The sequence below is a fragment of the Homalodisca vitripennis genome, chromosome 4 (genome assembly GCF_021130785.1).
Source record: "Homalodisca vitripennis isolate AUS2020 chromosome 4, UT_GWSS_2.1, whole genome shotgun sequence".
Taxonomy (NCBI): Eukaryota; Metazoa; Arthropoda; class Insecta; order Hemiptera; family Cicadellidae; genus Homalodisca; species Homalodisca vitripennis.
In genome coordinates, this window is record NC_060210.1 from 163,489,510 (window position 1) to 163,751,260 (window position 261,751).

General features: G+C 33.6%; 3 protein-coding genes across 3 annotated transcripts; 1 reads left to right on the top strand and 2 right to left on the bottom strand.

Annotated features, from left to right (window-relative positions):
• Positions 1 to 1,546: 1,546 nt before the first annotated feature.
• LOC124360504 lies at positions 1,547 to 168,275 on the bottom strand. The gene is made up of 32 exons (XM_046814195.1): positions 168,146 to 168,275; positions 130,447 to 130,582; positions 129,572 to 129,858; positions 127,447 to 129,209; positions 127,213 to 127,326; positions 126,077 to 126,127; positions 124,790 to 124,848; positions 123,756 to 123,925; positions 98,631 to 98,685; positions 95,359 to 95,446; positions 93,609 to 93,692; positions 91,993 to 92,037; positions 85,970 to 86,159; positions 85,149 to 85,274; positions 84,583 to 84,790; positions 64,754 to 64,933; positions 61,634 to 61,726; positions 60,907 to 61,074; positions 60,216 to 60,317; positions 59,799 to 59,912; positions 58,365 to 58,575; positions 57,617 to 57,812; positions 55,779 to 55,893; positions 29,613 to 29,954; positions 27,983 to 28,327; positions 23,790 to 23,994; positions 18,595 to 18,736; positions 16,531 to 16,699; positions 14,822 to 15,055; positions 8,925 to 9,055; positions 7,075 to 7,228; positions 1,547 to 5,577 (listed from the first exon to the last, which is right to left on the bottom strand). Exons 2-32 carry the CDS (start codon positions 130,576 to 130,578, stop codon positions 5,476 to 5,478), a joined length of 6,375 nt encoding a protein of 2,124 aa, XP_046670151.1. The 5' UTR covers positions 130,579 to 130,582; positions 168,146 to 168,275; the 3' UTR covers positions 1,547 to 5,475.
• Positions 168,276 to 180,257: 11,982 nt separating this feature from the next.
• Positions 180,258 to 180,593, bottom strand: LOC124361261 (cuticle protein 7-like). The gene has a single exon (XM_046815307.1). The coding sequence runs from the start codon at positions 180,591 to 180,593 to the stop codon at positions 180,258 to 180,260; it is 336 nt and encodes a 111-aa protein (XP_046671263.1).
• Positions 180,594 to 181,243: 650 nt separating this feature from the next.
• LOC124361262 (histidine-rich glycoprotein-like) lies at positions 181,244 to 223,130 on the top strand. Its single transcript, XM_046815309.1, has 3 exons — positions 181,244 to 181,264; positions 184,020 to 184,379; positions 222,750 to 223,130. The coding sequence occupies exons 1-3, from the start codon at positions 181,244 to 181,246 to the stop codon at positions 223,128 to 223,130; spliced, it is 762 nt and encodes a 253-aa protein (XP_046671265.1).
• Positions 223,131 to 261,751: the final 38,621 nt, after the last annotated feature.

The following is a 261,751-nucleotide window of genomic DNA, read 5'->3' on the forward strand; positions in this document are numbered from 1 at the left end:
TTGATTGTGGTTTTTTACATAAAAAACTTTTCCATTTAGTTGGTGGTTATTAGTTATTAATGACCAGTAAGTTGGTTGTTTTTTATGTTTCATCTATGGGTAAAAATTAAACATTTTTTACATAAGTTTGACAGGTTCAATGTATCTATGAATAATAGTTATATTAATTTTATTTAACATTTCTTTAACAGAATAAATACATTACACATCAATTACTTAATTTACTGGCTGATCAGAAACATAACTTTGAAGTGGCTGGAAAAGTTTTATTTATGTCTGTCTGTCCACACAATATCTCTAAAACTTAATTATAACCTGAATTTTGCAAGAAGCTTCATTTCTACATAAGCAAATTTGAGTTCAATAATGATACATGTCACTCCATGAGACTTGGCTGAATATTAGTGAATATTTTTATGTTGGTTTTATGGGTAACTATGATGGCAATGACAAATCACAGAACAAGTCAATTTGTAACCAAACACTCATAAGATAACACATTTTAGCATGTGACATAGTAACAAAATGTAACCTAACTATTTACAAGATGTCTTGGGGAAAGATTTCATCTGTAGAATTAGAAGTATAATTTGTATAAACTTCATTTTTTATATAGACAAGAATAAGTTATATGATGGTGCAAATCCATACATAGGTTTTGACTTAGTACCATTGAAGCCTATCACTTTGTATGTTGCCACAATTTCTATTTTGTTTCACAACTAGTTTATGTATGAATTTAGCATTGTAGGTCCACCCACATTTTTTCAATATTACCTTTTGTTATTCTTGAAAAGAATGTATTCAATTACACAGACAGGCTGGATTCTGAAAAGTAGAATGTGACAGTCTGTCCTTTAAGAATTTTGAACGAGAATGTTGTAGAATTGGTGTAAGATATTTACAATTCTGATGACATCAGTAGAATGACGTCTGGGAAATCAGATCATGTCGCCATTAGAAATAAAGATGGAAAGGTCCAGGTACAAAAGAGATTATTTTCAGCTAATTTAAAATAAATATATCTGTATGTTGGACATTTCAAAAATGAAATGAACTATATACTTGAAATATTGCATACAATTTTAGCAAAGCATGTGGCACAAGGTGTTGCGTACTTCTACCTTGGCAATACATATTATGGTATTGATATCTCTTCTGTATACTTTTCATGATCAATTAACTGTTACCTGAAAAACTGTTGTGATGCTCCAGTATCATCATGGGCACAACACCTAACACCAGAATACCGTACTATATCAATAACTGTATGAAGTCTAAATAAATACATGGTACTCTGGTAATCTGCCATTAACACACAATGATCTAACTCAGAAAATATGTATTTTAATTTTCTAAATCCATGTTTCTTATTTATGATTTATCTTACAGTTAAACGTAAGTTATGAAATTCATTAAATTTAGTATATTAGATATTAATTGTTTATACTGTAGTAGGTTTTCTGGATCACTGATATAAATAATTCCTAAACAGTTTAACCAACATGTCAGACATAGTAGGAGTAAAATAATAAATATTATAATGTATCTATTCAACTAAATTTATTTCAATTTATTTACATACCAACACAATAGTCAATAACAGGATTAAGGCTTTGTACATAAAATACAATTAGTATCAACAATAGAGAGAGGACATTAACAATAATTGCCTTCTCCAAAGTCATCTTTAACCAGGTACAATTTTACAAGTGTTAGGAAAGCTTATTAAAATAGGCCTTGAGTGAGTTATAGATTTATAGTAGTAAATTATAGGCAGAATGCTCATTTTGCTTTTCATTTTTATTCTGTGCAACAGAAGAAGTTTGTATAATAACTGTAGAGAATACATGCAAATGCTTGTATGCAACATATTTACTAATATTTGCAGTAAATTGCTTCCCTGTATTTTCAAATAAGACCAAGTAATGGTACTTTACAAATTCAGTCAACAACATTATTAATCTATGTCAAATAAATTAAAATTATTAAAAATATAATGCATTAGGGCCTACCATTTATATAAAAGTTGTATTGATGAAATTAGTTCTATTATAATAAAAAATAAACACTTAGATAAATATTACTATTATAATTAGATAAATTATTATTATTATTATATGTTTGGGCAGGGACATAGCCAGAATTTCTCTAAAGAAAAGTCAGTTTTCATCTTAAACAACAAAAAATAACCTTAATTAGATATGTCTTTAATTTATGAATTAAGTTTTATGTTTTATTATTCTATATCCATACCTTTTTTATACCAATATCCATGTGCCTAACAATTTAAAAATATAAACTAAAGGAAGTGTGATTTTTATTCTTTCCAAACCAATCTAGATTCCAATCTGTACTATCAATCCAACATAGTTATTGATCAACACAAGAAGGAAACAGGTATCAAAGTTGTGGTGATAGTGAAGTGTGAATAATTGTTTCACACTAGCTATTTTTGTTTTGTTTCCACTGTGACTATGGGTAATATTGATGATGATGAAGAAATATGAATCTTTAATTATATATTTGCCTCAAAATAAAGTTTCACTATTTCATCATCTGAAAGATTCCAAGGCATATTTTACACTCCTATCAAATCACTACTACTAATAACTAGCAAACTGTTCCAAACAAGCACAAAAACAAACACTCATACATACATACAAAACGGTTATTACAGCTGTCTCTTAGCTCTTTAACTCTCTGATTATCTTAGCTCTTACTATCTGATTATATTGACCTAGGCTCTGTATTGGGATTATATATTCCTTTTGTCCTAGAGCCTCTGATATATTGAGGCTCTGGTTTACATTGGTCTCCTGTGCTTAGTCTTTCCTGTGCCCTCCTGCTTTCTCAGATCCTAGTCTCAACAGTAACATGCCTTCAGTCAAAGAAACTTAGATAAATCTCTAAGCCATTTGTCTCAAGTGGTATTATTATTACTTTGCCACAAAAGTGTTGAACTGATTCATTCCAGGAAACGTAATTTCTCTAAGACCATCTACAAAGAATTTGCACCTTTCTTTAATTAGGGTGAATCTGCATAAATGCTATTGCATTTGCAAGTACATACTTCGGTACAATGAACAAGTCCATTAACTTTGCTTGTGTTTAGTGTTTTAATTCATTTCTTTGATTGTACAGTATAACGTTTTTTTAATATTTTGTTGCTACACATATTTTCTGTTTAAAATGCTGTAAAAAATATCCGTACCCTGCTGTAGAACTATATATTTAGGACTCACTGCATCTGATAAGCTCATAATCTTTGGAAAGTCATAAAGCGTTTTAATTTCCAACATTTTTAGTTAAAGCATTGAAAATGTTGATTTAAAAAATTATGTTGACTTCCGATTTTCGGTCAGTGGTACTGTACATGGTTTAATGTTAGAAAATTGGACATTGCCAATAAAAGGGTTAAGAAAGTTAAAATTACTTTTGAATTTATGTTTATATTATGAAATATAAGATTTTTCTTTCTTTTTGATTATTATACTGTGATGGTTGGTATTTTTAGCCATATTATGAATGAATAATTAAGTAGAAAAGTTAATTAGTAATTTTGTGTTTAAAAATGTGCGAGCATTGAATACTAAGTTTATAGTTAAAGAATCTGAATATGAAATTATATCTGCTGGTTGAAGATGTTATACCAGAACCTTTAACTACCCCAAATGTATAACTTTGTGTACCACAATTATGTTACATTTCAATGACAATTTTTGCAAATTTATCTAGAACATTATGCAAATGTAAGACAATAGGAATCAAGACAAGTCCAGTACCTCCAAGTTTGATTATTCATACTTGAAATAAAAATGACATTCAAGGGTGTACTTCTCTCAAAATGTTTAATTCTGAGAACAGCAGAAATGATACTCGAAGGATTATTCCAGAAATGGATTATTCAGGATTTATACATCTGCTCTGCTATATTTTTAAGTGGATGTACTCTTTCTCTTTACCGTTCAAGAGCATATGACGGGAATTTACACAAATTACTTTCTCCTAACGAGTGGTGAGTATGTATACACACATTGTATTTGCGAAGTGACGGATAATCCTGTCATGTAGTGTGTAATTCTGTTATGTGATATTGAGTAAAGTCTTACTTGTTTGGTTGTTTGTGTGCTTTTGTGATTCACTCAATTTTTCCCTTCAAGTTCAGTATATTTAGTCCTCCCGCAATCTCCTCTGTAGCCTTCTTATCCACCGCCTTGCCCCAGCCTCACACCACCTGTTCCACCCATTCAGTTCCATTATTTTGTCAGTTGGCAGCTCATTCTGAATGCTTGTGTGTCCACATACATATCTGTTTATTTTCAGACTCATTTTTGAAAGTAAGTGTTTAGAATGGTTCCTAAACCAGCCGATCCTGACTTTTCCAATAATGTTTATAGTTTGGCTGAACAAATCATTGTCTGAACGGGATATAGGTTGTGGGAATATGCCTAAGAGTAACAAACATATGACAGGTATAAACTTCTGAAATAATTTCATCCAGAGCAATCAAGGTTGCAAATTGTAGGTTATTCTGTTGCATACTATATCATAAAATTATGAAAAAACGTTTTAACCCCTACCACTTTCAATTATGCATGCATAGTAATCATAATTCAGTTCTTGAAGGCTTAATATAAAACATTTTTGTGGGACATCATTCTGACCTTGTTCGGACTAGACCTGGAAGAAGATTAAACCCACGTTGACTTTGTTAGGAGGGACAGAAATGGCCTCATCTTATATGAAGCTAACAAAGATAATCAAATAACATATGACTTACAGGCCTCTTCCTTTTTATCAGTGTTTTATCTTTCTTCCCCACAAGACATACACAAATTCATTGAACACCCACCTAATCACTATAAAAATAACAAACTTTAGTTGTTTACTTGTACAAAGAAAGTTTTAACACTGGAGTGTATTTCATACACTAATGTAAAATCTAGTACAAATATTTAATAAATGTTGTGTTTGATATAAAATATTACTTATTACTTGTTCAATAAAGGACAATATTGTGCACAATTCACTCTCTAATTTAAATATCAATCACGGTCCGTGCCATTGATGGTTGGTGTAAAATGTGGTATTTCCATGTTGTGCTTTTGAAACTGATGGCACATGTTTGGTTTTATATTTAAAATGTCTTAGTCCATCAAAAACCACCAAATGCTACTTTCCTTTTTTGGATATTAAGAGAAAAATATATTTGTTGGCTTGCAATGCAATTTACTCCTTCCACCAATAGTTACCATAATAATGCTATAGTATAGCATGAGAATAATATGGTTGAGTTAGCACTAAAGGTATTTTACCTACAAACCTGGTTTTACTTTATCTGATCATTTTACATCTTCAGGAAAAGTAAAGTAAAACTGTAATCATATATTAAAAATATCAGATTGACTTAGTTTCAAATGATTTAATTCTAACTAATTGAAACACATTGTGGTTGAATAAATTCTATTTTTGCTATGAGGCTGGGATTGAAGATGACTTTGGTGAGACACTGTCTGTATGTGTTGTTCTTCTTCTTCTTAACTGTTTCCAAAACCGCCTCTCTAGAGTTTTGTCCTGTGAAAAATTGTATAAGTTATTTACATGGCAATTAGCTGATAATATATTTATTTCAAACACATTGTTAATGTGTATTTTTACTCTTTTTTCAATAGCTTATAATGCCACTAAAGCTTTGTGTACTATAAAAATCACCTCAACACTACATAATAACGAATAGGCATTATCACAAACATAAATGCATGTAGAAACCACTAAGGCAACCTAGCCTGTCCATACTTGTCCTACTTGATACAAATGTGATTGCAAACTTATTCAGTGTCATCAATATAATTATAAACATATATGCCATATTGAATATAGTGATTTAAAATATAGTAATCAGTATTTGTTATCATGTGTACATTGGATCTAAATATTTACATATATATATATTTAAGTCTATTTAGATTTTCAAAAACTCAATCCTCAATCAGATGCATCCGTGATCTTGTCCCATGTGTGTGTTTTTATTGTTTATAATCAATGATTTTTAGATGATTAAATAATTACATTACATAAAGTTATTACTTATATACTGTGTAGGTTTTAATAGTAGTTCTTTATTTTAAGTTTGTTGTTGACAATTGAAGATTTAGTAGAGAATAATAGTATTTCAGAAATTTGTCATCATTATATGTAACAAAAATCATATGTTTTATAACATATAACAATGGCAAATTTCAGAAATTCTATTATTCTTTTAATAGTGGTGCTGAGTGACTTTATTTAGTTGTCTGGAATTATAACTAAATAGGCGTTATGCATCATGTTTCACAGGAAAAGGAGGTGAGAAAACCTCTTTTTTGGACTTAGGTCTAAAAGAATCTTCGTGGTGCTTATGGAGTATCAAGATATTCAGTATGGATAAGGTTGGATTTAAGTGCCATCTCTGTCAAAGGTCTACACTGCATCCACCACGAGGAGAGATAGCGCACACTATACCTGTCATGTCACCTTGAAAGACAGTTCTGGCCAAACTGAGCAGGGTATGGTACTTCCTAACGTTTAGGCCTGTGAAAACATATAGCACCAAGGGTAGTCTCACCTTTTCTGATAGTCACCCTCCATAGTAAACTTGATTACAGAGATAAACCAACATCTTGAATCTTGAGTCTTGATGATTGGGAGAGAGAGAAAAATCTTAATAATGCTACTGGAAAATGTCAGTATATCATCTAGAATCTCAACTATACAGTCATTAGGCCAATTGATTACTTACATGCTCTTTAAGTCTTAATAGTGGCAACAGAATTTTGAAATTTTTCCATCATTATAGATTATAAAACTTTTCCACAATGTTTCGTGAATTAAAATGCATCTTTTTCCTCCGGTGTCAAAAATAAAAAATGTATTACTACATTGATTACTTGCATGCTTTTAAAGAGATACTAGTGATATTACTCATGTTGGAATAGGTGTTTCTGGTACGATCCCTACTAAATATGCAGAATCTGGATTGATTACCTACTTGTAAAATGTCTACTAAAAAGGCACTGTGGATTGATAGCTTACATGCTGTTTAGGTGGCACTAGTGGTAATAGTGGTGCAGGAATAGATGTAGGTATATCATCTGTAGAATCCCTACTAAATAGTCGCATGAGACGCCCACCAGATGATGTACTAGGTGTGTTGTCTTCACTTTTTGTGCTACGTAGAAACTGTAGTCTGTAACATAAATAATGTGCTTATTCAAAATCATCCTTAAGATTAAATGCAGCCATGCAGGACAGTGTTGATCAAAAGTGTCTTACTAAAAATGTTTGGAAACTTCTAAACTTTTACTATACGAGGGGGTACCCAAAAGTAACCGGAATTGTGTTGCTGGCAGCCGGCAGCGTATAGTAACCCATTGCGAGCTCAGTGACCCCAGTTCCGTTGTCCTAGTGCATTCTGTTCGTTCGTAGTGACTGTTTTCGCTAACCCTGTTTTGTTCTTGTTTCGTTTTTTGTCATGGCAAGTTTAAGTGAACAACGTGCAGCTGTGAAATTTTGTTTTTTACTTGGTAAAAATGCTGCAGAAACTATTTTAATGTTGAATACAGCTTACAAAGATGATGCTATGGGGAAAACTCAGGTCTACGAGTGGTTCGCTCGATTTAAAAATGGCGACATGTCGATTGAAGACAAACCTCGTTCTGGACGTCCATCAACCTCTCGAACGGACGAAAATGTTGAGAAAATTCGTGAACTTTTGCTCACCGACCGTCGACAGACAATTGAGGAACTATCAGAGAGTAGTGGGTTAACTTGGAGATCGGTTCAGCGAATTTTAACAGGAGATTTAGGACTGAAAAGGGTTGCTGCAAAATTTGTTCCTCGACTTCTGACTGACCATCAAAAGGCACATCGAGTTGAAACTTGCCGCCTTCTGAAAGAACATCTCGAAAATGATCCCGATTTTCTGGAAAAGGTAATTACTGGTGATGAGTCATGGTGCTATGGTTATGACCCAGAAACGAAGCAACAGTCAAGCCAATGGAAGTCGCCATCTTCACCTCGTCCAAAAAAATGTCGGCAAGTCAAATCAAACATCAAAACCATGTTGATTTGCTTTTTTGATGCTAAAGGCATTGTTCATTCTGAGTTTGTTCCTCCAGGTCAGACTCTCAACCAAACATTTTATTTGGAGATTTTAAGAAGATTGCGCAACAGTGTTCACCAGAAAAGACCCGATTTGTGGCAGACTGGAGACTGGTTCTTCCACCACGACAACGCACCGGCACACACAGCCATCGTAGTTAGGCAGTTTTTAGCCAAAAACGGCATGGTTCCGCTGCCCCACGCACCTTACTCGCCTGACCTCGCTCCATGCGACTTTTTTTTATTTCCACACATGAAAAGAGGCTTGAAAGGTCAACGATTTGACAGCGTTGAAGAGGTTAAGAAAAAAACGAAGCTCAAGCTTGCAGCCATTTCTAAAGATGACTACAAAAAATGTTTTGATCAATGGAAATACCGTTGGGACAAGTGTATTAGTTGTAATGGAGATTATTTTGAAGGAGATAAGGTCGTATTGTAAAAAATTTGATAATATATAATTTTTATTAAATAATTCCGGTTTTTTTTGGGTACCCCCTCGTACTATTTTCTGAAATGTTAGCAGCCATAATAATTATAGACACACTTCAGTTATTTGATTCATGTAATTATATAATAGATAGTGCTGTAGCACTTTACTGTTAAAAACCTACAACCAGATACCCATTGATAGTATGATTAGTGATTGATGGTTGGAATTTGTTAAATTCTTTTAGTTTCTTCATGTATGTCAATGGACTCGAATTTACATAACCAACTTGATTGGACAATTTTTGTAAATAAATAAATTATAATAGCAAATGAATAGATGGGAAACAACTTACATTTTACTACTTTTATTACTCCTAGACTCAGCTGAGTGACTACGACGTAATCTGAGACGAGTGAAGAAACCATGGTTGGATGGGCTGGCAGTAGAGCGTGCACGAGTCACACAACTGTCAGACCGGTTGCCCTACCCACAACATAATCATTAATAGTCAATCTGAAATCCATTAATAGACAATGAGACATGCTACGATCTCACATGGGCATAGTCACTAAGGACACAGGAGGAGTGGAAATTTTTAAGTCAAAAGTTTCTACAGGTGAGAAGTTTTCAAAGAAGATACAGCCCTCTCGTGGAGGGAGAGAGATCTAAAGTCTGAGTAGTTCACAAGGCTCAATCCTTCTGGATGTCAAGAGTTCCCATAGTATAGTAGGTTACTGGAAACTGACATCTCTAAGAGGACTTTAAAAAAAATGAGAGTTCTCAAAGACAGAGAAACTTCAGAGGCCAAAATCCTCTTGAGGCGATAAGCTACCATTAGCTAGAAATTTCCAAGATTCTTTAACATTTAGATGGTATAGCCTCAGACATTATGAACTCCCATGAGCAGAGAGCTTTCAAAGACCATAAGCGTCGCTAGCGGCTCCGGCTCCCAAAAAATAAAACGTACTATTAAGAAAGTACTCATAGCTATAGCCTAAAATGGACTAAAATATTCATGATACCACACAATGGTGTATATTTCCCAGGCATACTGATTACATAATTTTACAGATATTCTTCATATCACAAATTTACTAATAAAACATGTATAAAGTAGTATTAACATGAAATATAGCCGCTGGTAATACATCAGTAATAATTTCTTCAAATTTAACCTTTACATTTGAAACAAAACAATAGTAAAATATGAGCTTAACAAAAAAGATTATCATGCAATTATATTACTTTCAGTCATTATTTTGTAATCATGGTATGGTTTTAAATATAGCAAAACAAACTATATTACTGATTCTTTCTGATTTAAGTGAGCAATAATCCTAGTGATTCATTATGATAGTGTTGATGAATGAACTGTAACAAAAACTAAAATGGGTGCATAACAGTTTGACATTATTTAGCCTTCTTTGACAAATTTCATCTAAATTTGTATACTTCTATTACTATTAGATATTTAAGAAAATAACAACAAATATAGCAAAGTGGTCAGTCAAAATGGACTAAAACTAAACATATAAAAGTGCTCTGTTGTTCATGTGGTACCAAAACCTGTAATACAGACCTTCAGTGAGAGCAGAAGTGTCATTCTCAATAGTGAGAGTTTGGAGGATGCAGCTTGATATAACTCTTAATGTTGTGTTTAACTCTCGGCTCGATTTTTCTACCATGTAAATCATTCCATTCAGCTGTTGGAAATGGCTGATTTCACTGTTAATTTTCCTTAATAAAATTGAATTCCTGTTCAAGATTTTTTTACTAACGATTTTAAAACTTCTTCACAAGCTTTTAGTTCATCTTCAGATGTTGTTATATGTTCTGAGTTTTTTCTCCAGGTTAAAATTGTGGGATGTCAGTTTAACATTTTTCTTTTTTAAATCTTCTATTTCTTGATTGAGTAACGCATTAGTTGTTAGCATAAAATTTCCTACTTCAACAGACAGGGAAAGGGATGTCTCTGAATCTGCTTCATTTCGTTCATTTGTTCATAACCTCTTGTAATGATTTTTCCATCCTCAGATCTCTGAATATTTATTGAGTGAACACTCATATGTACTGAGAAACATTGAAAATATAAGGCATTTTTATTTATATAAATGTATAACTGGAGTATTTGGCTATAAATGTTTATTCATTTAAAAATTGTAATTCAAGAACTGTATTAAAAGGTTTAATACAAATTGCTTGTTGTACTTGTTCATTTCTAGTACTCCCAAGCTATGGGCAGGTAGAGTCTATATTCAGGTGGTGTCATGTAGTCAAAACAAATCAAAATACCTTTATTCATAAAACTAGGTACAAAGATACAATATTAATGGTAGTATCATAAGTTTTAAAATTAAAAATAATCAAAATTTTACACCTATAAAAGGACAGATCTCTGTACAAGAAATATTACCATCAGTATTCCCCCTTGTATAGGACAGTGAGAGAATAAAATGAGCCCAAGATTGAGCTGGATATTAAGGTTGTTTTTAAGTTTATCTCTTGGTTGAGGGTATTTTGTCATGATAGTTTTCATTACAGGTGGCAACAGTGAGCAAATTTTGATTGAAGAATTACGATGTAAAAATATTATAAATTTTTGTTTCATTTTTTCTTACATTTATTAAATAAATTTAATTTTAAACTTTGGCTTTGGGTTTGGTACATATTCAATAACCAAATTCTTATCACAACTTTGATGATATCAGTTTTCTTCTTTTTTCTAGCACTTTAAGAGAAGAAATAATAAAAGTTCTGCTCTTTATTTTGTGCGGGATGACCACAAGGTCCTTAAGTTCTAGTTTAAAATAGAACAATTCAACAGTCTATACAGTGCCGGTTTTAGCACTACTAGCGTCCTGGGCGAGATTTCTTTGGCGCCCCCTAACTGCAATTCAATTACATACGAAAAAAGGCCTGCAGCGCCCCTTTTCGTCCGGCGCCCCTGGGCCCAACCGCGCCCTACCCTAACACCGCTCCTGAGTCTATATACATTTAATTAAACGTACTTTGAATTAAAATTTTTTTTGCTAAAAGAAACAGCCCTGTATATACAGGGCCCATACGCAGTTTTGGTGGGCCCCGAACAGATATTTGCCCAGGCTCCATCTTGTCCCACCATTAAGCCCCAATCACACCGCTTAACCTACCCACCCACCGTTATTCTGTTTTACAACATCTTATTATTTTGTTAATGATAGTAAGACTCAATAGTAAGTTACAGTTATTAGAATGAGTTATCTCATCCCGTAGATTGAGTTTGTATATATATATATATATATATATATATACATTAAATTGTATATAATGGCAATAGCCTTATTTAATTTCAATAAACACTGAATCGCAAAATATATATATATATTATATAATATATATATATTATATATATATAAAAATAACATATATATATACAGGGTGTATATTATGTCTGGAAACACCCAAATATATCCTTTAATAATTTAAATATAATTTGAAACCTCTTTACAATCGTGATAGAGATTGGGCATCTACTTTTTGGAACAATGTTTTGTTATGTCACACCAACGGGGGACGTCCTGCCGAGGGTATCGTGGAATATTCTTAATGGAAGCCTATACCTTGTGATACAATAATTTTAAAGGTAATAGCTTACTGAATTGAATGCCACAAACCGCATGTCAAAGGAAATTATTCTATCAGAAAATAGAGCATTTTTTAGTATTGAAAATTTACTGATGTTCAACAATGTAATTTTAACATGGTTCTTGCCACAAAATGTGTTACACTAATTTTTTAGCATTTTTTAAATGTTCAATTAAAATAAAATAAACAATTTATTTCTAAGCTGGTTTTCATTAGTACAAATTTACCAGTTTTTATTACAATGAATAAAACTTATGAGTCACTTTCTCTGATTACTTATGAATCTGTACTTGGTGTTTTTCCAGTCAGCAGGAAGGTTTAAAGAGACAAAGGTCACTAGCCTATGAGAAACATTATTGTGTTATTAATCATCTGGTCTACAGGTTTTCAGTTTGTTGAGCATGGAGCTTTCACTAGACAGGTCTAAGCTTGGGAATTACAAATGGACAAAGGTCATATCATTCCTGTCGAGTTAATCAGTGTCTCTGAAGCATTGCTGTCAACAAGTTATCTAATTACAGTAGTTTCAGTTTTTTATTTGGCATTTTAATGGAATTGTCTGAAAGAGAACGAATTACTCTGTTGATGATGCGATGGATATGGCGATCGTCAAAGATCTTATCGGGAAAGTTTTTAATTTGTTTAATGACACTTTCCCAGAAAGGAATCCCATAAGTGTTTCAACAATATCAAAAACTATTGAGCGTTTTGAAATGACAGGGAGTGTACGTAATCGGCCAAAGTCGGGTAGGATACAATCTGCAACAGATGAAGAACATGCACTAGATGTTTTGCAAACATTTTATTGAAGACCCCACATACATCGCTCAGAAAAGCTGCACAGCAACATGATATGCACCCTATGTCTGTGAGTAAGATTTTGAAAATTAATAAATACAAACCATTTAAAGTTCATTTAGTCCAACAGTTAAGTGAGGATGATTACGACAGAAGAGTTGAGTTTTGTGAACTTGTGATGCGCAAATGTGATGACAATAGAGATTTTCTGACCAACATACTATTTTCTGATGAGGCAACTTTTTTTCCTAAATGGCAATGTTAACAGGCACAATTGCCGTTACTGGGGCTAGTGAAAACCCCACATTGGATTACTGAGTCCCATTCACAGCAACCACAAAAACTGAACGTATGGTGTGGAATTTTAGGTAACAAAATTGTTGGACCCTTTTTCATCAATGGAAATTTAAATGCGAACTTTACTACAATATGCTCCAAAATGAAATAATCCCAGCTATTCAAATTGCATCAGGAGAATACTTTGATAATGTATGGTTTCAGCAGGATGGTGCTCCACCCCATTATGCACATTATGACATTTTTGGATGGAGAGTATTTGGATTTAAGGTTTCCTCATAAATGGATTGGCCGAAGAGGAGAAATCGAATGGCCTCCCAAGATCTCCGGATTTGTCACCAATCGATTATTTCCTATGGGGTCATTTAAAAATCCAATGTTTATAGAAGAAAGCCTCATAATTTGGAAGACCTAAGAAACAGGATTATAGAGGAGATTGCTTTGATAACTGAAGAAATGTTAGGCAACTCTGTCGAATCATTTTACACAAGATTGGCTCATTGTAAAACCGTAGAAGGAACACAGTTCGAAACAATTGCTTTGACACCAAATGCAGGTAAAAACGTTTGTTGTAAGACTTTTCTAACAGCATACATTATTTTTTATTTGTAATAAGAAATCAATAACATAAGTATTTTCCATAATTGTACTGTAATAAAAACTGGCAAATTTGTGCTAATAGAACCAGCTTAAAATGAAATTTTTGTTTTATTTTAATTGAACATTTAAAAAAATGCTAAAAAATTAGTGTAACACATTTTGTGGCAAGAACCATGTTAAAATTACATTGTTGAACATCAGTAAATTTTCAATACTAAAAATGCTCTATTTTTCTGATAGAATAATTCCCTTGAGATGCGGTTTGTGGCATTCAATTCAGTAAGCTATTACCTTTAAAAATTATGTATCACAAGGTATAGGCTTCCATTAAGAATATTCACGATACCCTCGGCAGGACGTCCCCCGTTGGTGTGACATAACAAAACATTGTTCCAAAAAGTAGATGCCCAATCTCTATCACGATTGTAAGAGGTTTCAAATTTATATTTAAATTATTAAAGGATATATTTGGGTGTTTCCAGACATAATATACACCCTGTATATATCAATAAAATATTTATTGTATTAACTGATTAATGAACGTTTTATTGCAAATAATAGTTTAATTTATTACACCATCAATATCATACGTATGCAGAGTGCTCAAAAAAGGGGTGTGACAAACTATTGGGTACTAGAAATAAACACGTAAAGTATATATATAAACAAGTAGTCCTATATATACTTTACGTGTTTATATCTAGTACCCAATAGTTTGTCACACCCTTTTTTGAGCACTCTGCATACATATGATATTGATGGTGTAATAAATAAACTATTATTTGCAATAAAACGTTCATTAATCAGTTAATACAATCAATATTTTATTGATATATATATATATATATATATATATATACCTATTACTTCCACCTCTCCCCACCAATAATATAATATATATAGTTGAATTTCCTGATTGTGACTATCTACCTGGTCAGTACTGTAGCTTTTGGTGCATTCACTAACATCAGGCGAAGTAGAACTTTCAGTTGTGTCTTCCTCATCTTCCGGGAGAGGCTCCAAGCGCCTCCTCTGTGGAAACCCTGTTCTGGTGGTTGGTGGCAATGGAGTGATGAGGGTAACACTGCCCAACAACTCGTCCATCATCAGCTGTTCCCTGGCATCGTCTGCTGCTGTGCCAATGTTCGGGCAATCAGGGCATTGCTGTAACATCATCTCTGTAGTGATAATAATGTTTATTTCCATGTACAACAATGCATGGCCATAAGTAATTAAATAAACAACAAATGTGTGGATAATAACAATGAAAACAAGTACAAATAATATTGTAACAATAAGCTAATTTTAATATTGAAATGAAAAGTAAAAAAAGTTCAAATCAATTTGAAAATATTGATTGTTCAAAATTTAAAATAGCTTTTCTCTGTTTGAAGTTTATTTTTGAAGATGGAAAGGTTGTGAAGGAAACAGGATTTTTCCGGACATTTGCCATCGTTCAGTGAAACAAAAAAAATCATGATTTCAAGAAAAATTCTGTTTCCTTCAAAATAGCTTTGTAAGTCATGAATGATTGGAAAAAATATACGTATTTCTAACTGTTCAAGAAAATTTATTTTGTGAGAATAGGATCTTGTGCTTTTTAAATAGGACTCGAACTACTTTTCTGTTTTTGGTACAAGTTTTCAACTTTAAAATATCCTTCCAAACAAAAATTTGTTAAATCGTATTAAACTTCATATTTTGCAAATATACTTTATTGTTTATGAAATACAGTATATATAACAGCAGTTACTAGGTATAAGAATATGGTTTGAAATATGTTAGTTTTAGAATAGAGTAGATGCTTATTTACTATATAGTTATCATTATTGATAAGGAAATATAGTTGAGATAAGTCTTACTTTCTCCCTCAAACCAATGCCAGTAGAATGTATTGTGATAGTCCAAAACATCAAATATGGTTTTCAGCAAAAATAACCTTTTTCGAATTTCTAAACAATTGGAAAAACGTCTGTCCATATATGCATAAATGTACGCAAATATTGGCAACTACCAAACAAACACAATGACTGCCCAAATTTGAAATGAGGGTATCGTTTATTAGTTTATTAATACTAACATACTTGTTTGGACATTATACCTTTTAGGATAAATCAACATTTTTAAGAACTACTTGAACTATTTTGAATAAAAGTGCACTACATATACAATCAGATGCTCGAAAAAATGGTCAAAACTTATCTCTCTTGTAGCTCTTTTTTAAAAGATGTAAAATATTTAGGTTTCAATTTTGGTAGAGTTCAATTGCAGTTTAAATGAAGCTCCCAGGAATGGTTTGATATTCATACAATTTATAGATATAAGTATAGTTTATGATTTCCATAGAGAACGATTTAGTTTTTAGGATATTTTAAACTGAAATAAAATAGTTTATTTTATTATTTATTAAACTGTTTGACTTAGGAAATTAAGTTTATTTAAAGAATTACAATTTGTATTAAAAAACCTCATATAAACAAATTTTTTCTAATGAAAAAAGATTTAAAGTTAAATAAAACAGAAACCAGAAGTATTCACTTGTAGTTCCAATCTCTACTTCTAGTACTTATTGATACACTGTAACTATCTGTAATATAAAAGGAGAGAAAGTTTTGTACCATAATTTGGAATCACAATACCTCGAGTGTTGGAGATGTGAGTTCCGAGTCACCGCTGGTGGGAGTGCCCCAGATGTCCTCGCCTGAAGTACCTCCTGATGTCTCACACTCATCTTCTCCCGCCAGTGACGTAGAAGTGGCTGCTAGCTCACCAGAGAACACTTCCTGTTCTGGCAAACTTCTAAGATATCTGAAATACAGATTAGGTTTTAGTACTATTTCTTTGTATTACTTTATTGACAACAATATACATAAATAATTTTATTATGAGGTTAGAAATATTATTTTAATTGTATGCTGATTTAAACGTATTGTGCTCAAGAGTTGTAAAGATATTTATTTGAATCAAAACAATTATTTTTACAGGAACTTTGTATCAGTATTACAAGTCATTTTTAATGCTTTAATCTGTTAAAATTAAACTAATTGTAGAGTCATGAATTTTATTAACGTGAGAAAGACTTTATGCATTAATAGCAAGAAGTTTTATTCTTTCTACTGTTTGAAATGAAATAATAGTTAATAATTATTAAACAATATATTATTGGTGAAATTATATAAATATGATGTGATATGACTAGAGACTGCCAGTACACCTTATATAATTATGCTTCACACAAATTTATACATTATTTAAATAAATAAAAAAATCAACTACTAATTTACTGATGGCGAGAGAAAAGAAGAGACCTGGATTCTGGCCTATCTGAAATTTGCAGGCGTTACTACTAGTATGTTGCCACGCCCTGTTTCGTAATTCCATTATTGTTTCACTGTTCCATTGCTAGGATAAACAATTCGCAGGGTTGGCTGTGGGGCGAAGCGCCTGAAATTACCCGGCGGCAACACACTAGTACACAGCTGTGCGCCGGCACGGGCCAGGTCTCTTCTTTTCTCTCGCCAACAGTATTGGTTATTGCCTTTTAAATCATTTGAATTTTTATACAATGTACTAGTTTGTATTTGATTTTATTGCTTGTGTAGAGTACTATGGACGATAAATCTATTTTTCGTTTTAGAAATCAAAAATTTAAGCTATTATAAGTTTTTTTGCTAATTTTAGTTCTAATGAGTTGGTGATCATTTTTATAATGTTTTAAAGATAAATCTGAGATTTTTTCAAATTTTGATGTGTTTGAAATAAATATATTACTGAAATATGTGAAAGACCAGCAATCATCAGTATAAATAATATATTAGAAATAAATAATTTGTATATTAAAACATTATAATACTTTGTTAAACTGCTTCAGGTACTAAACTACTATGGTTGAACTTTGCTCTGTTCAAAAGTAATTTAAAACTGATAGTAGAACTGAAGGGAACACACTTAGTTTTTTTTAATCAATAGAGGAATATTTTCTAAGAAAGAAATAGATCGTAACTACGCTAATTTTGGTGGAGGCCAAAATGAGAGGGTATCTAAAGGGTTAAAAATGTGAAACTATAATTTTTTCTCAGATTACGTTTTTTAAACTTGATACACTTGAAACAAAGTATTGAACAGAAACATAATAGTTATATTATCATCAGACAACTAGATAAATAAACTTAAAATCCCCACTTTAATGGTCTGGACATGATCAGTTGGCACTGATTTAAAATTTATTGTCATGAGATTTTTGCTATGTGTGTCCAGTTAAGAAATATATAATCTGAGAAAAATGTATTATTTCATATTTTGAACTCCTATGATACCCCCACATTTTAACCACCACAAACATTGGTGACAGATTTCTTCCTCAAGAAAAGTTCCTCTACTGAGTTTAAGAAAAACGAGGTTTGTTTGCTTATACAACACAAATTAGTTTTTGGCTCTTAGGATATAAACCAAAGAATAATACTGCAAGATTAGCGGATTTTAAGACTTGGTCAGTTTTAAAGAAGCAATTGCATTGGTCCTACTCAAGCTTCATAGAAAGTGTAAAAAATTATATAGATTCGGTTTGCCTCTCCAGGTTCTACCATCCAGGGCTACATTGTTCACAGTTATCACAATGTCTTATCTATGTTCAATGCTATAGCACTTTAAAATAGATTATATCTTATGAACCATATGATTGATTGATTCTATGGAAAACATACCTATCAAAGAAGGAAGTAGCACGTGAATCTTCTCCAAGCCTTTCAAACAGTGCCATTTTTTCGGCAACAAAATGTCCTGCTCTAATGGTCCACCCCCGCAATGACTGGCTGACAGACTCCAGCTGGCCCCCCACCACTCCATCTGTACACACTGGCAGCTCTACTCACACTACTTCTACACATACACTACACTACACTAAACTACATTACGTACAACAGGGTTTATACCAGTATAATGTTATATCAAATTTGTTTAATGGGTTTGTTTTACTTTATACACATTACTCTGCCCTCTTTTAACTGAGTTTTATTATATCTAATTCAAAAACATCTACTTTGTTACTTATGGCTGGTATTATTGTTGAGTTATTTTATTGTAATTTATTAGGCGGCTTTTTTTGTTATAGCTATTACACTCACCTTGTTCAGTCTAATCAGTAAAATTTACAGACTGTATCAGTGTCACAACAGAGTTCCAAGCTAGAAGTATAGATGTACAGGTTTGTTAAAAACGGGTAAAAAATAGTGTATTTTTAAACCTTCAAAATGTAAAATGATTTTCTTATGTTATTATACGTGATAATAATTCATTGATAATTAATTCTTTAGAAATACTAAAATGCTTGCATTTTGTTTATAATTGTATGGTTTATTTCTGAATCATAAAATTGGTATAATAATGAATTACCTAATAAAATGTCTGATTCTTAAATATGAAAAGTGATAAGAATAGGATTTGAACACATGGTATTTGAAAGCACACAAATATTTAGAGATTAAATGAAACCTCAGACGCAACAGTTAAAGTGATATAGTCAGCTGAGAAATATAGTCAACCAGAAAGTAAGAAATGTTTGCAAACTACTCTCATCTACTAAATACATTTTGAACCTTTTCACTGCCACTACACAGAATACTACATATTATAGTAGAACTGTCTGTTAGCAGGAAACAGGGTTAACATTACAACTAGACATTATTGTCATATACGTCTTTTACTGCCATGCCTAGTGATAGTAGACTACTGAATGAGTCTGGAGTGAAAGCGAATCATCATTGGCAGACCAAGGCTTTACATAAAAAGTAGGATTAGTTATAGTTTAGTTATGGATCAAAATTTACTTTTATGCCTTTTTTCTAGATGTACCAAAAAACTTTTTTTCTAATGATTTTCTTAGATTTATTATATTTGTATATATAGCAAATCTGTATGGTCATTACTTGTGTTTAACAGTGGAACAAATTTTACTACTCAAGAAATTGAAGAATGTTTTTATTGGGATGAATCTTAAATGTCCGTAAACAAGATACTGCAAAAGAACATCATCACACAACAAAGGCTAAATTACAGAATACTCTTAAATTATTACACAAAGTATGATACTGAGGTTTAAGATAATTTAGTTAGGTCATAAAACTACTCAAGCTTTTTTTATAATAAATCAAGGAGTAGCTGAGCTACAATAAATGGTATAGACTTCTAAGTGGTGGAAATAGTTCTCTACAATACTGTACTTGGAAAAAGATTAAAAACATTGTTTACAATAATTTTGCAACATTGATTTTTTTTACAAAAATAAACTTTTGTATTATATGACAATGAAATTAGTACGAAAATACTAATTTCAACTTGTATGTATGCTGGTGGATCTTTAACAGTTTTCTATAGTTATAGGGTTTGCTTTATTCTTTTAATCATCCAGACCCTCCAAACTCCACTGTAATCATAGTTCATTATGATGATAATTATTATATTCGCATTATTATAGAAATGGTAATAAAACCATTATTAATCTAAAATAAACTACAGTTACACGATTTTATTTCATACATATATTTTATTTTACTTTTCCGAAAAAATGTAATATCCGGTTTAACATTAATTCTTTTGAGAGAACTGCGAAATACAAAACTGATGTTTTTACTTAACAAGTTTTTATATTTCAGATCCAGAAAGTATTTATGATGAAAACAGTTTGAAATCTGGAATGAAATATGATGACAAATACAGGTGAGGATAATACTAGACTGATTATTAATTATTAATCTACACGAACACATATGCAAATAAAACATACTGATATTACTGGCTGTATTCTTATGGGTAATGGAGAAGTTAAAAAAAACCTGTACAGTTAAGGATTGTTTATTGTTTAGATGAAAATTACAATTCCTCAAAGAAAATTATTATATTATGAGGTACCTACATATTTTTGGTTATTAATGAAGATTAACTTGGGTAAATATATAAATAGTATCATGATCATGCTGCTGTTCTCATTTAATACCTTATGTGAAATCTTCTGTCACCTTGTTTTGGTGGTATAACAGTCCAGATTATCTTCTGAATTTTCAAAATTTTTTCAAAATAAAAATCTGTGGCAATAGCTCAATAGCTTTCCCAAGTTATAATTTGAGTATAATTCTGAACACTCAATTATTAATTCATTAAAAGAAATAGTGAGGTATGAAAGGTTAGATACAGCTGGTAAACTGATGCTGATATAGGTCATGGGAAAAAAACCACATCACCGAACTTATTTCCGTTTTGTTGCACTAGAGCTCAGCACATCATGATAATAATGTAGGCTCCAGCCTACAGAATAAAAATTGTTCAACATCTTTTTTGGGAAGTAAGGTAGTTCCACAAGGTCCATGCTGGTTGATCATAGGTGAAAAAACACATCTCCATACCCATGTCCGTTTTATTGCATCTGAGCAAGCTCATCAAAATAACAGCATACAGAACACAATTTGTCTAAAATCTTTACTTCAGGTGAAATAGATTCCAAAAATAATTATCTGGGGAAATACATCTCTTAACTCCTTTTAGTATTATCAGATAATGGTTTGATATCACATGACGTCCAAAAAAAAAGATTATTTGGCATCTTTACATAGGCAGTGACAAGTCCTACAGTATTCCTAAGCCATGATTTCACCCAATCTTGTCTTACTGTACCAGTCCAAAAGATTTTGGATATTTTTAGCCATCCATGAGTGGAGGACAAATTTTCTCAAGAGCCTGGTCTTTGGGAGAATATTTCAGGATTAATATAGCCAGGACTACTTTCTGGCAGTATACAAATGAAGCGTCTTCAAGCATGGGAGGCACCCCTGCCAAAGTGCAACAGGATGTTAGAAGAACTCCCCATCTCCATCTACCTGCATCTAATCCAGAAGTTGGTTATCTTCAAAAAGTGCACCACCTTTACCTGGAAGGTGACTTGATGCCTACTATAACTGATATCACTCTAATAAACGATGGTATTAATTAATTCACTTATACTCATTGACTTTAAATTCTTGAAGTTTTTTTAGCTGGAGATCATTGAACCAGTGATAGGTCTTTGTCTGTTGGTCAAACCAATCTATACTGTCTTTAAAAATGTTTTAATGCCTTTATTTGTCAAAAGTGTTCAAACTTTATTTATGATTCACATTTAATAAAAATTAATATCTCTTCTTGCACCAATTGAAAAACTCTAGGATTCATGTGTGGCTTCATCTTGAAGTATCAAACGAAAGATGCATTATTAATTGTGGAGGTTAATTTTTACAAAACTGATCATATATGACTAATGTTTAAAATGTTATATATACACGTACCATTTATAGTTATTAGCATTACAAAGATGTATTTTCAAAATGTATTTTCTTTGGTTTGGTTAAAAAAAATTCTTTGTAAACAAATTCCCTTGTACAATTTCCTTATTCAATGTATACTTAGATATACTTTTGTATTTCCGTAATGTGGTATTGTATAGTTTTTGAAAATTGTATGACTACTATTTTGAAATCTTATAATATATTAAAACATTTAAGAACAAATATTGTTCTATGCATGTCCTTATTGTATGCTTAGGATTCTAAAATATCGATTTATACTCTACAAAGCGTAACCACTGAGATATTTACAACTAGTAATTACTCCTTTTCAAAATGTTTAATGCCCTTGAAACCTTAAGAGATATAAAAAATAGTTGAGGTAAAAACTTTGCATAAATGTAAACACCCACCCTTGAAACTTTTGATGTGTTGGTTAACAAACTCATCTAAGCTATTTGTAATAACTATCTCCATACCAAGTTTAATCTGATTTTGTAAAAAATTGCAGCTGTTATCATGTATATATACATACACACATACATTTTTTAATTGTGGTATTGGGTTTTAGGTGCCAAGATCGGTGAAAACGCAAAAATCTCTAAGAAATTCCTTCAGCGAGTAACTGCGATAGAAAGATTTCTTTTAAATCTATTAATTAAAATAGATATCTTTGCAGTTTAGTTACTGAAGTAGAAGAGGTATGTAATCTCAAAATGTGAATGACATTAATTTTTAATACTATTTCCACAAATACTATACTTTTATTACACAAAAGAATGTTTTTTCTATAATAAATATACAATATATACATGATGAATTTTAAAAAAAGTGTGAGACTGATTTTTAAGTATGGATATGTACAAAAAGGTCTTAAAGCATAAATTTCTTGAACTAAGTATTATTTTCCTCTTTATTCTTACACTTACATTGCCGGTGTTTTAACTAACACATACATTTTCGAGTTCACACTGCGTTGAAACATAGCTTACATGATTAAATTCTTGGAATATTTTGCCCTTATTATGGAGAGACATCTTCAGTCAACAGATATTAAACTGTACATAAACCGACCAGGTAGAAAATGTGTAAAATTAAAGTCTGAAAGTGATTGAAGATCTTAGTTCAAAACACAAGAAAACACATATACACAGACTGATTTTTTTGCGTAATAATTATTGCATGTTCCTCTGAGAACATCCTTGAAGTGACGAAAGAAAACCTACAGGAGTATTTTAAATGCACATATTCCTTATTAAAAGTAGTAAATCCCTTGTAATTGAGAAAATTCATACAAATCAGATACTTATACAAGTAAATCTACATTATACAATGCTGACTTATATACTTGTATAGGAATAACCCTCCTTGAGTTCAAATATATTTCTCCAGATCTAAGTTACAAAATTTTAGACAGAAACTTTTAAATATCTATAGTGAATGAATTTATAATTCAAAATGGTACAATGATCTAAATTTAACCATACTGACTGTAAAATAAAACATTCAAACTATTCAAGAATTCACCATTTATTGGAATAATGTACACAAAGTAATAAACAACATTTATTATATATGAAATATATGACCTGCAGGAAGATCATCTTGCTCTTTGCCCGTGTCATCCCCGTCAGAGTCATCAGGGTCCAGTCGCTCCAGGCTGCTGAGCGTGCCGTAGCGGCGAAGTCCACACGGGGACAAAGACCTGTACGGTGGCTCCTCCACCTCTTCTGCCTCACCATCACTCTCATCCTCCACCTCCTCTCTACTTCCTCCTCCTTTCTTCTCTTCCTGCTACAGGACAGATCTCTAACTTGACGGCTGTTATCATTCACCGCAATAACACATGCTATTACACTTTAGTTGTTAAAGTCAACTTATGTGAATTATTTTAAAACTAAATTGTAGAAAACCTTTTGTTAAAAAAAATATATCACTACAATATACTTAATAATAATGTTCATATCAATAAACAATATTTATATTTGATTTATTTTCATACTTCTCTAAGATATGTGAAGGAAACAGGATTTTTCTGGACACTTGCCATTGTTCAGTGATACAAAAAATCAGTAACACTATGTTTCGAGATCTGCAATCTGATCTCCATATTACCTACCACATAATTAGGATTGTTATTTACCTGATTATTAATCCTGTTTCCTTCTCAATCCTTCCATCGTCAAAAACACACTTCAAACAAAGAATTTATTCTCAGTACAGACCCAAAACCAGTAAACAAATCTCTATGAGAAATGAGATAAGTTAATTATTGTAATTCAATATTGTTCTAAAGCAAAGTTAGCGATCTTTACAAACATTGGTTGTATTTGGATATGTATTCTATGTATACAAATCTATACATAGAACAGCATATTCATGGAACATACAATGTATATACGTTTAAAAAAATATGTTTGCATTTAATCAATTGCAATGTATAATTTTTAATCTGCTTTTCTTACACTTCCATTTGAGCATAAAACCCCTCGATGTATGTTTTAGTGAAAGTTTTAATAGAAATAAGAGTTGAAATTTAAATTCTCAAGCCCAGAATTGAAATTTGAGACAATTGATTATTCTTAGAAATAATGGAGCCGAGGACATTTTGACAGCTGCCAACTTTCTAATGTTATATTTAGTATATGAGGTGTGTTCAAAAAGTATAACGAATTTTGTGTATTTTCAAAAATGATTTATTTATTCGTGAATATTTATTTTGCCCCCTTCAAAGTAATCCCCCTGGGGTATACACTTGTGCATGTGTTTTTTCCAATCTTCGAAGCACTTCAAAAAATCATTTTTTGTATCTTGTTCAGCTCCTCCTTCGATGCCGTCTCTTTCTCGTCAATCGTGGCGTAGCGTCGTCCTTTCATGGGCCTCTTCAGTTTCGGGAACAAGAAAAAGTCACAAGGGGCCAGATCTGGGGAATATGGTGGCTGCGGTATCATTAGTGTGTTGTTTTTGGCCAAGAAGTTGTGTACAAGCAGCGATGTGTGAGCAGGGGCGTTATCGTGGTGCAAAAGCCAATTTTTGTTTTTCCACAAATTCGGGCAATTCTGGCGGATTGCTTCGCGCAAATTGCACATAACTTGCAGGTAATATTCCTTATTCACCGTTCTACCTTGTGGCAAGAACTCATGATGCACCATGCTCCTGCAATCGAAGAAAACTGTAAGCAAAACTTTCACATTCGATCGAACTTGGTGTGCTTTTTTCGGCCTTGGTTCGTGCAGCAGCTTCCATTGAGATGATTGAGCTTTGGTTTCCACGTCATTAACTATAAACCCATGATTCGTCACCAGTTATGACCCTCTGGAGCAAATTCGGGTGTCGTGGACAGATTCCAACATCTCATTAGCAATGTTCATGCGATGCTGTTTTTTGATCGAAATTGAGCAATTTTGGTATGAATTTTGCGGCGACCCATCTCATGCCCAAATTATCGATTAAAATCAAATGGCATGAGCCAATCGATATGCCTAGGTCCTGGGCAATTTCTCTAACGGTGATTCGACGATTGGCCAATACCATTTCTTCACTTCATCAATTTTTTCGTCTGTTGTTGAAGTGCTCGGGCGTCCGGCACGTTCTTCGTCGTTCACATCTTCTTGGCCTTCTGAAAACATTTTGTACCACCGATAAACGTTGCTTTTGTACAAAGTAGCTTCTCCATATGCCACAGTCTACATTCAAAATGCATCCGCGTACTTAATTTCGTTTTTCACACAAAATTTGATACAGGTTCTTTGTTCCATTTTTTTGAATAGGTAAAAATCGAAGACGAACCATAACACGTGCAAGCAAAGCAGCTGTCAACAATTAACTGAACATTCAAAATGGCTGAAATTGTCAACATAAGCGAGAGACATATGTACCAACATAATGCCACACAAAAAATCTAAATTCGAATATACGTAACCCGCGAAAATTCAAAATTCGCGATACTTTTTTGAACACACCTCGTTTACTTGGAACTAATGATAAAATAACATTCATCCTGAAACTCAGAACACTACACATAGAACTTGAATTGGAACTTTTGTTCAAGAGGTTAATAAAAATAACAAATATCAGTAGCATAACCAAGATTTTCTTAAGAACTCCTGTATTCATAAGAAAATGTTCATGTACATTTGTATGTTGTTCACTAACTGATGTTTATATAAATGCGCAATAGCACAGTCATAATAAAAACAAATGATAGCAAATTAAATTAGTTTTAAATAAACTTGTCAAGTGATTGATTAATACATTTTGATTTAGTGTTTTAATTTTTTTAAACTATACTTTGAAGTTCCCATAAAAGAAAACACGGAGTCTAGTTCCCATAACCTATCAGACAGTTTCACAACTTTTCACGTATGCAAGAAGCAAGGCTTCATTAAAATAAATTCACAATTTAATGTACAATATTAGATAAATTAGTGTTTGGTTAATTTTTAAATTAAATGATGAAACCATTAGTTATGTTTATAAGACTTAATCTTAACCTATCATTTTAGACATATTTTGGTTCTTGATCTAATTTTTACAACTAGCATATAAATGAAATATTGATGTATGCAGAAACATATTTTCCATTTTAAAGCCAGCAAAATTAGTCAATTTACTTTAAGATAATTATTTATGAGAATTGTGACAGTTGACTATATGTTGTAAAACTACCTAGTTATTGTAAAATCTTACATGCATACTTTTTATTATTTTGTCATGGAAATATTCCTTTCAATGAATCAAAAATCCTTCTTTTTTAACTGTAAATTTAAGTGAGTTTCTGTCCATTTAAATTGCTAAAAATCTGATACTAATTTAATGACTTGATAAATAGATAGATAATTGTAATTTGGTTGGATCTATGTTATTTTATTCAAAAGATTAAACTGTGAGTATTGTAGTATCAGATGGTAAATGTGACTCTTGATAGAATCTTGACGTCTTATTTTGTAACCCTTCATCCCAAAAATTGGATATTTGAATTAAAGATAACAAACAAAATACTCAACTGTACACTTGGTTTCTACTTCTAAATCAGTAGTGTTTTTATTTTATTAAAGTCAATCAATAAGTTATCCGCATGATTTTCAACATTTGCCAGTTCGGTGAACTAAATGTATAATTTTTTGTAATACATTTAGAAAGCACAAAAAATCAATTTTGAGTCCCTGCTGGACTATTTATTACGTATTTACTATGTGAAATCATTTCAAATGCTACTTTATGTGAAGTTTTCACAAAATACCAGAAATCATGAGAAATTAATTCTGTGAATAAAAAATTTATTTTTTAAAGCCTTCACTGAGTATAGAGCTGCAGTGTAAGAGTAATGTTAAAACCCAGCATGCACTGAGTTGGCTGCAACCAACATGTTAAAAACCATCTTGTGTAAAAACTTTTACTCGGTTGATCATACAGAAAATTTATGTGGTAACTGACAAAGCTAGAAGAGCAGAAAAAAGTGATGGACTATTGAAAATTATTGTTTAATTAGAACCCCTCAGGAAGTATGTGGATCTGTAATGACTGCTTCTGAACATAAACAGTATCACTATGCCATTTCTACACTTACTTCTATTACAATAAAACTTTAATAGAAAATTTGTAGGGATTGAAATACCTTGCTTTAAGTATTCATTGAGTTTCAATAGTTATTTTATACAATATACTTTTATAATATATTTTCCTTTTGCGGGTTTAATAAAAAAAATCTGTAAAAAATTTTTTGACAATTCTGAACAAATTATAATAATTATACAGTGAATTTAGAGATTGGTTTACTTACTTTTGGTGTCAAAGTTGTGGTGTCCTTAGCAGAACTAAGTTCGGCATCCTCCCAGAAGTTATTATTGTCGGGGGGTGAGGTTGGAGGGCTGGGTGGAAGAACTGATATATGTGGCACAGGGTTAAAGGGATCTGTGGGACTCAACATTGACGACAAGAAGGTCAAAGGTCCCCAACTTGAGTCATCAAGGGAAGAAAACTCATTCACAGGTGGATTGGCATTAACATCTGTCTGGTCAGTTGCCTCCAAATTAATGTTATTGCTACTGACAAGGCACGTTTTATGGCACTGACGGCAGACTGCTAATGGCCGTTCCGAGTTTCCAGAAGTTGACTTCACAGTGTTCTGTAACAAACAAGTCTTTTATGTTTAAAGAACATAATCTTGCCTTGACCTATCATCTTTAAGCATAGTTTGATTCTTGATATAATTACATGTGCACTTTATAGTTCATTTTGAATAGGCTGTCAGCTGAATACCAATTATTTACAGTTATTTAAATTACATGCAACAGAAAATAACAATTTTATTCTCTATAACAATGTGTATAGTATGTGTAAAAACTATCTTGTGAACAAATCTTTCAGTTAATGGAAAAACTTAAATTGTATTACATCAAACTATTTGTATCCAGACTATTCATAAAGTTAATTGTAACTCCAATTGGCCACCCAGCAGTGATCACTTCTGGCTGGTTTATACCTTTCCAGTTGAACCCACCACTGGGCACAGCAAAAACCGATGTGTCAATTCAATCTTGGCAACCTTATGGATGTCCAGTAGCGGCACATCACTAACCGCAAATGTTGAGATTCTGGGGTTCATGGACAATTCGATAGGTCTAGTCTACTGTGGAAGATGACTGTTGGAGTTGGTGGGGTTTGTTCCTGTACCTCAGAGTTTCTTGTTAACCTCAACAAGGATGTGGCACCCCCTGCCTACTTTGACTGGAGAGGCTGGTTCAGAGCTGGCCTCCCCTTCTTCCGGGATGACTTTGAGATGTAGTGCCCTAATTCTTCCTCATGGATCTCGATAGGAGGCAGCCCCTACTCCCTAACCTTACCCATCCTGAATATCCTATCACTCCGGAAGCAGCGCAAAGGTTCTTACAGGACTAAGTGCAATTTATAAGCTTCTTGTCCTAAGAAAAAAAAAAAAAGAAAAAAAAAAAACTCCAGTTGGCTATAACAGATTTATATTTAAATCTAAATAACTTGACTTTACATTAAATTTAATACATAACCACTCTCTATTTTCACACATAATATATATCCTATGTAGAAACACTTTATACATTGTACATTAGATTGAGTAATCCTGAATTAAATCACGAATCCCAAATTCTTCTTTCTAACACATCAGTATATAAGACATATGATAAGTAAGCATCCTACTTCATATAAAACCATTCTCAGTTTGTGTTGGAAAAATCTTATTTCCAGGATTGAATTTTTTTACATATTAAAATTAAAAAAAACAATGACATAGTAAAAATATTTAAGCCATACTTAACATTTAATATTGTGGATGTCTTTCATATATTTTGTTTAAAATTTCAAGATTGAATCACAAAAAATATTTGTTCCACCAGAACATAAGATATATACATATAAAATTAAATATATATCACCTGACTGTCGGATGTACTGTGTTCTGTGCAGCGGGAAGTACTGCGTTCATGATCTGACACTTCAAGTTCCTCACAGCGGCTGATGTTGCGAGGACAGAAACGGTTGCTGAAGCCAGTACTGCTGCCTAGCTGATCTCGGCGGCGACGCAGTGTGGCAGGAGACCATACTTCAGGTTCAGGCTCTGTTTCCGGTGTGAGTGGACCAGTAGGGCCGGCCCCCAGCTGACCCTTCATCCACTGGGCCAGATGTAGTGCACTGCCTTTGTTAGAGCCAGACTTGCCCAGCTGCCGACATCGATGCTCGATCAGCTCGTCAAGCCCCGAATGAGACTGAGGCTCCACCTGGTCATTATGATTTTTCACAGTATTCACTTTTTAATGTTTCCTAAACATTTGACTGTTTTCAATTTACTAGTATTAATAAAATAAAATTTTATTAACTTTAGTAACCTTAGAAATCTGCTAAAACTCATAGTAGATTGCTAAGAAGCTGTACAGTATAAAGACAAAACATTTAAGTGTTTTGTGTCTCCAACATATAATCCTAAAGCCTCCTGTCAATTTTTCTCCTGGGGCAGTTTTCCAGTAGTTTTCTTTAAATAGGTTATAATATATTTAGACACTATTGGCATAATTAAAGATGTTGAAATACTTTTTACAAGATTAAATTTTTATTAATACTTGAAAGTTTGAGAGTTAAATTTCTCAAACTGTTTTAATTTATAACACTATATTACATATTATCTCACATTAATCTTTTTGTGTAAAAGTTGTATTTAACTATTTTAATAAAATTCTCAAATTGAAAGGTTAAACATTGAACATGACAATGTTTAGACCATATATACGTGATCTGTTCAAAAATATTGCAACTTAAGTTTTTTTCCAACAGCTATTTATTTATTCCTCAATATAAATTTTGTCTTCTTCAAAGTAATCCCCATTAGATATTATACATTTCTGCCATTGTTTCTTCCAATCCTTGAAGCATTTCATAAAGTTGTTTTTTGTAATCTTGTTCAGCTCCTCCTTCAAAGCCGTTTTTATCTCATCAATCATACCATAGCATTGTTCCTTAATGTGTCCATTCAGTTTCAGGAACAAGAAAGAGTCACAGTGGGCCAGATCTGGGAATACAGTGGCTGCGGCATCATTAAGGTGTTTGTATTGGCCAAAAGATCGTGCACTAGTAGCAATGTGTGAGCAGGGGCATTATCGTGGTGCAAAAGCCAATATTTGTTTTTTTACAAATCCGGGTGTTTTTGGCGGATTGTTTTGTGCAAATTACACATAATTTGCAGATAATATTCCTTATTGACAGTTTTACCTTGTGGTGAGAACTCATGATGCACTACGCCCCTGCAATTGAAAAAAAACTGTAAGCAAAACTTTCACTTTCAACCGAACTTGGCACGCTTTTTTCAGTCTTTGCTCATGCGGCAGTTTCCATTGGAATGATTGGGCTTTGGTTTCTAAGTCATAACCATTAACCCATGATTCGTCACCAGTTATGACCCTCTGGAGCAAATTTGGGTTATCGCGGATAGAGTCCAACAGCTCATTAACAATGGTAATGCGCTGCTGTTTTTTGGTAGAAATTTACCAATTTTGGTACGAACTTTGCAGTGGCCAGTCTCAGGCCCAAATCATTGGTAAAAATCAAATGACACGACCCAATCGCTATGTTCAGGTTCTCAGCAATTTTACTAATGGTGATTTGACGATTGGCCATATACTATTTTCTTCACTTCAATTTTTTCATCTGGTCTTGACGTGCTCAGGCATCCAGCATGCTGTTCATCATTCACATCTTTCTCGGGCCTCTGAGAACATATTGTACCACCGATAAATGTTGCTTTGGTCCAAGGCAGCTTCTCCATAAGCCACAGCAAACATTCGGAATGCGTCCGTACACTTAATTATGTTTTTAACACAAAATTTTAGATAGATTTTTTATCCATTTTTTCGAATAGGCATGAATTTAAGATGAGCCATGACATGTGCAAGCAAATCAGCTGCCAACAATTAAGTGAACATTCAAAATGGCCAAACTTGTTGGCATACATCGGAGACATGTTTGTACACACATAGTATAAATATAAAGCCACTAAAAAAAATTAAAAAACTAATATATGAAACCCGCAGAAATTGTAAACTTGCGATATTTCTTGAACAGGCCTCGTATTATATGTATTTTTTTAAAACTGAAATTGGCATTTAAATATATTAATTTATGGTAATGGGATGAAAGCAGGAATAGTGTTAATAATTTCACAAGGCTTAGAAGGATTGACATTCCAGATGTATTTGCTTAATGGGAATGACAAGCTGAATATTGTTTAGATAGTCAACATAAAGTTAAAAATTATAATTATATTTTATTTCTTTATACTTTACTATATTGTTTTAAATCTGACTGTATATATTTTTTTAAATTATGAAATCTAATAAAAACTACATGATGAAATAATTTAAAAACATATTATTATTGGGACGATTTTTTAACTTTCTGCATTGTAGATTAAATTATTTTTAAAATACCATTTTGGGCTCTGGAAATGTTTGAAAAAATGTTCTACTGAATGTTAATAATAATTAAATTAAATTAACTATATTTCACAGTATTTACAAATCTTTAATATTAGTTTTGTTTAGAGGTTAAATTCAGATAACTACTGCTTTTGTGTGCATTATAAAATTTAAAGAAATCGTTTTAATTGGACATAATTAAGTAAACAAGTTGTAATAATCATGTAAACAATTTATGTTTTTTACCCCATATGTGTTCTATATCGATGTAAAATAGGTAACTTGTGAGCTGCTGTATTGTTTCTAGCACAGATACATTTAATTTCAGATAAATTTCTTCATTCTCAAGACTTGGGTTATTAAGGTTAATGAATGGTTATTTGGTATTCTACCAAAACAAGTTTATAAAAATACTATACAACCATATAATGTAGGTTTACAATGCAGCCCTATATTACTTTACAAATTTGCAAATGGATTTAGACTATTTTCCCTTAGAAATAATTAGTAGAATAAAATGTGTTTGGCATAAAAGAATTATAATAAAAATGTTACACAACAAATATAATGTATTGTGTTTTGTTTTATTTTAGTTGGAATTTGGTAAATGTTTAAGTTATGCCCCTGTTCAGATGATAATAGATCATAAAATATAATATTTGCGTAAAATAATACAATTAGTATATTGTACACTACAGTAGTGTAAGTTAAATAGTACAAGTTTTTATAATTCTTTTATAAATTTCTATACACTACATCAATTATCACTTAAAAAAACTACTAATTATCTATATGTCTATGTGAACTAACAATAATAAAACTCTATTACACTACAATAAAGCTATATTTACACGAAACACAATCTAAACCCAGACCTCACTAAGGCCTAGAACTAAAACTAGATCCAGTCAACAGAATTCACTAGTGATGTGCTATGTCCTACCAATGGTAGTTTCTTGGTCTGTTGTCAGATCTCATAGTGAACACAGTGTTCCAGTGAGACTTCTGTGTTCTGTCTATTGGTTTACTTTTCTTCAAAACACAATAATGGTGTTAAAATTTTTATAATGAGATGCATAATATTTAAACAAAATAACACTCTACAATCATGATATAATAGTTTTTCATTAAAATTAAAAGAATTTGTTAACAATGAAGAAATTGTATTAAATGTGTGCAATGTTTATATTTTTTAAATCTAATTTTCAGTTACTGTAAATAGAAAAATATTAACATGGGTTTCAAAGTTACAGTTATTCAATTTATACAATATTCAAAGAGACATGTTAAACATTTAAAAATAACTCCTACAATTTAATTTGAAAACTATAGGCCTAAGTACTACAGCATAAATAGGAAAGTGGAATGAAAACGTAAAGAGTTACCTACGTTATTATTATTATTTCACTTAATTTATTACTAATCCAAATTAAGTATCTGGAAAATAATATTTAACTTTCCCAAAAACATGTTTTTACTTAATAAATCAACAGTTTTTAGAAGGAGACCTTAAAATATTTAAACATTTACAAAGAGCTTCTCTAAAAGTTTTATTGAATTTACTGCTTATTAAATTATTAACAAGATAGCACAAAATGCATCAATGAAATTCTTATTCAAAAGTTATAAAAGAATAAAAACACAAGTTAAACCAAAAGCCCAAGGAAATTTTTGTTTAATTCCACATGTACGCCTAACTTTAGAATACTTTCAATGACTTTTTCACTTTTAAATATTTATCAAGACAGTAAAACGCTATTTTCTCATTTATTCTAAATAGCAATGTTTATCTTTAAAGAAAAGCACAGTTTTCCCTAAACTGATTTCTCATGATTGCTGTTATATGTTCAAAATGTCTGTTTAATTAGATATATAAGAAAACATTACAAAAGTTTGAGTACTTTAAAAAATACTATAGATTTGAAATTTTTATTTAATAGCGCAACAACTTATGGTGCGCATAACAAGAAAAGTCTGCAATTTTCAGGGGGGGGGGTGTTGTGTGTGTTTAGATAAGATGAAAAACAACATATTATTTTGGACTTGCTTTTGGGGGGGAGAGATATTAAAAATATGATAATTTTGAGAAATGGTGAGAGGGGCCTGACCGAAGTAGAAGATTGTTTGGTTGAATTTAGGAGAAGTATTTTCTCATTTCTAAAATGACATATTACTAAAGGAATTGTGTAAGAGTTATTTCGATTCAGAAATAACTATACTATACTCTATTCAGAAATATGATTCTTATATTGTAAACATAAATGATATCAAAAACTATATCAATATCTGATATTTCTGCCACTGCCACTGTTAAAATTGAGTTGCAAGGATAAATTTACCTTAAGTAAAAATAAACCTTCTACACTTACTTTTTTCAATAATTCCAAACATACATGACAGGACTTCTGTAAAATTACGAAGAGAAACTAACATCACAAACAACCACTTAATGCTTTGATAAGGGTTACTTGAAAAACTAAGTTTTTTGGAAATATGACAATGTTTATAATTATTCAATATTGTCAAATGAAGTACGTTTTAATACGTTTTACGTTTTTAAATAAGTAAATCCAGTATAAGGTTTTTGCCCAAAATTACTTTTACATTTTATAGAGGTTAAATTGTTGAGGTAACGATGCTCACAAGAAGAGGAAATTACATTGAATAGTTTTTGTTTAAGCCAACTATGACAGAATGGGGTGTCAAATTAAAAGGGAAAATACAACTTTAAAAATTATGTAACATTACCCTGACTTACAAAATGTTCTAAATCAAAAATATTTTTTTTCAAGTTCTTCTGAGTTATTAAATTAAAGTAATTATTTCTAATAGCTTCAATTTTTAAATATGCTATAATACAAAAACCTCACAGCCGAAAAAGCCTAATTGTGTCCATAAATAAATATTTAATCATACTATTTTCATAAACCTGAAAAAAGTTTATATTTAAGGTAACCAAAGTCATTTTTGTGTGTAATAATAAAATGTATCTGATGTTAAAAAGTAAGTAGTCGGTCAGAGTAGATGTATATTAAAGTGTGGCAAACTTAAGCTTCTATTAGAACTTTTGGCTCTTCTCATAACTGCTTTGTTTCTCATATCTGGTTGGCATCATACTCATATGTGACTGGAACCATATTTCCTCGTGAGGATATATGTTGACTATATCTGATCGGCAACTGTATGGAGTGTCTGAAATACGCTAAAATTTGTATTCATACTGATGAACTACTAGCAAACTTACATGTTGTTACCAATTATATACACAGAGAGTCCAGTTGTATTTTCAGCACAAATTACAGAGAACCATTTTGTCAGTTTAATCTGACATACAATCTAGCAATATAACATCAGATTCAAAACAGTTTGTAAAAGAAGGCTTTTACGTAGCATAGAGGAAAAATTATGTAAAGAAACTACTTTAAAAATGTTGAAATTTCAGGAATGTGTGGTCAGATGTGTATTTAGAGTGATCAGTTGATCAGATATTCTACATCATGACAGGTTAAATTTTAAGGTGGGAGCCTCCACAAGTACACCATCTTCAAAAAGTAACTGTTCTGCAGTTGTTTGCTGCAAATGCAAAGCAGCCCAATATGGTGATAAGTAAAAATCATTAATCAGATATCTTTAATTCAAATAGGTAGCATCTTTATTTGAAAATATATTTTAACTTAAGTTATTTTAATTAAAACAAGATAACATCATTGTCAAACAATAGATGCTATCTAACTAGTGGCGTTTCAAAGGTTCATCAACCTATCTAGCTTACATGGTCATAGGAGATCTTCTTGGTACCATACCATATCATATACTGTAAATAGCTGATTGTAGAACTATGAGTAAATGCAGATTGAAACTCTATCGTTAGTGAAGGTTTTTCTCTTTAGGTTCATAAATAACAAAGTTATGAATTTTTTAAAAGTTTAAATGGCCACCATATTAAAATGAAATGGTGTACCCAACTGGTCAAAAAACATAATTAAGATATTTTAAAAGATCAATTTTTGTACTAAGTTTGAACTTTTCTTAGCATTCCTACCAGAACTGGAGACAGAAAAGTTTTTATGGAATTTATATGTAACAATATCTCAAAAAATATTCAAGGTACAAAAATTTGTTTATTACAACATTTTTATTAAATCTTATAACCATTCCAAACAATGTTATTTTTTTCTCTTGGTTCCCAAATAACAGAGTTGTGAATTTTTTTAAATTTATATGCCTGTCCTATTAAAACAAAATGGCATACTAAGCTAGCCAACCAACTTAGCCGAGACATTTATGCTATAAGCTGCACTACATAGCATATAACATTTTGAACAGAAGATAGTTTTGGGCTCTGAGGGTCATTTTTGGTAAAGCTATGAAGCAATATTTGGTACGTATGTATTACCATAAGAGAAATCGTAATAGGCTGATTTTATATACAGGTCTGTGGAAGCCATAAAACCTCTCATACAAATTTCGGAACCACATAACATTAATATCAGATATTATCATAAAATCTGTCAAAGTCCTATACTAATCTAATTCTACAATTAAATTAATAACAATACAAATAACTATTTGTAGAGCATGCGTCTTATGTTGTTATTTTGCAAACACATATCTTAACATAAAAAACAATCCCTTTAAAATGTAACTAACATATATCAATATACATAAATGAAAACTGTGTAAAATAACTTGTAGACCACTGCAGAAACTATATTTGCTATACAGACTTGAATTTTAAGGTAGTACCATAAAATGAGAAGCTTTGTTGAAATTCATTACTATTCATAATAATTAAATTATAAAAAATCCCTATATACGAAACTAAAATGTATTCCAGATACAGGTAGCAAACTAAATAAAATTTCAGTTACAGAATAGTGCTGTACTTCCATGGGTGCCAGCAGACAGATAACTCATCTACTATGTACATGAAGCTTCTTTAACTTATCAGTTGTCAGTTAATGAGACCAGATAACAAAACTTTGAATCATGGAGGTAAACTAGGCAATATCACAAAATATGATAGGTTTGTAATTGGTTTTTTACTTAAAGATAGAAAACGATTGCTCTTTTGATATAGAGGGATCAAAGTCTGCTGATAAATTATTTAAAAGGGAATGGAAGCTTATTATTTGGATTCAAATGATTCAGAAGAAATAACTAAAAATAATCAAACAAACTAACTTAGTTCAAACAATTAAGGATGAGGATTTAAAAAAGTAACTAATGAACTTATCTACAAAGAACATGAAATAAACATTATAGATTATAAAATTGTACATTAATAAAGTTTTAAATAAAAACTTACTATACTTCTTTTTAAATTTGACAACTTGATGAAATCTTTAAAAAATTAGCTTACATGGTAAAAATAAAAGAGATAATATAAAAGTAGAATTTCTCTTAAAACTCTTCATTATAATGGTTTGCGTTCTAAGTAAATGAAAGAATGTATTTAATATCACAAACATGCTCTATTACAGTAAACCAAGATAGAATTGTCTAGACACAGAGCTATGAAGTAATACTACCTATTGTGTTTTGATCTAATGCTAAGATATTTTTGTTACACTTTCTAAACAGTAAAGGACAGGGTTTTAATTAATACTTATTGTTCTAAAGTTTCTATTTCATATTTTCTAAACACTATTATGATATATATTCCATGCATACAAGAAAGAAGATGTCTTTTATTTGTTTCATGTTAACACAGAATACATTAAATAACCATGCAAACATTATATAATACAGGCGACAGGCGTGCACAATATGTCGCCAAATGTTCAGTTTCATACCTTTAATGTTCTGGTTGAGACTTGACGAGCTTTCCTTAAATTCTTCAAAGTTCTTTCTAGATTAATATTTTCTGGTTTTATTGCACTATTTTAACTCATACACCTTAAATACTACTTTATTCATACATTTGATGTTAGAAGCAAAAAAATGCACTGTTTTATAGTGTTGTATTAACACACTCTTAGTAATGTAGCGCATAAACCTATTTACAAGCTATATAAGTGCTCATGTTATTGTACATATTGTACTTTTCCTTGCGTAAACTTTACGTGAAAGTTATCCAGTTTCATTATCATATAAATATACTCTATTACACCCACTCCCATTTACTATTAAATTCATAACCTTAGTTTGATTGGAAACATTTTTTTATTATAGTACACACTACTGTACAACAATATCATACAAAACATTTGGACTAATATCTTTAAGAATTTATACCTTGGAACAAGTAAATTCTGATTTAAGTAGTGATCAGTTCCTGAACATGCTCATATGGCATCCCCTAGTACTTGCAGAGCTCAGCTTCAAGCCATCAACAATATATTGCACCAATAACACATGGTTTCTAGTTCAATGAATCAAAGTTTAACATGTTGACTGTGGAATGATTTCCACGTTCCTGCCTACTCCATGAGGGTGCTTAACAGCTATCTCAGGGATAAGCAGCTGACCTATACGACTGCCGATAGGCCGAGTGCAGCGGTCATCACTGCAAGGACCTTTGACAATGCACAATTGCTGCTTGACCAAGTCATGCTGCCAGTACTGGCCTGAACTGCTGAGCACAGCCTTACTCTGGCAACGGAGAAGAGCTAAATTGTACTTCTCATTAGACGGAGGATTGAGACCGTTGTCCAGGTGTGGGTGGACTGGGAGGTCATTGAGATGAAGAGGGCTGTGACGTATCTCAGCATGACGCTTGATACCAACCTCACATTCTGGGACCAAATGTCTGGCGTGGCAAACAAATCAGTGATTGTTACCGTCTCTTTGACCCAACTGATAAAAAATATAGGCATACCTGTGGCGAGTAAATGGCAGTTGCTCAAGTCGGTTATACACTCTATCCGTATGTGAGATATGGGCAGACACTCTACTCAAGAGTGCTACAGAGAGGGCATTCTCTACGTCAAAAGATGGCGGCAGTACAGAGAAAAAGGACACTCCAAATCGCGGGTGCTTACTGAACTGTCTCTGAACCAGCCGTCCTTGTAGCCATTCCAATAGACCTGCTCACTTTCAAAAGGAAGCGGGTGTACAAGTGGAATGGTTTGGTAACTTTGCACCGAAGCTTGGATACACACCATGAGGGACAAGTAGGAATGATGATTGCTGGAGACCCAGCGAGGCTGATTAGAGACCTGAGAGAATAGGCGAGACTCGGGATTGCCATAGACAAACTCTCATAGAAACCATTGTTCAGAAAATGGTCTCTGACAGATATACTTGGAATATTGTCCTGCCTACGTAAAGAGAGTGCTGAAAACCAAGAAATTATATGAAAGGTAATACAGCCCTGGAATAGCCCAACCAATGGCCTGATACTGTACAAGCACTATGTTAGTTTAAGTAGGCACCCTCTTGAAGTAATGCTGAAAGCAGTCCCGAGAGGCCGGTGGGTGTGAGTTCCACTCACCAGCAATTTTCCATTATAAGAAAAAACATGTTGACTGTGTACAGTGCCACTACCATTAAATTATAGCACCACCTAGGTTATACCTGCAGTAGATGTTTAGAATGTAAATACTGTCTTGTGAACTTTCACATTGTTACATAGCTTATTTTAAATACTTTTTCCTTTCAATTTTTACATAAATTATAATTTTGAAATATACCTTATCATGTTTGTATATATTTGACATGACTCATATTTAATTACCATGTTTAGTTTGTATGAAGATATAATATATCATATTTAATTTAATATCTTCTAGTGTTAAAAACACAGATTCAGCTCATTAAAAAAGAGGAGGGTACAGAAGTTTGACTGCTAATGGCCACATGGTCTTGAGATTTGGAACTGAACATTCTGGTTAAACAATCAACTATCCCAGGATTAAGGACGGTCAGAAAAATAAAAGTAACAAATATTCAAGCAAAAATATTTAAAAATAAAAAAGAGGCCAAATTATGATTTTACAGTTGTTCTGAAATGTATAGCCTACTTTAATTCCACTAACAAAAAACTAAGTTGGACAAAATGGTGAACCATCCTGTGGTTATAGTACTGATCAAAATTCCACAATCATAAAATTGCTGTGGGATCAAAATTTCCAATCTAAATTTTAAATAAATTAACATGCGTAAACGTGAAAGTTCAGAAGATTAAGGAGAAGCAGAAATCAACACAGATGCAGTGCACAACACATGCTGCACAGTGCACATACCAGATAATGTAAGAGGAGGTTGAAAAAATCAATATAGGCACCCATGAAAAAACACATGGTGGTGATTGTTAAGAGTCAACTATACTATCAGCCGTCCTGATTTTAACCCTGTTAACATGATTCTTATTTTAAATCTCAAATCCTTTTATTGTTTTCACACAACTATTGATTTATTTATAAATATAACTAAAACGCATACAATTTCATATTATAAAAAATATATTAAAATTCTTTGTGCTTTATTGTTGAAATATTCAACAACTATATACACTTTACAATTAAAATAAAAACGATTTGGGTGCATCTTATCTTTAAAATGAGACACCATAATTCTACAACTACAAATATTTGTGTGATAGTGTTTGAAGTTTAACATTGTTCTTGTGGGGAAAACTAAAGTTAAAATACTACAGCCAGATTCTTAGGAGTGTGGGAAAGGCCAAATGTCCCTGTCCTTACATTATTATTCTTGATCTCAAAGTCCAGCAGATTTTCTGATGTGCATCATGTAATGGTTAGTGTGCTTGAATGATGCAGTGATATGGTTTATGCTTCTATTTAATGTTTTGGACTTTCAGGTATATGCTTATATTTTCATACAGGAAAACAAGCATAAATAGCACAAGCTCTTAGTTTTCTGCTGACAAGATTTAGCGTCCCTAAACGTCTGCAATTCATTACCAGTTATGATTTGTTTGTAATTTTTTATGCTAGCTTAACATTATATTGTACCTGAAGAGGAGTATAGATCCTATTCCTCGAAACTTAATGTTCTATTCTTGTAGCAGATAATTATAGCAAATGTCTGAAATGCAGGTATCCTTTATGAGATGGTCAATTCAGTTATGTTGCAGGATATTTGTTATCATACTGGTTGAAACAATATAAACTTAAGGTACTATTATATTATTAGTTATTACAAGGAGCAGCAAGTGGTGCACATATAAGTATGAGTATTACCAAAAAAGGAGTGAGAATTGTTATATGTAAGCTAGCTAACTTGTCAATAGTATGAAGTAACTTGACAAATGCTGTTAGAAGTATACTAAAACAACAAACAACGGTTTGAACTCTCTTTATTCTTTGTTATTTGCAAAAATATCACATAACACTCAAATAACAATTTATAAAAATGTCTTCAGAAATAGAACTATAACTGTGCTTGTACAGACTGAAGGCATAAAATAGCTTCACCCATAGATGTAAGCAATAAATAAGTTCATTTTTATTTTGTTTAATACATTTTCATGCATTCTTTACGCATGCATCCAAAGTTATAATCTGAAATATGTTGAGATCATCTATTTGATACTAGAATAGTATAAATTAATGAAAGAATTAATTTAATTTTTAATAATAATATTATTAGAGTAACCTAGAGTAGATTGGTGTAAAAGCATTCAATAAATAATAAAACCAACACATTCTTGGAAAACTAATAATATTTTTTGTTTCAATTTGTGGTCACTGTCATACTGCTACAGTAATTATAAACGTCAAAACGTTATATATTTTTATAAACGTTAAAATATATATATATATATATATATATATATATATATATATATATATATATATATATATATATTTTATGAATTATATTTATTTTTCAAGATATTATCCTTGTACATAACAGAAAATGTATTTCAAACTGACTCCTTCATTTTGTCTATATAAAGGTAATCTTAAGTCTCCCCCTCTGCTTATTTGTGATTATTTTCAGACAGAAAAATGAAACTTGGGTATATATCTAGGTCAAAAGTATCTTTTCTTGACATATGTTTTATGGGCTTTGCTTCTTGAAGAAGATAAATTTTTTGAAAGAAAATATCAAAATAAGGATTTACGTAAACTTGTATTTATATATTTCGTTTTCTAAGTATTTATAGGCGGAGTTGAAATTGGAAAAATTAAAAAAATGAATTCCTAGAAGTCAACAATTAGGAATATTAAAATGGTGCTGATCTAAGATTTGGAGCAAGTCTCAACATAAAAATACAAAATAATCTCTTAAAACACTCAAAGATATGAAAAACTGAGATTGCATTTTGACAATAAAATTGTAAAATGTATAATTGAAAAAGTAACCACGAAAAATACCCATCTAATCCTAAAATTGCTCCTCAGATTTTTAAAAACACAAATTAAAATTTTAATAAATATTAAAATCATAGGTTTTATGACACATTTTTGAAATTATACTTTATTTTTGGATTTAGAGGACCAAGTTAAAGATTAGGTGGGAATATGTTTTATGAAAGTTTTCAAAAACTGAACATTCTTCTGGTTTTTAAAGATTTTATCCAGAAGGGGTTTGTAAAGTTATTAATTTTAACTTTTATTAAATATTTAGAAAAAAATTAAGGCTTTTTTATCATCATTCCAAACATTTAGTACAGAAGGGGTTTAAAACTCAAGCTCCTAAAAATGTGTATAATATAAAAAGAAAGCACAACTATACTAGAAACATCCCACAAAGTTTCACTTTGTATGCAACTGTTTAAAACATTAGCAGGTGGGAGACCTTATACTCACCCTGTATAACTTAACCCATTGGCACCTTATCATGAAACGGTTCTTTAATGACTAGGATGATCAGGATTTTCATGTTAGACAACTATCTGATGATGAGTATTGTTGGTTTTTACTGTTCTATGTTATTGAATTGTAACATTTTTGTAATATCATTAATGTATGAACTAAAACAAGATTCCACTATCAATTTAGAAATAATAGCATACCAGTATATTTAATATCCTCATTAAGGTTACAATGCAATATATTTTGCTCCATTACATAGTTATGTTTCTGGCTGTATTCAAATATTTGGTTGATATTTCATTGTGTGGTAGGGGGATTTGCAAATATTTTGAAATGTAAATAAAATATGAATAGAAAAGTATTATTCAATTAGAGATGAAAATCATTAATAAAGGTTTTCTAGTAAAATGAGTATTTAGATTCAAAACTAATACAACAAACAACCAAACAGTATGTTTGCACAAATAAGGAAAAAACCCTTTCTTTTCTAGTTATTAATGTGTTTATCAATTATGGACAATGAAAATGGACACTAAAAATACTACTATAATAGGATTTCGGACATTTTCCATTGTTATATGTTACAAAATGTATAACACTGTGTTTTGAGGATTGAAATCTGCCCTCTTCATCAAGTATGAGGACAGTTAATAGTACATATATATATATATATATATATATATATATATATAGTATATATATATGTACTTAAAAGCTACAACGTGTGACAATGGACTATAATACCATTATTGTATTGTGTCCTTTCTCGTTGTCTACACATGATAAACACATAAATGAAAATTGACTACTATTGTAAAATGGGTAATACAGATAAATATATAGTTTTTAATTGAATTTGTCTATTGAGGTCACGTACAGAAATATTAAGTTACCAATGGGTTAGTAATAGCTTCACAATATGCAAATAAACACCCAAGCTTTCACTATCAAATACTTATATAACAAAAGCCTGCATTCAAATATGTATTTTTTTAACACATCAGAGGAGATGTTTAAAATAATGTAAAACATGAGTTTGTTCATATTAAAACTCTCTTTACATGTTCTATATTAATTACCATTAGTTTATACTGATTAAAAAAAACTAACAATAATGATCGTATTATTAGTTTCTATTAATTTAATTAGTTATCATAATTCATTAAATTAAGCAAGACAGAGATAAAGTATTTATATAAATTATTCCTGAAATAAAATTATGCTGTATAGTCCCAGTATATGTGGCCAATTCATGTGGAAAATAATATGTTGAAAAATGTTGAAGGTTTAAATAAACAATTAGTTTTTATCACAGAAAACAATAATGGTAGGTATAATCAAATATTAATATATAAAACTTCCAATAATTATACTGTTTGTTTATCCTGCTCAAAACAATATTGTTCAGTGGGACAACTTAGGTTCTTAATTCCCACTTATAATTTGTTTGCAAAAGTGGTTTTATACTCAAATAAACCAGAAGCTGCTTATCTTCCTTGAAATAAGCACAAGTAGCATGTATTATTTAATTTTGAAGTGGGAGCAGATTCTTTACCATGAAAATGTTTTTGAATTTGTGCTGAATATATGAAAATAAACAGCACAGATAAACAGTTGATTAAGTTTTAATTAAATTTAGAACCAACATGATAAAAATGTTAATTATTTTATTTCATGTCATAGCATCTATTTCTTTCATAACTGTATAACTAAGAATTATGAAATGTGAGAGAAATTGTACTATATTGATTTATTGCATATGGAACTATAGTTATCAGTTAGCAATATTTTGCACCTAATATAAAATGTTGTAATGTAAAATTATCATTAGTAAATAAATTGTATGTACACATGAGCAGGTAAACAAACGTAGACAGAAACTCAATATAATCCTGTCATTTTTCTTTGAAGAATCTCATACAGGTCAACTGCAATGACCTAGTGCATTTTTATAAAGAACACATAAACTATATACTACACATTAAATGAAAATATGTTGTATATGTATCTGAATTTATTTTGTAGGTTACTTTTGTATGATCATCTAGAATTTTCTGATAAAAATTCAACATATTTACATCTCCAAATACTGTTGGGTATTATGAGATTGGTGATATTATTGTTCTAGTGTGCTGGAAATAAACCAAGTATAACTGGGACTGCACACTGACTATAACAACACCTACTTACTGTATATTATATACAATATATACTACATAACATTTGTGCACACTTCAAGTAACAATATCGTGACTCACACAAGTCTTAAATGAACCACTGTTGTTTCTAATTTTAAGAGTTATTCTAAAACTATTTTTGACCTGGGTTCAGATACAGAATTAACAGCTATAAATATGTTGTATTTAACTTGTTTTGCCGTGGTAATATTACAGCAATGTTACAGAAGATATCAGTTACTCCTTACAATCACATGTATTTTCTCCCATTTGGCACCAAATATTTTTCATAATCATGTGCATATTTTGATCATGTAGATATATTTCCTACTGTTTCTAATTGGAAATCCAATGGGTCAGTCATATCTTACACTGAATCAATTATACAATTATATTAATAAATAAAACTATTGGTTGACAAAAAAAATCTGGTTTTGGAAAAGGTTTGCTTCCTTTTTACTGCCAATTTCCAATTGTTACAATCCAATTTACAGCAGGATAAACTAATTGATCTACTGGAAACCATTTTCATCTTCTGTTGTTACATTTTGAAAACATTCAATGTTTATTACCATTTCCGTTACTATAACACAATCATGTGTATGTAATTTCTACTTTAATAAAAACATACTGTTAATTTATATCAATAAATAATCACTATAAAAATTGTTGTTATTAAGTTATACACCACAAATAGAATGAAATATATACAACAAATGTCAACAAACTGTGTATAGCACAAACATATTAATAACTACGGAAGTCTTCGTTGTGTAGAAATTGTTAATAGTTTATTTAGTTTGAATTATTTTTTAGATTTTTAAAATCAGTTTGTATTTGTGCAAAGCAGAGCATTGCAGATTAATGTTAAAAAGTTACAATTAGATAAGCTTGTAAATAAGATCCAAAATCATTCTTTTGCTGATCGGTAATTTATTTTACAAAACTTACCGTACATACAGGTATCAACTTGATCCAAACACTTAGTTTAAGTTAAGAAAATGGTGTGCTCTCTAACATAATTTGCTACAGGATTTTAAAATAATATAAAATACAAAACAAGATGCCTCATGAGTGTTCCTATTTTTGTATTGGTATGTATACTGTATATTTATATGTGCGTGTGTTTGTGTGTGCATGAGCATACAAATGTGCATGGTCTTATGCATGCACCTGTGTGTTTGTGCTTGGAACCTTTTTACATTTTTGTGTACTCTTAAGATTTTAATGCACATAAAACTAAAACATAACATTTGCTGATATAACCAACTATTTACAACTTCTAGTACAGTATTAATATAAGATGTTGAGTTACCAGCAATCATATTCACTGGCTGTATAGTCATCAGATATATCTGAATGTGAATATTTCTTATGTGTTAATTTTAAAGAAAGTGTATGCCATTGGCAATAGATGGTTATTGCTGAAGTTGAGTAAAGAATATCACTCCGAAATTTTTTAGAAAGGCTTTACTAAGGTTTCATTGCCAATATTTTTCTGCTACTAATAGTGAATTAGTTCAGATAAAGTTAGTTCACACTACATCCATCAAATCTTTGTATATGTGCGATGTGTTGTCCATGTTCTAGTTCCTGGACGTAATATAAGTTCCAATTTTAATTAACCCTCTATAGTCTAAGTAACGATCTGATTTTCAAACTACCTTCACCTTGAAATACATGAAAACATTTGGTTGCATGATGAATGTGCTGACAAATGTTATTGATACAGTATTTAGGACACCCAGAATAATTAGTTAAAACTAATTTCAACTAAGATAAAAAAATACAGTACTAATAAAATAAATATCAACTGTACAAAGTATATTTACTATATATTATGCTATATAAATTTAAAAGTTATATATCATTTAAAGGCAGTTAATTGTCATGTACTTATGTTTATATTTTGGCACATAATTCAAAACAACTTGTAATAAGGCAAATTTAAATACTGTTGTTTTATGTTTATAATAGTTATTTTACAACTTGTTATCTATAAAACAGGTTCATTAACAAAGGGTCTTATATCCACCCCATCTTTAACGCTTAGAATATTTACAAACTAACTTAGCAGCATTAATGCATTACAAAAATAAATAAATAATTTTTATGGTAATTCTTTCCAGGCACAAACGTAAAAGAATATCAAAATGTATATAGAATAGCATTTCACAGTATAACAAAAACTACAGAACAAATCAAAATATTTAACTGTATATTTTAAAATTCATTTCTTGTTTAAATACTTTATACAATATACTTGGTACTTTATGTCTACATAATTATTTGTTTGTGATTGAATTAGACATCATATAATATATTATATTCAACTATTGTAACGTCACTGTTTAATTATAAAAACATGACACTGAGATGAACGAGAACGAGATGGAACGTATTGTGTCGCCTACTGTGCTACTGTGTGGGGCAGTCTACAGGCTCGGTCTACGGTTGCCGGCAGAGCACTCACGGTCGGGGTCAGTGAACCTGCACGAAATGCTAAGTATTAGCAACCAATCAAGTGATGTGTGCTATTAGTATTAATTACTGCCTAATTTTCCTCAAATAATCTTTAGTCATAATAGCCAAACTTCTTATAAGTATTCATGTATTTCTTCTAAATACTTGTTATCAATATGTGATACGTGTTAAAACAAATATGTTGTAAATTTAGCAGGTAATTTGATTGTAAGACAAACATAGTTATGGTTAAAGCAAGTTCACTGACACCACAATACTGATTAGATACGGTAAGTGAAAATCGTGTTAAATTTTTTGAGAGATGAATAATAATTTTAGCTCATTTTTATTTTTTATGTTTACATGCATTATTAGGTTACAGTAGTTTTAAATATTTGGTATCAAAACTACTTGATCTTGCTAACGTGAGATGAGACAGTTTTATTCTCTATTAAACCAAATTTTCTGACAATAAATGTGAATTGTTTTGTAAAATAATAGTAAAATTAGTTTGAATTTTACATTTGCAGCAAAAAGAGAATTTATTATTCTCCTAGTAAATAACAATAAATTGCTAATGGACCACTGCACAAAACTGACTTTTATTTCATAGTTCCATGCTCCAAAATATAATTAATTGCAAAGAAGAATATTAAACTTTCTATGATGAAAGTAATATATAAACATTTTACACAATGTACACATTATTCCACTTATTGCTGTGGACAGCTGTAATTTAGCACTTTGTTAGAATATAAAAAATTGAAAACACTAATCACTAACAATATAACTATCTAGAATTTTGTGCATTCTTTCAGAACAAACAGAATAATTTACTACCTTTAAAAAGCAGATTACTTGCATAGACATAAAGTTTATCTAAATAATGCGTTTGTTGCAAAACCTAAAAGAGAATGTCACCACAAAAATGGCACTGAATCTTAAAAAAAATAAAATTACAGCTATTTATTTACTACAATACAAACATTGTATTATGAAGTTTTAATTGTATTATACTATAATGCAATTTCAATAATTCAGAACATTTTAATGCTTTCTAACAAATTAGGATGGATATATAAATTACTTTTTACAACAATAATTAATTTGGTTATATTGCAAAACTATTAATTCAATTTAGATTCAAATTTAATTTGTTCCAAACAAATTATATATGATACGGTTTTGACATACATACCATAAGAAATTAAATATAGAAAAATTTACTCCACATGATAACATATTTAATGTCATAAAAAAACTACTGCATAATAAAGCATGTGCAACAGTAACTCATAAATACAAGATATTTTGCAATACAGTTATCAATATAAGGAATATATTCCACCTCTTTCCCAGATTTTAAATGCTTCTTTCCTTACTCCACAGCTATCTTATGCCCTTAGATCTGGCCTAACTTATATACATTATTTTGTGTTATGACCAATGTAGAGCTTTAATGTGTAAGAAGAATACAACAACTAATTTTTGGGATAAATGGACAAATGTATTTAATATTTTACATACTTGTATCAGAAACGTTGCAATACTCTTGTTTTTTTCACTGGACTACCTTGTCTTGCTCGTTTTTGAAACTTGAAGGAATATTAACTCTCTGTAATTAAATAAATTAGAGTACTCATTTATGTTGAAACGAAAATCAGTATATTTCTTTGCATCTAGAAAATGTTATCTAAGTTATAGAACTAGATTTTATTGTTATACATATATAGACTTGAATATAATAATATAACACAATTTGGAAATAGGAAATTCTTCAGATGCTATCCACTACAAACTGTATGTTAATATTGATAGACTAATACTACAAGTTTACCACTCTCTTCCAGTTTGATCAAGTTTATTCACATAAGCATTCTGGTTGTGCAGTATTGATTACAAATGTAAGCCACCCAAGTACTGCATGTATTTATGACAAAAATAAATGGGACATGAGTGACAGATATAAGCCAGGCAATAACAATGTTTCTGTAGTTCATATAGTACGAAAAATGAGTATCCAGTACACTCCAGATTGGTTGGAAATTGTGCAACTTTTACACTCCAGATTGGTTGGAAGTTGTAAACTATAGATTAATCGAAAGAGGTGCACCATTTACACTCAAGATTAATTGGAAGTTGTGAGCCTTGTACATTCCAGATTGATTGAAAGATGTGCACCTTGTACAATCCAGATTGGTTGAAAGATGTGCACATTGTACACTCCAGATTGGTTGGAAGTTGTGCACCTTGTACACTCCAGATTGATTGAAAGACGTGCAATCAGTACACTCCAGATTGTTTGGAAGATTTGCATCCAGTACACTCCAGATTGGTCGGAAATTGTGCATTTTATACACCTTATACCAGCATAACATATCACTCTAACGTGTCAAATATTGACTCATCATCTCATTCATGTATTTTCTACTCAATACAATGCTGAATTTACTGTTGTAAATTTATTGACTCATTGTATTGACCTCACAATACTATCTATCTATTTTTTTAAATCATGGCAATTTTTGTTTTAACGTAGAACAGGATTATTGTGAGAGACAAATACATACCAATTGGAGTAAGGACAGTTTGATGTAGTGATACAGTGTATGAAAGTATTATACTTATTATATATAGTATGAAACACAAATAATAAAAAGTAAAAATAATTACTTCAGCAATTATGAATCACTGTAAATTTTTACTACAGTACCTGAAGTTAATCTATTATTGTGCTCATGAAGTTATAAAAATACATTTTTCAACCATTATAATTTTAATTTCATTTTTCAGAGAACTGAGTTTTTAAAATCACAGTTTGGGAATGGTACCTTTAGTTGGCAGCACTTAACTTCATTCTTTTTTCATTAGAGATTTTGTCCAGTATTTTTTTTTTTTTTTAAGCGTTTCCCACAAAACATCAAAATTAATTGAAGGAATCAGTCTAAATAAGGATGAAACTAACTTTGGTAGCAGCTATCTCACAAGATTATTAAGAATAAACTAAATTCATACAGGAATATACAAAACTATATGGAACAATTAGAGCTAATCCACTCTAACTTGACAACCCATCACCCCTGCCGAGTAGTCTTGTGCGCTGACGACACAGTAAGAACTGTAAAGAACGAGGAAAGAGGGCAAACTGAAATTACAACATAATTAATTGTTATATATAGCTTGGATAAAATCATTGCAACATAATTACCTGGTTCTTAATGTGAAATAAATCTGGACAAGTATTATAAACAGCGCAAACAAAAGAGACAAGGAACTGTCTGAACTATAACATCACACTGGATGAAAGATTATATTGAAAACCGCACAAGTACTAACTCTATACAAAACTAAACACTGGAACATAATTCTATTACTTGTAGAAAAATTAGTTTGCCAGCAGACACTGTCATGGAAGCCTAATTTATCCTTTTTGAAACCCATTTAAGACACAGTGTATGGTGCACCGGTGCATGTAACAATTGTTCTGCAACAGCAGGAGGAGGTGGTTAGATAATCCATCTAAGACACAGTGTATGGTGCACCGGTGCATGTAACAATTGTTCTGCAACAGCAGGAGGAGGTGGTTAGATAATCCATCTAAGACATGGTGTATGGTGCACCGGTGCATGTAACAATATTGTTCTGCAACAGCAGGAGGAGGTGGTTAGATAATCCATCTAAGACATGGTGTATGGTGCACCGGTGTAACAAATTGTTCTACAACAGCACTAGGAGATACATATTAGGACTTTGCTACCATGATATCTGCAAACCAGCACTCAAATAGTTAGGAATATTTACAGAAGTTAATGAAACCATACTGAATTCTAAGAACATTGCTGACCATAGTATATTTTCACTTTACTAATTTATAGTTAAACTCTGTAGTCATATTTTTGTAAATATGTTTTGAGTGAATACTTCCCTGCGTTGCATCAGTTGCTTCATGAGATCAAAAGTTACAATAAATTTGGACTTGATCCAAACTAATAATATAAAACAGGAAATATCCCAGTTGTTAAAGTATCAATGTATATTGTTGATGTCGAAACTGTAGATGGTAAGAGAAGAGTAAACATGATTTACTTTATCTCATATAATCTTTCAGAATACAAACTTAGTTTTGGCTGTCTAAGATAATTGCATAATTACTTATATAATTTAAAATATAAAATAAAAACTATATTTTATGACTTTTAAAAACATTTACTAGTAATTAATTTTTTAATTAATTTACATAATTTTTTTTAATTTATTTAATAATGGAGTCTTTTATAAATTCATTGATAAAATGCATGGAGGAATTTTAATACTTTTGTGGCAATAAAGCATTTACTCTGGATGCGTTGATTGAGCCATTTGGTGTCGATCAGTTAACTTCTAAAGGTAAATTCGTAAACTACCGATAGATGCATATTTACAAAGTTGGAAAATTTTTATCGATTTTCAGTTGCTAAGAAATACAATAAATAAGCATAATTAATTTCAAGGCCACTAAACATAAAGTTTACTTGTAAAGATCTGTGACTGGTAAATGTTTTTCAATTTACCAGTCATATATTTAACATGTCAAAGTATAGATCAATAATCTGGTGTGACAAATTTTCTTTTACTTTAAACTTCTGTAAATTTATTGTCTGATTCTAAGCATAACGCTTTATATTTAAACTAATAGTACAATTAATTGTCAATGAATTTTAATGAGTGAGCCTATAAATTGTATAAAAATAATGATACATACTTGATGGACGCTTCCAAGGTAAATATTATATATTTATTGGTTATTGGTCAACACAAAATAATTAGTTTATAGGTTAAGGCAACGGCCTAAACTTCAATGTTTCAGTAACAAAATAAGTTATTGGAAATTCTGGTGTATCAAATGAATCATTCATTCATTAAGTCCGTTCAGGTTTTATGTACAAATTATATTAGCTGGAGCTTAATAATTATAGTTACATTAAGTGGTGATAAAGTTACTATGGCCTTATCTTCCAGAAAATATAAGTAAAATGTATTTTTCAGTGGAAACTAAGCATTTACATTCATTTAATCCACTAAACTCATGCTTAAAAGATCTAAACACTTAATAAAGTACCTATCTCATAATAAAAATTAACTCCATTTATCACTGCCCTGTATTATCAAGTACTTAAACTGTTATGTGACATGCGACAGCGGTAACATTAGGAGTACTAATTCTACAACAGGGTGTACTGTTTTAGCCATACACAGTTTGTTGCATTTTTAACTTATCATGCAATCTTATACAACATATTAAGTACAAACTTAAATGGATTTTGCACATTGCTTTTGTATTTTTATACGAGTGTAACTAGCCGTCAAGGTAATCCAGTAACAAAAGAAATGTAATACCAAGTTGATTCCCAGTAGAATGGCTAATTCAAAATTACAAACATCAAGTTTAAATTATTTTTAACACCATTTTATTGATAAATAAGATTGAACGTGTACATGTTTGGTTTACCATTGACAGATTTGCAGCAAAACACATAACTCAAACTAAGTTCCTACGGCAATTATGTGATAGCATTCCTGTAAATGATTATATTTACCAATAAAATTAACTCATGCCAGTGAACAAATAGGGGAATCAAGTCATTTTAATGTATTTCCACATTACAGTTTGATATACACACCTTATACTTATTCACGCTGGGTATACTTTCATATGTGTCTACTTTTTCTATACATTATCTTATAATATATTTGCAATTTTTATGGACCTGAAAAGGAAGCATAGTTAAAACATATTTATTAATCTTAGTTATTTAATCTTATTAAAGTTAGTTTACGAGACTGCTGATTCTAATATTATGGTCTATTATTTAAAAAAAGTACATATTTAACTTATTGTTTAATACTTTAAAGTATATTCGTTGTAACGTTTATCCAATTTGAGTCATAAAGGCATTAAAATCATAAAAAAAGAATTTAACTCTCTATTTCTGTAAGAGTTTATATGCTTTCAATATGTATGTATATATACTTATTATATATCTTAATGTACAAAATAAAGTAAATATTAAATATGGCTGTGTTTGCACCTTTTGAGATGGAAACGTTCTAATTTTGAACCTGAACTAAAATAGAAGCTTCAGCATTTGCCACTTTGTTATTTTCGGTGATTTGTTAGTTAAGAAAATTCCTCTAGAATTTGGCTACTTTAATGTATCTAAGAAATATACTTTCAGCCACGGTCTTTAAGTACACATAGCTTGTCTGGAAGAAAATAAAATAAATTGTAGTTAGTGTACTTCTTTGATTATGTATGTGTAATAATGAGTTCCTTATTAAAGTAATATTGTTTTTACACATTTCAAAAGTATGAATAGTACTTTAATTTAATACGGATTTCTGTTCTAGAAATGTTTGACAAACTAGCTGCATGGATTAATGTAATGGCTACATCTTTCCTAGAAGTATGTCTATATATTAATGTAGAAATGTTCACATGTAACTATATAACAATTTAAATATAAAAATAACCTTGTGACTTATTTATTGTTGTCATTTGTTGAAATACATAGAATACGACAAACAATTTATGTTTTCAATTGTAAAAGTGGTTCGTTCTGATTTCTTTTACATGATCAGTACAATTATTGTTATAAAATAATAATACTGTTTGAGCTACTGCATAAACTATATACATCAATAAATCATGCAAATAACATTGCTGATAGCCTTTACCAAATCAATATATTGTAAAATAGAGAATTCACATGAGATTACTATGAGTTAATTAAAAGTTAAATGAAAAAATATATGTTATAACTCATTACAATGGTTTATTTACAAATACATAAACTGTTTGTCTTATTAACTCACATCTTACATTGCTGAAATGTTTATAACTATTAAATGAAATTTATGGTTCTATAATTACTATTGTAAAAGAATTTACTCAAAACAAAAATTCCCTCCTCTTTTCTAGTTTGTTCAAATACACATCATATCCTTTAAAAAAATCACTTAAATGATTTTATGATTATTTTATAGGATAAGTATAATTAACTTAGGTACTCAATATTATTTATGAAATACTTTGAAAATTCGTTCTTCCATTAAATTGAATTTAGTTATGCTGGCAAGTTTTAACAGTTGTTGAGGAATTTAATCAGTATACTATAAATTCAATTTAAAGAATGTAAATTCTTTAAATGACGTTTTAGTTTTGTTCAGTGGAAAAGGAGACAAAGATTCTGTTGGCCGTGTTTGTTTAATGTTTTCCAAATAACATGAATATGAAATCAATCTCAAAATATTCCGACTACAAGACTGTGATTTACATAAATCTGCAATTCTTGGTAACAATTGTTACAGTACATTTAATTATATCTTAGTTTAAAACATTATCCATAATCATTGTTGAGGTTGAATTTTTACTAATCTAAACACTAAATTAAAGTTTTAAAATTTGTACAATCAGTTTTATAGGTACCAAAATCTAATTAATGTAAAAATACTTGTGTAATGCTACTTTTTACTATTTTAGATACATAAATAACCTATTAGATTAAATATTTGAATTTTACTAATCAAAGTTCATGGAATATTTGTGTATGAACTTATAGCCCTTGCTCTAAAGTTAAGGCTAGAACAGTATTTTATAACCTTTGATTATTATTATAATAGTGCTTGTTTTATAACTAAACCAGAAATATTGTTAAGGTAAATCATTAAACAAGATGTGTACTACATTTATTATAATACTGCACATTGTTATTAGTATTTGATAAAAATACTCCATTACATATCATTAAATATTATGCACAGTTAAATTTTAGTAGTTTTTATTTACATGTAATCAAATGTACATAACTGTACAAGGTGTCCACCAGAGACAAATACATCCCCATCCTAAACTTGCAGCCCTTACACATCACCTAGTCAATATCTCCTGATTGATTATCATTTTGTTCAGTGTAAATTCATCAGTTTAATCGTAAATAAAGGCAGTTTAATAACAACTAATGCTAATGATTTTCTTTAAAGATTTTAAAACCAATACAATAAAATAAATTCAAATCAATCCCTTCTCTTCTAAAGCTTCAACTATTATAGTATTTAAAAATTAAATTTTTCTGGGTATTATCAAATCTATGTTAATTATATCAGGAGTGTGCATTGCTAAGGTCGTTTAATTAAAAACGTGTAGGGCTACAGCATCTGTTAGGATGGGGACTCAAGTCTCAGGATGGTTCGAGGGTTGGGGTTGGAGGGGGTGGTGGAGGGGAGAGTAATACCTGGCGTCTGAGACACAGAGAGTCCAGGGTCGCCACAGAGTCAGCAGTCAGAGGATCAGGAGAGTCAAGGGGACTGCTGGCCGGCGTCCCTCCTCGCCCGGTGTTCAGGTAGATTCTAAACAAATATTCCTCTTACTCTTACTGTGTACTACATAAAGATATAGCAATGAAAAATTCAATTTAATCTTCTATTGTGAAATAATCTTAACTCATTTGTGAGTATATGTATACGCTACTAAACAGTATTGACATTCCAGATCTTCATCTAATTCATTAAAAAAAAAGTAGCATTCTGCAGTGTTGTGTGTTTTAATAAACAAAGTTTTGTACAATTTATTTGTGATCCAATTCAATTGTGTAATTTTCAAAAGACAGTAAAGCTGCATTTAGAATTAAAGAGTTGTAAAATGTTATGTTCCGCTAGGGTTCATATAGTAACATCCCATTATGCTTATGTACTCTTATTAACACATTATGTAGAGAGATTACAAATAATGGGAGTGACAGATCATTTAGTTTTATAATCTGTCATTAATTGTGGTTCTTTTTTATGAGATTGGAAGCAGTAGAATAACAGAAGGTATATTGTACAGGATTTTGGCACTTTCTTAGATTTCAAATTCATCTTCTATGTACATGTTCAAAAGCTTGGGAAAACTTCAGTCTTATAATGTAAATTGTCAGATTTTTAACAAGAAATATCCTTGTTCATATAATGCTGATTCATGGCTCTAATCCATCCTGAGTTGGGATTAGGGGTGGAGGTTACACAGATAAAGCAATCAAGGTTGTGCCGGGAAAAGAGCCTGGACCAGGATTTTGTAAATAAATGGTCTGAAAGTTTCTTAAACTGGTTCAAGTATATGTAGAAAAGGAACTATGACTTCCTATTCTCTCAGATGATTGAGCTGTGGTAGACATGTTTTTCTATGAAAATATTCATGGTTAAAACCTATCATGAGAAAATACAGGTAAAAAGTTCTGGGCTATACCTTTTGTATGAGAGATCCTATTTTGTTATACATGATCTGATAATTCAATTTATTTATTTATCTGGGTTGTAAATTTTTGTAATAACTTAGTATTGTTTTAAAACAACTTTGGCAATTTCTTACAAAGTGTGAAAACTACATGTAATTTCTGACTATTTACTGTAAGTACTTTGAAATAAATTTGTTTTTGAGGCCTCATTTGTTGCATGTCTAGTACAGCTCAGTGCTGTTTTAGACATTTTTTTAGTTTTACTGGGCTGAACTCAATGGTCAGTGTGAAGAGGTGCAGTGAAATTCGATTTTAGCTTTGATTCTCCTATCAATGTTTGGCAAGTCTTACCTTTCATGAAGAGTCATAGGATCCTTGTTATACCCATTCAGTATGTGTTAACAATATATACAATAACACACATCACCGACTGTACAGTGACATTGTTATGGATACTGACTTCACTAACAACAATGTATCTCATCAGCTGTATAGTGGTGTTACAAATAAACTGGCTTTCATGACAAAAATGTGGATTTGCTGGCAACACTGTATTTCATAAGATACAGTTGCTTTGGTGGAAACTGTTTGAAATTAATACCCAACGATTATTACTCTAATATTTAACATTAAATTGTTTTACTTGTTGACATACTCGCTGTTGAAGAATACTTGCTGATAAGAAGTGACCTAGACCAAAATCTGAAATGTTATTTTTTATGACTTATGAATTCATAAACATTTTTAGTTCATTTTAAATTTATTTACTGACCATGGTTAACCTGGAACATGAATGACCCACTCCTAGATTATCAGAAATTAACTGGCATTTATCTTCAAGTACATTTTAAACTTACATTTGCCTCTGTATCAGGTTCTGCCAAACTGCTTTCAACTCAGGAGTGGGAGCTCTGAGGGCCACAGTTCTTCTTCTTGGCCCCTTCCGAGGTGTCCTGGACAGAGGTAAGTCTGGCAAGTGTCCACAGGTGACCCCAGTGGCTGGACTGTCTGTACCTCCTGGTGTAGAACTGACCATCAACCTGAACTCAGTAGCTACAACAGGTACGTGAGTAAGTTAGTGATTCAACATTTTGAACCAAAACCTGCAGCTGAGTAAAGGAAAATTTGTTTCAATTTACAAAATCATAAACGTACGGTATTCTTAAAAACAAAATATCTATAGTTAAATATAATTAAACAAAATAAGATTATAATTTTAAATTTCATTACATTATAGCACATTACAAATGTTACCATAGTCATACTCAAATAATATGACTGGAAACCACTGGAGCATCCACCATACAATACCAACTGGGCTCATTCTGATCAACACCCGTTCTTTTTCATTTAGGTGCTTTAAAGTGGCAATGTTTTGAAAACAATGTTACAAATTTATTAGCATCAGCATATGTACTCATCAAACATGTTTTGTATTTGTCTTATACACACAAAAATTGTATATGTACTTTCGTAAAAATATTATGCTAGTCAAACCTATAGTGTTGTAGTTATTTCTCGTTTTGATTACTCGTAAATCTCACCAATCTTTTTGAACCTAAAATCAAACCTTTATAAAATATTTATTTCTAATGATAACTGTACCTTTTTTCCGTATAGAAAAAAGTGCCTGGCTAACAGTGAGCAGTGAGAGAGGCTCTTCTGTTACAAACAGTACTCTGTCCCTGCTGACCTTGGCGAAGAGCAGAAGGTCAGTGAACAACAATGCCCAGAAAGAGCGCACTGATCGACCTTCAACTCTGCTCAGGTCTCCACCGAATATCCACTGTCTCCCAGGTGAACTCAACACAAAAGGCTGAAAATAATAACCAATGTAATACCTGATTTCACCTATACATACAAATGGTATTCAATAGGCTATAGACTTTTATTCAATTCCTTTTGTTCTCTGCAGAAATGAAGTTGTAATGTTTTCAGTTATGTTATCTTTGGTGTGAAACCGCTTATTTGGAGAGTATTCTTTAACTAAAAGAACAACCGATTCAAACATCTAGAAATGTTGATTTTTCTATAAGGTCAGAAAATAATGAATGACTAAGAAAGCTTAAACCAAATGTAGGAAGGTTAAAATGAGAATCATAATCAGACCTCTGTTCCAAAAATGGAATAATTTATTCCATTCCTAAGTGATAAATAACCACAAATTTTCCATCCATGAAATTAATTATTCTGTCTATCCTACAAAAAATTCTTAAACATTTATATACCACAATCATTGGTTATTTTAACAGTTATTAATTAAACATGTTTAAACATGTTTTATCGGTTAGTCTCCATTCTTAATGCTGTATCGCACGGATAGAACTAAGATAAATCCAGTGTAGGTATTGTGCAACTGTCTCGTATCAAATTACCAAGACTTTATTTTTTGTTTCATTTGCGTGTACATCTCAGGATAGGCTATCCCAGATATTCTAGCTAAATGTAATACTTTTCATTCAAAATAGTCCCTCTGGCTCATTTGGAAGAAGTAGATAGATTTCATGAAAACTAAAACATTATCAATTCATTATCATAGGATTTACATGTATTCAATTCAATATCTCAAAAACAACTTTAGATACAAAAAAATTGTTTATAACAAAAAGTAAGTTTTATAAGCATTACAGAATACTTTTGCTTTTTTCTCTAGGTTTAAATGACATACCAACCTGACCAACGAACCTAGTCAAGATGTCTATAAGATCAATTTTTGTACCAAGGTTCAACGTGTTTCAGCAAACCTATCACCACTTTTCGGTAATAGAAAATTCTCATAGGATTTTCAAATAAACAATATCTAGATTATTGAAGTTGGAACAGCCACCATATTAAAATGAAATGTTGTACCAAGGCGGCAGACGAATTTAGCTTAAATATTTACAAGATAAAATTTTGTATAACATTATTTTGAACAAGAGTGGTTTTGGATTCTGGGAGTCATGTTCGGTGAAATTATGGAGAAATGTTCGATAAGTGCTACCATGAGGGTGATTGTAAAAGGCTGATTTTGTATAAAAATTAATTTATTTTGCTCACCTTGCATCTTGTAAACACCAATCTGCTCTCCAGGTCTTGTAATGAAAGTAATGGACGGCCCTCTACCTCAGGTTCCATCAGACCAGACTCTACTGTTATATCTCTGTATGCTGTCTATTCAGCACAGAAAAACATTACATATTAATAATTGTAGTCTTCTCTAAATATTTACTAACATATCTGAAGTATCATTCTATTTTAAATCATGTTTATATCAAAATAGAAGCAATACTTTTTATACTCAACAAATGAATTTTTAAAACTACAATTTACCTGCTAAAATTTTATTAATGTAGATGAACTTGTCTTAGTTTCATGTTAAACTGTTTAATTATAAACTACAATGCTGCCTGTTTTTCAACTTTATTAACTCTCAATTCCTTTGCAGATTTTTAGATTAAAAATAAAATAGTGTACCTGAAACTCTTGCACAACTCGTGAGATGGCAGGATAGTCATCGTCTTTTGGAGGTGTATTGTTTTGTATTGTCTGTAGGAGCTTCAAAAGATCTCGGAAGTGCTGAACAAAATAAAATTAGACATCACTATTAGTAACAGGTTACAAAAGAATGCTTGGATTTTTCACTGGGAATATAGTATATAAACTCCATTTGTCTTCTCTTCACTATTTTGTGGAAAGTTGATACTGTCAAGTGTTCACATTCATTCCTTGTCCTGTACCAAGGACACCTTTCTATTTATGAAATTTCATTATTACTGAAGTTAGTGTGACATTTTATTTACATAGCTCGTAGAAAAATTCAGAAATAAATATGTTTTGTGTATATTTCAGTTAATCCTTTACACAACAAATTTCTAAAGAGGTATTTATTTCTTAGTACATATCCAAAACCTTCAGAGAAAGAAAATACAACATTTCATTATACGGTACTTTAAAGTAGGTATATTGATTAAGGGTAGTTTACTTTAAACTATATGTTAAATTTATAATCTTTAGAAAATAAAAATTATGTATATAAAAATAAGACTAAAATTTACAAATAAAGACATATTGTTTTACAAAAAATACTAATTGGTATTAAAAACTTTTAGTTAGACTTCAATATAACATTACTGGTTTAATCTTTAAGCTGAGTTGTTTTACTTACTTCAAGGGGTTTATGTACAAACGTTGTGAGATCAGGTCTTCTGCGAGGTACTGGAGGCTCCGTTATTATTCTCATAAATGCTGAATTTCGAGTTTTTTCTACCAATAAACAGTCAGCTTTTTTAAGCCCTGAGCAGTAACGACGATATCCACTAATAATGGCAGACATCTGGGAAAAGTAAGTTAACAACATTAATGAGTTGTAACATATTAAAATATTGTGTGATAAAATTACACTGAAAGAAAATATATCAATATGCAGTTAATTTAAATATTTTTCCAAAATATACAATGGGTAAAATATGCAGTAGGAACAATGACTTTTTTCAAACATCTTTGTAGTATTCTCTAACGCCGTAGAAATTAGGAAGACAAACAGTTTTCTACATCCTAGATTTTTCCTTATTTGTATGGTACATTATCTACATAAATGAATAATATAGTAATTGTGTGGAAAGTAAGGTTCAGAAGAAAATAACAACATGGGTAAGAAAGATCCTGTCTAATACTTGCATGTTTGATGCAAAATATGAACAGATTTATTCAAACTAATTGCATCGGAATTGTGTATCAATGCTGTCAGATAAATGTGAATCAGGCCTTAGATTTCCCAATCATCCAAGAATAAGAGTATATTAATACATTTGATGTAAATAAATGAGCATAATTTATTTTGTAAGAATATTAAACATCATCAATAAAAAATAAATTAAGAACAAAATTGTTACCTTTCTTAGAAATATTCTCCCTACTGATGATCCAAAACGGTCTCCCTCCTCTTGAATCATCATCTCTAAAACATCTTCTGTGAGTCTAAGTAACTAAAACAAATTTATGACAAATTTTTCTTAGACATGATATTAAAGAATTAAGTTAATGTTTGTTCAAAAATATTACGAGATTTTTTGCTTATATGAACCATGTATCATATTTTTGAAAACATAATGCCCATCACAATTATTTATAATACAAGTAAATTCAAATTATTACTGTATTGGAAATAAAAAATATTCAAGTAGTGTTTATAACCCTCTATTGGCCATATAATAACTTCTATACTGGCAAGCCCAATTTGAGTAAATTACAAGGGGATTTCTAAATTGCTATAAGATGTACATGCTTTATGCACATACACTTATGTTGTAAATATAGTTTTGCTAAAATATCAGGAATTGATTATTGAACTATAAAAAATATTAGCACTTATACAAAAAAAACTAACTTGCAAAAAAGTAATATTGAGTTTCCTAGTTGTGTATCAACATATTTTTGTAAAAACTCCAAAATGACCAAAAGATACATAATTTATCATTTAGTAAGAAAATATGAACTTATAAAATATAAAACACCTATAAAGTATAACAATTTTCAACTTAAAAAAATAAAACAGTTTGGTAAAAACTTTTTGTTATATTCATGTTGACAATTTAATGAAAACTAAATCATTTTGGTCAAATAGAGTAGAATTTAAGCTTTCTATTTAATATATAACACAAAATCAAACTTCTCTTTTGAGTTTGATAAATAATAATTTTACAATATTAATAGATATTAATAGTTTTTTACACTTCTCACAATTTTGCGGTTGGTTCAAACTATGGAACTACAATAACTACTTTATAAGTTGCTAAAGTCAAGATTTATCAGAAATTGCAATACCTATTTGCTATAGTTTAGTTCATTGGGATCACGTAGGTATCACGTTTGTTGGGGTTAAAGCCCGTTTAATGTTTAAATGTGTCATAGAAGTAAAGATGACACAGCGAATCAAAATGAGTTGCTTGCCATTACAGAGTGAATCTAGAAGTACTCAAAATGGGTTAATGGCGAGTAGGAGGGTTAAATCAAAACAATCAAATTAGTTTTAACAACAATTTTACATCAAAAATATAAGTTGCTAATATCACAACTTAACCAGAATTTGAATATGGGTTCTTTAGAACAATAAAGAATAATAGAATAATAAAGAAAGTTGTAAATATATAAAAGTCATTGCAAAGCTCATCAAGAACTGAATGCTTCCAGCATCTTACAAGTCATGCTAATTTCAAATTTATTAATATCTTGCTGATACTACCACTAGTAATAATTCTGTCTACTTTGATTTGTAAATATTTCATTCCAAATGCTCAATTGTTTCAGATTACAAAGATTGCAATACATTATAAACGTACATCAATTGCCTTACAACATAAAAGGTGTTACTAATCTTACAATCTTATAGCACTGAGAAAACTGAACCTGTGACTATCATGAACACAGTTTTCAACCAATTTAAATAAACGTGATTATGGCAATGTGGATAAATTATGTTAACAATTGTAACACAAGAACAAGAACTGTTATGAACATAATAATTAAATAACCATGTGAATGTATTTTGAGAGTTAATATTTTGATATTAATACTGCAGTATAAACCCTCAGCCAATCATGGTACCATGACTAGCACTACTTTGGTATGGTATCCATAATTGAAGAAGATATGAATCATGAGTGTGTTCACCTGGTCTGTCTCTAGGATAATAATATTATTCCTGGTCTCTAGAAAAGGAACTGCTTTTTCTAAAAGTTTATGGAGGGTTGCCCAAAGACTAAGAAATTGAAGGAAATACAATTTACAAGACATTGTAGCATAATTACCATTTAACGATAATAAAACAAACCCCAAAGTGCTTGTATTTATATATTATTTATATATATATATATTTTATGTAATATTATGAATTTTGATAAATCATGCCATTTTTAAGTGTACAAAATGAGTAAAATTAATTATTTCTCACAATATCAAAATACAAGTATTCTAATAATACTTACTTGTAAAATATTTTTGTTTAAATATTCATTTATCATACTTTGAATATTTTGAAGTGATATTGTTTACTTGCAAAGATGAAATCTAACGATGTATGATTTTTGTGCCAAAGTAGAACTTGCTTAGCAATTGAACATAGATATTTCAAATGCCTTTAAGCGTGGGAGGCCTACATTGCAACTGTAATAAGTTAGATATGCCAATGCTTTGGTAAAATACATACATTTGTTATCTAATATTAAAAATTTTGTGTAAATGTCAAATGATTATAGAAAATTATGTTTTTTATAGTTTTTTATCATCTTGAAACTGTTTGCGATATGACAAAAATAATTAATACAAAACAGCTTGCATTTTATTTATTTTTAATCTGTTTTAAAGTTTGTTTTTGATGATGGAAGAATTGAATGTGACACACATAAGTCACAACCGTGTAGTGTGTCAATTTAATGCACACTAAATAAAATACAATAAAAACAAAACTATTAGAAGTGTACTAAAGAATGCAGGTCACAAAAGGTCTGCACTGAACTGACCAGAGGCCTACAGTAAAGTCGTTTATTAAATTTTAAAAACTGTCTGAAACTTTAATAAAATGTTAGACAAAGGTTACTGTGTAGTACACAAGAAAAGTAAAAATAACGCTAATCAATAAATTCCAAGTAAAATGTGTGACTAAAAAAATAATTAATGTTTCATTAAAGAAATAAAAAATAGGCAATAAAAACAATATATAAGTGTAACCAAATTTAATTTTTGTTAATACCACATGATTTTTGATAAAGAACACAATTAATTGTAGAGAATATTATGGCCAGCAGGCACCAGAATTTGGAAATCTTCTTCAAAGCAAACAGTAAAACGCAAACTACAGTTGCTGTAATGGAGTCTATACAAAGCCCAAAGTTTAGAATATAGGTGCCCATGTAAACTAGCATAGTGCGGTAGCAGAGAGAAAAAATACTTGCTTGTTAAGACATGTCTTAAATGGCAAACATTTATGAAACAATAAAATATCTTTAAAAAGTTACCTCTTGAGCATTTTGGAAAAGCACACTATGATCTTGTGGAGAAATAACATCTCTTCTTTCAGAGAGTGGCAGCAGGAACCTTGCAATACCAAACTGAAGGCACAGAACATACTGCTGCTCATTGTGTAGCAGTTGATAGACAGCTTGGCGACGACCCTCCACCACATTTTCAGGACTACCCTGTAAAGAGGTATTACTTGCAATACCAATCTGAAGGCACAGACCATAATGCTACTCATTGTGTAGCAGTTGATAGACAGCTTGGCGACAACCCTCCACCACATTTTCAGGACTACCCTGTAAAGAGGTATTACTTGTAATACCAATCTGAAGGCACAGACCATAATGCTACTCATTGTGTAGCAGTTGATAGACAGCTTGGCGACGACCCTCCACCACATTTTCAGGACTACCCTGTAAAGAGGTATTACTTGCAATACCAATCTGAAGGCACAGACCATACTGCTACTCATTGTGTAGCAGTTGATAGACAGCTTGGCGACAACCCTCCACCACATTTTCAGGACTACCCTGTAAAGAGGTATTACTTGCAATACCAATCTGAAGGCACAGACCATAATGCTACTCATTGTGTAGCAGTTGATAGACAGCTTGGCGACGACCCTCCACCACATTTTCAGGACTACCCTGTAAAGAGGTATTACTTGCAATACCAATCTGAAGGCACAGACCATAATGCTACTCATTGTGTAGCAGTTGATAGACAGCTTGGCGACGATCCTCTACCACATTTTCAGTACTACCCTGTACAAAGTTATTACTTATATCACCAACCCGAATTTACTTAAAATACTGCTGCTCATTGTGTAGCAGTTGATAGACAGCTTGGTGACGACCATCCAAAACATTTTTATATTGTCAGGACTACCCTGTACAGAGTTACTACTTACAACACCAAACCAAATTCACTGAACATTATTGCTGCATATTGTGTAGCAGTTGGTAGACGGCTTGGTGATGACCCTCCATCACATTTTTATATTGTCAAGACTACCCTGTACAGAGTTACTACTTACAACACCAAACCAAATTCACTGAACATTATTGCTGCATATTGTGTAGCAGTTGATAGACAGCTTGGCGACGACCCTCCACCACATTTTCAGGACTACCCTGTAAAGAGGTATTACTTGCAATACCAATCTGAAGGCACAGACCATAATGCTACTCATTGTGTAGCAGTTGATAGACAGCTAGGCGACGACCCTCCACCACATTTTCAGGACTGTCCTGTACAGAGTTATTACTTATATCACCAAACCGAATTTACTGGACATACTGCTGCTCATTGTGTAGCGGTTGATAGACAGCTTGGTGACGACCCTCCAACACATTTTTATATTTTTAGGACTACCCTGTACAGAGTTACTACTTACAACACCAAACCAAATTCACTGAACATTATTGCTGCATATTGTGTAGCAGTTGATAGACAGCTTGGCGACGACCCTCCACCACATTTTCAGGACTACCCTGTAAAGAGCTATTACTTGCAATACCAATCTGAAGGCACAGACCATAATGCTACTCATTGTGTAGCAGTTGATAGACAGCTAGGCGACGACCCTCCACCACATTTTCAGGACTGTCCTGTACAGAGTTATTACTTATATCACCAAACCGAATTTACTGGACATATTGCTGCTCATTGTGTAATAGTTGATAGACGGCTTGTTGACGACCCTCCATATTGTCAGGACATGTCTGTACAAAGTTACTACTAGTATTAATAAACTAAAAAACACAACGATATTGATAATTGTTAGTAAATGGTCTAGGGGTGACTCCTCTGTAGGAGTTATCCAAAGCAATGAATTTAATAAAATATTCAATTCAATTCGTTTATTGCCGTTAAATAACATATGTTACAATAGGCTTTGTCACATTAGTCAATTAAATGGTAGCACAATGATACAAATAAAATAGCAGACATTTGACTTCAGTGAAAATTTGATGTATAATAACTAAAGGCAATGAAATACTGAGTGCTGCTTGTTGTGCAGCTATTGTTAGATGGCCTTGTCAGAACTCTGATCAGTTATAATAACTTGCAATAACAGCAAGATACAGTATATACTTTATTCTGTACATAAATATAAATTACATCTTTCACAATACATTGAAAGCACATAGTGTGATTTTATTAGAGATATGAGTTACACATGCGGCTGTATATATATTAGATTACGCAGTATAGATCTAAACAGGGAATCCTTCTATTATTTTTTTTACAAGTAACACAGTTTTTACAGGATGAGCTCTGCATAGCAGGATGAGCTCTGCATAAGCCTGGAGGTTAGATGATAAAATGTTAGTCATTTAAAATGGTCATTAATTCATCTTCTTGTAGATCCACAGGCGTTATCTGCCTCTGATTCGAGGTTTTATAAGATGGGCATATCTGGTAATTTGGAAATATGACTATTATGAAACCAATTTATATTAAGATTAGAATAGTGAATGATTTTGTTCCATGCATAATCTTTTGATGTGGGTTAAGAAATTGCTTTTTCTCAATTAGGACATTGGTAGTGCTCTTAATCACTAAAAGGCTAATATAAAACAAGGATTAGGTCTTATTGGAAGGTTTTAAATGTCCTTTATTGCAAGAGACTATTTGTCTCAGTACTACTTTGTTCTAACCCATCTGAATATTTGTGCTGTTCATAATGATTAACCTTTACTTAACTAAGAATAGTAATATTTCAATCATCCTAATAATCCTATCTACCTTAAGTTTGTGCAAATTATTTAGAATTCTGAACGTCAATGAATGGTTAACTGCAGTTTTGCTGAGGTTACATCCTGATTGGCACATCCTGATTGGCACATTACGACCATACATAACATTGTCTTAACAGTCATATAAGATAGAAGTCATTTTCTTAACTAATATTATAAATGTGCCATGAGTTTGTTTGTTTGCTAAGCTTTCAGGTATAAACTATTAAACTGATTGTATTGGAATTTTACATAGACATTCTTATGGCCCCTGGTTAACATATAGGCTTATTCTTATTTTGAAAATCCATCGGGCCATGCTCCACTGGTCATTAAACTTAATAAAATGTTATATTGGTCTAAGTTGCATTAAAGTAAACAAAATTAACATTATTCATTGAAATAGCATCTTAAATATATTCATCTATTCTGTGTAAACATTGTTTCATAATAGCACAAACCATATGGTTAATTGATTAAACCAATATTTTCAATGTGTTTACAGTTATTTTGTGAATGCATATAATAAAGCTTAATAGTAACAATACTTATTATTTCAAACATTTCTGCACAAACCATATGGTTAATTGATTAAACCAATATTTTCAATGTGTTTACAGTTATTTTGTGAATGCATATAATAAAGCTTAATAGTAACAATACTTATTATTTCAAACATTTCTGCAACCCCTGTTGAACACAGAATAATAAAATATATAGATGAGAAAATTGAAATTGTTAGTAAAAATGTACATTTTGCTACATTTTAGTATGTATTAGTATGTAGTGCTTGGTCTGTACTGTAATGCAAATAGAAAAGACAATGTTACTATTTAAATTTTACTACAAATTTAAAAACTGTTATAACAACCATCTTAGTTGTCTTTTGAGAAGTATACTTCTTGGAGCTGTGTATCTATATGTATGATATATATTCTTGATCATAAAACAAGGCAAAATTAACTATGGATCAAAAATACTAAGACCGGATTATATTACAATGGCCATAAATATACACTTTTTGAGAGATTTTCTTTATTGTAGCAACAAGGCAAACTCAACATTGGCGTCAGAGATATAATTTACTCGAATCAGAAGTGCTCATACACTTGCAAAGCCTCAGAAATTGTGTGTAAATTGTGTGGTAATTGCTAGTATTTATATGTATCTCTTGTATTGTTACTATTAAACTCTATACGGATCTTAAACTTAATGCCTGTCCTTGTCAGATATTTTAGGGCACTAACTATTTACAACTAAATTTTGTTATTTATGAAGAGTTTCAGTGATTACAAGCATGTGTCAATAAATTCTCCAGGTTTTTGTTTACATGTCACAAATAAATGGTCATAGTAGATTTCATTCTTAGATTTTATATATATTGTAGAAAGCAGCTTAACAACTTCTTCATAGGATCTATTTTGTTACTTATGTAATTTATGAGAATTTTCACTTTTCCTTCATCATTAAAATATTTATTAGAAGATAACAAGGTCTGAAGTATCCTAATCCAGACATTAAATTCAAATAATGCTTTCTGTATAGTTCTGAGTCATATATTAAATATTTAAAGATTGTAATTTTCAAGATGTTACTACTTAAGAAAGTACTTCAGTCAAGATTCATTCATTACTGGATTGTTATTTCCACAGATACGACAAAGGTTCTGTGAAAACAAATCTCTCAAATTGGAATTAGCTCTGAACTACTCAGACATTTACCTAAAAGAACATCAAAATAAGTTTTTCTTCACGTTATTCCACAACATGACAAGAACCCTCTCAAGAGTTAAACCTTTATCACTTCAGGTGTAGTGAAATACTACTTCTCTGGGGAAAGAAAATATCGTCAGAGTGTATGTACTACCAGGAATGCCAGCTGTCATAACTGCAGAATATAGCTTTTCTATATTGATTGTCACTGTAACAACGGAGGTATAAACATTTCTGCAAGTCAGTGAACAACTCCAACTCTGACGTCCTCAGATCTCCTACCTGAACTCTCTTCACTCTCAACTCCAAAACATCTCTTTTGAAACAAAACATCACTCGCTTTTGGTTTGAATGATTGGAATCTTTTTGGGGCAATGTGATGAAAAATATAAACTCAAAGTTACTGGTAATGTTGAGTTTAGCTCCAATTTACCTTCCTCATAGTAGGCTACAGTGTCTGGAATCTGATGCTGTCACAGACTTGACTCCTGGAATCTAAAGTCGTGTTCGTCCAAAGAGATTACAAAAAGTTTGGTGATAAGAAGCTTTTAATTAATTATTAAAATACTGTTTAAAAATGTAATACTAAATTTCATGAAAACCATAGTAGAAACGACCAAAAGTATAAGAAACATAGAAAACATAATTAATCATTTCCTACAATTTTTTGACATAATTTTGAAACACCCTGTAACTATATCTATTTGTAAGCTAGGATTAAAAAATGAAATTATGTTGTTGTTTACATCACAGGCTTCAACAATCTGGAGTACATATTGGTGAATTTTTACATTTATCAGGAGGCGAGGTACATGCATTGAGACTATCATACTCAAATAACATAGAATGTAACAAATATTCAATATGCTATGTCTTAGAATCTTGTTAGAATACTATTAGGACCAGAACCTTGCTTGTACTTCTCTAACATCAGTTTGCCATTCACCAATTATATTATTGTTATTAAGCTCTTGATTATTTAAATTAGAAGAATTAGTAAATATTTAACTAAAATTCCTGTTCATCAACAATAATTTGATATTAAAACAATTAAGCATAAACAAAAAGAGATTGCTACCTCATCGCGTAAATACTCGTAGCATTCTGGTGAGAGACCATAGGCGTACTCACCACTATTTCTTGGGACATGTTGCCTTTACACTACTCTTGACCCCACCCAGACAAACTGATAAGCATGACACTGACTGGAAAAAATGTGTATGTAGTCTACTCTGATAGTGGCAGTTCAACGGTGGGTCGAAAAGCGGGTTTCAAGCTTTGTTCGAGCAAAAACGACCATTGCAATTTAGACCCATTGCACGATCCATATAGAAGCCAGTGATTATCTCATTCAGGAACTGCACAATATACTTAACACTAAATGGGTGCAATAAAATACATTAAAATTACTCCTATTAAGTAATATATATTTGAAAAAATTTACAAAAACATGGGATTTGACTGCTCATGTTTTATTTTACAGTAGTTCTTGTTGGTTGTCTCTTAGTAACCTCCTTTCTAGAGTGTTTGAGCTAAGACACGAAATATATGTTTTCCAGAAGGATAAAAAACCATGTCCTTGCCGATAAACTTATTGATAAAAACTTTCTGTCAAAAATAGCTTTTCTTACTGAATTGTTTAAAAAGTTGAACATACTAAGAAAGTAGTTGTTAGAAAAAAACTAAATATCCTTCACCTGTCAGACACAGTGGAAAGGTTTTGAAAAGAAACTCTAAAATTGAATACACTAGATTTTCAGCCTTGAAACAGTTTATTGAAGAAAGATCATTCCAAACTGAGTGTATTTCAATGAATACGATGAATATCTTCCTTTCAACGATGTCAACTCTATGATGTGTGTATCAAATCCGTTTAACAAAGAAATGTATCTAAACATTAAAGGAGTGAACAACTGGTTGAATTCCAAACAGATACTTCGTTAAAGACTGTATTAAAAACAAATTATTTACTAGACTAACGTAGAAAAGTGAATCCCCAAATTGTCAGGAAAGCATTGCTTCTGTTGATACCCTTTGCAACTTTGTACCTTTTTGAGGCGGGCTTCTCAGCTGTGGCAGTCACCAAATCAAAATTTAAAAACTGAAAAATAAGTGTGTTTCAGTTTTGAACATGAGTCCAGATTTTGATGTACTAATTAAAGAGAAAAAACCTTATCCTGTATACAGAATTTTAGAAAATCTGTCCAATTTGGCTTGTGTGAAACATTAAATGAATAATACGACTGTGATGAATTTGAGTAGATATAATCTGATTAGCTGAACTGTAATTTTTTAAGCAGTACAGTAGAACGTCAATAATCCGGATTAATTGGGAGTGGACCTCATCCGGATGATCAAAATTACGTTAAATATTGCCCGTATACACTATTTAAGTACATAATCATTAAAAAATTTTATTTTTTCTCTTATACAGTAATGAGTTTAGAGGTGAAATTAATCAAAAACATCTTTTATGTTCAAAAACTGTATTGTAATTTGTTAGTAGCAACATGTGTACAGTAAAAGCAACAAACAATATTTTCTAATAGGTTTTTTAATTCCAGTATTGATTCGTTTTAAAAGAATCAGCTGAATGCATTTTGTTTCTCTAGCCATGACATCAGTGTCTCTGCCAATCCAGATTGTTGACGGTCCGGAATTTTGACATCCGAATTATCGACGTTCTACTGTATTTGAGTTATTATAACAATATTCAAAATGTTAAATATTTGTACTTTAATTACTTCCCTCTATTTATTTACTTGTACTACTGGAAATCTAACAATAATATAATAATAGTGTTCTTCTTTAAAAATCAGTTATAGTGAATAGTATATAGTTTTACATAATTTATTAAAAACATGGTTTTTATTTGATATTTTTATGATGGCATAGTTTACAATAAGCATACAGGCAAATATTTTATCAATGTGAATTAAAAAGTCACAATCCTTTTTTGTTATTCTTCATAGACTCTATTGAGATGAATAGAGGGATGAGAGCACCACAGAAATGAGTACAGACCTAAAGGAAGCCTTGAGCCTAGAAAGTTTGGAAACACTTGTTTATGTGCTTCATGCTTGGGCATGATGAATATCAGGTTAGAAGAAATCTCTTCAAGAGCTATTGTACAAACAATCAAATTTAAATAACATTACAAGTAAACAGTACAGTAATATATCAAAACATTTTCACATAGAAAAATGAAAATCTTAAACTTATAGCGAGACCTTTTGGTTCACTTGCCACAAGATTTAAGTAAATTTCCGTTGCAGTTCATAAAACTGGTACACTGAAACTTATTTTATTGAACCACTTGATTCCTTAAAAGCCAAAAGAATGTACATTAAAATAATTCTGAAACACACTAAGCTTCCAGTTTCTGAGAGCTCCCGAGCTGTCAGCCTATCAGCTCTCTGTTTTTGAGTGCTCCCAGACTCCAGGAGGTGTCAACTTCTAGGAGCTTCTGATCTATGGCAGCTACCAGCCCCTGGAAGTATTTAAACTAGTTCTTGGCTCCTGAGAGTTGTCAGCCTCTAGGACCTTCATCAGCCCAGCTTTTGGTAGATCCTGTTTCTGAGCTATATATCCAGCCTCTGGATGTTCCTTGCATCTGGTGAGATTGAGCCAGGTCTAGGTATCGGGTTCTTTTTAGCTCCTGGCTTCTAACAATCTTCATTCTCTACAACCCCCCAGCCTCTGCCTGCCAGAGGCCAGGAACTACCAAAAGTGGAGAGCTGCCAGACTGGGGCTTCCGAAGGTTAGAACTTGTTAAGGACTGGGAGGTTCTAGAAGCTGAAAGCTCCTAGGGACCGAGAGGTGCTAGAAGTCAGAGTCTGCTAATGGTCGGGAACTGGTGGACACCAGGAACTACCTTAGGCCTAGAGGTTCTAGTGGCTGAGAGGTCCTAGATGCTGAGAGCTAGCTGCCAGAGACCTGGAACTACCAAATGTGAGGAGCTGCCAGAGATGGGGGTTTCCAAAGGCCGGATCTTGCCAGGGGCTGAGAGGTTCTAGTGACAGAGAGGTCCTGGAGACCGAGAAGTGCCAGAAACCTGAACCTGCTGGAGAATGGTGTCTACTATAGGCTGAAGGACCTAAAGACTGATGAGAGCTCCGAGAGGCCGAGAGTTACAGGGCCCGGTGCCTGTTAGAGGCAGAACCTGCCAGAAGTGAGAATTTCCTAGAGGCTCAGACTCTGAGAAGTCCTGACAAGTCGTGGAGATGACAAAGACCAAAAGCTCTCTGATGACGGGATTTTAGATGTTTCAGAGTTAGTTTAATGTACATTCTTGTGGCTTATATGGAGCCAGGACATTCTAGTAGTGGGAGCTTTCTATCTAGTAGTGCCAAGAGAATGGTTGGCACACAGATCTCTTGTGTGAACTAGTGAGCAATGTCTTGGATAATCATTTGGTAAATGAGGTGGTTAACTAGATGTAGTTTTCCTAATGTCAAGATTATGCCATGAGCATTTTCCCACCACTCATCATAAATCAATTATGAACATAATTTGGAGATACATAAAGGTTTAGTTTATTTTGACATCAACATCAATCATATGACAAAATTTGTGCCATCCATCATTGAGAATTCTATGCATATATATATATATATATAAGTTGGGGCCCGAATCATTGTTTTGGCCGGGGAAACATGAACATGATACATGGATATTCTTTATGAACAAGGGATGTAAAATCATTAGGAGATTCACTTGTTAGCACATCACTCTTTAACCCTGTTCTAGTGTCCACTCTGTTAATGATTCGGACTCGGTAGAGTAGTTACTTGTTCTTTTAAGATCTTATAAATTATGAGAGAGTTCTCACCTCTAGGACACTTCTCTCATATGTAAAATGGTTATATAGTGTTACTTCTATGCAGTATAATGTAGTTCTATTACCACCCTTTCTGCCTTGCTGTTCTTTCTAGTTCTTTTGTTAAGTAGGACTATTTTGTATTATTAAAAAGCCTGAGTCTATTAAACCAGCTAACCATTTACTCATCAAAATAACATCAGTGATAGGAACAGTCAGACTTGTGTAAAATCTTGTCTCAGTGCCTTTGTTAAGCGAATGCAATCTTAGTGCTTAACTATTTCTGATCTGAGAATGTGTCAGTATTAAATACTATATTGTCAGAGGTACAGACAAATCTGCGTCACCAAATGCATTTGACAGCATAAATCTCTGTGGCAGTTTTGTGATTAGCAAAATAATGTCAATCTCATATTTAATTCTTTTATTCAGTTTTTTATTTGTTCAATCAGTGCCTAGAACATTTGTTAGCCTATTGTTGATTTGATATAAAATTGTTGATTTTTTAATTATTTTTTATATTTAATTTAATTATACTGCATATATTTATTCATCACCTACCTATACTATTTTTACGTGATCTTTAAGACTCAGGGTGTATTGGTTAACCATCTTGAATGAATTGTTGTAATTTCTTGATTAATTCAAATAAAATGTAGTAAAAGTTGAGATCGTTGTTTACTTAATGCTTGGTTTGGAACTGGCTTTAGCTTCTCAGTTATATCCACCAGCTTTTTTCAATCCTTAATGTGTAAGGAGGACTGACTTCCTCTCTTTGAATTTTAACATTCCTCGTTTAATGCTTGTCATGTTACAAACCTTTTATATAAGTCATTATTTGGTGCTTTGCATTCCAAATTGGATGAGAAATGAACCTCCTGGGTGTACAGTGCTTACTCACAATGCTAGAGAGTAATTCTTTTTTGTACATGCAGGAGAGGTGTTTGTTCAGAGCAGTTCAAAACCTTGAGAGACTCAGGGAAAGTCCAAATATTATTGACTTCAAATCTGCTTCACTTTTATATCATGTATTGTTGATAGATCATATGTATATGCATGCTATTAATGTGAGTTTATACGATTATTGATTTTTTATTCTTAAAATATTTATATCTCTAATATTGATTACTTTAGATTTACAAACTTTGAGGTTACCAATGCAACATTTTGATGTAACCAAAAGTAAAATGTAGAGGTTGAGAGGATGGGCCGCAAGAGCTTCTATTTGTGCAGACCAATTAATTATTCAGAAGAGGCTTGGAGAGTGCTGGAGCGTATACTTGAGAAGGTTTTCTGAGCTGAGGGCGTGTAACTGCTGTTTAAGAAGTGCTCTTTCAAGAGAGGTGCTTATGGAATCTGGTTCTGTGTCTGAGTGTTAGTAGGACTGAAGGGAAGGATATGATTGGAATTTACTGAACCCTCATCAGGCCCGTTTTACACCCTGCCAGCGCCCTAGGCACAACGAAGAATAGCGCCCCTTTTTATACCCCTGCCAGCTGATTACGTCCCCCCCCTACCAACCCCACCATAACGTCCATACCCCGTAAATTAAGATTTAGTCTGAAACGCCAGTTTTGGTTCGGGAGGGAATTTAGACTTAATGTCCCATAACTCTCTTTTACAAATTATCCTGATTCTTTTCGAGAGCCTTCCCATTATCTACCACCTATGGACCCGCCGTGTCCCGGACTGGCAACCGGTAACCGTGAGGTATCTACTGGCTTCCGGTGGGAATGCGTGTAACATACCTTATGGCATTACGCACCACCCACCTTTACATTTGAAGTATTTACATTATTTACAATATAATATTTTCTTTGGATTATTTTTGGTTTGTTGGCTTACCACTAGACTGACTAGAGATTCATACAATAGCTTTTTTTCTGGTTTTCCATGTTGCAAGTCATCAATAATGTGTTTGTAGTCTAATCTTAAATTGATGTCGTTTTGGGTGCGCAACAACAATAAGCCATTAAGCTTTTCATGAACCAACGACGATCTAATTTCTGACTTCACTCTTTTCAAAGCTGAAAAGCTATGTTCAGCTGTGCAGTTCGTCACAAGTAAGGTTGGAAATATCCTGAGAGCGACCTCCAAATTGGGGAAAGTGTTCTCTAATCTATTCAATTTTATGTAGGGGTACATTTCTTTGATCTTAGAAAGGTTCTCCAAAACCATATATTGTTTGAAATGGTTACATTCCAAAGTCTTGCCCACCAATATCTTTCTTCTATACTTCTCCTAACAGTTTAGCTTCACAAGCCACCTCTTTTGGAATTTTTGTCTTCTACATTTTGTAAGATCTTAAATCTTGTGCTGAAATTTTTATAGGCCTCCCTTCTTATGTTGAGCTGCGAAGCTATGTTGTCAACATTGACAATAAACGCCCCAGTGCGAAATCTTTCTTGAGGAGATGTTTCTTCCATGCTTCTATTCTTATTTTCATCGGGCAATAACTTTCTTTTTCTTACTTTGTCGTATACAGTTTCTTCTTTTTCTGCAAGTTCAGTGCTTTGGACTTGAAATCATCAAATAAATCTCTCTTTTCATTCAAAAATTGAGGATAGTGTTTCAAGTTCCTTTGTAGCACCAAAAATCTACTTGATTTTGAAGTCTTATTTGTTTTATCAACTCTCTCGAGAATTTTGTCCCAGATCATGGTGGTTTGGAAATTGCCAACTGTTTTTAGAGACCCAAAGGTTTGAGTATCGTCTTTATTTAGCTCTTCAAGAGCATCTTTTAATTCATGTCGACTTATTGTTTAAGCTCGAAGGGCGTCTGCCCTAGCAGACCATCTTGTGTCACTCAGGGGTTTTACCATCAGCTTTCTCTGATCTTTCTTTGATTTTCCTTCGTTACTCTTTTCAATATGACTTTTTAGGATGTTCCACCTGTAAGTGGATGCCGAGAAAAAGCATATAGTCCTTGTACAAATGTAAAAAATATTGTGGCTTTTGGACGCACCTTCTCGGCAGTAAAACACCCAGCAAGATTTAGTGAGTGAGCACCAGCACATGGTACATACTCAGCAAGATCATTTTTGCTGTTAATCCTTGCCTGAAGACCTGAGTATTTGATGCATTGTCGTAACTTTGTCCACGACAGTTATCGATATCTAGCTCAAGTTTCTCAAGTAAACCGAGGGTTGCTTCTTCCAAACTGCCAGATTTATGGCATACACTTGGCAAGAGTTGTATCAGGCGTTCGTTTGCTTAAGCATTGGGCAATGAAACATACTGAAGTACTACAGCCAATTGGTCAGTGTGCGGCACGTCAGGTGTGGAGTCTATGATTAAAGAGAAATTGCTTGATTTCATTTAAGATTTGTTTCAGTACTTTTTTGCTCATAATCTCAATAAATTCACTGCAAATGTCAGACGAAAGGTATGATACACTACCTTTGCCTTTGTTACCATGTGTTGCTATGTGTTGGGCTAGAAATGGATCAAATTCACTCATCAGCTCAAGACAGCCTAGAAAAAGTCCGTTTGATGTAGATCCAAACGCTTGGTTATCACCTCTAAATGGGAGACCTCTACTCGACAAAACTTTTACAACAGACACAACTCTTGTCAATATTTCCCGCCAACATTTCACTTCTTCCTGGTATTGGCTTTAAATTTGTTTGGTGACATTAGATGTGGTCTTTTTCCTCTAAATAAATTTCAAAACATTAGCCCTGTGGTCGTCAGATTTTGCATGTTTCTCGGCTAATGCAAAAGAATTTTTCCAAACAGTAAACCCTTTGCTAAAAGATGTGGATTTGTCCTCTGGTTGAAACATAAGGCAGAATTTACAAAATAGCCACCCTGTTGATTGCGAGTAAAAAATCCAGTCTCTTTTGATCTTATCTCTGTTCGGAAGCGTGACAAAAAATAAGTTGACCGAAAGCTTTAGTTTTACCTTACTTTTTCCATCGCTGTGATGTTCAGACTTTGAAAAATCAGCTTGCAGAAGATTTCGATCAAATTCAGAACTTATGATTTTATTTAATTAATTTCTGATATTCCATGATGCCGGGTCTTCAAGCTAAAAATCGCATTGGTCAACTGGGTCTTTGGGCTTCACAATTTCTACTGTCGTGCTCATACACAATTGCAATAGTTGTATCTAATTCGGCCGACATTGGAGAATGAATAGGGGGGTTTCTCTTTAAGCTCAAAATCATATTGGTCTTCAACTGAGTCCGTAGGCTTGATTTTCGGACGTTCTTCTTCCAGGTTTTATTCTGAGTTAGGTGTGCTGTGTGCGATTGCAGTTGTTGAATCTAGTGCGGGCGACGTTGATGGACGAATGAGAATTCCTAGGGGGTCATTGTTGACTGGATTACACGAAGTGTAATTTAGACTTTCGGAAGTGGCGCAATAAATGGTGCATTCAGATACAACCACGGCAATTTTTTCCATTCTTTGCGCCCCCCAAAAAATGCCAATTGCCTAGCGCCCTAGGCACGTGCCTACCGTGCCTATTCAGTAAAACGGGCCTGACCCTCATTTGGTATACTAAATCAGGTCTGCCAGTGTCAGCAGTATTCTGGCCCAAAAGGATTATAAGGAATTTATAAAAGGCATCTCCATACAGAATGGTGGTATCTCTGTAAAGTTCTGGAAGGGATTTGGGGACATCCAGGGAGAAACTTATTATGTTAGGGAGCAAACTAGATTTTCTTACTGAAGAACAGCCTGCGGCCACTCTAAGGGTGAGGAATTGGAATTTTTACTACGATCAAGCAGACCTACCTTGGGTTATGTGATGGGAGGGTTGATCATGGGTACAGATTCTTTAGATCAACTCACAGCAAACTGTCAGCTGTGTTCTAAAGGCTTTCTTAGCAGAGGTATTTTACCAATAAGGGTAGTTTATTGGTAATATCTATGCCAGTGGTGGTAGCTGATGCATTTGGGACATACAATCAGGTTAAATACTGACTGGGTTAAGGCTTTGCTCATGATAAGGGCAAAAGTTAGTGCAAGAACAACTAGGGGTTATCTCCAAGGTAGTATTTTCTCTCTCCTCATAAATGGAATTTGGTTGTTAATGATCTAGTAAGTGCATTAACAATAGTAATATTTTAATAAGGACTACACACATTTGTCATTAATGTAGCTGATAAGTTTAGAACCCCAGTCATTGATCTAATGGGGCTCTGGACTTGGTTGCAAATTGGTGTAATAAGATTGGCATTAACATAAATCTGGCGAAGACTGCTACTTCTAGAAGTGACAATCCAGAGAGAGATCTTGCACATGATCTCTGATCAAATCTGTTAAATAATTACCTTCAGGACCACCCTTCTTAGTAATGATTCCTTCTAAGGTTTGGTCAGAGGGAATTTAACTAGCGGTGCTTGAAGAGTTTACTAATCACAGCTAAATCCAACATTGTGTTGAAGCATAAAAAAATAAACTGATACAACAAATACCAAACTGAAGAACGATGAAGATTCCAAACAGTAATGCACCCAGATTACAAGATTCAGTGAATGTGAACTATAAGGCATATAACGTGCTCTTGATTTGTTTGTGATTCTTCTTAGCACTCCTGAGTATGCCTTTCATGTCACTGCTGTTATCATGGCTTTACTCTTCCCAATCATCAACAAAGTTAAGCTTTTTTAATTTTTTCAGAATTGTTTTGACTAAACTAGAACCAGGTGCCTCAGTTAATGAGGCAGTGTTATGAAACCTATAAAGTACTCTCCGATTCACACACTCAGGTTCTTTTGTATCTGTGATTGCTGCAGATCTTAAGATGACTACCATTTCTTCCACAAGACGGTTTGGAATACAGTCAAGATTTCTGAGTAATATCTTTAATTGTATTAGTTACACAAGATATAACTCATTTATTGCTATAAAAATGAAGAACGGAAAAAGTGAGTGTGCGAACTGCCAACTGTGGAGCTCAATTAGCTTAGCTAGTAAATATTTCAACGGTAATTATCAAAGTTATGTGGTATAGCCCTAGCATCAGACCTCTGTTAGTACACCTCATCCTTATGAATGATGTTTCTCCTGTATAACTAACACAATTAAAGGTATACTAAGCAGCATTAACTAATGAAATTAATTTATTCTACATGGTATCTACTAAATAATTTCATCATTTCATTCCAGACATTTTTAATTAAGTAAAGTATCTTGGCGATGTTGTCTTAACTTTTCTAAGATGTTTGTGCATTACAAGGTCAAATAACGCCAAGTATTTTATAAATTTAAAAAAATCTATTACCGGTTATAAAAAAGGAGTTATTAACGTTTTCTATGGAGTGGTTCAAGGTGACATCCAGCCACATGCTATCCACTCCACCTTCACCAAACACCATTACCACCCAGGGTTGGTGCGTTTATTAGGCAAACTAGGCAGCTGTCTACGGCGGCAGCTTCGAGCAGTAGAAGAAAAATGACAATAATGTGTATAAATTACTGTACTTAAAAAAGTGTACATTAACAAAATAATAAGATGCTGTCAATGGGATAATGGTGGGGGGGAAGGATGAAGCATTGTGACGGGAGTGCAGTGGCGGGACATGACCTGGCTGATATCTTTTCCGGGGCCCACTAAAGCTGAGTACGGCCCTGGCCACATCACTGCTATATTTTTAGTATCTCACTGCTAATGAATTGTTAAAATTACATTTATCTGTTAATACTAACTCTTTATTATTTATATTCAGTATAGGTAGTCCCATACAAAAATCTATTGTACCAATAGCAAAGCGACGCCTCAGATGGGTGGCTGGCAACTAACATGTTCTTAATAGCTTGGACTTAGCCAAAAGCTGATTAATTATGTACATTTAAGTAAACTCTCGTCATCTTTCACAAAAATTAAACTGAAAAATTGAAATAATGAAAAAATGCTATATAATTTTTTAGAAATAAAATTATTTCTACTTAATTGCAAAAGAGTAGGATTTTTGTTTTTTTTTTATCAAATTTATGTTTTTGGGCTAAAATACATCAACATTAATTATCCTATTGCATCAGTAATTGAGGTTTTGTTACATAAACATGTTATGGAAAATGTTATGTTTTTGTTTGTATTGTTTCTGTGTGGAGGGGAGAGGTTAGCCATCGAGTTGATCGTGGGGGGGGGGGAGCGCCAAAAGGTTATTATTTTACCTAGGGTGCCAAAATAGCTTGAGCTGGCCCTCTTACTACCTTATCGCAAGTACCTTACTCTTCTGCTCTAGTCCGATTCAACTCAAAAACACAGTGCTTGTACTTGTCACTTTTTATTAGATAAATTAAGTTTGTTATGATCAGAAGTCGGCTTCAAAATATTATAAACGATAATTGTTTCTCACTTTACAACCCAGTGAAAATACAAGGTTTTTCATAATCCTTCTTTTCATTTACCATTCTCTAAAAGTTGCTGCCCTAATGGCGCACTATCTCTTGGCTAATGAAACTAAATGTGATAGTGTAATGTCTACATTGAACTTAAAAAGTGAGGTGGAAAATCACAACATAGCCTTGGACTAGAGGAAAATAATATAAGGGTTTTTTTGCTATTGATAATGATAGTGATGGAACTAGAAACTACTCATCTTAACAAATTAATATAGATAAAATAATGAACAATACCAATGAACAATAGGTATGTAACAATGATGGTACTGTTTTGGCAAGCCTGGCAAGTCATCTCTAAGACTAATGTGTTCATCACTGAGCTAGAATTTAAATTGTCTGATGCATATTCAGAAAGTTGTAACTACTATTAAAAATCTAAAGACATATAAAATGAATTTTCTGGTAATCTTTCTTTTTATTAGTAATCACTTTAATTTAAAATGTGAATTCCAAAAATGTTAAATTAGTATGTTGAATTCGTTTTTTTTATTGTCCAATATTGCACTATTTTACTAACAGAATTTTAATGTTAATAAGTAAAGATAATGAACTTTTGAGGAGACTTTAATGTTTCTGGGGAAGTTTATTCCATGCACCCTTTCTCTAAATGGATTGCTCCCTTTCACTCACTATCAAGCCACCTCAGTCATTGTTGATTTAAATTAGTTAAATTAGTGACTATATGTATTAAATTGGATGTTACTCTTACTATGCTGCTACTAAAAGGGAAAATAAATAAATGAAAACTAAATCAGAAAAATAAAATTTATCTCTTTAGTATATTACAAACTGAATTGAACATAAGTAGAACATAAAATCAACTCAAGAGCTGTAGGTACAAAATTTACATTTACATAATGGTAATTTAATAATATCAACATATATTACAAACAAAATAAATAATATACATCACAACTAAAACACAAAGATAAGAGCACCTATAACAGTCTAATAAACATAAGACATACAACAATAAATTTACTGTACTGGCCATTATTTAATTGCATTCACATCCTTAAACAAGTAGGAACAAGCAGCATTTAACAACAATCATCTAATTTTGATTATAAAACTTAAAATATTATGCGTTACGATAACAAAAACAAATGAGTATACTACAAAAATTAATATATTAAAATACAACCTAAAATAAACACAAGAAGCCTACAAACACTTTTGGTAACATTCAAAATTTACGAATTGTACTGAATTACTGAATTTAATTCAAACAGTCAAAAAATATATGAAAAGGTTTATTTAAAAAAAATATTCAATCAGAAAATGTGTTGTTAAATGGAATGCCATAACATTTATTACTGTAAAATATAAATCTTCTGTCTACACAGTAATATCTAATAACTAGAACTACTATTTTGTTTTATTGCTTTTAAAATACTGACCAACATTTCTGGATCATTTGTTAACTAAAAGCAAAGTAAATGGTTTGAAAATATTAACTATTTGTTATTAGGCTGTAAAAACATATTGCAAAATAGAACTATATACATTTAAGAGCAGACTGAAATTTTATATATACAAAATACAGAGTATAAATTAATATAACCTCTCTCCAGTTGTCAATCAGCCATATTCTTACAAAAGTGTTTTGTAATTGGTGATTGATTGTTTTACTTCTTTGACTTAATGGGACATGAGGAATCTTTGCTTTTTGAATTAAAATATGGTTTGTTACTTGAACAGTCTGGCGTCTCCATCATACTAAAGTCATTTGTAATTAAAAACAAATTTTTGAACTTTGAAAAATTGTTTTATTTTAGGAAAACAATTAAAGAGATTGGGTTTAACAGGATATTTGATATATTTATGTATACATAATCATATAATTAGGTGTAAAAGTTTTCATGTACTATATAAATTTCATGTGGTAGTTTGTTAGACCAAATTAATTTAGTTATATTTTTTTCTGCTTTTAGATGTTGCAAACTCTAATCTACATAAGAATTCACAATATTTAAAAATTAATTGTTTTAAAGTTTCCTCCACTATAGAATAGCAAAATAATATTTAAATTGTGATAATAATAATAATAATACTGTAAAATGTGATAAAATAACTGTTTTGCCACTGGGGATGTTTTTTCTAAATAATATAATAATAATTTATATGAGATTCAAGTGTAAAATAATACCAACTTAAGAACTTAGATTAGTATAATGAATTAGAATAGATAAATAATTGATATGGTATTGATCAAATATGAAGGGAGTAATATTATTCTATTAAGCATGTAAAACAGAACTAAGTGGATTGATTACTGCTATGAGATATAAAATGCGGGAGTTTAAATCATGTAAGAGAGCATCAACTGTCCATAAGAAGTCTACTACGTTAACTCACATTATCTGCGAAATTGATTTAACCCTTTCAGTACCAATCACAAGATCATGCATAAAGTGCTGTTGTCAGTGTGATCGCATGATTTAAAAATACGTGTGAAATGCAAAAAATAAATAAAGCTAAATAAACTTAATACGTATTAAGTTTTCTATTTTAAGGTTATTTTATGTTAATAAGCATTACAAATGTACTTTCTGCTAAACCGTTTATATACTGCATAAACACAACTGATTAATCAGGAGCAGTGATGACAGTCAGAAATGAATATGACCGGACGATAATTTTTTTTATTAAAAAACTATTTTTATTGGTATCTAAGTGAAACCAGTAGATACGTAAAAAACAAAATGTTCTTTTAGTGTGGATTTGTTTTAGTACTTATTTGAGTGGTAACCCTGGAAATTTTTCAACAAACAAACCAAAGCAAGATCTTTATTTTGTTTTTTTAGTTTTCTTTATTTTCTGATACAATTGAATTTTCTGAGTCCAGAAGTGTTGTAAATTATTCTTTTCAAGTGACAAATATAATCATCCAATTTCACCTTTTAATGCAAAATAATACATTTAAAGCAGTATATAAATAAATCCACACATACGTTTGAAACAGTTTAAAATTTATACATTTAAGGATTATCATAAGGAAGTAAAGGATCATGTCTTATCAAGAAGGTTGTGAAAAATAGAACTATAATCCTTGTTTGGAAACAATTGAATCTTTGATTAATTGTAATTGTTGTGTACTTTACCATCTCTGATTGGAGATGTATAGTTATCAACATTTGATTTTTCAATAAAAAATTGAAGTATAAAAGTGATTTTTTAAACAATGATGCCTGAACCAACCTCACTAGTAAAAGTAACTTGAGGCAGGTGTAACCTTCTCTTGGTGAGTTCGATAGAGGCGGTGGCGGTGGTGGCTCCAGAACAGGCAGTGGAGGAGCGAGCGGTGGTATGTGGCAAGCCGATTGCACTAAGCAGTGAGCTCCGCCCGATTGTGCCATTTGCTGATACCTTTCTGTACACCTCCAAGATCAGATGATTACCACAGGATCTAAGAATTTAAAAGTTAAATTAACACAAGTTTAATCCAATCTGTATTGTAGTAATTAATTACAATACCTTCTATTTCTAATAAATTTATTTCAATTACAACATCAGCTACAAATAACGCACCCAATTATACATTCAGTCTGTGATGGTGAACAAATACAGCTTTTAATAATTAATTAATTAATCTGTTGTTACTGCCATAAAATGCATAAACATATTTAGAGATTTAAAAGATATAATAAGAAACCATTAAATTTAGATGTAGGAAACACAATTATTGCAGTTATACATTCAGGAACATCAAGAGTTTATGGATTAAATATTACAATATAATTGATTTATTTTTGAATTCTACTTACTTGATCAATTTAAGAATGTCCTCTTCAGGCAAAGTAACCACGTTTGTTTTGTCCACAAAAATAACGTAGTCACCAGGCCTCAAGCCAGCTTGATCAGCAGGTAGTCCGGACTCCACTCTTTCAATCCTGTCAACAACATGTTCAATGTTATTCTTCTCTTTTCAGGTAAGATTATCTCATTAGTTTATCCTAAATGATAACATAATTGACAGACTTAAAGCTTGCCCATCAAGTACATATACTGGACTCCATTCTTTTAATCCTGTCAATAAAATGTTAAATTTAATCTCTCCTTTTTCAGGTAAGGTTTCCAGATTGGTTTTATTAACAAAAATAATGCAGTCTTCTAGTTTTTCGATTTCATCTATTGAAGTCTGTAATCAGATTTTGATTTAATTCTTTCTCTTATCGGGTTTGGTCTAATAAGTATTATAAAGTTATGAGGCTTCAAATCAACTTGATCAGCAGATAATTCAAACTCTACTCTTTCAATTCTGTTTACGACAATAATCTTAGCAATTAACCCTTCAGTGTGATTTTTTTTATTATTATTATACCAAACCAATTGTTTTTAAGTAATAAAATAACAGTGGCTGACTCAAGATGTCAGGGGCAGTACGCTGAATAAGTCTAACTGTAAGTCCTGTGTTGAAGTATTATAACATATATCCAAAATAAAGTATTATTAATTCACTTGTGGATAAAAATAGAAATTTTGAATAGTCTTTCCCTTTTTCAGATGATAAAATGTTGTCCTATTTTGTCTGATAATGTTTTTGAACTTAAAATTTGGATGCATGATTCAATATAAAAATATTTACCTTGGAGGATGTGTCCACGCTATAGAAAATCCAAAACTAGTTCCTGATTGTCTAGTGAGACGTTTAGTGGTGGTGAAAGGAGTGCGACCACCTTTGCTTACTCCTCCACTTGGTGCATTTCCTTTCACTGGATTGTTTTCTACTGGAGGATCCAATTCTAGGTGCCTGAGAAATATACTATCTTCATTACCTGAAACAAATGAAAATGAAATAAGAAAAACCCTTTTTAACTTGAAGCACATCTAGTTTTGATCAGTTATATGTGCAGGCGTGAAAGAGCAGTTATACATAATCAGAAGTCTTATCAATTCCCAAAGTATTAGTTGGTAAAGTACTAGATTATGTGTTGAATTGGAAAAAATATAAACTTTTAATACTTCTGATTGAGTTAGTTATTAATAGCTTGACATAAACTGTGCAAATAGCATTCATTATCAAAAGTGGTGGATGCAATGTTTTTAAAGGTTTGCCCTGGGCTTATAATATTGCCTGACTAACTATAGTTATTGACGATAAATAACACTTCCTGACTAACTATAGTTCACAGTGTTAACCCTTTGAGTGCCCAGTGGGAATGTGTGGAGTCTCCAGACAGTGGCGGATTATGACCTTAGCGGCCCCTAGGCACATGTTAACTTGCGGCCCCCCCCCTACCTAAAAAACAGAACTACACAAAATAAAAAAGGTTGGAACTTACAATTAAAACTAAGTTAGTGGCTTTGTACACTTTATAATATTCAAATCATATTAGTGACATTATTCATTGATTACATGAATTAGTTTTATGTTTTATATTTCCTTACAAATCAACGTTTCTAGCTTTCAATGCAGAAAACTCGTCTACAATATCATCAAAATTCAATTCATTCATTCAACAGTTCAGCATTTGCAGAAAACCCAACTAGGCTGGACAGCCTGGTGTGTCAGTGATTGAGTTGCGTAGGTAATTCTTCACAATGCTGAATGACCGTTCTCCCGATGCATTTGAAGAAATCATGCATAATAAGATTTTTAATGCAGTATCAATGTTTGGGAAGAGTGTTGTCAGTTGTTTCTCCCTGATAAATTTTAAATAGTAGGCAGGTAAATGATGTTCTTTTGCGTTTTCTTTTATACCTTCAGCTTCTTCCACAAACGCTTTAAAATGGATCAGTTCTTCCCCGAGTTCAGATGTGAGATCCCGAGGAATATTTATCCACCAAACCATACACTTTTTGACGAATTTCTTCATCATTTAGTTTGTCCATGTTATACAAAACACCAAAAACCTCATTTTGATCAAAATAAATTTTTGACCTGTTGTCTCATTCCTGGGTTATATTGTCAATAACAAAAAAAAGTACCGGTTACAGTTTCATACTGATTTAGCCGATCTCCGCGTTGTTACGAGCCATACGCCACCGAACGCATTTTCTTTCGGCAAATAACTGAGATGCTCCGTAGTCCCGATACTGCGATCTGATTGAATCTCATGGCATCAGAGGCGTGCCGCTCCAATGGATTACCTCATTTTTTAGGCCACAGAATACAAATCGTGTATTTACACAATATAAAATGTATTTACAATCATGTTTTGTCTTCCATCAAAGCTACTGGTATCATTATCAGTGCCATTTAATTCGTCTTCGTCTGACATTCTATTTCTATTCCTTCTCCTTTTCGTGTCTTCCTCGTAGTTAGCTACCTATAGTTAGCTTTATTTTCGTTGCGGATAGCATCACGGTTAACCCGCTCGCGTTAAATCGGGAGTCTAGTCTAGTGTACATTGAAAAACTCGTTTTATATGAATAAAAAAATTTTATGTACTGGAGGAAAATCTTTTTTTTTATTTTTGGGGTTTGCGGCCCCTTTAGACCTGCGGCCCCTAGGCAGTTGCCTATCGTGCCTAATGGGAAATCCGCCACTGTCTCCAGATATCTTCATTAGATAAAACAAGAGCTGTGAGATAAGTATCTGAAATGTCACACATTTGTTGTATTTACAAAAATGTCCTAGGAAAGACAATCATCTGACTGTTTATCTGTATGTTATTACATGAATTTTTATCAATTTAAAATTGGATATGGTCATATTTCGCACACTCCTCTAAATTTCTTGTCATGACGAGAAAAATAATGTAAAAAATCCCTCTTTTATAAACATGTAGATTGTCTTGAACAAAAAAACTTAAATTGTTTGGTGTATATCCTACTATCCCCTTCATTCAGCATCAAGGATCAATGATGGAAAATTTGAAAATTAGTTCCTTATATTTTTTTCATAAAAATGGGTTTAATTAATGCAATTTTATGAGATATTTACAACCAAGAAGGAAGGCTTCAAATGTATGTATGTATCCAAAATAGATAATAATTTTTAAATATTATTTTCAGACTGTGTTGAGACTAAATGTCTATAAAACAAATTAATTGGTGTCATTACACAAGTCCATTCTATCTTATTTGCCCTGCAGGCTGAATAAATCGTCTGATTTAGAGTTTTTACTTGTGTTTAGACAAGAATTCCTATTTCGAGATTTTGAATTACAGTTTCCTTTAAATGTTCAGGTAATTCATTCAACTGAGCTCTAATGACAGGCCGTACTCAGCTTTGGCAGGCACTAGAAAAGATATTCGGCCGGGCTCAGTAATGTCCATCAACGTCAAATATACATATGGCGAGCTGGGCCCCGGCGGTAAGATTGTCCGAAAAAACTGGTCTGATCTAAGTACGGGCCTGCTCTAATGTATTAAGAATAAACGTAGTAGTGACAATATTTGCTCATAAAAACTTAAAAAACATACTGTATTAACTGATGAGAGAATTTGTACTAATATGTGAAACTCTCTTATCTCAACTCAATTTAATTTTTTATTCAAAATTTGGAATTTATAATACTAAATGAATCGGTATTTTGTTAAAAAAGGGCATCAGTCATGAAAAGTAAACTTTCGGAAAAACTTGATAAAACCGATTTAAATATTATATAGCAAATGTAAAATTCCTAAATAAATATGCATTGCATTTCTGCCTTATTTGTAACATCCAATATAAAGATTTCAAATTTTTATCAAAATTTCAAATTTTTATGAATTTTTAAAAATGTGTGACTTATGCCCTTTTAACAAATTTTCAATATGTCACATGAAAAAAATAGTGTTAACACTCATAATTTATAAAAAAAACATTTATTTTTAAAGATACAATGAGTACAGAATTATTGGTATAGGCCTAAGCTTAAATTATGTTACTTAAACAATTTTTTTAAACTCCTTATCATAGAAAAGAAACTAAATTTTGTGCCCTATTGTAGGTTTTTGTTGATACTTATCACTCATCTTCTTCTTGCATATTAATATTTTCCATTACAGGCCATTCTAAAATATCATTATAAAATTGTCTGTTCTCATGAGGTACATACTGAATGACTTTTCTTAAATCTTGGAGTTTTGATTTTTGTAATAGGCACTTTACCCTCTGGGTAAGCAAATTTCGCTGGGACCAGTAATCCCTGTGTTTGTTTAAAAGACATGAAAAAGTGTGTGGCAATGGAGACCATTAATGGTGGTATGCCTTTATGTTAGCCTTTTAAAGTAGATTCAAATACAAAAATGAAACAGCTTACTGATGCCAAATTTGACTTTTTCTTTCCTTGGGTTTCTTTTTTGTTTCCTCTGAAACTGGAGTATTTTTGTAATACTTTATTCACCAAGATTTGAAGTTAGAAATCTCTGAAGCTCTCACCTCCTTCACAAGAAACTTTCCAGGTTTGGCACTTTTTATTATTACCTCAATGATTTTCATACATACTGAATATTCTGTCATGCTTATTAAGCATCCTTTTGATTAAGCCGAACTCTCTGTCACAAGGAAGGAAACTGTGACCTCTGACAGGATAAAAGTGCTGAATTTTTAAGAACCTCTTACTGTCAGTTAAAAATAAGAAAAACCTAGTCAATGTCTGGTTCTTATTTTGACCAGGGCAAATTGTCCGAAAAAATACGGAGCTCTGTCACACTTTCCGGAACATGTTTAAGGTAGTCATCCAAAAAGGAGCAAACTTCGTTAGGCCCCTTGTGACCTTCTCCTTCATGATAGAGGTAGATGTTGCTGTTTCTACTTTTTTAAGTCTGTTATACAAAACACATTCACTGTAAGTTGGCGCAAATAAAAACAGTTCCTGCACAGGCACCTTTGGGAGGGAAATGTTTTGCATGTAATCAAATGCAATTGAAAGAATATTGTTTTTTTCCTTAGCATCTTCTGAGGCCTCATCCTTTAGCGCAGAATAAAAACTTTTGGCTTCGTCGCTTATGTACAAGAAGCTCGGCCACAGCACTCCGTTTTGCAGCTTCATTCAAGTGCGGAGATTTAATTTTTAGCTTAAAGCTCTTCACATGTTGCAACATGTGTCGACTTGAGGCCGACCAAATCTGAGATTTAAAAATTATCTTTAAAAAACGTGTAGTAAAAACTATAAACTCACCTTCTTTTCAGGGTACTTCTCACAAAACAAGTTATACATTATTTTTAAATTTAATTCCGCATTTCAGGTTTAAAATTTGGTTCCTCCCAAATAGTGGGATTCCTTCACAGGAAATGAATAATATGTTCTCTAACCAAGCTTTTTATTTCATCGGACACGGAAAAAAGACAACTGCCTTTCCTCTTTTATCTTCGGGAGTTTTGCAGGCCTTCTTGAGTTTTCTGATTCGCCGGACTCTTTTAGTAGTACACCAAAAGCATTCAAACATACTATATGTCTTTGAAGTTCCAATCAAAAGGTGATATTTGAAACTAGCACTGTTTATTCTTGGATTTTCATTTCTTGGTCTACGTATTGCCACTTCCTCCACATCAATAAGTCATATAGTAACATGTCTTGTTAATTTTTCGTACCGAGGTCGTGAAAACCTAGCAAAAACTCTCAGTCACGTTGTCCTCTGGAAACTCTCCCCAAGCAATTTCTCTTGCATCTGTAACAAAAAGAGAGTTTATAGGCTAATGTAAACCAATTATTTCAGTAATAGCCCTACTTAGAGCTCAGACTTGTAACTTGATGTAGCTCTGAGGATTTTATTATATATATGTTATTTAAAAAGACACACACCAATTATATTGGTAAACAAAGTTTATAAGTTTATGTTGATAACCTCATTTAAATTATTACTTACCCACAAGTAAATGAAGGCTTTCTTAGCTGGAGTTTCATTGCCTTTATGGTTCACATATTTCTCCCTTTTGATAATGGCTTTCCTTATTTGATTCCTTTTGTACTCACTAGGATCTGTAAACTTCCTTTTACGAGAAACATCATGATTAACACTTTCCATATTTTCTATCATATTTTTCTACTCGTTTACTCTGTTGAATTTAACCAAAGAATCTGAAAACTATAACCTTAAAACCTGCTCACAATATTCAAGCTGCTAGACAGCTGTTTCCATGTTAACAGCTGTAGCTAAACAAAGTACAGCCAACATTTTTAGTTAAAAGGGCATGAGTCATAGACTGATGCCTTTTTAACAAATTACACAATATTCAACCTTGTGCAGTGGGCTTATTACTTGACTGACTGATGCCCTATTAACCACAGAATGTAGATCTAGAAATAAAGAATCCAAATCCACAAAAAAGTGGAATTGTTGAAAAAAAGTGACTGATGCCCTTTTAACAAATACCGATTCAAATTGGTTTGTAGGAATAAAAGTCCACTTCAAATTCTAATTGCTACAACAATTAACTCATATAGCACAATTTATTCTACAGTTAATTTTTTTATAATTAATCACAGATAAAATAAATTATTATAGTTTTTAAGTAGGATTAGCCAAATTTAAATAAAGATTTTTCTCTCCATAAAATCTTGCCAACTCCTCAAAGTAGTATGGATACAATGGACTCTTGTATCACTGAAAGCCTCAAGTGTAGTATTACTGATTCTCAATGTAAAGCAATAGTTTCAATGTACATTATCATTAAAAATTTTTAAACGACCACTTAATGCTATTTTAAAATAACAGTGTAAATAAAATAAAACTCACTTGTTTTCTCTCCATCTTTCTTGGTGTGTAATCTCCTATCTGGCACTGAAAAATTAAATAAATGTTCAGTTTATTAGGGGCTTTAGTAGGCTTATAATCAACACATATAAAAGCCCAGACAATATAGACACAATCATTTACGCTTTTAACTGTTAAAAATAAATTATTGTCCCTGTATACTATGTATAAATTAATATCATATTTACTGCAAATAACATTGATTAAAAGTAAAGAAATTCGTTAAAACCAATTTATTTATTTAAATCATCATTATGGCTCATAGTAAATAATAGTTTGTAAGTTTCTTAAATATTATTTAAGATTTAAGGCTGACAGATTTAATACAAAAAAAATGAACAGACAAGGGCAGAAAAATATGTTTGATAAAATGAGTTTGAAGTGTGATTGATTATGAGAAACAATAAAATTAAGTTTCTAAATCATTTCTAAGAAGCTTATAGATAAAATTAACTAAGAAGTTTGTATTGTGTAATCATTTTGAAAACCAACTTATACTCTTGATTCAAGTTGATTTCTGATAGTAGAAGATTTGAAAGTATATGTTATTGTTATCTTCAATTTCTGCAAAAATAAGTACTACTTTTACAAATCTATGATACTTGTGAAAACACAAATAACGGGGAGAAGGGTTTGACCAGATGAAGTAATCTATTATGGTTTTTGAGATCAAATTGAATTCACATATTATAGTATCTGTTTTTGTAACTTGACAATTACAATTATCCATAGCAAATGTTAATTTTTAAAATTTAATGTATTAAACCATCTCTAAGTACTACTTCTTGGCTTGGAAATTAATGGCGTAATTTAACATGGCACAGTCTCCAAGGAATATTATTGACAAAGTTTTACGATGTAATTAAGAGTAAATAAATATTATAAAGTAAATTATAATCCGTCTGAGGTTTAATTTCATATCAGAAAAAGTTTTCTTCACACAGCTAATAAACTTCAATACAGTTTACATTTATTGCTCTTCATACATCAAAGCAGTAATTAGCCTTGAGTCCCTGCACACAACCACTGGAATGGCTTTTGTGATTGCGCTCGCTCTTATTCCATACTTCATTTTGAAGTAAATTCAGTCTCTTATCATTTTAATATACACTAAGTTTCAATGTACCACATAGGAGAAGGTTACAGGATGTTAATTAAATTTGGATTTCTAGAAAGTTTTTGGACCTGTTTTCCTATTTACTGTCTTAGATAATTACATGTTCAGAAATACTTGTATATACAGTTTATATCTTTTTAAATAAAAGGAATCATTGTTTATTTATAACTTTAAAACTGATTAAGAATCCAAATTAAATTTATTTACATAAGAAAACATTATTAAGTTTTAAATCCTAAGTTAATTAATACCATTTTTAAAGAACGCCCAGTATATTAAATCACTTTGGGTTTAAACTAGTTAAATGATAAATCAGTTTAATTTAATTTGTAAGAAAACACATAGATGGAGCTTGAAACCTTATTTAATTCATAAAAATGTCTGAACTTTGTGTCCATCAGAAATGACTTAAGTAAATTTGTTGGCTGAAGTACTAGTGTTATAATTATCACATTATATAGACCAATGACTACAATCACACCTGGATCTGGAGTTGGTGCTATGTCTGACTCTTCAATGCTGACACACTCTTCTACACTCGACTCTGACTGGTTTGCCATAGCATCTGCAAATAAGTAATATATTATGATTAGAGTATGAATGGTAATTAGTAATGCTGCAAAACCAATTTAAAAGTCATCTATCAAAATAAAATATTCTTTTTGTTCCCCTCATTTACATCAATGATTATTAATTTTTTGAAGAATATTCCTGAATAATAATCATTATTCATGATTGTCATTATTGGCAACATGAGTAACAAACAAGTAGACAAACCCTTGAGTGCCAATGTCACCGATTGGAACAAGAATCCTGCTTGTCTTTTTAATCTAGGCATATTAAATTATACACATCAGTTCAGATTAGTTGAGGTCTTATTACTCACAGTTTATTATACATCTCTTAGATATGATTCCAAATAAATTTCTATTCCAAGAGCTTTAACTACATATTTAGAACTACACAGTGCGGCAACATAATATTTTTGGTTATGTCCCGTTCAGACTAGATCATGGCAGGTGGGAGTGGTCTCATTTGATGGGCATTGCTCTGAAGTTTTGTTTCATATTCTGTTAAGTTACCATGCATTGGAACACTTAGAAGCATGTGTTTGCCACTGAGGACTGCTTTACGAATGGATGTTCTGTGATCGCAACGATTACAATCCAGCACACCTGCTGAAATTGCTTTAAGTAGCCCCATTTGGGCTGTTCAGAAATCTGTTGTTACAAGGGTCATTGTGTTTCTCCATAGACTAATGGATATAGTCTCCGCTCTCTATCTGAGAGGTCATAGGTTCAAATCTGGGAGAGGTTCCAACATGAGTAGACACTATATACAGTGTACTTTGAAGCCGGGCATAGCTGAATGCTAAGGCTTAGAGAAAGAAGGATAATAAATCCAGACCAACTGAAATTCCTTTGCCTATAAGATCACCTGAGAACATTGAGGCTGTCAGAGCTTCATTCTTATCTCCACAGCATTCTTTGTGGAAACATGTGTCTGCCCTTGAAGTTTCCGATCTATCAGTGTGACAAATTCTTTATAATAACCTTCATTAACATCCTTGCAAACGTGTTACTATGCAGGACACTTCGAATGTATCTTTTATTCTAGGAGGCAAGACAAAATTCTATCTTCAGCAGCAATAAATCCTGTTTTTTTTTTTTTAAGTATAAGTGCCAATAAACAGCACAATTGCGCTGACATCAATACCCGACAATTGCATCATATGTCTTTGCACTCATCTAGTCATAGTGTGGTGTGCAATTTTCTCAGCTGTGATTGTTGGTACCTGATTTGTAGTCAAAAACAAGGTCACAGTGAATTCAGACCAGTATGTAAATATAAATGAGGAATTTTGTACCACAATGTGATGAATTGGATTTAGTAACAGACCACACAAGTGCATCTATTAATGACTGTCTTGAGAGGAAATTTCCAACAGCACCTCTCTATGGGAGATGATTTGGAGTGGCAAAGTCCAAGTTATATAAGTTTAGTTATATTAATTCATAAAAACATGTTTCATAACATGGGTTTTATTACGTTTTGAAAGTTATGTTGCCTCACTGTTTATAACAAAGGTCACTAACATGAATTCTGTACTGGAACAAAAAAAACATATTTGTATTAAACTTTGCTACCCATAATATTGACTATTATGTTCCATTTGATTAAAAACAGTTTGTTTGTAAAAATTGGTTTTGAAAATTTTAAAATGGCTGTACCTGTCTGGTCAGCACAAGTAGAGGTGACAGGCACGTGTTGAGTCCTGCCACATGCCTGTGACAGAAGACGGAATGATCCACTTATCTCCTGCAACATAACAACTACGTTACACCGCTGTCGCTGTCATCCTCCACGTGTATTTTCATCTAAGTACACTATACAAGGTCAAATAAGAATGCTGTTTCAAACTCAATGTCAGTTCAAATGATTAACTTGATTCTACAAAGCAAATAACTAATACATTTTTATATGATTAAAAGAATTTCAGGAGAGTAACATGATAGTATTATGATGTTTATCTGTTATGTATAAGATAAATTCACAAGATTGGCTTGTTTTATTTATCATTTATCAATGAACTTTTCCAATCGTGAATATTTTATAAATGTTTGCTTAAATAAGTACATTCAGCTTAGGAAAATGGAACATACATAATTACTGTAGTAAAATGAAAATGCAGCGTTACTTACATAAATATAGAAATACTGATCTAAACATAGTAATTTACAAAAACTTTAAATCCTTACAACTTGTTTGGACTAAAATATTTACTAAGTACTAGAATGAGTTTAATGTTGTAACTGTTAAATTTGAGTAAGGATTATTTCAAAAGTAAAATAATTTTCAATTTTAGGAGAGAAAAATCAATCTGTATCTGATTTATTAATATTATCAATTTATATATGTGAATCAATTTTATAAAATCTATTTTTACATTGTAATGTTCATCTAAAAAAACCTGTTTTTGTGATTTAAAAAAAGTGTAGCTATTAGAACCTAAATATCTTTCACTAGGGTTGTTTTTTTATCTGAACTAATCATACACTGACATAACCTCCTTTGAATTTTATAATTGACTTACACAACACATTGCATATTTAAAAGACAAATAAAATTTATAATCTTTGAAACTGATTCTCTTATTCTGTTGTTTGCAACATAAGATAGTTCTTTCCAAAACTTTGTTTAAGGAAATTTAAACCTAAACACATCACTTAGTTAGTACATAGAAATGCTGAATAGAATTTTTAACACAAGATCTTGTCACGTTATATCTGTAAGCAAATATAGGTGTTTACTTTCATTATTTAAAAAAAATTAACTTAATGTAGAAAGGTATTGTATTTTTACATAGTAAGATAAAATTAAATGAAAAATGTCTTTACTGTACGTTAAAATAAAAATAAAAATAATTATAATGTACTGTATGTACATTTATAAAATAGTACAATTGGCAAGGTTAGTGTCTCTTACTACTACACAATGACCATAACGTAACGAGATCACATTATATATCTAATTAAATAGGTTTAAAAACTCTTTATAATTTTTCACCAAATATATCAATATGATACTCTGTGAATAATCAAAGTGTAAGGTTCATTAGTTAGTAGAGTTTTGTATTATATGGTACACTCATAATTTTGAATCTGTAGTTAGATCTTCTGTGATAGATGCATCATGATCAATTATTCCTTGGTCTCAAATAAATTATATAACAAATAAGTGAATCTAAATACTATGGAGAGCTAGTTGACAAATTACTTCAGTGAAGATGGCTCCCCACATCAAAAGCTAATATTTCAAGATTTGAATTTTGCTAGCAGTTTTTTATGTGCAGTGAACCAGAAAACCTAGATGATAATTATGACACTAGCCACATACGCTCAAGAATCGATATACAGATACAGTACTAATACCAATTACACAATTCGAGATAGAATGTACCAGAACCGTGTTTCAGTATCCTGTGAAAATATAAGCAATTTTGCATGGGAAACTGCACTCTGCATTTCAGAAATGCATAAAAATAGTGTTTTGATACGTCGTTACATATTTTAAAAATTTTCCAGACTCTCAAGAACCATTTTCTACAAGTTCTAGAAATTAAGCACTTGTAACAAACACTAAAAAGTGTGATATTCTGAAGATGAATTATTATAGTTTTGTAATTAATTGAGCAATGTTTGTATGAGATTTTCAAAACTATTTTTTCCTTTTTTATTTTAGTATGTCATTAGTGAACCAGCACATTGGCATGTTAGAACTCTACATAAACACTAATCCTGCTATCACAGCCATACTGCTGGGTGTGGCCGATCAATTGACAGCTATTTCCTATCAAATGAAAGCAACTCCTTAATAGTTTGATATTAACTGGGGATTCTCTTAAGCACACATATACATACAGAAAAGTACTACAGAGTGAAGAGCCAAAATATGTAACAAAACAGAATCTTATATAAATAAAACATACACAGCAGATTGTAATGTACATATTCTAAAAAAAATCTTTAGAGTAAATATTTAAACCTAAATATTTCAATCTCCAAGTTTTTAGCATGCTTCATACACAAACTAAGAAAATACTTTATAAAAACCAATCCTAAAGTAATTTATTATTTACTGGACTGATTGGCAATACAGTTTAGAAGATTTAAAAACTCAGTTGCCAAAGTTATTCTGTCACACTTCCTAACAGTAAAACAATGAAACCAGTTTGCCAGTAACCTTGCTTCAGAGGAGCTTGGGAGTACATGGGCACATAAGGTCTGTTACAAAAGGTTCAAGTGAATTGATGAGGGAATACACTGGCTTTCCTGGCACTTTTCGGATTTGCTGACAAAGTGTAATATTACAATTCATTAATCAAATTTATTGAGTTTTTATTCTTTGTATTTTTTATTAATTAGTTGCCGTATATAAGAATAATTCTTCAGAATAGGCATTTAATTCTAGATGAACAATGCGAGAAAACTTGGCTATTGTTATAGATATTATTGTTGTTTTTTCGTAAACATTTCTTTTTAGGCATTATAAAAATAAATAAAGAATTATATTTACAAAAGGCTTACTTATACTTCAATACTGAACATGATTGAGCCACATGTATTTGAAAAATATCAATCACATCATAGAATAATGTTAAAATGGAAATAATTAACTTTGGTATTATTAATGAAACAATATTTGAATAGAAGTCTAAGCCACTAATTACAGTATGCATTATCAACACAGCAACATACAATAATAACATTATAATTTATATGTAGCCTAATTTATAATCTGAAATAATTATGTGTTGCAAACCTAACCACATGCACACATACTACTACAAGAAAAATTAAGTTATGAAGCTACAGTAAAGGGTAATCTAATAGAGCAGTATTATTTTTTTCGTATAAAGTTACCATGAAATAACATATGAAAACATACATGTCATTCAACGCTGTGTCACACTGCAAACAAAACATCTACGATGTGAACTCACCTTTTTGGAAACATGTTTGACTGCGAAGGACATGCATCCCAGGAACTCGCTTCTCCTGCAACAGACACGGGAGGGTGAGCACATAGCCGGCACACAGAACAAGATTACAGTTACTGGATACTGGACAGTGACATGACAAGTGATGTCAGCATCGCGGTGATGTGGTGAGGCTTCCTCATCACGTGGCTGGCTTCCATCGACCCAGACCCGGTCACACAATCCCAGTTTATACTGGCATATTTACGCATTTGTTGTTCCATTAAATACTATTTATTTGTACTGTCAAAACGTGTCAACATTATTTGTTTAAAGTTTATTATTGACAGGGGATGAAGTGAAAGGATAATAATAGAGTTGCGGACATTTTCCATTGGTAGTGTTACAAAAGTAGAACACTGTTTCGAGGCTTGGAGTCCGTCTACTGGATCTATAGGGTCCGATCTAATTTTGTAACACCAACGATGGTAAACCAGTTATCCTCGTCAAACATTCTTTCTCGAGTGATTTTAGTTTGATTGCAAATAAATATAAGCCAGTATTTACAAACTTCAACAATCGTCCCATTTCGGCACCAAGGTAACGTCTGAGGATGTGTTGCGTGCGCATGCGTAGCACTGATAAGGCGTTGCTAACAAGCCAAACATTGCCATGATTACCTCTAGATCGCTCACACTGAGCTATAGGAACAAGATTCATAACTAAAAGGTTAGGTTTGTTAATTATTCTGTTATTATTTATAATTATATTGAACATGGTTGAATGTTATTTACATTTGTTATTACAGAATAACTAAATTTAGTGGCAAATCACCTTTGAGTAATTAATCCAAAAATATATCCAAACCATGCCACAGAAGCGTCCCTTAGTCTCACCTTTCTCAACATTTAACGTGTTAATATTTCAAACAGCTGAACAACTAACGATAAACTGATTAATCGCTACACACAATGTCTCTGTACTCAATAAGTGCATTACAATATACGGTACCTAATTAATTAATCGCGTCATAATCACTGTCACCTCAGCAAGATTACAGAACTGTGAGGATTTAATAAAATAGTTTGAATTATGGATTGGCTTAACATCAACGAAGAGAGAGTAGATGATAAATATAAGGATGACGTCGACTATGAGATGCCATAAACGATACCCACTGATATCGATAGCGATACCGGTACCGATAGCACCAACTCTGCCATCAGTTCCCCCCCCCCTCTCCACAACACACGTTAGGATTATTTTACGCGGATTATACATCAGCTTGTACATCTTGCAATAAACTTTTAAAAAACAATACAAATTTGCAACAACCGAGTAAAATTCAATACCATTAATGCGCAATCATATTTGTGTCATCATCTGAATTGCACCAAATGTAAAACAAACTAAGAGGGGAAGCGAATAGAAAGAGAATTTCAATTATTACGTAAATAAAGGTCTCACTCGCTCTGAATGGGATCAAAGACTCATTGGGGTCATTACCTTAAATTCTGATTTTTAAATTAGTTCAATTGTTTACGAACAATAATTAAATGATTTTGACTGAAATGTTGTAATAATTGTTTATTACTTATCATGGTTAATTATTTAAGTCATACACTGATTCCAATTCCTCTCGTTCGTAACATTCAAATGTTCAACACCATAAGTTTGTCACACGTTTAGTGTCAAACTGATCATATTTTAACTGTGAAGCTTCAGGTAATTTCTGAAAAATTCATAAATTTTGTAATTCACAAGTTTTAAAGACAAAAGCAAAAATCTAGAAAATGTGGAACTCCAGGTTTTTTACGATTTTCTCTGCTACACCGTACATCCGTATTCAATGTCCACAAAACATAGAAACCTGTAAGAATTCTTATTCACCACTTTCCATCCTATAGTAATTTTTATTGTCGTACAGTTTTACAAGAGGTCTCATTATAGTGTGATTAGTACACATACAAGATTCTTTTCGTTTTCTGATATTTTTTACGTTACGATTCTGATACATGACACTCTTTATTCAAACAATTTATGAAAATTTCCTTGGCTTTTAGGATGTTTGTCCTAACTGAAATTTATGCATAGTTATAAAAGCTCCAGGCGATAGCGAAATACCGAGTGTAATAAGTAAACTGTAGACAATCATTCGCTAAAGTGAACTGAAAAGTCAGTGAGAATAGTTCGCACTACAGAGGACCTACGGTACTTGGAACATCAACAGCTACAGACTATGTTATGACAACAGATTACTGAGTGTTTAAGGTAAACAATTGTTCCTCTGTTACCCGAGTCTAAATCATGAGCGCTTTTCAGATTGCTATTTGTTACTTGTATTACTCAACAAAAATCCTCATTTTTAAAACTTCATGAGCAGAGATCTAATATTGTTACTAGTGTGATAATATAAATTATATTCCGTACATTTTCACGAAGGTGCCAATAAATTTTATATCAGACATTACAGATACGAGTATACTGTAATGATCAGAGATATTACAGGCAGACTTTACATAAGAAAATAAACAGGTTCGATTAACTGAACTGGACAATAATATACACAAAGCAGGATATTACGTATGCTTAACTACAACTTAACTCATATTTTGGGACAAGCTATCTGAGGAAGTGAACAGGGCATCGTTTGAGTGCAAAGAAACGCTGCCAAATGCTTATAATAAAAGCTGTAGGGGCAATTCTGGTGGTCTAGGGAAGCAGATTTATTTGATAGACAGAGCATGGTGCGGGGTGCGGGAAGCTGTTATAGAAGGGAGAGACGGGGTAGAGCGGCGCCAGCTGGGGAGAGGTATCTTCGTCAAATATGTCCGACAACAAACCGCACTTTACAATATTATTCTGCTCAACATCGTGTTTACATATACAGGTGAAATGACAAACAATTCTCCTACAACTCCACCATGGATTTATCAGATTTCCGGAATTTCTGGATACATATTTGTGCTGATTGAGGGGGAAACATTCCCAGTATCTGAGGAAGAATTCCATATTCCGTAATTCAGTGATAAAGCCGAGGTTGTTTTATTGAAATGTAAAGCTTTAAAATGCCGTTCAGTCCTTCGGGCTGATTTGGTTTAGGAGAATATTAAACTCGCATTCTCTCTTGATGATTTAAGACTTTGACTTCTTGATAGTAAAGTAGAGTTCGAATTCATGTTTGGATGTTGTTATAGAACATTCTCTCTATTTTCTGTTGAAAACGTTTATCTTTAGTGCAATTCTGAGAAATAACTCGATTTCCTAGTTCGTACTTTCTCATTGTTGTCTCAACGATTTGGAAGACAGTTCAATATCTGGAACATAGTGCCTCTTAATTTAAATGTTGAGTTTGGTCAGGTTAAATGCTGATGCATTAAAAGTATTTACCGAACAACAATTTACCTAATTGTTGTCTGGAAATTGTTTTTCTTCCAAAGTTGTTCCGATTTTGTAGGTGAAACCCATGTCTGCTAAATGTGAGAAAACTACAGTTTCTGTGCTGTCGGAAAGTGCTTGGAAGTATTTGTTTGTGAGTTGATTATTCACTTTAAACAATGGTGAGCTACAAGCTACCATCCCAGCATTTGTATTCAGCTTCGACCTCAGAAAATAGATTAACTCCCTTCATTCATTAGTTCAGGATATTTCTGCAATACATGTTTCAAGTTAATTAGTTGTTACTTTTACTTTTTAGAAGCCGGTAATATATTTAGATTTATATAAATATCGGATTAGGTTACTAGTACGTTTAAATAACAAGAAGAAATTTTTAAATGCGACAATTTGTAGATCTCACATATTTGAGCTACTATATAACTCTAACTAGTATATTATTTAGATGATCCATTTCATTCCAATAAATCTAAAATCATAATGTTTGCTTTTTATTTCAAAATTGGCTGTAGCGTATAAAGAAAAATAATAAAAAATTTTAAGTAATACTGTAATTAACATGGTAATCAACATATTTGATTTTATTTGATCTTTGTATTAAGAAGAAAAAATAATAATAAATAACGATATTTAAATATTTATTCTGAGCAAACTCTGCTCGCCCAATATTAACGACACCAATCTTTCGCCTCCGCTGAGCTGTATACGCCGAGATTTATTTGTTTGACAGATCGATAGGTCTCGATCAGGCGACAAATCGAATAAACCTTCTTTCGATCCTTTGATGCGATTGATCGACAGATCAGCCACAACACGTCCACAATCCATCTGATGGTTTCAGATCTGTCAGCTGGCTGGACGATCGATTAGTACAAGAAAAAGATAATTCCTAATCAAAATATAGTTTTCGACAAAAATTTATATTACTCGAGTGTTTTTCAAGACATCGGTAAAAAGCTGCTCGCCGATTAAAATAAGTATTTAAATGGAGCTAAAATTATTTTAATGTTGCATGACACTATCTGTCTTGTCCTTGATGAAAAGAAGTGTCTATGAAAATGAAATCCAAAACGCCTTTAGGCTAATTTTAAGATTATAATCTTATTGTCAAGCTGTCTGCTAATAATATCAAAATAGTCATGTATGATTAAAATTACAAAGAAAACTGTCTGCACTAAGAAAACCCAAAATGGAGGAATTTACATTAAATAAAATGTAAAAATTCAAACAAATGGAATAGACTACGTATAGATTTTAACTGAATTTTCTGCAATCTCAGGATTTTGTATGGTTTTGAGAAAAATATTTATTCCCGTTTAGTTGGTAGCTATGTCAAAAATGTTCATATAAAATTTAAATTACTTTTTTACTATGCAATACTCTATAGATAACATATTAAATACGATAAGTGGAATAATATTTTTAATCGCTGCTTTCCTTAAGGTCTCGCGCATTCTTATTCAGTTGACTAGCAACTAGCTACTTGAGTTTACATAGGGCGCGGCACGCGGCATGTCACATCGCACCGGCAGTGTACATGTCAGGTCGTGCCGTGCAGCTAAAGGCTATCAGCTGTTCTGCATAAACTGTCCGACTGTTGCAGTTTACTCAAGCCGCCACATGCGAACCGATCACGCATACAACACACTAAACCAGACAGTCCCTTGTTTACTTTGATCAATGTCGTATCCTTACAAGAACTGTACGTATACAAACTTAATAATTACTGAATGTGTATCACAAGAAAATGCCACATCAGTGACTAATATAGTTCTAGTTCTAAAGAGACGATTTGAATGGAGTTTTAGACATCACATTAGAGCCAGTGAGAAGCAAGTTTCCCGCACACTTAGGGCTAAACTGGTACTTAATATAATTAAACAGTCGAGCAACTACATCCACTCTCCGCTCAGGCTAGCCACCGCAATCTCAACTAATTGGATTCATAGCGTACTCAGACAATTTTCCGCTGGGTTTACGTGATTATTACACTACCTACTGTTGGCCAAATCCTTACGCACCGATAGTTGTCCTTGGCATTAGAAACCGTTCATTTACTGAGCTCTGAGTCACTTACAGCAGAGTCCTTGTTTTGTAACAGTTGTTCACTTACTTCGTCGATCAAGACCTGTTGAACCTTGACTTTAACTTTAACTCATTTGATTACGATCAATATCAAATTGTCATATTGAAACTCAATAGGCATTAAAATATAGCAGTTACAACGTACGAACGCAATTCTATAATCGAACATATTTCTAAAAACCTTATTCACACACTTATTCCGAACGTGCACCAAAATACGATTAAAAATAAACAAATTATTTAACATTTTTAAAGCAGTGTGAAACTTGCTTCCTCTTCCAACTGTGGTGGAGCTTACTCAAGATTTGGTGAGCTAGGAGTTTGTAAGTATTTGAGTAACGCAAAACAGAATTAATGCTACATCTTAGATGTGATCCAAAACATATAACTGTGTGCTTTTAAATGTTTTCTGTTAAAAGATTTGCAGAAACAAACAAAAGTGAAATGAACATAAAATGGCACACCCCAGTGCGTGCACGACAAATGCGAGACAACAGCGCATGCAGACACCGATCGCGTGCTCCTTGTTCATGGAATAAAAGGTGTAAAAAGAATTGTAAACGTAATTCTACTTACGAATTTGTGTTATTGCAGTGTTATTTTGGGCAAAGGGTTTTTACTACAAATGTGGCAAAGTTAAGAATTACAATAAGTATATATTGTGTGATGTGTATTTCGCAAAGAACACATATGTTTTAGTATTTATGGCGTATTTTCAAAATTTTGTATTATTTACAGAAAATACAGTTTCAATTGTAAGCAATTCAGGATATGATTGTTAAGAAAACCCCTCAGGATGTGAGCACAAGTTATCTGATTGTGATTTACCCGTGATCAGGATCAGCGTGTCACTTGGGTGTAGCATCACTGGGCAGCGAATATCTGTAATGATGACAGTACCAACACTCCATCTGGATAAAAGTGCATGTTTTGTGATTGTGACTTACCGGAAATAGACGTGTCAGGCAAGTGTAGGATAACCCGGGCCCGAGACTCGGTGATGATGACAATACAGCGGCTGGATGAGAGTGCACGTTGTATGATTGTGGGCTTACCAGAGATCAGCGTTTCATGCGAGTGTAGGATCACTCAGTTGCAAATCTCTGTGATGATTAACAGTGACATTGCAGCGGCTGGATGAAAGAGGACCTTTTTGTGACTGCGGCTTACCCGAGATCAGCGTTTCAGACGAGTGTAGGATCACTCGGGTCCGAATCTCTGTGATGATAACAGTGACAATACAGCGGCTGGATGGGAGTGCATGTTATGTGACTGTGGCTTACCCGAGATCGACGTTTCAGACAAGTGTAGGATCACTCGGGTCCGAATCTCTGTGATGATAACAGTGACAATACAGCGGCTGGATGGGAGTGCATGTTATGTGACTGTGGCTTACCCGAGATCGACGTGTCAGGCAAGTGTAGGATCACTCGGGTCCGAATCTCTGTGATGATAACAGTTACAATACAGCGGCTGGATGGGAGTGCATGTTGTGTGACTGTGGCTTACCCGAGGTCGACGTGTCAGGCAAGTGTAGGATCGCTCGGGTCCGAATCTGTGATGATGACAATGACAATACAGCGGCTGGATGGGAGTGCACGTTGTGTGACTGTGGCCTACCCGAGGTCGGCGTGTCAGGCAAGTGTAGGATCACTCGGGTCCGAATCTCTCTGATGATGACAATGACAATACAGCGGCTGGATGAGAGTGCACGTTGTGTGACTGTGGCTTACCCGAGGTCGGCGTGTCAGGCAAGTGTAGATCACTCGTTTCCGAATCTCTGTGATGATGACAATGACAATACAGCGGCTGGATGAGAGTGCATGTTATGTGACTGTGGCTTACCCGAGATCGACGTGTCAGGCAAGTGTAGGATCACTCGGGTCCGAATCTCTGTGATGATAACAGTTACAATACAGCGGCTGGATGGGAGTGCATGTTATGTGACTGTGGCTTACCCGAGATCGACGTGTCAGGCAAGTGTAGGATCACTCGGGTCCGAATCTCTGTGATGATAACAGTTACAATACAGCGGCTGGATGGGAGTGCATGTTGTGTGACTGTGGCTTACCCGAGGTCGGCGTGTCAGGCAAGTGTAGGATCGCTCGGGTCCGAATCTGTGATGATGACAATGACAATACAGCGGCTGGATGGGAGTGCACGTTGTGTGACTGTGGCCTACCCGAGGTCGGCGTGTCAGGCAAGTGTAGGATCACTCGGGTCCGAATCTCTCTGATGATGACAATGACAATACAGCGGCTGGATGAGAGTGCACGTTGTGTGACTGTGGCTTACCCGAGGTCGGCGTGTCAGGCAAGTGTAGATCACTCGTTTCCGAATCTCTGTGATGATGACAATGACAATACAGCGGCTGGATGAGAGTGCATGTTATGTGACTGTGGCTTACCCGAGATCGGCGTGTCAGGCAAGTGTAGGATCACTCGGGTCCAAATCTCTGTGATGATGACAGTGACAGCACTGCGGCTCCTCGAACACTGATTGGCGCGATGAGCTTAGCCCTGCCGCGGCTTGTGATACCAAGGACATTGCACTTCACTCGCGTTACTCGGTACAGTCTCAAAACCATAAGTTTAGTTCATATCAGTCATTTCAAACTCACTTTCGGATTGTGATTTCTTTCCTGGTGTAGTTCTAAAGTAATGAAGAAAAAGAATGTTAGCGTAAATATTGTATTTGATTACTTAATTAATTTTATATATATTAAAGTGTTAGCCTCAAGGTGTTACAAAGTTTAAGGTATAATATTTTATCAGTACTTATTACCACTGCATTGTACATCTAAGTCTTATTTGCGATGTTTCCTATTAGCAGCTGCATCACAGACTCGGCATCCTCTTACTTTGCCACCTTGCTACTCGCTAGCCTGCTACTCTCGTAACCTACTACTGGTTACGAGAATAATCAACTTTCTTTCCTTACTTAAAACTCTCCAAAATTGATTGTTTGCACAAACTCCCCACAGAACCACTCCGTAGGTAAGATGTGGGAGCGTTAGGAAATACGCCGCATCAATACCTAAGTTGGGCAGAAATTGGCTATACATCTCAATCAATACATAAATGACTGAGGCTAATTTGGTGCAAACTGAATCAATGTGAACATTCCAAGTCAGAACATTGTACTTGTAACAAGCGACCACCATCTCTTGGCACTGGACACCAACCAGTCATGAATCTTGGCACTGGACACCAACCAGTCATGAATCTTGGCACTGGACACCAACCAGTCATGAATCTTGGCACTGGACACCAACCAGTCATGAATCTTGGCACTGGACACCAACCAGTCATGAATCTTGGCACTGGACACCAACCAGTCATGAATCTTGGCACTGGACACCAACCAGTCATGAATCTTGGCACTGGACACCAACCAGTCATGAATCTTGGCACTGGACACCAACCGGTCATGAATCTAAATGTGAACTAATGAGAGTTTAACAAAATTGCTTCGGGCAATAATGCAACGATAAATGTTCAGGATTCGTATGCACGAGTCACAACGTTAAAGCGTTACAATGGAGGCTCGTTGTTATAATTTATATACGCGATCTGAGTATAACATTTTTTAATGCTCTGTTTGAAATTCTTTATTGATTGCGTTTATTTTTATCTATAGCAATAATGTTACAAGAATCTGTATAGATAATATAAAAGTTATTTGGTTGGTTTTAAAACTAAATAAATAGTTTAATTATTTGTGAAAATTAAAATATCTTCTCCAGACAAAACATCGTATAACACTAGATTAAACGCGTAGAGCATTTACAGGCCAAGAAACAACAGAGGAATTGCCTGTCCAGGTTGACACGAAACTCCGAGGTAAGTGGATAAAGCACTAAACGTCAACTGAGTTAGAGCTGCAAAAACAGAAAACGGGTCTCATGAAACAGTCAAGGGCGTCTGACACGGCGACAAAATACACAGCTTCACGATTGTTACTATTGATTTCGGCGAGTTCAAAGCTTTGATGTCGTTTATTTTTGTTTGTTAACCTGTTTCAATATGTTTAACCTCGTGTTGAAATGGTTTTCAGGTAAAAAGAGTTTAAATACGATAAGAGTGTTTGAATTATACCATTTTGTTACACAATACGACTGAAAACGTTTCTGCTCCTGTTGTTATTTTATTCGTCACTGCCTGCAACTTTGAACAAGAAAACGTTCACCTTTGATTTTACGCGTAATCACTCCAGTCACTTGTTTGGAAATTAATTTAAACGAACAAGAAAGACAGAGCAAAGTTCTCTGTGATTAAACAGTGGAACAGTCTGTAATCAGGGCAGAGTGGCGACAGAGGTTTCGTCACCGGCCACCCAATCCTTACATTAGCAGTACTCTCTCTAATGGTGCCCGAGAATCTGATACCGACGGCAGGCTTTATTAGTGAAAACCTTTATCCCGTCACTAAACCTTGACAATGAGAGGGGCAAACATGGGAAATATTACGGTGCGGTTAATGTCATGAATGATTAAACAGCAATGGAGCCTGTAAGTAACATTTTAAAATTTATGATTTCTCTTATAAAACTTGCCCCAGCTCTGACATTCATTTTGTTCCTCTTTTAATACATATCGCTTTTATAAATATGCTAATAATGATTATTATGATAAACGAATATTACACAGAAAGACGTATTAAGGAATCCGCGCTCAGAGAAAGATAGTAATTCTGGAAGTGATGTATCAGGGGATAATGAATAAAGGCATTTTATTGATTGATTGAGAAGACCACAATTTACGTTAAATAATCGTGCGCTATTATAAATTTGAATCGAGCAAATATACAATAACTTATCATGCACGATGGTAACTACAAGGAGGCTTCTACGATGAATGATTATGCGAGATAAGAGCTTAGAGACGGCCAGATTGGAAAATAATATATTGTCATGCACGATGGGAGCTTTCCTCGCGCCGAGGTTCTAAGATACACTGTCGTGCACGATCTGAACCTCGAGATTCTGCGATGATCTTGCACGATGGGAAGATTGTTTTTGGCCTTATAACTTCATTTTTTCCACCTCGATTACAGGATCATACTTGGCCACCCTCACAGCGTAAACCACTTAAATTATAGAGGAGCATCAACGGCGGGGTGAGTCAAATTATTTTATATCCCCATTATATATATTTTATATATATCCCCATTTTATATATTTTATATTTTATTTTATGTCATGTTTATATAAAAATCTAACATATTTCCACGTAACATAACTAGACTTATTGGCCCTTATGTGGTGCCACCCCCCACTAAATTATATGTCCGGAAAAACACTGCCCTTTACTCATTCGACCTCAATTGCTATAAAATTCCCCAAAAATTCCACTCTCACAAATTGACAAAAAATAAAACGAAAATATATTCATCCCCCAATTTGTACGATCACTGACACATGAGTTCAACATATTTGTCTTAATTCGCAGTATGCTATCAAAATAATTAGGAATCAAATTTACATTTTTCAAGAAACGAGTTACAGACATACCTCGCATGCACAATGTTGCATTCCCTGCGTGGCAAGGCTTGTGCTAAACTAGAAAATAAAGTAAGTGGGATATGTTTTACTCAAGTGCAAACGAAAAGAAATAATAGAAAACACGAAGACAGATTAGTGGAAAAAAAATTAAATTTTTATTTAGATTTGTTAATAATGTTTCCCGAATCTCCAGAAAATGTTTTCAAAGGGAAGAATTTGTAGTATTTACCAACAATACGAATGGCGGCCCAAAAAATGCTCATGTTATAAAATGTATCAACAGAATAAAGTGCACATATTAAGTAAAAACAAAGCTAAAATAAAAAGATAAGTAAACATAAGAGTGCACGAATAACTGACACGTGTTAGTGTTGAAATTTCCCTGATCTCAAAGTCTTAAATTGATTGGTATTCAAAAAAAACTTACATAGTACACTAGTACGGTTTTTAAAAGATTTTTGTATATGTATTAAACCAATAAATACCCTCGCAATATATCCTGTTACCAATGTATTTAAATTGAAGGATTTATTAAACCATTCGGTCACTTGATGTCCTCAAATTGTACAGTCCTGCACTTACACCGCTGACACTGTGCTAATGACACACTTTACACCTCACACCCCTCCTTATCTCTCTGTCTCTCTAACACGTCTCATTTACTCTCTCCCTCTGTCTGACTAGTGTGCAGCATTTCACACTGACCGTAGCTGGCTGGTCTATTAGATTTTACGCGCGAACAAGTAACTCAAATTTTGTACAATTTTTAGTTGCAAACGCCACACCGCGTTAGACCGTTTACGAGAACTGTATTCTACTTAATTTCTAACATATGTTAGATATTTTGCACAATTTATCGGTGTGATCTCTAGATTTCTTCGTTTTATGCACAGCCTTCTTTACTGATGCTGCATGTAGAAGAAAGCAATCTCTAGCTTTCAAAACGATGTCATTCAGTTTGAGTAAGACATTCAATACCAAATGTCCTAGCTCAACAGTTGAATTGTCTCTTCAGAGAAGGAAAATAAAGACTTGACGTATACTTCTTATGTTCAAATAATAACATTTCATAACTGTTATTCCTCATAAATTGTATAAAAGCATATAACTCGGTGATTGCCACTTTCGCAACAAACTGAACCAAGTGTGATGATCAGGGAGTTTGTAATTATTCAGAAGATTATCTAGGATTACCTCGGGGGCTCTTGTCAACAGCGAACCCCCCCCCCCCCCCCCCCCCACGGCCTTGCACCTCATCTAACTGAACAATCCTATTTCCATTTAGAGAAGTTTCATGAATCGCTATGTATATTGTTATAGGAGTACTGTACATACAGGTCCAGGTCACTTGTACATTTCAATTCTCTCAATCATACTCTGAAAAACTATTTACAGTACAAAAATGCAGCAATGAGAAACAAACATCCTGTCTTAGATGTGACTGGAAATATATTGTGAAACCATGAGCATTCCAAGTCATTAAAATCGTTTAAATGTATTTACAACTAAGTTTCCGAAATATATATATATATATATATATATATATATATATATATATATATATATATATAGTTTATATATATATTATAATTTTAATAAAAGCATTTCTAGGCCACATAAATTGAAGACTTTGAATTTTAAAAGGGTACATATTGAATTGTTCCTATCAAGGCAAAATGATTAGAGACTTGATACAACCCGTGGTGTTATGATATTGGAGGTCCCGAAGATACAACAAGTTGGTATTGAGATACAAAAAGGAAACATGCAATTATGTTATTAATACGTTAATATTTAACAAATTATTTATCTTTATGACAATTGTGGTGTCTAGTTAAATGTGTGCTTATAAAATTCAAAACAATGTGCTTAGATTATAGAATTAGAGACCTTAACAAGGAAACAAATAAATAGGGGATCCTTAAGAAACGCATCATAAATTCCGAAGACAGGTGTAATATGATAAAGTTTATTTGCCATCTAAATATGTGTTACAACAAAAGAAACACCACGTTTTGAGTACTGATAAGCGAATTGTAACACGACCGTATAACGGTACATCTATGTTGTGTGATTTTTTTATCTGTACTTCTGTTGAGTTGATGTTGGATTTCAGGCACAAGTTGACAGTCGCAAAAATGTACGTTGCCAAGTTTAACTTTCCTATGTTCATCATCATGGTATAGTTATTTACTTTTTGTAGCCTATGCTTAACGTTATGTTTTGGGATTTGAAATCTGGAGAAGAGATCAAATACCAGCGCTCGAAATGTAGTGTATCTGTCGATATAACACATGATGATGGCTAACTTGCTGAATCCTGTTCTCTTTTACGTTTGTTTATCACAAGAATGAGAAGTGAGTCTCTGACGTAATATACAATTTTAATCAAAGAAAGCAGGAAAGCTTTGACGTACATGTCAGTGGTAAGTTAAGTTATTGACGGGGTCATAGTCCAGATCCTATATAGTAATGGAGTGTGTGGGTCGATGAATGGCAGGGACGTGGTTGCTAGGCAGCGGCGTCACATGCCACACACTTGAGTGGAACTTGAGTACATTGCATGTCCCCCTCACTCAGCAGCTGATGTAGGTGCAGTGGGGGCGCGGGAAACACCACAACGTCACCATCGGTACCGCTGTACTTCACTCAGACCAACCGTGATTAGAGAACTATTCAGCAGGTGCCATACAGCCTACACTGGAATATGTGTGTTCATAATGTATTGAAAATGTTATTTTTAAACGTGTATCTTAATAACGAACGTATCTAGTACGTCCACTACAGACACAAACGTCTATTACGTATGCCTCTTTTACCAATTCTATGAATGCTAGGATTGGACCCTCTGTCTCTGTCTCTCTCTCTCTCTACTGACTTCACATATCTTATACTGGTTCTATGAATGCTAGGATTGGACCCTCTGTCTCTATCTTTCTCTCCTGACCAAATATCTTATACTGGCTCTGAGAATGCTAGGATTGGACCCACTGTCTCTATCTCTCTGTACTGACCACATATATTATACTGGCTCTGAGAATGCTAGGATTGGACCCACTGTCTCTATCTCTCTCTACTGCTCACATATATTATACTGGCTCAAAGAATTCTAGGATTGGTCCCTCTGTCTCTATCTCTCTCTACTGACTTCACATATCTTATAGTGGCTCTGAGAATGCTAGGATTGGACCATCTGTCTCTATCTTTCTCTCCTGACCAAATATCTTATACTGGCTCTGAGAATGCTAGGAATGAATCCTCTGTCTCTATCTCTCTGTACTGACCACATATCTTATACTGGCTCTGAGAATGCTAGGATTGGACCCACTGTCTCTATCTCTCTCTACTGCTCACATATATTATACTGGCTCAAAGAATTCTAGGAAATTGGTCCCTCTGTCTCTATCTCTCTCTACTGACTTCACATATCTTATAGAGGCTCTGAGAATGCTAGGATTGGACCATCTGTCTCTATCTTTCTCTCCTGACCAAATATCTTATACTGGCTCTGAGAATGCTAGGAATGAATCCTCTGTCTCTATCTCTCTGTACTGACCACATATCTTATACTGGCTCTGAGAATGCTAGGATTGGACCCTCTGTCTCTATCTCTCTCTACTGCCCACATATATTATACTGGCTCAAAGAATTCTAGGATTGGTCCCTCTGTCTCTATCTCTCTCTACTGACTTCACATATCTTATAGTGGCTCTGAGAATGCTAGGATTGGATCCTTTGTCTCTATCTCTTTCTACTGACTTTATTTATCTGGAATTCGAGACATCTATCCAGGCATTAATGACAACAGAATCTTTATGAACCTTTAAGTTATTTACGTATATATTGTGGAAACATCTACATAATACAGTTAATTATTGGTAATAATGTCACATTCTATGTATTGCTACCGCAACTTTTACTAAATGTTCAGTTCTTGGTTTGCTTTAGAAAACTAAAAAACCAAGAACGTGAGTATATATTTTAGAGTAAAACGTGAGGATTAATACAATAGTATTTTGAATGAGATGTTAATCAATTATATTTTGAAATAATACGAAATAAAAAGAAAAATGTATCTCTCACCCATAATATACATAAAGTATAAGAAGATATTCTTCACACCGTCCCCTCAACCTTATGACGAACCGCAGTTGTTTTTATTCTACTCATAAACAAAATAAAGTAGCTCTTTTAATATTTGTCTCTATATAATATTCTTAGTTACATACCTCATAGTAGTTACTTGTTTTTAAATGCGTCGTAAAATGTTTAAACAGTAAAATATAACAATTGTGTTATGAGTAGTGGTAGTATGTGGTAAAAACTGAATAGAGACAGTAAGTTGATCTAGAAGGAAATAAAATGTGGCGAAGCATAAAAAAGATTTAATCATCTAGAAATGTGACAACATGCTTGTCATAGCATCCTTCTATACAAGACATTGGCATTCAAATACAAACATGGTGTAACATTTCCTCATAAATCTAAATTTACAGTAAAGTATTTAATTTGTAGTAAATGTAGAGTAAAAACATTCATCACAGAAATTGTAAATATTTATTAATTACAATCCATGCTAAATATCCATGCCCGTATTTAGTAATTGTGCGCCCCTGTGCCATCAGTCGTTCAACCCCCCCCCCCCCCCCCAATTCGAACCTATCCTTTCCCATTATTCACCTGCTGGTGACGCACTGTAACACATAAACTAATTTACAGTTCACACATAAGGGAGAAGCAAGCATTAATGATACATATTTTTACTTCAAGGATTTCTATAAATTATAATGAGATTTATTTCATATTTCACTGTTATTTATTTCTGTTAAAAATCATTTGTTCGTTTTTAAAAGTTTCCCTTTGAATTTAAAAAAAAGACCTTTAGTTTTGTTTAAGAAGTGGTTTTCTTCTAGTTTATCCATGGGCAAAATCGTTAATTACTTAATCAAAACAGACTGTTTTTTATGTCTGTCACAACGCAAAGTATTAACAAGCAATGTTTTTAAGCGGCTATTGGAGATCCAAAGTGCTTCATGAGAATTGATCATAAATATTAAAACAACTATTACGGCTTCTTCTTGTAATCCTGGGCACAAGCAGTGTTTACAGTACGAAGTATTTTGCGCACGATCTTTGCAACACCGCCGTCGGCAGTCTGGTGGTTGCGCGTTACAACGAGCAAGCGCCGGCCGCAGCAAATAAACAAAATCTGCTCAATGAAACCTGTGTTAAAAATTAAAGTTTTGAATAGTAGTTTACATAGTTACACGTCCAAGATAAATACTTTAAGAGCTCGATAACGTGAAAATGTAGAATTTTTAACCGTTCGGTAAGAATAAAAGATTATAATTTTATAAAAACTTTTATTCGGATAGTAAACTCTGTTACGACATGCACAAAAATAATTCTTACTATAAAAATTACAACTATCTTATATAAAAAGTGTGGTATTAATCGACTCGTATATTTCCAGGTAACGAATTTTCAGGAGTTACAGTTTGTGTGAAAGGCGCCAGATAGGCCTACAGGTATATTTTTCTTTGTTATAGAAATAAAATGTATAAGTTATAGTATTAAATTGTTTGCTTTAAAAGTCTAAACGCAGAAACAACAAGCTAAAAGTCCCATTGTTATACTAGTTAGTTCGTGGTTAATGTTGAAACTCGGGTAGATTCCCTTATGTATACTTTTTTAAGCGAGAGTAGAACGGTAGGCGGTGCAGTGGCGGCGGATTCCCTCTAGAATACTATCAGCTGTTCATATACTCGTACACTACACTACGTACGTTACGGTGCGCCACCCTCGTTCCTTAACCTTACGATGGCATGAGTTATGAGCAATATAACATAACATATTATAATTATTTTAATACTTTGTAAACACTTTATGATGGATATGAAAAATACAATTTTAAATTTTACTGCCTAAAAATTTTCTGAAAATAAATGATTTATGTTTGAAAAATGCGTGTATAATTAATTAATTTATAGTTAAAATAAAAGACTGGAGTGATAAAAAAATTATGTACATTACATCATAAGAAAAACATTAATATCTTACAATAAATAAAATCACAGAATAGCCTATATATGATAAAATTAGACAGGTTCGCGATGAAGACCGTTCTGTGACTTGCAATAAACTCCGTATGACATTGAATATTCTATAAATCTCGTCTCCATCACACTAAACAAAAGATTTTATTCACACGAATGATTTACATGACAAACGTGAATTAGAGTTTTCATGTTATTTGGTTCTTATTTTAATTTATTGGTGTCTAAGCCTGGCAACTTCGTAAGATTATTTTGTTCCTAAAAGTGATTTTACTTGGTCTTATTTGGCAAAATTAATAAATGAATATACCGCAATATTTAATCATTGTGTCTAATATCACTAAACTTAAACATATCTACAACAAATATGAAAACGTGAGTTTTTTGGAACAAGAAAAATCAGCAATACTTATAAAGACTACGGTAATGGAAATTGAAAGGAAATTATCTAACATTTACTTACTTTTTAAACCATTTTGACTAAAAATCATGTTTGTTAAATTTCATTTCATAACGTTTTTTGTGAAAAAATGCCATTCATAAAAGCAATTCTCGAAATAGTTTTAAAAGCTATGTCTAAAAGTACTGTATAATAGATAATCAATTACTTAATGTAAAAAGAAACACTCCAATAATAATTGAATTTTTTCTGAGAAGCAACAGAAAGTAACATCATCAGACCCACATACATAAAATTCAATGATTATTGGAGTGTTAGTTTTTAAATTAAGTAATATATTCCAATAAAAAGAAGCTGATAGAATGTTGATAAAAAATGTTAAAATTTATACAATATTAAACAAAAAAAACTACTTATACTTAGAAAAAACATCGTGAAGATCATGAGTTCCACTGGTTCAAATTACAGTACCTCGGAAATCATCATAACGAAAATGTAAATTGCTGAGAAAATAATTCGTATTATTTATATTATTTAAGACTTTTATAATACAAAGAATGTATGTATTAACATGTAAAAAATAACATTGTCCTTTGCAGGTATGAATACATAACAAAAATTAATCAGAAACTACTTTGTGAAATTTGAGTATTAAACAATACAACACTATTTAACATACTTACGATAGTACCAAAGAATTAATATAAATAGGGTTTTTATATCAGAAAATTGCAAATAAGTGACGTTATTCTTTAAGAGTAAGGGGCTGTTATAAACATTATTGTTTATGGAACAAAATCAATTTTTTAATGTGTGTCAGACTTATTGATTTAGTCTTATATGCCTGCTTTTATTTAGAGCAACGGGGTTTTTGTGGCTTTTCATTTACCGTTTTTTATCCCTCTTGTCATTTTAAAAGATCACAAACGCCATATTTATTTTTTGAGGAAAAAGACTGATGTTTATAAGACTAAAGCAAAATGTTATAATTTTGGCACGCAAAAGCAAGGTTTAATGCATTAAAATTACCAAACTATTTACAAAATTAAAACTAATTAACTAATTTTCTTTTTAGATTTATTCAAATTTAAAACTTTTAAACCCCAAAACCAAAAAATGGAATATGGAATAAATTAATTTAAAAAATAACCAATACATTGCTTGATCCTGGATGCCAGGAGAGTTGTATATTGCAGGGTTGTATATTGAGTATGGCTATATCCTATCCAGTTTGAATAATTTGTAAACTCCACACTCAGTACATTTATATATCCAACGCACAGTCTGTTTAATAGTCATTATAAAAGGTCATATCTCAGGTTCTCTGCTGATAGTAAAATTAGATTTAGACCATATTTAAATCAGGTTCACATAACAATTACTCGATATATAAGAATATGCATTTTAATGTGTACAAATTTCATAACTGAAGAGAATTAAAAGATTGTTTATAGATAAACGTATTTTATTAATTTATTAATTTTATACTTCATTGATAACCTGTTATTTTTAAACATCGTACTTCAAAAACCAATTTCACTTCCTTTTGTTTATATTTCATTTCAAACGTCTTGTTCTCTCAAATAAAATACAACACATTCTGTAAAATCATGTCCAAATTAATTTTTCTTTCAACGTGGGTACAAAAATGCCCAAAATTACTACTTTAGTACATATAAATGTTTTAGGGTTATGCAACAACTTTTTTCCTGTTTTACAAGAAGGTATCTTAAAAGGACTTGAGCATAAACTTAAAAAATAAACTGACCCAATTAAAATTTGATCTTTCAGAATGGAGTCCTTTATAATAAAGGAGTGGGTTTCTGCAGTGTTTCTAGTGTATGTAGGAGAAGTATTTGCTGAACATGCTACAATATTAATATATTATCGTTTTTCACACTGCAGGAGGAGGCAGCCATGAACCGGGGATTAGCCCTCGGCCACCCGGTTCGTCCTATACTGCTACGGAACTAGACTGCGAGAATCGTTAGAAATCGTCCTAGACTGGGAGAATCGTTAGAAATCGTCCTAGATTGGGAGAATCGTTAGAAATCGTCCAGATGGAGTGGGAAACGTGTGAATAAATTAAACAGAAAATTGTCAAAAGTATTTTCTTCGGAAGTTTTGGAAAAAACTAAAAGCTTTTTCCGAGGTGGCTATACAATATCAATGTATAGACAGACAGAACTACAGTCTATTCTAACTAAATAGTGCTAGAGGTAATTTTTTACTTTTCTTCCTCTATTATCAACGGTAGCAGAATAGTTCATTTTTCTGATTCACTAGTGAGAAAATGTTTGCAACAATCCTTCTTGTCAAGTTGCTAATTTAGAAGGGACAATACTATTTTTAAAAAGCCTATAAGTTTATAATTTTTATTCCTATGTATATTAGTATCATTAGTTTATATTAGTTGTAGTTAAGGACACTTTTATATTTAAATAATGTATTTAGCGTATTTTTCTATTTAAATAGCGTATTTTAGTGTGATCTGAGCAATGCAATACAATTTTGAGAAACATAAAGTGCTTTTTATCGTTGAACTAATGCACTTCGTACAGACTGACTCTGGAAATCAAACTCGGATATAGTATTAATGGCATAATTACTATTTTTATTCGCTTGCAGAGTCACTATCATTTTTATATTGCAGCCATTCTTTCTGTGATATAATATGGGTATTTAGTGTTGTGTTTTTAATTGATTTATTTTAATTATAACATTTGTATTGTTATTTGTGTATGTAGCAGGAAATTTATTTCGTGTAACGTGTATTATCTTGGGGAAAATCGCAGATTGTGGTTTTAATTCAAAAAGAGCTTATTTAAATATTAATGTGGATTATGAAAGAATCGATAACTAAGAAAAAACCAATTAATGTACACTTATACATCCTTGATCGCAGTAAAATTGAGTGACATAATAGAGTGAAACAATTTGAGGAAAAGCTCAACAATCGTCTAAAACGGAATAAATTATCTCATGAATAATGCAGTCAAAAGCAGCAAGACAGCTAGAACAAGCCATGAACTGAGTTATGCAAACTTGTGGAAACCAAGCCTTTCTGTAAGCGATATAATGCCAGAAATGGAAGCAGCAAAAAGCCTGGAATGAGCAAAATCGCAGGTTTAATAGAAGTACTCACGAAAACACAGAACGAATATCGGGCGGCACATGGGACGAGACCGCGGCGCGACGAGGTCCGGGGCCGACTGGCTGGGCGCGGGCGCGAGTATCTCACATCGATCGCGGCCCAGCCTCCCGGACCGTGAGCTCTGACTCAGGGAGTGTGTCAATCACATGCATACATACACATGGGCTAAATATCGATATTAAATAAGACACGCAAACACCCAGCGCAATATAACTAAGAAAGTGTCTTCATTACGAAGAAGCGATCGTGCATTGCAGTTTCAAAGGGATGTATAGAGTAATCCCATTAGAAATCTCATACAAGCACTTATAAAGTAGGCCTTAGTTTCTCGATTGGTTTAATGTCGCTTCAACGATGCGTCTTCTTTTCAGTTTTCCTCCATTTAATAAAACTACAATCAACATTGGTGACAACACTAAATTCGCCTCTTGGTTAGCCAATGGAATATAACAAATTGTCCAGTTTGTCTACAGTCCATTTTCTCCTTACCACTCAATTTCCTTTGACTGAGATGAAACAATGCACGATAAAGAATGCGATGAACACTAAAATCATTTTTATTGAGATAACGCGAGAAAATGGCTGAGATAAGCTGATAACTGCTGCAGTCGTTACAGTAGCTACTACAAAGAGTAAAGTGTTATTAACCCTTAACAAGTACAGTTACGAACCATTCCGGGTGCTGACGGTGAAGTTACGGACCTTTACAGCTGACATTTTGTAACTACGATACAACGATCACGCTTCGCATCCTACATAAATATTCCCTGCAAGTGTGTAACGTGTTTATTATTTTAGTATGTTTGTTTATTAATGTTGGTTGATGGACTAACAATAAGTCAATGTCATGTAATAGTTCTTTGTAATGATTCTAGGGACAATATACGTGCTTTACTTTCAAACTTTATCCCAATAAGTATACTTATATAGTCCTCATTAGTTTTCGACAAACGAAGAGCATTTATTCTCAAAAGATCTCTCTATCTGACTACGCGTTCAACACAATGCCTCATCGCCTTGTTTTCTGATCTGTTGGACAATCGCGGTTGAAGCATCAGGCTGCAATTGTAACATTGATCCAAGTAATTGTTATTTTTGTCTCTGTCATACGCTATAAAGTAGACTATTAAAAGGATTCATCCTGCAAACACGCCTAAATATAAATATGTTTTACACCCACCTAAACTTTTAAACGGTTGAGCAATTTCAAAGAAAAACTTTTTCAATTTTCGAGTCGTGTGTAATGACATCAACTGATGGTGTTTTCCATGGACCTAAAATTACACCAAAACGTACAAATTAATAAGCACAACACGTCTCTTACGTTTAGTTACGTCCATCTTGAATGACACCGTTTAGCAATTCGGCTGAAGCGATTCAGCCTGCACATATCGCCGCGACCTCGCTCGTGTGACCGGAGACTAATGGTTCAAGGGGCACCAACAACGTGGTGGTGAAGGGTACACAAGTGCTTAATAACATGATGGTGTAGACTGTAGAGAGAGCAGGCATCAAAGAAGAAACGGAATACAGTAGGAGGCATGTAGCTGTGCGCGCGACCAAAACCGATCAAAGTTGTACAGCCATGCGTAAAAGATCTGTCTCTGAGAGCGGAAGCGGAGGCAGTGCCTTAGTCTATTTTTGCAGAAACACACGCGGTTCTCCAATGCACCATTCCTCGCCGACACCTCACTGTCCAAAGTTGCGGGCACAGCTACACGTCTCGAGCTGTAAGGAGCAGCAGCAACGCTACGGCGAGGGGAGAACCGATAACAGCAAAATACCAGTGTTTTTATGGTGAAGGAAAAACGGGACACCAAAAAAGTTATGGGAAAGGGGACATCGGAATTTACAATGTGACGCTGAATGGGGCACTGACAGCGAGGCAGAGGACGGAAATGGAAAATTAGACTACACAGGAGAAGCTGAAGCTCTAGTTGAAGGAGAAAAAAGACAAACCGTCCCTTTTACAATAAAAAATAAGGTAAAATGACAAAATAAACTTTACCCGGTCCATTACAGTGATCCCAAACTGAAAGCGTTTACTTTACATATTCTTTAGATGATCTATCATCAACTTTGGCAGCCACTGTAACCATGCCTCATCTAAAAGGAATTCGTATCGTAGATAAAAAAGCTTTAATATATTATAGTATATATTATGGTGCATTATATATTCTTAGTAGATCGCTGTGGATTAATTTACTCGGGATAACCTCTAGAACACACGTTTTAAGGAAGAAATACAGGTTTTGACTTTGATTCAAATTCAATTTTAATAAAAATAAGTAACTAGCCGTATATACGACTTCCAAAAATTATTGATGGAGAAACATACGATATTAAAGACCAAGAAGCGGGCCAGTAGCAAACATAGGGAGTGAGTAACAATCGATGACACAACACAGAAGGAAATCAGGCTTCATGCAAACATAATGGGCGAGTGAGTGTCTGTCGTCAGAACGGCGACAGCTGATCAATGAAGGCAGTCTGAGTCCGGTCATGGCGGGCAACATGCTTGAACAGGACAGGACAGAACTTGAAGGAACAGGCAATACATTTCACAATTCATCACAGGGTATATTGTCACAACTCGCCGCGTTGTTCTTATGTATGTCACCTTTAACATTAATGCACGTTCATACTCTTTTATTAATATCTTAAAATCTGCTTGATTTCAGATACTATCAATGTAGGGCCATGCACGGTCGATTATGTGGTGATGGTCATCAATTACGTGGTTATGGTGCTTTGTGGTTATGGTGCTTTATCGTTATTGGCAAGTGACAATTCTAATTTTACACCCAACTAATTTTTCATACTGTCAAGTTTACTGTTCTTTCTAAGGCTTTAGATTAATAGACTAAAAATAGAGGTCTTAATTTTCAGTCCATTTTTGTCTTGTTAGGTACCGTTGATATAATTATTGTTTCCAAGTAGGTTAGATTAGATTTTTAAATGTTACATTCATATTTGACCTGTGAAAATACACTATTTGGTATTGTTAGTGCTGTCGTTACCCCTCCATTTTGACCTCCATCATAAAAGGCTGTTACACAAACGCTAGCTAACAACGTGTTAGCTAACACAATCAATTACTGTTTTAAGGAAAATTGCTCTTACATTAGTAGAAAAATTGAATACAAAAGTGATATCTTTAAAGCTGGACACGTACCTGCATATCCATACAGAGCTCCTTCTTTCAAAACACATGAAATTTTATTTCTTGGTATTTATTCATTACTGTACAAAATATAGCATCATGCCTAAACGATACGCCCAATGAGTTAATTTTGTTAATATGACATTTTTAAGAAATATTTCTCACTTTCTGATCAGTTGTACATGACTTTTAGTCCTTCGTTATGTAATTAACTTTAAAAATAGAATTTAATTCTCTGTACAATTCAGCGACATTTTCACAACCCTAAAGTAATAGAAATAGAATACATGAAAAATTAATTCATAGTTCTACAGCAGTAGACGATGATTTATCTCATACAATTTTTAATTTCATGTAAACAATGTATCCCAACAAACAATATGCTTCCTGTTCTTTACTTAAAGATAGCAGCTTTGCTAATTGAGCTCGCCCTATTCAGACCACATGAAAGAACTAGCTTTATGAAAGACACCACAGTACAAGTGTCCTATTTATAATAAAGTGGATAGAAAAGTGTAGTTGTATGGAAACATTGCTACATTGTATATCGTCATCAGTGGCCAGCCAGCTTCGGAACAAGATATAAATTAAATTTATCAAACGATTAACAACTATTAAAAATTGTTATTATAGCAAGTATTAGTGTACACATTGTAAATATGCAAGCATAATTTGTAATACAATTCACAAAACTATCATTTGATCTAAAACGCTGCAGAGAATGTCAATTTATTTGCAATCTAATATTCATCCACAAGAAGATATATTTGAAATAATTAGGTAAATTAGATTAAGGATAAGCGTGAGCGGCTGACTTGACACCTCTGCTGGACACTGTCTATTTTCGGGCAAAAAATATAATTCTAGGTTAAATAAGTTAAGATAAGCTATGATGCAAGGAAGGCGAAAAGTGGCGCTGTGAGTAGAGTAGAAGGCATGGAGGGGATAACGGATGTTATAGGCTACTGTCGCCATGTCCGCCATCAATAAACAGGGGAAACTCGTTATGATGGAATCCGACTTATCTGATGCGATTTACACTCAGAAGATTCGGTGCACCAACAATATGTAAAACACGTTGCATTATCTATTACACTACAGAGGTTTCTAAGACTCCTCTGGTCACGTCAGTTAGCATCTTCTTTCGTCAAAGAGTAGTTTTCACGCTAAATTAGATTTACGTAGTACATGTTCTACTATTACAGTGTGGGCACAAGGCAGACACACATAAACACTTCTTGACCAACATCTGCAACGCTCAGCCAAACAAAGAAGTTTAAACGTCTGGTGTGCTTAATTTCATCTGCAATTACTGAACAATAAAGAAATGGACATAATTACTAGGATTGTGTACGGAATAAAGTGAGCATGCCGCTAATGTGTACTCCACCTACCTCTTGTTACGGTCCCGATGCCAGGCGGAGATGAGCACTCTACGGTCCCAGTCGTCTGCTCCCAGCTGTAACACGAACTTGTGGTCGAATCTCGGGTTGTTGGAATACTTGCGGACACACGTCCGGTGGAAGTTACGCTCCGACCCAGTCCCGGGTGCCACGAGGCTCACCTGCCACAAGTCATTATCCTAATTTTAACTCAACTGGATCTCCTTCTTTTGCAGGCAAATCTACAACTAAATTTTATTTCAAGTGTTAAAAATATACGCGACAATAAGCTCGGTAAAATGTGTGTTGAGCAGAATTGCTCGTAAGATTTTCCCGTAATATCATATAAGTTTAGAAAATGTGTATCTATTTCTTAGTATGTAAAGACGATACAAGGGTTTTAGCGGTGTCGAGCGAGAATTACTGGTGAATCGTCACTCATTCCAAATATGTTCTTCTTTGTTTTGGTAACGTGAACTCTTTGAGGTCAAGAGCCGTTACAGTGGAATTTGTATAAACTGTAGAACCTGAGCGCGGGAGTGTCCTGGCGCGAGATCGGAAAGTGGGGTGGGTATTGACCCGACCCTCCCCCTCAAAAAATAATAAATAACGGCCGGGTTAAGCAAGGCTCGTGGAATGGAAGAGGTTATGAAGTGTTCCCAGCAGCTAGACAAAGCAGCTTATCAAGGAGTAGAGCGGAGACGAGCGGAGGGAGCATCGATCCGTGACGTCACTCGCTGACCGACATTTCTCAACCTGTAGTATACACACCGCGGTGCGGCGCGGCGGCGGCGGACCTCCTTGAGATAGCAATCTAAAATAACAGTCCGCCAATTTGTTAGTTACGTAAAACACGAGTTACAAGCAGGCGAACTATGTTATATTAGAAGAAACCAATTCCTGGAGGAACAATGACAGAAAAAAGAAACTGCTTTTTAAAACACACTATTCTTTCTCACTTGTAATAATTGTTTTAAATTCCTAACGCATATTCAGTTAGAATATGTATATTAAATTATAATAGGTTATGCATGTATTCAACATACCTTCACGTATGCATTACAGGGCTCTGCCCCAGGCCTGCCCAGGTTGCGACCTCGATACACTGTAAAAGTCAAGTGCATAAGCAAATTATTAAAAAGTATATTCTAATTATTATATGCATGTGTGAACATGTCATTGAACAATCAATATAAATTTATGATACAAATAGTTTTATACATACAGACATATTCTACAAATAATTGAAGTATATAATTTCGAATAATTTACATCGCCGTGTATTTTTACCTACGTGACAACTGATCTTTTATCTGCAAGCTATATTTAAAAAGCAAAATTATCAACATAAATAATGTAGGAATAACTGCCAAAAATATAAAGGTTGCTAAAGATAAGCCAGGAATTCACGTCAGTTATGAAGAACGACAATAAAACATGTAATGTAATGTAAAAACCTGATAGCACTTTAATGGCTCAATTCATAAAAATAGCATTTAACACTAAGATGTAAGGGTAAAAACTACTGCTGGCATCAGTCACATTTAATCTCTCACAGGGCAATCCCTGAAAATCAGTGAAAAATCTGTATGATAGCCATAGAAGAATTTCCATAGTATAATATCTATGATAACTATTCATATTAAATGTTTAAGACCTTGAGGTTTTTGGGTTATTTACTAATGACATTTGGACCTTCAAAAAAAGGGATATGTTTACGCAACACTGTTCATCTGATTCCGCAATGGCCACCCTTAGTGTTTGCAGAGTATAGTTGATGGTATCAAATCTTAGTATAGTTTCATACACTGTATCTTGATATACGACCCCTGCGCCTCATTCACGAGTTGTTCATTGAAATAATTATTAGACCGTTTCCATATAGTATATTTATACTCATAATGTAGACTCGGTATATGCAATAAAACTAAAAGACTTAATTAGATTAATACTTTTAACACGATTTCACTATGAAACCAGTTATTTTTTGTTAGCATTATGTAATAAAAAAAACAACAAAGCAAAATTAAAATGTTACTTTGTAGAGTACAAATGTATTATGATTTCACTATATTAGGTCAGTTACTTTCATATAATTCAGTCAGCTTAAAGCACTAGTTTCACATCACTAATTTGTAATACTACAATGCATAAAACCAGATACGCTTAGCGATTCCTTACACTACATATCTTTATCTTAAGGTTTCTTTACGTAATCTAGTATGAAATCGTATTATTAAAACACTTGGGTAGGTTCTGGGTCAGGTTGGATTGCAGTAGTTTTCATTGTGTTATTTAAATTATAACAACAAAACGTTGTTTCTCGTACATACCATGTATAATCAGAAGATTGTTGGCACAGCTTAACGAAACTTCCAGTTCTCCTAAACAATTAAGTCATCATTAGGTATATAACTATATTGAAATGTTATTTATTGTTACAACTACGATTAATTTGTAATTTAATCATGTTTAAAAGCTGTTAGTTTATTATGAAAGCAATACAAATTATTATACTTGACATTTATCATTTTACCTTTGTTAAACATGCCACAAAATTTGTGACAAAATTGGAGACTGGACAAAAACAAAGAGTAATGGGAATCATAACTCCCTTAACCTTGACCATATGTACTCAATGAATCTAGATTTACTCATATCCTTGGAGTTGCTATGATAATTCAGTTAAAGTATAAATTAAATTTAGCAGTCGACTGTAAAGGATCGAGCGCTGCAGAATGAAAGCCATGAGAGCGCGCAGGTGTTTAGCTATCAGTTACCATCCACCTGCAGTCGTTTTATCGTTATCAACGAGTCTGCATCGTAGGCTAATCGATATGTGCCATAAACAACAATGCAGTCACGTGCCACAATAAAATACATGCACTTTTGAAGAATTACGATCATAACTGAAACATGCAATTAGTGATTAGCTATTAGTTTAGCCTACTTCCAACTTCGGTCGCGTTATCGTTGTCGTCAGTGACCCCTACTCCGCGTACTAATCAATACACAACAATGTAGTCGCTAGTATCGATGAAATAATATATAGATGAAGAATTATTAACTTTGTTTATGATTAGATCATGTAAATAAGTAGAAGTGATACAGGTGATTAGCTCAGCCGAGCTCAGCTCCGACACTGTCAAAATTCATCGGCCTCGGTTGGCCTTGGTGTTAACAATTCTCTTCCTAGTCCTACATGGCCCTGATCTTAAAAAACACGTATTAATCCCATCACATGCGACATTATGGCGATGATGTAGCAATAGCTGACTGGGTAGGGCCTGGCCGGTCGCTGTAAGCGGATTCATGTGGCAGTGCACGGAGACTAACCGAAAACCGGATGACTAAATAATATACAACCAATTAAAGGACGCAACCAGTCGTATTCTAGTAATTTTGTAATCTATCACAAATTGAACATTTCGATACTTAATAAAGAAGATGAACTGTGAAATGTACTCACCCCTGCCCATAATACGTTTCCACGATCTGGTGCGTTTGCTCGGGGACGCGAACGATAAGCACCGGCGAGAACGGGACTGTCTCAGAGGACTGCTTGACGTTACAGTGCTGGAGGCTGCAACAGACAAAATGCACTGTAATAGATGAAACTACTTCCATCATTATATTAATCACAAAAAATCTGTCAACTTAAGGATTAAAAACCTAATGAGTAAAAATTAACGACAATACTCACCCAAGCTGGAAAAGTCATCATCGTTGTCTTCTTCGTCGTTGTTCTTTGACAGCGTCGGAGATTTCATTCTTGAGGATTCGGCGAAAGAGACATCATCGAACGCGTCCTCTGCTAACTTGGGAGTCTTGAGGTAACGTTGGCCGTGTGAGTCCCACGTCTCCTCAGAACACTCTGAAGCATTCGTTCCACTCTCGCACTTCCTTTTATTCCCTGCATTAGATATGGGACATTCTAAAGGTCTAACTCCCGGTATTTCTTCATCATCTGGACTCGGCGGGCTGGGAATGCCTTTCGGAAGTGTTAAGCCTAAAAAACTGGGTGAATTATTTTCTCCACTATCAGAATATTCTATGTCGTACAGTGAACCGAATGTCACTTTTTTCGAGCTGTCCAAACCTAAATGGGAAACCGATCTTGATCTTTTTGGCGTATCTTGTAAACTATTTTCTACATTGCCATCTAAGGGACTGGGAAGACCTTTAGGCAAGGTCAGATAAGAAATTGGATGTCTTCTGGGAAGTCTCTTGGACATAGCTAAGCTGTCATTATTTACTCTAGGAATCCGTCTTCTTATAACCTTTTGCCTTTTCAACGTAGAAGGTTCATCTAAGTCTATTGAAGTGCAACATGAAGATGTTTTCGTCCGCCTCTCATCAGAATCGGATGTAGGGGGAGTATTCAGTAGAAACGTTTGCTCGTTAAAGATGACGCCTCGTCTTTTCAAAGCAGTAGTCAATTCATTTCTAGTGTTCGTGTTCGTTTCTGTACATTCGGTATCCATTTTAATTTCATTTATGACTAAATTATTTACATCGTCGTGGGATCTTGACACAGAGCCTATTTCTGTAGCACCTTTCCGTTTTTGTCGTTCGTGATTAGTATTTAAAATATGGATTACACTAGAGTCCATCACAATGTTATTAACAAACTGCTTTACTTTTCTATTACATTCTATTTTATCATAATTTACATCAAACTGTTGCGTAGTTTTTGTATTATTAACTATACAGTTTCTCTCGAGTTTATCTGATACAAATGAATTCAAAGTTTTACTTTCCATGAAACCTTTGCCACCACACGTGTCTGAATATACATCGTTATCTGATTGAAAGATAACTGATCCATCTTTTGAATTAGAGGTTTTGTTCAGACATCTGTTCTTTTCGGCCGTATTTAATCTTAGCCAGGCGAGCCTTCTTGCCAACGGCGATACATCACAGGTCTTTAGTCTCTCTCTCGGAATCCCACAATCCTGTACTTGTTCCTGACTAGTTACAGAATCTTGCTTAGGACTCATCTTTATTTCATCAGACTCATTTAAACCTGTTGCAACGTGTTTGGCAAAAACGGAGATAAAATCCTTGGTACGGGTAGGTGTTTCTGAAGCATCCTTTTTGCGAGTTGTCGGTATCTCTTTGTTTACGAGATCAACAGGGCTCGGACTAGGTGACTGGTTCAGAGCGTAATATAACGGATTATCTAGACTGATACCTTGAGAGAGCAATGGAAAGGTCTCAGTCATTCGTTGTCTGAGAGCTACAAGACTTTGGGTAGCTTTTAGTGGACACGGAGAGTAATCTATTTGTGCAAAATCAGTGGAAGAGTTTTCACTTAAGACTGAAAATGTCTGGTTGAAATCCAAATCAATATCCTGATGCCGCAGATCCGTACATGGTTGTTTCTTACGGGCTGGAGAGCAGAATTCATGTTTCGAGTAAGGTTCTTCATTGAAGACTTCTGTACAATTCCTGTTCAGAAGATACCTGTAAAGAGATATTATGTCGTTACTTTTCAGAAATCGTGATACAAACTCAGGACTAAAAAACTGGCATTACTATAAGGATATTAATTAATATGTATAATTAAGTATGATATCCGATAACAATAATAAGAATACAGAACATCAAAAGAAGTAATGAATATAGCATTAATTTGTGCAACTCCACAGAATATATTGAATAAAGTGTTTAAAGACGTAATTTTTTCTTGAATATTAGAAGACTTCGGAACACTTATTGTAATAGTATAGACTACTAAAATTACGTTGTATTTATCTGTTTTTTGGATTCAACTATTAGGATAAAAGACGTGTAAGTGTAAAATAAAGATTGGAATGATGTCTTACGCTGGCGTTTGTCGAAGGCGGATCGCGCTCCGGCTGCGCTTCAGGCAAGGAGGGTTGTCGGATTTATCCCTGAAGACCTCCGTACGGTGAGGCGAGCACGAGGAACATGGACTCTTCTTGCGGCAAGATCTCGGCTGACTGCCGCTCAATCTGTCCTGGACTTTGCCCTGGTTTTCCGGTGTCCTTGGTAGACTTTGGTAGTTGCTGACATCCCTGAGTGCTGCAGGAAGAGTGTCCAGACACATGTAGATGCTGTCGCGCTTCCTTGGGGAAGGACGGTGCTCATTCTATAACAGGTATTCTCATTTCATTTAAATAATTTAATATACTTGATTAGTTAGAATTCAACTTAGGTTTAAAACACTCAGGTGCCGTTGATTGTATATTTACTAGGTTGGATCAGCGCCCATCGGGCTCCAACTAATCCTTCCGCTGCGCCAACTCTCAAGTACGTTTGTCACTAACACTTCACTGATTACATCTTTCAGGATTGCCATCATAAAAGTGCAAATAGCATGTATACTTACTTGTTAGACCCATGTTTTAAGAAAAATAACTCATAAAAGTATGGAATGAATCTCAGTTTTAAGACATCTTATGTTAATATTTTTTGCTCAAATGAAGAGATCGGAAAAATGTAATACATTTTAAATTGTAGTACACGAATTAAACTAAACTAACAAGTACCGTAATACAAAATTTTGATATATCATTCAGATTAACGCTAACACCGCCTCTTTTACTTTTTTTTTTTTTTTTTTTTTTTTTTTTTTTTTTTTTTTTTTTTTTTTTTTTTTTTTTTTTTTTTTTTTGTCACACAGAGAACAAGATCGATGAAAAGGTTATGCAACTTGTTTTATCCTCTAAATGTTTACCTCCTGGTTCTCCTTGTCTGCAGATCGGCGTGGTCGATGCTTTGACAGTTTGGCAGCGGCACGGCGAATGCTGTAGCAGGGTCCCACGCCTGACCCTCCGCCTGCCGTTTTGTGCACCGTCCACTTTAGCATTAGTCTGGAAAATAACAATAATACATGAAAAGTGCTTCACACAGACATTAAATGGTCTTATGTCAGTGCTCATTAGCTCACCAATGGATTATACAGATATCATCAACCTTTTCCACCCGAAGGAATGTAAGGTATACACACGTGTGTGTGTGTGTGTGTGTGTGTGTGTGTGTGTGTGTGTGTGTGTGTGTGTGTGTGTGTGTGTGTGTGTGTGTGTGTGTGTGTGTGTGTGTGTGTGTTCAGCGTTCATCACTCGGAGGCTGTTACTCATCAGATGTAAAATTGTTACAGAAATATTGGTGGCTGCATCTATATTATATGTCAACTGCCATGATCGCCACACATTACCTCGCTGGCGGTGATATAGTGACATTGTTTAAATGTTAATGAAGGACGATGAAATCACAATATAATGTATCAAATGACTATTACATTTAACAGCTGATTGTATGAGTAAATCAGCTTGTACTGAACAGCATTCATTCGAATAATGTGAATGAAGTGAGGAATGATGCTTAATAAAATCTGTACTACTCAGCTATAACTTGTAGCTAAATATATTTGGTGTTAAATTATACATACAGGGTATAAAAAAGTCCCGCTCGGACTTGATAATTCCCGAACGAATACAGGTAAAGCAATTGAACTTGGTACATCATTACTTTACCTATAAATTTGCTTTTTTAACTAACTACCATTTTTTGTCATGTCAGGGGTTGGTTCGCAAGGAGTCAGAAGGAAATTTTAAATGAGAGCATTTTATGAAAAGTGCGGGACTTTTTTTACGTCCCGTATAAAATTGACCCACCAAAATACGTTCTATTTTTAAACATATTGCATAAAATCTCACGTTATTTATTGAGTTATTACAATAATTACATTTTATTAAACTCTTTTAATAAATTGACAAGCTGTTAATAGCTTTTATAATACAACATAAATGAACACCGCGTAGTAGTGTGAGTGTACCAGTGTGAGGCTTTGCAAGCAAATGCTAAATCGGAATTGGATTGGAATCACCAAGTGATATTCGGCCAAGGAAACGATAGAGCAACAAGTTGATTTTTGATGCGCAAATGGCATACATTTCCTCCTGCCGAGTCGGGTTTGGCGCTCTAACTTCAGGGTCTCCACAGCCATTAAAATGTACAATTTAATGATTCGGCGTTACTATCGAATGTGGAGACACCTTCCAAAAACAATTATCTTCGTAATACTTGGTACGCCTTAAAACATAGGAAGGGGGGACTTTAATAAGCGGCCTACACTGGTTATTCGGTTGTTTTATGGAACAATTCGAAGTATTATCCAACTTCGATATGTAAAAATCGTACAATAAGAGTTAAAATAAATTCATGTAGCAAGAAGAATCTCGTACACTACAATTTTAAAAACATAAATTTAACATTGACATTACAAAACAACAAAATCAACTATGGTCTAGACTTAGATAAAAAAGATACATTACAATATTTATAACTTGCCCAGCTTGATATCAATAAGTAACCACTTTTGTGAAATGGAGGAAAGAATTCTCCCTATGGATGACCAGGAGCAAAACCCACATGTTGAAGCACTTAAGCAAATCTCGTCACTTGTGAGAAATATCTTATACATATATTCCTTATACTCATCGCCATTTTCAAAGTCTTAAAATCGGTACTTCTTGCTTCGTATTGTTTATATTAAAATTACTATAACTAATAAGTTGAAATTATATGCTAAGTGAAATAAATTTTAATATAGAATTATTACTTCGGATAAAAAATATCGAACCATTCGATAATAACAACCGAATAACGAGTTAGGCCGCTTATTAAAGACTACCCCATAGGAATGGCTATTATGCCTTTTTATAATGCTGGGAAACACATGCAAACCTGCGGGTAGCAGTTTCACATAAATGTGATGCCTTTTTAAGTGTTAAAATATGAATTTGTAGTGGGATGTTTTAGAAGCACCATCCTAAATTTCTCAAAATATTCATTATTCTGTGTCTTTGACCATTCTTAGACGGAATCGATAAAAACATAAAACAAATATTTCGAGAATGTAATTCTCATAAATCTGAAAACTAGGGCAAAATCCAAGTAACGACAGCCAGCTATAAGTATTGCACGTCTGCACGTAAACTACATTATAATTCGGGCGATCTGCAGCCGACGTGTCACATGGAATCGCTACAGTCGCAGAAATATCATTAACATATCTCTTTCTGTGTCAATCATAGCACACATATCGGGGGCACATTCACTTGACGTGACCGTGATAGAATGGAGTCAGTGAGCGTATCATTAGATTACTAGAGACAAAGTGAGTACGGACAGTAGCGAGGCGTGGGGCGGAGCCCTACAGCTGTAGGCTACCACCTGGCCGGCACCCGTCACCCACGCTCCACCGGGCAGTGGAATAGTGGAATATTTCGCTCGTAAATACGATACTTTCCAATGTTGACGTAAGCCGGATAAGTCAGTTTAGAGTCTACGGTACTTCATGTAATACTCGTACTTTTAATATTATACAGCCTAATTTCATTGAATATTTATAAATCGAACTTGAAACCAGACCTCTCAACTGGGCGAGTATGTTACTACACCAGACCATAGAACTGTTACTTTTTACGGTTCATTTGTACGAATTTGACTATTTCTAACACTAATATGCATACATAACCAAACTAACATGTGCTGGAAGACAAAATACTTATCATAATTTATTACCGTAATTTATGTTATACAATGCTGATATAATATTTATTTTTTAACAGCATATAATGTATGTTTGCATGTGTATATATATATATATATATATATATATATACAAATATATGTAGTAAAATTTGCGTAATTTAAATTGTTGTGGGACTTCCTTAATTAATTGTCAAATTTAAAATACTGTGTCTGCCTTAGCGGGAATATAAGAGTTAAGACGAGCCCGTGTACACAATCTCATTCACACATAACCAGTTGTGTGGTTATCACATGAGAGAGTAGTACATATTGTATGTTAGTGTTGTATGTTATATGTATAGAATATTACTATAATACACATAGTGTTTGTGTTATGTTTATAACTGACTGAACATTAAGATGCAATTAAAATAGTAAAACCGGTTAGAGCAGAGCAGAGCAGAGTGCAGGTTGTATGTTAGTGTTGTATGTTATATGTATAGAATATTACTATAATACACATAGTGTTTGTGTTATGTTTATAACTGACTGAACATTAAGATGCAATTAAAATAGTAAAACCGGTTAGAGCAGAGCAGAGCAGAGTGCAGGTTGTATGTTAGTGTTGTATGTTATATGTATAGAATATTACTATAATACACATAGTGTTTGTGTTATGTTTATAACTGACTGAACATTAAGATGCAATTAAAATAGTAAAACCGGTTAGAGCAGAGCAGAGCAGAGTGCAGGTTGTATGTTAGTGTTGTATGTTATATGTATAGAATATTACTATAATACACATAGTGTTTGTGTTATGTTTATAACTGACTGAACATTAAGATGCAATTAAAATAGTAAAACCGGTTAGAGCAGAGCAGAGCAGAGTGCAGGTTGTATGTTAGTGTTGTATGTTATATGTATAGAATATTACTATAATACACATAGTGTTTGTGTTATGTTTATAACTGACTGAACATTAAGATGCAATTAAAATAGTAAAACCGGTTAGAGCAGAGCAGAGTGCAGGTTGTATGTTAGTGTTGTATGTTATATGTATAGAATATTACTATAATACACATAGTGTTTGTGTTATGTTTATAACTGACTGAACATTAAGATGCAATTAAAATAGTAAAACCGGTTAGAGCAGAGCAGAGTGCAGGTTGTATGTTAGTGTTGTATGTTATATGTATAGAATATTACTATAATACACATAGTGTTTGTGTTATGTTTATAACTGACTGAACATTAAGATGCAATTAAAATAGTAAAACCGGTTAGAGCAGAGCAGAGCAGAGTGCAGGTTGTATGTTAGTGTTGTATGTTATATGTATAGAATATTACTATAATACACATAGTGTTTGTGTTATGTTTATAACTGACTGAACATTAAGATGCAATTAAAATAGTAAAACCGGTTAGAGCAGAGCAGAGCAGAGTGCAGGTTGTATGTTAGTGTTGTATGTTATATGTATAGAATATTACTATAATACACATAGTGTTTGTGTTATGTTTATAACTGACTGAACATTAAGATGCAATTAAAATAGTAAAACCGGTTAGAGCAGAGCAGAGCAGAGTGCAGGTTGTATGTTAGTGTTGTATGTTATATGTATAGAATATTACTATAATACACATAGTGTTTGTGTTATGTTTATAACTGACTGAACATTAAGATGCAATTAAAATAGTAAAACCGGTTAGAGCAGAGCAGAGCAGAGTGCAGGTTGTATGTTAGTGTTGTATGTTATATGTATAGAATATTACTATAATACACATAGTGTTTGTGTTATGTTTATAACTGACTGAACATTAAGATGCAATTAAAATAGTAAAACCGGTTAGAGCAGAGCAGAGCAGAGTGCAGGTTGAGCAAGTGACGCGGTTTCGCACGGCTAGGTGAGCACACCGCGCCGTTAGCTAATTACATATGGACCCTAGAACACTATGGTAATTGTGATACCGGCTCGGCCACCTGACCTCTCAACCCTTTGTGGCCAGCCACCGCGCAGGCACCGGCCACTAGACTCGGGCTAGACAGGCAAAAACACCGTGAGAATACCTTCTTCACAGCCACTCTTCTAAAACGATACGCATTTACGTCAATTAGACAAATTCTGGACGCAAAGATTGTATCGAGTAGAGCATCGTTAATCAAGGTGAGAATAGCTGTTCGATTGGTCTGTAATGAAGACGTGTAAGGGCGTGGGTGACGGGGTGGCTGTGACTCCGCTAAAGGTCACCTCATCTGTAACTAAGTTCTGGAACCGGCTTGTAATTAATCTTTCTCTCTTTCTTTCTCAGCTAAAGCGCAAATAACGAAGTATCCGCAGTGGCTTATTCTTACATCTAAATAATCAAATACTGGAGTAGTATTTTCAGCAACGTCTAACCATCGGTTTTAACCAGAATTTAATGAAATACCTACTGTTGAACGACTTAAAACTAATTGATTTTTAATTAAAAGCTAGGTTAGATAATCAGAAATATATCAGTAGACCATTAATTATTAATTATAAAGCATCTGGTAGTATTCATCCGCCAATCTGAAAAACTAAGTTGGTTACATTAAACGGCCAAAATTAAAGAAAGACGAGTGTCAAACTGGACAAAATTAAACAAATGTAGATTCTTACTGTACGGTACATGGACGTTGATACCAGATCTTAAATTTTAGTAAGCATACATTTTTATTTGGCAGGTTATGATATTTAAAACCAATTTTGTGTAGCATTTATGCACATATTGTCCCTCTGAAAATACATTTTTCGGGTCATAAGATTGAAACTATTCTTTTATCGTTATAAAGAACGAAAATTTGGAAAAACATCTCAATAGAAGTCTGTGAGTGAAGTAAGCACTGCCCCCATTACATTAAGTGAAGGGTGCTTATAAACTTTATTTGGGTAACCAAAGGGTCGAGACAGAAGACTTGTGGTGGAGAACAGGCGGTTGCTAGCACATCTGCTGTCGCTTACATCAGATAACAGTCACTGGCCAAACTTCCGGCGAGGGCTCTACACTCTACTGTATCTGGGGACATTCAACTCTACAATGGTTGTATAGGTTACATTCTCTATGGAAAATGGCAAATTAAAGGATTAGAAATTGCAGTATTTTAAGGCAATATGAAATATATTTCTTCTGTTGTATAGAGCTTTTTGTACTCGCGGATATATCAGTGGACACTATGTTAACTCATCAGATACACTAAGTGCTAAGTACGAATGGCACAAATTGGCTGAGCGTTAGCAAACTTGAGAAGTTGGTCGATCCGCACGAACTGACCTGAAATATAGCATGAGACTTCTTTCTAAACAAGCAACATCTGATTAGTTAGTTGTGTATTTCACTCCAAAGATTTGGCTGAGCGTTAGTGCATTTTAATATTGGCAGGTAACCATGACGGCAATGAGAAAATCGCAGACTAAATACATTTGTAAACAAACCGAGTACAAAGATATTACGTGTTAACATTTGACAGTGCACGACCATCCATGGGATTTCGATGAACATCGTTCAAGCATATCCCTCAGCGGGATGGCCGAATTTCACTTTACTGCAGAAGAGCTCAAAAATTTTCTTTTGCTCATGATTGTCTGTCTGTCTACAACATGGATTCCCAACCAAATTTTTCCAAAGACCCCTTCATTCAGTCTCTGTAGTGCCAAGGACCCCCACTAACATCTAAACTTTGAGTTACTTTAATAATGACTTACTTTTTATTTTTTAATCGTTTCTAGAAATGAAGGTTAACATTTTGAGAAAAATATGAAGCTCGAATATTTCGTTTTACTTTCTTCATATAAGCGGAACTGTAGTGTATTTTTCTTATAACATCCTGTGGACCCCTCTGGCATTGCTTGAGGATCCCCAGGGGTCCGCGGACAACCTGTTGGGAACCACTGGTCTACAGGATATCTTAAGAATGAAATGCAACATCAAGGAACCTTGTTACTCGACACGTATTAATAAATATTCTCACCTTTTTATAGCTAAAAATAATACTTACACTGTTTTAACATGATTTCAATCACTTTTTTGGCAACGTACCGATTCATGTATCTCCTCTCCCATGTTATCTAATGCATGTACTCTACACATGTTATTGTAATGACTACTGATCGACATACCGATACTACGAACATCCCGGAGCTGACTCCTTGAAGACGAGTGACGATACCAATCTGTCGCCGGAAACTACAATTAGCTCACCTGCTCTGTTCCAATCGGCAATAGACAATAGGTAATTAACTGTGGGGGAGGGGGAGGGGGCCACGACAGCGACAGGTGCAGGTGAGGGCTTGGCCTGCAGTCAAACTGTTCTCTCGGCGCACAAAGAGGAAGCAATTTGACAACACTTGATATACGGCCGAATAACGAGCCCATTACAACTCACACTTCTGATTAATGTGTTTAGCACCGTTAATAGCTCTCCAATTTTCGTGCGGAAGGCACATATAGTGTTAAGTTTATCCCTTCCGACCCTTTACTGTTGAGATCGGAATAGAACCGGAGTAGGAAATTCGTATGTCCCCGCTTGGTGGGTGAAAGAGAATGTCAAAACGAGATCGTTGAGTTTCGAATAAAATTTTCTTAGGAACTTAGTGATTAACATTTTATTGTTCATCATTGCAGTAGAAGCATTCTAGAAGAGTCTATCAAACAAAATTGTAAAATGTGAAAAACAAGATTGTTGCTTTAGCATTACATCACCGACTGACTATCTTGTTAAGTAATCACAGAAACGCTTCTAGAAGATTCTCTAGATATTCGTGTTACTTCAGATATTCGCGTTTCTTACCAGACTAGGAAATCTATCTGAGTGCTCTTGAATTTTCAATAGGAACCATTAATATCTCAGAAATCATTTAACCAAATAAATAACAACAGAGTTTAAATAGACGTTCTAATTATACAACAGTAGTCACTAAGAAACTGTTACGCTTCATGATTTCCACCTTACCTATTTGGCCTTAAAATGTTCACTTTATATTATTCAACAGATGTTCAGTAGCAAACTGTTTCGCTTCTGATTTCTACCTTCCCTACTTTACCTTAAACAGTTCATTTTATATTATTCAACAGATGTTCAGTAACAAACTGTTTCGCTTTCTGATTTCCATCTTCCCTAATTGACCTTAAAATGTTCATTCCATATACCTTCATTTCCTAGGTGTTCAATAAGAAACTGTTTTGCTTTGTGATTTTCACGTCCCCTTTGCTGTTTACTTTATTACCTCGTAGGTGCTTACTAACTGTTCAGGTACCGGACTACTGGCCACTGACTAACAGACTTTTATAAATTAGTAACTAGACTTGTCGAAAACGGTAAGTCCATAAGTATCCATAAATGTTCTTTGGAATAGAGATATATTTCACCGGACAATACTTCCCTCAGGAATTATAGAGATTCTGCTTAAAAAGGCGTATCAACTGATGATAACAACAGCTAGTGCTAAATATTTTTTATTAAATCGTTGATTATAATTTAAAACCAAAACTAAAAACAAACCAGGATAAAATAAAAAAATATATTAATACCGTTTATTTATGTAATTAATCAAATTGGCTGCAGGAAAGTTCTAATTAAGAGTACATAATGTGTTAAACATCAGAGAATTGTAGTAATGTAAAGCCATTCTATATAAATGATAAATCTTTCTAAAGTAAAGCCACTTTACAGAACAGAGACAGGCAGTTGTTATTGCGTTGTAACATTTCCGTCGACGAATCAGATATGGAGAGAGCGAAATCAATAGATGCTCACATCCTAGCATTATGTTGCAACAAAGACAGATCCACAGCGGCATTACATTCTGTCGCTTCCAGTTAATTACTTTGCGGAGGTTCGAATTGCCACAGAACAATGACAGCTTGACAGCTACAAATCGTGTTTCTTCTTCAACTTCACACCTTCAGATTTCAACTGAGATTTGATATATTGTCTTTTATAGATATCGTCTTTTCAAAAATATTTTTAGCCCGTAAAGTTTTTATTTGTATTTGTTGCAAACTTACTAGTTCTACTAAATTAATTTAATAAGTTTTGTTACGTATAATCTTTCAATTTTATAATTTAAAAATAAGCCTCTTCTTATACCTAGCTATCTGTTCTTAAAATTACTATTTTCTAGTAAATAAGAGACTAATGTTCGTATGCCCTTATTCAAGAGTACAGACAACCGAATAAAACCACAGGCAATTATGTAATCTAACGTTATAAAGAATTTCCATTCAACTATTAATTATGGCATCCTTATCTGGTTTCGAGAAATTTCGTGTCGAATAGTTAATCTTAAGGTAATGTTAGTAATGTCTAAGTAATTCCCAATTGTAGCAATAGAAAAGACACAAGTTGTCTTCAGCGGTTTCAGCATGGATTGCACTTTAAACATGGAACAAACAAACAACTGTCTGCAGATTAGACATTATAAGTTCTCTAAAATTTTATACCAGGAAATTCTATTTCTCTACTAATGTTTCTTTTAGTTATGATGCATTGTAAATCTTGTCACCTAGTGTAGGCTCCCCACTTAAACGATGGACTTAAACCGAACGGTAGTCTATAAATCATATGCACCAGTAAAACACAATTTCTCACATTAGTCCGGGAAAGTTATTGCATTGTTGTTGATTATGTCATTCAAAACACAAAGAACCGAATGGTGGGTATAGTGTTATATTGCAGAGTGAAGATTTTTATATTGTTAAATATGTTCACCATTATTTTTTTAAATCAAATTTTGATGTAATTAACGATGTGCTACAACAAATTCAGTATTACTTCGTACAACAAGTGGAAGTTAAAACAACTTTAAAGAGTTTTCTTTGTTTTCAGTAAACATCACAAGCTACATACGGTAGGTTAAAGCTCGGTGTCAAACAAAAAGATATAATTTAATTTCTCACTCATATAACGTTATAAAATTTGTTAAACATTGACAGCACTTGTATTCTGCAGCGGACGATTCAATCAAACACACAATGTAACATCAATAACACAAACAATGAACTCTATTATAATATACAACGTAATTCATGTAAAAGTGCTCCATTATTCTTTCCTGATGATTTGCTCCACTCATTATTAAATCATGCTCAGATTCCCACATGAGAGTGGAACGACTGAATACACCGGCCACAAACGTAACCATGGGAGTGGGAGGCGATGCTCACAGACACAATATCACACTAAATTTCCATCAGCGACGAGCAAGAGTAATTCCCTCCCCTCCCCTGCCCAACAACTGCTACTACACTCTACACCGCCAGTAACCATGACTCATTTTACATGTGCTCTGAATACTTGATTTGTTTTCAGTGCCTTTTACTCCAATAAATACCCAAAACCTCTACTTTCTCATTCTACTGCACAGCCTAATTATTTTAAAATTAAATTTTCAATTTATTTTCATTCTCACGAGAATAGAGGGTAGGAGCAGCCTACCAAGTGACGTGTGACATGCCTTCGCTGAAGTTGAGTGTAAATGTCATTCTATAAATCACATCATTTTCTATATACCCTGCGGACACACAGACAATCGGACATGAAAGAAATTTGTTAGCCCCTTGAGGATAGGCTTTAATGACACCCAACCAAATTGCATGGAGGGATATGCACCATCATTGAACTTAATCTTGTCTTGTCATGAAAAATGTTCAGTCTATCTGCGAAATTCCAAAGAGTTTGAAGGGAAATTGTATCACCCCTCTCAATGGTAGCAAAATAAACATTTCAAGTCTATATAACTTAATTCCCCCTGCAGATAAATGTAGACTTAGTTATCGGCTAGCCAAATTCCATGGAGACAAGCACCATCATTGTACTCAATGTTGTCTATATAGAAATAAAGCTTCATATTAAATTTCAAGTCAGGCCGACAGTGAAATAGACAGACTTACAAAAGAAAAATGCTGCCTGCCCCCTGATTGAAAAGCTTCACTAACGTCCACGTTATAAATGTATTTTAAAGGCACATTCATGTGGCAAAACCTGATTTCGTGACCCTATAATTCACTTATGTTGAGGTTAGCTTTTGAGGTTGCTTTGAGGTTAACAGGCATTAGACTGTTAGCACGCTTAATGTCTTGCTTGCTAATGTTAGCACATTAAGCTCTTGGATGACGTGTTAAGGAGTTCTTCTTCTAATTTATTCTAAAGATGTTAAGGAGATGTGGAAAAATAAAGTTTGGTATTACTCCAGTATAGTTTATACCCGTAAATTCCGCCCAAAACCTTAGTATGTGTATTGCTATTAAACATTTCTTCTGTGAATTATTGATCATAGTTGTTGACATTCAGGCTAATCTAGTACCAATGCTATATCTCATTCATAAATTATTAAACTCGTCGCACTAATCTTTTATTCATATTCTCGTCACAATACACGGCTAGGAATATCGGAGTTAATTAAATGCAACGCCGAACACATACACCAATCAAGACCAAAAATGTTGCCGATAAAATATACTCAATCAAGTATTAATTGATATTTAATAAATTATATTTAATGCTCGATTATGTTCTATAAAAGCGCCTACAAAGTGTTCTTTTCTTTTTATTTAATTTAAAATTTTCTTAGACATTTGAACTAGAGCAAAAGCCAGTGCAGTAGCAGAAAACAATGGGGAAGGCCATACCAGAAACGCTTCTTGTACACTCGACTCTGAATCACGATGCTCTTATCAGAGGCGTATCCAGCATTCGAGCTGGGAGTGGCGCCAAAATTATCTCATATATCATGGATGGTGGGGGGATAAATCGATCTCGTCATTAAAAAAAGTTATTTATAGTTACAAAATGTTTAGTGAACTCAATACTTGATGTAATTGTTAAATAGATTTCATTAGACACAAATATTTCCTAGTCACCCAGAAACAAATACTAAAAACACCTAGGAAGAAGAATTATACGGTCTCCTCGCATTTTTCATAATAACGTGTACCTATAAAGTTATCTATTGTTCTACTGGTAAACTTCTGTGGAAACATTCCGGAGAGAATTTCCAGGTGTATTAATTATTTTTAAACTTATAATATTCACTGGGGAGATAATATAAAAAAGCAATTTACTTATTCAGATTGAAATAATTTTCAACAGGTTTACAATAATAGGAAAATAAGTTCTAATCAAATAATAGATGCAAGTTTAAATGACAGATATCCTAACATAGTTTTTAAATAACATTACTCAAGAGCGCCCACCGTTGACCGGTATTCGTTACATCTCGGTTTTAGGGTAGGATGGTTGATTAATAATGCAGATTTATCGATGCAAAATAAATATTTGTATTTATATGATAAAATATGTTACAATTTTAAAAGTGTAATGTAATTTTAAAGTTGTTGGTAAAGCCGATTAAGGTATACATTTCTCAGGCGGTATGGGGAAGGCCGATCTCCTACCCCCCCCCCCCCCCCTGTATGCGCTGCTACCCTTGACTATGTCTATTTTCTCATTATTATAAATATTTGTACAAGGAAGAATATGTTTTACCGATACAAACACAAGTTGTTAGTTTTATTATATATATATATATATAATATATATATATATATATATATATATATATATAATATATATATTATATACTTATTACTATATTCAGAAGCCTTAGTTGAGTTAATCCAAATGCATTTGGTATTTCGGGTTGTACCGGTTGCATCTATGCATTCTCTGTCCATAGTGGTCTACACATCGGTCAAGCAGCGGTCAAGATCAGACCTAATAAACATAATAATTGTCCTTGTCCGGATGCGGTTGGCCGAGTTACCAGTAAGAAAGCAAAGACCTTCTTAAGAATTCACACCCCGAACTGGTGGGGGCGCGTGCCGGATGTTACGCCCCGCCAGACACAGCTGCCGATCCCGTCACTTCCGCCTCCCCCTACCACCAAAGCACTTTTGTCAACTCAATCGCAATTCCTAATAATATTTATTATTTGATCGCAGACGTGTAAGCGTGCCTACTTCCTCGGGGCCACCTGTCCGGCAGCGGCGGTGGCGCAACCGTCCTCTAATGAACCGGGACGTGAGCAGCCGCGCCGTCTTATTACCATTGGGGTTATCTTCGCAAAATTCTCATAACATGTGGTTAGTCAGTTTATGGGACATTTTTCAGTCATCACCTTATCAGTGGTTGGCAGTTATCTTAGTGATGCAGGGTAAAATTTTACATATACGTTATATCCTCCTAAAGAACAGAGAACTTTTTCTAAAAGACTCGGCTTAAGTGGATCGATGTTGTTCAAAAACCAAAGAAATGAGGACAATGAGACAATCCAGCATGAGAGGTCGAGGACACGGTGGCACGACCCCTCGCCCTGACAGTTACCGATGTATCTATCTATCCCCACAATGGCACTAGGGCCTCAAAAGATGCGCCCAGGATCGCATCCAGATGAGGGGCCAATACAGTCTCCCCTGATCTTAACGGATTCGATTTTCTATAGTTCAGTACCTTCATTGTTTCCTTCCATGCATCGCTTGTGTGAAAACCGTAATATATTTAACGCTTATAACACTGTTGGTGTTATTTAAAGACAACTTGTTACTAAACATTTTAAGCTCAAGCGCGAAGGTTTTATGCACAACTGTATCTCTAGTCTTGTAGTCTTGCCTTTTACTGATTTATACCCTTCAATTTCAACGAAAAGGAAATGACGGTAGCGACGTGCATCTGCATGGTAACCCCGTGACGTAAATATTCCATTCCTTTCTGAACTACTCATTACTAAAGACCTTCCAACACACGTGAATTGTTTGAAGTTGAATAATACACGTGGTGAAATGTCCCTTAACCTAATCGAGTCTAATGTTGTGTATTCGTTTGATGCACAGCACGTCTTGATAAATAATACAATATAATATTCAAAGGAAATGGAAAGCTCATCAAGCAATCGATTATTTATTTACCGGTGTTAGAACAATTACTGCAATGTTAAATTGGCTAAGAGAATCAAATCTGCGATGAAGAACGGCCATTTCACGTCGAAAATGAGTTTTTAGCGCTCTGCAGTCGCAGTCGTCTGACATTAAACTTGGCTCTGCGCCAGGAGATCCAGTTGTATCATTATAGTCGATAATACCACAGTTTACTGCAGGCTTTTAAGTCTACGATTATGTTTCTATTATTTATATTATATAGAACTAACGTTTTATCTAGATATTATAATCTTGATGTAAAACAATCAAAATAATTTATTTTGAGGGTTTACTTTCATCGTGAATAAAACCTTCTTGACAATTACAGAATTACTAAAACTGTAGAAAGCAGTGGTATTTACAACGGACATTGTGTGCCTATAAGGCGTGTACTACATTTTAGGTAGGATCAACAGTGTGGGTGCATCAAGTAGGAAAGTTGCTGTTTTCCTCGAGCGGCAAACTTCTCTCTCAAGGTGACAAATTGACCATTTCTACCGTGATACACAAATAACTGTTCTTTCAACTTGCAAAAAACTTTATTCTTAGTCATCTTGCTGCTATCTCCCATTTGTTGAAAGCATATTTCATTGTGGAGTGTCTAGTGGCAGTATGTGTAAATAAATGTTATATTCTAATAACCTAGTATCAATCAAGAAACCCAAACCATATATAATGTATAATTTACCTGTATGACCAAAAACAAAGAAATCTACCATTAGATTAACTCAAAAAAGTATGTATGCATCCCGGGATTGTTTAAATAAAATATTAAAAAATATCGATGAAGCAATAATAATTTATTATTTTCAACAACACATGGAACTGTATCTTGTAGTACTTCGCAGAAACCTAATGACTGAGAGCCTTTTAGATAGGGCGGTGATAGCCACGGTGACATTGCTACAGCAATGATATTGACCCAGATCACTCACCTGACTCAGCGAAACAAAAATAATTGCTCCACAAGAGCCCTTTGTTCTGCGCTAGAAGCCCTCACGCACCTTAACCTACACCTGCCACCCACGCGGATAACAGATCTGTCCTCCCGGTGCCCTTCCGTTCTCACCACTGAGACCACAGCCCAGGGTCAATGCTGCTTGAAATAATTAGCCAAACCTGTAATTGTACGGTACTTCGCCTCCGCTCATTAATCAGCAATAATCATGTCCGGTTAGTGTTATAATAATTATTTTTTAATAAGTTAATTAAGAGAAGTCTTCGTCACTAAGAGAAAGTGGTACTCGGAGCGTATCGTGGTATTGCCGAATTTTTAATTCACTACGAACAGCGTTTTTATCACACGAAAAACAAAGTTGAAACTTATATGTTCACGTATGAAATATTGTTTGTAGTTTAAGTTATATATTGTCAAGTTTACGTATCAAACACAGCTTTTATTTACTTGTACATAAATAATAACAAAGTTTGAAGTTAACGGACTGAGAGGCACTTAGCTGCTTTCGATTATTATCAAAGGGAACGAAAAAGGCCCAACTTAAGATTAAAAAGCCGTTGTTATTTGTGCAGTATGACAAAAACAATCTTTATTACAAACATGCAACTAAGTAGGGGAAGTAAACGTTCGTAACGGGTGAATGAGACAATGTTCATTGCTAAATTGTCAACACAACGGTCAGTTTTAAAATGTAACAAATGCACAACAATCTGAACATACCACTTAATGTATATATATATATATATATATATATATATATATATATATATATATATATATATATATATATATATATATATTCATAGCATGTACCATGAAGATATAGCGTAGTTAATTTTAGAGTTTCCGGTAATGCTTTCAAAATTAATTCGAAGAAAAAACTGAAGCAAGTAAGAAACATGTAACAATAATGACATTTTGTGTAAGTTATTTATCGAATCATGTTACCGTCAATTTAACAGTAATAAATGAAATGTATGTCTTCCGTATATTGAATTTGTCCAATGGTATAATAAAAATGCTTCATTGTTACATACTCATTGAAGCATCCACTTGTTGGGTGAAGAGCGAAAGAATTTGCTATAGGCTGCTGTGAACAAAATGAATACTGTAGATAGCATTAGGAGCTTAGTATTTCATAAAAACGTTACTCTATTTAAATTGCATATTTGTGGACGAAAATATTCGTTTAAATTTTGATCTCAAATAACAAAACCATTATATACAATAAAGCTAATGTCAAAATAATGTACAGAAGAATGGTTATATCGAGCAGAAAAGTTACAGGTGGGGGGAAGGGAAATTGTCTGTGGAGTACCACAATGTTCAACAACAAATAGCTGTGGGCTGTGACCGTCATGAAACTGCACAAAAACACGCATTGTGTTTTCACTTACGGTTATTATTTTTAAAGATAACTTCATTCCATGCTCTACACGTATGCCTGTGTCGGATTTTTGTAAAATATTTTCCACTTTCATCCAACTTCGTTTCATTGTGTTAAGATTTATGTAAGTAATTTTTGTTAAAATAGTATTAAGTATGGTTAAATATGTGTTATTTACGATTTAAATATGTTCTTCCCGAAATTTTAACTAAAATTAAAACGTATTTCGTACATTTTTAAACAACAAACCTAACAATACTGACATTTTAAGAGTACAGTATGTTTATGTTGCAACTAAATTTTCTAAGTAAACAATGTTGTAACTAGGTACATACAAATTGTAAATATATTGCAGAATTCTTTAGTTAACGTAAAACACATTCTACATTAAAAGACAGATTTTCCAAACGAATTTGTTTCGAAAAACCCAGCAACCGGGTTATAAGTGGCTTTAGGATCTAGATGTGTCTAGACGTCAAGTGGTGCCAGTGATCGGAATGTTCGAGAAACTAGTTGGAGGGGTAGCTGGATGGGTTTAGTAGCCATTATATTCTAAAATATAGGCCGGGGACTTCTAGCAAGTAGGTTGTTTCAAATTAGAGTACACTCAGAAACCAGAGACTTCTAGAGGGCTATGACCTGAAACTTCAGATTATAAGAATTAAATCGTCTCATATGCGATGTAAACTCTGTACTGAGGCTAGAGAGAGTTAGAATCGAGGTAGTTATGTAACTGAAGGTATCAAAACTTAAGGTTTTCTTAATTAATGGGGAAATTTACCTCATACTCTCTTGCACTTTGTTCCAAAACGTCTTGTTTTTGTGGTGTAAAATGGTAATAAGCGATCCTTTGTTAACAAAAAGATTTACAATTGTTTAAATCGATGCCGTACGAGATTTAACATTAAATGTCACCAGTTTGATTCTGACTGATACCTAGATAAACGATCATGTGTCATTACTCCTCATCATTAATTACAAGTAGACAATAAAATCATTTCACTTTAATATTCATACCAATAATATTACTGTTCTCTATTAGTAAGACAGAAAATTAGATTTATAATTTATGCGAACAAATTGTAATAAGCTTTTCATAAGCTACAAAACCTTTAGTCGTATACTTTGCTGAAGTTACAGTGATTAATAAAAGTATCAATCGTAGGCAGCAAAATGTACGTAATACATAGTGAACATTATTCACTGCTCTACCATTTATACCACATTTTATTTATACAATTAAGTGACCATTATCAGTATAAAAATAATATTTAATTAAAATGATCAAACGTGATTGCCACGACTGTTATAAACTTGGCTACTGTTTTAAATAAATCAGTAAAAAAGTGGAAAGTTAAAATATTAAGCGTTACACTATTAACGCGTTAAATTATCAGTGAATATCGGAGAAAGTTAATAAGAATTGTATAAGATCTACCTAACATAACAATAAAGATTTCCCTACACTATACAGCCTAAGGGACTGGTTAATTGTGTGTTAAAATATTGAGTAGGTGTGGCCGAGATAGTTACCGCGACCTAAGACTTGTAATCTAAGCTGCTTTATGCGGCGCTAAACATTCCTACGCAGCTAATCTCAATCAAGGCGTATAAACATACTTAGGCTATAATCATAGTTTAGTGAATCACTCAACATATTGTAGGTAAGTTAGCTAGTATATAAAACCATCTACAATATAGTATAAAATGTTGATACATTAAACTGTAATGTAATATTTGTGAGTTCATCAGTAAGCTGGTCTTTATTAAAATTTTTACTGTTGTATGGCACACGCTGCTGGTGTGGCAGCTAACATCCGGTTAAAATCGCGCGAAACATTGCTTACACAATTACACGTCTTGAGATACTCCAACATCGCTGTGGAGAGCCACATTCGGTCAACGCATGTTAGACCGAAAAATATCTCGATAAATTACGTGTGTAAAGTAAAGTAAAGGTGTCTTGTTTTACCAGTCGAAGTTAGGACTAATAAGCCGTCTTATCACTTAACCTGGGGACCAACTGCTTAAAGGTGACTTCCGAACCACCGTCAATGGCCGAGCAGGCGGGCTGCTTGCAAGGACAAGATCGCTTAGCGGTTACCCATCCGAGCAGCAGCCTTGCTCGACGTTGCTTGATTTGGTTTATCTTGTGTTAATCGTTGTGTCATTGCGCCACTGGCCATTGGGCATTTGAGAGTAAGAGGTGTTCCAGGGTGACTCTGACATTAGTTTTGGAATTATATTTTATAGGTACACAAATATTTATTTGTGTATTGAGAGTGTAAAAAACTTTTTCGTCCACCTGCAATTTTGATTATATAAAAGATATATTTAAGCTTATTTCTTGAATCCATTCTATAAAACTTATCTCTATTGCAACCTCAATAGTCCAAAAATGTTGAGTTACAACAGTAAATACAGCAAGCTGTGTTGTTTTATTTCATTTGTTTAGCAGTTTTTTTAGACAGAGTAAACAGATACTCTGCATAACAGGCGGGTTAACTGTTTTGTGGTACAACAGTAGAGTCGACCTATCTGTGAGGCTGACAGGCGTTTTTGCCCCCATAAGTGCCGATTGCGATCTTTACAGAAGAAATGACTTAGTGCCTCGAGGAACTACTGTACCATTATTCTGAATTGATTGGCTGTCGCAGCGAAAGAAATCAGGAACAACTATAAATCCAGAGGCGGTGACAGTCGGTAGCTATTGTGGAGAAGCAGCTGCTGCCGCTGCCGTCTCGCGCCAGATCGTACTCGCGATACCGGCCTTGTTTCATCTCAATCTGGCTTCTTCCTTTCTCGTTTAGTTTAGTTTTACTTCCTGCTTCAACTGAACACTCTTTCATCGGTCTAAGACTGTATTCACGTCGCCATTGTGACACAACATGAATGAGTAGACGGAGAGTAGGCCTACTCGTGTGCCTCAGGTGGTTGTACACGTGATCCCTTACAAGGATCGGTATTAATACACACAGGAAAGGAATGAAACACTACGGGAACTGTAGATTTGTATTTATTTCCATTACAAACTTTTTTTAATACGAGAACCAACGATTCTTTTGGGTTGTATGGATCGAGCGATGAAGCAAATTATCTGGATGGATGAATCGGAATGTCTTAAATTATGGCGGGAAAGATACAGGATTTGTAGAATTATTATGAAGCAAATTGTATACCATTTTACAAGTAAACCACACACAAGGTCCCAGTGCCTCAAACTAAACCATTTGAATACATTATCATTTTAAATGTTTACCCGGTATATTCGAATGACACATCAAAATTAAATAAATATACTACGTAAATCCAAGTTCATTATTGGGAACTCTCCAAGGGAGAGGAACACAAAAATGACTGAAAATCCAAAATCCAAGATCTGAGGACTGGCCCGAGGAACAAACTTTAGCGAGCCGAGGTTTGCCTGGGGAGCAGGCACCGGTAGGTTAATAGCTAGAAGTATAAATAAAGTCAATAGAGTGTAGTAATTACAAAGAAAAATAAATATAATATGTAACTTTTAATCCATTAGATAACATAATACTAATTTAGCTGTAGGGATCTAAGACAGTAGTAATTTATAGTACTTAAATTGTAGTTCCATGTTGGAAAAGTTGCATCGTGATTGTTAAAACTAATAAGTCTAGATAAATATCAGAGTGTGCCACGATCAGTAATATGCCACCTGCTGTCAGAGCACGCCTTCAACTGTCACGGATGCAATATAGATACTCGTCTCTGAGCAACTCAAGCATATTCTCTAGCCATATGTGAAAATGCCTTAGGAATAAGTATTTTTTTATAATATAAATAGTTAAGTTAAATAGTATCTGTTTATATAGTTATATGTATTAATATTAACTTTGTATTAAAGTTCCTATTTATGTAGGAATAAAATTAAAAAATAAATAAACATATAGTGTATGAATATGTTACTAACTAAACCACACATTATAAAATGTCTTTTATACATTTTTATCTGTTTCTAGTTTTTGTTGTTAGTTTTTGAGATTATTTTATAGGATTTGAGGGTAGTATTGGCGTAGTACTGAAATATGTCAGTATAATACTAAACATTATTTATAATACATTAAATATAGATTATGGTATTATATATAAATATAAATTTAATTATAATTTAAAATAATTTAAATATAAATTTAATAAATATTAAATATAATATATTATAGTAAAGTTCTTTCAAAACGAAGATTTAGTAATTTGTATTCTCAGAACAGAACGTACGATTTAAAATGTTATCTAAACACGTTATGTAAAAGGCTTTTATATACTGCTTTTATTTTAAAATCTACCTTGGAATTTTATTTTATATCATGTCAAACATGTGCTTATTTAATTATATAGAAGTTACAATAACTTACGTGTCCTACGAAGAAAGTCAGTAACGTAGTAAATGTACAGACACCTTGTGTACGTTGTGACCCCAGTGAGGCACAGTCGAAGGTCACACGAAGCCACACCGAGGACACAATAGTCTGGAGTCGATAAATCTCCCGTTTCTCTTAAACGGGTTGAATAATTTGAATAAGAATGTAGTTTCCTATCTGGGGCGGCCGGTCAGCCGCGGCGGGACGGGGTCGCGCCGTGCCGCAACTTCGTTTCGCGGATGGGTCTTGTGAGAAAGAATCGGTCCCTTCCCCGACAGCTGGTAGACTTATTGGCTCTTTTGTCCCGGGAGCCACCCTAGGGAATCCTTAGCCATGTAAATATACACACCTGGAGCTCGACAGACCTAGTTTAAATTGGCTCGGACCGAACTCTGCCCTCCTTCAGGAAAATGAAAATAATCGTGAGACGCACAGTCTCACTATAGTTTCACGATATTTTCCACAGATCTAACATCAGAGTGTCTTTGGAGAGATCTATGATATCTATTCTATAAAACCTACTTATCAAATGTTAGATACAAGCATAGATCACATTTATTGAAGGAGGAGGTCTTCTTATTGGAAAAATTATTTTCTTTAAAAGAAAACTCACAATTTTCCAATAATTTTAATTTTCTGACACTTATTAAAATTATTTATTATAATTTATAATTATTTAAAATTACTGGACATTTGTGAGTTTTCATTAGTAGAAAATAGTTCAAATTTCTTTCTTATACACAACTACATTTTTATTCCTTAATTATTGTAACTAAGAGTAATATTTTTGATGTTTCCTACATGTTTTATGGCGAGGGTTCAATAAATTCCTGTTTTTCATTATATCCAACCGAAACAAGTTTTCGAATTAATTATAAAATTAAAACAGTCGAGGTCAAAAAACAGGCTGAGTACTTAATCTAAACTTCTACCTTCTTAGTAATACCATATCTTAAAAACACGGCTGATTTAGGTATCTATTGGAGAAATCCAGAATAAATAGAAATTCACGCGCTTGGGTGTATTTTTTAATCGATGGTATACTGAAATTCAATAGCAACAACTGTAAACACTTATTTTAAAATTGTAAAAACCATTCAAGATAAAAATGTGTATTTACAAAATGTTTTGGAAATGGTATAAGAATTCCATATAATATGTTATATAACATTTTAACGGGGGTGGTTTTGAGTTTTGTGTGTCATGTTTGGTGAAGTTATATTGAAATTTCCCCTAAGTGCTACAATAAGGACAATTTTAATGGGCTGATTCTATATACAAAATTGATCTAATATGACATATACACGTCAATAAGTTAAAAAATAAAATACGCGTTGCTTGGACTAATAAAAAAACTTGAAGAATGGAATGTTAGACATATAACTAAGAACATGTTATATATACATATATATATATATATATATACATATATATATATATATATATATTTGAACCGGAACATTCTTGTTATATTTCAGGTTTGTCTCTGACACAAGTCGCAAAATAAAGTTAGCAAACCGCGGAGTAAGAGCAATCAAGCAGCAGACGATCGCAATTAAATTGAAAGGGACTGTTAAATTGCACCAAAGGGGAGGAGGGGTGGAAATGTACCTGTAGTAACGTTCACCGAGGCTTTCCCACCCCTTGTCTTTTGTCATCACCCGACCCTCCAGCCCGTCGGGGATGGGGTTTACCAAAAACACGGTAGGGTAATAACCTGTATACGAGTATGCAGTCTGTGGAGTGGCTAGACGTTCGGACGGATGGAGCGTGCGCGGATGAGACCACCGCTACCTGTCGCCGGTAATCCACCCCCGGCCTGGATCCATCAGTCATATCCACCACAGTAATTGATGGTCCAGACCCGCCCTCCATAATCCTCCACAATACACGTTCTCAATACAGCAATGCATATTCATTATACAAAATATATGCATTTTCCCAACACTCATCAACATCACACTAGGAAAATTTATATTTCAATAATTTTTACTCGGTTCTTCTCCTCTCATCGTGGGAGAAAGGGAAAATTTCCTGATTAGCCGAATCAAAAAATATACTTTAGTCTCTATAAATTTTACTTAAATACACTAGATAAAGAATTAGCAGAACTATTGCTATAAACAAATGTGAATTTTAAGGCGCTCTGATAAACGGAATTGTTTCTGACAATTATAATAAGTTAAATCTTTCAACTTATTTATTTATTGCAATTTAAAATCTACTTTATATCTCTTATGTTATTATTATGTTTGTATTTTTACAAAACAATTAAATACGCTGAGGCGTTTATGAGTAATGTAGAGGACGGAAAAAATGTGTTAAAACTAGTTTAGTTTGTGTTTATGTCACATCCTATTATGTCACATGATTTCGGATTATTGGTGTCACTGTGTCTTGAATATTACAAAGTAATATTTTGTTCTTTATAAAATGTTTTATAATTGAGTACATTACCTTTGATGACGACAATACAATACAATTCCCACGGTGCAAAGCACGTGGATAAGGACATTAAATGAAGCATATCACGAGGGAATTAAAATACGTTAAAAGGATTTGCATTTACATATAATCGTATTAATTCTTTACTTCAAATTATATAGCAAGTTACTGTAAATAGAGTAGAAACAGTTACGATTGTGTATGTATATGGACACACACAATGTGAAGAGTTAACAAATACTTGTTTTAACTAGTTAAAAGATTATGTGTGAAAAATGGAACTAAACGACCTCAATGCATCGTTTAGACGTATATGTAGTTTAATATTTCTACTAATGGGAATACAAAAACTAAATACATACATAACATAACATTTCTTTACTAAATTCCAACATGGCGTTCTTAAAATCGTGCTGGGTCCGTCTGTCTGTCTGTCCGTCTGTGCGATAACTCTTGACGTTCTTGAGACTTGAAACTTGGTCCTTAGGTTCATCATGGTTCAAGATAGAGACTATTGATTTTCCCACTTATTTTTTACTCAAAAATTAATTAACAGGGCAGTCGGCCCTCTGTCTGTCGGTTTGTGCAATACATATATTTTGTCATTATCCGTCGGGTCCTTCAACTGTCCGTTGTATCGGTTTGTTTATCTGTAAGAAAATCAGCGCTCTATAATACAACTATTTGGAATCCAACAATGTGTAATGATCGGCGACACAATGTGTAATGATCGGCGACACAATGTGTAATGATCGGCGACACAATGTGTAATGATCGGCGACACAACAATGCCTCTCGTTACAGATCAAGTGTCGAGCAGTTCGGGACAGTTTATGGGACAGCTGATGTTGTCGTACGGCGCGGCGGGTGACTAGCGATGATTGCCCGCATTGTGGAATAACTGCGGGCCAGGACGATCCGTGTTTACGTGCTCCCGCCCCCTCGCGACCACTCCCGCCAACCTCCCGCGAGCTACCGCTACAATCGATGTCTATCACTCAGACAACTGCCACCATCCCTCATCTGTATGGTTTGACAATTTTAAAAACATCTGACAGCCATCTGTCTTGCATTGTTGATTGGGCATTTCTGTTGGTGGACAGATTTTGTTGGAGCGAGGTTTATATAAAGTATTTGACCTTCAGGTAGATCAAGAGTGTGCACGTAAGCTGTTATTTGTGTCTGAAGTAATACTGATTTAATCAGCATGTTTCAACTGGCCATTTCGTCTAAAACAAACATCATAAAAACGTTTTTGTGTTGTATAACAATAAATGTTTTATATTTCATTTATTTGAAAAGTGGTGAAGTAGTTTTGAAGTCAATGTAAAGTCAATTGCCAATTTTTAGCAATACCATTTTGTAGACTTTTCTTAATCAAATTGACGTATTATTAAATATGAATTGTATATTAAATTTTCATAGATTCATAATATTACTGCCAGGTTCCTTCTCGGTATTAATTTGTTTCAAAATATGGCAATCATGCAAAAACCAAAAGAAATTTACCAATTATTTGACGTTACACTGAGTTATGATGAAAATTCTGTCGATCTTTTAAGGTAAATGTATTGCAAATAGTTAATAACGTTGCCCGCTTAAAATATCGTGGTGCTTACAACGTAAAAACCTGAATATTATTGAAAAAAAAAACCATTAAGTGATCTTATAATATCATTATTAAAAAAAAAAACTATCAATCAATGCTATTTAGTTACCGCTGTATATATTAGTATAATAATCAGTTACGTTTCTTATTATGTATGGTATATTTTTTTGTCTACACTCGTATTTTCTGTAGTTTTTTAAGGAGAACCTTCTTGGGAACATGGACTATGAATAATCCACTCCATAATAATTAGTAAAAATATTATTATATACGGTTTCCAAGGGAGTATTTTACACATCAAATTATCGTAGGTACTTATGATCATAACAGATCACGTTATCAGATACGATATCAACATACTGGATCTCTCAGGTTATCACTGACTCAACATATGTTTTAAATTTTTACTAATAAAATTGGTACAAAATGCTATTACAATAAAATAGTATTACAAAAATAGAAAATAGCTCACGAAAAGTTTAAGAAAATTCTGAAATTTGTGAGCTGATACTGAAAGTTGTGGTCTACAATAGTTGTGTACAAGGCCATCTACGTAAGGACATGGGCACGTAGAACTACGGTTTTAATTTAATTAAATCTGTCCGAGCTCCTAAAAATTTGTTTGAGTGACGATGTAGTGCTCATTTATGATATCCAAGTATCGATTCACATCCTAATACCTTAACAAGTTCCACCATGTAGAAATTACACTAATTGTGAGTTAGTAGGCTTAGAATTAATGTATCAGGGTTGGATTTGAACTGTTGGTTTTATAACGGGTAGAACTTGAATTATATATAAATTAAATAAATAAAAATTAAATACACATTGAACCATTTTATGTGAAATCTTTTAATTAGGTAACTGCCATAAGTACCTGCATAGTACGGTAACCATAATAGCCCCTATGCAAATTATATATATATATATATGTGTGTGTGTGTGTGTGTGTGTGTGTGTGTGTGTGTGTGTGTGTGTGTGTGTGTGTGTGTGTGTGTGTGTGTGTGTGTGTGTGTTTATGCTATACATACAGTAGTATTAGGAATACGGTCATGCCCATCATTGCAAAATTTATACCTCAAAAACTAATCTACATCAAAGATCAATCCTTAAAAAACACACTTTTTAATAATTCTTACTTTATCACAGCTTTCTAAGTTTTAAAGGCAGTATTTAACTGACCGTCATCGTAAATTATAACGAAAAAAAACTTTTATAGTTCTCTGTCCATTTACAACGATCTTTTGTCTCTATAAGTTTTTCATGTCTACGTTTTCACATATCGATTGTACAGAAGGTTAAGAAATATACAATAATAAAGCATTAATTGGAGAGAATACAAACATATGAACCAAAATTACCTCAAGATATTTTGAAGATGATGCCATATTACATTTTTTGTGTTACATTTCATATTTTACCATATTACATTTCAAAATACTACAGCATAAAATGTGTCAACCATTAGAGATTAGTGAAAATAATAACTTGCACAGATTATACTTCATAACTGGTCTTTCAATCAATAAATCATGAATGAACACGAAAGTTACACATAATACATTTTAGAGACTGTGCTGGAAACCATATTTACAAATACTTTACAGTGTTGATATACAACGATTTTAAATTCATACAACTGAATTCCCCACACGATTCAATACAACAAAAACTATTGTGGCAAAAAGCCAATTGTCTACTCAAAACTATAGGTGTGTACAGCCATATATCTAGGTTACAGTTGTTTCCACTGATTTATTACGAATAGACGATCAGAATAAAAGGTAGTAGTGACGATGAGTACACTGCATTTTATTGTGCTTGAAAGAGTTTTCGCACTTGCTCTGGTAACCCCTAACCACTTTCCACACAATGTTATGTATACCCACTAATGTAATATATCTCAGCTATCAATAAGAGCAATAACGTAGCAATTATAAAAATTTGGATTGTAGTTTCCAAGATATGTTCAAATGTTTTATGTTGGTTAGTTTCCTTACCAGAGGTGTTGTAATACGTGTAGTGTCCCAATATTGATAATAACCTCAAGGTGAATTGAAAACCAAACATTAGACATGTTAGAGTGTTGTTAGAAGTGAGTATAAAACTTCGTTAGATTTCAAAGTTTCCGCCCCTCTAAGGGCAAGACAACCCCGGCCCCGGTTCCGCTGTTCCGAACCAGTTCCCTCGCCCTCCACCCCTCCACCCCAAGACCTATTCACAGGCTCACTCTCGCTCGTATTATTTAATTTCACTCTGGTTTCATTCCTCGAGAAAAAGTACAGAATCGAAGATTAGTCAAACTGGTCCGCGCAAACAATAGACGGTATCACGTTTCGTATCGCATCCAGCAGGAAGCTTTGGGAATATGGTAATCTCATAGTGGCGGTATTCTTGCAGCACAATCACCCTTTGTGCCCGGTCTTGTTTCTGGCCGGGAAACAAATTGTGTCCATTGTAACAGTTGACTACTGTGCCACCTGACCCTCAGCCGTCGCGTTATGATAATATTGCAGCCAGCGATATAACGATAACCGTTCACCTGACCCGCCTCGGCCCGCATCCCCCATGAGCCGGGCAGTTGGGCTACTGAACGGACTACTCGACTATATTTTAGTTTATAATTCAAATATGTTACATATTTTATTGTTTTACACCTAAGAAATTAAAGTTTAAAACACAGTCTACAACACAAATCTTTGTTGTAACAACTCAGGCGTATTGTTCTTATTTATATCAACATGTGATGGTATCTCTACCTGTCTGTTATTCAATTACTCACTCCATTTATGTCTGTAAACAATTATCTGAAGTCTATAAATATATAACTATTTATTTAAACATCTATATTAATTTCAAATTGGTTGTGTAATCTTGTACGACAACAATGAGTATTAAACTGTATCTATATATTTTAAATTTCGGGATGTAAAATTAAAGGTTTACTGCATTTTAAACCTCGGTTTATTATATCGTATTTTTTAATAATATACAAATAAAGTCAGCATATCCTTCACGTTACGCAGACTATAAAATTATGTTTCTATCTAACATTAATTTCAGACTTTTTGTACTAATTTACTGTATACGATAAGGGACAAATACAAAAGTCTGGTTCAAGCAAGCTAAAGTTAATATTGTTTTCTTTACTACAAACGGAAATACTGTATAGATACGGAATATTCAACTCCCTTTTGAGTTAAATATTCTATGTAATATACACATTTTGTAAAAATATAAATTAATTCCTAAATAAGCAAACGAATGAATGTTAATTTTACTTGATATTTTTAACATTGTACTGTATAACAGTACACATATAGCTTGTTAAATGCTAGTCTGTTTGAAATTTCTTCTGCATAAAGATCTTCCCAGCTTATATAAATCGAAACAAGGACTCAATGAGGAAGTTAGAGTAGGTAAACATCTGTAGTTTTGTGATATTTTAGATGCATTGGGACTTTATTTGAAACAGTTTTTAAAACGATTTATAAAAGTTTAGGGACTGGTTTCGATCGCACGGCACAAAAAATGCACAAAAAGACAGAAGAAAGAGGGGTTAACCTTAAACTCGTTCTGCAGGGGCGGAGTGGCAGGGAAGGGAGAGATGTAGAGGCGGGTCTAGTCAAGAAGCCGGCAAGGGCAAGAAGACATGGCGCGGCGCGGCCACGACACAAGACTTGGGCACGTGGGCCAGGGTCTGACCTGCAGCTGCAGGATCAAGCAATGCGTTCAGTCTCTCTTTTGTCCGCAGGATTAATATTATGATCCTTGAAAGCGATCTTTTTGTCTAAGAAACGCAACTTTGATGGTTTGTTATTAAATAGAACGTTATGTATACACTTAACCACCATTAGAGGAAATAATCTTTAGACTTGTTCATATACAATTTATTTGGAATAACTTAGTATAGAACGTCAATTAGTTAGAGCTTTATGCATTATTATATCAGGGTCTTTGGAAACTCTTTTTAAAGTTAAACAAAAATATCATTCAATGCAAACAATCGTGGATAAAAGAGACCTTTTTGTTCTACTATAAATTTCTAAAACCACATACTTTAAATCTATTAGAGTCCTTCAAAATTTGAAACAAATATCTCTGTGGGGTGTGCAATGATCAATTCTATTCGGAAAGGTTTTAACTTTTGCATTAATGACAATTCAAACAATTCGAGATGTTTGGTAAAATTTATGTGAATCTGTTACAATTGACAACTTTTGTGATGTGTCTGAAGATGATAGCCTCGCTATTGAAAGGCCTCACAAAACAAATAAAAGTTATTGGTTTTATGTTTTTAATGTAATTTAACAGTGACCAATATAAGCTCCATCTACAGCATTGACAGTACTTGTTTACTTCTTTCTGTGTAATATATGCTGAATTGCAAAATCTGTCTGTGCTATTAAGTTATTAGTAAAACTTTAATGCACAATGAAAAATTGGAAGATAATCATTGTTTGACTGTGACAGAGAAAATTGAATCTGAGGTTGAAGGTCTTGACACCTAGCGAATAGTCAGGAATTACTTAATCTACGTAGGAAGATACATAATGAATGACAGTTGTATACAGTCCTGTAGCTACTAGCGTGTCGCTGCAGCGTTAACTGTGAAGTACATAAACATTCTTAGTTAACTACTATTAATAAATTCCTGTAACTGATGTTAAAAAACACAATGCTAGAGCTAACAACTAGCTCTCTGGCTACCTAATACACTTATCTTGTGTTTCATGTAAGCTCTGTATTTGCTAGAATACCATCTCTTTACTTGGCTGTATACTGTATAGTGGGTGTGTACCGTAACCCCACTGAACTCAGTCACAGAAAACATTATGCATATAAATGGATACATGCTAAGTAAACAGTTAAATAGCAGCAATGTTCAGCAACAAGGAGAGTGACTCCGGGCGGGGCTGACTGATATTTTGTGTATTATATACGCTGAATGCAAGTTGGGCCTTATAAGTTTTCCAAAATGGATGGATTGTATGAAATTTTTAACTTAGCCTGATTGCTGATTTATACCTAAGAATAATTACATGCTTGTACATGGCTGAATACATTGTTATACTATAACAGAATAGCATATCAAACAGATTAGACTACAATACAACTCTAGTGAATACACTAATCGTCATCCAAATATAACGACAGCTGTGATTACGATTTAATCGGAACCTTGCATGCTAGGTTGGGTGTTACTAGGTTTAGTTTACCTGTAACTGACATGGACCGTTGACATGTTATTATTGTCCTGTATCGTATATAAACGTAATGAATACCAGGCCATCACAACGATGACAGTCGTTTGTCACGGAAACCAACGTGTGCTGGATTACGAGCAGTTAGGGTAATCTGGCAGGTGATATCGTGGTAAAACGATCCACTCCGTATCTATATTTAAGAGGATGTGTACATTGAAATACACGAGTAATTACGTAATTATGGGGGAGGTTTGTATAGAGTATTCCGGTAATATAATCATCCCAAATGAGCTTCAATAATAGATAAACAGCTTTTTCACGACCGTAAATTGGCATGTCAAAGGATAATTATGACCCCATTCTGTGACTATGAGAGTGACAGAGCTGCTGACAGTTTGTCTGACACGCTCGACTTTTGGCGTTAGTTGACATCTGATCGCAGAATTACGACTCCCCCCCCCCCGCCACTGCACGATAACGTCCGAGCACAGCTGCTCGGTGCACCAGATTGCATTCATTACTGACTTCCATCGATACAATGCCAGTTTTATTTCGCGATTGTGAACGAGTATTCGCATACATCAGTCGGCGAGGTGGATCGAGCGGGTGGACCGTGCCCGGCAGCGGTAGTGTCCGGCGAGGTATTGTCGTATCGTCACCCCTACACCACTGTCATTGCCCAGTCGTCCGCGCTTTACATCATAAAGGGTTTGTCTTTCCATTGTCCTCCGGCCTCATATCGCGATTAACAGAGCTTATTAATTTGTATGGACGATCGAGCCGATGACATCGGTCCCGCACGTACCTCGCCCGGAACGAGAGGAGAGTCGGCGCAAGCCACCGTGACCATATTTATTTATCTCGATGATTTATTGGGTTGTTATCTGGGGGTGTGTGTACAGATGAGTGGCGTGATAGAGCAGCCGGCAGTCTATCGCGGGGCTGAGGCCATTCAAGCACCCTTTCTGCAGCAATCTCTGATCTCGCTGACCGTTTGTAGTCACTAATAGATATGACATCACTAAAGCACTGCATCAAACTGAATCGTAAAAATAAACATGAATTATTTTTATTAGTTTCGAATACCAAAATTCGGTTAAAGAATATTTCATCCATTCAACTAAATGAATATTGTATTATTGAAATATTTTACGATTATTTACAACTTTTGTATGAATTAATATGTATTGTTCTCTCAACTTACTTACCAATAGGACCTACAACGCTAATTGATTACTGACCGTAGTTGATCAACGTGGCCTGAATGTATCATCTAACAATCTACAATGAATTAAAAATGCAGTTTCCACCGTTATTTCGTTTGTTTTCCTTTTCTATAGTTCGGCCGATCTTTATAATTTTTGAACGATCGTTGTCTGTGATGAATTTTATTATAATGATAATGATTATTATTATTATCATCATCATTATTAGTATATTAATGTAATTATAGTCGTAGTTATATTTGGATGTTAGAAACTCCATCAGAAACTACGATCATTTCTATGTTGATAAAATCGTGTGCATCTGAATGAATAATGCGTTTAAAGTATGCATATAAGCATGCTCTTTAAAATGTATTTGGTTCATATGATCACCATCTATAACGTGTTAGGATTTTTGTGTTAGAAGGTATTTAGTGAGGTAGAGGTAGATTTTCCTTATGATAAACACGTTTTTCCTATTTCTATTCATGGGAAACGTTATATAACTTCACACACTGATGAGTTACCTGCTACATAACTTGCCGTATATACTCTGTATAACCAACTTAACAATTGACACCGTGGAAAATCCTAGTATATAATGGCTGCAAGTAACAGTGTTACAAACTGTTGCCATACGGTAACGTGCCAACTATTTGTAATTTATTTCGATTGCTTGCAATTAACAATATAAACATGCAAACCAAGTTGTACAAATATAACTAGATAAAAGCAGACAAACCACGTGATACAGTGTCTGTTATTTTTTCCTTACCACCTTTACCAGGGGGCCACTGGGTTTCAGAAACGGTTCCCAAATTACTAGAATAATAGATTTTGAGGGACCAAATTCAATTTGGCTGAAACAAAATACTTTTTATGTAAAAAAGGACACAATGAAACTATTGAATTGATTCATCCTATGATAACTCATGCGCGCCGGCAGCTGCACTAAAAATCTCCGCCCATCGGGTTCTAACGAATAGTAACTGTAATTAATTTTGACAAGCGGAGTTTGGTTTCCGTCGATTGAGCAGGAGCGCGGCCGAGCGACAAAGGGGCATATGTTAACAGAGGGCAATCAGATAGTATTTACTATAATTACATAATGCCGTGTTGGGAGGCCAGGAGAGCGTGAAGTGTGGGCTGAGGGTCAGACCGGTGCGATACTGCCACTGACCTTCACGGCTGGGGCATGGGGCACTCGCGTATTCTCTCTTTTACAATTATACAGACAATTTTGATTTTTTTATAAATTGCACAATGTATTTTAATAGCAGAGCACGAATAATTTTTTAAAAATTAATGTGATATCCAGATAGTGTTCATAATTAAAAATCTCGATTTACGTAAAAAAGTAAAGCATTTTACCACTGACAAATCTTATGTCTGTCTTATCTGTCACTTTTATCTATCTTATCTTATCATACTGTTCATCTCTAAATCTTATGTCTAAAGCAGAACTCTCTTCCTTCTTACTTTTTCGTTCACTTGGAGAGAAGAAGAAAAAGATATGCATACATTGTTTGTGTTGTGTACTAAGGCGCGTATTTATTAGTCGTTGAAAAGCAGTAACGTATTTAAATCGTATAACATCATATGTTCAAAACCCAGTTACCTGTTACTTTAAGGGCACCGTTAGTGATACAAAACTGACCTATTTACATTTTGACCTCCATTTTTCGTTATTATATACAATTTGATTAGCGAAATTACATCAAAAGCCATTGCCTCGGTTTTGCCGTTTCATTCACTGCACTTACTTTTGGATCTAATTTCACACAAAGTCTATTTACCTGTTAGATAACGCACATACCCTGTACAACCCTGCTTGCCACTATCCGAGTGTTCTTCAGACCCTACCTCCTGTGAGAGACTCCTGCACTGAAAGGGTTAATATCGCCTGACTCATCACTCACGATTATACGGCTAACTTCTGCTTTTATATAGAATATAAGATTAATTAATGTAATTTGAGCCTTAGTAATAAACTAATCACTGCAATTGTACACTTTAATTGACAAGGTATAGAAAAGGAATATACTCTAGTAAATCTGTTAAATATTTTGTTTAAACCATGTTGAGATGTGCCGATCTCGCTGTGAAAGACAATATTTAGACAACAGCGGTTTGAATCGGAAAACTTGGATGATATTTATAACACCGGTGGCAGAAGCATCTCCCAAACATGTTTAGAGCTGAGTTGTCAAAAGATTCTTTCTAAAGCAATTCCATGAAATAAAATGTTTGTCTTTTTGTATATTAAATTTAATAAAATTATGTAAAGTTGAAAGTATAATATTATTCATCTATTGGTATTACGATGCAACCATGGACTGAGAATGCTACTAAAGAATTGTGCTGAAGTTCTTATGAGAAGATACATGATATTGTGTATGTGATGTGGTCTTGGAGCGTTGTTAGGTAATAAACTCATATAAACAAGCATTATAAGGTACAGTAACTTTGCTCCTCTTGTATTTGTATGTGGAGTATTGTTTATTACTGTTTGCAACTTCAACTCCGGGAGTACATCAGTAAGTTCTGACTTGATATCTTGTTTAAGTGGATTAGACCCTTGTCTGAAGTTTACTCCTGCGTTTGTTTCTATTGAAAATCACATGGACTCCCACACGTATTAATATAGTAGATAATTCGGTTGCAATGATTGCGTTAGGAACCTCTTTTTATATTAGAAGAACGATTTAAATCAACTAATAATTAATATTAATATTGACTTCGACTAATGTGTCGTACAAGAAGAGCTAAAACTATGAAATATTTCAATTTGTAAAAAAATTAGCCCCATCTTTTGTTCAATTCTATACTCAGGGAGTGAATGCAATAATCTAAATTTAACGAACAGATTCCAATTGTCGGTTTATATTATTTTAATATTGAGATGTATATTTAGTAGAAATATTGCTTCCTAATCGCGTGAGGTAAAGTGACATTATTTGGGATGATCGCGAAAATGCATGTTTTCTGTTGAGTGATTTCCTATCATTTTATATTTATTGCTATTATCTTTATATTATTCACATTATTTATTTACTGTAATTTTCTGTTTATTGCCAGTGCAAGTAATGTTTAGAGAACTTTGTAGTTATTCAGCTCTTGTTATTTTTTTACATTTTTAATGTTTTGATTATTGTGTAAATATTTATTTATTACACTCTAAAGTTATTGGAAATATTTCTTCTATTATTGTATCTATGGACAGGTCAAAATATTTTGGTGGTGTTTATCATCTCTGAAGTGAGGTTGATGACTTGGCTTTAAATTTTACACTGAATTATGATCAACTATTACTAATTTTGGTGAATAAAACAAAAACCATTACCACGTATTACCCAACAGTTGATGACATAACTTAAATGATGCTACGATTAAAAGCGATCTCTATTATAAGTATTCTTGTAGTGATGTGATCAAAGTTAATCTAAAAACCGTTTGTAACTGAAAATATGCTTTGATAATCAGTAATAAAGTAATAATAAGTTTCTGCAAATAATAAATGAGTTCTGCCAATTTTTTACTTTGTATTAAGATTGGATACTGAACTCATGTTGCCAATGTACTGGTAACTAGCCAACATTATTTCGTAATTTTATAACTTGGATGTACAATAGTTGTATAATGATGTAAATCCGTCTATCTATATTTATTCCAGTCGTATTCAAAGCAACGTTTTAACTATTAACTATTGCAAAAACCTCGTTTTGTATCAAACACAGATGTCCCCATGGATTACTATACAGAAATGATCGAATACAAATAAAATTAATCGAAAATATTAGAAGCGACATGACATTAAAATTTCAACAAAATTTTTCTTACTGACAAAACGATCAATATACATGGAACATGTATTCTAATCTACAAATATTTCGATTGTAAATTAAAAGTTTGAAAACGTTTAATGATTGTGTTGATTGTTTCCCTTAATAACTCAATTACAGCCAGGAGATGGAAATGTTATGTATTAGTCATCTTTGCCAAGAACCTCCTTGACGCTTTATACCCGCTAATGTGTAAAAATTACATTTACGATGTTCTCTAGCTTTCGAGGCAGAGTGGAGACGGATCGAAGATGAAATCGAGAAGGGAGGGCCGTCGCTCGGCAGATCGCAATAAATCAGGGTCAGTCCTGGTCGACTCGGGCACCGACACCGCTGTGTGTGCGGTTACTCTGGCACATCGTGCGTCTCGAGTGACCCTTTCATAATTTATTGGCAACTGAAGCAGAAAATTTAATAACAGTGTCGGCTGGTTCCGGTGGCATCGTCAGAGCGTGTCGTGTAATATATAGGCCTAGTGTCACCGTCTGCAGGCTAACCCGTCTGTCCGCACTTTTTTATTATAATCAACTGTGGAAAGGTTATCAATAAGAACTGCTACCTGTCTGTCGACAACATCGTGTTAACCGTTAAGTACAATTTACTTTGAAAAATATAACGAACGAAACCATTGGTATTGTTGATATCTACTTCAAATAGAACAATATATCGGTACATTATATATTTCACTAATACAGTGAAACCATTATGAATAGTTAAACTACCATACATCAGCGTTTAATTCCAATATTAAAATAGGTAAGAAATACCGATTCGTATTAATGACAGGTAATAAGAACCGTATTTTGAATGCTACAATAAAACTACACTGAAATGCAACAGCACAGGAATTACGTATACGGTATGTATCATCATAGCATAATGTTTTTTATGCATGATAAAATCCTTGATGAATGACAATAAGATAATAATCCCTGCTGATATTCAATAAATAGGGTTGGGTTCGTTTTACCCTTGCTCCTCCCACTCCCACTTATAAATCGGAACACCCAGGTTAATAATTTATACATAAAACCCAATTACGTTCGTATCTAAAATCAATTAAGGACCTTTTTCATTTTGATTCAAGACGGATTTTGGTATAATGTTTCTCGCCTAAAAGTACATAGATAGTTTTAATACACGGAATAAAACACATTTCGGAGCTAAATTGAGATTAGAGCAGGACGAAAAGAAAATGTTTACTTACAAAGATGAGCATATGCAATGTACAACTAACCTTTTCGCCCTTCATGATCTAATTAAATTAATATTAACTGTTGTAATGTTACTTGAAAATTCGATGTCAGCTATGTACACCTTTTCTAACAGTGTTAATTTAGAAATCAAAGGGAGAATGCAAACAGCTACTGTAAGTATTACATCAACACTCTTGGGTTTATAACAAGTTGTTCCCTCTAGTTTTTAAACATGTATGCAACAACGTGTGATTTGACAACAAACACCCTTCTATAGAATTTGGTTCGTATGTAAATCCTTACTATGGTTTTCAGAAGTCCTCAAGAAACCTTAATATAAGGAAATGGTAGTTGTGAGAAATCAATTTCTTTGGTATTATGGAACACCCTCACGTCTATGGTTAGATCCTTGAAAATATTCATGGAAAGACAGCATCCTTGACGTTAGATACGATCATGAACATTAAGGAGAGTCTTCGTTCCTACAACCACCCCAACCCCCAACGATGCATCAGTCCTGGGAGCTTACGGAATCCAAATTAGTCGTTATCAAAAACCCTGCCAATGGCAAAGTTTGGACTATCGATTTCGATGTGAAAAACATTTAAGGTCAGCGTGTATGAAGCTGTGAAGTCCTGTGTAGTTAACATCGGGCATCACAGCCACCTAGACACATCAGCGGTTACAATCTTACCCGTTTGGAAAAGTGAGATAAAGTAGTTGATGGAAATAAATGTGAGTGGAATGAGTATTCATTAAAGTAGAAGTTTGTTTGGTAATAGTTTGTTAATTCAACTAAAGCATCCTACATATTTGTTAAATTACATTTAGCTAACATCAGTAAAAAGGTACTAGATTTTATGTAAATATGTGTCACATCTAATTAAGATATCATTGATAACATCACGTACGTTTTATAAAAATGTTTATGAATTGTTTAAATTAACTATTATGTTGAAACATTATGTTGTTTAGTATTGGTTGTAGTGTGTTCTTTTATTTTTACACAAATAATCGTTAATTATACAGGGGTATGAATTATATATGGGTTTTGGAGAGTATATTAATTCTCACAATCATTGAAAAATGTCATTTTTATATGAAATGTGTTTACAAGTATGGATAATAACTGACCCAATTATCTTTCTTAAAATTTCAACATATCAAATGTTCAACATACAATGTTACATGTTTTATTATATAAGTGTTGTATTAATCGGATGTAAAGATATCAAATAGAAGGTGATAATATGTATTTGAAGTAGTTCCTGAATTAAAAAAAAAAACATAAATACCAAGTGTTTTTAGTATAACTACTGTAATTGAATCTTTTAAATTATAAATAAGTGTAAAATAAAAGTAACCTGTTGAGAATATGTAGGAGTAAGCACTACACTTAGATCCAAAAAATGTAAAACCACATAGAGTATTAAAACGTTCAAAATGAAACCATTACATACATGAAAATGTTTATTAAATCTTCCAAAACTATATATAGATAAACCACATGAAAATGAAAATAAAAGTACAGTCGTGGCTAAGAAAAAGTAATAAAGTGAATAGTGGAACAGATGAAAGCCACAATAAGGCGGTGGAATGTCAACAAACGAACAATAAAATTCAAATTGTTGTAACGTAAAATTGAAATATCCTGTACAACTATTCACATGAAAATGCATGAACGTCTTCAAACATGTAACACAATGGAAGAATAAATATAACAATAGCATACCTTGATCAGTAAAGGTTCATAAGTTATCCCAAAGTATTCACGGCGCACAGTTGCACACACTGAGCACGAGCGCGAGTCGAGGCTAGCAAGTCACTGGCTCTGTTAGCGCTAGCGTAGTCACTTACCTGGTCACCGCTCACCAGCCAGCCGGCTCGGCGCGGCCTACCCCCACCACGGCACCCAGTCAGGTAGGGCTCAGACTCGCCGTTAAAATTGCCCAACAAAAGGTCAATAGGAAGGGTTTTTTACTCCAGTTTGGGCGACAGTGCCTATTGTTTTCAGGTGATCCTGACATACCACCCGTTTACATCGCCCGAACACACCCTACGTGTCGAATTGATGTGTGTGATTTCGGTGTTTTATGTAATGACTTGTTTTCATTAGTATTATTATATAGGAGAACTTTGACCGACCAAATATCACGCCCTCTGGGTAGTCCCCCGACCTGACTTTCATTAATAAATGCATGTTTACTATGAACTTCTTATTGTATTTTACTACTACTTTACTACTGTTTTATTGCTTAATACAACCGTTGCCTTGTAAATTTTAACCCGTCACAAGGCGTTTGATGAATTTTTGATCACTATACAAAGCTAGTACAAAGTAGAGCCAATCTGAAAAATAAATTAATGTCATCACCAATACAAAACCACTGTACATTCTTTTTAGACTTCTATTAAACACTTTTCTCTCTTGTTTAATATAATTCCATATGTATCGAAAATTACTGAACATGTTATGCTAAATACGCGTATGAATATAAGTTTTGAATTTCATGACATCACTGACTAGTTTGAAGAACAAAATACCAGTTATACCTTTAGAAACAGTAATTCCAGACACAGTAAGTACAATGGAAGTGGAAGTAATTACATACGTATATTCTGCCCACATTTTGAATTTCATGACATCACTGACTAGTTTGAAGAACAAAATACCAGTTATATCTTTAGAAACAGTAATTCCAGAAACAGTAAGTACAATGGAAGTGGAAGTAATTACATACGTATATTCTGCCCACATTTTGAATTTCATGACATCACTGACTAGTTTGAAGAACAAAATACCAGTTATACCTTTAGAAACAGTAATTCCAGACACAGTATGTACAATGGAAGTGGAAGTAATTACATACGTATATTCTGCCCACATTTTGAATTTCATGACATCACTGACTAGTTTGAAGAACAAAATACCAGTTATACCTTTAGAAACAGTAATTCCAGAAACAGTAAGTACAATGGAAGTGGAAGTAATTACATACGTATATTCTGCCCACATTTTGAATTTCATGACATCACTGACTAGTATGAAGAACAAAATACCAGTTATACCTTTAGAAACAGTAATTCCAGACACAGTAAGTACAATGGAAGTGGAAGTAATTACATACGTATACTCTGCCCACATTTTGAATTTCATGACATCACTGACTAGTTTGAAGAACAAAATACCAGTTATACCTTTAGAAACAGTAATTCCAGAAACAGTAAGTACAATGGAAGTGGAAGTAATTACATACGTATATTCTGCCCACATTTTGAATTTCCTTCTTACTTTTAGAAATATTATAAGGTACGAGGAGCTCGCCACTCCACGTTCGCTTAACAGGCTTTGGAAATTTGTAGCCCATTTTATCAGGTTACATACAGTTCCTATGTCACATTTTACAATGTCATATGATTGTACTCAGTTTGTTTGAAAACGCATTTATTCTGCTATTTTCTTGATATCTAGATATTAGCTTCTAGATAGCTGCTATTTCTGATTAATATATAAGAGTATATTAAATTAATAAAAAATAAAAGTTATTGGACACGTGTAATTTTTGAACATCAATAGTTTAATTTCAATAAGAATAGTACCTACCTCCTTCAATACAATTTATAGATGTTCACTAACGCACAGGATTTCCATGCACTATCATCAAACTAATTATTGCTCGTATAGAAATAAAGATCCATGTAAAATTTAAAGTCTGTATGTCAGTTTGCTCTCAAGATATCGTTTCCGACAAACAGAGAAAAATAAAATTTAATCACGCTTTTGAATGGTAGGCTTCACTAATGCTCAGCCACCTACTATACATTATTCCTTTACATTAACTGGTTTCAATTATCTTATTGGATTTATGAATTAAAATCTTCTAAACCACAGCAGCTCTTCTTGACCTCTGAGAAAATACGTAAAAATGACTCTGATTATTTCTACTGTTGAATAGTTAATTCTTGATAATTGTATTGTACAGTTAGAAAAGGAATGCAAACCAGAAGTAGAACATAGTTACAATAGTAAATAATATATACTCATAACTATAACCGATGTTTTTGTGCCGCGGAGACGGAGACTTGAACGCACGGGTCGGCTCCAGACGGGAGGCAAGACGCTCAAGGCCGCCCTCTCACCTTGCAATTAATTTGCACTGTTGGACCGGGCCGAAGCCGACTCGCCGCCACCGCCCTATTTGAATAGAGACGGTATAGTAAACCTCGCCGGTGGCGGGGCCCCGTGGTGTCCACGTCTGACTCTGACTTGTCGTTCTCTACTACAGAGTTCTACACTGTAGCAACATGGCGCGACTATACAGTAACCCTCGCCTGTGGCGGGGCCCCGCGGTGTCCACGTCTGACTCTGACTTGTCTTTCTCTACTACAGAGTTCTACACTGTAGCAACATGGCGCGACTGTACAGTAGACAACGCCTGTGGCGGAGCCCCGCGGAGTCCACGTCTGACTCTGACTTGTCGTTCTCTACTACAGAGTTCTACACTGTAGCAACATGGCGCGACTGTACAGTAGACAACTCCTGTGGCGGAGCCCCGCGGAGTCCACGTCTGACTCTGACTTGTCGTTCTCTACTACAGAGTTCTACACTGTAGCAACATGGCGCGACTGTACAGTAGACAACTCCTGTGGCGGAGCCCCGCGGAGTCCAAGTCTGACTCTGACTTGTCGCTCTCTACTACAGAGTTCTACACTGTAGCAACATGGCGCGACTGTACAGTAGACAACTCCTGTGGCGGAGCCCCGCGGAGTCCACGTCTGACTCTGACTTGTCTTTCTCTACTACAGAGTTCTACACTGTAGCATCATGGCGCGACTGTACAGTAGACAACGCCTGTGGCGGAGCCCCGCGGTGTCCACGTCTGACTCTGACTTGTCGTTCTCTACTACAGAGTTCTACACTGTAGCAACATGGCGCGACTGTACAGTAGACAACGCCTGTGGCGGAGCCCCGCGGTGTCCACGTCTGACTCTGACTTGTCTTTCTCTACTACAGAGTTCTACACTGTAGCAACATGGCGCGACTGTACAGTAGACAACGCCTGTGGCGGGGCCCCGCGGTGTCCACGTCTGACTCTGACTTGTCTTTCTCTACTACAGAGTTCTACACTGTAGCATCATGGCGCAACTGTACAGTAGACAACGCCTGTGGCGGAGTCCCGCGGTGTCCACGTCTGACTCTGACTTGTCTTTCTCTACTACAGAGTTCTACACTGTAGCATCATGGCGCGACTGTACAGTAGACAACGCCTGTGGCGGGGCCCCGCGGTGTCCACGTCTGACTCTGACTTGTCTTTCTCTACTACAGAGTTCTACACTGTAGCAACATGGCGCGGCTGTACAGTAGACAACACCTGTGGCGGGGCCCCGCGGTGTCCACGTCTGACTCTGACTTGTCTTTCTCCACTACAGAGTTCTACACTGTAGCAACATGGCGCGACTGTACAGTAGACAACGCCTGTGGCGGAGCCCCGCGGTGTCCACGTCTGACTCTGACTTATCTTTCTCTACTACAGAGTTCTACACTGTAGCATCATGGCGCGACTGTACAGTAGACAACGCCTGTGGCGGGGCCCCGCGGTGTCCACGTCTGACTCTGACTTGTCTTTCTCTACTACAGAGTTCTTTCTACACTGTAGCAACATGGTGTCACTATACAGTAGACCTAACCATCTAACCATATTTTTACTGAAAGTACGTACATGACAATGGGCTATATTAATATAAGTAATTTTGAAACACTTCACTTAACATTTACATTTACAGCTTTGTGATGTTTCTTTGAAAGCTGGTAAATTCCACGTAGTAATAAAATTTTTATAGCGGTTATGTATAACAAAATGATTGAGAAGTCCTCAATTTAATTTATTTTCATTACACACTACTGTGTAAATTACACACGGGCTACTACTAAATACGAATGGAAGTTTTCTCCAACATCTGCATAGAAAGAGAAAATGACATGATTTTAAACAAAGGCTAACAATACTAACTGAACCTAGTCCAACGTGACATAGGCTGCGTTAAAGACTTTTGGAAGTGGAAGCTGAAGTTTTTTCGACTTCCTGTAAGCTATAATTAAACAAGCCTAGGCTGGGCGGAGCGGCAGAAGTTGTACAAGAGGCACGCCACGGGGCCTCATTGTGCCCACGTCAGAGCGAATCATAGGCCGGTCTTCAACCCTTCCGAGTCCGCCCAAAACTTATAAGCGTGCTCGTTTACAAACTTAAAGAACTAACACGAAGAAAGGAACTCCAGTGCTTGTGTGCATTCTGGCCTTTGTTCTCCTTCTCATCTAAAAGACCCGTTTTCGTCCACTAATTATTGTTCCCGCCCAGCCCCTTTGATTGTTATAAGGATCCGTATTGAGAGATCAGGAAAGACTTCATTGCCGTATGTTAGACCGGAGTGAGAATTTCTAAAGAGTGATTTGCTACGGTTACAGAATATGTTGTAATATGCAAGTGTTCCCATTTTCTATTTGGACTATTAAAATTATCTTGGCATGGAATAGCCGGCGAATAGATAATAATAATAATAATATAATAATATAACTTTATTGCGGTAACAATAATACAATTGCATACAAACGTCACAAAATATTTAAATAATAAAAAGGTAGGCCTACACTTCATTCACTCACGCACACAGTCACATGTTTCTCTCATTCACTCTCATCTTCATTCTCACCAGACAATCCTGCCACTGCCACACCAGAACCAGAGGATTGATCGTGTTAGTTTTGAATTTCGTCCCAGCGGCTCTCCATAAACTCGTCAACTGAGTAAAACACCCTCGACACCAAAAGGTGTCTTAGTCGAGTTTTTAAATTTTTTTTTGGTCATTCAATTGTTTGATCTCTTCAGGGAGCTTATTGATTAGCTTGACACCAACCTCAGACGGCAAAACGTTCGAATGCTGTAGTTATGTGTTGTTGAACGCGGAAGTTGTCCCTGCCTCTAGTCCCATACTGGTGAACGTCCCTGCCTTGAACCAAGTTACACTTAGAACGGCAGTACATGACAAACTCCAGGATATAGAGACAGGGCAAAGTCAGCAATCCAAGCTCCCTGAAGGTGTTTTTGCATGAATCTCTGAAGTTCAATTTTGAAATGATTCGGACAGCTTTCTTTTGACTTCTAAATAAACGTTCGAATTTGTATTTAGAACAGCTGCCCCACAGTCTCAAACCGTATGTCAGATGTGGATATACCAAGCCAAAGTAGGCCGTTCTTAGTATATCCAAAGTGCAGAATTTTGCAAGGTTCCGTAAGACATAAATGCCTGAGGAAACCTTTGAACAAATATGTCAATGTGATCGTCCCAAGTCAGCCCTCGATCTAGGTGCATTCCGAGGAACTTGGTGGAATCAGTTTCTTCTATTAGAACATCATCCGCCATCACGGTAGCGAAGTTGTCAGGTTCTTGCTGCCGAAGAAAGAAATTGACGACGCTTGATTTGGAACTGTTGGTCCTCAGATTTAGTGTTGAAAAATACTGAATACATGAATTCAGTTCTAAAAATGAGTTGATTTCTAATTCATGTTTTGTTTTTGCTCTGATGCAGAGAGTTGTATCGTCAGCATACTGAACCATCTTCCCTATAAGGATCGATGAGTTCAATCTGTTGACGTACACAAGGAATAGGACAGGTCCAAGGATAGATCCCTGTGGGAAACCGTAAGTCATTTGAACCTTTCCTGACAGGGTATTCGCAATCTGCACACACTGGCTTCTATCCCTGAGGTAAGACGAGATCCATTCGTGCGGCAGACCTCGAACACCACATGTCGTCAACTGGTACAACAGTGTTTCGTGATGTACACAGTCGAATGCTTTAGATAGGTCTAGAAATATGCTTAGCACATGTTCTCTTCTCTCCAGGCCATCGACAACTGTATCGATTAGGTCTGTGACCGCATCGATTGTGGATTTGTTTCTTCTGAAACCGAATTGTTCGAAACAGAGGATTTCAAAACGATCAAGAAAATTTTCAAATCTGACAAGAAAAATCTTTTCAAGAACTTTGCTCATGACTGGGAGGATTTGCGATGAGACCCGGTCCCATCGATGACACTTCGCTGCAATTGAGGCCTTTGAATGATGGGTCAAGTGATGCCACAGATGAAAAAAATGAGTTGAACTCACTTGCCACTTTAGAGGGATCTGAAATAATTTCGTCCTGGATTTTGAGCTTTGGAATTTGGGAATTTTTTGAGCAATTTGGCTGTGTTGTTACATTTTTAATAATGCCCCAAGCAGTTTTGGAAAAGTTTTCGCAATTTTTCAATTTTGTTTCAATTTCACGTGCTTTTGCAGATTTTATTGTTTTCCGATATTTGCTCTTGAAATTTCTAAAAAGTTTTAATTTGTTCATTTTCGGTGCTAATGTAAATCGAATGGTAAAATTTTAGCCGTTCTCGTAATTCTAAAATTTTCTTCGTCACCCAAGAATTTTGTTTTGCTTGTTTGCGTTCTTTAAAATTTTTGAAAGGACAAGTTACATTTAAGTGATAGACAAAAAGATTATGAAACGCGGTGTAAGCTTCATCTACGCTTTCAAGATTGTCTAAAAACGACCAGGACTCATTTCTTAAAAACGAATTCAAAAGGGCAATGTTTTCCGAGCTAGTGTCTCTTTTGATTATGGATGACGGGTGTTCAATTTCTGGCTGAAAGTTACTGATAGTGGTCTCCTGAGCGAAGTGGTCAGAGATGGCCGCATTGAAAAGAGTGGCTGAGGCGTTTGGATTGTTTGTGATGACGTTGTCGATGGCTTTACTCGATGTGGCGGTCACTCGTGTTGGCGTGTTTACTGACCAGATCAATCCGAAAGAATTTAGGATGTCGCGTAGCCGCTGGGTCAAGGGGTTGGTGTGGTCTAAAACATCAATGTTAAAGTCGCCAGATATGTAGAACCTGGAATAAAGATTCTGGTAGCTATGATAAATAAAACCTGTCTCAAGGAGTGAATTCTACATATAATTGTATAACTGCATACTACCCATAGATCTACCAACCCTTTTTTTTAAATATAATTTTGATAACAAGAGGAAAATATAAAAGTTCTTATTTAATACTTTTCTGATGAAAACATAATTACGTGTTCAAAGTTAACATTATATTTCCATATTATCCCAAGAAAATCATACTACACCAATATCTGAAAGAGTGTTAGTACGGATTACATTTTTTAAATCATTTTGGTATTTTTATTACTAACGTACAAAACTGTGAAAGTATGGTTGTAATAGCTTTACAACCATATTTACAAAAATATTATTAAAAAATTCAAGTGGTTTCTGCAAGTCTTCAAGTTTAATTTCTTAACTATCAGGTTTTACTCAGTTTTTACAGTGAAAGTGCCATAGTGACCACACTTTCAGGAAGTGTTCACAACTGTATCTACTATGCAGTACTTGTACTAAAAATATGAACATCTTAAAATAAAGACCCAAAATTTATTTTAAAATTTCGTGATATTAGTGTTGAATACCTCTATAACTGTAATTACAGTATCAGGGTACATCTGGATATAGTACAGAACAACAACCACAACCGATCGTGTCCTGATTGTGTGATGAGTGATATTAGTGTTGAATACTCTATAACTGTAATTACAGTATCAGGGTACATATGGATATAGTACATAACCACAACCACAACCGATCGTGTCCTGATTGTGTGATGAGTGATATTAGTGTGGAATACTCTATAACTGTAATTACAGTATCAGGGTACATATGGATATAGTACAGAACTACAACCACAACCGATCGTGTCCTGATTGTGTGATGAGTGATATTAGTGTGGAATACCTCTATAACTGTAATTACAGTATCAGGGTACATCTGGATATAGTACAGAACAACAACCACAACCGATTGTGTCCTGATTGTGTGATAAGTGATATTAGTGTGGAATACTCTATAACTGTAATTACAGTATCAGGGTACATATGGATATAGTACAGAACTACAACCACAACCGATCGTGTCCTGATTGTGTGATGAGTGATATTAGTGTTGTATACTCTATAAATGTAATTACTGTATCAGGATACATCTGGGTATAGTACATAACCACAATCACAACCGATCGTATCCTGATTGTGTGATGAGTGATATTAGTGTGGAATACTCTATAACTGTAATTACAGTATCAGGGTACATATGGATATAGTACAGAACTACAACCACAACCGATCGTGTCCTGATTGTGTGATGAGTGATATTAGTGTGGAATACTCTATAAATGTAATTACAGTATCAGGTACATATGGGTATAGTACATAACTACAATCACAACCGATCGTGTCCTGATTGTGTGATGAGTGATATTAGTGTGGAATACTCTATAACTGTAATTACAGTATCAGGGTACATATGGATATAGTACAGAACTACAACTACAACCGATCGTGTCCTGATTGTGTGATGAGTGATATTAGTGTGGAATACTCTATAACTGTAATTACAGTATCAGGGTACATATGGATATAGTACAGAACTACAACCACAACCGATCGTGTCCTGATTGTGTGATGAGTGATATTAGTGTGGTATACTCTATAAATGTAATTACAGTATCAGGGATACATATGGGTATAGTACAGAACTACAATCACAACCGATCGTGTCCTGATTGTGTGATGAGTGATATTAGTGTGGAATACTCTATAACTGTAATTACAGTATCAGGGTACATATGGATATAGTACAGAACAACAACCACAACCGATCGTGTCCTGATTGTGTGATGAGTGATATTAGTGTTGTATACTCTATAAATGTAATTACTGTATCAGGGTACATCATAACCACAATCACAACCGATCGTGTCCTGAGATGAGTGATATTAGTGTGATACTCTATAACTGTAATTACAGTATCAGGGTACATATGGATATAGTACAGAACTACAACACAATGATGATTGTGTGATGAGTGACAATATTGAACCTCGGGGAGCTCAGTTTTCACTCTGTGGATACGAGGACAAATAGAGACACCGGACTTCCAGGAAACCTCTTAGCCACTAATGTAATGACAAATGTTTATAATGCACGTGCAGAGCCTTTTGCAGTGTTGCCTTAAAGTACAAAGATTTATGGACAAATTCAAATCCAGCGAATCCAGGAAATCGGTTAAGCAGTTCTTGTGGAAAATATATTTTGCTATTTAGTTGTAACTAAATTAATATAGAAATGAGGAGTTAGTGCATCGAGAGTAGTAACAGGTAGTTATATATTCTTCAACAACTGGGATAAATCAAACATATGCTAAAAGTCGTTCTCGTATAAATCAATCAAACCTATCTTAGAGATCCTACCAGTAATTCTGTATTAATTATATTATTTCTAACAAAAATAAAGGATGATAATGTTTTAGGCGCTGCTTATAATATGAAGCAAATCAATCTCGCGGTTCATTAACTTTCATCTCAAGATCGCCAGCTTGTTTGAAGTTTTAATGTTAGACCGTCCAAGACCGATTTGTATAAAGCCTGTAGTATTTTTCATTTTCTGTATACAAAGAACAATATATAGACTACATTCAATCAACATGAAGTCTGAACGATCTCAACCCATATCTGACAGTTTCATCATATGGACTATCTCAAGACATTTCGGGACTATGCTTTAACGATATTTTGTGTAATTTTTCACACAATTTGAAAACCCCTCTCAAACTCTTGCAGCATCTCATCAATTCATTTTTTCCTTATTGTAACACATTTCAGCTGAACCTAAGCTTTCGCCATATACTTACATCTACGTCCATACATTAGCCATATGATCATATACGCTTTCTCCAAAAACTCTCTTTTCTCGTCCGCAGTAATCCGCTCTCCTAGTAATCCTTCTTTCACTTCTCCTGCTGATATATATCTAGTCCTAGTAACCTGGTCCTGTATCATAAATTTTATTGCCCTCCTTATATAAAGGAAAAGTATATAAGAAGGTTACGTTTCCGCTCCACCGTCCACCATGCCACCTTAAGATCTCCTCTTGTTACCTTAAGAATGTCTTATCGGCTGCCTTTGTATTACAGTTTTAACCCTAAATGACCTTTTGATTATTCAGCGTCTCAGCATGCTACTATTTCTCTCTCCAACAACTCCCTAAATTCTCACCAGTTGGCACGTTTCAAGTACTTGGCTTCCATTCCTCTACTTTTCCCTCAATATACCATATACCCCCTCAAGATCAAAATTAGCCTGTGATCACTCAGTATTTCTGGTTTAATCTTCCATTCACTTACCTTGACTTTCTCATTTCTCATCACCATTCCAACATCCATGTGTGAACTCACGTACTATTAATATCAAAGATACTCCAGTCACTCCAATCAAACTTGGAGGAATCTGCAAACTATCATTAAGCACCCACGCTTAGATGCAGACGAAAGAGGTGACTTCGCGGCGAGGATCTCCTCGCAGATCACCATTACCAGTATTAGGACAAGCTGCGACCTTCAGGCAACCATAGACTTTGTAGAACAGTGTATGATGGCTGGACTACAAATGGACACATGTTTCGATACCATTTTCAGTGTTTCATGCTGTAATCGCATCTCTCGCCGTTATGCTCATATGTTTTTTTTTATAACTTTTGGACTCGTGTATACTCCTATCGACTTATTTGAGAGAGTAGTAGGAGAATAATTTACTCAGCCGGTGCCGCCCATTCTGAATTGGTGGGAAAACGAACTCCTATTATTATTCACCAGTGTATAAAACTCATGTTTGTAGTACTCTACTGGAATAACAAAAGAAAATAACACGTTTGCGGCATGAAAGAGGACGATTACGCCATAAGTGGAGTCTGGAAATCATTGGATAATGAGAAAGACAAAATATCTTTTCCTGCTTCTAGATTCTGAGTAACAGTCTTACGATGGCTCAGGTCGTATGAAGGACATAAAAGCAACAATCTTAATATATTTAAGAAAGATAATCATTCTGTGCAGCTCTTGCTTCTCCTTCAGTATTTATCACAACTCTTAGTGAGCTTGTTTTAGTCCTTTCTGCAGATGAATCTCTTAATTCCCAGATGCACTCTTTAGCGATAAGGTCCTAAAATTACTTTTGTTGTGAAAGTAAAATATTTGCCTAAAAAGGTTGTTCGAGAACTCCAACTTGTTAAGACCAGCAAAGTCATGAACGAGATCATGCATAGATGAAGTTTGTAGAAAAGCAGAAGTACCAATGTGGAGAGATTCAAATCCACAATAATAATAACATACAAAAATTGTCGTTTTCTAAGTTCATTATAGACCCTTCGTACCATCTAACAAGGCCGTACCCTTATATGACTGCTCTGCTACGAGCATGTTGTTTTTAATAAATGCATTCACGAATGTGTTTAAATGCTCCAGACCAGGTACAATAAAGTTATCATGGACTATAAAATGCAAATTAGGTGTGTGTTTTGGAAAAATTAACCTACATTCGATAGAGGTAGGTTAATTTTTCCGCTCTATCCGTTGTCTATATGTGCGATAACTATTGATAGACAGGCCCTTTGAAACTTGGTACTTAAGTTCCTCTTGATTGAAGAAAGAATCCTATTGACTTTGGAGTCAAAGGAGACTGTATATGTGTACAAGAACCAGATAAATTGTTCTAATATTTATATAAATATGAATCAACAATTTCAATATGTATGAAATTGACTGTGTGTGTATATATATATATATATATATATATATATATATATATATATATATATATTATATTAGTAATAAAACTTAGTAAAAATAAAGTTATTATTTTATGAAAAATATATTGTATTTACAACAGTAAAAATATTACATTAAGTTGAATTATAAATGTGAGTATTCGTGGTGTTCTGGGATGTGTTCCTGGTGATGTTGGTAATGTTGAGGATGGACGTTGTGTTCCCTGTGGACGACAGCGTTAAAGCCAGTGTGGTGATCAGCTGTGTAGTGGACGACGCGCTTGGAACCGTCCGCCTCCACCAACTCGTAGCTGCCGTGCACCACATCCCCGTCACGTTCCTCCTTCTGGCTCTTGATGTCACCAGTGTGGCTGTCGTGGACTCCGTACTCGAACTTGTACTTGGGGTGAGGGTCGTAGTAGTCTTCCTTGTACTCCACGTGGAACCCATGGTCGTGGCCGGGCTGGGGGAATGCGGACATTACCGCCACCACGCAGGATACCAGGAACAGCTATTCAAAATCCACTAAAATTACATAAAAATCGTATATGATGTTAAATTTTATATGATATTAATAAGGTTATAATTTATGTAATTATTGCACTTTCATTGATGTTGATTTTTGTCAATAAAAAAAATCACGCTTTACCAGTTTCTTAGAAAGTTTTAAGACTTTTTTACTGGACAAATATTGAGTAATGAGATTGGGTGATTTGTAAGAGCGTATTTAGAAAATATTTGTATACCGATTTTCAGTTTATTCGTATTCTGACACTACGGATTTGAAAACAATTGAAAAGGAATAAAATCATTGTTCAATCACCTGAATGTACATGTTGTAGTCCGTTGTGATACTGTACTGACTGAAAGAACTAGGCTGTGGTACGAGTATTTATACAGCAGGTTGTTACGTGCTACATACCTCACGGTGTATGATCACTAATAAGGAGAGATACGAGCTACGTTGTAATATAGTAATTCTGTTTTATATTAATTGGCTGAACTTTAGCGAGTCCTATCACTCGTGGGGCTAGACAAATTTTATTTCGGTCTGTCCGCACGATATCTCTATAACGAACAATCCTATAGACTTTAAATTTTGTACGAAGCTAGATTTCTGTATGAGCAACAATGAGTATGATGATGGTACATGTCAGTCCAAGGAATTTAGCTGATCGTTAGCGAATTTTTACATTGGTTTTATTGATAATCTTGATGATAATAGGAACATTGCAGACTAAATATACATGTACCTAATTAAACTCATTCACTTTATATGATATTTGTACATATTAAGATACAATAACTCATGTAGCCTAGTGTAATGAGCTGAAGGTTTGAGGTTAGCTGGGCGTTTGCGAATTTTTACATTGGCCTTATTGGTAACCTTGATGGCAAGAAGAACATTGCAGAATAAATATAGTTTTAATTAAACTCATTAAATTTATATGATATTTGTACATATTAAGATACAATAACACATGTAACCTATAGTAATGAGCTAGGTTTGAGGTTAGCTGGGCGTTTGCGAATTTTTACATTGGGTTTATTGATAATCTTGATGGTAATAAGAAAATTGCAGAATTAATATACTTGTAATCTTGTACTTATTGAGATACAATAACACATGTAGCCTAGTGTAATGACCTGTTGGTTTGAGGTTAGCTGGGTGTTTGCGAATTTTTACATTGGCCTTATTGGTAACCTTGATGGCAAGAAGAAAATTGCAGAATAAATATACTTGTAATTAAACTCATTAAATTTATATGAGGTTTGTACATATTGAGCTACAGTAACACATGTAGCCTAATGAAATAGTCTATAGGTTTGAAATGTTGCATGCAAAATCGGCAGAGCCTCTTATGTACTGTGGCATACTCTACCTGGCTGTATCTAATAAATATCTTTTCTCCAAAATTATAGTGTAAAAATGTAATTAATAAACATAAAACCTGCTGAACTATAATTAATACGTTTCTTTTTGTCTCTTTAACGCGATTTTATAGGCAAATTCTCAAATGTCCATCATATACTTTGAAAGCACCTCGCTCGAGAGTAATATGTGGGCAGATAATGTGATTGTGTCAGAGTTTGCAAATGAAGATAAAACCACATTATGTTCAAGTGACAAACAGTAAAGTTGAAGTGAAGTATAATGTAATCGTTTTTAAATTAATTAAATGACATTTTTTTATTTTATTGTTGTAAAAAATTCAATGCATTGTAAAAATTATTTTTCAAGGTTAAATAACAATAAAAATTAATTGCTACTATTGTTTAGTGTCAACAATAACTTCACGTAATTTAAAGTTGTAACAAACAACTCCAGCGCCAGCGGCCAGTATGTGCGGTTTATGTCTCAATAGGTAATTAGGGGTTAGTGTGCAGACAAACCCCTGCCCCAGTAATCTTGTCGCCAGCTTTTTTCGGCTTCTCTTTGAGAGTTTCTTTTGAGCTTAGGTCCCATGGTGTAATGACATGCAGTAGGGCCGTGTAATGAGTCTGGTGTCGGTTACCCTAGCCCGGGGCGCTGAGGCTGCCCGGCGGCCTGCCTCGCCTCTCGGCCGAGCAGCGTTCAAGTGAAATCTTCCGTAAAAACAACAGTTTATCGAAACGAGCTATTCCATCATCATCACAATGAGTGACCCTTCCGATTCACTAACATTTTGTACGCAAATTAACCTCGCACAAATGATGACAGGGCTAGCTCCGTTGTTGTTTTAGTTAATGAGGTCAGATTGGTGCATCGAGGTTGCAGATTGAGTGCACAACTTTTCATTTACCTCTTTGACCACTTATCACAGCACGTAACAAATTACAAGATTTTACATTATTTGCTTTTACTTAAAAAAACACAAGAAAATAATGTTTTATTTATGTACCTAATATACTTGTAAATAACCATTAATTTTATCTGTTCCAGATCTCGCGTTAAAAATAACATAAATAAAAATATAAATTTAATTTCTTGGTTCTACAACTGTATTTCTTGTTTTAAATTTATTGCAAAATAGTTTGAGTCTATTTTACAATAAACATATATTGTCTACTCGTTATTAATCATATTATAAAAATTAAGTTTTTAAAATCTAACTTAAACCATGATAATTAATTATAGTTAACGTTATATCGAGCCTGCTATGCATGTTTGCCAATTAAGAAAGCATACGGCGTAAAGTAAATGTTCATTCGTCACACAAGGATGTTAGACTACGGTACAGTATATAATACAGCACCACTCCATGTAGCCTCATTCAGCTCCAGTAGTTCGTCAGCAATTATCAACAACCAGAAATGTTCATTCAGGTATAGCATCAAGCACTATGTCACTTTTAACAATATCTATTGGTTTTTTGTTCGTTTATTGTAATTGTAAATTTTTACAGAATGTTTTTATTACAGTAAACTAACTATGGTTTCAAAGGTATAATACGTGAAATTTTTTATTTCGTGAAATGTAAATAATAATTCCAAAATATACGAAACACTACAATTCACAAATCATAAAGTGTATACAAATAGCATATTTCTTTATTTGGACTACAATCTTTTACTGTCTTCTTTTGTTTCGTTACTAACACGTTATTTATTTTTCTATTTATTAATTATTAATTTTTAAAAGACGCTATTGCTTAAACTTATTGGCAACAAGTTTAAGTTTCTAGGTTCCTTTTATTATAACTGAAGTCGAGATTCCACCCCCTAATGAGTTGTCCTATCGGTATGTTAGGACGGATTTAGTGATTCTATTGCTCCTCAAACATGATAACCATATCTCTAATAACGAAAATTTGGTTGCCAGTTACGCATCCAGTCTGACAAGTAATTTAGGTTAGGTTAGTTTTCATGTGAACGTACATGTTATCAAAAGTATGTCAGATATATCAATTTTTTATATTTTGAATAGCTGTTCCTTGTATCCTGCGTGGTGGCGGTAATGTCCGCCTTCCCCCAGCCCGGCCACGACCATGGGTTCCACGTGGAGTACAAGGAAGATTACTACGACCCTCACCCCAAGTACAAGTTCGAGTACGGCGTCCACGACAGCCACACTGGTGATGTCAAGAGCCAGAAGGAGGAACGTGACGGGGATGTGGTGCACGGCAGCTACGAGCTGGTGGAGGCGGACGGTTCCAAGCGCGTCGTCCACTACACAGCTGATCACCACACTGGCTTTAACGCTGTCGTCCACAGGGAACACAACGTCCATCCTCAACATTACCAACATCACCAGGAACACATCCCAGAACACCACGAATACTCACATTTATAATTCAACTTAATGTAATATTTTTACAATTGTAAACTGAATCTATTTTCCATAAAATTTAAAAAAAACTGTATTTTTTCGTTCAGTTACGAATCTTTCTCATTATTCATCACTTTATGTTTTGTGCGACTGTAAATAAACTTCTACATTTATAATAACATTTGTATTTACAGTGAATTTTCTACAATTTTTACATTATACAGTAGTTAAAAAATAGCCTATAACATTTTGATTTATCAACTATTACATTTTACATAACTCATCACTTAATATTTTACTTATTTTTATATGCTGAGCATTTTTGATTAAATATTTTAATCGTAGTCCTAGGTTCTTATTATGTCTATTTACAAGTGTTAATATTTCTAGTATACATAGAGTGTTATGGATTATTAACTTTTATGCGAAGAATAAACTCATCGGCAGAACACGATCGATTTTAATTCGGATTGGACACATATGTTCCTTGTGTTACTAAGGACCGGAACATGGCCTTTTTGAATTTGTCGGCGTCTGTCCGGCTGTGCGATACCGCCCCACACGAAGGTTCTGGAGTCTTAGAACTTTGTACATTGGTTCCTCTTAGACCAAATAATAGTTTATGGTTGAAAGATAAATTGGCAGTCCGCCCATCTGTATGACTTTCTGTCTGCCTGACTCTCCAATAACTCTTGATATAAGTTAACTTTCAAAGTTGACTTGAAAGTCAAAGAGAAAAATATGATGTAGTTTTCTGTTGATCAAGGAAGTATTCTACTGCGTTTTGTTTCAAAAGGTCCAATGGAAGACCGTCTGTATGTCTCATTCGTTCTGTCTATATGTTGTTACGGGTACTTCGATATTCCGTTATATTGATTTACTATTATCAAAGATGAGACTATAACACAGCACTACGAAACTGATGTTCAATTAATTAGTGATAAAATGTGTACATGATCTCTTTACTAACAGGAAAAACTGAACGATAGATGTTACGTTTAATTTTGATTATTATTTATGAAATATATATATATATATATATATTAGTAGAATAATCTTGTTTATAACTAATATATTTCATGAGTTTAGTGTATTTTTGCGATATAAGTCTTGGCAGTTATGTCCCTGATATTACTATGAATATTGTGTTGTTTATTACACGATAAAATGAAACTCGGTCTAAGCTGCAAGTAAAACAAGGATTCTTTTCTTTTTGTTGTATTGTTCAGGAACTTTTTGGCACAACTCTTGGCTATATTACTGATCGAATGTATATAAATTCTCAAAATAGTATACTTAATATTATCTTATAAATAAAAATGAATCGCGAAATCTGTTCCTAAACTCTAATCTTGAAAACGGCTGGACCAATTTGGTCATTTATTATTCTACAAATTCTTTTTTTAATGTCCGTTGATGTCTGAGGAAGGTTTAATTGAAATGGAAGATTAGAAAATATTACTTGAATAATTAAGAATTCTAAAACATAATTATAATATTTATGTTTAATAATACCTCAAATTTAAGAAACACTAAACAACTGTTGACACTTTCACCTGAAGGTCATGAAGGAGGCTAAAACATTTGTTAAAATTAAATAATAAAAAAAAGTATAATGTTTAATACCACTAGTAAATTACAGCTCACTTCCCAGTATTAATTTAATTTTGCTAGATCATTGTGTACTGCAGAGAGCAAAGACAAAACTTCTATCTAACTTTCACTTTCATTTTGTGCCAGTGATGAATTAAAAATATTTAATGCATTGTAAATAATATTTAAACTCTGTTATACAACCAACGTTAAGCTGTGAATGCTTTAACGTAAGGTACTGCTAACTGGTGGGATTCCTTGACATTGTTCCTTGGCATTTAACGGCGGCAGGAAAACTGTGAAATGAACAACATACGTCAACGATCTATTCTTCCCAGGCCACATTCCGATAAACAACAAGACTCTATAACGCAAAACCGTATTAACGATTATTTTAAAATGTTGTAAGAACCTAGTATATATTTCTCCTTTTTACCGGAAATATCTTAGGACCGGAAGTATATGACACACGCTAGCTAGATGTAAACGCTAGAAATAGGTTTCCTAGACCTTTTTATTTGCTTTTCTTGATCGGGGCAACAAGGCAGACTCAGCTATGGCGATGGAAACATAATTAATTCGAACCAGAAATGCTCCTACACGTGCAAAACATGTTATAAGAGTCAGGTTAAATTCTGATCCTCTTAACTATGATTACTAAAATTATATGTACCTGATGTATGCCTACTTTCGTTTGAAAAATGTCATAGGACTCTGTCATATTACATGTTAAGCGCTTTTACTAATTAATATAAGGACTTCGAGTTTTATAATTGCTTGCGAAGCCGCGGCAGCTAGATATTAGAATATAGTTATTATTTTTGGATTCTTAATATAACTTATACATTAATTACAGTATCTGATCAGTACATTAGCTAACGGAAGGAATATTTCAAATTCAAGAAGAAGATATAGCCTCTTTTTTCATCAATGTGGCTAAAATAGTGGTTATAAGTGCTTGATTTTTTTTCTAAAGCACCTGAATATGTTGTCTCCATAAGAAATTATGAGCACTCAAAGTTTGTCTGAGAGAGTGAAGGAATTAATTCAGTCCCCGCGACTCAGAGCGAGTCAGTCTTGTCAATATGCGTTCTGCACCTGCAAAGTGGTAAGTACATTGAATCTAGTCATCGCTTGATTGGTAACTACGTAGACTGACGCATAAGCTACGAAATGTTTTTCAGGACATCCCCCAAGGCTGCATTTTACCAGTCTTCCTTTTATGAACGAATTAGATAACTAGTTGGTGTGTTGCCTTCATAGTGTACTCAGATTCCTCCACAGAGTCTGCTTCTTCGCTTCCGTCGTCCACCGAGATCACAATGTCTATCCTGAACATTGCCATTAGCAGAGTCACAAGTGCTTATTTATATTTATTATTATTATTTATATATATATATATATATATATATATTATATATATATCCGTATAATGTATATCCGTTGTTATATTATGCACATAATTTATTATTTTATATAGTTCAATAATTATTTTTCCGACTCATTTTTCTATTCCATAAAGATGAAATCATTTAGTGAGATAATAAAATATCTTAAAAATAATGTAAATAAAAAACCGAAATTGTATAAAAACACGGGTTTTTGTTAACGCATTATATTTACAAGGTTTAATTGAATTTTCGTATATTCGTTAAAAACCCCTTGAATATTACTCATATATTTCTTATTACTGCTTAATATGAATTATTTTGTCGGATTTTTATTCGTAAGTGCATTCAAAATGAAAGTCCAATTGTAAAAAATATCAATTGTATTACATTTTAATAAATATTCATATATTATAGAACCCTTAATATACATACCTTAATAGATCAAATATTTAGATATACGAGATCTCCAATAACAATGCAATACTTTGTTTAATTTGCAATATTTGAATGCGGTGTACGTATTTAATGCAATTTCTATTATGTCACAATTAATGCATATAATACAATAAATATCGGTGAGTTAAAGCAGACTGGTTTTGCTTCATTAACGTGTTATAACGGAACTCATTAACACTTGTGTTAAGACAAGGGGATCCCTTGACAATCTGGGTAAGAGCACGCCACTTTAGCATTCCGTTTGGTGGGTGGATCTGTGCCTAAAAGCATTACATCTCGTATTAACCACCAGGAAAATCTATAAAATCATTTACACCACAAAGCTTTCGCAATAAACAATTCAAAGTTTGTCAAATTTAGTTTCATTCAAGTTACTCTTAATTTTTATTTAATAAAATATAATACACCTTTATTAAAATTATTATTTTACTTCAAATGGAATTATATTTTTTTAACATTATACAAGAAGGGAAGTTCCCAATTCTTAACAAACGTGTTTAGTTCTGTGACGAACTAAATAATTGTTATTTACAGAATACTCTTGTTTAATTATTGTATTTTTATTTATCCACAAAATAAATGTAATTACCACTGTTTATTGGTTATAATGAATGAGTGAGTTTAAGAAGTGAGTGAAAAAAACGTGAACATTTTAATTAACTGTCAAGTCTGGCTTTTCGTTATTTTTAGGTAGCTTGTTTCTAATTTCACCCTAATTTATTTAATTGATTAGTAATAAATTATCATATGAATATTCTTAATTCTATATTCTATAAATGTATGTTATTTACTAAATTATTTAATTTAATTATTTTAATGCAGTAGTACAGCTGTAAATAATGTCTTAAAGACCATTGTGCATACCATATAGAGTAGATAAACAAATTACCAGGAGTTTCAATGTTACAGTCGACACCAATATTTGAATTGATTACTGTGTACTCTCGTGTTGCTTTATCTTCCTCAGGTTACTGGACTAAGGAACCCTTCTTCCAAGATAAGATGAGTAAGGGAAGCAACATATACATTTAATCGTTCTCAGTAATTTAAAAATATGCTGTAAAAATGTATTAGTAACTATCTTTGAATTACCTGCAAAAGACATAGGCCTTCATAATGAATAATAACATTAATTTATTTAGAACAACTGATACTTTGAAATAATTAATACCCATCTAATAAAAATAAGGTAGATACCTTGGCAAATACATATTTCGGTGTTATGTATAAAATGGGTCGCATTGCGAAGAAGAAAAGAACGAAGAAACTATTTGTTAATTAAAAACAGGTTTACACTTGCAATTTCTTGTGCATTACCAACAAGAGCACTACTGGGAGCCCGCACCCTCAAGTCCCTCTGAGAACAATGGTCATAATTGGCCAAACTCTATCTTCACATTGCAACTTATCATGATGGTTCGTAACGAACTATAAGTTGCCAGGTTCTACAAGTAGAAGTCACACAATCCTGGCTGCACAGCGCCCCTGGAGCACTTTCGTCAGGAATACCTACTGGGACGGCGAATAAGTCCCGCACCTCTCTGCCAATTTCGTTTTGATTCATTCGATCCCGTATTCGTGAATAAGATAAGGATATTTGTGGCCCAACAAAGACGTCATCAGAAATTGTTTATATTAAGCAGAATACATTCATATATTCCAGAGGTCAGTTGGAGAATATTCTCATCATATTTCTCTTCAGTTTGTACTGGAGGTAAAATGGAATCACATTTTTGGTAGGCTTATACGTGAGTTAAGCCACAAGGAAAGTTTGCTTGGAAATGTCCTCAAGTATTCTGACACGTACATAGAGCGTTCGTTATTTTCACAGATTTACAATATCGTATGTTAAAATTGACATAGAAGTTGTTTTATATAGAACCCATTCAACTGGACTTATAAACTTGTATAGTACTGGTCAATCTTCAAACATCGACACTATCAGGTTAAAGCCCAATGTAATGCATAAAAGTGTTGAACGAGTTTTAAAACACTTTTATAGAACTCTATGCCAATGTTACGTGTGTAGAGTGACTGATATGGGCAGATTACGTCAGTTGGTAACTACGGTTTATACCGTATTAATTCGCAATCTGCGTTACTCGTTGTTAACACTCAAAAGATCGTTGACGATGTTATATTGAATAATTGGTGTATAAGCCTTTGGCGATCAACTCACGCTAGCCGTCCAAAACCAATCAGTTTGCAAACACAATGTATCTCTCTTTATTGGTCCTATACTGTTTAACAGAGTGTATTTAGGAGCAGTGGATTATTGATATATAACTCTCTGGTAACCGACTGACGTAACAAGCACTCAATACTAGTCATTTTTAGGTAGAATACAACATTGTCAATGATCTTATAAAAGTCATCAAAGCGTACAGTTGGTATATCAATCGTTGCTAGTATATATATATATATATATATATATATATATATATATATATATATATATATATATATATATAACATTCTAGTAACCATATCACACAGTAAACACTCAATTTCAGTCAGGCTATTGACATAGGTTTTGTATAATATCGCCAAAGGTCCTTTTAGATTTAGAAAGAAGCTAATTTTTAGTTAAGGGAGTTAAACTATTAACACTACCAATAAATAGTAACTTTAGAGGCGTGTTTTGATCAGAAATTTATCATAAAAAATCATAATGTTTGATAACAACAGAAAGAAAGAAATATTAATTGAATGATTTGGAAACAGATTGCTTAGTGACGGATACGTACGTATTCCACTGCCTAAGTGGAGCATAACATGTTTACAATACAATGACAGGCGATCATCTTGGGGAATAGAGGATGGTCCGATTCACTCTTCTAGAACCATAGATAATTCCATTTTGTTTTTGTAGGCTGATTGCATTTGGGTGGTTGCAAGGTCAGTAGATTACCCTAGGGTCTACAGAAATATTTGTAACCGTAGTACTCCCCTTGGTAATCCTTGTAAAATAGTAAATTCAATATTCTCGTAAAATTTTTATCTCTAAACTGATTCCTATTAGGTAGTTATAACATCAGGTAATCACTAGAGGTTTTTACATAAATAGTTCACTATCCGTAGTAGTTTTTTTATAATTCTTCTAGGATCATAGACTACCTTTTGCCAAAGATTGATGGATACTGGAGATTTTATATTAATCGCGTTTCATAATATCTTGAATGGTGAGATTTTATATATTTCTTAGCATACAAATATTCACCGGTATAAATCGCTCCATGTGCACTTATTAAAAAATAAAAACATTATTATGCCAAAAACTTGGGGATTTTAGGGATAAGTAAAATTATTGTGAAAGATTTTCATATTGTAAAATATTGTTAATAATAAAGAAAATCAATGATGGAAAAAGAACAACACGTTTTCCCCATACACAATAGCGTCTATTTTGAAACGGTGATTAGACGCTACACATTGCCATGATGTTGTTGGTTTTATCTCGCTTAGACACTTAAATTGACATTATGGGATGGAGTAATCCATTGAACATTGTTCAATTGCCTCCCGCCATTTATTTCGGGAGGGGTGTAATTGTGAGGGATGTAATTGTGAAAAGCATCACGTCTTAGGAGCCGTAATTTTGTATCCCCAAAGGAGATTTGAAAGCTCTCAGCCGTTCAGTAGTCTAGGTGGGGGAGGAAACTTTTAGGACTCCCGGTATGGCTGATGAAAACTTACCGCATCTGTAGTGTACATGGATTTATAATGTCGGTTGTTCACCAGTGAGTTGTACAGAGTTGTACATTGCACTATCTATATTACTCTTTATTAACCTTTATATGACAAATGATGAAGTCTAACTGTGTTTTATGGACTTACAACGTCATCAAAATTTGGTCTTAGGAGGATTTTTAACGTGGCTTTGTATTTTAAACATATCATCGTACACATGATATTCTGAAGGAGTAAATAGTTTAATTAGTTATTATTCCAATTATCATTCTTAGTAAATTTGTGTCACTGTAAACAATATGGTTTGAAACACGATATTACTTTTCCAGCTATATCATTTTTAGATTTTGTTCAATATAAATTCAAATTTATATGCAATATATCAGATGACACATGCAATAAAAAAAGTAGCCCACATCCGCCATGTAATGTGATCAGATAAATGCAATTAACCTGCTCTATTTATAATACGAAATTTAAAGAAACCGTGACCGTAAAATATGTAAATACTCAAACGAAAAGCAATTTCATAGCATTCAATAGGTCCTCCTCATAACCCTAAGCCTCACCCCCTCCCTTCATGTCCTGAGCATGCACAACGTGAAGAAAATATGACTTGCTTAAACGGAACTAAATTTTCAGTCTCAGCTCACATTTAATTTGTATATATCGTAAAAACGTGCCATATTTGTTTCTCGAAGAAATCTTAATTATTAAACACGTTGATACAGGTACATTTTTATTATCTGATTCTCATACTCCAAACGGAGTATAAAGAACGGATATCTAGTGGGAAATTGTACCTCAGAGCTCAAATATATTTTATTTACCCCTCATAGCTGATAATATAGACCAATAATGTCTCTATAAAAACAAGTTCTTATGACCAGAACATACAAATAACATCTAAGTTTTCCGGTTCACAGCTCGTTTCTTACACAGTTAAATTCTTAAAAATATTTCGGCCTCACTTTGTCTCCAAGTGTCTTCAAGGCTTCAAGTCTTCAAGGCTCTCGCCTTTGAATACCGGAAGAATTATGGCCGAAATATTTCAAAAATGTAATTGCCTTAGTAGTTTCACAACGCGGTGTGAACAAGAAAACGGAGGTGCTGCAACAACAGCCACGTAAGCCTTACAACTAAGTCTAACCCAGTATACAAGCTCGAATAGGAGGAATTCAAACTTCATACAACTCATCCACTAAATTAATTGTCTCTGTACAGCATCATTGTTATATCTATGTAACTTCAATCCCTTTTTTAAAACAAAGGTGATTCATTAAAAATTGCTTCAGTTCAAAGAGCTGTAAAGCATCAGAGAAATATTTTTATTGAAACTTTGGGTTATGACGTCACAACCATAGACACGAACAGGATTTCAATAGCGGTGGTGTCTAGGACAGTTTAGGAAAGTCCTAGGCAAATCCTAACTTGGGTATCTTAGTTATCTTGAACGTTTACTGAGTAAAATATACTTTCAAAAAAGAATTGCAACAGGGAGGTCGTAAGAGAATTTTGAAAGTAATGTTTTTTATAGCTTATCTTTATGACAAATTATTAAATTTTATTATTTTGAGAACCGGCCATACCCACACATTTATTAATTGGGAAAGCTTTAGAAGTTTAGATAAATTTTCTATTTCAAGCAATAATTGAAAAAGGACTAAACCCAACTAGTTAATTTGTTTTGTAACAATAATTTCGTAATATTACTTATAAAATATTGATTAGTATGTACCGTAAAATATTAGTAAAAGCCATAACATTGTAAACTCGATTAAACTTCAGTGTGCAGCTTACAGTAGAACAAGTACAAGCTGCAGGCAGATAAAGCTGCAACAGCTTCAAGCTGGTACCAGCCAAATAAAGTAAACAACTTTACTTCTGTCATGTTCCACAGGAAAATGTGAAACTGTATAAGGAACTATTTTACACATAGGAGTGGATCCCGGGTCATCTGAAGGTCAAATTACATCAAATGTGTCTGAATTAGCAGCCAGTTCGTGTTACATAACATTTTCAAAATGAATCATAGTTCTGAGCATTGATTTTATTTTATACTCAGATTAAAGTATAGCTATTATGGAAATTACACTAACCATCACTTAGATATTTACTCGTTAAATTTCACTGGAACTTCTATAACCAATTAAAATAGCCTTGGCTAGTTCCAAATTTACACAACGTAGTTTTATTTTCAAATTTAAACTTTTTGTTGGAATTAAATTATTTATTCTCTTTAACAGATTTTACATTTTTTTTGGCTGAATAACAAAACCGCTTCTGACCAACAAGCCAATATTGGTTTTAAAAGAGATTTTAAGTTTAAGCTTCTTTCGTCCAGATCTTTATTACTTTTGCAGGTTAGTAAAGGAAAGAACCAAGCTAAGGAAAGAACCAAGCCAAGGAAAGAATCAAACATTGCGTATAATAGTATGCGTGCGTTATGAATGTTATTAATATATTTATGTTGCACTTATTGTGATCTGTATTTAGGTAAATTCATCACCAATCAGTGAATCTCCGTCATAGATTCATCAAGATGTTCTATGATGCCATACATCATCTTAGCTGGCCATTTCTGTCTGTTCCTCGCAGGTAGTAACAAATATCACTTTTATTTTCACTAGCTCACTGACACTATTATGACACCATTTCATCATCATTTGAATAAATATCAGTTAGTAACATCAGAATTGCCGATTGAAAACGGAAGTTTCATTTGGTTTAGGCCTATATTATCGATAAGTGACTGCGACAAGTAACCTATCGCTAATAGATCCTAAAATTTTAGTAGCATCTCTTCCAAATTAACCCAATTTTTTTCTTAGAAGAATATAGAATGAAGAAAACTATTATTTCTATGTTTTTACTGAGCTTGTATATTTTAAAATAATTGTTTTAATCCCTTAGAATAAGTTCTGTTTCAATGTATCAAATATATAAATATAAGTAGCATACTACAAAATATTGTGAACATATGTACCAGTTTTTAATCAGTTATTTAAATATATACAAGTACAGTATGGTACTGAAATGAAAGATTTCTAAAACGAGTTCATCTGAAAAAGAAACTAGTATGTTTTGGTGGTCTTTAGTAATGGGGGAATCCAAATTAACTCATGTTCAGTCTTTAGCGGTCTACCTCTAGAAACTACTTCTCTTAAACACAATAAAATTTCTCCATCATATCTTAACAGCATTTTACATTTTTTATCATCGGACATTTTTACTTCAGTAATTATTCACTCTAGTAGAAGGTAGTACAATGATGACTTAGCCAGCTCTATTTGATTGACAGTTGCACTTTGCAAGTAGGCTAGTAGGAGAACATTTAACTCCGATTACACCAGAAAGGGTAATTAAGACGAAACAGAGAGGTTTCGCTTTCACCCTTTCTCGCCGCACAAGGAACAGTTATACAAGTCAATGGCTCTCTGGGGCCACTCGACTAAAAGTGTGTCTTGCGATGGTACTTGAGTGTAATCAATGCAGCCCCATATCGACACCTGACCGACATCTGTCCCCAGCACTCAACGCCACCGCCCCGCCGTGGCGCGGGCGCGGGCGCGGTGTCCCACAAAGCTAACCACTACTGCACCAATTCTGTGCCCTCTTCGATAAGAGCATGATTGATGCATTTGTGATTGCGACATGCTCACTGAACGATCTCGGGCCATTTCGCCCTGGAGCTTTTAGTGAGGTTTTGAACTAATGTTTTTTATATGGTTGCAGAATCATAATATAAGCATTCATTTTATTACCATTACGATGTCAACCATCGTATACGTACATTTTTAACAATAATCCTTACAAAAATTTCAAACTTTATAATTGTTGTAAAGAAACACAGTAAAATTTACAATTTCTTTGGATAGTAGTAAAATTTACCCCCCCCCCCCCACCCCCCCCCCCCCCCACCCCCCCCCCCCCCCACCCCCCCCCCCCCCCACCCCCCCCCCCCCCCACCCCCCCCCCCCCCCACCCCCCCACAATGACTACAGTTTCCCGTCAGTGATTATGTCAGATACTGCTTCAAAGACGCTCATCTTTTGATACATTTCAAGATAGCTGAAAAGCGCTCAATCTCAGTGAAGCAATGGGTGCCCTTAATGAAATAAAATTAACAAATATACATTGACTTTCTCTCATGGACCTATACGCTAAAAATAACGTGTTTAACATTCTAGGTTGTGTGACGTTACCTCCTACACTTTTAGAAAAATAAAATGGAAAACTCAAATATGATCGCGGTACACGCACAAATCGACAGAATACAACTATTGTAACCCGCGCATATATCGTAAGTTATTTGTGAGTGTTGGAAAATAAATACGTTGGCCTATATTAATACCACTAAAGTATTTTTATAAATATAACTCTTATGTAGATGTGGTTGTGCTATTTGTTCATGTGTATTACTTACGTAATTTTGTCAATTCTTATTCCTAAATGGAATGGTTTGTACACATTGTGAGATAATTAATTAATTATCGTAATTGCGTTAATAATTGGTAGGATGGACCTTTAAAAATAATATTTATTCATTTTATAAAAAGTATAAGTTCCAAAAATTCTTTAAAATCACCAGAATCACCAGAAAAGAAAAGTTGTCATATAATTGATGTTAAACGAACCTTAACGCCTTCAATGTCCAAATCTTAAAAACAACATTCTATTACTATGATTGAATTATGGAAATGTAGTGTTTTATGACCAAATCGGACTTAATATTTTATGCTTTCTGAAAAATAATCACTTTCAGCATAAACAGCTTTGAGGTTGTAGGAAATGGGTAATGGCTACGTCATTGCCATGAGCTATATCCAATATTCTATTATCTTGCATACAACAGTACTAAGCGCATAATTAGTTTGTGTAACCATCACACACAGACGCTTGTCTGCAGGCCTTTTCATCATAATATGTTAGGTTATAAACGCTTCTAAACTAAAAGCAGCACACATATCATCAACTATAACATTTAACTATTTCATTATCTCGATCTTGATAAACTCTCCGACACAGTGTCTCACAACCGCTTATATATAAATTAAAACATTTTAGATTAATTATAACCTTTGCTAATTATTGGTTTAAAGCATATTTCAGTATAACACAAATTTTTACTATTCTGACTACTACGAACATGAACGATTCCAACAAAAAAATCGACAAAAGTTAATAGGAAAGTTTTTTGGACAATATTTATTTTTAAATTATATCAGAAATACTCCCAAAGTTTCAAGTAGATGGATGACTTCATTCTTAATATCTCAAGAAGATATGTACATTATCAGGAATTTACGCATACATTATTAAATACAATATTTTTAAGACAGTTGTTCAATGATAATAAAATATAAATGCTTAAAAGGTAATTTAAAGAATTTTCCATTGATAATTTAATAATATTAATATCAAGAATCATAACATAAAAATGTTTACACATAAAATAAGAATTGAAAAAGAAAGTAAAGTAAATTAAAATGTTAGGGAATTACAGTAGATTCAAATTTAATATGCGCAAAATTAACACAAGGAATTAAAATTTTCAAGAGAACTATAAAGATTTTTGTAAAACTTATAATTCGCTGTAGCAATAGTGGAATATCAAGTGCACATGCGAATACGTAAGTTACACGAACTATAATTCAAATTCCTTGTAGAAAACTAGACGTTAATCATACTAGTTTCATTTTAAACATAACAAATATTCACATATCTCCTAATCTACATAATAGAAGCTATTATTCATGTTAAAAACAACTGATATAATAAATATACGCCCCCCCCGTACAAAGAACCAGTCACGATGTTAAACATTTATAAAAGCAATACAACTGTAGAGTAAAATTCCTGTTGCAATAAAAAGAGAAAACGAGTTAAATAAATTTAATTTAGTAATTAAATGAAGGAAGAATTTATTTGAAACAATTTATTTAATAATTAATACTTATTTTATTTTACAAGATAATATTTGTAAGTATTAAAATAACTAATACATCGCCTTGGAAATAAATGCGATTTGATTAGGTATAACGATGAAGATGTACTAAGAGATATCTCTGTGTCATCCACCCTTGACGATGAAGGCAATTACCAGCAGTTATAGTTCCATTATGAGAGTCAGGAGAAGCAGGGAGAGGCTGTCTAGTGATGTCAGGCGCTCACTGCACAAATATAATAACCAACCCTTCTCATTGCAGTTTTTGTCGGAATGGAACACCCTGCAGGCCATGAGAACGGAAATGTGGAGAAACAGAAACTTTGCTCTTGGTCATCCGAATACACAACATTACTCAAACTACAGCTGAGCACAATAAAAATACAACGTAATATTTCTTATAAATCTTACAATGAAAATCTACATTCAGATAAATTAATATCTCATATTATAATAACAATACATTCCTAAATCCATATGGTTTAACACGTTCACGATGACGGCTTTTTTCTAGACTTTTTTATTTGCCATCGAATTTTTCAATAATAATGGCAAAAACCGTAACCGATTTTTTATGTTAAACGTCTAAGTATGAGGAGAAATTTATGTAGGCTTCGCAATTTTGCCCCAAAAAAGTTATTTCAATACGTTTTATAAATTTCTCTCCATGCTTTTGGGGTACCTAAAATAAGTTAATTTAACATAAAAATTAAGCAATTGTGCGCCTGATGTGATTGATACACGTCCGTCGTGAACCCGATGGGGTATAACGTCGTGATCCCGATGGGGTATAACGTCGTCGTGATCCCGATGGGGTATAACGTCGTCGTGAACCCGATGGGGTATAACGTCGTGATCCCGATGGGGTATAACGTCGTCGTGATCCCGATGGGGTATAACGTCGTCGTGATCCCGATGGGGTATAACGTCGTCGTGATCCCGATGGGGTATACATGTCGTCGTGATCCCGATGGGGTATACGTCATCGTGAACCTGATGGAGTACATGTCGACGTGAACCCGATGGGGTACAGGTCATCGTGAACCCGATGGGGTAAACGTCGTCGTGATCTCGATGGGATACACGTCATCATGAACCCGATGGGTGTACATGTCGCCGTAAACATGTTAATAAACAATAAATTCATGAAAATAGTGAATAAAGGAAAACATTTTCATTATACATGTTTGATCAATAATAGTATTGTATTTTAACATAATGTTTAAAGTATATTCAGTTTCATAAACCGATGTTAAGTTTTTCTTTCCTTATTAATAATTTTTTCTTTGACCGAGTATGTTTGACCTTTTGCTCATTTTGGTAGAGACATAACATTTCTAAATTTTGACGTTCTTCTGCTTGCTTACTGACTGAGTTTGACGAGAAGTAATTTTGTTGAAAGGTGTTGAAAATCGAAGTGGTCTAGATTATTCCTTAGCCAAATTGTTGGAGACTGCCTAAGTTCGTGCAATTTGACGTTCTCCTTTTCGGCATAAAAGAGCCTGTAGTGGTGACCCAGTTTGACAAGAGGTCATTTTCTTGAAAGCTGTCAAAAATTGAAGAGGCTCAGTTCGTTACCTTCCTGCCAGACTCTGGATTCTTGTTGGGGCTAGTCAGCTGGTACATACTGCCTCAATTTGCCCACAGGAATAAAGTTTATCATAATTGTGCAAAAAACAACACATAATAAATTTCGAAAACTTAATATTAACGATATTTCTGAAAAGCTTAATCCATTCTAAATAGTTTCTGAGATTACTCAGTATTCCACAAAAACTACACCAATTTACGTTTATAGTTTCCATTTTGATATAGCCCATAAGATTTAATTACCAACGTGTTGAGTTTATAATACATTCGGAGTTTATAATACTGATGGGAAAGACAAGTCAGCATTAAATTGAAAAAATTGTATTCAAACCTTTGTGTGTCCTTCCTATTATGGTTCTCCTTGTGTTCTAACACGTAAAAAATATTTTTTCCTAGTTATTAGTCAGAATGTTAGGAAATTGTTGATGTTTTAATACTATTTATGTTGATTATGTTATGTTTGTGATTATGTTAGTTGTTTTAATACTATATGATGTATTTAATCTATTTATTTGTTGATTTCAATATGTATTGAGTATTTCAGTGTTATGCATTGAAATATTTCTAAACAATTCCTTTTTAATTTCAGAACCTTTTTAATCAACCTTTTTGAATCGTATGTAATTGTAGAAAACGGGTTTACATATTTTATCTTACAAAATTGTAATTATATTGACTATTAAAAACATAATTGTTTGATTTTATAACCTTGAAGCAGCGTAGTTTTTGTAAGTTACTGTTTCATAAAAAAAAGATGAAGATTTGAAGACAGCTGAAATAAAGCTGATTTAAGCTTCCATTAGCTCAGGCTACATTAGTTGATTATGTAACAGGTTACGAAAGTTTCATTTTCAAAACTTTTATAAAAGTATAAAACACGTTATGCTGCTACTTTTAAATGAAAAGTAAAACTTTTAATTTTCAGACTCGGCAGATAGAAATAAAAGTCTCAGGAGATGGCGGATAATAATGAAAGCCAGGAAACTAAATCTCGGTGGTAAAAGTTCTCCTGGGGCCGAGCAAAATCCGGTAGCGGGGAAAATTCAAATGTATTTACCAAAAGTACTTTATTCTGAAACTTTCAGTGTTTATTTTTAAGTTCCAAATGCTTATAAGACCTTAACGTTGATAGGGCGTCTAACAACTACACATGCTATAAAATATGTACAACTAAGCTGAAACTAGGCATAAATAATTAGATTTAGGTTATATAACAAACTTTTTACAAATACAGATTTTAAGTTCATACAAGAATTGTTATTTACCCATAGCAGTTGTATTCTACAGATTATTGCTCATGTTATACAAGAAAGAAAGGATAACACAGTCTTGCTTAATCGACTGGTTGAATAAACAATTTATTAATTAATTCTATTATTGAATAATTGTGATCATGAGCTGAGAGCCGGAAATACATCAGTTTTAAAGTTAAAATGTATATTGCTCAAATAAAATTTTGAAACTATGTATGTAAAATATTTTAACAATTTCTTTGTATAATTAAAATAATATCTCATGCTTTTCACTTAATTGACAAACTAACAGCTAATTTTTCACAACGTAATATCAATTTAGACAATAAAATTCCCATTTATGTTCTGACTATTTACAAACATATAGATACTTTCGACCTTCGATACTTCGACGATAAACACACTTGCGTTTCATTAATGAATTGTTATATTGAATCAATTTCGTCTTGGGTGAATCAGCACGAGTTAAAGCGAAATGAAGACAAAACTAAAACCATGGTTATAGATACTACAAGACTTATTATTTGCATTGACAATTTGCTGAAACTTTAACAAAACAATCACAAACTCGAATACCAAGACAATAATTCTAAATATCTCGGACCAATTGATATGTGTTCGATTCACATGAACACACATTTCACATGAACTGATCTAGTAACTGCAATTGTAACAGAGTATTTGCCAGCATTCACAGTTTAAACGGTTTGCTCTATATCTACCACTTAGCGTCAAAGTTATGTTGGTTAAGACTCTTGTTTCCTCATTTCACCTATTGTGACAAACGACATTACCGTTCAGATGTCGGACAGGTTTCAACGAGCCCAAAACCACTAGATCAGATTTATTTTGATATTAGACGTGCTGAGCACGTTTCGCCTTATTTCCAACTATTATAGCTCCGGAAGCTTGTACAGCTTCTTGAATGTCATATCCTCACTCTTGTACACTCAATCGTCAAGTTAAATTCTCCTACCTACCTGTCCGACATTTTTAGTTTCATATCTGATGTTAGTGGACGATCACGTCGGAGAACTTCTCTACTTCTCTATCGCTCTTCACCGCTCATTAGTTGTTAATATATGTAATATGTCGTTCAATGTTCAAGCTTGCTGTTTATGGAACTCACTCCGTAACAATGCCAGAACTATCAAGAGGCTTACACGTTTCAGGGCGAGTGTAGTGGACTGGTTGCAGGCCGTGTGGTGTCAGGGGTGGTGGTTAGCGGTACCTGTGGGTTGCATGTGGGCGGGTAGTGTGAATGGTTGAATAAATGAGGTTTTACATTATTACTACTTTGATATGATCGACAATTTTATTACATAATCTATATATATATATATATATATATATATATATATATATATATATATATATGGAATATATGGAATATATATATATATATATATATATATATATAAAAGTTCTCATTGTATTGTGTGATTTATTAATGTTATTGCAGTGTATATGGCTTGATTTATAATATTCTTTTACATTTATTTAGTATAATTGTAAGGGAATGTTATTAGTATTGATAGTATTTATGTTATTATTGACATTAAGTGGAAGCCAGGACTAAAACAGCCCTAACTCCGCCTCAAAAATAAACATATATTTAATTGCATTTTCATTTCAAGTATCGAATCGTTTATCAGTGAAAAATGGACGCGATGCCCAACCCGGGTTTTGTGTCATAAGAAACTTCATTAAATGTCTGATGTATTGCTTTGTGATTACATTTGTTATAATCACGGGCTCACTACGGTCGCTTGTTTCCTCAAATTGTAGTCACGGAGCGAATGGTTCGTTAAATCATGTTTGTGTTCCATTCCTCTGTTTTTGTTCCTTCAGCTACTATAAATATTCCATCCCACAACGTCAAAGGAAACCAATTTTCGAGTACCTTACATGTACACATTCACAATTTTCTATTCATTGAGTAAAGATTCAGAATAGAATACTCTTTTGAATTCGTCATATCTGCCATCTTTTACTACTAAAAATTAGATAATAGATGGCATATAATTAGATAATAGCATTAATATTTCCATCACATTACAACAGCTCATATATGTGTATATGCAAATACAAAATACTGGAACACTGCCTGACACATTAAGTTCTGTGATTCGATCACTGTAAAAAAACTGTGTCCTATCTTTAGAGTACCTATATACATTTTCTTCAAATTACTTTTAAGAGTGTGTGAGTGATATTTTTGGAATAAAAATCAGCCTTTGTTTGACCTTGATATCTACGAAATGTACATGCCAAATCTGTTCACTGAGTTTTGTGTAATTAAATATCACAAACCCTTCACAAACTTTAAAATTTATTATATATATATATATATATATATAATAAATATATATATATATATAATACATATAAATATATATATATATATATATATAAACCCTTCACAAACTTTTACATTTATTAATAATAATAATAATAAATTCTTTATTGCATTTGTTACAATTTTACAATTGTGTTGCAAGCGTCATATTCTTCCTAGCCATTCATACACATTGAAGCTCACTCAAACATACATACATCTCTCAACAATCATGCAAACAATCACACTCTCAACACCAGAATATCGGGTAGGGGGGTTACTAATTGTCCCAGCGGTATTGAAAAAACTCCTCAATCGTGTAAAAGGCACTAGACACCAAAAGATGCTTTAAACGAGTCTTGAAAAGATTCTGGTTTTGATTTTTGATGCATTCAGGAAGGCAATTGATTACTTTGACACCAACTTGAGATGGCAGCCGTTCAAAGGCTGTACTTCTGTGTGGTTGAATTCTGTAGTTGTCCCTACCTCTAGTATCATATGAGTGAACATCCCTGCCTTGAGTCAAAGTGCACCTTGACCTGCAGTACAGAGCGACCTCCAAGATATAGAGGGAGGGTAAAGTCAATAATCTAAGCTCCTAAATGCTTCTCTACACGACTCTCTTGTTTTCAATTTCAAGATGGTTCTGACAGCTCTTTTCTGAAGTCTAAATACCCTTTCCAGCTTGTATTTAGAGCAGCTACCCCAAAGTCTGATTCCGTACTCCAAGTGAGTATGGACCAAACCAAAATAGGCTGTTCTTAAGAGTTCAAGGGAGCAGAATTGTGCTAGGTTACGCAAAGCATAAATGCCTGAATTAACTCTAGAGCAAACGTTGTCAATGTGACCGTTCCAAGTCAACTCCTTGTCAAGATGTATTCCAAGGAACTTTGTGGAAGATGTTTCTTCAATGAGTTCATCATCCACCATCACAGTGATTTTGTTTTGTTCATTGCGCTGCTGAAAACAAAATTTGATGAAATTTGACTTTGAATTGTTTGCTTGCAAGTTCATTTCATTGAAATGTTGAATGCAAAGATTTAGATCAAGAAATGATTTGAGTTCTAATTCAGCAGCTGATTTTGCCTTTACACAAATAGTCGTGTCATCAGCGTACTGAATCACTTTACCATGCTGGAATAGATGATTTCAGTCCGTTGACATAGAGATTAAAAAGAACTGGGCCAAGAATTGATCCCTGGGGAACACCTTGGGTTACTTGTGTTTTGTCTGACAGGACATTCTCGATCTGTACACACTGGACCCTGTCACTGAGATAAGACATGACCCATTTGTGCGGCAAACCTCGAATGCCGCATTCCTCTAACTGGTGCAGCAGTGTCGCATGGTGTACACAGTCAAAGGCTTTGGAGAGGTCAAGAAATATGCTGAGCACATGTTCTCTTCTCTCCAACCCATCGACAACGAGTTCAAACAAGGTTTGTGACTGCATCGACTGGTTGATCTGTTTTTTCTGAATCCATATTGTTCTGGATCGAGAATTTCAAATCTTGAGAGGAAAGTTTCCAGTCGTGCCAAAAATATTTTTTCAAAGACTTTACTGATGGCAGGCAAAACAGAAATTGGACGATAAATTGCTAGTCACACAAGGGATCGTCCTTTTTGAAAATCGGAATGATTTTCGCAATTTTTTAGTTTGTCTGGAAAGGTGCCTGTTTTCAAATGAAAAATTGATCAGTTTGGTCAATGGTGCCAACAATTGCTTGGAGCATTGTTTAACTAACCATGACGATACTCCTTGGATGTCACAGGACTTTTTCGCCTTGAGACTCCGCAAGACGCGAGCCACCTCCCCCTCACTCACAGGGGCCGGTGAGTGATATATATACAGGGTGATTCATGAAGTTCTCCCCCCACTTCTACAGCACATTGTACTAGTAAAAATAATGAAAAAATGTTATATAAACATAGGTCCGAAAACGCTTCGTTAGCGAGTTACAGCTAGCGAAAGATTTCGCCTGAATTCCTGGGTAAAGAGTAAAATAAAGCCATACTGAACTTTTGGAAAGGTTAATTAAGTAAGAAATATCGTGGATTCTTATGTATTTTTACCTGATAAAGCTAATAAAATAGGTTTCAGAACTGTACCTGTAGTAGTTTTTTGAGGGATTTCAGGGTTAAATGCAAAAAATTGTGGGCACCGAAAAACAATGTTTTTTTATGTTTGATGTACAATAACTTTGTTAAATTGGTAATAAATACATAAAATCAACAGACATTAATTGTAGAGAATTTAATTCTGAGAAAATTGATATAATCAAAATCTAAAATAAAACAGAAATAAGTACCAAAAAATCGATTTTATTCAGTATAATACATTAATAGCTGTTAAAGAAATACCGTACGGTATTTAGTTAAAATAAAACAAAAACAAAATGTTTTGTTCCTTAATGATGAGATAAATTGAGAAAACAAGATTAACTGTTAAATAAATTTGCTTGTAAATAAAAATATCATGTTTTATTACGTTGTCAATGAAGCAAACATTTTTCCCATTATTGTTTACTAATCATCGAAATGCAGTTTTTTGTTTTATTAATTTCTAAGTTTGGTAACGCACGAATAACAGCTGATCAACAATGGTATTCTGTACTGTTTACGTTAGAACTGTGTATTAGTGGTGTTTTGCAAGCTACAGCAGGAGATCGGGTTCTGTGAATCGTGTTATTAAATGAAATTTTTCTGTGAGTTATAATTCTATTGTTTTATTTAGCGAAAAAATGCCTTACTTATTTACATCAGAGGAATACGCTGATATGGTTTTTATTTTGGGTTACTGTAATGGTAATGCTAGAGCTGCTGTAGAAGTATATGAACTACGTTACCCTAATAGGAGGATTCCAGATACCAAAACAATTTCAGGAACTTTTCGTACTCTTCGAGAAACAGGATCAACTACCAAGTACTAGAACCAATTATGAACGAGCTGTCCAAACTTGATGATGATATTGTTTATTAATGCTGTTCATCGCAGTCCAGGTGTAAGTACACGACATATTTCTAGGCGGATAGGAGTTTCGCAGTCAACGGTGTGGAGGTCACTTAATCGAAACAAATTTTATCCGTTTCATAAACAAAAGGTTCAAACATCTACAGCTAGGGGATGGTCCGCTTCGCTTGGAGTTTTGCAACTTTTTGAATATTAATAATCAACTCTACAAGCATATTTTAGTTTACTGATGAGGCACAATTCACTCGGGATGGTGTCAATAACTTGCACAATGAACACTCATGGGCAGAAGAAAATCCACATGAGGTAGTGGAACAGAACTTTCAACACCGATTTAGCGTCAATGTCTGGTGTGGCCTTTTGCACAATCGGCTGATTGGAACCTTTCATATTACCTGGACGCCTAAATGCCTGAGTTCTATTTGCATTTCCTTCAAGAAGAGTTGCCGCAGCTGTTAGAGAATGTTCCTTTACATCTCAGACAAAATTTGTACTTTTCCAGCATGACGGAGCACCTCCCCACTTTTCACGTGCCGTTTCTGCTTACTTAAATCATCAATTTCCTGGACACTGGATTGGTCCGTGGAGGGCCTCACCCTTGGCCACCAAGATCACCAGATCTATCTCCATTGGATTATTGCATCTGGGGATGGATGAAAGACATTGTATACAATACAAAAGTGAATTCGTTCGTGATGAATTAATTGCCCGTATTATGGATTCGGCTGTGCAGATACAGGGGAAGTCCTGAAAAATTAAGAAACGCAACAAAAGCAATACTCAAACGTGCTGCAAAATGTAATTGATAATGATGGCCTCATTTTCGAACATCTATTATAAAAAGGTACGTACGGTTGGCCCAACCTGATTAATTTTGCTTAAAACTAGTAATGTATTATACTGAATAAAATCGATTTTTTGGTACTTATTTCTGTTTTATTTTAGACTTTTGATTATATTCCAATTTTCCCTCAGAATTTAAATTCTCTACAATTAATGTCTGTTTGATTTTATGTATTTACTTACCAATCTTAAACAATAGTTAATTGTACATCAAAACATAAAAGAACAAAACATTGTTTCGTGCCCCAATTTTTTGCATTTAACTCTTGAATTCCCCTCAAATAAAAGCTAACTACAGGTACAGGTTCTTGAAAACCTATTTTAATTAGGCTTTTTAATCAGGTAGAAAATACATAGAGAATCCACGATATTTCTTACCTGTAATTTTAACCCTTTCCAATAAGTATCAGTTATGGCTTTATTATTTAACCTCTTTAACCACAGGAACTCAGGCGGAAAATCTTTCCGCTCTTAAAGCTGTAACCTCGCTTACGAAGCGTATTTCGGCACCTATGTTTTATATAACAATTTTTTCATTATTTTTTTACTAGTAAAATGATGCTGTACGAATGTGGGGGGGAGAAACTTCATGAATCACCCTGTATATAATAATATACTATAATATATATATATAATTATATATATAGATATATAGTATATATTATATATGAAAATATATATATATATTTTTGCCGTTCATGGGACAAATTTAATGAATGTAAAAAAGTTGATTGACAGGATTGTGTGTCCATCTGGATCATTTTATTATTTTATTGGTTATTTGTAAACACATATGTGTTTAGAGAAAAGTCAAGTACAAAATAATAAAGATTTTAGTAAAAAGTAAGGGCTCTAGTGGTGTACTACTGGTAGCAGTCTATCGCCCGGAAAATGGCGGAAATTCCGGGTCCAGGCGGAGCAAGTAACATTTTATGATTCAATCTGTATTGGAAAATTAGAAAATAAACGCATATATACTATATATATATATATATATATATATATATATATATATACAATATATAACCAACAAAACATGGGGTAATCAGGTGACCAAATCCTGTCTATCAAGCTTCTACATTTATTAAATTTTATAAATGAACGGCAATAACCTTCATACAACCTAAATTAGAAGATTTCCAACCACAAAATGTACTTACTTCCGCCGAGACTCGAACCCTAATTTAATATTTGAAATGGAAATCACAGAGACAATAATGATGACCTAATTATGAAACGGTGTTGTTCAGAAAAATAGATTGATTATAACTGAAAAACAATTCTGCTTAACATATCCAGTATTGATAATGTGACTTTAAGAACAAATAAACAATCCAATATCCATCACACTAAGGTATTGGATCATCATAACGTTTTGGGGCCCACCCCCCCCCCCCCCCACCCCCCCCCCCCCCCACCCCCCCCCCCCCCCACCCCCCCCCCCCCCCACCCCCCCCCCCCCCCACCCCCCCCCCCCCCCAATATTTTAGACCAATGTGGAGGAACCCTAAAATCGAAGTTCATAACTTCCTTAGTGAAAGTACTTATTATGTAATAAGATAGAATCCTATGATATTTTTGAAATGGAATTTGTCATGCATCAAGTATCAAGTCAGAGGTCATGCGATGTTGCAAGTAATTTTTATTTTAGGTTTTGTGCTTTTAAGAGCAATTCTGGTTCGAATTAATTATATTTGCGACATCAAATTGAAGTTTGCTATTTTTTCCGAGAAAGAATTTTGATAGACCTATATATAATTTTGTAATGAGGTTGAAGTCAAAACAGTACAGTTCTCTAAATTGTATAAATATACCTGTAGATATTGTTATTGAAAATTAAAAACTAGACTCAAAATCAATAATACTAAGACATGTCAATACATACATTATGACAGTTACCACACATCCCATACTATGTGATGAAGTCCTATGATAGTTTGTTGTAAAATAAAGCATTTCAGTGTTCAAGGTAAGAGGAACAATAGACTGATAATAAACGAATCATTAAAATTAAACTTGTCATCAGCTGTTATGTCAATAATTAAGTCAAGTATTTATTGTGGAGACAAAAATTAGCCTACATTTGTATAGCAAACGTCAAGTATCTAATAATTTTGACACACATGCTACATCGAACTCTCATTCATACATACATGTTGACACTCACTCTGCTCCATTCATCGCCAATTTTTTACCCACCTTAATTCGAGAGTAAGTCTTCTGATTGTGCGGTCTCCCAGTTATACGCCATATAAACTCGTTCACGCTATAATAAGCGTTGGGCACTAAACAGCGTTTCAAACTAGTTTTAAATGCAATATGCATAGACGAATTTTTAATTTCATTTGGCAAGCTGTTGATAAGATTAAAAACTCCTGCCTGTGAGGGCAAACGTTCATGAACTACCGTCCTGTGTCTCCTGGTTCGGTAGTTTTCTCTACTTCTTGTCTCGTACGAGTGAACATCCCGTCCGTTGGTCAAGGTGCATTTAAGCATACAATATGACGTTGTTTCTAAAATGTAGAGACTTTGGCAGAGCCAACAGTTGCAATCTTTTGAAAACTTATGTACAATATTTTTAAGTGTAGACGAAGAAACGCAATTTAAGAAGGAGGAATACAGATTTAACTTTGATTTAGACCACCTGGTTTCCTATATTTTAAAATTATCTGATAAACGATTACAAAATTCTTTAAATTTATTACAACTAGACTAATTTATGAATAAAATATTGCTTTCTGATAGAGGATAATTTAAAAATCAGTTTAGTTATGTTGAGAATTGCATTTGAAGATAATGACTCTCAGAATTTCAGTGAACAATATCAAATCAATGATCATTTATTTTTACTCTAGAAAGAGTAATTGCTTTTTTCAAAATATATAATATATTGGGCCAAATTCATACGTATATATAAATTGTACACACTTATGATTGAGAAGCCCACTACAGTTAACAAATGTCTACTTCTGTCCTTGTACTTCCTCTGTGCGTTACTCTTCAATAGACAACCTCTTCGCTGTACCTCATACCGCTTTCAAGATAATGTACGGACAAACCTACAAAGACATACATACAGACCTGAACTTTCCAAGCTGACCTGCTCTGTAATAATATTTTCGATTAGTTTAATTTCCTAAAGAGAAATGTAGGGCGGACCACCCGACCGCTGCTTTTATTTGTACCTTCGGTATTCGTTTTCTGAAAGAATGAATATCTGTAAACCTGATACAGTAGTGTACACGATCTTGCTTCCCATTACACAGTCGCCATCCCCGTGGATAAGTCTCTGAATTATATCAGTATTTATATACCTAATCATGTATCGTGTACCTCATCAGTGAAAAATAGGCTCGATGTCCCCTCATCGATTTTCTGTCATATAAAACAGCATTTAGTGTCTGGCATATAACATTTTTTATTACACTTGATGGTCACTGACTCATTACGACCGCTTGTACCTCAAATTGTAGTCGCGGAGCGAATGGTTTGTTGGGTCATGCTATCTATGCCCAGTCCCTTCGTTTTTGTTCCTTCAGCTACTGTACGTATGCCGTCCCACAATGTATAAGGAAACCAAATTCAATACCCTACATTCACAATTTTGTTCATTAAAATCCAGAATAAAATAACTGTTTTCAACTCATCACTAATGTCATCTATAGTAAAAAATTAGAAAACACTATTTGTTTATTTGATGAAGCTTATATATGCTTCACACAACAAAAGATGTTGTTTATTTATGCAAATTAAAATTAATTTGACTTTGCAAGTGTAGTTATAGCTGTTAAAGTATTTCCTACCTTACACAGTTAATTACATTTAACAGGCTCTTTCCATTAATATTAGACCACTTTAGAGACCAAAATGGGATTTTTCGCTACTTTAGAGACCAGTGAGGCGTAGTCCAGAGGGACTTTTGAAATAAGAATACGCCTATAGTCATACATGGGACCCTAAGAATATCCATGTAAAATTTCAGTTCAATCGGTTGAATAGTATAGGCGTGAAAGTAAAACAAACAAATAAAGGCACTTTCACACTTTATAATACTACTAGCAGTTACCCGCGGTTTCGAACGCAATTCGCACGTTTTGCACGTATATGAGCACTTCTGGTTCGAGTGAATTGTATTTCCGACACTGGTGTTGAGTTTGTTATTTTCCACGATCAAGAAAATACGTCAAAAATTGTATGTTTATGACCATTGTAATTTACTTCGTTCTTAGTACATTTTGATCCATACTTGATTTTCCCTTATTTCATGATCAAGAAAAGATGTATACATACACAGGACAGAGAAGTCTGCTTATGTCTAAAGGCAGGTAACAACAGTCATAAAATGGTTAATAACAGTCTTAAAATGTATAGAAAAAGTCAGTTAACTTTGTCTTTTATATTTAATACTTAATATTTCTTAAAAATGCAAGTTAAAGGTACATTAACAATGACACTATTTATGTGTTTGATTCTTTATAAGATGAACAATATTTTTAATAGTTTAGATCATTTAGAGCTGGAATTGGTGCATTAGTTAAAAAGCTCATTCTAGTATAGTTCATGCCGACTGCTTCAAAAGGATTCTTCGGAGTCAAATCAATATATTGTGTTTAGGGTATTTTCTAAAGTAGATGAGTACTAACGTTACAGGCACTTTCGCATTTATAATATTAATTAGAATATTTGTAACACAGTGGGGTACACAAATACATCAGTGCTGATTAAATGTTATTATTAAAAGCCCTTCGATGAAATACTGTGTTAACAAGGTGGCTCAGGTACACTTTATTTGTGAGTTAATAGAATTTGATGTTGAAAATTATAATTTAGAAAACTACCCATCCATGTAGTTTTCTAAATTAATTTCCAGTTTTTATCTGGAATCTCTTTGGATAGGAGGATCTGTTAAAAAATCTTTCAATAAAAATTAAAAGCTATTTATAATGCAAGAATGCCGAGTTCAAATTGAATTTTAGTGATTTCAGTAAAAAAAACTTTGAGTAGATAATTTTAGTGCTGTTATAACAATTGTTTCAGAGGAACAGTGATATTTTCTGGTTAATTTGTTCCGTTTTATTTTCTTCCAGCAGAGACCTTTACCTGACGGGATGTGCCCCAGATCCCTAAAATGGCTCGAATGTTTGTTTATAGTTTAACTTTTGAGATATCAACTGTTTACACATCAAACTCTGATATCTACTATAGCACAGTAACGGGATATGAGAGTATAGGCAAGAGAATAGGAGCAAAAAACACATCGGGACAGATTATTGTTAGTGTAATAAAGGCGGGTGGTGAGGCGTTCAAGGTCCATCGTCCAGCTGCCAGCCACCAGGAGTGCCCTGCCGTCATACCCCGTCGTGTAGAGCTTGTACTGGACAGGAACATAGAACATGTACAAGCTCCTCATAAATTTACCGGCTTCTTTTATTAAATTGAACCATTCCGTTTTGTCATTGTACAAGATTGCACTAAAGTGCCCCACTAAATATTTGCTCTAAATTCAAATACCTTCAGATTAAGATGTTAATGAGCAGAAAATCTTCACGGGTTACTGGAGTCCACTGAAAAAATGAAGTGGCAAAATATTACCATTATATTAAGCTACAACGATTATGTTAACTTTCACTGTGTTCTATACAGTAAGATCCGTAGAATCTTACAGACTCGTAGTAAGATCCCACAATGAGCATACGATTCTGTTGTGATTCTCACTTTTTAGTACAGAATAGTCAATGATCCCATATTGAGCCAACAATACTATTCTGATTCTCACGGTTTGGTACAAAATCGTCGTAAGATCCCACATATACACACTTATGATTGAGAAGTTAAGAAGTGTTTATTCTGTTGGGTTGTCTAACCATGGGTTGTCTAACCAAAACATGGGTTGTCTAACGTTGCTATGGTAGGAAGGGTTAATTAAATTTGAATGTTGAGTTAGCTGCAGTTCACCTTGATCCAGTTCACCTGACATGATAATGAGACTGCCACTTCAACTATTTTATAGATATATCTGATATCGAAACGATGTAAAGGTTCGATTTGAGATTTTTTGTCGTCGACTTTCTTCAGATCTCTTCAGACGAAAATGAATCCAGATTCCAGGAGTCAAGTCTGAAAAAATATTCTGTATGTTTATCACTGTTTGGTACAGAATTTATATAAGATCCCGCATTGATCCACAGATTATATTTTGATTCTCACTGCTTGGTACAGAATCGTCCTAAGATTCTACATTGTGACAACGATTGTCTTGTGATTTTCACTGTGTTCGGCACAGGATAGTCGTAAGATCCCACACTGAGCCAAAGATTATATTTTGATTATCACATCTTGGTACAGAATCGTCCTAAGATTTTACATTGTGACAACGATTGTCTTGTGATTTTCACTGTGTTCGGCACAGGATAGTCGTAAGATCCCACACAGAGCCAAAGATTATATTTTGATTATCACATCTTGGTACAGAATCGTCCTAAGATTCTACATTGTGACAACGATTGTCTTGTGATTTTCACTGTGTTCGGCACAGGATAGTCGTAAGATCCCACACTGAGCCAAAGATTATATTTTGATTATCACATCTTGGTACAGAATCGTCCTAAAGATTCTACATTGTGACAACGATTGTCTTGTGATTTTCACTGTGTTCGGCACAGGATAGTCGTAAGATCCCACACTGAGCCAAAGATTATATTTTGATTATCACATCTTGGTACAGAATCGTCCTAAGATTCTACATTGTGACAACGATTGTGATGTGTTCGATATAAAATAGTCCCAAGATCTTGCTTTGATTAATAAGAAGGAAGGTCATAAGCAAAACCCAGAATATTGTGGCCCATTGCACAATTTTGAGGTATTTCAGGTCACGACCGCCTATAGTTAAAATTCAAAAGAAAAGAAAATAGAATCGACTTCAACAAAACACTTTATTTCGTGGCCCAAACAGTATATGCAAACCACACTCCTAAATTTTGACTCATTTCTAAGATATAACCTAAGGTTCTAAGGTCAATTGAAATGATGGAAATAGTACCTGGAATGAACTGAAGTGAAAGCCAATTTCCTGAGTTTTATCGAATTATATTATACCTAGAAATTTCGGCATGGTTGACAATGCAGACATGAGGTGATTCTATGAAATATACGTAATTATGAACTATAGGCGTTGCTAAACACAAACGCGAGACAGAGAGTCAGCGAGGTAACCCATAGACATTTACTGGTTTGAAAAGAACAAAATCTACAGATACATTTAAGGTGATGAAAATTGTTGCACTGAAATACATAAATCTTTCAATGAATATGGTAACTCAATTCAATGTCAGTTTATTTAACAATGAGACTGCACATAAATTTGTATATAAACTATTTTGGCACAAAAAGTTAGCAAGACTTGTTTGTATGGATAGGAATGAACTGAACAATTACAATGACAATTATTTAGAGACAGAGATTTTAAAATTCTAATAAATTTTCCCACTCAGAAGAGCTCTGAATTCAGTCTAATAAGATGTAATTTCGAAATCAATCGAAAAAGAACTAAGGTGATGTTACATAAGAATAGCATAATAACCAAAGGATATTTGAAAATTCGTTAATATCTAGGTGGAAGGTGGACTTCTGGATATATTTTTATATTAATAGGAGTATTACATAACAAACATCGATGAGGCATTCAATAATATCACCATATGTCCTGTAGAACAAAGAAAATCAATTTCAAAGTAGTTATCAACTCCAATCAACTCCAAAAATAAAACACAATAATATTATATTATAAAAATGTATAACAAATTATATATAATGGCATTAAAACCTACCTAATGCAGCAGATACAGAAAAAGAGAGCTATTTATATTAAGGATGGTTTATTTGAAGTATAGTTTAAAGAAATACTCTTAGATACCTAACTTCAAACGTCGAAGTGAAGGCAATCAAAGTATATAAAAATTATCAAGATTTATATAAATATAAACTGTTTTACATGAATAAATCAATTTTAGTCAATTATTGGGAATAACAATGTATGACGCTGTTTAAAGTTGTCCCAACATGTGTACTCGTAAAAGGATTTCTAAACGTAAAGCAAAGAAAATAAATAATACATAAAACAAACAAGAGTTTCTTTTTGTCTGACGACTTTACATTTTAGAAGTACCAACTAACGAACTGAGATGGGAGCTAACACTGGAGAAAGCTCTCATGTTTTGCAATAAGCGCGTGAGATGGAGGCCAGCATTTGCCTTCCTTCTCCACTTTTAGTGGCATTGGCAAGAGCTCTCATAAAACTGTGTAGGTTACTTTTTAACACGAACATTTCAATCTAAGTTAACAAATAAGAATTTTATGTTGCTCCCGTGAACTCTGACGTACAAAACGGGTTTCTTATTTAGCACAATAAAATCGTTGGTTCTCTTCTGTGGATTTCCAACATTTTAATGGTGAAAATAGAGTAATTTCAATTACCAGTATTCTAGTGTTAGACAATTTCAAAACAAAGAAATGAAGTGTTATTCTCATCTTGTTGGTGCAAATAAAAGTCTTATCATCTTATTCATTAGCTGAGTTATTTTTAGACGAACAAAGGTTATATCCACTTCACAAAAACACTTATTTAATAACAACGCCTGCAAAATTTAAATGGAAAGAACTGATCATGATTTGTACAGTATCACATGAGATGTATAACTCATAAGGCATATTTTTATGGGTAATATAACGAGTATAAACTATTAGTAGTTACAGTATTAGCAAATATTAAATTACTGCACATTCCTTGTACCATAGTGTTAATAACAACATGACATTCTGACGGTACTGTTATGGCATAGTGCTGCCTGTTATTGACCGGCTAAATAATTGGATCCACGGACAAGAACTGCTCATTTCGAGCTGATGGCTAATTGATTACGTAACTGAAAACAACATAACCACATTGCATGAGGATGCCACCAGATTGCTGCCATACCTCAACAGCCGTGAACATTCTAGTTCTACTGTGGAACACGTTTATACCAAACTACTTTAAGTTAAACAGGGTTTTATTTACGTTCCAAGTCAACATATGCATATAATCAGTTGTAACAAATAATATAAGGATTAATCTAAAGCAAATAGCTTGATTGTTTTTACCATTTTACATTTGGAAACCAAAGTAATATTTTACAACATTATACAATAATAACGTTTTTATATTCGTCTTTCCCTGTGTGTTTTCTAAAATTGTCCATTAAGTACTACTTTTATACAAAAACGACGTTTCAAGAACTGGTACAATCCTCTTTTTCAATGTAAAAATATAACGCTATATATGAGTATAAACATAATTTGAACCAACCAAAAGGTCCAGGATAACAATGAGGAAGTTATAATATAAACATACGATTACTAAGGACCATGTTATTCAAACGACAAAGTGTACGGTTATTATAAGTATTCATATTATCATTACCTATACAATTGTAAACTATAACGCTTTTTCCATCTCGGTACAGTTCACAGGTATGATTTTGTTTTACGAGTATATAGGAAGCAAAGTTAAACGTTATGTTAAAGTGGAACCAATCATTTTTACTTTCCAGAACCTATTGGTTGACCACGATTCGTTAATGTAAGGATTCTGGGTCAAAATGGTGATATGACTTCATTCTTCTTCAGATTATTGAAAATATCTGTAATGCCTTTTCCATTAAAATATTAAATATTATTATATTATTTTTATTATTATTATTTTTCCATTGTGTACATATTATTGGTTATCCACATACCTTTTCTTGAGATAAAAAAATAAAGCTTTTTAATATTTTATTACATAGTGCATATTAATAAATTTGTTAAAAGAAATGTAAGATTGGTTATAATGATTATAAACGTTTTACTGAATTATAGTCATCTTGTTCCAAAATACGTAACATTATTTTAATAGTACAGTTATTTCTTATAACACATTTACCAAGCTTAGAAACCCAAACAGAAAAAATAAATGTTAATGCTAAAAATGATTAATTATTGTTATAGCCAGGTAAAATACTGCTTTGGTTTACTAATATACGAACTAATTAGTTGCTTTACAAGTAGTTAAAAAGAACTACTTTAATTATTACAAAATCGGCATATCTATATGTTTTTATTTTGTCGATATTCTTAAATCTTTTTGTAATTATCATAAGACAATGTGTTATAAAACAATTATAATAAAACAGTTTATCACATCTACTATATTCGCTAATAAACAATCTACTTGCTCGATACCCTTACTATATAAAAGTGACATTCATTTTTTTAATTTCTTCGTTTTGGAGAACTGATTAAGAAGATTTAAAATTGTTTAATTTAATCTAATGAAAACAGTTCTTTAAAAATAAATTGGTCAACCTACATTAAAACAGTTAGATAAAACGTAATTTGGGAAATAAAACTCATTTACATTAAAAATTAAAAATCAAACATTTTTAACGGATCAAATGGATTCTGGTAAATATCAGAATACAACAATTTATTGGAGATTAATACAAACTTGTACTATTATAAGTGGTTTTGAAATGTATTTGATTAGGTAAACTGTGAACAAATTTTCCAGTCACATTAAGTTTCTTTCTCGTAAAATTGTTCTTGAGCTATCTTTGTACTGTTTTGTTCTTTGATAAAATAATATCACTCATTATATTATGAAACATTATATTATAAAACAACATCATTATATTATAAAACAACAAACATTATTCTAATTTAGGCCATAATATTCTTTGAATATTTAATTCATTGAACAATTTTGTTATAATCTACTTACATAGCAACATTAAATTATTTTTATTTACAATATTGTTTTTAGTTCATGTTTATATAAATTCAGGAATTTCTACACTATAACAACTTGTTATATTTTAATACTAATAATAATAATGATAGTGTTATCATTCAAATACTTTTTTCGTACTCGTATTGTTCATTAGAAGGATTACAAATATTATGTAAGCTAGACATTATACTTTCATATTTGACTGCAAACTGATATGATATACTGATAATAAATAACATAATATACTCGTATTAATATTTAAGTTGTGATAAATATCATCACTTGAACATTTGATAACTCACAACCAGCTTTTTATCAGTTAATAATATATAAGAATGGGGAAACTAGTTTTAACATATTTTCTAACGTGATATAAAACCTACAGATTGTGACAGGTTTTAGATAGTAGCCATTAAATCTTAAATCTCTTAAATAAAATCTAAAACTATATAATTTCCTAGATATACTACGTAATATTATTACATACCGTTTTAGAATGCTGAGATTTCAGTTATGATAACAAATCCAATGGATGATATATTAGATGATCCCACATTAAAAATACTACCTTTTTTAACTAATCAGTTTATCAAAGTGTTACTTACAACTGACTCATTAGAAAAAATGATCAATCCATTATAGGAAATTATAATATTAGTTGCTAGCAATGGTAAGGTGCTAGTGAAAATACAAGTAAAGATGCATATCTTATAGTAGTAATTGCTACAACTGGTTTAATGTAAACATTTACTTCTTTTGACACAAAATAGGCAACAAATCGATGTTAGGAAAAGAAAAAATACAATTTTTAACCCCAACTGTATGATAAAATTGTCGAATGTACTAAAACAGATTAATCCATATGCTCAAATTCAAAATTGTAAAACGGGTCCTAAGGGAAACTTTACATAATATCTTTCGAGTGTATATATATATATATATATATATATATATATATATATATATATATTATTTATTTATTTTATTCCGGTAGAAGCAGGCAAAAATGTAACGATTTGTCTACCGCTAATGACGTTCTTGTTGTATTTAAAGCTGAGAAAGGCTGTTGTAATATAATCCAAAATGTATGATTTACCATAAAATCGGAGAACCAAAAATATACCACCTTTTTAGGGTTGGATATTTATATATCATATACTGTTAAATCCAAAAAATTGTGACACAGCTCCAATTTGCATAGAACAGACTCTATAAAGTGGGATTTTTCAACCACCTTCATTGTGAGAAAATGTCTACATTACATATTAAATATGTTCACTACGTTCCAAGAGAGCATGTTTTACAGTTAAATTTAGAGCTGTTCTATCATACATGACTATTCATGACGTAATAAGGACTCAAACAGATATAGGCTCTGAATAGTATTTTTTTAAACAGTTTTGGAAAAAGTGCTCATGGTAAATAAGGTAAATTTGCAACACGTCTAATGAAATATGGAAATGGATTATTACATCTATAGTAAACTGTTATTCGTTGGTAACAAAGAACATAACATATGTAGATTTTGTACACTGTACTCTTGAGGAAAGTATGAAAGAGAAGATTTGGTAATTAAGTACATTCTTTCACCAGCTTAATGTTGATTGTGATTTGATAAATTAATATTATCTAGACTCTCGATGGATGGAATATAATATGAAAGTATTGACACATAAGGTGTTAAATTAATATGGACATTTTAAATTTAAAACAGAGTTACTATAAAAGTGACTTCCATTTTAAATGGAAGGAAAACCATGATCACATGGCTTTAGCAATGACTGTTAAGTAAACCCAACGCATGTCACTATCAAACTTTGTACAGCTCATAAATTCCATTTTAACATATGGCTTAATTTGATCTATGTTGAGCCAAATATGTCTAAAGCATATACTATGATATGCATATTATGCATATTAATTGATAAAACAAAACAAACAAACAAATTGAATTTTAATCTTTAACTAAGCGTTTTACTTGTGTTAGTTGAAATAGATACATTAAACTATTGAAAGTAATTTATTTGCTTCATAAGCGAATACCTTTGGTACCTTTTCTTGAGATAAAAAAATAAAGCTTTTTAATATTTTATTACATACTGCATATTAATATATTTGTTAAAAGAAATGTAAGATTGGTTATAACGATTATAAACGTATTACTGAATTATAGTCATCTTGTTCCAAAATACGTAACATTATTTTAATAGTACAATTATTTCTTATAACACATTTACCAACCTTAGAAACCCAAACAGAAAAAATAAATGTTAATGCTAAAAATGATTAATTATTGTTATAGCCAGGTAAAATATTGCTTTGGTTTACTAATATACGAACTAATTAGTTGCTTTACAAGTAGTTAAAAAGAACTACCTACTTTAATTATTACAAAATCGGCATATCTATATGTTTTTATTTTGTCGATATTCTTAAATCTTTTTGTAATTATCATAAGACAATGTGTTATAAAACAATTATAATAAAACCGTTTATTACATCTACTATATTTGCTAATAAACAATCTACTTGCTCGATACCCTTACTATATAAAAGTGCCATTCATTTTTTAATTTCTCCGTTTTGGAAAACGGATTAAAACGCTTTAAAAATGTGTTATTTAATCGAATTAAAACAGTTCTTTAAAAATAAATTGGCCAACCTACATTAAAACGGTTAGACAAAACGAAATTTGGAAAATCAAACTCATTTACATTAAAAATCAAACATTTTTATCGGATCAAATGGATTCTGGTAAATATCAGAATACAACAATTTATTGGAGATTAATACAAACTTTAATTAATTCCTGATGCCTTACAATTCGTTACCGGCATATTTATCTACATATGTAGATTTTATATTTGTTATTCTAAGTATAGTGTTAGTTTAATCTTTAAACATTTATTTTATTAATGACAAAATGCAATATGACTTATTATTAAAAGTGTATTAATGATTATAATATTATTAATACACAATGATTATCAACTTGTGTATAAAATAACCCCGTTTCTTTTATTTCTTTATTTCGTCAGTTGTCACATTAACTATTATGAGTATTAGTATTTACTTGTTTGATGGTCATTTTCATTTGTGTCAAGTTAAAAAGAAACATGATAGTTTTGACTTTCTTTATCATTCATAAAAATTTCCCGCTAAAATAGCGCGACTGACAATGGATTTCTTTAGAAATTCTTAAGAAATTTCTCTATCAATTTCACGATTGTTTTGTATTTCAATATAATACAAATTTACTTTCTCGCCCAGATTGCAAGGGTTTGAAAGCCCTAATTTTACCTTTGCTTGGATAATATCTCATTTAACTTTGCTAAACCCAAGAATATTATGAATCATGAATCAGAATATTAATGTTATTTGTCTAAAATATTTTGCAATGAGGTTTTAAATAAAAAGCCCTCGAAAACCAACAGAGAGGGCAATACTATGGAACTGCTTTCCCACAGGAGACAGGAAATTGGACAACAGATTAGTAAAGTTGGAATCTCTATTATTTGTTCTTAATGAAGCAATGCTGGATTGCAATTCCACTTCGTTGTATATTCCACATCTATTTGGTCCAGCATTAACATTTGTATTAACAAAAACAGAATTAACTACATAGAATGGCGTTTTCCGTTCATGTATTTAATGCACATTTATTCCATTATTAGTAGACTCTTTAATATAAAAATTGGACTGCTCTATTAGCTATAGTCCAATTTGGAATACCATAAAAATGCCTCACTCCATACTTCATTCAGAGTAAAATATAAGTTCTTCATAATATTTCAAAAATATCTGCTTTCATGAGGTGTTGGCATGAAAGGGTTTCAAGTTGTATTTCCTTTTTGAAAGTCGTAATTTAATGATAATAATGTTTGGAATTTACACTTAAAATATAAGTAATCAATCCAAATTTGAAGGTTGTAATTTATTTGGTTCCTTAAATTAAAAAACAATACTTACTAAGAAAACTTTTACAGTTTGAATAGGAACTTTTTCTTTGTTACTTTCATATTCAATTTATTTACCAAATTTATTAGCCATAATTTTTAATCATGCTGATACGTACTGCATACACACGTAAGATGTGCAGTGTGCGGACCGATGAAAGTTAGGTATTCGGGAAGAAGTGCCGTGCAGAGCCAGCATACTGCCACGGCTGTACGCGCGATAATTAGCTAGGTGGACTGATCGGCACTGAAGCGAGACTGTTGGATATATAAGGTGGTACCGACGCTAGGATCTTCACTGTATACCCAGTGTTCACTGTCCATCATGATCCATCAGGTAAACGCATCCTACATTCCATCAAATTGTGTAGAAGTTTAGCAAAACTGTAATCATATTGGTATTAACATTTCAGTAAATATTTCAATTTTGATAACATTATAAAATAATTAACCATCCTTTAAAAAGCTAAAACTACAGATTTATTTCTTTAAAAGCAAAATTCTATTCATTATCTTTGAAATGTTGCATTTTGTATAACAGTTCCTCATTGTTACAGTGAGTTTCGTAGAGAGTATACGTAGAGAATCACTTTAAATCTGATTATATTTCAAGCACTACTTCATATAAAATTCAAAGACAATTTCAAAAACTCGCTGGTAGATGCAGTTTTTGTTTTTTCTAGCAACGTTTAACCAAGAAAAGCTTTCCCCTAAGTTTAGGTGATATATGGTATGAAACTAAGTCAGCTAAACAATATTGTAATTCAATCTCGATTTCTATTCATGACAGCTATATTCATATATAACTACAATCCGCTAACTATACTACATTAAAAGAAATAAATATTTTAATTATAATAATTCACTGATCGTAAGTTAAAACTAATCAAATAATTAAAAAGAAATACGCATATTATTGTAATATTGCACAACAATACTCAGAAATGTCGCAAAACTACTGTTACCCAACAACATTTGGAGGCCGGGGTTGTTTTTAGTACATGAAACAATATATTTTCTGTACTAATATTAAGAATGAAAAACTAATATTATCTGCTCTGAACGATATTCTTTGTACTAATCAGTTGATTTGAAATTACAAATTACATTTTGCCAAAAATTTCAAGGAGAAACCAGACAAGATAATGCAATAAAGTAAGTTTATTTTGCATCATCATATTATATTATTTATAGTTTTATCTCGGCACATTCCATTATTAACTGTAAATTTGTAACCTTTGAAGTGGTATTAATATGACTATGGGAATTTGTTGTAGGTATTTTTTACACTTGTGTTGGTATGTCCCATTGTCATCATAAGATCTTAAAATTTAAATTTTGTACCCTAGCAAATCATTGATCGCCAAACCTTAATCCCAAATGTTACATTTCTAATCCCAATGAATTGACTTAACATAACTTACAGGCTCTACAATGTGCAGTATGGAATTTATTTACTTTGGACTTTTAAAGCAGTTACATCTTTTTCGAGTTTGATTAATGTGAGAAATGTTGGAATTAAAGTTGTTTACTAAATGTTAATGCTGGCTCAGCTGTTCCTGGTATCCTGCGTGCTCGCAGCGACAGTGGTCGCCTTCCCCCAGCACGGCTACGGCCATGACAACGACCACGGGTTCCACGTGGAGTACAAGGAAGACTACTACGACCCTCACCCCAAGTACAAGTTCGAGTACGGCGTCCACGACAGCCACACAGGTGACATCAAGAGCCAGAAGGAGGAACGTGACGGGGATGTGGTGCACGGCAGCTACGAGCTGGTGGAGGCGGACGGTTCCAAGCGCGTCGTCCACTACACAGCTGATCACCACACTGGCTTTAACGCTGTCGTCCACAGGGAACACAACGTCCATCCTCAAAATTACCAACATCACCAGGAACACATCCCAGAACACCATGAATATTCACATTATTAATTAATATTGTTATTTGTACAACTAATTGTAAATATATTTTGACTTAGATAAAATGAATTACTTTATTTTCATTGAGAAAAGGACCTTTTATTTATTTCATATCTATATCGTTACATTTATCAGCAAAAGTGTACTGGTTTTCAGTATGCAGTTGATTAAAAATTAAATCGCACACGGCAGTAGATGTTTTGTATGAGGATGGAAGATTTAATATTGTCCCATCTTTTGTGATTTTTACAATTACAGCCGATAAATCCACAATACAATCTCCTGCTTTAACAGTGTATTATGTTACTTCCAGGAAGTATTAGTGTCATACAAGTAATATAAATCTTCAGACTTTTCTAAGCATAAGTCTTTTCTCATTTACCGTACAAAATATCATCCTCGGCAGTTCTGTTAGCTCGCTATGTCGGATATCGGGACGGAGGTGAATTTATAAATCGCCACTTGCCGGTTTCGTTTACGTATTTTTATGACTTTTTGAAATTAATCTGCCATTGGTCTCGACAACGTTTGAACATCTTATTGTGGGTTATATTATTGAAAGTAGTTTCACAATTAAAGTTCAAAACTCATTAGTAATCGATGCATTTTAGATTTTAGATTACATACCTACTTAATTTTAATCTCTCGATCACCGTCGCAGTTAATTTTTAAACCCCTGATTTGTATGAGCTAGGGTTCTCAAATTAAGCACGCTGTACTTCTTGGCAAAACGAGTCCTTTCAGTGATATGCACCATTCTCAATCATCAGAAAGACAACTTCTGTGGATTCCAAAAAGTTTTAATTGAAGTATATCTCAAGTTACATAACAGTATTGAAATTTCGATAGTAAGGACATGTATGTATTGAAAAATATATTTCAGTGTTGCACCATGATTAAAAAAGCAACTATTTAAATTTTCGTTTCTTAACAGTTAATTATAATATATGTACGTATATGACTCCGCAATATCTTTTAAAGAGTTTCGTAATCCCGCAAAAATTAAATCAGACTATTAAGGGCATTATTGACAGTTTACAAGGCAGGTAACCTGGCAATAAGCTCCCAGTTTGAACGTAACTTTTTACAAGTTGTGTTAATTAATATTACGTATATAGTCATTTGGTAATTTTTAGAAGGTTTTAGAAGGGTCTAAGGCAAAAGAAAATTGCCAAAAAAAATTGTTTGTGCTCTATCTGATACAATGGGTTTCATCTCGACAAATGCAGCATTAAGAAGCAAACATGGTTTTCAATGAAACGTACCAAATAGTTATCAAGGGTATGTATTATTTGTAGAAAAGTTACAAGGGGGTCTTAATCTCAAGCAGAGAAAGATGACAACGTACCTGAACCTTGTCTAGAAGACGAAGTTGAGGTTAGTACCTTGGGTACTTTTTTTTTAATATTACATGAAAATCTATTTTGGCCTGTACGCAATGAAGGAGTAGCTCAGTACGATTTAAACCTCGATACAATTTTTTGCTGAAAGGTCCGACAAACTAGTGGAAAAAATTACCCAATTCAGAACTGAGGTCAGAACTTTTAAAGACTAAGGATAATACCCTTAGCGCGCCGCCGCTCCCGCGCGCCGTCGTTCGCTAGACCGCCAGACGTTTTAGCACCGCACGGATCCAATACCGCCACGGCAAAATCACCTGTTTTTGCATGGTCACATATTAAATTACATAATTTTCGTAAATTTTGAGCTAACCTTTTAGTTTTGGTTTTGTTTTTGAGGGGAGGAGATGTACTTTCAGTTTATGTAATAAATTACAGTTTTATTTTTTTTACATTTGTTTAGTAGTATGTATGCCTGTCGTAATTTAAAAAAAATCTTAAGTTTGAGGTCCAAAAACACACTGAATAAGTAACTTGGGCTCAAATAACGTTTTTTAACCTAAAAGTACGTATTGTTTTGAGCATATACTAAAAGTTACAAATATATTCCACAGAAATTGCATAAAATAATGTAATTTAAGTAAAATTCAAAAAAATTTCAAAAATTTCGCTGTAGGATGACGATACACTTGTTACTATAGAAACAAGTAAATATCAATATTTTATAGTTGAAATGAAGTAGAGCAATACAATTCAAAGTTGATATAAATATATTTAAATATATTTTATATATATTATGTTTAAACTATAAGGACAAAGGCGTAAAGTCCACAGAACCACTATAGTGGCCCGCGGCGCTCAAGGTACCGCATACGGCGAGCCACTATAGTGGCTCACGGCGGTCAAAGGGTTAAAGAACCTACGGAGAAGTTGACAATTGATGTTGCTGAAATGGATCAGTACGGTAGAAGGGTGAATCTCGAGATCCAGGGAGTGAAGCTAGAAGGAAGTCCATCAGAGAAAAGGATGCCACATGTGCTGGAGAAGCTTGCAAAAGACATTGGTGTTGATTTCCACCCCACTCGAGGGACCTGTGGCTCAACAAGCGGAAGCAAGGCTGGACTAGTAATATTTATTTTAACGAAAACCTTAGTTCTCACAATATATTATTTCTTAAGAAAGCCTAAATTAGAGCTAAAACTCACAATTATAAACATGTCTGGTTTAGGGGCGGAGATGTGCTGGTGAGGAGGGAAGAGAATGGAACATGATCATCATCAAATATCTAGACGATTTGTAGAAAATTACGTAGTAGGCCCATGTTTCTAGCATGCTTAGCAGACAAATTCTTTGAATTAATTCATGAAACACAATTATAAATGTATTAAATCTCCTACCTCCTTATTGGTAGAAGCTCCTTACTAGGTGGGCTGGTCCATGTTCACAAGTCTCATCATAGGTTGAAAATTTGCTAATGATAGGTGATACTAACGTCAACATACCAAATGAAAATGATTCTAACACGGTCGAGTACGAAGGCGTTTTGGCCCAGTGTGGGATAGAGAGAGGAATCTGGGATTACATACGAGAAGAAATACGAATGGGTAATGTGGTAAACTCCTGCATTGATCAGATTATAAAACCCGATGAAAAGAATAATGACAGGCATTATAAACAATGAAAATCTCTAACCATTAAATCATAACAGCTGCAACCAGAATTCTATGAGGATCGCAGAGGGCGCCCGAGTTAGAATTAAGAAAAATAAATATACCGCTGCTAAATGAACATATTCGTAGAGAAAAGTGCACTGTGGATCAATATTTTGACGTGAACAAGTGATTTGAAGAATTAATTAGTAATTAAATAAATATATATATATTTAATTTTAATATATATATATATATATATATATATATATATATAAGCAGTGTGCATACATTAAAAACAATTCAAGGTAGACACAGAAATTAGCATACATTTAAGAACAGCAAAGATTGCCAATCAAAGAATGGATGAATCAAGAAATTTGGAATTAATCAAAGAAAGAGATAGAATTTACAAGTTGTGGAAAGGGGACCATTCTAACAATAGATATAGGGGTCTGTATACAAATTTAAGAAACCTGTTAAATAATATAATTAAAGCTAGAAAAACACTGTTATTATAAAAAGAATTTTTTTAACAATAGAGAAAAAAATCGAAAGGTTTAAGAGAATATTAACTACCTACTGGGCCAAAGGTACGAAAGCAATATAGAAAGTACAATACTGGATGCCATGGGAAAAAATTAATAACGAGATGTTAAATGGCTTTTCTCGGTATTTTATTGCATGATCAGATCGTCTAAAGCATAATTTTAATTATAAGGACACAGACAATCACGACATTGAAGTGTTTGGTCGGAATCAATACCAAAAGATACTTTTGAAAAAATGATTACTGTCATTCACAAAATAGATTCGGAGAAATAACCAGGAATATATGAAGTAAGAGTGAAAGATATAAAAAAAAAACATAATAGATGATATCGCTGAGCAGTTATCAAAACGTATTAACCTATCATTAAATCAAGGTATATTTCCCTAATTCTTAAAACAATCTGTCATTAGGCCGATTCATAAGAGCAAAATTAAGGCAGAATTTAGAAAGTACAGACCTATAGCAACTTTGCCTGCGTTGGAGAAAATTCTTGAGAAATGTGTATTGCATTGCTTGAGCAAGTGCCTAAGAGAGAACCTTTTACTAAGTGACATACAATTTGGTTTCAGAAAAAAATCAGTGCAGAAAGATGCTAGGAAAATTTACGAATGTGGCCAACAACACACTGAACAATAGATGTCATGGTCTAGCCCTTTTCATAGATTACTCGAAAGCTTTCGACACGATTGACAGCAAAATAATTATTTCCCTCTATAAGATAGGATTGAGGTTGCCTATTGAAATTGTTTTAAAAGTTATTTAGTTAATATGAAATTTGTTGCTAAGTTTCAAGGTTGAATAAGTAAGCAGAAAGAAATATATAAAATACGGCGTACCTCAAGGAAGTCACATAGGGCCAGTTTTGTTCGTAATATACTGTACTTAAATGAAATTCTAGAGGAACTGTCCTAAATAGAAAACTGTTACGTTTTTTTCATATTCTGACGATCTTTTGCTCCTGGCTGAGCATAAACCTATATACACAGCCATAGAAAACACAATTTGAGTTTAAGAAACTTACAAAATTGGACCCACGACAATGGTTTTAGTTATAAACTATGAAAAAAATTTTCTAATGCACATCTGTCCAAAAACATGAAAATTGAAACAGAAGTAAATATTAAGTACTGTACTATATTTGTGAGTGTTTACATTGCCGTGTTCAGTGCCAATGTGATAATATTAATATAGTAGAACACACCACATATATAGGACTCACTGTGGGTAGAACATTTATTTGGAATACACTCACTTCATAAAAAACTTTACCTATCTGTTACTCTAATGCAAAGGTTACAAAACGAACTGACCAGAAAGTTGAAACTGACAGTGTACAAAACTCTGTTTGAACCCATCACCACATAAGGAATTTTGATACATTAGATAATGATCAGCTTTTTAACAAAATTGGGAACTTACAACCAAAGGACTTTATTACAGCTGTATTGGAATAACACACTTCGGAAATAAACATTTTAAACATGAACACAAAAGAATACTGACACTAGAACTATTATGAAATATGATACGCACCTAAAACAGAACATGGGAAACGATTACCAAATTATATTGTTCCTTACTTATTTAGTGAGATGCCCAGTGATATAGAAATATAGTAAATTTTAAAGCTTTTAGAAATTGTGTTTATAAATAATTACTGGGAAGGAGTCGTAATTGAAGGTAACGCTTAGTTTTTTAACTTACCTGAAAACACCTTTGAAAGCAGGGATAAGGTTCTGGCACTGATATTTCATTAACCTGATTTTGCATTCCACCACACCATACACCAATAAAACTAATCTTCTCAAAATAACACAAAAGCACAGCACTCGCATCTCCACTACTTATCGGTACACATATCACTAGATACTACAGAAAGGCATAGTAGTAAATGTTAGCTGTTTTAACTAATCTGTAGTAAAACAACGATTTGAGATATTAAATCATTAACTAAGACATAGTGCTCTACAACATTACACATTTGTAGAAACGTTTGTAGAAACCGAACATACTTACTAAATCAGCGTTAGTAAGATTGGATTTAAGGTTATATTTATGTTTATATTTACAATACTAATGCACACTAGGTAGCAAACCAACTGCACTCTGATCTGTGAGGAGAGGGACAGCTCCAAAGCAAAACATGTACTTTCCCGAACGACGGGTTAATTTGCAATATAACGGAACAACTTATTGTACTGTTCGATCTATAAAAATATCCTTTTCACGATACTTATCTTATTCCTTTATTTGCTTCCCCTGCTGTTGTTTATACTTTATATCCTTACTATTTATTATGGTTGTGACATTATTATTTTGATGTATAATTTATGTCTAGTGTATATTATGCAAAAATCAAATTGTACACATTATGTTCATTCTAAAGAAATTACTACTTTTAATTTGTACATTACTCTGTAGATGCCTGTCCTAAACCGCCCAATTTATGTAACTAAGTCATTTTTCTCGTTTTATAACGATGTATAAATATGAGATTGTGTTTATATATATATATATATAAAGAACGATTGTGGTAGGAAAATACCTCATTCATATTAAAGACAAATCACTAATTATGAGGTCAGAATAAAAACTATATTGATACAGCATTCCTGTCTTACTTAATAGGAATCGACCGTTTTATAAACTACGGCGTTACTTGCTAGGTACGTGAGAAAATACCATTATCTAACCTAGATTTTAGACTTCACCCTAACAACTACGTCAAGAGACATGTTTAAACTGCAAACACTACGACAACTCATGAGAATAATTGTGTGGAAAAATAATTTTACTAATATGAAATTGAAGATGTGGACATTTATAATAAATTATAATTCCTCAACTTATAAAAACAACTATATATCAAGGACGTAGCCAGGAAGGGGACCCAAGGGGTCAGGATCCCTCCCAAGTTTTAAATTACTTTTTTAGTAAACTTTATTATTATATAGTAAATTAATTAGTAAGTAAATTATTATTTAAATAATTCAGTATTATTGCCAAGTACTGCTGAAAGATCGTTCCCAACAAAGAAACGGGTCAAGAACCTTTTAAGGAACAAAATGGGGCCTTACTCTTTGTCCATTACAGGAAAATATCAGTTGTCTGGACCCGTCCCCCCCCCCCCCCCCCCGAAACAATGTTTTTTCTTACTAAGTTCTTGATAAATACGTTGAAATGGATGAAGAAAGTACGCGTTTTAATTAATTGAAAACCTTATTTCCTTTGACTTTTTCGTTTATTTTTACTTTTTTATTACAATTTAGAGTAAAATACTATCATTATATAAATATATATATATATATATATATATATATATATATCATTTCGAGAAATATATTTTCTTGTTTACGACTAGCTGAAACATTTAGTTCAGAGCATTTGTCAAATTAATACAATTGGGATAGTATAAAAGTTTAAAGTTGAAGATACAGTAATAAGATATAATACTGTGTTTCAAATTTATACAAAAGAGAATACTATAGAGTTGATGAGAACTTGTTAAGTAAGCGTAAACATGAAGTAGAACTTCATTAAGAAGTAGACGATGACTTAATTTGGAACGAGAAGGACGAAACACACAGTACAAACAACTGAACAAGGTAGTTGAAATCAGAACAAACTCTATTTAGTTTCAAAAGATTATTCCAGTTGTAAATATATCGACATTTTTCAGTTTTTAATGAATTGGTCAGTATTCTACTTTAGTATTTGTGAATAGAAAGCGTGTGTTCATGCAATACTTTCAGTTTATCGAGCTTTGAAAGACCTCAAAATAGGCGTTCTTCAAACTCTTTGTTTTCTAGAGACATTACAAATGAAAATGTATAGATTAAATTACATAACTCATGCACGCACTAAATATCCTAACACCCATGGTAGTATATACTCGTAGATTGAAGGTAAAAACAAATTACTACAGCTATAGAGATAATTTTATTTAAATACAGATTTTATACATTTTATGTATTAACGTTACATAAAAAACAGTAATTTGTTAAAGGCATTATAACTTGTAAATTGATAAACAAAATCAGGTTTGAAATGATTGGAAATCGTCTGTTAATAATATTCGTTATTCTGAATGAAAACTTGGCAAAAAAATTTCAACTCCACAAGCCATACAAGTACAAAAAGTCTCGCGAGTTATTTCAGAAGTCTCAAGAAATTGAGCTAGTAAATAGTATTTGAGCAAATATATTAATGTTATGAAGACTTACTCATAGTAAAACCAGCAGTTACTCGTAACTTCGCTCGCAGTTACCTTCTGAAAAACAATAACATCGTGGTAATTCTTTTGAATGACATTGTTAACTATCCTGACATGTTACTGAAAGACATTCTAACCTCTTGATCCATAAGATTTAAATTTAAAAAGCAGATTTTTGGACTCTTGGATCCACAGAATTAACACATTTTATAAGTACATGTGAAATAACTCAACTTCCTCTACATTATTTTATGATTTCTTTTATTGAATAGCTGCAGCAGTTTCAGTAACAATTGAACTATTTTTCCCCAGTGAGGAGGAATTTTAAGTAGAAGTCTCTAAACTTTTCAGTAGCACTTATGATGTAAATTTGAAACGAAAGTAGGTATATTTTAGATACATATTATTGCAGTGCCCATGCGAAATTACGTATGGTTTAAGTTTGCGTGTGTATAAGCATTTCTGGTTCGAAAAAATCTAGAAAATATGCGAAGGTTGAAAAGCCCATAAAGCGTTTACTTATTCCATTGTAACTTACTTTGGTAAAATATTTCTGGTACCATATTTGCTTTGTTGCTCCGATCAAAAAAAAAACGTATACAAACGCAGTTTAGAGAGCTCTAGTTTTATCAGTAAAAAACAACCAAAGTGGGTTTTAACATTAAACATTATTTAAATTTTTAGCAAAAGCAAGGTAATAATTTTGTCTTCGATACCTGCATCAGCCTTGATCGAGCATACTTTATATGTGCTACAACGTCCATTTGAGAGTGATTTTATTTTTAAAAAATCCAACTTTATCATGTGGATAACTTCTGTGCCCATCAGTGGTTACAGAAAAGGTTGATATAGTGTTAGGTTTATTGCAGGTGCCAGTTCCAATATTGTATGGCATGCGTCATATCGATTAAAATATATAAAAATAAAAGTAAAATTAACAAATAAGTACCCTTAAAAATATAAAACCCAATTGTTGTTACTTTTAAGGTTACTATATGTTTTCACTCTGCACATGTAAATAAATTAGTTATATGATTGTGTCATCACAGTATAATGTTCACGAAGAACAGTTAATTACATTTTAACAGGCTCTTTCAATTAATAACATGTGTTTGCTGCACTGCATTTCCCATGGGAATGTTCGCAATTTTAGTAGAGGCGGGTGAGCAATGAGGACGGTGAAAAAAACCCTTCGCTATTGCGCCTTTAGTGCACAAAATAAATAAATGTACCAAATTTCATGTCCCTATCTTTCTTGGTGTTGTTGGGCGTTGATGAATTGCCAGTCAATCAGGACATCTCTCTTTATATAACTCTATAGATATAGGTCATTAAAAACAGAATAATAAAAAAAACATAAAATAAAAGACAATTAAACCTGTGGAAAATAGCTTTCGTATTGTTATTCCAATCTTATATAGTCAGTTGACTAGATATAAACTATACATTTTGTCTAATCCAAGAAACGAAAACATTATTATTTTAAAGTACAATATGTCATTAAACTAAAATAAATTTTGTTTTGTTTTGATATTATCTCCTGAAAGTATATTTCATTACTGAACAGCTGATATTTAAATTTTGTCATGGTAGCACGTTAGTTTAAGTGCTATTTTACAGAATAAAAAGAATTTATTTCCACTATTAAATTAATTAATTATTTGTAGGATTTTTAGAATTTAGTATGACTCCTGTATTCTGTAGAACGCACAACGCACAACATAAGTGATCTGCTTTTGGACACCAATCATACTGCAGGCATCCGTCGCGTGTAAATTAAGTTTTGCGTAATTCACACAACAGAGGACAGATAACTAGGAATGTTGGTATATAATACTGATTCTTCTTATTTTTGTTCGAAAAATTACATCGATTTTTTCAAGAATTATCTGCAATCCCCTACTGATGAAGCTGTTGATTTTTAAAACGTTAATTAATAATAGTCAAAATTATCTATTTTCCACTCGCTGTATAAAGAATACTATGAAAAACAATTTCTTTAGGTGAAGAAAATTACAAATTTAGGTAATTTTTTTATGCTAAAACTTTAGTCAACATACAATATTAATAAAACTTAACTCTAAATAACCTTAATTTTAACTTATGGTTTAAAAAATTAAAATAGTTCTCATGGAAATCGTTTTGGATACATTAAAATAAAGCCAACTTTTATTGCAACAATTTGTCAACATATATATTTAATTTTGTAACGTATGATCGTTAAGTGACTTTGAAAGCTCTAAATGTACCTACGGCAATTCGTGTAATCGTTTGAGAAAAAAATCGTTTTATATAATTGTATAATATACTAATAATTATATATTATTAGTAATATTAACTATATTAGTATTATAATTGTCTCGCAATTTGTGTCACTGCTGTATTGCGCTTTCGCCGTCTATTGCGCCAAAGTTTGTTCCTTATTTACTAATGTTCATATTAAGTTGGTAAATATGTCTATAACATCAAACCTATCGTTGTAACTAAAACCCAGTATACAGAAACAATCTGTAGGCTACAAAGATGCTTAAACAGAAATAACTCAAATTTGAGTCTGTGCTCAATGTCTCTTTAAATATGAGGTTGTATGTATTAAACTTTTTAATATAATGACTTTTAATTAAATATCAGCAGTACCAGTGATTATAATGCCACAAAACGCAAATAATTCATTTAGAAGACCATAATACTTGTTTGGATTGTTTGCTGCAGATCATTTTATCAATCAAAAATAATAATAATAATAATTTAATCTTGCTTATTTTGCGATTTTTTTGTTACGGCCGAGTGTTTTGTCCTTGTATTATCATCTACTGGTTAATCTGTCCTGTAAATCTATTGCAAATGACTTCTAAATTACGCGTTCCTTAAATAAATACATACAGCCTACTAAATTTCTGTGAATCTAAGTTTTAGCGGATCATTAGACGAGGTTTCAATTACTTGTAGTAAGTAGTACAGTGTGGGAAAGTAAACTCCACTGGCTAGTATCAATTTTCCGGCAGCAAAACAGTGAGAATACTGCTGAAATATCAGTGTACATACCACTTCGAGCGTGAGCAGTGTAGTAAGGATAGGGATTGCCCATACAAGTTTTATTCCTATAAAACTTACGATTTTACAAAAACGTATCAATCGTATCAGAACTTCAGATCTATTCTTTAATTACTTATTAATCTTCATAGAGGAAGAGTGATGTACGGAAATAGATCACTAAACACAAAAATAAATATAAGTACAGTACGCATAAGAGTAGAAAAAGATAAGATCGCCGTAAACCTCCTTCGCAGTTTAACTTCACACTTACACATACGTAGTGTTGATATTCTGGATGTGACATTACCAAAGTAACTATAATTTTGTAGTAGAGCATCTTCACTTCACACATACACGTATGGAGCTGTTAACGTCAATGGTCTGAATGTGAAACGATCAGTAATTTAAAGGAGAGCTTAAGGGTATCTCATCATCACATTTACACTGTACGTGTAAAACTTAAATAGTCATTGTGTGACACTATCAAAGCGAGCAGCAGTTCCGTAATATCAGATAGTCAGCTTCACACTAAGCTTGCAATATCAGCATAATATGTGTCACTCGGTTATATCCACAACACTTACACAACATTTAGTGAAAATTAATTCAATAATATCAGATAATCAACCTTGCGCTCAGCTTGCAATATCGGCGTAATATGTGTCACTCGGTTATATCCACAGTACACTTACACTCACTTAGTGTTATAAATCCCTGTAACACTATTAAAGTGAAAAGTAATTCAGTAATATCAGAAACTCAGCCTCAGCCTTTAAATTTATACTAAAAGTTAGACAGTAACTTTGTTTTTGATATCTGCATTTCAGTATTGACCAAGCATTGCATAACTTACTTAATATTTGCTCAAACGTACAGTTAAAAATATACTTTTACTCAAACATTTAATTTTTTATCTGAATATTGTCTTACTCTATGTTAAACAGCGGTTGCAGAAAAGGTTGATAATTATAAGAAGTGGTGTTACGTTTCAGAAACCTACTTCGGTCAAAAAGGGTCTGCTTCTGACTCTTGCAATATCCTTTCGGGTTAAAGTATTTCCAGTTCGATAGGAGAGTTTAACCATGTTGTATAAATAAATAAAATATATATTTATGTAAAAACGTAAGAAAGTCTACTCAGGCAGGCCGTTTAAATTCACTTCCAGCCTAAAATATTTATGGTAACAGACTTAAGTTTGCCTTGAAAATATAAACATACTGTATACTCGTATAGGTCTCAGAATCTCAGAACTTTGGTCAAAAAGGGTCTACTACGAGTACTGGGTTCCTACCTTTGTTCTAAGGTATTTCAAGTGCACTACTTAGAGTTTGCCTTTTGTTCGTTCCAATGAAGAAAATATATCGTATGACTGAAGAGTTCCTGCGGTCAAAAAAGTCAGTTCCGGCAGTTTAAATTAACTTCCAGTTTAATTTATTTACGGTCCCACAGTTGATGTTGCCCCAACCAAGAAAACATATATGTTGTTTTCCAAGATCTACTTCGGTTAAAAAGCCGTTAACTCCATTGTTCAATACTCATTACAATACTGATTAAGCACTGTAAGCACAGGTTTCTGCCTCTTGGAACTTGAGCTGAAAGTGTCAACAGCTGTTTAAGTGTCAGTTCATTTTGGATTACGTGTCGTAAATATTTTAATAATTTTCCCGAATTCTTAAATATTCTGGGACACTGTTCTAAATTTTCTTTCCTTCTAAACTTTCTCGGACTTCAGCGAATATTAAAAAAAGAATTAGCCCAATCGGTTCAGCCACTCTCGAGATTAGCGATTAGCAAAATAATTAGCGATTCATGTTTATGTAGTAGATTTTAGGTGCATCAAAATGCTAATGAAGTAAAAAAGTATCATCTGCCCACTTGACATATTAACCGTTTATTACTATGTTTTTGTCTTGTTATTACTACAATTTGACATACAAAGTTCATAAAAAACAAAAAATATTGTTTTGGTAGTTAATTTTGTACTTTTTATCTTGGGTGTTGTTTCACACAAGCAACACAACAAGTCTCCAAATTTCAGTTTTATGGAATTTTTAGTGTAGCACCACCTTTTTGAGTTGAGAACTTTTTACATCAGATTCATTATATAATGTAAAACACACAATTTATACTACTTTGCAATTAAAGACCAAACAGGTCTTTCTGAAGTATCCTTGTTTGTCCGTCTCCCTGCTTTCTGTGTGATAATTCTCGATAGAAAGGTTATAAAGACGAGATACTTGATAATTAAGTCTCTTTTGGTCCAAGAATCAATTCTATTGATTTTGGGATCAAAATGTCAAAGGGCAGCAAAGTTTTAATTAGAAAAGTCAATAGAATATCAGTAGTAATAGTTATAGCAACGATAAAATGCAGAACAATTTGTAAATAAACTGAGCATACTGTGAAAGTTAATCATATGAATGTTTTTAGTCATTTTAACTAAACCTCCAATGTCTTCTTCATAGCAAGGTAAATAGCAAAAGGCGTTAAATATTTGTTCTGTTTACTTTCATTCTTTTCGACCATTCGATACTATCCGTGTATTGTTTTATTTTTGTAGTGGTTACAGTATATTGGTTATTTGCCGTTAAAAACAATTCACTCGACCGAAAACTACTGCTACGACGACTTTTCCAACATGTGTATTCTCTAGAATACATAGCATTATTATAAATGTGCGTACGTAAAACTCATAACAAGTCTAATAAGGTTTTATTATACGAGATTTCTAATAAGAACGTTTCAAGAATATTAACTATCACCTTATAAAAGTTTTTGAAACTAATCAAGTAAAAGAGAGCAATGCGCCCGAAGGGAGTTAGGTCCTCTAGAAAAGGTGCGTTCCTGAAAAACGCTTGTCAAATTGAACCACGGAACAATTGGCACGAAATAATGTGAACCATTTCAAGTGAGAAACCTCCAGTATGGAATGTGTTGTTAACTCAGGCTTGACACCGTGTCACAGCTCTCCGTCGTCAACTCTAAACTGTTTTATGACAAGAAACCGTTCCTAGAAACATTTGTCAAATTGAACCACGGGTAAATGTTTGTTAGTAACAATTGGCACGAAATATGTGAAACCATTTCAAGTGAGAAACCTCCAGTATGGAATGTGTTGTTAACTCAGGCTTGACACCGTGTCACAGCTATCTGTCATCAACTCTAAACTGTTTTATGACAAGAAACCGTTCCTAGAACCACTTGTAAAGTTGAACCACGGGTAAACGTTTGTTAGTAACAATTGGCACGAAATAATGTGAACCATTTCAAGTGAGAAATCTCCAGTATGGAATGTGTTGATGACTCAGGCTTGACACAGTGTCACAGCTCTCTGCCATCAACTCTAAACTGTTTTATGACAAGAAACCGTTCCTAGAACCACTTGTAAAGTTGAACCACGGGTAAAGTTTTGTTAGTAACAATTGGCACGAAATAATGTGAACCATTTCAAGTGAGAAATCTCCAGTATGGAATGTGCTGTTGACTCAGGCTTGACACAGTGTCACAGCTCTCTGTCGTCAACTCTAAACTGTTTTATGACAAGAAACCGTTCCTAGAAACATTTGTCAAATTGAACCACGGGTAAATTTTTGTTAGTAACAATTGGCACGAAATAATGTGAACCATTTCAAGTGAGAAATCTCCAGTATGGAATGTGTTGTTAACTCAGGCTTGACACAGTGTCACAGCTATCTGTCATCAACTCTAAAGTGTTTTATGACGAGAAACCGTTCCTAGAAACGCTTGTCAAGTTGAACCACGGGTAAATGTTTGTTAGTAACAATTGGCACGAAATAATGTGAACCATTTCAAGTGAGAAATCTCCAGTATGGAATGTGTTGTTAACTCAGGCTTGACACAGTGTCACAGCTATCTGTCATCAACTCTAAAGTGTTTTATGACAAGAAACCGTTCCTAGAACCACTTGTCAAGTTGAACCACGGGTAAACGTTTGTTAGTAACAATTGGCACGAAATAATGTGAACCATTTCAAGTGAGAAATCTCCAGTATGGAATGTGTTGTTGACTCAGGCTTGACACAGTGTCACAGCTCTCTGTCGTCAACTCTAAACTGTTTTATGACAAGAAACCGTTCCTAGAACCACTTGTAAAGTTGAACCACGGGTAAATGTTTGTTAGTAACAATTGGCACGAAATAATTTGAACCATTTCAAGTGAGAAATCTCCAGTATGGAATGTGTTGTTGACTCAGGCTTGACACAGTGTCACAGCTCTCTGTCGTCAACTCTAAACTGTTTTATGACAAGAAACCGTTCCTAGAACCACTTGTAAAGTTGAACCACGGGTAAACGTTTGTTAGTAACAATTGGCACGAAATATGTGAACCACTTCAAGTGAGAAATCTCCAGTATGGAATGTATTGTTAACTCAGGCTTGACACAGTGTCACAGCTCTCTGTCGTCAACTCTAAAGTGTTTTATGACAAGAAACCGTTCCTAGAACCACTTGTAAAGTTGAACCACGGGTAAATGATTGTTAGTAACAATTGGCACGAAATAATGTGAACCATTTCAAGTGAGAAATCTCCAGTATGGAATGTGCTGTTGACTCAGGCTTGACACAGTGTCACAGCTCTCTGTCGTCAACTCTAAACTGTTTTATGACAAGAAACCGTTCCTAGAAACATTTGTCAAATTGAACCACGGGTAAATTTTTGTTAGTAACAATTGGCACGAAATAATGTGAACCATTTCAAGTGAGAAATCTCCAGTATGGAATGTGTTGTTAACTCAGGCTTGACACAGTGTCACAGCTATCTGTCATCAACTCTAAAGTGTTTTATGACGAGAAACCGTTCCTAGAAACGCTTGTCAAGTTGAACCACGGGTAAATGTTTGTTAGTAACAATTGCCACGAAATAATGTGAACCATTTCAAGTGAGAAATCTCCAGTATGGAATGTGTTGTTAACTCAGGCTTGACACAGTGTCACAGCTATCTGTCATCAACTCTAAACTGTTTTATGACAAGAAACCGTTCCTAGAACCACTTGTAAAGTTGAACCACGGGTAAACGTTTGTTAGTAACAATTGGCACGAAATAATGTGAACCATTTCAAGTGAGAAATCTCCAGTATGGAATGTGTTGATGACTCAGGCTTGACACAGTGTCACAGCTCTCTGCCGTCAACTCTAAACTGTTTTATGACAAGAAAACCGTTCCTAGAACCACTTGTAAAGTTGAACCACGGGTAAAGTTTTGTTAGTACCAATTGGCACGAAGTATGTGAACCACTTCAAGTGAGAAATCTCCAGTATGGAATGTGCTGTTGACTCAGGCTTGACACAGTGTCACAGCTCTCTGTCGTCAACTCTAAACTGTTTTATGACAAGAAACCGTTCCTAGAACCACTTGTAAAGTTGAACCACGGGTAAATGTTTGTTAGTAACAATTGGCACGAAATAATGTGAACCATTTCAAGTGAGAAATCTCCAGTATGGAATGTGTTGTTGACTCAGGCTTGACACAGTGTCACAGCTCTCTGTCGTCAACTCTAAACTGTTTTATGACAAGAAACCGTTCCTAGAACCACTTGTAAAGTTGAACCACGGGTAAATGTTTGTTAGTAACAATTGGCACGAAATAATGTGAACCATTTCAAATGAGAAATCTCCAGTATGGAATGTGTTGTTGACTCAGGCTTGACACAGTGTCACAGCTCTCTGTCGTCAACTCTAAACTGTTTTATGACAAGAAACCGTTCCTAGAACCACTTGTAAAGTTGAACCACGGGTAAAACGTTTGTTAGTAACAATTGGCACGAAATAATGTGAACCATTTCAAGTGAGAAATCTCCAGTATGGAATGTGTTGATGACTCAGGCTTGACACAGTGTCACAGCTCTCTGCCATCAACTCTAAACTGTTTTATGACAAGAAACCGTTCCTAGAACCACTTGTAAAGTTGAACCACGGGGTAAACGTTTGTTAGTAACAATTGGCACGAAATATGTGAACCACTTCAAGTGAGAAATCTCCATTATGGAATGTGTTGTTAACTCAGGCTTGACACAGTGTCACAGCTCTCTGTCGTCAACTCTAAAGTGTTTTATGACAAGAAACCGTTCCTAGAACCACTTGTAAAGTTGAACCACGGGTAAATGTTTGTTAGTAACAATTGGCACGAAATAATGTGAACCATTTCAAGTGAGAAATCTCCAGTATGGAATGTGTTGTTGACTCAGGCTTGACACAGTGTCACAGCTCTCTGTCGTCAACTCTAAACTGTTTTATGACAAGAAACCGTTCCTAGAACCACTTGTAAAGTTGAACCACGGGTAAATGTTTGTTAGTAACAATTGGCACGAAATAATGTGAACCATTTCAAATGAGAAATCTCCAGTATGGAATGTGTTGTTGACTCAGGCTTGACACAGTGTCACAGCTCTCTGTCGTCAACTCTAAACTGTTTTATGACAAGAAACCGTTCCTAGAACCACTTGTAAAGTTGAACCACGGGTAAATGTTTGTTAGTAACAATTGGCACGAAATAATTTGAACCATTTCAAGTGAGAAATCTCCAGTATGGAATGTGTTGTTGACTCAGGCTTGACACAGTGTCACAGCTCTCTGTCGTCAACTCTAAACTGTTTTATGATAAGAAACCGTTCCTAGAACCACTTGTAAAGTTGAACCACGGGTAAACGTTTGTTAGTAACAATTGGCACGAAATATGTGAACCACTTCAAGTGAGAAATCTCCAGTATGGAATGTGTTGTTAACTCAGGCTTGACACAGTGTCACAGCTCCAGATGCTCGGGGTGATCGTCTGGAACTGTAGTTATTCAACTTAAATGGCTCGCGAACGTCAAACATTATCTCTGTAACGATGTCACGTTCCTCTTGATTACTCATCCGTACTTGACTTCTTGTGTACGGATCTTGCGCTTATACGGTAGTCGTTCATTCCAACATCATACGAGTGGGATATCATCTGTTCATCTCACACATACACAAACCCAGTCTCGAATACAATAAATATGAGGTGAATCTAAAATGGACAAGAACCTGTGCGCGGAAATTGAGGCGACCTCCGCCTGATCACAACACGCACTTTCTTGAGGAACCAAAATAAAATGTTATGTATATAATATAAATTAATTTACTAATGCCTATATTTATATAACTTAAATTTAAAATTAAAATTAATTAAAAGTATCCTGTGATTTTACAATTGTAGCCCAAGTACACAACGATAACTTTATATTATAATATGAACTATAATTCGTAAAACAAGCATGTGATAAATTAAGTCAGGCTTTATGAAAAATCGGAGGAGAGTCAACGGGGGTTTATTTTGAATAGTACGCATAGAATATAGTTTTTTTATGGAACAACATAAGTAACGGCTGTTTTAGATCAATATTGTATGCGTCGTTAACAAACTATGTTAGATTGATTACATTGATAATCCACAAATCCATTGCTAAAGAAAATGTATTAATATTCCCTTTGTCAAAACCTCTACCTACTTTTTTCCAACTTAATGAATATAATGAAGTTTATTCCACAATAATTCAAATTTACAAGACATTGCAATAATGGAATAATACTAAACCACTGTTACCAGTAATTGTGGCTAGTTAACAAAATTTTCAATACATAATAAATATAACATATTTGAGTTCAGTTCAGTATACTGTACAATTAAGGTTGACGTGCAGCTTTGCAGTGTTTGTGGCGTGTCTTGGTGTGGGGGAGGCGAACAGTACATAATTATAAGATAAGATAAGACAGTTAACATTTTTTTACAATGAGCCTAGACTTGTTTGCAATGGATACACCATTTAAAACTACGATTACAAAGTTATTTGATTTTATATATAAAAGTACACAGTTTAATATTTAATACAAATACAAAGGCAAACAGATACAATACTTTAATAATACTATAATACTTAATATTAATCATACGTATAATTTTAACAAATGTTTTCCCTGTAAACAAGTAAGTTTCTTTTTTTATCTAAAAGCCATATTTTAGTTTTTTACAAAAAAGGTTTATATTTTCTATTTCTTTAATTTCAGTAGGCAACTTGTTAAAATACTTCGGTCCCAGATATAAGAATGATTGTTTTATTATAAACTTGTTTACTTTTGGTAACATGAATAGTCTGAGTTCATTACTACGCATATTATAGTGGCTCCTTGAGAACCCTCTGTTGCCACTTCTGCAATAAAAAAGTCGTAATGTATTAAAAGTGAACAAATGTTGTATAGGGAGGATGTTAGGAGTTTTGGTACAGAGGAAATGAAGATTCTAATGTGGACTTTTTTAGAATAATGCGTAAAAACATATTCTTTGTTCTTCTCAAGTTGTCAATAACTGTCTTTGAACCCACCTGCCCAACATACTGCAGTCTAGAGTGTATTAGTCCATAATACAAACTACGCAGCAAGACTACGTCACAAAAGTTTCATAAAAAATAAAACTTACGTAAGTTATATTTTATTTGATTATGCAAAAGGTTTCCATATGCTTTCCATGTTAAATTTTAATCAATATTTATACCTAGGTATTTAAAAGAGCTTACTTTTTCAATGATTGCACAGTTACAGTTCAACATATTATTACAGGTATCGTTATGGTACCTTATTGGGAAACGGAATCGAAAGTTTTGTGATCAAAATTTATATATTTTTTGTTTTGTTTGTATTCAACATCATTTTATTTACTTCACACCATTGTTTAATAATATTAAGGTCGTGAGATATACGAGGGTAAAGGTTGTCTTTAATTTTATCAGAGGTATACAAAAGCAATATCATCCGCAAAAGCAAATATGTTGCCCTTAAAAATCCTGATTCAGTAGATCATTTTATGAAAATAATGAATAGATTTGCAGCAGCCAAAACAGAGCCCTGGGGCACTCCGGCCTTAACAACCTGGGGTGAACTTAAATGATTTACTTATTCGCACTTGTTTGGTGCGACCCGTGAGAAAACTTGAAAACCAATTTAATGCTACACCTCTTATACCAATTGCCTCCAATCTTTTGATAATAAAATATTATGATCTACAAAATCAAAAGCTTTTTCAACAAAAAGTGCAGATGTCTTACAACTGTTATTGAAGCTGTTGTATAATAATGAAACAAAATTTATCAGCGCATCTTCGGTTGACTTGCCTTGCGTAAAACCAAATTGCCTATTGTTTTGAAAGTTTATTGTTTTTAGATATGTTTTATTAGTCTTTTTTTCAATGCATTTTTCAAAAAGTTTTGAAAAAACTGATAGCAGGCTAATTTGACGTATATTATCTAGACTGTGAGAATTTGGTTTTTTAAGCAGTGGAATAACAATGCCCTTTTTTAGCGCCTCGGGAAAAAAACACCAGATGAAAAACTTAAGTTGATTAAATGAGATAGTAAAGGAGCTATTTTTTCAGATATTTGTTTTATTAGCTGTACTGTGATGTTATCGTATCCCGTCGACTTTTTGTTTTTTAATTCTTTAATAATTTTGTTGATCTCGTTTGCATCTGTTGGTGTAATATAAAAGGAAGAAGGATAACACCCATTATCTGACCTAAAGAATGCTGCAAGGTTTGTTGTGCAATTGCTCATATCACAGACACTGATAAGGAAGCTATTTACTTTATCCACGACCTCTTGAGGCTTATCTAAGGTGCTTCCATTCTCCCAGTACAATTTTGTTGACATTCTTATTTATGTTATTGCCCCATTAAATTATTTATTATTTTCCATTGTTGGCCAATATCGCCATCATGCTCATTTATTAACTTAGAATAATATTGATTTTTTATATTGTCTATATCATTTTTTAAATTAACTGTAAATGAATCGTAATATTTCTTAAAACGATCATCATAAGGTCTTCTTCTATAAATATTGTATAACTTTTGTCTTTTCTTGACTTTATTTAATATATTATTATTAATCCAAGGACTTTTAAACTTAGCTTTATCAAGCTTATTTCCTATAGTAATCTATAGGAAATAAGCTATCTATCTTATCTAATAAGTAATCTTTACAGTATTAGTATTTACAACATAATTTAACTTATTCTAAAAATAATTCATAACTATGATTAACATTTACTGTATTATAAAAATCTCCCAATTCACAACATCTATGCTCTGTTTGATTCTTTCGAAACTATACTTAATTTTTTTTTTTGCTATTTTGTTTATTTTCATTTGGACAGGAAGTGAATATTTTTAAACCTATAGCACAATGATCTGATATACCAATATCAAACACTGCACTCTCAAGATTATTTATATCTCTATATCTAACATAGATATGGTCTACGCAGGTAGAAGACGTATTAGTAATTCTAGTTGGTTGGTTAATTAGTGATATAAAACTGTAATTATTCATTAAGTTATTATATTTTTGTACATCTGATGAACACTTGGATGTGTCTATATTTTATATCACCAATATAAACTGTATTTATTTTTATCTGTAATAATTTATTTTCAAGTTCATATAGAAAGCTATTTTCAGAAAAATTTTGTAATCTATACAGTGAGAGGAGATTAATTCGTGTATTATTATATTTTAACTCTAACAGAAGACAATCAGCTGTTGTCATATCAAATTTTAATTGTAAACAATCGATATCATCTCTAATGAAGCAAGCAAGAACTTAGAAGAAAAGACTAAATAAATCTATAAGTGTCTATAATAATTAGAAATAATTATTTTATTATGTAGACTGGATAGCAGTATCATTGTAATGAAACGGACGACAGACAATTATTAGTGATTTGTTTCTCCAGTAAAACTTGTCAGTCAACGATTGGTCTGGGGAATACATGCGCAAATTCGTGTATTCCGCCTACGGGATAAAAATTCAGCAATATTTTAACTCAGGAAAACAAGTAAATGTTCTTAAGATAAATTTTGAATAGAATATTAAATTTTATCATATGTAGAGGTATATGTTTATGTATATTCTGATTTACATAAATAGCGCATAATTGGCTGAGCATAGCGAAGCCTATTACTCGAAGGCCTGGAAAAATTTAATTTTTGTCTGTCCGCACGACATTTAAAAAAATGAACTGACCTATATCAGACTTTAAATTCGCATAAAGCTTCATTTCTATATAGACAACACATAGTTCGATGATGGTTCATATCAGTCCATGGCAATTTACTGAACGTTAGTGGATATGTTTACTCTGCTCTTAAGGGTAACCATGATGGGAACGAGAAAATAGCAGCATAAATAAATTTTTAAATAAACATAGAACAATAATATGAGATTTCGCTGTGGCATATTTACTCATAGAGTGAGTAGAAAATACAATTATAGTGGAAAGAAAATGTTAAAAGTTGATGAAATTACCTGATTTCAGAGCACTCTTGCATTTTAGGACCCTTCTCTAGTTCACCAGGACTTTTATTATATGAACACTGCTAACTTAACTGAACAAAAATGTGAATGTATTATGGAGTAAGATATTTCGAGAAAAATTTAATCATTAGACTATTTTGCAAGAAACTTCATTTCTACATAGACAAATTCAGCATGTAATCTTATATTCTGTGATTCTGTATTTCATTTGCTGTATGTTTATATGTCTGTATATCTGTCCACAGGACATCTTGAGAATGAGATGAGCTATAGATCTGACATTTTGCAAGCAACCTCAGCGAAGCCTGTTCGTGACATGTGGCGTGTCGTACGCCTTGATACAGTTGATATAAAATAGGGTAATGTTACAGTATGATAACTTGTTGTAAAGGGATAAATATCATGTAAAAGGAAATTATGTTTCTGAAACAGATTCTTTAATTATTTATTTTTACAGCTTAAGTTAGGATTACATTATTAAGGATCCATCAGCGCCTTCTTATAATCGTGCCATTCTCTCTCGGTCTGTCGTCTATGTCGAGACTCTTTATAGAGAGATCACAGAGACTTGAAACTGGACGCAGGTTTCTCTTGGTCCAAGGAAGAACCCTACTGATTTCGGAACCAAAAAGGTCAAACTGCAGTTTGTTCATCTGACTGTCTGCCCGTCTAGGCAGACACAGGATAGAAAGATTTTATAGACGTGAGATTTGGTACATAGGTTCATACCTCTAGGAAAAAAGATAACCGAATATGATTTTGGCGTCAAATGGCAAACCCTCTGTCTACATGATATTTTCTGATAGAAAGGTCCAAGAGACTTCAAACTTGGTACGAGATCTAGGTTCAAGGAAGAAATAAATTGATTTTTTTAGTTAAAAGGTCTTAAGGTCAAAAGGTCCTGGCAGTATGTCTGTTCATCTGTGAGATACGCCTAAATAAATTTTAACCAATGCTTTTAACTCAGGCTGTTAAAAAGCAGACCCAAGCGGACTGCTGTCTAGTTTTTGTGTTATTGTGTGAACAATGCTGAGGGTCCTACTTGCAGAGAGCTTCTGTCACTTGCAACTAGAATTCAAAGTGTTTTACTACAGCAATAAACAGCTCTCAAATATTTATTTTGTTGCAGTCCAGTTCGGCTATTATGGAACTAGGCTGCTGCATGATGAAGGTTGATCACACCATACCAAGACTCGGAGACTGCTTCCTCGAAGTGTACTTTCTTGGGTAAGACTGGCCCAAAAGGAAATTTGGGACCAGAAAAGGAGGAACATACTAAAGAAGACGCTATCTGTCCTCAAGCAGCTGAGTGCTTACTTATACACCTCAGCGTGATATTAACTAGCTTTACACTCTTTATCAATTTGATGTAGACCCGCCTTCCTGGATTTTCGGTAGTGCAATTAGGTTTAGAGATTTCAATGTTACTTATGTTACTAATACATAAATGTTCAAGTAAAAAAACACTCTAACATCTTATACACCCTTTGCCAAACATATTCATATTCTCGATACTCTGCAGTGTTTTTATTAATCTTTCCTTTATGTTTTTGTCCCACTGATGTGAAATTGTAATAATTTATTTCCATTAGTTTAAAGCTGGGACTATAAGTACGACAAATAACAATAAAAGCTAATTATGTCGACGATGCAGAACACTCAAGGAGCGGCACATATTAAGTTATGTTACTTCAAAGACGCTTAAACACATGTGAGTGCCCGGGATATAAATATGGGTGTTTTGGTAGGAAAGCAGAAACATTGATTGAAGCTGACAGTGCTTCCTTTGGGCGATACAGAAATAGTGGTTGGTTGGCGCAGATTGCTTTGTGGGGCGGCGCGATGTTGTTTGACAGGACGTTCTACACCTTCTGCCGCCTCCACCGCGCCGCGCTGCCGCCTCCGCGATATTTGTAGACCACGACCACAGTAGCCAGTAAACTGTCATAGGGTTGTAGAAACTATCTGCTCGAGCAACTATGATTGCACAACTATTTTAATTCATACATTAAGTATATATTTTGAACACCTAATACTCGTATTATCAAATACTCCTCTCGTCCCTACGGCACTCTTATCCTTTATCTAAAAAATGTAATATAATCGAGTTTTGGTTGGGAAAATGTTTTTTTTATTCCTAGCACTTAATTCCTGAAGATAATACGCTATTTTTTACCATTCAACAAAGATTACAAGCAAAGTAGAAAATGTTGGGAATTTCTTAATCAGGTCCAAATAGAAACGGGTGAAGTTTTTACATGTATACTAGCTTTAGTGAGTATCACTTCTTCATTCACGTATTGTATGTATACTCAAGGGAAATATATTCTTTTAATTAAATACGCCATAACTTTAAACAATTTTATTAGTGAAATTACATTGTTTAATAAATATAAAGCATGTTAATTCTCATAGTCATCTTTCATACACAAGATGTAAACACTTCGTATCCTCATCTTCCAACATGTTTCTTTGGATCCGATTCTTAATACTACTAAGTAGTTCCAAAAAGCTACTTCTAATTCATGCCCCCCTTCATACTGTTCACATACATGATTTTTAATAGTATTTTATATTCGAAAAGATATTGCAACAATTGACTATTGCACAATCGTAATGTAAAAATTTTCATTCAACACCTTCACTGCTGATCTGTACTGAGTGATGTAAGTAATTAAAAAGACAGAAAGCGTACTAGTTTATGAGATATCAGATTGCCTTGAGATGTCGCATGCGATTCTCTAGGAAAGACCCAATCTCAAAGTCCTCATTCAGGAACTACTAAACGCACTGAACATTCTCTATTTATCAGACTGCAGAAAGGTTGAGGGTACTGAAGGCGGGAAAGGGAGCGTAATGCAGTAGTAGCAGCAGCAGCAGTAAACAGGCACAGTGATTGAGAGCTAGCAGGTGCCAGCCCGCACCTCAGATGGCACCACAACACACATCACTCACTGTCGCTCTCTGTCGTCCTTCTCTCGTACTAATGTGTTCTCGGCCGGCCCGGGCTCTGGGCACTCTTGTACGGTACTCTTCAGTTTTTACTGTATTCAGTGAGGTAGTGCAATAAGTTTCCGATTGGATTTTGTTTACTATGGTCAAAGCTCTTTAAGGCAGGAAAATGTTGAAAACATTTCTTGATGCAAGAACAAATAATTTTTTTATAATTCTATGAGGAGTAAATATAAAAATGTTCAGAGTGATTCCTAGCCCTGTTTTTAAGCGGTTGGGATTAGAACCAGAATGTTTGGAACTTATAATTAGGCCCGAAGAAAACCTGTTGAAAATAAAGATATATAAACATTTTTCAGTATTTAGGCTACATGAAAAATAACTACATAAGTGACGTTGTCTTTATTTACAAAATAAAAATTAAAATAACGTTATTTTATATATTATACTTTACTTAAAAACATAATCTCCTTGAGTCACAAATAAATGAACCCATTTCACTCCCTGAAGCTACCATGTACATTCACTTGTTTATCTTCAAAATGTTTTATTTAGACTTTACCACAACATTTTCGAATTCTCCCTTCTATAGCATAGCTAGGCCTATATATCTTAATAGGGCCATAAATTGAAATTAAAAAGTATTTCCCAAACAGAAATTGATCACACCACCTTAGTCGATAGCTATAATATTTATAAAGTATTCAAAATAGCATTTAAAGAACCCGGGACGTTTACACAAAGCAATAATAAACAGAAAAGTAATTAAACAGTTATCAACGTTGTCTGTTCCACGATGCAATAGAAGTTTTAACAAATTTACACTTCGACCTTTTTGAATACTACTCAAAGAATACTTTTAAGAAATTGTTTGTTTGAATAAAATCAAAACTATTCGATAAAAAATAATAATTTGACTCCGTAGTCTTTTGAGGTTTAAATGAACGGTTTTGTATGTAATGTTGTTACTACACCTCTTTTATTTCAACAACAAACTTTTTAACCTGGAACTGGATTCATTTATAATATTTGGTGGTTTAAAAATTATCTAATTATCGTTTTTTAAATCTAATTTTACATCATATACTTATGTTAATATTTTACATAAAACTGCTTAATTTTACTTGGACTTCGGTATTATCGAATCAGAGAACAAGTTTTTTTGCACTTTATATAGTACACAATAAGTAGAATCTCATAGTGGTGCAGTTAATTAGTTGACTTTGGGGAACCTTTAGGTTCAACAAAGTGAGAGAGGGCAACTGCAAGACTATAGAATTTGTTATTAACTTTTTTGTGCCAAAAACTACTTCTCAGGAGGACATAATTAACCTATTGTGTTTTTACTCACAAAATAATGCAAAGGGAGTTCCATAGAGTATCTATTACTACAGTATTAATGTGAAACTAAATTAATTTAGTTCGCATAGTATTTCTATACTATAGTATATAACATTTATATCATTTTGTTAAAACTTTGTTAAACGCTTACCCAATAGGTGTATCCAATTATGATTTGTAAAACAAATAATGTAACCTATAAATCCAAACACGATACAAGCCGCCATCAAACTGTCATTTTAAACACGTTACTACCGGGCTCATCAGAGTGGATCATCCTCATATGACGTCATATAGGCAGACAATCACTCACAGGATTCGTGGCTGAGCGTTCAGCGAAAATTCTCCCGCCAGTTTCTGATGAACGAAATACGATTTCTGTATGATTTAGAGGTTATTAACATTTATTGTGAAAGTTTAAGATTACTACCTCCTTATCGGTGTGAAATTGAACATTATACATATTGGTCCTTTGAGAATCTAAATTTCTATCTGTCACAAAGATACATTGGTCTTGACTCCATTTCGACAACGAAAGAAATATGAATAAAGAAATATGGTGAAGTCAATCGATCTTACTAACTCATTAGCACGTTTGATGAAGTTACTTTAAAGTTTGGTTGACTTTATAAATCAAAGCTTGGACATTTAACTTAACCTGCAACGCCATCTTCCCAGCAAGCTGAACAATAAAGGTTTAATGTTACTGCATTTTTCTTACTGAGATTACAGATGGAAATAAGATGGACAGAGGAAATTCAAGGATTTTTATTAACACACCTTCTTGTAAATCTGTTAAGTATAAAATATTTAGTGACGAAACTAACTTTGGCCTGTCTTAGTGTCTTGAAATTTGGATCATAGTTTGGAAATTGAAAACAGTGCAAAAATATACAATTTATTTTACTTTGCATAATGCACACTCGTATACAACTGATTAGATGTGTCTACGAATTTGTGTGGGTTAGCTGACTCTAGTTAATTGGATTTTTGTCTGCTTGTGTACAAACAATGTACAAACGTTTCGATATGATTTTTAATGTATTGATTTTAAATCTAGACTTAAACACATTCTGTTATTGCGTATGGAATGACGTTTCCCCTACGTAGACATGTAGGTTGTAACGAGCGAGACTGCAGTATTCAGGAGAGGGCGGATGTGGCGGTGACTGACGGTAACGTTCGTTAGCAAGAACGGAACATTGCAGAGCGCTCTTCTTATGCTGCTATTGGGCTGAATTATGCAGAACCTCCGAGTGAGCTGGTATGTAGCCTACACGTTCTACATTTCATGTTCAACTTGAGGTGTGCCGTAACTGTTATAGAGTTACAACATTGCACCATTGTCTGTGGAATGATTATGTCTCCCCTACGTAGACTTGTAGGTTGTAACTAGCGAGACCGCAGTATTTAGGAGAGGGCGGATGTGGCGGTGACTGACGGTAACGTTCGTTAGCAAGAACGGAACATTGCAGAGCGCTCTTCTTATGCTGCTATTGGGCTGAATTATGCAGAACCTCCGAGTGAGCTGGTATGCAGTCTACACGTTCTACATTTCATGTTCCATTTGAGGTGTACCGTAACTGTTATAGAGTTACAACATTGCACCATTGTCTGTGGAAATGATGTCTCCCCTACGTAGACATGTAGGTTGTTACGAGCGAGACTGCAGTATTCAGGAGAGGGCGGATGTGGCGGTGACTGACGGTAACGTTCGTTGGCAAAAACGGAACATTGCAGAGAGCTCTTTTTAGGCTGCTATTGGGCTGAATTATGCAGAACCTCCGAGTGAGCTGGTATGTAGCCTACACGTTCTACATTTCATGTTCAACTTGAGGTGTACCGTAACTGTTATAGAGTTACAACATTGCACAATTGTCTGTGGAACGATTATGTCTCCCCTACGTAGGCATGTAGGTTGTAACTAGCGAGACTGCAGTATTCAGGAGAGGGCGGATGTGGCGGTGACTGACGGTAACGTTCGTTAGCAAAAAACGGAACATTGCAGAGCGCTCTTCTTATACTGCTATTGGGCTGAATTATGCAGAACCTCCGAGTGAGCTGGTATGTAGCCTACAACGTTCTACATTTCATGTTCAACTTGAGGTGTACCGTAACTGTTATAGAGTTACAACATTGCACCAATTGTCTGTGGAACGATGTCTCCCCTACGTAGGCATGTAGGTTGTAACTAGCGAGACTGCAGTATTCAGGAGAGGGCGGATGTGGCGGTGACTGACGGTAACGTTCGTTGGCAAGAACAGGAACATTGCAGAGCGCTCTTCTTATGCTGCTATTGGGCTGAATTATGCAGAACCTCCGAGTATGGTGATATGTACACATTTTACATTTCACGTTTAACTTAGGATGTACAGTAACTGTTATTGAGACGAGAAAAGTTAACCGAAAGATATTGTTTACAAAGCAGCACTTAGTGGAGTACAAAAAGTAAGAGTGTTATTTACTTTTTATGTCAATTACTTTATATTTATGTAAAAGTAAACTACTATTTTACATAAATAATGTAAACTGCTACACCAAATTATGCAACGGCAAAGTATTGTGATTTTTTTTAAATTGAGAAAAGCATATATAATTTGAATATAAATTGATAAAAATACTTATAATGTTAACTAATGCAATCTAGAGCCAACTTAAAAATAAAAACCAATCGAAATATAGTTATTGCTTGTTAATCTTGCCGTTCTTAGATAGTTTCCAATGAAGATAAAAATTCCAGTACTAAAGTACTCAACCGTCTATCAATTACTCCAGACGGATTTGGCATTGGTTATAACAGAATCGGACCGTTACTCTGAACAAAGATACATTCCCTAGTATCTGTTCGGTAAGTTATGGTCATTCAAAGCAAACTACATATCGGCATCTTATTCCGTTTCGTTGCTCCATACCAGGTTTCAAAGTACTTCTACAGGAGCGTTTTCTGGAATCCTGAAGTAGACTAGGAAACTTCTCACAGTTACTGTTATTAAGTTTTTAAAAGTTATTAAGAAATTTTCAAACTCCGCAATCAATCCTTTCCAGTTACTTCAGGACGGGTTTTTATACCGTACCTATATTGTCTCCAATAGGATTGTTATTCCAAAGCCAAACACATAATTCATTAAAAGTCGGCAAGTCGCAGTAATTGTACAAAAACATCATCTCTGCAAATTGCTTTTTCTGGCTTCTCAACATGGTTTCATATCTAAAACGTGCAAAGTGGTTTCCTGGTCAGATACTTGTCCAATCCATAAAAAAAATCTGGACAGCCCCCTTTTATTAAAAATCCGTCCGAATCGGTTCAGTGATTTTGGAAATATCGATGGACACACATAAAAAAGAACATAGAATGGTTGAATTTTTATAACGTCCTCATTTTTGAAGTCGGTTAAAATGAGGTTGTATGTTTGGTAACGATTGTGTTCTTTCTTCTACGAATGCTGCAGCAATGATTTGTCTATGGAAATGTAGACAGATTTTTATGTATGTATTTGACTACGTAAAAGATGTGTATTGATGAAAGGTTAAAATAATATGTTGCTGGAAAAGAGGCATGCAGAAAGCGAGACGTGGTTTCCTGAAAACTAAACGCATAGCTCTCTTTTGGAGTATTAATATGAACTTAGTCTGTTTACATTCAAGAATCTAAATCTCAACTGTATACGATAAAAATGGGTATGTTATTCCATAATATGTTGTAAACATTACATCCAACATTGGCAATATAGCCAGATTTAAAAAAATCAATATTCCACTGCTTATCCCTTCAAGCATTATCAATTGTTTGTTCAAATAAGACATTTTATCAATAATGACTTCAAAGAATTCTATAGAAAAATAAGCAGTGATTGTCAACTGCTAAATTAAGAGTGTAACATCATTGTGCAAGCTAGAATTCCTTATATTAATTATTTAGTTTCTGTTATTTACAATTAAGTTATTTTGATTAAACCATTAAAGTATTAAAGCACGTTTTAAAGTAAATTTCATCACACGCACTACCTCAAGCTCAGGACAAGGTTTTGCAGATACCGACAGAGAGTTATCGTCCACGAAAAGAAAAATGTTCCCTTAATTTACAGTTTTATGACGATCGTTCATCAATTAAGAAAAGGATTTGAATCAAACACCTATCCCTCAGAGATCATTAAAAGTCTATAATGATGATGATCGAGCCCATCTTGAACAACCATGATCAGTGAACGGGGTTTTAACCATTTGGCACCTACCACAAAGATAGCTATCAACCCATGAAAGAGGGAATCCTATGAAGCCAAGACTAAATAATTTACTTAAAAGGATGGTCAATCATATAGAAAGCTATGGTTTAGTTGAAGAACATCCTAACAGTCGAAAGACTTGAATATATAGGGAATGAACTATAGAAGACAAAAATGTATGAATAGAATCTGTTTTGCAGATTAAACCTTGAATATAGTATCATTCAAATTTAGAAAGTAAAATATTCTGGGAATACATATTATTTTAACATTTGTAATACTAAGAATTTCAATTAAACCCTTGTAAGAGTCGAGAAGGCAGTCACAGCGATTGGGAGCATTGTTTGCTCCTGCTATTATAATAACAGCGTAGTCATTTTTTGTAAGCTTTGCTTCGGCGTGTTAGCTGCAATCTATCGCAAGCTTAAAACAACCATTTTGTCTGACATAAGACACACTAAACTTTTGTTCAAACGAGCGGTAGTTTCTTGACTTACGTTACTTCCATGTGAGTTAAAAAGTAAAATTATTCTTAATCACTCGTTCTTCTTTCGTAAAAAAGAAGATTAAAACACACCTACCTTGGGGATTGAGATTCTGAGGCGAAAACTGAAACTCAAAAGACACATCGTTGCATATTTAGAGCACAAACTATCACCGTTAGAATTGTTTCAAAAATGAAACTCCTTAGTTTGATGTAAATATACTTTAAAGGAGCTTGAATGCTATTTACTCATCTTATCGATAACGCCTCCATTATCGTCGATGGCCGAGTGGTCTAACACGTAGGACTTTGGATCTGAACTAAAAATAGTGCGGGTTCAAATCCTGTCTATGACCTCAGCGCTTTTTATCAGTACCATTGCTGTATCGACTCTCCATCTTATTCAGTTTGGTAAGTTCCTCGCAGAGGCCAGTGGTCTTAATGAGAGCGGGTAGAATAAGGGTTAAAAGAGCATTGTATTGGTATAATTGTAGTGATATTAGTGATGCCCTTAAAGTTTTATTTATATTCTGTACTTTGTTGATACATTCAAAGCAGTTTTATTACTATTAGTATTATTATTATTACTACTAATATTATTATTGTTTTTGTTGGTGGTGGTGGTGGCGGTGGTGGGTGGTGTTGTTGTTATTTTATTATTATTATTATTATGTTCAGTGGTAACTACTGAAATGTCAGGAATTAACTAAAAAATACCTAGAAAGTTTTCGTAGAAATTCTTTATTTAACAATTGTCAATTAAAGAACGAGTATATTCGCCGATACCAGAGTCCTGCTCTATTGGCCTTCGAAGTTCCTGATACGACCAAACTGGTTTGGTGTTAGTTCCAGAAATAAATATATCTTCCGATTGCTGTCGCTTATAGGAGGTAGACAACCTCGTCCCGGTGACATATATAACGTGACAAATTTCGTAAGGACCCAGGTGTTACAGTACAGTAAACAAATAATAGACGAATATTATCGAAAAACATGAAAGTGTGAGGTAAATTCTGCTGACATTAAACTTAAAGACTTATTAATGAGCGTTTAAGGTATTACAGAAATGGCTGTCTCCGGTTTCATACTGTCAAATGTTGGGTCGTTACACCTGCTACCAATTCTGCTCGATGTTCTAGGGCATATATTAGCAAGGCTCGTGCAAAGTGACGGTCTGTCAACAGGCCGGTATTTATTGAATGAGTTGCGTCGGGCCCATGCGTCACAAACGCGATGAGAACCTCTCTTAATTGGGGGACCACAGGCGCCAGTTAGCCAAAGGACCACACGGTGGAGCGTGCGGGGGTTCTTTCCTTAGGAATGGCTCGAAACAAGTCTCTTCCACATTGAACACGTGCACCCCTCCAGTAGTAGATTAAATAATTCAAATATGACAATTTCTTTCAGTTGAAAGGAGAGTTGAGTTTAAAATTGCATCATGGTGAATTAGTAGTAACTTTCATTATAATTAAATGCGGTTGGGAACTTAAAGACAGTAACTGTATTAACTTGCCCATAGTTGTATCAACTGATAATATTGTAACTAAATTTAATTTTACAATATACTTGTATTTTATAAACCGATCCTGTGACTTACTGTCTTAATTTTTAATATCTTAAGACTAGATTACTTTAATTTATCTAAGTGGAAAGTAGAATTTACAGTGCAAGGTGTTTATACAAGTATTACTTTTGGGAAGTATAACAGCAATTAATCCCTCAACGAGTACCTTATATTGTGGCTTACAGGACTGGTAGCTACATGCTATGCATCATTGTAGGGAGCGTTATTTATGGTTTGAGCAAAAGCTATTAATGGTGTTGGCTTAAAATGTATGAACCAATGGACGCCTGACTTGCCGATGGTTTCGAATATATGTATTTAATTAAAATGTATGAATTGGTCTAAAATGTACGGATGTGACCTAAGATTGTAGTGTACCATATAACTTAGTCTACTAAATACTTCTTTGACAATATCTTTCATACAGAGCTTAATGTTTTATTTTTAAAGATTTAGCTTACTTACTATACGAAATAAATGACAAATCTAGCTATCTGTTTAAGGATGTACGTTTATAAAAGAGGTATACAAAATAGATCACTAAGTATTCTAAAAAGCCATTTTAACTTATTTTAAAAATTAACTAATTGCAAAGTATTCTTGGTCTACATAATTTAATGCAAATTTATGTTATATACACTGTACAGATATCATGTATGTTTTTTTTTTATTTTAAACGTATGTAGTTTATTTAATAGAAGCCACTCAAAACCCTCAGTTTGGTTGAAGAACCTCTGAATTAGAAAGCACGTTTTACTTTATCATCAACATAAATCTAAACTATGAGGAAAAGGTAAAGATTGCTTCAGAGTCACAGAAAATATGTAGAGTCTTAGACAGGATTCTAGTATGTACTATTGAAACATTTAGATTCATAAAATCCTCACGCATAGAAGACATAAAACTGACCACATAAAACACTAGTGGTCATCTTGACACTGCTGCCTTGAGAAGTCCTACTTTAAATAAAACATTTTTAAATGACGCGATTCAGTTACTGTTTATTTATTTGTATTTTTGCTGCACTATCTTATCTCTTTGCATTCCCTGTTTATCCACCAATTTGCTGTTTCAGGACAAAAAAAGAACAAAGGAAACAAGGTGATCACATTTGGCACCACCCTTTAAATTCATTACAAACACGCAAATTTTCACCTGTCACTTCAAATGCTATTAAACCCCGTTTCATATAGCTTTATCTCGTACTTTTTAAATCCATTTTATTGCAGTACATGCTGACAAGACTCGCTGATGGTGCAGAAACGAGTTAACACGTAAACCGAATGCAAAAATAATTCTTTTCATAAGTTCAGTTTACAGATAAGTTTTTTTTGTACAGCAAATCTCTCTTGTCGGAAAAGATTTTAAATAACATTCCTTTTACACTGATACTGATATGTAATTAAGCAATTATTTGTTTGGTTTTTTACAAAGTGGAGAATACTCGTACTTTAACTTAGTTGTTTTAGTGTTGATAATGATTAGGTTATTGTCTTTATTACAGTTATATATATTTTGAGATTTTTTATATTTTATCATACAAAATTATTTCTACTTAAATTACTTAGTATTAACGTCTTCATGTCTATTATACAATGCTTTAATTTCTGTTGTTTCAATAAATTACTAATTTACTACTTGTAATAAAATTCCGTGCACTTTGGTGTTAGTGCTGTGGATTTCGTTCTTGTAGTTTAATGAGTGGTTTCGCTTGAGTTCAGTGTGAACAGGATTCAATTTCCTGAGACCGCAGGGGTAGCGTGGGGGTGTAACGGGCCGCCGGCAGTGAATTAGCACATCCGCACCCCACCCTGTGAGTTTAATTGCTTGTAATTAAGCTCTTAGTTGTCAGTCCTCATCGGCGGGGCTGTCAGCAGCTTTTAGTTTCCTGCTGCACTCACGTGCGAGCACATGCACACACGCACGCACACACACACCGACCTGACTGGTGAACTCAACCCATAGTAGTTATACTTCTTATGGAAAATATAGAAATTACATTGTATCTCTAATAGCCTACAATATTTCTGTGTCATTAAATTTACAAGTAAATTGTTGTATGTATATCAGCAAGGCACATTTTTTTTTAATCAAAAAGTGAGAAGTCCTTTTAAGTCTTATTCTGCCCGTCCTCATGGGCCACTGGCCTGTAGGAAAAAAGAATAAGGCGAGAGTCGATACAGTACAAAGGTCGATGGTACTGACAAGTGCAAGTCTCAGACAGAATTCGAGCTTGCGCTATCTCTAACTCAGTCTCAAAGTCCAACGTCTCAAACCGCTCGCCCATCAGAACTCCTAATCGGCACTCTATTCATGTATCTTCAGTTTTTATTCAACTTATACTATTAATTGAGTAGAGAATCTTATTCTGCATTGTTAAGCGAAACTTATTATGCTTTAAAACAGTATTTGCCCAAGTCTAAAGAAACCCACAGGACTTTTTCGGCAAGGATGTGTTGATGTCTGTATAAGTGACTCACGTTCAAGGGTTTTGTTATTGAATAAATTGTTTACCTAATGAACCACGTGTAATTAGTTTGTCTAGTAGTAAATATACAGTCATGACCGTGTATCGAAACCGCAAAAATAAATACAACTGGATATCATTGTATTTAAAATAACTTTAATGGGGTATACAGCTCTGAATAAATAGACTCTATATCTAATACTAAACATAATTATTTTTTTTACTTTAACCTTCAATAAGTAAGTTTTGCGAACTTGTTAAATGATAAAAACAAAAATCAATTTAGACATATCTGTTAGGTTAGTTTTAAAGTTTTGAGGCCGACTGAAACCTTTAGCATTTAAATTTCAATAATAATCAAATGAAATATACTTTTGTCGCAAGACGTTTTAGAAACCTGAACTACTGGTGGCGGCCAAGTATAGAATTTAACAGTAATTTAGAGTACTATGTTAGCAGAACTGCCATGATGCTAATTACGAAGTATTTTCGTCGGGGACGTACACTTACACTCTGGTTATCTCAGAGAACGAAGATCTGTTACACATCTCGACTTCTTGTGGGGGGAGGGAGAATCACAGTGGGTTCTCCATGATAGCCATTTCAGTTTAAGCGACCAGAGCTCATATGTGCTGGCAGACGAATTAATTTAAACTTATGGATATTTGTAGGTAAATATAATTTATTATTTATCATTATAATTACTTATCATTCGTTTATTGCTTCCGTACTTTCCTTGATTTATATTTATATTGAAAGTAAGCCCTAAGGGATACCCTGGAAACTAATGACTAATATTAAGGTCCTGATCGAAATATCCGAAGATCAATAAAATTGTCCAGATGCTTCAGTGCCAGAGGTCAAGGTCAGGCGCAAACTTACCTTACAAACAGAAAGACCCAATAGAGCCAAGTAGCTCAGTTTGTGTCACTCTCGCAGCTAGTTTGCACTTTCTGTTGGTAAATATTGCAATCTCAGTATAAATACTCCTACAATATTCTTTAAGATATCGATTGTGTAAAATAAAGAATTAATAAGACCTGAGAATATATGTTCTGTAGACATTGAATTATAATTACAGGAACGCGAAATAAATACATGTTTAAGCCTTAAAGTACCTTTTAAAGTAATTATTATTGTAACATTCCTTTACCAGTCACAACAGCGTTATTTAAATACACGTTTAAAACGAGAGAAAGTACTTGAGTGATGTCCTCCTGGTGACAGTACCTAATGGTTATCAGTCTTGAAATTCAACAATTAGTTTCAAACTGTATGTATTTACGCATAATAAGATAACCGACAGGTTTTTAAGTATTCACACTTTACACTTCAGATTTTCTAAAACATTGTTACTAGTTCTCTGAGGTAGTTCCTAGACACTAGTTGGCTGGTATTTATCGGTTGTTTTATAAGTATACACTTCACTTTATGTTCTTTTTACCAAAGGTAGAGAATTACTGTAAATGTTTAGTTTTAAATCTTAAGCTACACCTTGGTAGCACTAAAGCCATAATTTAATCATAACATTGAATAAACTCTTTCATTTTGCCTGAGCAAATTCATAAATAATTCTTTTAACAGATAAAGTATGCACGGCTCTGTCAGAAAATGCTCACTGCTTCAAAAGAGACAGATTAGTGCAGTAAACTGAGATAAAATATTAAAAATATATAACGTTAAAACTGTTTAAACTATCGCAGATGATGTATCAGATTTGGACTCGTTTAAACCAGTGGCAAATGCTAAAAGCAAAGTACTTAAATTATTTAATAGAACTCTGTTTATTTCCTAACTGAAGTTAAAATGGGCATGATATTCTACATGATGGTCAGACTCCAATTTAATATAACGAACATTTTCAGCGTTCGATATCAGTTGTAACACGACAGGTCATCGTTAAGTATCAAATTCAGTTGAAAAATATTTGTTTGTTCATGTTTGTGTATGTATGTGTGTATTATATAAACGTAGATCGCTGTGTGTAAAAAATAAACAGATGTTTTCAGTTAAATTTTCTTTACAAACTATCACTTACCATACGTTTTCACAATTTTCTCTTTCACGTATCCTTAAATTTAACCTTTCAATATCTTTATCCCAACCGATCTTTTTCATGATTGTGTTTATCTCCTTGCAACTTTCTTAACTAATTAGTTATTATTTTTAATGCTTCATTGCTTTGTGATATATGAAGCTTTCCAAAATCCGTGATAATTTATAAACAGTTTGGAAAAGATGGTGGAGGTGGAGGAGTGTTGCTACGAGTGTAAACATAGTTTAGCTCTGTGATGTGCCTTGAGTGAAGTATTGCACATTATCGAGCACGTTGACATCACATGATTGGTAAAGCTGGAAGAATACAGTAAGTCTAGGCTATGGTGAAAGAGTTTTCCCCATAAGAACAATGCTAAATCGCATGCACTTTTGCGGCCTTGGTTTTATTCGTATATGTATACGGCCTTCGTTATGTTCATTTTAAATATACGAATAATACAATTTTCAGTTTTGTAAAGTATATGCTTTTTTCATATTGAAAGGATGAATTTTTTTTTAATAACCTATGAAAATAGCAAAAAATCAGAAAGCATTTTATGCCTATCTTTTAAAGCATCACACCTTTGTGATGATGTCATCTTTAAAATAAGACATATTCCCTAATTATGCTACCAAAAATAAGGTCCTTAAAGATTAAACATTGTCCTTATGGTGCTACAGCCAAGATGGCCGCCAGTACAGAAGGTGTTAATTGGCCCGGCCCGGCGCCAGGTGGACAATCCAGGTACAGCAGAGTGTGGCTGATTTTGCCTACCACCTGCCCTAACCGGCGCATCTTACCTATAAATTGTATCTTTCTCATATATCAAATTATAAAATCAAAACTAAGATATTAATGAGATTATCAGCAATATTATGAACAAGACGTTCAGTTTGTTTTAACTGCAAGTATAACTACGTAAATTTTATCGTATTTTATTTAATATGTCATTGTAGGACCGTCTCCAATCATGTGTAAAATGCGTCATGTTTGATGAGATAATATATATTAGGCTACTAAACATATATTTACTGTAATAGGTATATTCCAGATAATTAACCTAAAAGATGTCATCTAAAGCACTACACATCGCCTGCGAGATAGCAACCAATCACTTCTTCATCTGTGTTACCAGCTATTTCCTTAATATTTGTATTTTTGTTATTTTTCTTAAATTTAATGTAAATTTATAAAAGTATTATTTGCAATGTTCTAACCTGTTACAGGGTTGCTACAGGAGTCCAATAATGAAATTCCCTGACTTTTCCCTGATTTCCAGACCAAATTTTTCATTTTTCCCTGACTTTTTTCGACGCAATCCCCAGGGTTTTTGGCAATTAACGGGTGGAAAAAAAGCGGTGTTGAGGCTAACAGGGTGGCAAATATAAAAAAGCAAAAAATAAAGTGAACACAGTTTAATACGTAC

What these genes read in the sequence shown, in the direction of transcription:
- LOC124360504 (XM_046814195.1), bottom strand. Translation starts at nt 130,578, where the DNA reads ATGCTAAAGTGGACGGTGCACAAAACGGCAGGCGGAGGGTCAGGCGTG. An exon ending in CAGACAAGGAGAACCAGGAG is followed by an intron (nt 129,859 to 130,446) that starts GTAAACATTTAG and finishes TACCTGTTATAG; the next exon opens with AATGAGCACCGTCCTTCCCC. An exon ending in CAATCTTCTGATTATACATG is followed by an intron (nt 124,849 to 126,076) that starts GTATGTACGAGA and finishes TGACTTTTACAG; the next exon opens with TGTATCGAGGTCGCAACCTG.
- LOC124361261 (XM_046815307.1), bottom strand. Translation starts at nt 180,593, where the DNA reads ATGTCCGCATTCCCCCAGCCCGGCCACGACCATGGGTTCCACGTGGAG.
- LOC124361262 (XM_046815309.1), top strand. Translation starts at nt 181,244, where the DNA reads ATGAGTATGATGATGGTACAT. An exon ending in TGAGTATGATGATGGTACAT is followed by an intron (nt 181,265 to 184,019) that starts GTCAGTCCAAGG and finishes TATTTTGAATAG; the next exon opens with CTGTTCCTTGTATCCTGCGT. An exon ending in AACACCACGAATACTCACAT is followed by an intron (nt 184,380 to 222,749) that starts TTATAATTCAAC and finishes ATGCTGGCTCAG; the next exon opens with CTGTTCCTGGTATCCTGCGT.